This window comes from Marmota flaviventris, chromosome 1 (assembly GCF_047511675.1).
Source record: "Marmota flaviventris isolate mMarFla1 chromosome 1, mMarFla1.hap1, whole genome shotgun sequence".
In the NCBI taxonomy this organism is placed as follows: Eukaryota; Metazoa; Chordata; class Mammalia; order Rodentia; family Sciuridae; genus Marmota; species Marmota flaviventris.
Window position 1 is genome coordinate 76,815,220 of NC_092498.1, and position 265,033 is coordinate 77,080,252.

Consider the following 265,033-nt stretch of genomic DNA (forward strand, 5'->3'; position numbering starts at 1 on the left):
TTAACCAATGTGAAGCAACTGGGACAGAACTTAAAAGGAAGGGCAAGCTTTGGCTTGTTTGTTTATTTTTAAAAGATATAACAATCCTTTCATACTGAAAAGGCACTTTCAAACTACTTCCCACCTCCAGAAATTCGGAGGTGTTCAGTACTTTCTCCCTCCCTCTCATTTTCAATGTTAAAGTGAGAATTTCCATATTTTGGGGAAAAAAATAAAATAGCAAACCAAGAGCAGAAAAGCAAAAAGTCTTGGAGCATCAAGGATGAGAAACAAAGGCAAAATGATCATGAGAGCCTCCACCAAACGCCACTATCCAAAGCTGCACTGTTTCCCCATCGACAGGCAATAGACAATGAAGCATCAGGATATGTGTCCCGGCAGATTCTTGGCAGGGTCTGTCTTGAGCTGGAGCAGACAGAACAAGATGCTGGTCTATTGGACCCAAAGCAAGAAAATTATGGAGAGGAAATCATGTCATTCTCAACTGGAATTCTCAGACTTCAGCTTCAGGTAGAATTCAATCACCCTCTCCGCCTCCTCAGACAAGCAGGAGTTTTCTCCAAGCATGAAGGGCTCAAGTGACTCATTTCTTAGAAATTCTAAACAGAGCTTCCCTGGGTAAGTCACTGCAAAGAGTCCTGGAGATATTTGGCAGCAGCTCCAGCTTTGCAGGGGGTCTTGTAGAGACAGCAGAGAAATGAGGTCACACTGTTTAGGAAAAGCCTCCTAATAGGACACAAGGATTTGAGTTTAGAAAACAGACACTTGAAAGGCAAGGAGGGAGGATACTGGATGAAATGGGGCCAGGGTGAGAGCAATCTGATGTGCTGATCTGGAGGTGGGAGAGGCCCTGGCACTCAAGGGACCTAGGAAATGCAGAAGACAAAGGGGAAAACAAGTGAGAAGGGGAGGGGAGTTAAAGACATGTTAAGAGAGCCCTGCATGCACCTCAAATGTGCAACTAATGTGCACTTCACACCTAACACACCCTGGAAGAATAATGTTGAGATATAATATCCAGGTAAACTCAGGTTACCTTATCCTTAAAATGTGCCTTTTTAATGAAACAATCAGTTTTTTGCATATTTTTCTCAGAAGTAAATATTATTCCTTGCTTAAATAATTTGTCATATATCAATTTCTGTTATTTAAAAAAATGTCGAAAAAAAGAAGTTTTTATTATTTGTTTACATATTTGTTCTATTTCAAAATAAGCCACATGTCATTTCCTGCCCCTATTCTGTTCGAACTCATCAAACACTATGCAGGTTGCTGCCCCCAAAGAAGTGGGGCCTTGCTAGTCTATTTGCTCCATGTGTGCATGATTCTATCCTTTCCTGTTGCCTTTGCTCTTGTTCCCAACTCCATCCCAGGATCTGCCCAATCTTTGCTTTTCCCTTATAGATTTACACTATGATTCTGTTTACCTGACTTTGACTTTTAAATATTCATTACCCTATGTATAGCTTTAATGCTCTGGTGAGAGTAAAAGAAAAAAGAGAAGCTAGTATAAATTATAGAGTCCTGGGGATCTGTAAGGGTCTCTAAGCCCAACTGGCATGCATGTTAACAAGACTTAGAGGAGGTTAGTTCTTTTTAAGAGTTCCCATTTGCCTCCTAAATATCCTTATCTTCTCTGTCTTCCTGCTGCTCATTACTTTTGTTACCTTCTTTACCTGACCCAGAATTAATGTCTAAAAGAGTGATTCTCAATTACCACTGCCTATAAGAGTCCTGGGGGACAGGCATGGTGGTGCTGCACACCAGAAATCCCAGTGGTTTGGGAAGCTGAAGCAGGAGGATCTCAGGTTCAAAGCCAGCCTTAGCAATTTAGCAAGACTGTAAACAATCTAGAGAGACCCTGTCTCAAAATTAAAAATAATTCTAAAAGGTGGGCTTGGATGTGGCTCAAAGGTTAAGCACCCCTGAGTTCAATCCCTATCCAAAAAAAAAAAAAAAAAAATGCTGCAAAACTCTAACAGACACTGATATCAAGGACTGAGCTTCAATGTTTTCATTGCAATTGGTCCAGGGCGATATCTGGGTTTGGGGATCTTAAAAACTCCCCATTTTATTTTACCAAATACCCAAGATTATAAAATACTGACCTGAAAACCTGCAAGAGTTCTACATGGTACATCAATCTGACCAATTTTAACTCATTTAAATTGGGAGGACAGAAAATATGATAGCTGAAACATCATTTACAAATAAAGTATTAATGCTAAAAAATGATAGAACTGTCTCTTAGTTTGCATTGGAACAATGTAGGATGACATTAAGCTAGTTAAGTAAATCAACATGTCCTCTGGACCACATAACCTATTTTAGTTTCAAGGAAGATGTTCATGTTGCACTTGGTTTAATGTGGAGTATAGAAAGACAGCAATCAGAAATATGTAGTGTTTGTAACTGAAGATCAATGTCAGATCCAAATTCAAGACAGTTATAGAGTGGATGAAGAGAAGCTGCCAAGAACTGAACAGGAAAGGAACCAGACCTGCAGCTATAAAATGGAGACCAATGATCAGAAAAGGGAAAATGGAAATGGCGACAAGAGACAAGTACTAATTGGACACAGTTAATTCTAGTGTAAGAAATTTTGTAACCATTAAAATATAATCCAGCTGGGGTTGTAGCTCAGCAATAGAGCACTTGTCTTGCACCCATGAGGCACTGGGTTCAATCCTCAGAACAACATAAAATATATATATACATATATATATATATATATATATATATATATATATATATATATATAGTCTTTATGAGGATAAGATTTTTTTAACTGATTTGACTCTAGAATTTAAAACAGTGCCTGTAACAGGAAATTTTAAACAAATATTGGGATTAGTAAAACTCCTATGAGAAGTAAGCATAGACAGAAAAAAGAAAGCTGAGAGTAATGTCAGAATGTTATAGCTAATTAATATTCATTATTTTAAGGCTGGGGTTGTGGCTCAGTGGTAGAGCACTTGCCTAGCATGTGTGAGGCACTGGGTTAGATCCTCAGCACCACACATAAATAAATAAATAAAATAAAGGCATTGTGTCCATCTACAACTAAAACTATTTGAAAAAATAAAAAGATTTAAAAAATACTCATTATTTTAAAAATCACCAAGAAACTTCCACAGCCAAATAATTTATCAATTATATTGAAATCATTCTTTGACCACTTTGTCAAATTGCTCTAGGAGCCTTACCCCAACTGAGATCCTGTAAGAATACCTTCATATTTAACCACAAAGAGCCAAGTTAAGTTAAAAAGAAAAGGGATGAGGACAAAGATTGAATTGCATTCTTAGATGTCAATCTCAATAAACAGTAACATTCCATGCTCCTCTATCTATATGGAAAGTCTTAATCATTTATGTTGATCTAAAATTTCCTTAAATTAATCTGTAAATTTAATGCAAACCTAGTCAAAATCCTAGCTGAATTTTTTTCCTCCATAAAATTGTTTCCATTTTAATTGTTTTTAACTTCCATAGATCACCAAATTTTATAAAAAAGAAGTCTTTGATATTTTATAAACAGCCAGATTGCTCTAGACAAAGACCACTGAACCCCTTGATGAATTTGCTAAGAAATAAAACCAGATGAGGACAACCACCTGGCCCCCATGAGAGACGGCATGGCTCACAGTGTCCTCTCCCACCCTCAAAGTTAGTGATGGGGTCTCAGGAAGGTAAACTTTTACCTCTCACCAGGTCCCAGGACCCTCCTGACTGCCTGCTGGACTTTGCGGCTAGTTAGAGAGAGCTGCCCTGGGAGTTTCACTGGGTCTTTCCTTTGATTCTGGACACAGAGTCTGTGTTACATGGAAACAGGAGCTGGCCACTGTGTGGTTTGAATCTAGGAAGAAAGTCCATGTAATTCATATGACAATTATGACTAGTCTGAAGAAGAAAAAAGGAAGGAAGGAGAAGTCACTATAACAGGAAGGGTTCAAGTTTCCCAGGTTCACCTGTTAGGGTTTTGTCATGGTTTAGATATGAGGTATCTCCCAAAAGCTCATGTGTGAGACAATGCAAGAATGTTCAAAGGTGAAATATTAGATTATGAAAGCTATAAATTAATTCGTGGATTAATCCATTGGTATGGATTAACTGGATGGTGACAATAGGTAGGTAGGGTGTGGCTAGAGGAAGTAGGTCACTGGGGAAGTGCCTTGGGGTTCACATTTTGGTTCTAGTGAGTAGAGCTCTCCCTCTCTCTCTGCTTCCTGGTGGCCACGTAGCAGCTTTCTTCCTCCAGCCCCTTCAGCCATGATGTTCTCACTCTCCTCAGGCCCAGGGCTGTGGAGACAGACAGCCACAGACTGGATCTCTGAAACTGTGAGCCAAAATGAGCCTTTCCTTCTCAAGTTGTTCTCGTCAGGTCTTTTGGTCACAGCAACACAAAGGCTGACTAAAACGGGTTCACATGCTGGATGTGGTTCCTGCCTCATGGTGAGAAATAAAATGTGACCTCTTCAATGGTTTTAAAGCAGCAGAACGGCAATTAACTCTGTTCACTTCCCAACGTAAAGAGCTGAAGTTCATTCTTAGGTGCATCCCCAGCACCAGCCTCCTTCCTGGCACATGATGAGCTTCAACTTCCCTGGAAGGGAGCTAAACAAAAACAAGGGTAATATGTTCCCAGTAAAACATTCATGGCTGAGGACTGGTCAATCCCCAACAGAAGGTGCAGAAGGGACCTACAGTTCTTTTGGCCCCCCTTGAGCTTTTCTTTCTAGTGAGGGACCCTCTGTTGACCTCAGCTCTGTCCAGCATTTACTTACGGTGAGCTGGTAGACACCGGGTGCTGGGAGCCATTAGCCAAGTAGGTATGACAATTTCCTTGCCAGCGTACCCCATGTTGCTTAGTGGAAGGACTCGTGGAAATAGGACATTTTGCAGTGACATTGCATCTAAGGTGACCTTGCTCAAGGACCAGGGCGGATCCGGGTTTAGGGTGTTCCCGGTTTAGGATAATCCGGGTTTAGGGCATTCCCGGTTTAGGGTGGTTCCAGGTTTAAGGTTATTCCTGCTGGGAATAGGGCGTATCCTGCTGCCTGAGTTCCCCTTGAGTTCTCACAGGATTCAGACAGTATTTTTTGGGAGATAGAAGCCCAGTGGGAGTGGATTTGGGCAGAGAACGTGGATTTCCCCAGAACGTGATTGTAGACGGCTGGTGTGAGTTCGGGAATAAAGAGTTGCTGTTTGAATCTACAAGCTGTGTGGTGGCTCGTGATTTTGTGCCCAGCCAGACTGCGGCAACCGGGTACCTGTTAATTCGCACGAGATGGATGATTGTTATTTTTTTCCTTTCTCTTCTATTGCTATTTCCTTGTCCTTTCCTGTTACAGAAAATATTGAAACAATGTGTTTCCTGCCGCAGTCTGGCTGGGCACAAATGCCGCAGTCTGGCTGGGCACACAATCACGAGCCACCACACAGCTTGTAGATTCAAACAGCAACTCTTTATTCCCGAACTCACACCAGCCGTCTACAATCACGTTCTGGGGAAATCCACGTTCTCTGCCCAAATCCACGTTCTCTGCCCAAATCCACCTCCACTGGGCTTCTATCTCCCAAATATACTGTCTGAATCCCGTGAGAACTCAAGGGGAACTCAGGCAGCAGGATACGCCCTATTCCCAGGAAGAATAATCTTAAACCTTAAACCTGGAACCTAAACTGGGAACGCCCTAAACACGATTATCTTAAAACCGGGAACACCCTAATCTGCCTTGGTCCTTGAGCAAGGTCACCTACATTCAATGTCGCTGCAACATGTCAGCAACATGGGGTACGCTGGCAAGGAAATTGTCATACCTACTTGGCTAATGGCTCCCAGCATCTCCCCCCTTCTGATTAATTAAACAACAAGCAATGTGGCTTAAGGACCGTGCCTGGTAGGTTGTCCAATTCAACATATGGTTCTTACCCGTCATCGGAAAACTGACCTTTAGGCGTCAGCCTCCTGTCTTAGGTTGATACCACTGCAATTGAATCATACCCGTCACTGACTACCGGTCCAGCATACAGCCATACTTGTGGATAGGTCTATGCACCAGTGGGGGGGTGAGGTTCTTTGCCTCACCTCTGTTGGCCCCCAAATTTGGCCTTGGTGCCAGTGGGGGAGTGAGGTTAATGTGGCTTATGGACCGTGCCTGGTAGGTTGTCCAATTCAACATATGGTTCTTACCCGTCATCGGAAAACTGACCTTTAGGCGTCAGCCTCCTGTCTTAGGTTGATACCACTGCAATTGGATCATACCCGTCACTGACTACCGGTCCAGCATAAGCCATTGGCCCCCAAATTTTAGACCATCACTAGCAGAAGGGAGGAGGATACAGAAATGCCACGACACCAAGCCAATTGACGGCTCCTTGGGAAAAAATTGCATCACTGGTGACACCATCAGCAAAGATATGTCAGCACTACCACAATTAACATGGGGTGCGCTGGCAAGGAAATAAAAATTGCATCACTAGTGACACCATCAGCAAAGATATGCCAGCATTACCACAATTCGCTGCACCAAACGATAGTTACATAGTCCAGGCAAGTTCTGCAAGCAGTTCAAAGCAGAGGAATCTATCAATATGTCCATTTCCTCCCAAAATCCGTTTCCTCCCAAAGTAAGTTGACTCTTTGATTGAGCATTACTTGTTGAGTTCTTCACCGGCACTGGGATGGAGATAGGAATTCTGGCAATGATGCTAAAGAGACATTATCCTGAAAAGAATTATTAAATATAATGAAAAGGAAAGGTGAAAGTAAACAAACAGATCTGTTAACCTACTTTAAAAACAATCCTTAACAGCCTTTTACCTAATTTAAACTAGTAAACAAACAGATCTGTTAACCACCTTTAAAAACAATCCTTAACAGCTGTTTACCTAATTTAAATTAAACCATTTAAATCACGTGAATAAAAATAATAATAATTCGGATCCATTTTTTCATGAGCGCTCCTCATATAAGAAATATGGACATACGCACATACAGACATACAACACAAAACACAAGAGTGTACACAAACGTACAACACATAAGAAAATAGTAAAGGCCTTGTAGCTTTACCTAGGTGAAATCTCCATTGCAATGTTTAAAAACTCCACAGTCAAAAAATAAAACTGATCAGAAAAACATTAACCTAGGTTTGTATGAGCTCAAAAAATAAAAATAGAACCTTATGATGTGGAAAAATGCAATAATAAAATAGCTATTGAAAAAAGCATCCTGGTTAATCACTGTCGCAGATGTAAGAATGGCCAAGCTGGAGTTCTGGATATCAGCCGTTATGGATTTGAGTCAAATCATCTTCTTTTCGATCTGTAGAGACTGTTTTAGTTAATCTCTCTGGAATCCAAATGGGCTGCTGTTCTCCCTGTGGAAAAACACAAACAGACCCCCGACTCCAGACAATCACTGGGTCAGGACCTTTCCATTGTCCTGTTAGAATATCTTTCCAAAGTACTTTAGGCTTATGTACATTTTTTGGATACATATGCCTTTCCGCAGCACTAAGTCCTGATGAATCCAAATTTAAAAAGTTTAGAGTAAAAAGCGTTATTTTAAGTTTATCTTTGGGGGATATATACCCCTTTCCAATTCCCTCTTTTTGCTTTAATAAGTATGTTTTAATAGTTTGATGAGCTCTTTCAACTATGCCTTGTCCCTGTGGATTGTATGGGATTCCTGTTATATGAGTAATACCAAATGATGAGCAAAATTGTTTAAAAGAGGTAGAGGTATAGCCAGGACCATTATCGGTTTTTAACTGTTTAGGAACGCCCACAGTGGCAAAATTTTGTAAGCAATGAGCTATGACATCTTTAGTTTTTTCTCCGGCATGAAGGGAGCCCATCAAAAATCCAGAAGAAGTATCGACTGTAACGTGTAAATATTTTAATTTTCCAAATTCTGGCAAGTGTGTGACGTCCATCTGCCAAATATGGTTAGGAATCAGTCCTCTAGGATTGACTCCAAGATTAACTTGTGGTAAAAATGTCACACAATTTTGACATTGTTTTATTATATGTCTGGCTTGTTCCTTAGTTATTTTAAAACGTTTTTGTAAAGTATTAGCATTAACATGAAACCTTTTATGAAAATTTGTAGCTTCTTCAAATGTAGAGAAAATATGTATGTCATGTGTAGTTTTATCTGCTAAATCATTGCCTAAACTAAGGGCTCCAGGCAATCCTGTATGTGCCCTAATATGTCCTATGAAGAATGGATCTTTTCTGTCCCAGATTAGACTTTGTATAGTGGAAAACAAAGAGAAAACAGTAGAAGAAGGGGAAATCTTACCAGCATCTTCAAGAGATACTATAGCATTAACTACATACTGACTATCAGAAAATAAATTAAATACAGAATCTTTAAACATCAAAAAAGCTTGTAAAACTGCATTAAGCTCTACCTTTTGAGCTGATTGTTTCGGTACTAAAAATGTAAAAGTTCGATCTGGGGTAACTACTGCTGCTGTACCATTATTAGACCCATCAGTGAATATATTTGGAGCATTCATGATAGGTGTTTTTCTTGTCATTTTAGGAAAAACTACAGGATGCTTAGACCAAAAAGACAACAAAGGATTAGATGGTAAATGATTATCAAATGAAACATTAGATTTACACATGATTATTGCCCAAGTATTTAACTCATTAGCTAACTCATCAATTTGATCCATAGTATATGGAGTAATAATTTTATTGGGAGAAATTCCAAACACTCCCTTCGCTGCTTTTATTCCTTTGAGTATTAATTGTCCTACAGCCTCAGGATACCTAGTAAGAATAGTGTTAGGAGAATAAGATAAATGTATCCATAATAATGGACCTTCTTGCCAAAATACTCCTGTAGGAATATTTTTTGTTGGTAGTACAATAAATAATAAAGGCAAACTTATATCAATTCTATCCAAATGCATATTTTCCATATATGTTTCAATAATTTTTAATGCCTTTCTTGCTTTAGGAGTTAACATGCGGGGTGAATTTGGATCTGATGGACCTTTTAGAATATCAAATAAAGGTCCCAACTCTCCTGTTGGTATACCTAGATAAGGCCTTATCCAATTTATGTCTCCCAATAACTTTTGAAAGTCGTTAAGTGATTTGAGTTGATCTACTCGTATTTGAATTTTTGGTGGACGGACCATGGTTGAGGATAATAGAACTCCTAAATAATTAATTGGAAAATTTAATTGTACTTTATCTATTGCTATCTCTAGATTATAATTTTTTAATAAGTTTGTAAGTGTGGCATAACATTCCAGCAATATGTTTTTATCTTTATGTGCCAATAATACATCATCCATATAGTGAAATATTTGTAGTTCAGGATTTTGATTTCTAAGTGGCTGGATTGCTTTGTTAACATATATTTGGCACATAGTTGGACTGTTAGCCATCCCTTGAGGGAGTACTTTCCATTCATATCTCTGATCAGGACCTTCATGATTTAATGCAGGGATAGTAAATGCAAAACGTGGACTATCCTTGGGATGAATTGGAATTGAAAAAAAACAATCTTTAATATCTATAGCTAAAACATGCCAGGTTTTTGGCAAAGCAGACAATTGAGGAATCCCTGATTGAGCAGGTCCCATAATAACCATCTCATTATTAATGGCTCTTAAATCTTGCAATAATCTCCATTTACCAGATTTCTTTTTGATGACAAAAATGGGAGTATTATGGGGAGATATGGAAGGTTGTATATGTCCTTCCGCTAATTGTTGTTTGACCAGATCATGGGCTACTTGTGTCTTTTCTTTAGTCAGGGGCCACTGAGGAACCCACACTGGTCTTTCTGATTTCCAAGTAATTTTGATTGTCTCAGTGGCCCTTTCTGAAAATCCAACCCATGTCTGTCTGTTCCTTGATCTATTTGTACTGGTGCTGCTATACCTTGCCCTTGTTTTCCTAATCTTTTTTCTTTCCTAAAGCCTTGTCTAGCCCTAGTGGGCGCATTAGGATTGATGTTATTTGTTAACGTCAAACCTAATTGATCTAGGACATCTCGTCCCCATAAATTTATAGGAAGATGATCCAATACATATGGCTGTATAGTTCCTTCACATCCTTCAGGATCCTTCCAATCTAATATCATAGAACTTCTATGGGGATTAGTCGCCACTCCTAGGCCTCGAAGCGTTTGAGTGGCTTGTTGTAATGGCCAATGTTTTGGCCATTCTTGACGAGAGATAATGCTAAGGTCAGCTCCTGTGTCCAGTAGCCCATTAAACTCATGACCTTGAATATTTAGTTTTAGCATTGGGCGAGAATCTAAATTTAAAGACAACATAGCCCAATCTACACCTGTGGAGCCTAATCCCCTGGAACCTCTTTCTACACTATGACTAGGAAATTTATTATGTAGGCTGGGTATTATTAACAACTGTGCTATTCTATCTCCAGGTGAAATTACTGATATACCTCTTGGAGAACTAGCTATAATTTTTATTTCACCTACATAATCGGGATCAATTACCCCAGGACTTATCATAAGTCCTTTTAATGTAGATGAACTACGTCCCAATAATAAGCCTACTGTTCCTTGGGGAAGAGGTCCTTTTACTCCTGTGGGAATGATTTGAACTCCCATCTCTGGAGTTAATACTGCTCTGGCAGAGGCGCAGATGTCCAACCCTGCGCTCCCTCGGGTTTGTCTGATGAGGGATTTAATGGACAATGTGTCCTGGGCACTACCCTGATGGTGTTGCTGGGATCCTCCACTGCCCCGTATATTTGTGGTTGTGGGCCCCGGAGCATTGGGCCCCCCTGTCAGTTTTTTGGCAATGGAGCCTGATGCCTTTCTCCACGATATCTTGGATAAATACCTGGTCTTTGTCCGTTTTTTGATAAGGGAGTACCTTCTATGGTGGTTTGAGAACGGCATTCATTAGCCCAATGTCTCCCTCTACGGCATCGTGGGCAAATACCCGGTATTCTATTCCTTTGATACCTACTTTTGTTAAACCCTCCTCCTATGGGGCAATTCCTTTTAAAATGTCCTGTTTGTTCACAATCATAGCATGTTTTTGGCCTGGCATCTAAAGCCTGTTGTACTGCAGCTGCCAAGACTTGCCCTTGTTCATTAATATCTCTACATAATTTAATATATGTGTTTAAATCTTCATGTCTCCATGGTCTAATAACCTCTCTGCAGCAACGATTTGCTTGGTCATAAGCCAGTTGTTTTATTAATGGCATTGCTTGTTCTGTATCCCCAAAAATTTTGGCAGCCGTTTGAATTAGCCTATCTACAAAGTCAGCGTAAGGTTCATTAGCTCTCTGTATTACCTTAGATAGCTGACCTTGTAAATCTCCATGTCCTTGTAAAGTCTTCCATGCCCTAACTGCGTCTGCAGCAATTTGTGCATATATAGCAGGATCATATTCAATTTGTTGCCGTTGACCCTCATAAGGTCCTTTTCCTAACAACATATCTAGATTTCTTTGAGGGTAACCGGCTGCTGCATTTCGCCTAGCTGTCTCCGTGCAAAATTCCTCATTGGCAACCTTCCATAACAAATATTGTCCTCCATTTAGTACAGATTTACACATGCTAGCCCAATCTGCTGGCGTCATGTCCAAGTTAGTAATGGACTCGACCATGCTTACCGTGAAGGGAGCTTGGGGGCCATAGGTTGTTACAGCCTCCTTTAACTGCTTCACTGTTTTAAAATCTAATGCACGGTGAATTCGCTGCCCTCCAGCCTGTTCAAGTACAGGGCATGCTAATCTTTGAGGTCCTGTCTCAGGATCCCATTTATCAACTACGGGGTTTGAGGGCCACTCAGCTGTCTCCATCGGTGGGGCTGTTGGTTGAATTACGCCCTCTTGTGATAAAACGGAGTTAGTAACAGCCTCCTGTTGTGGCCTTTTTCCTAACAACCCCTTTTCCTTTAAATTTTCTTCCTCTGTCTGAGTAGCTCGAGAGACCTTCTCTTTTGCTTGATCTAAAATGTCTTTCTCCATGGTCTGAACCTCTAACAATTTACTTAACATCTTTTCGGTTTCTTTTTTACTAATTTCTAATCTACTATAAAGATAACACAACCCAATAAGATAGCACAAAACAAAGCCGAAACTGAATGAAACAAAAACGGAATAAAAAATCATTGTATCAATTTTCTCTTCCTCAGGGCCGACAAACTTCAAACCTTTAGTCAACCATTTTTTCCAGTTTGCCTGAGAAATTTCTAGGGATAGGCAGCTTGAAACAAAAACAAGATAAATCAAAACAATAACACATTGTTTTTTGAATTGGTCACCCATTCTTTCGCTCTTCCTCAGGGGCGAGCAATTTCACTTACCTCTAAACTTCAGAAGTTCCCCGTAGGGGCCACCAAATGCCGCAGTCTGGCTGGGCACAAATGCCGCAGTCTGGCTGGGCACACAATCACGAGCCACCACACAGCTTGTAGATTCAAACAGCAACTCTTTATTCCCGAACTCACACCAGCCGTCTACAATCACGTTCTGGGGAAATCCACGTTCTCTGCCCAAATCCACGTTCTCTGCCCAAATCCACCTCCACTGGGCTTCTATCTCCCAAATATACTGTCTGAATCCCGTGAGAACTCAAGGGGAACTCAGGCAGCAGGATACGCCCTATTCCCAGGAAGAATAATCTTAAACCTTAAACCTGGAACCTAAACTGGGAACGCCCTAAACACGATTATCTTAAAACCGGGAACACCCTAATCTGCCTTGGTCCTTGAGCAAGGTCACCTACATTCAATGTCGCTGCAACATGTCAGCAACATGGGGTACGCTGGCAAGGAAATTGTCATACCTACTTGGCTAATGGCTCCCAGCAGTTTCCTTTTACCCAGAGCCCACATAAGTTTAGAGGATAAGGTCAGGGGAGCCAGGCCAAATGGGTGGGTTCTGCCTGTGCCTCTTATGAGCTTTATGACTCTGGACCAATCACTCAACTCTCAGTTTTCTCATCTGTAAAATGTGCCTAGATACAGTTTGTGACACTATTGTCCCCATTGTGACATATTAAGAGAGTAGAAACTTAATCTCACTATAGTAGGGCCTTTGGAAGGTAATTAGGAATAGATAAATCATTATAGTGAAGCCCCCCCTGACTAAATACTGATAGCCTTTTAAGCAGAGACCAGAACACATAAACATGCTCTCTGTTTCTTTCCAGGTAATGCTCTATGCCACCTCAGGATCTTGCTGGGAAGAAAGACGTCACTGCTGCAAACCCACAAACTAGGACCTCCAGTACTATGAGCCAAAATAATTTTTTTTTCTTATAAACCAACCCAACCTCAGCTATTTCATTATAACAAATGCAAAACAGATAAATGGCAGCCTGCTGTGGAAATCTTACAGATAATACAGCCTCATAAATGATTTATTGCCACTCTAAGTTGTCTTTTGCTGTCAAGAGCAACATAATTAAATGGATTGAATCACATATCATGGCATTAACTCCTAAAACACAAGTACTCTATAAATTTATTTCTGGCAAAAGAGAGCCAGATTCTTATTTTTATATGTCTAATCAGTAAGTATCACAGTACAGTTCTAAAAAGTTAAGCTGTCATTTCAAATTGCTAATCCTGTTTCTGTAACTTGAGCTACTACTAATGGGAAATGGGGAATCATTATATGACTTTTTAAATTTATGAAAATCACACATAGTAGCTGTATTATGTGCTATAGTGATAGTCAGCATGTGCCATCAGTTCTTTATTCTGGCAATCCTATTTTTTTCCAAGAATAAAAAAAATTCCCATTTTAAAAAACTTTGAATATAACTACTTGCCAAATCCATTTACTTCTTTCAATAAGTGGCTATAAAAATTGTGAAAGCAAAATTTTAACTCCTGGTGGTATAAACTGACTAGATAAGCAGTCAGTGTGACTAGCATGAATTAGAACACAGGTATCAGATCCCAAGCTGGGTGAAGAGCCCTCCATGTAAACAGAGGGCCCACGTTGGGGATTTAGGACCTCACCACATCTAAGAGATCAACCCTAGGGGCAGGAGGTAGGAGGATAATTAGGTGCAGGGTCACAGTTCACATCAGGTAAGGAGAATCTCCATGTGGACGGAGGGAAGGGATGGTATGGGAAGCTTAGCAGGGCAAGAATCAGAATGCAAATAAGACAATGTTCCCAATTCTAACTTCACAAACCCTAAATCTTTGTTATTCTATCTTAAATAACTCCTCCTGTGGTATTCCAGTTATTGAATTCTGACAACTTTGTTTCAGATTATTTTTCTCTCCTTTCTTCCAGGGCCAGGTATAAATGAAAATACAGAGAACATTTCCCACCAACACCTACTCACAAAAAAATTCTCATCTGAGTGCCAGTCCAAGTTTCTTCTGTAGAAGGAGAAAACATCCACAATTTCCAGGGATAGTATTACTGCCTTCAAAAAAGAATCTCAAATACTCCTCATCACAAAATAAAGCCCGCCTTTGTTATATGCGTCTATACATCCTTTAGAGCAGGGTGAACACAGCTCCATGGGGTGGAGATGACCATTAAACAAGGTTCCAGCTATGTGTAGAATAACGAATAGCTACCTTTTGTAACCACATTTCCCCCTATACTATAGGTTATGGACTGAATATGTCCTTAAAATTCATATGTTCAAATCCTAATTCTCAATGCAATAGTATTAGGAGGTAGGGCCTTTGGGGAGAATGAGCTCATGAAGGTGCAGCCTTCATGAACCAGATTAATTTTATCATAAGAAGAGATGTGAGAAGCCTTCTCCGCTCTGTGCCATGTAAGGATTCAACAAAAAGTGACTGTCAGCAGCCCAGAAGAGGCCCTTACCAGAATCTGACCCATGCTGCCACACTGACCTGAGACTTCCAGTCTTCTGAATTGTGGGAAATACATTCCAACTGCTTATAAGACACCCATTTGTGGCATGGTGTTATAACTGCCCAAAATGACTAAGAGAGTACCCTGAAATCATTGCAGAAAACTGCCTAGTGATTAGAGAGGGCTCCCTGCCTCTGTTCTTGATACTCTCAAGTAGAAAGGGCATCAGAAAGTGAGACTCTCCTTTTTAATCCTAAGGATTGATGAAAATTGGGTGTCAGCGACCCATTAGAGGTAGGAAGAACTACAAAATCAGCATTTTCTACTGTTGTGGAATAGAATACAGTTCAGTGAAAGAAAAGAGTGCCATCTTTTCAGAGTGGAATAGGTAATGGCTAGGGGAGAAAAAACCACTTTTCTTGCCAGCGTCCATTCAACCATTCCTCCTCCCAATCTGAAACCTCACCTTTTTGTTCAAATGACTCCCCAATCTACTCAGCCATCCCTTGCCCCAGCAAGTCATATCATACCTCCAATCATAGCAATACTACTCCTTAACAAAGATTGACTTGGAGTAGGCATGCAACTCAGTTCTGGCCAAGAGTGCATGAATGGAAGCATTCAGGGAATGTTCCAACTCAGATTTTCTCTCACATAAGGTAAAAAAAATCTCTCTTATTCCTCTCAATACAGTGACAGGTCAGTGTATGAGATCTACAGCTGTCTTGTGATGGGGAAAGGTGACTTGAAAATAACACCAACGTAGAGGAGTGCAGAATTTAAAAGTAACAGAGATTTAGAGCTCTGACCCTGATTGTGTGGAATCTAAAACTTCTCATGCTTTGGACTTCTTACCTCAAAGGGGCAGGATATTTCTTTTCTTTTTCCATTCCCATTTTTTATTGGTGCATTATAGTTGAACTTAATAGTAAAATTTATTGTTACATTTTTGTATATGCACACAATATAACAATATATTTTGGCCAATATCATACCCTAGTATTTCCCTACTTGCTCCTCTCCTCTTTCCTCCTGGTCCCTTTCCTCTACTCAACTAATCTCCCACTGATTTTCATGAGACCTCCTCCAACTTCTTTTCCTCTCTAGCTTTCACATGTGACAGGAAAACATACAATCCCTGTCCTTTTGAGTTCAGCTTATTTCACTTAACATAATCATCTCTGGTTCCATCCATTTTCCTGCAAATGACATAATTTCATTTTTCTTTGTGGCAGAATAAAACTCTACTGTACATCTATACCATATTTTATTTTTTATTATTATTATTTTTATTTGCTCTATTTAGTTGTACATGACAGAAAATGCATTTCAATTCATTGTACACAAATGGAGTGAAACATTTCAATTCTCTGGATGAACATGGTGTAGAGATGCACAATTCATGCAATCATACATGTACCTAGGGTAAGGATGTCCATCTCATTCCACCATCTTTCCTATCCACATAACCCTTTCCCACCCTCCTTTTTGCCCAATCCAAAGTTCCTGCATTCTTCCCATGCCTCTCCCCCATCATAGATCAGCATTCACTAATCAGAGAAAACATCCTGCCTTTAGTTTTTTTGGGATTGGCTTACTTCACTTAGCATGATATTCTCCAACTCCTTCTATTTACTTGCAAATGCCATTATTTTATTCTCCTTTAATGCTGAGTAAAAATTCCATTGTGTATATATATCACAGTTTCTTTATCCATTTATCTATTGATGGGCATATCTAGGTTGGTTTCACAATTTAGTTATTGTGAATTCAGCCTCTATAAACACTTGTATGGCTATGTCACTATAGTATGCTGATTTTAAGTCCTTTGGGTATAGACCAAGCAGTGTGATAGCTGGATCAAATAGTGGTTCCATTTCAAGTTTTCTGAGGAATCTCCACACTGCTTTTCAAAGTGGTTGCACCAATTTGCAGTTTCACCAGCAATGTATGAGTGTACCTTTCCCCCCACATCCTCTCCAACACTTATTATTGCTTGTATTCTTGATAACTGCCATTCTGACTGGGGTGAGATGAAATCATAGAGTAGTTTTGATTTGCATTTTTCTAATTACTAAAGATGTTGAACACACATCTTCTTTATACATTCATCCATTGATGAACACCTAGTCTAGTTCATAGTTTGACTATTGCGAATTGTGCTGCTATTTCTTTACTGTTCAAACAAATAGATCTTGGTGCACTTATGTTATAATGGAAAACATCCAAACTAATAGCTGATAACAAGTTTACTCCAAAGTTAGTACATATCACAGCTGGTAAATCTGCCAGAAGTTCTGAGCATCATTAAAATTAGAGAGTCCTCTATCTGTTGTGTTGGTGGTAAAAATTTGCTCCCATTCTATAAGCTCTATTTTCATCTAACTGATTGTTTCTTTTGCTGAGAAGAAGATTTCCATTTTGAATCCATTCCATTTAATGATTCTTGATTTTATTTCTTTGCTATAGGAGTCTTATTAAGGAAGTCAGGGCTTAATCTAACATGATGAAGATTTGGGCCTACTTTTCCTTCTATTAGGTGCAGGGTCTCTGGCCTAATTCCTAGTTTCTAATCCACTTTGAGTTGAATTTTGTGCACAGTGAGAGATAGGGGCTTAATTTCATTTTGCTACATATGGATTTCCAGTTTTCCCAGCACCATTTGTTGAAGAAGCTATCTTTTCTTCAATATATGTTTTTGGTGCCTTTGTCTAGTATGAGATAACTGTATTTATGTGAGTTTGTTTCTGTGTCCTCTGTACCATTGGTCTACAAGTCTATTTTGGTGTCAATATCATGCCGTTTTTGTAACTATTGCTCTGTAATATAGTTTAAGTTCTGGTATAGTTGTGCTATCTGCTTCACTCTTCTTGCTAAGAATTGCTTTTGCTATTCTGGATCTCCTATTTTTCCAGATGAATTTCATGATTGCTTTATCGATTTCTATGAGGAATTTTATTGGGATTTTGATTGTATTTGCATTAAATTTGAATAGTGCTTTTGGTAGTATGATCATTTTGTCAATATTAATTCTGCATCTTCTAAGGTCTTATTTAATTTCTTTCTTTAGTGATCTGTGGTTTTCATTGTAGAGGTCTTTCAACACTAATCTCTAGGATATATAAAGAACTCAAAAAACTTAACACACACACACACAAAAAAAAAACTCAATCAGTAAATGAGCCAAGGAACTGAAAAGACACCTTTCATAAGATGATATACAATCAATCAACAAACATATGAAAAAATGTTCAACATCTCTTGCAATTAGAGAAATGAAAATCAAAACTACTCCAAGATTTCATCTCACTCCAGTCAGAATGGCAGCTATTAAGAATACAAACAGGGCTGGGGTTGTGGCTCAGAGGTAGAGTGCTCATCTAGCATGCATGAGGCACTGGGTTCGGTCCTCAGCACCACGTAAAAATAAAACAAAGGTATTGTGTCCACTCACAACTAAAAAATAAATGTTTAAAAAAACTAATATAAACAACAATAAGTGTTGGTGATGATGTGGGGGGAAAGGCACACTCATACATTGCTGGTGGGACTGCAAATTGGTGCAACCACTTTGAAAAGCAGTATGGAGATTTCTTGGAAAACTTGGAATGGAACCACCATTTGACCCAGCTATCCCACTCTCGGTTTATACCCAAAGGACTTAAAAACAGCATACTACAGTGACACAGCCACATCAATCTTTATAGCAACACAATTCACAATAGCCAAATCATGGAACCAACCTAGATGCCCATCAATGTATGAATGGATAAAGAAACTGTGATATCTATATCTATCTATCTATCTATCTATCTATGTACATACATACATATATACATACATACTCAGCAATAAAAGAGAATAAAATAATGCCATTTGCAAGTAAGTGGATGGAGTTAGAGAATATCATGCTAAGTGAAGTAAGCCAATGCCCAAAATCAAAGCTGAATGCTTTCTCTGGTATGTGGATGCTGATCCGTAATGAGGGTGGGAGGGTGGAACATGGGAGGAGTAGAGGAACTTTAGATAGGGCAAAGGGGAGGGGAGGGGAGGGAGGGGGCATGGGGGTAGTAAAGATGGTGGGATGAGATGGACATGATTACCCTAAGTACATGTATGAAGACATGAATGGTGTGACTCTCCTTTGTGTATAACCAGAAACATGAAAAATTGTGCTCTGTATGTGTACTATGAATTGAAATGTTTTCTTCTATTATGTATAACAATGAGAATAAATAAATAAATTTAAAATTAAAAGAAAATTTTAAATTAAAAAAAATTAGAGAGTCTTGTATTCTAGGTTATTGGAATCAACAATGAGGGGAATTTATGGAAAAGCTGTGTAAGATCCAGAGCTTAGAAGTTGTCCCTTAACTGGGAGAAAGCCATAGTCAGATTTTCCTCTTGGTCTTTTTTATGTGGAACTCCAGACAAAAGCTCAGAGTCATTCCATCAGTTAAGTGAAGCTTTTTCCTATCTTTGTAATTAATTCAAAGCATGAACTTGTTGTTACCCTATCTATACAATTTATCTGTAATCAATATTAAATAACAAAATGAAGTTAATAAAATAGTTTATTGAAATAAGAATAGTGCAAGAAACAAAGGCAGAAGGAAAAATAGCTATAAATTTAGAAAAACTTAAGCTTGGAAGCTAGAATTCTTAGTAAAGGAAATTCCAAGTTTACCAGTTCAACAATATGATCTTGTTAAACTTTGTCAAGAGATTTCCGACAGATCATTCCTGAACTTTTACTGAAAACAGAAAAATACCAAGGGCTCACATCAAATAACAGCATAATTTTGATAATGGAAATCATTTTCCTCATGGGCCACACCAAGACAAACAATCATGGAAGTGCTTATGTGATACTTAGAGCCATTAATTTGCAAATAACAAAGATCGGAAACTAGGGATTTTCTTCACTCCAAAGACATCCTAGTTATTAAAGCTATGATACAAAATATAGCTAAAGCCAACAAAAGGAAATTGAAAAGGAATGTATGCAATTACACCAAAGACAGGATGCATGACATTTTTTACCACCTAATATCACAATAGGTAGATGGATTAGCTAATTATACAATCCAACTTAGAAAATACAGAAAGGATTATTTAAAATAATTCCAAATAAATGGCTTAGATGACTTCCTTTGGTTGAATGGTATTCACATGTTTTAAAGTTTCTGAGTGAAAGTGGGAATGAAATAAAATGGTTTTTAGACCACCTACATCTACCACAGATGGTTACACAACACATTCTTTTTCATAAATGCTCTTTTTATAGCATTCTTCCAGTAACTGATAGAAACTGCAAACAGGGTCATGGTATTTAAATAATTCTCATAATGCCTCTGCGTTTCAAGTTTTGGGCAGCTGGCCAATAATTTTAGTGTATATTTTCAAAAAGAAAGAGCAATAAAACAGTTCCACTAGAAGTAATTTTAATTTTCTTATTAGTCATTAATTTGTTGAGAGAAGCCAGTAGATGCCAGTTCTGGGGAAGAATTATAGCAAAAGTTAAGATTAGCACGGGGAGAATGTAGACCTATAATGTGACAATGTTATGAAGTTATGAGATATGCCCACAAGATAATGTTACCACATCACCTGGCTAAAATCTAAAAATCTAAAGCACACCAGCCTAAACCAAAGAGGAAGTATATTATTTCCATAACTAACTTACAGTCAAAGCAGGTGTGGAGCTAGCTAGAACCAAGGACTCAAATACCGTTAGACTTGCTGTGTTATGGTTTGAGTATCATGTGTCCCCCCAAAAGCTCCTGGGGTCATGCAGGGATGTTCAGAGGTAAAGTGATTGGATTATGAAAGCTTCAACCTAAGCAATCCATCCTAGTTTGAATGCACTGGTGATTTTGCCTACCCACCACTGTGGGCAGGTGGGGCGTGGCTGGAGAAGGTGGGTCACTGGGGGCGTACCCTGGAAGGGTACCTTTCCCTGTGGCCCCTTCCTCCTCATATTCTTTCTCCCCCCCTCTTCCTGGCTGCCATGAGGAGAGCAGCTTCCTTCTCCCATGCCCTTCCTCCATGATATGCTGCCTAACTTTGGGTCCAAATAAATGGAGTTGACCATTTATGGACTGAAACCTCTGAGACCATGAGCCCCAAATAAACTTTTCTTCCCCTAAATTGTTCTTATTGGGTGTATTGGTCACGGCATGAAAAAGCTAACTAAAACAATATGTTAGTTTGATCTTCTTCTATTATCATTCTAGGCAAGAAGAAATATGACCGATGGTAGATTCTAAGCTAATATAATAACAGCTTCATGAAAAGATAGTGAAGAGTCTAGGAAAGAATTCTGATTAATCTGGCTTGCATGATTGACCAATATCTGTGTCTAGGATTGTAAGATACAGTTAAGTTTAGGTTTAAACCAAAGACTGTGGCTAGGGAGGTGGGTCATATAGACTCTATTCTTATTCAGTGACTCTAGCAAAACCTCTCAATGTATGGATAAAGTTTTGAAAATAGATACTCAATGATAATACACATAGGAGAAATTCTCATTAACATTGGTTAGAGAGAGTATAGAAATGGTCTGTACAAAATCATTATGTTACAAATATAACTTGTAGAATGGAAGAAAATATTAGCAAATCACACATCTGATAAGGATATAGTATTCAGAACATATAACTCTTAAAAATCTGACAACTAAAGTACAAACAGCTTAATTAAATGGGCAAAGGTCTTAAATAGACATTTCTCTAAAAATACATACAAATGGCCAAGAAGCACATGAAAAGAAACTCAACATTATCAGTCATTAGGTAAATGCAAATCAAGCACATAATAATAAGTTTTGCAGTTGAAACCCTTATGCATTGCTGGTGGGAATGTAAAATATTACAGTTCCTGTAGATAAGTTTGGTGGTTCCTCAAAAATTAAAATTAGAATTGACATATGACACAGCAGTTCTACTCTTGGGTTTATATCCAAAAGAATTGAAAATAGATATTCAAGGCTTGTAAAGAAATGTATTTAGCAGTACTATAATAATCGCCAAATGGAGGAAACATGCAAATGTCAATTGGTGTACAAATGGATAAATACTATATGGTATATCCATATAATGGAATATTATTCAGCCACAAAAAGGAATAAGGTACATGGGGAAAGATGTATGAACTTCAAAAACGTTTTGCTAAATAAAAGAAGATAGACATAACGGACCACATATTGTCTGATTTCATTTATGTAAAATATCAGAATAGGCAAATCTAAAAAGACAAAAAGCATATTAGTGGTTGCTGGGGCTGGGCTATGAGAAGAAATTGTGTAATGTGTATGTTATCTCCTTTAGGAAAGATCAAAATGTTCTGAAAGTAGATAGAGGCAATGGTTGCTTTGTGACTTTAATGACACTGAATCATAAACTTTAAAATGGTTAATTTTATGTTAGGTGAATTTTGTTTCCATAAAAAATAATTTTTAAAAGATCATCAGGTTATGGACTTTAAGACTCCTTAATACTCCAAAGATATAAACTTTATATCCTTAAAAATAGTACTTTTAAGTATAAATATGAGTTGATAGGCAATACTCTAATTTCTTAATATTTTGTTTTCTTCATTAGCCTACTGCAGTACATGACTTATACAATCTGAGCTTTTTTCCTTGTTCACAATGGTAGACTATCACTTGCTTTCTTTATCTTTTATATAACCTTTCATTCTAGAAGAAATATATCAGTTAGTTATGCACTTACTTAAGAAAAAACCTACTAATTTCAATTCAAATACAAACAACCAAATATCATTGGTTTCACTGATTAGTATTGAGGTTCTTGTTCCAACTCACATGTATAACAACTTTCCTTTGATTATTTTTTTTCTTCCTGATTTCTTCCCTTGCTGCTTGTATCCATAATCTCTTGATGACATTGAAAAAAATCCCTAATCAAACTAAAAAAGTAAAAAGGAAAGTTTAAGAGAAAATAATAGGAAAAGCAGATGCTCCAGGGTGAATAGAACCAGGAATTCTAAGTCTGCAAGTCTGTCTCTGTAAGTACCAATTAATTATGCCCTTCTATTTCTGTTGGCTTTGCACCAACAAATGTACAGGGTAGAAGGCTGACCTGGTATCAACTAATTTGCATCACATTTTGTTGCAATTTTTTTAATTTGTTCTTTTTAGATATATATGACAGTAGAGCTTATTTTGACATATTATACATACACGGAGTATAACTTCCAATTCTTGTGGTTGTATATGATGTGGAGTTAACACTAGTTGTGTTTCGTAAATGAACGTGGGAAAGTTATATCTGATTCATTTTGTTGTCTTTCCTATTGTCATTTCTTCCTCTTCTCTTCATTCCCCTCTGTCTAATCCAATGAACTTCTATTCTTCCCCATGCCCCTTCTTGTATGTTAGCATGCATGTATCAGAGTTAATATTTGACCTTTGGTTTTGAGGGTTTGGCTTTTTGCTTAGCATGATATTCTCTAGCTCCATCCACTTACCAGCAAATGCCATAATTTCATTCATCTTTAATGCTGAGTAATATTCCATTGTGTATACATACCACATTTTCTTTATCCATTCATCTGCTGAAGGGCACCTAGGTGGGTTCCATAGCTTAGCTATGCTAAATTGAGCTGCTATAAACATTGATGTGGCTGCATCACTACAATAAGCTGATTTAAACCACATGTTGTTTTAATTGTCTCTTCTCCACCCCATTAGTGAAAGAGGGATACCACCTGAGGGTTATAGAGTTGGCTGAACATATGACACTTGACACTGCACAGATGAGATCTATGTAGTTCATTAGTCACTTATACTCACAGCTTAGAGGAAAGGACGATGCATGACACATGGGACCCAGGGATTGCACTCTGCAGAGTAGTGAGCAGCCAGGGGCTGTGGGAAGCAGCCTTTGTGGTATCCAGAGAGTGAGGGGCCCCCTGGTTCTAACAATAGAGTGTGATTGGATTATTTGAATGATTCAGAGCAGCTTGCAGGGACTGAAACCAGCTCCTTGAGATAAATAAAAATTGCCCTTGGTCTGTTGGATAAAGAAGGTTGACTGGCTTGGGGATTAATCTATAGGAGGAGAACAGGGCAGAGAACTTACAGTTCAGTCATCAGAAGCCCTCTCAGTTCTCAAAGTCAAGGAAAGACATATAATTTTAGGTCTGACATCATACAGTCTCAACATAATGAAAAGGCTGCTCCTTTCCCCAAGTTCCAATATGAAAAATCTAAGGGGAATTATTTTTCTTAGGCTGGCTCAGATCACATGCCCACCTCTCTACCCTCCTTAATGTCAGGGTGGGGTAGGGTTTTAATTGCCAGCCTCACTGGGACACAGGACTGGAGATGAACGAGTGCCTCCAAGAAGATATCTCTTCAAAGATGAGGGTGATCAAGATGTAAAATAATCCCCAACCACAGCGTGCCCCTTCCCTTGGCTCCTCTCCCTCCTTGCCCTCTCACCTGTTGTGTTTTTTTTTTCTCTCTCATCTTCTCTTCACCCGTCATCTCCTTTTCCTCTTCTCTACACTCCTTTTTCCTTCTCATTTCTCCCTTCTCTTTCTCTCCCTTCTCTATTTGTTTTGTTCTTTTCCAATCATCCTCTCCCTTACCCTCCTTCTTATTTTTAATCGACTTATGCTTGCAAAAGTTACCCACAGGGAGTCAATTATATAAGCCGTAAGGTTCTGATGGCCTTTGGCTTCATTTCTACTTTTTACTGAATGATCCACATCACTAGGTAAAGTGTAAAATATTGGGCAGAGCCTAAATTAGCAGCTAGTTTCTCCTTCCTAAATTTATGGAAAATCGCCAAGTTTGTTGGCAATCATATATTTATTTTGAAAACAGATTCTGTCTTTGTTATAACCACAAATGAATTCATGAAACAAAAATCATTTTCTAAAACTTTAGAAGCCTTAAACTTGTGGGGCAAAAAAAATCTCTCAATGCCTTCATAAGTTTTATGAAAAAGACTTCTTTTGAACTACTCTCCAATATACAGTTTCTTTAATAAAAGGATTATTGGCCTTTACTTGCAATTTGCTTTGTGTGAAGAGGTGGTAATGAAAGCATCATTATCAAGAACCTAGCAACTGAATAAAGGCCACAAAGAACACACAGTTAATGTGTCTAATATTTTGAAATTATGTGTGAAGGCAACTGAAGCAATACAGGCTCTAAGTCAATAATAGTAACATCTTTAATGATGCATTTGATTGCCAGTCAATAACAACCAGAACAAATACAATTAAAGTTCATTTAAAGCTGTGATTACTGAGGCTACTTGTTTTCTAACTTTCATTCTTTTATGAATCTCTTACCCATATCCCCAGTCCCTGGTAGAGTATGTGTAAACTCAATTAATTTCACTGCCTGACTAAACAAATGAATAAATACAGAGTGCTGGATTATCCAAACCAGCTCCCTCATGCCGTGAAAAGAGCCCTTTAAATGGTTTGATGGCCTATGTCTGGCCACACATGGTGACCCAGACATGCTGGAGCTTGTTTTGATGCCTCATTCTGCCACCACAGAATGTAGATGAGAGGAACAAAGAATCCATTGCCAAAACTCCTGGATGCTACTGCTAACTGTGATCATCTATAAGACAATTCTGGGTCAATAAGGACATTAATTTCCAGACTGAATCTTTAAGAGTGACCTTAAAAAATAATTCAGATGTACAGAAAAAAAATCTCAATATCTTCAAATGCTTCAGTTAGAATATTAAAGAAAACTACATATGGTGATAGACCATAATCCCAAATGTTGTTAATATCCAAGATTTGACATAATGATCATGCTTTACACCATCCCTTTGTTGGTGGTGTTTTCAGTGTATGATTTTTTTTAAAAAAAAAACTTCATAAAGGGATGAGAAAAATACTTATTGAGTTGCTATTAGTACACATTATGAAAAAAATGATGTGTTTCTTAAGTCAACACTCAGCCGAGGACTTTCAATCAGGCATCAGGCCCAGTGGTCTCACGCAGAGGCCTTGGTTCCCACTCTGGTAACCCTCGGCTCCTTCTGTGTGTTGATATGATTGGTGGGTGGAGAGCACTCCTCTATTCCTGCCTAGCTACCCGAGCATCTGCTGCTATCATGAACCACCTAGTAATTATCCAGACAAGGAGGTGTGTGACCAATGGACTATGTGGGAGGAAATAAATGGTTATCAGTATTCTTCACCTGGGAAGCCAGCAGAACACAAAAATTTGGGGGAAACTAACCAAAATGTACAAGACAATGCTGAATGTTGTCTTTATATTTGAAATCATAACCCATTTTGGTGGTGGCTAGACAACTAAATTTGAAATGATTTATGATTCTTGAATTATGCGAAAATATATAAGAAAAATGAGCCTAAACATAAATTTTCAAGACACAGCCTGGAGAAAAACAGGGAAAGGAATTCAAGAATAGAATGAAGAAAGTCAGGTGGATTTCAAAGGTCCATGTGGGTGCTGGCAAAAGAAAGAGTAAAGACTCTATGATGACTATCTGCAGTGATCATACAAATTTTTCATGGGAGGATTAATAAACTGGAAAAACTTTCTAAAAAACTCTCAAGTTAGATTAAGTTTTAGTTTAATAGAAATCCTTTTAAAAGTATCCTCAAATTATGGTCCATGGTAAAAGTTTGAGTCTTACATTTAAACATATGGGTACATATACATAAAATTTCAAGAGTAAATCTTTCTAGATCTAAATATTAATCTGGAAATTGACAGGATGAGAAATTTTGTCAAATTTTCACTACATAAAATACCAAGGATGAGGATTCTTTTGAGAAGAACTGTGTGACCGAGGAAATATTCCTTTATGGTCTTATGCATATTTGTAGTTTTAATTTATATATAACAGGCATATAATACATTTTGTATGTGTATGACTAGCTGCTTATAGCTGCATAGCAAATGACCTCAAAACTAAGCAGCATAACAGATTCAATGCAGTCCACATCTAAATACCAATGACATTCTTCACAGAACTAGAAAAAACAGTCCTTAAATTCATTTGGAAGAATAAAGACCAAGAATAACCAAAGCAATTCTGAACAAAAAAAGCAAAGCAGAAGGCATCACAATACCCATCTCAAAGTATACTACTGTGTTATAGTAGCGAAAAACAGCATAGTATTGGAATCAAAGTAGATGTGAAGACCAGTGGAAAAGAATAGAAGACACAGAGACAAAACCGCATACATATAGCCATTTGATACTTGACAAAAATAAATTCTGGAGAAAAGATAGGGTTTTTAACAAATGGTGCTGGGAAAACTGAATAGCTGTATGTAGAAAAAAATGAAACTAGACCCCTATCTCTCACCCTGCACAAAACTCAAATCGAAATGGATCAAAGGTTTAGGAATTTGACCAGAAATTTTGTAACTGCTAGAAGAAAACATAGGGTCTACATTCCCCCAAGCACAAAAATAAAATCAACAATTAATAAGTGAAGTTGGCAAGGATGTGGGGTAAAAAGTATGCTCATATATTGCTGGTGGGACTGCAAATTGATGCAACCACTATGGAAAGTAGTATGAAGATTCCTCAGAAAACTTGGGATGGAACCACCATTTGACCCAGTTATCTTACTCCTCAGTATCCATCAGCATACTACAGGGATGCAGCACATCAACATTTACAGCAGCTCAGTTCACAATAGCTAAGCTATAGAGCCAAATGAGGTGCCCTTCAACAGATGAATAGATAAAGAAAATGTGGCAACCATTCTGGAAGACAGTATGGAGTTTCCTCCAAAAAAAAAAAAAATTAAGAATGAAACCACCATATGACCCAGTTGTCTCACTCCCTGACATTTATCCAAAAGAACTAAAATCAGCATATTACAAATAGCCACACCCATGTTTATAGCAGCACACTTTACAATAGACAAATTATGGAATCAACCCAAATTCCCATCAATACATGAATCATGGATCAAGAAAATGTGGTGTATATATATATTCTCTCTCTCTCTCTCTCTCTCTCTCTCTCTCTCTCTCTCTCTCTCTCTCTCACACACACACACACACACACACATATATATATACAACAGAGTTTTACTTAGCTATAAAGAAGAATGAAATAATTGCTTTATCCAGTAAATGGATGGAAATGTAGAAAACCATGTGATATAATATAAATCACACTCAGAAAATCAAGTGTTGAATGTCTTCTCTCATATGTGGAAGTTAGAGCAAAATATGGGAAAGAAGGAGTTGGGGGAGGGGATCAGATATTATAAAAATATAGGGAAGATCAGCAAAGTAGAAGAAGAATGAGAAGGAGGGAGGAGGAAAGGGAAAGGGGAAGAAATACAGACTGAATTTAACAAAATCATATTATAGACATATATGAATATCTGTGAATTTCATCTTTGTATGTATATATAAACTACCAATGAGAAATAAATAAAGATGTGAAAGTAAGATCAGTAGAATGGAGGAGGGAGAATAGGGGAAGGAGAAAGGGAGGAAAAGGTAGGGAATGGGGATTGAAATAAAATTCTTTGCATACATGATTTTGTCAAAATGAACTGAAATACTATGTATAATTATAACACCCTAATTTTAAGAAAGAAAGAAAGAAAAAAAAATTTATCAACTTAAAAAACCTTATCTTCATTGCTGAGTGTTGGGATCTGAATATATTGTTCAGCTGGGTGCCTCCCATCAAAGTTTCCCACAAGACTGCAATGGAGGCCAGGGCTCAGTTATCTCAAGGCCCCCTTGGCAGGGGATGAAGGGGCATGTTCCCTTCCAAGCTGCCTCACCTGGCTGTTGGAAGACTTCAGTTCCTCTCTGAATATTAGACAGAGACATCAATTCTATGTGGGCTTCTTTTATAGGTCAGCTCATGGCATGGCAGAATGGGCTAAGAAAGCAAGGGAAAGGGCACACGAGACAGAAATCACAGTCTTTTTGTAATCTAATCTCAAATGTGATCTCCCAGTCTTCATATCTTAATCATTAGAAGTGAACCCGTAGGGCTGGGGTTGTGGCTCAACAGTAGAGAACTTGCTTAGCATGAGCAAGGCCCTGGGTTTGATCCTCATCATCATAAAATAAAGAAAATAAAGGTATTGTGTCCAACTACAACTAAAAAATAAATATTAAAAAAAAGAAGTGAACCCATAAATCCATCCCATATGCAAAGAGAGGGGATCTTCCAATGATGTGAACACCAGGAGGCAGGGGTCACTGAGGGCACTGTCAAGGTGGCTGCTGTTCTTAGTCCATTTTCTGTTGCTATAGTAAAAACATCAGAGTCTGGGTAGTGTATAAAGAGGTTTGTTTAGCTCACAGTTTGAGAGATTGAAAGTTCATGATTAGGCAGCTGTATTTTTTCTCCCCATAGCAAGGACCTCATGATAAATACCAGCATAATAAGAACATGTGGGAGAGGGATCATGTGATGAGACAGGAAACCAGAGAACAAGTCAGAGGTCAAGCTCACTCTTTCATAATAACTCACTCTTTAGGGAAGTGCCAGGGTCTAAGAAGCACTCCCTCAAGCTCTTCTAGGGAAGCTACCTATGACCTAACTACCTCCCATTAGGCTCCACCTCTTAGAGGTTCTGCCACTCAATAGCTCCACACTGCTACTCTGAGGTCCAAACCTTCAACACATGAACCCTTTAAGGGACAAACCACATCTGAACTGTAGCACCTACTCTGTGTGCATATGTATGTGTTGGGGGGTGCATGCGTATGTACACATACACACACATACAGGCACATACATCAAAATACGTACATGTGTACACACATGTATATGTGTACTTATATAGAGAATTCGTATTTCAAATTCCTGATTGTTGTATCATGTGTGACAAGGTACGTTTCTACTGCATTAACAAGACTTCTATTCTAGTTTAGGAAAAATTTCCTAACAAGCCTCACCAAGTCTAAATTGAGCACAATATGGGTTAGAAATTTCAATGATTTCACACATTAAAATACTGTATTGGAAATTAATTTTTATAAATCATTTTTCCACTCTGTACCGTCTCTAATTTCAGCCTAGGGCCTTCTGTCCTTGACTCCATTATTTAAATGCCCTGATTTCATCCTTCTCTTGGCACTCACCCTCTGCTCAAATTTCACAAGTGAATGTACCTACCTGAAGTCCTTGTTCTTTTTTTCACTTATTCCTTAGGATCCCAAAATGATGGGGTTGTGCTCCTCTAGCCCCAAACGCAATAAGTGTCTGTCTGGGAATATGGACAGAGCTTAAACTTGGGGGCTTACATAATCTTGGGAGAAAATGTGAAATCACACTGAATTCAGCACAAGTTTGCAACTGAATTTACTTTGTTTAATCTGAGATTATGTCTAGCAGTTTCTAGCTCTTCAAGACAGTTTGAATGTTTCCAAACCTGAGACATTTCCCTTTTCTATCCAGGTGGGCATTTAGGGGATTGTGTACAAATATTGAAAAGAAACAAAGGGTGAAAAAAATAAAAAGTTTTTGCTTTGCTGAAGCAGCTTAATAAAAACTAAATATGGTGGTATTCTTTCAGAACCCTATGGGAAAATGTGACATGGTACTGGGGAAAGATATATGCTTCCCCTATCAGCTCAGAACCCACTACCACTTTAATATCTAAAAATGCCAAAACTTAGAGCATCAAGTGATAACATTCTGGGCATGAATCCAAGAGATGAAAAGGGGTACTTTGGGGATAGAGGAATGAAGTTTGTTTTAACAGTCTGAATGCAGTAGGTATTAACTAAAACAGGAAAGCAAGGGAACACAGCTTTGCCAGATGCTGCAAGATGATTTGAAACAACTCATTGATGACTTCAAGAAATAACTAGGAAACTCTTTAGAGATCTAGATCTAGAGATCTAGCTTGTGGGGTTTATAGTTGGCATTTGGGTATTAAGCAATGAATATGAAAACAATGCAAATGCAAATGATTATTTTCTTGTAGGAAAAAATGCAAACACGTTGTGTTACAGAAGAGGAACCCTGAGCTTAGGGAAAGCAAATCTATATTGGGCAGTAAGTCTGCTTGACCTTATCTTTATTATAAGGAATAGAGACATAATTTTTATTATGCTGCCCAATTAAAAACAAAACCAAAATAAAACACCTGCATTTTGCTCTGATGGTAGATACCATATCTTCCAAGACTCTTCACTATACAAACATCCTTGAAAAAATAGTCCTAAGTAAAAGCAGTCAATGCCTTTACTTATGTGCAACAACACAGGAATTCATGGAGAATTGTCCCCCAACATTCCACTGTTATTTGCATTTTAGGTAAACCAGAAAAAAATTATCAATTAAAATGATACATTATTTCATCTAAACTTTTAACAATGAAAATATTCATAACCTTATCACCAAATCATGCAAACAGGCATAATTTTTTTTTTAAGAATTTAACCTTTTGCTATTGGGCCAAGCTCAGTGGCATATGCCTATAATCCCAGGCTGAGGCAAGTTCAAAAGCCAGCCTCAGCAACTTAGAGAGACCTTGTCCCAAAATGAAAGGTTAAAAAAGGGCTGGGGATGCGGCTCAGTAGTTGAGGACCCCTGCGTTCAATCCCTAATACCCAAAATAAATAAATAAAAATAAAAAATAAAGAATTTAACCTTTATTTTATTTATTTGTTGTTTATTTGTTTTTATGTGGTGCTGAGGATCGAACACAGGGCCTCACTTGTTCTAGGCAAGCATTCTATCACTGAGCTACAACCCCAGCCCCAGGCATACCTTTTATAAATGCAAGAATATGTATTGACTGTGATTAATATATTGATCTTTGTATTCTCATTCAGCAGAAAATGGGTGTCAATAATCATTTTATCTAATAAATATTTTTTACTCAAAAGATAGCATCTAGACTGATCATTGGAATGATTCAAGACAAATTTGGAAGAATTTTTAAACTTATGTAGGTTTCCTCGCACATTTTCCACTGAAAAGTTCTTTAAAAATTATTCTATTTCAACATCACCATAAGAATCTTCAACTCTGTAAACAATTCATATTACCTGTACAGGAAAGGATAACTAAACAACATAATATTTTAACTGAACTTTCAACTTGCTCATTTACTGTTGAAGAAACTGAGGCCCAAAGACATTAAGTGCTTTGGAATTGGCCAACAACTAGTTAACGTCAGAGCTGAGCTTAAACCCCACAAGCCCTGACTTGGAGCACAGGCTCTTTCTTCTGATGCAACCCCACATATATGATATGATAGAGCTTTCAAAAGGGGGTATGCATCCCCCCGCAGCAATGGCAGCAAGCCAGGGAGGTAAAGCCACAGGATAAACACAGGGTGTCTTGCTCCAGTGTAAATATTACTCAAAGATTTGAGGAGAGTTAGATGAACCACTTCATTTTTATATTAAAACAAGATTGATTGCAAAGGAGAATGTACATTTTACATGAATTCTTAAAACCTCAGGCTGCATTCCTCAGGCTATAATCCCACCCTATGGAAGTTAAAATTTTCTGCTCACTCTGCTAGTGACACTACTTTGGTAAAAAATGTAAACCCCCAGTATGAGGATATCTGGGAAGAGTCTTTACATAAAAAGTATATTCATTAACCTTTGTCCTTGACATCCTATGTAAGTTTGCATTATTTAAGCCTTTATGATCATTAAATTGTAAATTTTTCTTGAAATGAGAACACATTAAGACCTCAGAATAAAGGAGTTTCTGAGTTGCTTTCCTAAAAAGAAGTTTTGTTGTGTAGGCTTTTAAAAAATACTTCTATCTTAATCAGTGTAACATGAAAAGGTTTAAAAATAAATAAAGGATGAAATTTTTAAATGTGATTTTTATAGAAACTATAAAAATAGTTTACTTCTGTAAAAATTTCTTACTTCTGTAAGATGTCTATAAACCTATTATGCTTGTGGTCTTAAAAATTACATTTGTAAAAAGTTGAATAAGTACTATGCATTTCCATTGTCCACATAGCATATTCATGAATAATATCTAAAATGCTATAATGCACATTAACCACAAACATGGAAGAGGCCAATAAATTATTTAATATACTTTCTCAGTAGACCATTCCTCTTGTCTGATTTTTATTTCCCTGATTAAAAACTATATAAATTATAGTTCTCAGATGATTACTCCCTTAATGATAACTTAGAGGTCTTTTAACCCCACCCAGCCCCAAATTTCTTTTAGAAGAACTGAAATAATATATTCTTGCTTTCTCCACTGTACTTGCTTTTCACCAACACTAAAATGCAACTAGTTTAACCCATTTAAAAAAGCTAATTGCAAAATTTCAGGTTCAAATTTGGAGACTAGACACCAACTCATTAAATTCAATTAACATTTTTTAAAACAACATTGTGTTAGGCTCTAGTATAATACAGGGATGTCATAAACAGTATCCAATCTTAAAGTTACCCAAAGCAAGAGAGGAATAAGATTCAATTAAATAAGATTATAAAATAATCTTGACAGAAGTTTCAATATAGCTAGGTGGAGAACAATCAATTGTAAAATGTTTTTCTTCTTCTCTTTCTCCTTTTTTTTTTTTTTTTAATTTGGTAAAGGTTAGAAGGACTGGCAAAATAATGTCTCAATGTATCTGTTTTATACCAGAGAAAGGACATTTCATCTACTGAATCAACGTGCTTTTGCTCTTGGCAAATAAAATCAGCAGAATTTCATTTTCTGTGCACTTGTGATCTTGGGGAGCCTTAATACTGCCACCCCTTCCCCTGCCAGTTCTGGGTCTATGATGAGGCAAGGGGAGGCACTGGCCTTGGTGCAAAATGTAAGGGACACCAAAAACTCAGCATTTAAAATAAATATCTTAATGCAGTATTTTTAAATCAAAATTTATGCAAAAAAAAAAAAAAAATCCATGATGAACCAAATGTCTGATTTTAAGACAGAATCAGTGGTAGATGTTTCTATCCTTTTGCGTTAAGCTCCCCTATCTCCGCAGGGGAACCGCTACACTCCTACTCGCCAAAGTTGCCCAGTAGTCACGAGACGTATCTAATTTTCAGAAACCTAAATTTTCTGATATTATTATTTCAAATCAATGAAACTATCCCTGAGTGACTCGTTCAGGCCCTCTGACCCAAGCTTGGCTTCGGGCATTTACTCTTTCTGTGTTTGCCACAGGCGTCGCCAAAGCATCATCCTAGCACAGAGGTGTGCTGTGGTATCACACACATAAACGTCACTTCACACATAAACGTCACTTCACACATAAACGTCACAAAAGTCAGGGTTCGGCTTCACATTTTCTCTCCTTGGTATTGGCTTTAGGTCGACAGGAATGCATAAACTCTTGGTGACAGAACAATGAACCGCAGGGCCAGCCATGTGGACTACTGGTGCCACTGATCGCCCATTTTCCTGATGACCTGAGACCTAAACACCATGTCCCGCGCCTTCCAGTGCTCCAACAAATCTCCGGTCCCCGAAACTGCGCTACAGAAGAGTCTTCGGGTAAGCAGCGCCTCCCTTCAGAGAAAGACTCCCAGGACAGCTAGGGGCTGCTCCTGGGGTTCAGGTAGAAGGGGGTCCAGCAATTGTAAACGCCACCAAGTCCCTCTACCTGGACTAGAGGTCGAAAATGTCCTGGGTAGAGTTTGGGATCTACCAGAGATCCATACTAAAAGACATTGACGTATTTCCCCCGGTCAATATCTACTGTGTATTTAATTAGGGTGATTTGGAGACTTTCAGGCCAGGAATTTTGAACTCTTAAATCTCACATATATTTGTATGTGTGTGGTCCCTGATAATGTTGTTTCCCTGAAGTACAAATAAACAATTGAAGAGGACAAATTCTTTGAGGGACAGAACAAGCAAAGTTGAGAGCAATTAAGATGATGGCTTAAGGAATATCTAGGGGCAGGGTGGGGGTGGGGAGATCTCAGTATCGGGCAACACAGGGGCTAACAAGGCTTCCTAAAGTTCTCAGACCTGAGAGGCTAGGGGCTACTATGATTCATGAAGAATGAGAGTTCTGGAACGTATTGAAAGCCACTCATGCCGAGTGCTAACTGGTGGGGTGTGTTGCATGTAGGTGTAGGAATTAATCTTTAAAAAGGATAGTTTCTTCTATAGACTTCAATACAGACTATTCTAGGGTTGAATAATCCTACAGTTTTAAAACCTTTTTCTGTTGACTCTAGATTCTAAGGCATTGGGCAGTGGAGGAAGTTGTTTTCTCCCTATGCCAGAATTGTCCTCATCCCAGTTCTGTGTTGGATTGTTTTTATTTTCTTGTGGTGTTAACCAATTAATTTGAAATCTGATATCCCCCCTCACCAGGATACTGAAATTGGCCTCCAAATTCAATACTTTTTCTGAGTGACATCCTCTCTCGCTGACTTAAGTTCTATCTTCTTGAAATCCTGCCTCAGGGGTCCCACTGCCCCAAGGTCCCACCCTTAACTTTACAATCACCTCTCCTCTATCTCCACACCCAGCTTGTTTCCTTCCTCCTCTCCCTATAAGTAGACACTTCACCATGATTGCAGTTGGGTCCCATTGTCTCCTTTGGACTGACAGGACTCACCAGAGCTTCAAATCCACCTTGATGTCTCTGAGATCTGTTTTCACCCTTGCAGCTTTCTGGTGGAGGCCTTGACTTCTATGTTTCATCAGGGCCTCCGTCTCAGCATTTCTCAGCCAACTCTATCTTCCCTGCCAGCCTAGTCACCTTTCTCATCATCAAGTCATCACATCATGAGCATCACCAGTGACTTCTCTTGCCCTTGCAGAACCTCCATTTGCCTGCTAGTTCCCACCAATGCCCTCTCTATTTACACCATATCGTATTTATTCTCTACTTATTTTCACTTGCCATCACCCTGGGGCAGGCTCATTAGATATGATCTGGACTTTCTAGAGGTGGCCTTGCTTGCTGTCTGCAGCTATCTCTGCACCCCAGGCCATCATATACCTTGTTGTGAAAGGCACTTTCCTGAAGCCTAGCCTGCAACGTCTTCTCTCATGTTCAGAAATCCTGCAATATATCCCTATTGTTCCAGAATTGAGTCAATGCTGAATTACCCAATACTTAATTAAGTCCATGCTTTTAGAGTATCAACAAAACCAGGGCACCAAGAGAGAAAGAGGACAAATGCTTTTGAAATAGCTTCACATTGGATACTGTTTAAAAGCATTGATGTGGTTGTCATGGGAAAAAGCAGAACTTTCTTAGATTTTACTATGTAGCTAATCCAAGTGCATGGGAATGTGTGTGTGTGTGTGTGTGTGTGTATGTGTGTTTGTATTTCATATATGTGTATAGATCACATAAAACTAAGTTAATTTTAAATTATAGTTTATGACATAACTTTCCTATGTTCATATATGAATACACCACCAGTGAAACTTCCACATCATGTACAATCACAAGAATGGGATCCTAATTAGAATAAGTTATACTCCATGTATGTATAATATGGCAAAATACTGTCATGTATATCTAAAAAGAAACAAAGAAATTATAAGTTTTCTTAAAATATGTAGACTTCAGTGAGAGTTCTCCAAGCCTGTAAAAGTATTATTTGGGCACTGATTAAGCACACATATCCAAGCCTAAATTTCAACATTAGCTCCAATAATATAATGCAAGCCCACCTTTCTTAATTTATTTCACTGTTGCTTTCCACTTGCCTTTTCAGCCAGAGGCCACACAGCCCCACACACCTCATAATTTCTTTCTTTTGTGTTCTTACTCTCTTCTTCCACCAACATCCTGTTTCTTTTCTTCTCACCCTTTACGGACCTGCCTGTTGATCCTGCCCTGAAATCTTCTCATAGTGCCCAGACTGACAGGAATTTCTTCTTCTTCTGAATTTGCCAGAGCATGTTTTCCTTTTCTTACAGCCCTTTACATTTGCAACCTTCTTTTGTAGCATTCTATGTTTTTTACCTCCCCTACTAACATATTTGTTCATAAAGAACAGGCATCTTACCTAATTTATTCCCACATTTACCAGCTAGTCACAGACTAAACTAGTCACAACCTGGATTAAGTGCTCAGTAGTTTGACTGAATAAATGGCTGAGTGAATAGGTTTGGACGTACTATTTAAAATATGTTCATCTTAAAGAATGCTTGTGGTATGCAGTCACTGTAGAAAACAGTATGGAAATTCCTCAAAAAATTATACATAGAATTCCAAATGATCCAGCAATTCCATTACTGTTTATTTACTCAAATAAGTGAAAGACTCACAAAGATCTCTGAACATCCGTGTTCACAATGGTATTATTTGCAACAGCCAAATGGTAGATCAAGATCAACCCAAGTGTTCTTTGACACATTAATGGGTAAAGAAAATGTGGTAGATAGATAAAAATGAAAAAAGTTCTAACACATGCTACAACATGAAAGAATCTTGAAGACAATGCTAAGTGAAATAAACCAGTTGCACCCGGACAATTCCACTTGTGGGAGTCCCTAGTCAAACTCAGAGACAGAAGATAGAACAGTAGGCACCAGGGGCTGGAGGGAGGAGTGAAGGGAGAGTAGGTAGCCTCTGGGTGCCGAGCCTGCTATAGAAGATGAAAAGTTGTGATATGGAAGGCAGTGATGGTCGCTCAGCAAGGCAAATGTGCAGCATGGGAATACACTTGATGCCACAGAACCACAAACTTTAAAATGGTAAATCCCTTGGTGGGTGCATTTTACCATTGTTTTTAAAATTAGGAAAAGGGTGCTCGTTGTGTGCCTTGAGATGAAAACATGCAACCGAGTAGCTGTGTGTGGGTGGAGACTAGAACTGATTCTCCACAGTTTGGCTGAAACCTGAACTTCTTGGTACAATTTCAGGTTTCTTGGAACTTTAACATTCATACTTTGTACTAGATCCACACAAAATTGTTGGCTGGAAAGAAGCATGCCAGGATTCAAAGTTGAGTGAATAATTAATTATACCAGTGATTTACATATACTGCTGGTATTTTCCATTTCCCCTTTTGTCTCCTTGTTTTCTGAATCTGATTTAAATCCTTTTAAATACTTATTATACAGCTAAATTTGTCAAAATATGTATTATATTCTGATGATCAAATTAATATGTGCTTATCACAATAGTCAAACATTTAAAAATGAATTACCTAGAGGCATGATGGCATGTGTCTATAGTCCTGGCTACCTGGGAAACTGAGGTCGGAAGACTGCATTTCAAAAAAAAAAAAAAGAGAGAGAGAAAAGAAAATGAAATTTCCTCATATTTTCAAGTGATGATTTTTGCTAACAATTTGGAATGTGTGCATTTTGTGTGTACATAAGTATTATTTTGAACAAAAATATTGCTGTACTTACACAAATTATAATGACAATTACTTCTTTAAAATGTTTTGGATATCTTTCTGTGTCTTGATATCTATCTTGTGTTAGGGTTCTCCAGAGAAACAGAACCAATAAGATAAACAAATACGTAGAATGATTTAGGACAAGGGATTAGATAACTAGATTGTGAAGTCAGAAGTTCTGCAGTCTGTCCTGAAGCACAAGACGTGAAATTAAAAAAAATAATCAATAAATGGGATGGTGTATCAGACTAAAAAACTTCACAGCAAAAGAAATAATCAAGAGCATGAAGAGAGGGCCTACAGAATAGGAGAAAATCTTTGCCACCACACTTCAGATAAGGCATTAATTTCCAGAATATACAAAGAACTCAAAACCTTAACTCCAAAAATAAACACAAAAAACAAATAATCCAATCAATAAATGGGCTAAGAAACTAAACACTTCTCAAAAGAAGAAATATGAACAGTCAAAAATACATGAAAAAAATGTTAAACATCTCTAGCAACTAAAGAAATACAAATTACAACTACTCTAAAATTTCACCTCACATCAGTCAGAATGGCAACTATCAAAAATACAGAAACAATAAATGTTGGCAAAGAAGTGGGGAAAAGAGTACACTCACCCATTGTTAGTGAGACTGCAAATTGGTGTAACCATTATGAAAAGCAGTACGGAGATTCCTCTAAAATCTAGGAATGGAACCACAATTTGACTTAGTTATACCACTTTTCAGCATATATCCAAAGGAGTTAAAATCAGCATACTACAGTGATGCAGCTACATGAATGTTTATTTCCTCTCAATTCACAATAGCTAAACTATGGAGCCAACCTAGGTACCCTTCAACAGATGAATGGATAAAGAAAATGTGGTATACATGTACACAATGAAATATTACTCAGCCAAATGGTTGAATCTGGAGACTCTCATGCTATGTGAAATAAACCAATCCCCAAAACCAAAAGTTGAATGTTCTCTCTGATATGTGGATGCTAACACACAATAAGGGAGGGGGAAAGAATAGATATTCGGTACATTAGACAAGAGGAAGAAGGGAAGGGAGAGGGAGGGATAGGTATAGGAAAGACAGTAGAATGAATCTGACATAACTTTCATATGTACATATACGAATGATACCACAGTGAATCTCCACATCCTGTACATCCAACAAAACTGGGATCCTAATTTTAATAAGATATACTCCATGTTCATATAAATATGTCAAACTTGACTCTACTATCATGTATAACTAAAAAGAACAAATTAAAACAAAAAGTCTGATAGTCTTATGTACACAAGCTGGAGGTCTAGAAAAGCCAGTGGTGTGATTCCAGTCTAAGACCAAAGGCTTGAAACCAGGAAGTTCTGATGTCTACCCACAGAATAAAATGGATGCCCTTGGTTGGGCATCCAGAAGAGAAATTGAGTTCATCCTTTCTCTGATTTTCTCTGTTTTGGTTCTCAAAGGTTTGGATGATGCCCTTACCCCACCCCCTGTGCCATGTTATTGAGAGTGAACTACTTTACTCAGCCTACCCATGCAAATGTCAATCCCTTCTATGTCAATATCTTCTGGAAATATACACTCAAACATGTCCAGAAATGATGTTTTGCTAAGCATCTGGGCATCCCTTAGTTCAGTCAAGTTGACACATAAAATTAGCCATCACACCGTTTCTATAGTTTTTAAACTTCTGCATGCACAGTACTCCTTTGTGAGGTCACACTTTAATCTGTATTCCAATTATTGAGACTATTTCACAAACACAGACAAGGCAGACAGAGATGAACAATAATATTCACATTTTGGTGTATATACGCTGAGTATTTCTGAGTAACAGATATGGGCTGACTGATGAAATTAAAAGTACATTTATAAATTTAACAGTTAACTGCAAATTTTAAACTCTACTTTTACCAGCCTTTGTCACACAAACACTTTGGAAAATTGTGATTAGCAATTCACAGTAGAGACTGGGAATTTAGGTGTTTAAAATCCCCAGATGAGAATAAGCCTGATCCAGTGAGTTTTTCCAAGATTCAGGTTATGTCACAGGATAACAAAATACCCTGATAGGAATACTTAGGCCTGAACCTGTACATTCCACAAGCTCCTAGATTCAGCTTGTTTAACAAGGAATCAAAGTAAGATTGAAAATATACTTATGCAGCTGCCTTCCATCTCCAGTAGACCCACCTTCCTTACTTCTTTAAATATTTATTCACCCCACTAAATTTAACTGTTTTTCTAAAGTTCTCTACTAAAGAGCAAAACCATTCTCAGAGTTTTATAAATCACTTGCTGACATTACAACCCTACCACCCACAACAAATCCTAGCTGAAATTTGGTGATTGTTTTGATTCTGATGTTTGATTCTGATATGTTCATTGTTTGTTATGTTCCAGAACCACAAAAATAATTCCTTTACCTTTCCTTGTGTCTTGTTAACTTTACTCTTCCATGGAAAATTGTAGATGGGCTCTAATTTTTCCATATCATTTTAGGTAATGTGGCCTACAAATGTCCTTTCCTAATTTAGCAAAATGTTCCTTTTATAATTTCTAAATATAATTTTATAATTTCTTTTATAATTTAGCAAATATTCTTCTTCTTCCTAGAAAGAAGAAGCAAAGCCCTTTTATAACTGCTGCTGGATTTGTATTTTCAAAACAAAACCTAGGGAATAAAAATTGCTTCTTCACCAAAAACTCCCACAGTATGAGTGTGTTAGTGACTCATGAAAAATGAAGACGCTGTTGCTTACCAACCAAGGGGAAATATATTTATTCATTTGTTCAAAGAATCATGACATCTGTTCACTCGTTTATTCATTTGTTTGACACTTGCTGTGAACTTCCTGGGTGCCAAGTATAATGTGATAGACAATAAAGAAGAATCTTCAATAGTGTTATACATTATATCCTGCACCCTCTGCCTCCAACCCAATACTATGTCCTCCATAAGTATGGGAAACCTATCTAATACAAATACTTTATGTTTAAAGGAGCATTTTAGAATAATTATTTAAAGGCCAAATTATCCTGCCTCAGACAGAATCAAAAAGTTGTTTGGGGTATATATGTATACATGCACATTTTTTTTCTGATTAAAAATTATTTGCACATCTGTGCCCAGAACTTAAAATAATGAAACTCAACCACAAAAATGAGTAAATAATATATAATTGCAGTGTTGGAGTTTATCGGTTTATGGATGCTCACCTTCCTTTTGATCTTCTTATAGACGTATTGTTATTGACTGCAAATGTCTCGGTACTTTTGCCCACTGGAATGTGGCTTGACAGATTAATTATATGTTATTAGGTAGTTGAAGATCAACTAAAGATGTGTGGCCACAAGAGAGATGTTGATGTCTTTGAGCTGTTCCTTTCTCAAAAGTAAGTGTATTTGATATTAAAAATAAAATAAAATAAAAAACAAGAGTATTATGTTATAATCTTTCATAGGTTCAGTTCCCCTACCTCATGGACTGGGTAGGCAACCACATCCTAATTATTTTACCCCTGGTTGGGGCTCACCAATTCCACTGGAGAAGCAAGATACTAAGAGAGATCAAAACAAAGAATATTGAGCCAGGCCCAGTTTGAATTCCAGCTCTATCCTTCCAGCTGGGTAATCTTAGGATATTATGTAAACTCCCTGTTACGCTTGTCAGATTTAGCAAATAAAAAATATAAACTATTTAATTAAATTTGAATTTTAGAGAAATAATGATACAATTTTTAAAATATATTTCATACAGTTTTGAAACTTTTTTTTGTTTCTCTGAAATTCAAATGTAATTGGATAGCCTATATTTTATCTAGCAACCTTATTTTCTGTGAGTACTAATACTCCTTAGTCGTGGGGTTGTTGTGAAGATTAGGTGAATTAGTAGAAGTTAGAAGAAGATCTGGTATCCAGGTCCTCAATTATCATTAGTCCAGTTAATATTGTTATTATCATCATCATCATCATTAGAAATAACAGCCCATTACTCCTATATTATAATAAAATTATTAAATAATATAACTCTTAACAACCTTAATAATTTTGCTACTAAATAAGAAAATCCCTTCCTTATATCAACAACCCACTTTAATTCCACATAAATTCTCTCCAAGGTGGTAGATGACAAAGTAGGGTTTTCTGTAGGGCAGTCACAGTACCTCAGAACCTAGGTATGAGAAGAGGAAGTTATGGATAGGATTGTAGTGTGACACTATCATTTTTAGGCCAATAAGTGAAATCCTGTACAGGCATAGCTTTTATATAATAGAATGACCCTTCGCTGGTTTGAATATGACCCCCAAAGTTCAGATGTTGGAAACGTAATCCTTGATGAATCACCATTAAGAAGTAAGACCATTAAGAATTGATTAGGTCACAAAGGCTCTGCTTTCATGCATAGATTAATGTCATTATCACCACACTGGATTAGTTATCTCGGGAGTAAGTTCCTAAAGAAAAAATGTACTTGGTCTTCTCCCATTCCCCCCACACCATGTGAGCCATTCCACCATGTTATGATTCAACAAGAGTCTTTGAAAATATAGGGACATTAACCTTGAACTTCCCAGTGTCCAGAATTGTAATAAATAAATTTCTGTTCTTTGTAAATTATCTATTATCAGGTATTCTGTTATAACAGCACAAACTAAACTTTAGATACATACTATTTTACTCTTCATTCCTCCCTCTTCCCCCAGTAGTGAGGATTGAACCCAGAGGTACTCTATCATTGAACTATACCCCTCTGCCCTTTTTTATTTTATTTTGTGATAGAATCTTCCTAAGTTGCCCAGATTGGCCTTCTATCTCAGCCTGCTGAATCCTTGGGATTTTAGGCATACACTACTGCACCCAGCTCCCCTTAGTGATCTTTAATGCCTGCAAATTCTATGTTTTAAAAATAGGCTTTACATACTCTTACTAATATGTAAACAAGAGTAAAACTCACTTTTTTGGTTAAAAAACAACAACAACCTGGTTTATCATTTATCAGTGAATTAGATAATTATATCTCTGGTGATTTGAGGAAATACTTAATTAGTGAACATATTTCTTTTGTTCTAATTAAATATTTATTTTTAATTTACTAGTATAAAAGAAAATTATCTTCATAGTGGCTCTGAATCTCTTGGTAATAAGGGAATAAAGAGATGACCAATTTGAAATCTTTAAAACACATCTAGTGTGGAACAGAAGAGACATAGTAGAGATTTCTGACACATGTAAGGTCATTTTTTAAAAAATATTTTAGTTGTTGATGGATCTTTATTTTATTTGATTATTTCTATGTGGTGCTAGGAATTGAACCCAGTGCCTCATACATATGAGGCAAGTGCTCCACAGCTGAGCTACAACTTCAGCCCCTTAAGGTCATGTTTTGAGCCTTTCTATAAATCAGTTAGTTTTACAATAATGATAAATAATTCATGTAGTCAAATGATTGCATGTCTAAACTTTCATGATTTTGACAACTGTTCATTATTGATCACTAGGATAAGTAGAAAAAAAGAATAGCTTTAAAACACTAGAAAAATAAGAACTATTGATCCTCTGAATGTGGTTTTCTTGTGTGAAGGACAGCACTTTTTATATCTCCAGAACACTAAATTACCATTGTGGGGGACAAAAAATATTTCACAATTCAGAAGCCAATAAACTAGATTTACTGCATTATTTGCCCTTGGAAAATGGAAAGCATCTTATCAAAATCTCCTTGAATGATCACAAAAAAAAACATGCATGGTGACATGTGTTGATATGTTATTGTCAGCATGAGTCATGGCGATTTTTAGAAGGAAAACTACCTCTTCTTGTCTTCTGTTGCCATCTCCTTAAAATGTTAACAGATCATTATTGATTTAGGACAGGTTATATGCAGAATGAACCTTTCCAACTTGAAAGAGTTAAAGTACTCTTAAAAAGTGAATCACTTTATTATGTCCTATAATAGCTGGAAATTCAAAGTTGATATTTCTTTTTTTTTTTTAATTTTTTATTGTTGGTTGTTCAAAACATTACATAGTTCTTGATATATCATATTTCACACTTTGATTCAAGTGGGTTATGAGCTCCCATTTTTACCCCATATACAGATTGCAGAATCACATCAGTTACATATCCATTGATTTACATATTGCCATACTAGTGTCTGTTGTGTTCTGCTGCCTTTCCTATCCTCTACTATTCCCCCTCCCCTCCCCTCCCCTCCCCTCTTCTCTCTCTGCCCCCCCTACTGACATTCCTTTGTCCCCCTTGTATTATTTTTCCCTTTCCCCTCACTTCCTCTTGTATGTACTTTTGTATAACTCTGAGGGTCTCCTTCCATTTCCATGCAATTTCCCTTCTCTCTCCCTTTCCCTCCCACCTCTCATCCCTGTTTAATGTTAATCTTCTTCTAATGCTCTTTGACCCTACTCTGTTCTTAGTTACTCTCCTTATATCAAAGAAGACATTTGGCATTTGTTTTTTAGGGACTGACTAGCTTCACTTAGCATAATCTGCTCCAATGCCATCCATTTCCCTGTAAATTCTATGATTTTGTCATTTTTTAATGCAGAGTAATACTCCATTGTGTATAAATGCCACATTTTTTTTATCCATTCGTCTATTGAAGGGCATCTAGGTTGGTTCCACAGTCTTGCTATTGTGAATTGAGCTGCTATGAACATCGATGTAGCAGTGTCCCTGTAGCATGCTCTTTTTAGGTCTTTAGGGAATAGACCAAGAAGGGGAATAGCTGGGTCAAATGGTGGCTCCATTCCCAGCTTTCCAAGAGATCTCCATACTGCTTTCCAAATTGGCTGCACCAATTTGCAGTCCCACCAGCAATGTACAAGTGTACCCTTTTCCCCACATCCTCGCCAGCACTTGTTGTTGTTTGACTTCATAATGGCTGCCAATCTTACTGGAGTGAGATGGTATCTTAGGGTGGTTTTGATTTGCATTTCTCTGACTGCTAGAGATGGTGAGCATTTTTTCATGTACTTGTTGATTGATTGTATGTCCTCCTCTGAGAAGTGTCTGTTCAGGTCCTTGGCCCATTTGTTGATTGGGTTGTTTGTTCTCTTATTGTCTAATTTTTTGAGTTCTTTGTATACTCTGGATATTAGGGCTCTATCTGAAGTGTGAGGAGTAAGATTTGTTCCCAGGATGTAGGCTCTCTATTTACCTCTCTTATTGTTTCTTTTGCTGAGAAAAAACTTTTTAGTTTGAGTAAGTCCCATTTGTTGATTCTAGTTATTAACTTTTGTGCTATGGGTGTCCTATTGAGGAATTTGGAGCCCGACCCCACAGTATGTAGATCGTAGCCAACTTTTTCTTCTATCAGATGGCGTGTCTCTGATTTGATATCAAGCTCCTTGATCCATTTTGAATTAACTTTTGTGCATGGCGAGAGAAAGGGATTCAGTTTCATTTTGTTGCATATGGATTTCCAGTTTTTCCAGCACCATTTGTTGAAGATGCTATCCTTCCTCCATTGCATGCTTTTAGCCCCTTTATCAAATATAAGGTAGTTGTAGTTTTGTGGATTGGTTTCTGTGTCCTCTATTCTGTAACATTGGTCCACCCGCCTGTTTTGGTACCAGTACCATGCTGTTTTTGTTACTATTGCTCTGTAGTATAGTTTGAAGTCTGGTATCACTATACCGCCTGATTCACACTTCCTGCTTAGAGTTGTTTTTGCTATTCAGGGTCGTTTATTTTTCCATATGAATTTCATGATTGCTTTCTCTATTTCTACAAGAAATGCCGTTGGGATTTTGATTGGCATTGCATTAAACCTATAGAGAACTTTTGGTAATATCGCCATTTTGATGATGTTAGTTCTGCCTATCCATGAACAGGGTATATTTTTCCATCTTCTAAGATCTTCTTCTATTTCTCAATTTAGGGTTCTGTAGTTTTCATTGTATAAGTCTTTCACCTCTTTTGTTAGGTTGATTCCCAAGTATTTTATTTTTTTTGAAGATATTGTGAATGGAGTGGTTGTCCTCATTTCCATTTCAGAGGATTTGTCGCTGATATACAGGAATGCCTTTGATTTATGCGTGTTGATTTTATATCCTGCCACTTTGCTGAATTCATTTATTAGCTCTAATAGTTTCTTTGTAGACCCTTTTGGGTCTGCTAGGTATAGAATCATGTCATCTGCAAATAGTGATAATTTAAGTTCTTCTTTTCCTATTTTGATGCCTTTAATTTCTTTCGTCTGTCTAATTGCTCTGGCCAGTGTTTCGAGAACTATGTTGAACAGAAGTGGTGAGAGAGGGCATCCCTGACTTGTTCCAGATTTTAGAGGGAATGCCTTCAGTTTTTCTCCATTCAGAATGATGCTAGCCTGAGGCTTAGCATAGATTGCTTTTACAATATTGAGGTATGTTCCTGTTATCCCTAGTTTTTCTAGAGTTTTGAACATAAAGGGATGCTGTACTTTGTCGAATGCTTTTTCCGCATCTATCGAGATGATCATATGGTTCTTATTTTTAAGTCTATTGATGTGGTGAATAACATTTATTGATTTCCGTATATTGAACCAGCCTTGCATCCCAGGGATGAATCCTACTTGATCATGGTGCACAATTTTTTTGATATGTTTTTGTATCCGATTCGCCAGAATTTTATTGAGGATTTTTGCATCTAGGTTCATTAGAGATATTGGTCTGTAGTTTTCTTTCTTTGAAGTGTCTTTGTCTGGTTTAGGTATCAGGGTGATGTTGGCCTCGTAGAATGAATTTGGAAGTTCTCCCTCTTTTTCTATTTCCTGAAGTAGCTTGAAAAGTATTGGTATTAGTTCCTCTTTAAAGGTTTTGTAAAACTCTGCTGTATACCCATCCGGTCCTGGGCTTTTCTTAGTTGGTAGTCTTTTGATGGTTTCTTCTATTTCCTCAATTGATATTGGTCTGTTTAGGTTGTCTATATCCTCCTGACTCAATCTGGGCAGATCATATGACTTAAGAAATTTATCGATGCCTTCACTATCTTCTAATGTATTGGAGTATAAGGATTCAAAATAATTTTGATTATCTTCTGTATTTGTGAAGTGTCTGTTGTGATATTGCCTTTTTCATCCCGTATGTTAGTAATTTGAGTTCTCTCTCTTCTTCTCTTTGCTAGCATGGCTAAGGGTCTGTCGATTTTGTTTATTTTTTCAAAGAACCAACTTTTAGTTTTGTCAATTTTTTCAATTGTCTCTTTTGTTTCGATTTCATTAATTTCCGCTCTGATTTTCATTATTTCTTGCCTTCTACTTCTTTTGCTGTTGTTTTGCTCTTCTTTTTCTAGGATTTTGAGATGAAGTATGAGATCATTTATTTGTTGGTTTTTTCTTTTTTTAAGGAATGAACTCCACGCAATGAATTTTCCTCTTAGAACTGCTTTCAATGTGTCCCATAGATTCTGATATGTTGTGTCTGTGTTTTCATTTATCTCTAAGAATTTTTTAATTTCCTCCTTGATGTCTTCTATAACCCATTGATCATTCAGTAACCTATTGTTCATTCTCCAAGTGATGTATGCTTTTTCCTTCCTTCTTTTATTGTTGATTTTCAGTTTCATTCCATTATGATCAGATAAGATGCATGGTATTATCTCTACTCCTTTATATTGTCTAAGAGTTGCCCTGTGACATAATATATGATCTATTTTTGAGAAGGATCCATGTGCTGCTGAGAAAAAAGTGTAACTGCTTGATGTTGGGTGGTATATTCTATATATGTCAATTAAGTCTAGGTTATTAATTGTGTTATTGAGTTCTATAGTTTCCTTATTCAACTTTTGTTTGGAAGATCTGTCCATTGGTGAGAGAGGTGTGTTGAAGTCTCCCATGATTATTGTATGGTGGTCTATTAGACTCTTGAACTTGAGAAGAATTTGTTTGATGAACATAGCTGCACCATTGTTAGGGGCATATATATTTATGATTGTTATGTCTTGTTGGTGTATGGTTCCCTTAAGCAGTATGTAGTGTCCCTATTTATCCCTTTTGATTAACTTGGGCTTGAAATCTATTTTATTTGATATGAGTATGGACACACCTGCTTGTTTCCGAAGTCCATATGAGTGATATGATTTTTCCCAACCTTTCACCTTCAGCCTATGTATGTCTTTTCCTATCAAATGCGTCTCTTGTAGGCAGCATATTGTTGGGTCTTGTTTTGTGATCCATTCTACTAGCCTGTGTCTCTTAATTGGTGAGTTTAAGCCATTAACATTTAGGGTTATTATTGAGATATGGGTTGTTCTTCCAGCCATATTTGTTTATTTATGTTACTAAACATGGTTTTTTTCCTCTTTGATTATTTTCCCCCCTTTACTGTCCTACCTCCCACTGTTGGTTTTCATTGTTATTTTCCATTTCCTCTTCCTGTAATGTTTTGCCAAGGATGTTTTGAAGAGATGGTTTTCTAGCTGAAAATTCTTTTAACTTTTGTTTATCGTGGAAGGTTTTAATTTCATCTTCCATCCTGAAGCTTAATTTCGCTGGAAACACAATTCTTGGTTGGAACCCATTTTCTTTCAGTGTTTGAAATATGTTATTCCAGGATCTTCTAGCTTTCAGAGTCTGTGTTGAAAGATCAGCTGTTATCCTGATTGGCTTACCCCTAAATGTAATCTGCTTCCTTTCTCTTGTAGCTTTTAAAATTCTCTCCTTATTCTGTATGTTGGGCATCTTCATTATAATGTGTCTAGGTGTGGGTCTCTTATGATTTTGCACATTCGGCGTCCTGTAGGCTTCTAGGATTTGGGATTCTGTCTCATTCTTCAAGTCTGGGAAGTTTTCTCGTATTATTTCATTGAATAGATTGCTCATTCCTTTGGTTTGAAACTCTGTCCCTTCCTGTATCCCAATGACTCTTAAATTTGGTCTCTTGATGTTATCCCATATTTCTTGGATGTTCTGCTCATGGTTTCTTAACAGTCTTGCTGAGCTGTCTATGTTCTTTTCAAGTTGAAATACTTCGTCTTCATTGTCTGATGTTCTATCTTCTAAGTGTTCTACTCTGCTGGTAGTATTCTCAATTGAGTTTTTAAGTTGGTTTATTGCTTCCTGCATTTCTAGGATTTCTGTTTGTTTGTTTTTTATAACCTCTATCTCCCTGTATAGTTGATCTTTTGCTTCTTGGATTTGTTTATGTAATTCATTGTTGAAGTGATCTTTCATTGTCTGATTTTGCTGTCTGATGTCTTCCTTGAGACTCCAGATCATCTGAAGCATGTATATCCTGAATTCTTTATCTGACATTCCATCTGCTGCAGCTATTACCTCTTCTAACGTTGAGTTGACCTGCATTGCTTGTGGTCCTTTCTTTCCTTTTCTCTTCATACTGTTCACGTTCCTTTCTACTTGGTGAAACTGTTGTGCTATTGAATTTTCCCCCTATATATTTATATTGGTCTTGTATAGTTGCAAAGTCTCCCTCGCAGGCGCGGGCGGCGGCTCTGCCCCTCCTCCAATTGGGGCAATGTGCCTACCACGCCGGCAGGCCACTGGGCCTGCTCTGCCGGTCGGTAGCAGGTCCGCCTACCTTGCAGGCGCGGGCGGCGGCTCTGTCCCTCTGCAGGCCTCTGGGGCTGTTCTGCCGGTGGGTCGCAGGTCCGCCTACCTTGCAGGTGTGGGGTGAGGCGGCTCTACCCTTCCTCAGACCACTGGGCCTGCTCTGTTTGTCGGTTGCAGGTCTGGCCTGTTCTGTTGGTGGTCACAGTACCGCCTACCTGGCAGGCGCGGGGGGTGGGGGGCGGCTCTGCCCCTCAGCAGGCCGCTGGGCCTGTTCTGTGGGTGGTCACAGTTCCGTCTACCTTGCCGGCGCAGGGGGAGGGGGCGGCTCTGCCTCTCAGCAGGCCCCTGCTCCTCTTCTGCCGGTGGGTCGCAGGCCCGCCTACCTCGCAGGAGTGATTGGAAGCTCTGCCCCTCCGCGGGCCACTGGGCCTTTTCTGTCGGTGGTCACAGTTCTGCCTACCTGGCAGGAGCGGGGGGTGGGGGGCGGCTCTGCCCCTCAGCAGGCCGCTGGGCCTGTTCTGAGGGTGGTCACAGTTCCGTCTACCTTGCTGGCGCAGGGGGAGGGGGCGGCCAACGTTGATATTTCTACTAGAAGAAAATTAATAGCAAGCTGGGCAGGTGGCAGACACCTGTCAACCCAGAGACACGGGAGGCTGAGGCAGTAGGATTGTGAGTTCTAGTTTGGCAACTTAGTAAGACCCTTTCTTAAACTAAAATAATAAAAAGGGCTCAGGATATATATCAGTGGTAAAGTATTCCTGAGTTTAATACCCAGTACCACAAAAAATTAATAATAATAACTTGACACAGTTTATATATTAAAGTACTAATGTGTTAAAATGAATTTTATAGTTAATTTCCTAAGAGAGGCTTGAGATCCTTTGAAGCCACCATGTAATGCTTGTTTTGTTATTTGTCATGGAAAGAGGTGAAGTAACACACTATCATCATTGCCCAATGCAATAGTTAAGGTGCATTGAAGACCAAGTGCTCCTTCCCAGAAATTATTTATAGGTCTACATAAAGAGAATGTCTTAAGTGTGCAAATTTCCCATTGAAAGTGGCTTTGGAGGAAGCTGGAATATTCTGCTGGGCCAAGGTAATGTTCAAAGACCATGGTACTTGTCAAAAAGACACAGGAGTTTGCTTGAAAATCTTCAGCCTGGTGATTATAGAATTTTTTTTTTTTAAACTGACAAAGAATTTTTTTAAAAAGCTCTTAAAATCCAGAGAGGATGGGGAAGAGAATGAATGATAGAAAGAAGAGGTAAGGCTGGGGATGTAGCTCAGTGGTAGAACAATTGTCTCACATGCACAAGGTCCTGAGTCTAATCCCTAGAGCTGCATAACAGGTGTGGGGGGGGGGGGGGCAGAAGCATCTATCAGAAGAATTCCAGCTACTACATGTAAAAACAATAAAAACACTAGAAAAACCTTTTTTTTATAATTAAAAAAAAACTATTGATTCTGGTAAGGATCATCAATTGAATCTAAAACCATTGAGTAAAGAATTGTTTGAGGAACAAGATATACACGTGGGATTATAGTTTGGTCCCATGTATTACTTTTCAATTTTAAAATAGAGAGAACTAGCAGATCACACCTTAACCAAGTGACTGAACTTAGCTTTACCAAGAGTGGGACAAACTGACATCATTTGTCTCCTGAAGTGATGTAGTAATTTAATTATCTCTGAAGTAACTGAGAAGTCATCTATCTTGAGCTTCATCATTAGGAGATGATGAGATAAATCAAGGATGTGGTGTGTTCTATCAGACAACTGTGATGGACTTTTCAAAAGGTCAAAAAAAGGCAGAAGATGACTAATCTAATTTTAAAAGAACTAACGGGTTAAGGCACCTGAATGCAAGATACGAATATTGATGAGATTTTGGATTTAAACAAACCTTATAAAAGATATGTAGGTTCATGGGAGAAATCTGAATATGAATGATAGATTAGATGAGATTATTGAATTATATTCAATCTTTTTAGGCATAATAATAATAATATTGAGATTTTGCTGAAGACTGTCCTGTTTTGAGGATATGTGTACTAAACTATTTAGAATGAGAATATAGAAAACTATAATAATATTTTGTTTTCAAATGATTCACCAAGAAAATTATCCGCATTAATATGGGTGTATGTTAGATAAATAGAATATGAAAAAATATGGTACTATATTAAAAATTATGAAGGTCCTACAAGTGTTCATTGAACCATTCCTTCAACTTTTCTTAGGTTTGAAATCTTGATACAAAAAGTTGGTAAGAAAAATTTATTTCGAAGGGGAGGGGAGGGGGGATAGTAGAGGATAGGAAAGGCAGCAGAATACAACATACACTAGTATGGCAGTAGGTAAAAAAGTGGATGTGTAACCGATGTGAATCTGCAATATGTATATAGGATAAAAATGGGAGTTCATAATCCGCTTGAATCAAATGTATGAAATATGATATGTCAAGAACTTTGTAATGTTTTGAACAACTAATAAAAAAATTAAATTAAATTAAATTAATTAATTAATTAAAAAAGAAAAATTTATTTCATTTAAAATATTGTTTGTATGATTTTTAAAATATATACAGTTTCAAAAAAAAAGTTGGGAAAATTTTGGTCCTGCAGTGTCCTAAGGTTAAAAATATGTAAGAATAGGGTTGTGATATAGTTCATTGGTAAAGTGCTTGCCTAGCATGTGAGAGACCCTGGGTTCAATCCATAAGACTAAAAAGAAAAAAAAAAAAAAAGAAAGAAAAGGATACACCATGAATTAATATATAATGATTAACGTTAGTAACCTTAGTATTTTTAAAGTTTTTTCATAAGTGCCTGTCTCTCATATGCTCTGTAAGTTTTGATAAAACAGTATGTGCTACATAAGTGTTTGATGAACACAAAGGTCTTCTGTGTATACATAATTGAGACCTATAATTTCTGCTCTGAGAAATAAAATGAACTGAAAACTACCGGCCACAGCAGTGAAATGGCCAAGGCTCCTCAGAGGTGTTGCCCACTTTTTCTGTTAGCTCCCCGTGCTCACCCATCACCTGCCATTTTTTTAAATAAACTGCATCATCGACCATGATCAGGACCACTTGCATAGCTGGAGTCCCACATAGTGCAAAAGGGAAAGGTAACATATTGAACCTACTGTAAATAAACAATAAAGCACTCTGCTCAGCTTCTGTCCTTTGGTATCCTGCAATTTCATCTCCTAAGCCCATTCTGCCGTCTGCCAAGATCAGGACCAGTCCCAAAGTGAGAACCCTGCAGACAAGACTGAAACAGGAGCCAATTATGTTTCCACATTTACTTGAAAGTCCTGATATCTTCTTCACTTTCTTTTTCCTCTCTGCCCTCTCCCCAATAAAATCTGTTTTGAACTGAGGTTGCTGTAAATTCAGTCATAATGAGATGCAAATTTCTGCTAATGTTGTAAAGTGCTCTCCTTTAAGTATATATTAGCTTTAACTAGCTGACAAATCTTATCCAAAGGAATGAACTTATAATGATGGAATTTCAGAAATTACCAGGCAAGTGTACCTACAATTTTGAAAGGGCCTAAAAAGAGATAGGCCTTTTGGTTACTCCCAAACCATGCCAACTCTTATGACCAGGTTTACCAATGAGCAAATTCATTGTTGCTAATATTCACATTTTTTTTTTCTTTCCAGGGAACTAACAGATGTCATTGATCTATCTAGGTTTAAAAACTTAAAATACTTATGGCTTCATCATAATAAGGTAGTATTATATTTTATCTTTAAATTATCTTAATTTCATGTTTTAATAGAGCTAATATTTAAAAGTTATAATATTTCATACCTAAAATTTAAACTCAGATAAAGACTATATATCATATATAGCAGCTACATATGTATCTGGGATCTATATATCCATTATATGTATACATGATATATTAAATAAAGGCAATCTGTAAGATTCTATCAGAATGCAGTTTGATGTCTCTCTCTCATATCCTGTTGAAATTGTTCAGTGGAGCATGTTTCTTTTCTGGATCCTGGAGAAAAAAAAAAAACTTTGATAATCTCATGTTTCCTCTCCTGAATAATACACAATCTTACAGTCTATTTGGTCATAGGTGTAAGTTCAGTTCATAAATGGGAATACATTAATCAACTGTCTTTCATTCACAAATCTCTCTCTCTCTCTCTCTCTCTCTCTCTCTCTCTCTCGATCTCTCTCTCTCTCTCTACACACACACACACACACACACACACACACACACATACACACTCAGCCCTAGCTAGGACTGACAGCAGATGGCCATCTGCCTCCCTTTTAAATAGGAAGGTGTGGTTGGCAATTTTCCTTCCCCATCATTTCTACCCTAGCCTTTCCCAGGTTTGATACGGAGTGCGTGGTGTGGAGGTAGATGAAGGGGAAGGCAGAAGTAAAGTTTTTTGTACCCTCTAATACCAGCAGATGCTCAAGCTGACTCCTCTTTCTGGATTATTCGGTGGCCTACCTACTAAGCCTCTAATGCCTCTAGGCCTCGAACTATAATGCCCCCTGACCTGACTTTACCTTTATCCCAATGCTACTGGCAGCTGAGGGTTGTTAATAGAAAAGTATCCCCTTAGGCAGAATACCTTGTTATGTGTTCCAGGTTAGCATTCCTACAGTAGTCCTGCGTCTATCTCCAAAGACTTATACACCATTGGACCTGCAGTCAGAGAACAAGAGGGTCAGTGCACCCAGTTGCTACCTAAACCAATTTAGCTTCCTTGAGAAGAATCAGGCACCAGCCCACTATACATTCACTCACCTACAGGGAGAGGCCTAAAAGTCACAGAGTATGGTGCTTAAGTTCTCTCTTTTGGAGGCTAGAGTTTAGGAAGAAGTTTCCTCCTACCCTCTCTCCCTCATCATTTTGGTTTTGGTTTCCAAACCAAAGAGCAAGATTGAACTATCATTCAAAACTAGAAAATCCTTACAGTTAACTTGTCATGAGGTTTTGAACTTTTAAAAATATGGCTTTCCAACAGTAATTTGTTCATTGTGTGTTGATAACTCAATCTTAGCATTTTGAATTTAGACTTCACAACACCAGCTGATAAAAATAATTGTTTCCATTAATAATCTGCCTTCATGCCCAAGTCCAGATCCACAGCACTGAGTCTTTAAACATCCATGTTTATAAAAATGTTTCAATACTTCATTGCATTTTCTAATGTTTTTTTAAACAAACTGAGCAAAAAAAAAATGGAAAATGAAAGTGTTCTAGTATTAACTATAAGCCTAAGTCTCATAAGCTTGAAGTAATTTTTAGGAGAACAAACACAAATACCTTCAAGGTCCAGGCAGCTTAATGAAATGGAAAGTGCACACATCACCTAAGGGCATAGAATTTCAAAACTTTTCTAAACACTCTGCCAAAAATTATCCTGGGTCATAGCATGTGACCTCTGATTAGAAAAAGATGGGAATCATCAGGCACGGCAAAAATGACTCATCTTTGTTTTTAGAGTGCGCTCCTTGTAGTGTTTAGTGGTTTTCAAATTTTGAAAGAAATAACATGTACAAATGTTGGCATTATGTCTTAGAAGGAGAGGTATAATGAGGGGTTTAGTAATATTTTTTCACTTTCTGGGAGTGGATATTGTCTGACCTCCAGCCACTCATTGGATTTTCACACAGTTGACCTACAGATGCATCATGCACACAGGAAAGATTGTGTGCTCTATCAACTATTTTATTCTTCTGTTTTTGAAGAGGATGGGGTAGGGAAGGGGGATACAAGAAGAGGCTGAATTTTCTTCTTGTGCTTGATTGTATATATACAACAAATTTACTATATTTCTAAAACCATCATCACTTATGTTGTTCTTTAAAACACAGATTCTGTGTAGTCCATATAACACTGAAAAGATATCACTGCTAAAGCAGATTGTGAGTGAGATAAGTAAATAGGCTAATGTAAATTTTTTTACTGATTGATAATTAACTGAGTGCTAAATTGCCTCAGCATTCATACTCCCAAACTCTTAACAGGCATATTAGATATTATGGTGCTAAGTCAAAGTTCACATGTAAAATACTGTTTTCTTTAAAACCTAGATTGTACTAGGTTGACCACCGAGAATATACCATACCACTGTAAAATGATGTGGAAAATTGTGTTGAACAAAATTAACATTGATATATGAAGATAAATATTTAGAATTACAATATTTTGTGAGGAACAATCTGATTTTGTGAACAACATCATTCTTACATTAGTGAACATTTTAGACTCTATTTAGAAAAAATAAGGCACAGTCAAATGAAGTGGAGACATCTTTATTTGTTTATTCACTTATTCAATCCACAATATTTACTGAGGTCTATGAAGACATTAGTGGTTGTCCACTCAATATCCATTCTTTCCTCTTTCCTATCCAACAAAATCTGGGTTTGGGTTTTGGAACATACTCTTCCTCTATTTCATTCCAGTAGGTGGCCCCATTCAGATCCAGGGGCTGTATAAACCAACCAGAAAAATCCCATCCTCCTTTTTAGGGGCTGAGCTAGTCAATGAAAGGCTTGTAACCCAGTTATAATGGGGACTTAAAGGCACATCTGCTGGGAGGCTTCTGGGAGAGGTTTCTTTATTCCTAAAAAGAGAGTACAAGAAGAGAAATCCCCGTTCTCTCTGCTTGTTTTCTTGCCTGGATGTGAAGGCAGGAACTACCATACCAACTTAATGAATCCAACATATAGAAAAAGCCCAGAAAATCATGGAGATGGCAAGAGGGAGGCTCTCACAACACCTGAACTTCCTAATAGGTGAGATAATAAGTAAGTGCTCTTGTCTTCTGTGCTGGTTTGAATTGATCTTAGAAGCCACCTGGAGTCCAAGCATCCTAATTGATACTGCTTATTCTATGCTCCCATTAGACTCCTGACAGAATAAATGTGATGGTCCCCGATGTAGTGCCAGAATTAGTAGGGGCATACAGGAGTGACTGTGTTCCTGGTGAGGATATCGTATTTGCAAGCTGCCTACAGTGAGAGAACGCAATAGTCGCTGGAGGCAATGAAGTAGTTTGGTTATTTGGGAGCCTAGTATCCTAGCATGGTAGAAAGATGCTTACTTCTTCCAAACATTTATCTAGTGGATGTCAAAACTGGACCTTCTGGTCTGAACCTGGAATAGATGATGAGGTAGACCCAGGTTTGTTTCTAAGTATCTCCACTGTCCCAGCTGACTAGATCTCCTCTGGCAACTCTGGGTTCTTTGCTGGTTTCATTTCCTCCTCATACTTCACAGCTTTTTATTAGTACTGTGTATGTTCCCTTTGGGGGCCGGGTTTCTCTCATATCCCCTGCCTGATATATTTAGGGAGATAACTGCTCTGAGGTGCATATTAACTGAGGCTTTCTAAAGACTCCCTTTCTTGTCTCATTCTCTATTCAAGTCTGACTAAAGAAATTAGAGATCCACAGTCTCATCCTATCTGATCTCTCATGAAAAGTTGGGTATTGTTCAGACAGGCGAACTAAGTGATTCACATTTTATACATTTAGTATAGCACATACATATGATCTCTTCCTATTTTGGCTCATTACTTCAAAATTTTTCTTTTAGAGATTTCTGATATTGAGTTCTGTATTTGTAATATTGGTGCCACTTGTTAGTATCCTTCTAATTCTGAAAGTACAGCACTACTTTAGTATATTTTATTTTGTCTCAGGTTAGGATTAGCATTTGATGAATACAGTATAACACCTTACCAAGCAACTATCCAAAGTGGAATCTAGGTTTCTGTTGTGCAACAAAAACCTAACAGCTTTTAACAAGTTTCACATATTCACTTTAAATTTTAAAATCTTCCTTTTCATCATCTAAAGAATAACTGAAACATTTATAATAACATTGCTTTTACTAACTGACCAGAGAATGGTCAGGCTAGAACAAGATTGTTAGCTGGGTGTGAGGGTATACACCTATAGTCCTAGGTACTTGGCAGGGTGAGACAGGAGGATTACCTGAGCCCAGAAGTTTGAGGCCAGCATGGACAACCTAGCAAGATTTTTGTCTCCAAAACACAAATGGTTGAATAAATAAACAATCAAAAAGAATAAGATTGCTTTAGGAAAGATCCTATCCTTGTTCTTCTGTTCTGTTAAGATGTATTATGATCGCATTCTATCTCCCTAACATTCACATATTGAGAATTTAGAAAATAGCACAAAATTTTATATTTTAGGAAGAAATATTTATATATAAATTAGCAAATCATAATTTGAAAATAGAAATAATTACTTTAATCTGTTTTAAGTATTTGATAAGGAATTCTTTCAATGGTAATATAGTATAGTCCTTCCTTATCAATGAGAGATACAATCCAAGACCCCCCTGCCTCAGAGATGCCTGAAACTATAGATAGTACCAAACCCTGTATATATAGCTATAATAAAACAACTATAACAATGTGCAGTAATAATAATTACAGCACATTGTTATAGTGAATGTGATCTCCCTCTCGCTCTTAAATATTTTATTGTATTTCACATTTTCATATAAAGGGAATACTTTATGGCTTCTCTTGAACATATCCAAATGGCTTGCATCACTTCTCTTACCCTTTGGGGCCATTATGAAGTAAAATAAAGGTTACTTAAACATAAGTTCTAGGATACTGTGATAATGTATCTGATAACCAAAAGGTCGACTGACTTTTTTGGGGGGTGGGGGGGCGGGTACCTATGACCTAGGTTTGTTGGACAAAGGATGATTCACATCCCTGGCAGGATGAAGCAGGACAGTGTAAGATTTCAACAAGCTTCACAGAATGGCATGCAACTTAAAACTTATGAATTGTTTATTTCTGGAATTTTACGTTTAATATTTTCAGGCTGTGGTTGACAGTGGGTACCTGAAACTAAGAGAAGTGAAACCTTGCATGGCTCAGGAAGGCTACTGTACTTTTTAACTGGGAGTTTGACAACATGCTTTGTATGGTAGAATTTTTTTTTTTGGCTCCCTCAATCAGATTTATCTGTGCATTAAGCTTATATGTACATATTTATTTATTCATTTGTTTAAAACTTACCTCTTTTAAAAAAGTGATTAAAAGCACACAAACCTTATGGTGGAGTATAAGTTATTAAAGAACAAAATGAACTATATGCATTTCATATAATTTGTGCTCTTACACATTTCTGTTACCTCAGGGAAACATTTATTATATTGCTATGTCAGTTTGTTGAAAGAATTATGTTCTCAAAATATATTTAAAACCTCCTAAAAAAAAGTAAACTCAACATATAATCCCAAAATAAGCCTACCATAGATAGTTTTGAAACTTGTGGATATGTCTGATATATATCTAGTTATGATTTAACCATGAAATACAATCTATTTTTGGAAAGAACGTATACAAAATTTTCAGTAACTTGGAAATGAAAGGGAAATACCTGAGAATGAAAGTCTGTACTACATAAAAATAGTTATTTCTGAATGTTTTAAACTGCAGATTGTATTTTTTAAAGTACTATACATATTTTAAAATAAAAAATGTACTGTTTTAATTTAAAGGATAGGAACACCATAAAAGTGATTTCAGGAATCCTGAAAACGTATTTTTTTTCCTTCTTCTTCCTCCTATATAATTTGGTGTAATTATTAAAAAATTTCCCCAACTCATATTTAAATTTTATATAAATTTAGCAAATATTGAGATATTAATAGTCAAGTATATAGTAATACACCCTTAATTAACACAAAAATGTATCATATTGCAGAATTTTACTATGTTGTTTAATCCCTGGTTGTCATTAACATAGACCAGACACATTGTGTCTTTCCACAATGTCAGAATTTGTTGAACAACAATAAATCTATAAGTTATATTACTTTGATCAGCTTTAATTCACCAAAATACTTATGCTTCACTTGGTATAATGACCAAGGCCATAAGTTATTTTATTCCAAAGTGATCTTAATTACTAATGTGTTTAACACTCACACATCTTGCTTCACACAAAGATAGAGGTTACAAAAAGGCTAAGAAAGTATTAAGGTGGCTATAGCATCAAGAGGCAGTGCCAAGAGCACAGGCAGGGGAAGATGAAAAACCAGTCACCACAGATGGTCAGATAAGGACTTAAAGGAATCAGCTTGCACAGAGTCGAGGCCAGGGTGTGGACAGCAGACAGTTTGAAGTGTCACTTAGAGTGGGTCATGGGCTGTCACTGGTAGGAGAAAGCTCACCAAGCAGAAGTCCAGGGATAGAGTCAGAAGTTCAAAGGGAGATATAACTCAGTGGTACAGCACCCCTAGGTTAAATCTCCAATACCAGAAAAAATAAAGCAAAGAAAAAGAAAGAATTATTATTATTATTATTATTATTATTATTATTATTTCGGTGCTGTGGCAGTTTTTCTGAGCAAGTTTATAATAAGTGACCAGATGACAGGGTCAGTGGCACCTGTGTTCAGTCTTGGGGTATTCTTCCTTTTATAGGTGTTAGGTGAGGGGTTCCCTCTGATGAGATTGAGAAGCTCCTATGTCTGGTGTTTCTGATATGATCTGATATGCCCAAGTGTCCATGTGCTCCTGATTGAATTCGATGTTTTTATTCACATGAATAAATTATCAATTGTGCTCTACAGTTGTACTGGATAAATGGTAGTTATTTATTTGTACAAACAAGGTATGGAGTCATTCTACCTTGATACTTTTATTCAAAACGGAATAACTCATGGCAAACTATTTGCTTTATAAAACAAGAGTAACTCAGAGCAGGACACAACCTGCTCTCCACACTAATCTGTGGTCTTTCCTTCTAGAATTTTTCAACCTTGATGCTCCTGACATTTTGAACTGTGTAATTCCAGGTGGTGGGAGCTGTCTTGTGCATTTTAGAATGTTCAGTACTATCCCTGGCCTCTACCTATTGTAGGTATTCCCCAACCCCACAATGTCAACCAAAAATATTCCCACACATAGTCAAAAACTCCCTGGGGAAAAAAAATCACACACACACAAACACACACACACACACACACACACACACACACCTGCCAAAAATCACTCAGTGTAACCAAAAAATGTGATTACGTAAATCTAAGTGAAAACATGCCATGCCTCTGCTGAAAACCCTGCATGGCTCCTTCTTACTTTTTCAGTAATCTACAAGGAACTACACAAGTGTGACACTGGATATCTCTCTATCACCTATTATCTGTGCCTGACTGACTCTATCCAGCCACCCTGGGCACCCTCCTATCTCTGGGCCCAGGCCCTGGTTTGTCCCCTAGTGCTTCTCCTACAGATAACCACAGGCCCTACTCCTCCTTCAATGAGTCCCTCCAAATAGCTGAACTGACCAACCTCACTAAAATGCCGCATTACCTCCCAAGCTAATCTCCAGGCTTCATTTCTTCCCACAGCACTTAGCAACTGATAATATGCATTTTACTTATTGTATGTGTTGTTTATTGAATCTCACCCTACTACAACAAAGGTAGGAATTGTTTTTTTTTCTTTTTTATTCACTGTTATGCCTCCAGGACTTAGCAGAGACTTGCACATAAATGCCCCACAGTGTTTGTTGAATGGAAGAATGAGTAAATAAAAACCCTGATATTGTCTCATGAATACAATAATCTCATTTTGTCAGTGAATCACAAATGGCATGTAATTGGACATCAATTATAAATGTGAGGAGACTAATGTGGTAATATTTTGCCTAGTACTTTTGTTCATTTGAAAATGTTAGATTCTGTTTATTTGAATCATAGCTAGGAAATTTTCTTTGCATGAACACTAGTTCAGGTAATAGAAGGTCACTGGACAGAGCATGCTTCTGCTACTTTAAGCAGAACAATTATTAATTGAAAAGATATTGGGTAGATATTACAGAAGTTTAAGAATCAAGTTCTGAAAATACTCAGAATCAAAGGGAGCTGTGGTCAAAACCATGTCATAGAACCAGTTTCTACAAACAGTATTGACTTGCCAATCCAAAGAAAAGCCCCAGCTTGCACTTTTGGTGTTGCCAGCACCAGCCACTGGACACACCCACTGTCACCACTGCCATCATTTCCAATGCTATGGAAGACAAATATTGTCTCCATTCCTGCCACCACCAAAATTAACCCCAACTGTCTCAACCTCTTTGCTTTACCATTTCTTGATTTGAAGTTCAGTGTGGATGCATTGGATTGACTTAGCCTAGGCGCTGTGTATGCTTTACCTGCTGGACTGTGAAAACAAATACCTTGTCCAGTGGGGAGCGGGTTCTGATTCCTACCAACACTCATTGGGTGGGGAATATCTTGAATTATGGAGAGGAGATTTAGATGCTAGGCATCCAAAAAATTGTGACAAGTATCTCCCAAATTTTGTTAAGTAATGTTTAGGAGGTTGAAATGAAAGAAATAGCACCAACATTTGCTATGCTCCAGTCAGAGAACCTGGATGAGAGTAGTTATTAGGTAAATAGATGATAAGTTCAGGTACAGCTCAGATTCTGTCACTAACCAACTAACAGTATTTAGCAAATCACATCCTCTCTCTTAGAGCTGTTTCCACTTGTGTAATATAGCATATTTATTCTTCATGACTACTTCAAAGGTTGTCATGAGATGGCCTATATGAAGTACTAATCAAAGAAACTCACACACAGTAGTCACAAGATAAATATTAAGATCCTGGGCTGGGGCTGTAGCTCAGTGGTAGAGCACCTGCCTCGCATGTCTGGGACACTGGATTTAATCCTCAACACCACATAAAAAATAAAGATATTGTGTCCATCCACAATGAGAGAGAGAGAGATACTATTTCCCTGCTCTTAAATATATATATATATATATAGATATATATATATATATATAGATAGATAGATAGATAGATATAGATATAGATAGATAGATATAGATATATTTCTTCTTTCAACAGAACTATTTATGCATATAACAATTGTTTAAAGAATTAGCTAGTTCTACAAGTTGGCAATAGATGAAATAACTTTCAGATGCAACAACTTTCAATTCCTTTATATGATATTTTATTACCTACCAACATTTCTCTAAATCACCCGCCAGTATTGCTACTACTTCTTGAGTTTTCTCTTTTACACAATAGCTATTTTGTTCTCATTGAGGAAGATGACGATCTAGTTCTTTCTCATCCCCACATCTACCACACACATGCATACTTTCCATTCCCCAGTCTCCTGATGTGGTTGTATTGTAATTTGAGTTAAATCAATATTCACTGGTTATATTGTTATAACAAAGTATGCTTTTCAGAACAATAAGCCATGTATTATACTCTGCTTTTCCTTTATTGCATTTCCTTAGATTCCCTGGAGTTTATATTTGTCTGATTTATTTTTTATTTGATTTTCATTACAGGCTGAATTGTGCGCCCCCACCCCCCCGCCGCCAAATTTAGACATTGAAGTCCTTATTTCTGGTTCCTCAGAATGTGACTGTATATGGAGATTGTGCAGTGAGAGAAGAATTAAGTTAAAATGGGATAATTAGCATGGGCCTAATCTAACATGACAGTGTCTATAAAAAGAAGAGATTAGTACACAGAAAGAGAGATACTAGCCATGTGCACAATACAGAGAGAAGATCATGAGAGGGCACCAGAAGGTTGTTATCCACAAGCCATGTGGAGAGACATCAGAATGAAACCCAATTCTTTCAATACATTGATCAGGGACTTTCAGCTTCCAGAACTGTAAGGGAAATTTTCCTGCCATTTAAGCCAACTATTCTGTGGTATTTATTATGGCAGCCCTAGCAAACTAATACATTTTAAAACTGCTATTCCCATCCAACCAATCTAAACTCTGTTAATTGACCACATCTACTTAATACATTCAATTACATTTTTTGTTTTGTTTTGGTTTTGGCTTTGTTGCTGGTGATTGAACCCATGACCTTGTACATGCTAGGCAAGCACTCTAGCACTGAGCCATAAACCCAGCCCTACTTTCATTTTCTTGAAGTCTTCCCAGGCCTTCTGACTCACTCTGGACTGCTTGCCCTGTGAGACTATGTACAACTACAATCACCCTTCATCTGGGAGTGTCTTTGGCTCCTCTCCTGTTTCTTAGACTGCATGTCTTTTTTTTTTTTCCCCCTAGAGCACATACTCCAGTGTCTTCCTGAGAAAGGAGTGCAGAAGTGCAGGTGATAAATTTTTTAAGATTCTGCATGCTTGTACTTGTGTTTATTCAATTCTCACATTTGAACCAATATTTTGGCTTCTCTGACTAATAGAATTCTACATTGACAATAAAACATCTCTCCTTTGTCATCTAATTTTCATTGTAGCTGTTGAGGCATGTGAAGCCATCTGAGTTCTGATCCTTGAATTTGGGATATGTGTGTGTGTGTGTGCGCGCGCGCGTGCATGCGCGCACATGCTCTTATGTTCTGTTGTTCTTAGTGTTCTGACATTTCACAATAATGTGCATTGGTTTAACTTTATCATCCACTGTGCTGGGTTTGAGAAAACTTCTGTCTGGAAACTCATGTCTTTTAGTTTGGAGATATTTGCTTAAAGTATATTGATTTCTTCCTCTTCTATGTCTATAGTTCTCTGTTCCTGGAACTATGTGTATATGTTAAACACTGAACTCATTTTCAAACTTTATTTTATATTCTCAGTTTTTGAAAATTTCTTTTTGTTTCTTTGTCATTTTCTTCTACTTTCTGGAAGAGTTCCTCAACTTTCTCTTCCAACTCTCCTAATAGGATGTAGTATGTTCCTAATATCTCCTTTCAGATTTTTATTTTTCAAGGGCTCTTTTTTATTTGTTTGTGTGTATGTTTATTTATTTATTTATTTTGTGCCAGAGGCACTTAACCACCGAGCCATTCCCCAGCCACCCCCCCCACTTTTTGTGTGGTGGTGGTGGGGTAACCAGGGATTGAACTGAGGGGCACTTGACTGCTGAGCCACATCTCCAGCCCTATTTTGTATTTTATTTAGAGACAGGGTCTCATTGAGTTGCTTAGCATCTCACTTTTGCTGAGGCTGGCTTTGAACTTGCCGTCCCCCTGCCTCAGCCTCCTGGAATTACAGTTGTGTACCACTGCACCCATCTCCCAGCCCCTTTTTATATTATATTTTATGTTGCTAAATTGCTTAGGGCCTTGCTAAGTTGCTGAGTCTGGCTTTGAGGACACAATCCTTCTATATGAGCCTCCAGAGCAGCTGGGATTTAAAGGGGTGTGCCACCGTGCCTAGCTTCTGTGTTTATTTTTATATTATCCTTTTATAATAGTATAGCACAATTATGTTTATATAATAAGATATTTTATATTAAAATGTATTTGCATTACCTTTATGCAATTTTATGTTGTTTTATTAAAGAATATATTTTTAACAATTTTATTGGGGCACAAATCATACACAAAAAAATTGCATGTGTTTAATGTATACAACTTGATGAATTTGAACATATGTATATACCCATGAGATTTTCACTACAATCAAGGGATTAACATCAATCACTCAAAAATATTCCAAGTATCATTTTTGTATGTTGTTGTTTGTTTCTTTTTGTAGTAAGAACACAAGATTCAACTACTTTTCTTTCTTTTTTTTTTTTTTTTTGGTACTGGGGATTGAATTCAGGAGCACTTGACTACTGAGCCACATCCAAGCCCTGCTTTGTATTTTATTTAGAGACAGGGTCTCACTGAGTTACTTAGCGCCTCGCCTTTGCTGAGGCTGGCTTTGAACTCCTGATTCTCACACACACATACAAACATACATACTCAAAAACTATATATGTATGTATGCACATATATATACATACATATATACATATATATGCATATATATGTGTGTGTGTGTATGTATACATTTTCTCTCATTCCATGGATTGCCTCTTCATTTTGTCTATTATTATTTTTGCTGTGCAGAAGCTTTTTAGTTAGATTTCTTCTCATTTTTATATATTTACTTTTGACTGTGCTTTCATGGTTATAGCCAAAGAGTTGTTGCCCCAATCAGTGTTGTGTATTTTTTTTTCCCTCAATGTTTTCTTCTAGTAGTTTCAGGTCTCATATTTAAGTCTTTGATCCATTTCAAATTGACTTTTGCCTATTTCTGAGATAAGGACACAATCCCATTTTTCTGCATATGCACAGTTTTCCTAACATCTTGAGAGCCTGTCCTTTTCCTCATGTATGTTCTTGGCATCTTTGTCAAAAAGTAATTGACCATAAATATGTGGGTTTAGTTTTGGGCTCTCTACCTTGTTCCATTATTCCGTATGCCTGCTGTGTTGGTTTCAATTGCTTTATGTAATGTGTTTTGAAATTTGGAAGTAAGATGCTTCCAGCTTTGTTCTTTTTGCTCAAGATTATTTTGTCTACTCAGGGTCTTTTGTGGTTACATGTAAATTTAAGGATTTTTTTTTTCTATTGCTACAAAAAATAAAGGCACTGGGAATTATATTAGCTACAGGTTTATCCTATCTTTATTGTGTTGAGATACATTCCTTGCATATTTTAAGAGTTTTTATCATATGTACAATTTTGAGATTCTCTCGCAAATCTAAAGATCTGTGGTCTTGTTTCACAATAGCATAAACTTTTTGAAGCCATTTTTCTTATCCGTGATACTACTTTATTTTCATGAACATAGCCCCTAAAGCTGATTTTACAAGCTGGTATCTTAGGAAGTTGTTTTAGAGCATAAATTGAGTGATATTTAAAAGTTTTCTTAGGTCAACCATGGTATTTAACCTGACTTGATGCTGAGAGCCATAGCCAAGTAGGAATGATGCATGGCATTTTGGGTTGAAAGGTGACCCTGCTCAGGGATTAGGGCGGCTCCGGGTTTAGGTGGATCCTGCTGGGAATAGGGCGGCTCCAGGATTAGGGCGTATCCTGCTGCCTCAGGCACCCACTCCTTTGGAGTTCCCGTTGAGTTCTCACGGGGTTCTGAGAGTATTGGTACTCAGAGCTCGGTGGAGGGAGTGTATTTTTTCCCAGAACGTGCGTGTAGAGTGTGGGTGAGAGTTCGGGAATAAAGAGTTGCTGTTTGAATCTACAAGGCTTTTGTGGTGGCTCGGTTATTTTGTGCCCAGCCAGACTGTGGCAACTTTAAAGTCAATCATTGATCATAATCCTTTAATTTCAAAAAAATACCCTGAGATACCTAATATCTTAATCTTTATGAATTATATATTATTTTGCCTCTAGAAGAAATGGGATGTTGTAAGGTAATAAAATAAGAAGGAAAAAGGAATAACAAGGGTCAAGGTAAAGACAATATCAAGAGAAAAAAAGAAATGCTAAAAGGAAAGTTTGAATAAAAGCCAAGAGTAAGTACCCTTACTTGTATCTGAGATTGCTTAGCACTATTGTTGGGTAGTTCTTTTAGTTTGGATTTATAGGTAGCCATAGTCATCTATCTAGGTTTGCTGGGAAAAAAAATAAGAACCTCTCTTGTGAAGTGGGGAAAGAATAGAACAGTACTTAGGACCCAAAGCTATGCTGAAGTTGGGTGACCAGTTTAGAGAAAATGTTGAAAAGAATCCATACAATTTGAGAGGTTAAGATATGCATCAGGTAGATGTAGCCAGTCCAGCCAGTGGCTCAAATTAAGTCTAGAATGAACTGATCTGGATAGCTCAGCTTCCTACCCTAGGGTTACTCAACTGTAGTGGTTTCCAACAGGGACTCCAGAGCCTGAGTCAAACCCCAGGTTCATCAAATACTAACTGTATAATCTTGGGCCAGTTATTTAGCCTTTCCATGTCTTAGTTTTAACATCTTAAAGTAAAATATAAATAGTACTCTACCTCAAGTGTTTATAGTGAAGATTAAATATGCCTATATATATATATATATATATATATATATATATATATATATAGCCAAGATTATTATATTTCTCTTTTTTTTCTTTACATTTCAGGTCAAATATTTCTGTGTGCAATATAGATGTGTTTGGGGGTTATTGCTAAAATACTAGAAATAAATTTATTTATAAAATATTTCCTAGTGCTTGATCTAATCTCAAATTAATAACTTATAGATGACTTATATAAAAGTCCTCACCCCAAATAAAGAAGCCGAATTATGATGAAAAATATGCCAATTGCTGCTTTGAAAGTCAGACTTGGATTTCATCCTTGTTCTCCTACTTATGATCCATGTTGCAATGCTCAGGATTGCCTTCTTTTTGAAGGCTGAATAACATTCCATTATATTTAGATAACAGATTTTCTTCATCCCCTTCTCCTTTTGATAGACATTTGGGTTATTTCCTCCTCTTGGCTACTTTGAATAATGCTGCAAATAACATGGATGCAGATAACTCCTTGGGACCCTAATTTCAATTCTTTGGGGTATATATCCAGAAGTGGGGTTACTAGATTATGTAGTAATTCTATTTTTAAATTTTTGAGGAGCTTCCCCATGTCTTCCATAGTGCCTGCACCATTTTACATTCCCACCAAGAGTGTGCAACTGTTCCAATTTCTCCACATTCTTGTCAACAGTTATCTTTTTTGATAACAGCTATCCTAACAAGTATGAGCTGATTAAAATATATATTTTATGTTATCTTTTCCTTGTTTCAAGGATAAAATATCCTAATCTTTTCAAGCATAATCATGATGATGGTGTTGCTGTTGCTGTTTACATTGTATCTATTTTTTCTAAATTAATCTGGTTTCCATTTATTTCTTTTAATCTCCTTTTTTGTCAGAATTATTCATGAAATGTTCTTGACTAACTGGTTGCAATTAAGATGAAGGTCTAAAATGTCAATGGGAAGTATTAAGCATGTGTGGCTGGAGCTTATCAACTGTGAGATTCATTGTAAAGTGGAATGACCGGGCAGATCTGGGGAAAACTCTGGTATTAGTAAACTGGGATCTCCTCTCCTGATATTTGAAATCTCCAGAAAAGTCATTTTCAATCCTCTGCCCAAGGATGAAGGAAGCCAACCTGGGGACAGAGGGCTGAGTGTTCTCAGCTTTCAGTGTTCATGAGTTCCCCTAATCCTTCTGTTTTCAGACCCTCTACATTCAACTCTGCCTAGTGGGGACTATGCATTATTCTATCTATAAAATAAGTCTCCAGTCTTTCTGTGGTAAGAAAGGCTCGGTTGTCTAGTAGTAGTCTGAGAACATTCTCTAGGCTTCTTAAACAGCTGTTCTTGACAAGGGGAAAGATACACCACAATGTTCTAAAAAGACTCAATAACTGAAAGTAAAAACAAAGAGAAAGAAAAGAGGTTAGAGAGGATGTTTTTTCCTTGAAACAAGGAAAAGATAACATACAATATATTTTTAGTCAGCTCATACTTGTTAGGATACCTAATTATCAAAAAAGACAAGTGTAGACAAGGATATAATGCTTATTTAATTCCTTCCTCTTTATTTTTACTTCTAGTAATTGAGTCTTTTTAAAACATTGTGGTATATTTCAGATTCTTTTTTTTTTTTACATTTTTTAAAATTTGTTTTAATTAGTTACACATGACAGTACAATGACTTTGACATATCATACATTTGAATCAGATGGGATATAATTTCTCATTTTTCTGATTATACAGGTTGCAGAATCACATTGGTCATGCATTCACATATATGCACACAGTAATAATAATGTCTGTTTCATTCTACTATCCTTCCTATCTCCCCATCCCCTCCCCCCCCCCACCTAATCTAGGGTAATGCTCTTCTTTTTTTTCCTCACATCTTCATACATGTATTTTGTATAACAATGAGGGTCTCCTTCCACCATCCATGCAATTCCCTTTCTCCCTCCCTTTCCCTCCCACCCTTCTTCCCTAAGTAGAGGAAATCTTCTTCCCATGCTCTTCCTCTCTTCCCCATTTTGAGTCACCCCCCTTATATCAGAGAAGACATTCAGCATTTGTTTATTGGGGATTGGATAACTTCACTTAGCATAATCTGCTCTAACGCCATCCATTTCCCTGCAAATGCCATGATCTTATTATTTTTTAGTAATGAATAATATTCTCTGACTTAGAATTAGATTCTCTTATTTCTGATAATTCTGTTGCCATTTGACATATACTTTTCAGCTCCCCACATTATATTACTGTTGTCTCATTTCCTGATTTCTTTGTCCTTATTAAAACATGTGTTTCAAAACAATTCCTTTACTGTCATTTTAGATACCTTTTTGGATGAAACAAAATTAGATATGTGTGTATAATCTATACATTTAACAATGTCCTTTTCCTCACACAATCTCATGTGTATGATTTTTTATTAATATTATTTTAATTAAAAATTATAATCACATACATTTAGGGAATTTATAACATGTGATGTTTGGATATATGTACACAATATAGAATAATTACATTGAACTAATTAAATTTTCTGCCACATTGCTCACCAGTTTTTATGGTGAGAGATTTAAAATTACTCTTTTACTTATTTTGGAAATACATAATACTATTGACTATAGTCACCTTGCTGTGTGAAAGTCTCAAAACCTATTTCAGCTGTCTGTTGACACTTTGTACCCTTTGATCAACAAACTTTCCATTCTTCCTTATCCTCCCATCCTCTGATAACCATCTTTGTATTCTGTACTTCTGTGAAATTCAACTCTTTTGCCTATTTTTATGCCAGTAACATACTGTGTTGGGTTCCACATAAAGTGAGATCATGTGGAGTTTGTCCTTTCCTGGCTCATTTCACTTAGCATAATGTCCTCAGGTTAATCTATACTGTTGAAAATGGCAGGAAGCTGGGCACAGTGACTCACACCTGTAATCCCAGTGGCATGAGAAGCTGAGGCAGGAGGATCATCAAAAGTTCAAAGCCAACTCCAGCAACTTGGCTTGGCCATAAGTAACTCAGTGAGACCCTGTCTCTAAATAAAACTCAAAAAAGGGCTGAGGATATGACTCATTGGCTTGGCAACCCTGGGTTCAATCTCCAGTACCAAAAAATTTAAAAAAAAAATTAAGAAGATGACAGAATTTCTCTCTTTTTTATGACTCATTAGTATTCTATTGTGTATATATACTGCATTTATTTTTTGTCCATTCATCCATTGATGAGCACTTAGGTTGATTCCATATACTAGCTATTGTGAATAGTGCTACAGTGAACATGGGAATGCAGGTATCCCTTTAACATGCTGATTTTAATTCCTTTGAATATAAACTCCAAAGTGGGATTAATAAATTGTACGGTGATTCTATTTTTAGTTTATTAATCCATACTATTTTCCATAATGGCTATACTAGTTTATTTTTCCACCAGAAATATATAAAAATTCCCTTTCTGTTTTCTCCACATCATCATCAATACTAATCTTTAATTTTTTGATAAATGCTATTTTGACATGTGTACAATATATCATTATGATTTTAATTGGCAATTCCCTAATGATTAGTGATGGATAAGTGTTTTTACATGTATCTGTTGACCATTTATTTGTATGGGTTTTTTTTTTTTTATTTTTTTGAGAAATGTCTGTTCAAGTCCATTTTTTAATCAAGTTGTTTCCTTGTTATAGAATTTTTATATATATATATATATATATATATATTCTGTGGTGAAATCATTGGTGGTTCTGCGGAATGAGTGCTGACATAATTTTGTGGTGTTGAGTCTGGAAGTGATGAGATGAATGGTACACATGCCTTTCATAGCATCACAATTTATGCATGTTACCAATATTAAAAAAAAATGAAAACTCATCAAAGGAACTAGTTTTCAAACTTTGGTTACAACCCAAAATGGTTTTTCTGAAATATGAGAAGGTCATGAATAAAATTTCTAATAAATTCTCACTGTCACATGGGTTGACATCTACTTAACTGAATCTACTCCTCAAATGATAAAACAATTCCATTGAATAATAATAGGTCTATAGGTTTAGAAAAACAAATTTATGGTCAAGATCATATATTTCTATATATATAAGGACTTAATACTTGATCAATAACTATTGCATGAGAAGCTTCTCCCTGTTAGATCCCTTTTTAAGTAGCAAAGATATAATACTTAACTTACCTGCCCTCCTCTAAGACTATACCATGTCTCAGCTAATTCAAACAAATAAGGAAAATTTTATAGAGTCAATGTTTTTAAATGGGGTTCTTCTTGCAGGCTAACAGAGGATTTCTGAAATACATTTTATCATTGAATATCTTCTGTCATGTATATGGTACTTCCTGATTCATTTGGGTAATTTTCAAGAGAGTACTTATTTCAAACGAGCATTTATTTCTAACTCATACACACTGAATTTTAAATCAAATCTGAAAAGTAAGAATGTAACTTCACCATATGGTTTGGAGAGCAGGGAGTGGAAAATATAAGCTACTGGGGAAATATGGTTCCTTTCCTTAAGGGAAACACAAAACATTAGTGATTGAGTGATTAATTGTACAAATCAAATAAATGTTGAAGTGGTCAAGAAAATTGAGGTTCATGAACACAGCGATTGTCAGCAGAGGCCTTGTGAGAAAATGATGAGCTGCAAAGTAACAGAACAGGATTACGTTGGGCCTTGTCCTCTAGTTGTGACCAGTGGCTGGCTAAGTTGTTAGCATCAGACCTGATGGGCAGAGTTGCCTCCTGTGTCCATTCAGATTACACAGTCCTCAGCTAAACTGAGAGACATGCATACCAGAAAGATATTGAGACTGGGAAGAAAAGATGGCTTGCAGAGTAGGGCAAAGAGGGTTGAGAATTGGACCATTATTCAAGAGCTACAACTCAAAGTGCTTGAGCAGGTACAAATTTAGAGAAGAACAAATGTGGGTCAAAATAGGAAAAAAGTCAAGCAAGGAGGCCAAAGGTTGGTTTTAGAAAATCTCTGGAGTTGTGAAAATGTACTGTGGCAACTCACTCAACAGGGTTTCCTATGTCTTGCTGGACTGGTGCTGATCCTTAAAAATAATCAGAAATGTACCAGGAACAAAAGGACACATGCCTGCAAAGGGAAATTGTGCCTCCTACAGATGTAGAAATGCCAGCAGCGTTATCTGAGGAGAGAAGATTTGGCTCATAATAATAATAGATGGTGAATTAATGGACACATCAAGACAAATCTCATGAAACTACATGGAGCAGAAATAAGAGAAACAAGGGAGAGAGAAGGGAAAATGCATGGAAATGGAAGGAGACCCTCAGAGGTATACAAAAGTACATACAAGAGGAAGTGAGGGGAAGGGGAAAAATAATACAAGGGGGACAAACGAATGTCAGTAAAGGGGGCAGAGAGAGAAGACGGGAGGGGAGGGGAGGGGAGGGGAGGGGAGGGGGGATAGTAGAGGATAGGAAAGACAGCAGAATACAACAGACACTAGTATGGCAATATGTAAATCAATGGATGTGTAACTGATGTGATTCTGCAATCTGTATATGGGGTAAAAATGGGAGCTCATAACCCACTTGAATCAAATTGTGAAATATGATATATCAAGAACTATGTAATGTTTTGAACAGCCAACAATAAAAAAAAAAAAAAAAAAAAAAAAAAAAAAAAAAAAGAAATAAGAGAAACATTGCCAGAGCAAAAGGACAATGCCAGATTACAGAGGTTGACGAAGCCAGGCAAGGGAGTTTGATCAAATGTAGAAAGAGACGTTGATTTTAAGTTAGTTAAAATTATACTTTTCATCACATGGTCCTCAACGGCAATCCAGATAAAATTCACAACCCAGTCCAAAAGGCCACAGATAATTAATGATTGCTGCAAAGGCTGAATTCCTATTGTCTTATTATGATTTTGACTACATATCTATCATTATTATAGAAGATCTATTATTTTCTTTTATTTTCAGCTCCATGGGATAGCATTTTTAACTAGAAACCATTGTCTGACCGAACTATATCTAAACAACAATGCAATATTTGAGATAGTAGGTATGTCTTAAATTTTCTTTGATTTGAATAGGGTTTCAATTAAGTAATAATTTTCAACTATGATAACCACTAATGATGTGCAAAAATTGTTTTAATAATTCTGTTAAAAAGATGTGACAATCTATTTTTAAATGTTTTTATTACATTTCAAGAAATGTGCTGTTAGATTGCTTTTCTAACTTAATATTGTCATGTGTCTTATTTGACATTTTTAAAAAATCTCTTTTTAACATAGGAAACTTGACACTCTACTGCACAGTTGGACACAAACTAAATGTTGTGGAAACCAATTTTAACAATATTTGAGAGCACTAATAAATATTAAAATATTATAGTCTTAAAAGTTTTTACTGGCTATGATTTTTACCAGCCATATTCCTGTTTCCACTCCAAGTTAATTTTATAAGTGCAACAATCTCTAAGCTAACAATTTCAAGACAGATATAAAAGTATATGAGGTGCCATGATCATGAAATATGAAGAGGTACCGAACAAAACACTTCTCTTTAATACCATAAATGATGGAATCAAAGTGTCATAAATTTTCGATACTTACCATAATTTCATGTACCATTAAGAAAGAAAATGTTGTCAATTAAACTATGATGGGACTATGATACACACTTATCTCACTTGCATTTATGTCTAAAAATGTGGGAAAATGTATAATTTAGGAAAAATGAAAATGATATGGATATGTGGTTTTTCTATTGTATAAAGTACTTTTCAATTTGGAAGAAGAAATTGAATTGGATGAGTAGTTATTCCCTTGATTGGCATTATAAATCTAAGTAACATTCATGCACATACATCCACACACACCCTACAGAAACAAAGGGAAGAAAGCAAATTACCTGTCCAAATTCAAACAAGCAAAATCACTGTTACAGAAAACCCAGTAAAGCAGTAGTAGTGGAAAGATATTTCCACATCACAATTCAAATAACTATTTAAATTCATTTGCTTTGTTTGTAGGTTTAACAATGATTTACAATATCATTAATAGGCATTCCTTCTTTTACCAGCTGTAATATCTTTTGTTTAGTTAGCATGTCTAATTAGCCGTCTTGAATGTTTGTTTTCATTTATCAATTTAAAAATAAATAATAAACTAAAAAATGCTGCAAATCTTGTTCATTTTTTTTTTAGGCCTGCATTATCTGCCTTCATTGCATATCCTCCTGCTGCATCACAATGAGTTAACAAAAATTGATGACACAGTGAAGGAATTAAAGGGAATGCTGAACCTGAAGACCCTAAGTAACAATTTGTACTTTTATATGGTCACAAATGAAAATGGCAATAGCCCAAGACATTTTTCCACTTTTGAAGTTTAAAATTCCTTAGAGGAGGATTGCTTCTGACTAAAATACTTAGATGACTATATTTTCTTCTTTATCAAGGCATGCTTTTGAAAGAGAAACAGGTAGAAAAGAATTATCTATGTAAACAATAAAAATGTCAAACAAAAATGGCAAAAAAGATGATTTACATGTTTAAATCTGTGTTTTTGGTTTTATCTCAAAAGTAAGTTTTAACATATATGATTCTCTTGACATGAGATATTCTACACAGACACATCTCTAAATACAGCAATACTGAGAGGTAACTGTTTTTAAGTAATTAGTGTTCACTTCGAGCTGGGGAACTAAGAGAATTGGACGATGATAGCTAAGGAGTAAGGGGTGTGTTGTGGGGGGTCTCTCTGGGGTTAATAAAATATTCTAAATTGCCTAAAGTGATAAATTGCACCACTCACGGAATCTACTGAAAATGACTGAATAGTATATTTTAAATAGATTAATTGTGTTGTAGGTGAAGTATATGAATAAAGAGCAAAGAAAAAGAGTAAGCTTTTAAGTTTTCAACTGAGTGATGAGCAAACATCATTTACATTTACTGAATCACATCCAATAAGGAATTGGCCTCAATAATGAAGAAGTCTGTCTGGAAATAGATTAAAAATATGAATCATAAGCTGTTCCTACTCTCAATACACTTACGTTCTTGAGGGTTAATAGAAATGTATACAACTGAAATATAGGACAAGCGAGACTAAGGGCCCACAGTAAAGACCTTCAGGTCAACGAGTAGGTTTTCAGACTTTAGAATTTGAAGATCTCTTCACATGTTATGCTTCATTTGTTATGAAATAGATGTTTTCTTCTATTGTTTCCTATTCATTTTTTGAGAATTGCCTGTGTCAGTGTTTTGAATATGTGAAAACTAATGTTGATGGTGAAGGTTCTGCTCAGGTCAACACATAGTTAGGAAAGTCTCCGTGTATTTTCATTCTATCAGTAACATCAGCTGTACTGAGGAGAAATGATTCATGTGCTTACAGGTAGATTCTTCAAATCCAAATATTAAAATCACAAAATCACACCAAGCTCATGGCGATTCCAGGATTGTTTTGGAAACATAAGGCCACCTACTGTTGAGAGTTTTTCACAGCCTTCTGAGATTCTGTGAGAGACTTGGATTTGTGAATGGCCTGCATATTTATTTTGCCCTTCTATGCTGAACAAATGCTTCTATGATTAAAAGACTAGTTATACTAGATCAGGAACTCTTACCTATCATCGTTTTTCTATAAAAATGGGCTAACAGTTACCTCTCAGGATTGCTTCAAACATTGAGATAACTTTGTAAAACACTTCCTGCCATTAATGTTATTTTGAAGCAACAACAAAAGTAAAAATGGTTTTATTGTATATTATGTAAACAATATAATAAATGAAGAAGTCTCATGTAGTCTAGAAATTCTGCTAAGTTGGAATTAAACTCAGTATAATAAAACTAATATTTTAAATAAGAATCATTAGAGTAGCATATTTGAGTCTTACCTGTTGATAAAATGCTTTTCTTAAAAAAATTTTTTAGATGTTGATGGACCTTTATTTTATTCATTTATTTATATGTGGTGCTGAAAATTGAACCCAGTGCCTCACACATGCTAGGCAAGCACTCTATCCCTGAGCCACAACCCCTGATAAAATGATTTTTTATATTCTTATTTAAACCTTTACAGCAATCTTATGATATAATTAAAATTATTCTCTCTTCAATGATCGAAGTGCAAGGTTCCGAGATTTAGCCAGAGTACCAAGGAATGTTGAAGTTTAATTCATGTCTGGTTTCACTTATCATTTATACATTCATTCATTCAATAAATATTCATAATTGAATATTATGAATTATTCATAATTCAGTTTCAATAAGTATTTATCACACATTCACTATATGACACTATACTAGATTATACAGCACAAAGTTATACAAAAGACCCAGTCTGGACCTTGATGGGACTTACAGTTTTATAACTCATAGCCTAAAGATGTCTTAGACAGTTGAAGAGATTTGATGCTACACTATTTGAACATATAATTTGCTACATGTAAAAACTCAATAATTTAAGCAGACTTATAGTATAAATCAACATTCATAGAGTAGTAAGCAAGGTTGGCCCAAGAGCAGTAAACAGAGTTAGGCCGTAAATCAAGGTGCCAGGTCCAGAACTAAGTGAACCCTGAAATCTAGCCCATGTCCTACTTGTCAAGAGTGTGTGTGAGCACAGAATTGTCAGGATGGGGACACAGGTGGGGGTGAAATGCCCTAATCATTTTTTGAAGACCAGCCAGGTAATACTATCCATATCATTACTTGTCATGACAGTTAAAGGGACTTCTACTTAAAAGTGTAGTGATATGATTCAAGTTATAACTACAGTTGTTTCAACTGAGAAACTTGTCATGGGGTCATTTTTTTTTTTTTTAAGTGGATAAAATGCTATGTCTAATTGCAAAAAAAAAAGCATTTTCTGAAAATTTTTGGTAGTGAATACTAACATTTTGATCCCATATCCCATTTTGGTTAAAGTTGTAATACAGGGAAAAAATGTCTGCATTCACGGAACTACTAACATTATTTGTTCAGTTGTGTCCTCAGATTAAGTTTCTATGAGCCTCATTTGCAATCAGAGATTAGATTCAGCTCATTAAATAAAATGAGAAAACCATGTATTTTCCAATGTTGTTGTAATTTTTGTCTTTTCAAGTTGTAAAACCATATAAAAATCTAAAGTGTTATTATTATTCCACTTCAATTACAAGTTCTTCAGAGGGTGAGAAAATAGCCTGGAGGGTAAACCTCTAATCCACTTCAGCATTGCACCCTCCCCTGGCATGTGAGGAGAACTGCCAAGTGATTGCCCAGGAGACGCATGGCTGGGAGCTTCAGGGAGGCCTGAAACCAGCACAGAGTGTGAGGTCCTGGTAACTGGAATTCCTGTCTTCCGGGCAAATCAGGGGCCCCACCTCTTCTCTCCAGGAGGTCTACCTTTCCACACCCTCCTCTCCCAGTTCCATTTTCCTCTTCCCTTCCCTCCTCCAAACTGTAAATCAGAATTTGCTTGTGCCAAAGACCCACTTTATAGATGATGATGATTATTTGCCTTCAGTCTTCCTGCCCTTTTTCTGAGCATTAGAAAAAACACTACCAGCAACACAACATTTAAACCATTTCTTCTCTATCTATACCTTTGTTCTACTCATTTCTCTAAAGTTTTCTCTGTGTTTATTAAGTTTATTGTTGGAAAGTACCCTTAGACTCCTACCTTTCATAATTGTTAGGACATACTTCCTGGGTCACTCCAGGAGTGACCACTGGGAAGAAGGGGTTGCTCTTTTAAGAGAAGGTCTCCATGTTTCCAGAGATACTGCTCTTATATATTCTCTAACCTTGCTGACAGCAGTTGTTACCGCTGTTGACCGGTGACGAGTTCTTGCTTCCCCAATGTTGAAGAATAACACCAAAGAAGCACGCCGAGGCAAGGTCAGAGTAGAAATTAGAAGTTTATTAAAGGACAGCAGAAAAGACTTCTCCCGGAGGAAGAAGGGGACCCAAGAGGTGGAATCCGTGGAAGGGATGTTGTCTCCCCTTTTTATAGTTCTTTCAGTGATGGAATGTAGGTGGGAAGGACCGAGGGGTGGGACACAGGTGGGCCAAAGAAGTAATCTGGTCAGGAAGGACTTCTGAGTCAGCACCTTTTTGCTGGGGGCTGTTCATTAACATTTCTTTGAGGTGGACTTTGGCCTAGGGCCTTTTCGGGACTTCATTAACATTCCATGAGTTGTCCTGCGTTTCCCGGAAGGAATCATTGCCAGCATGGCCTCCATTTTAGATTTCACTCGGCATTAGACCCGATTTATCTAACTACACTGACTACCTAACTTTAAATCTGGCTTCACAGTGACCCCCATCCTCTGCTGATGACAAAAAGCTAGGGTGAAGACAGATACTGGGAGGTAGGGTATGACTATGATCTCCAAGGACTTTTATTTGAGCCCCTCTACCTGTAATGTTCATCAAGGTGGACCTCACAAAACAACCCACCAAGTGAAAAGAACTAACTGGGTCTTTCACAGCTGTTTATCTTGAAGAGAATGTTCTGATCCCTCCCCTTTCTTCATCTCCTGTTTATCACAGTTTGCCTTTTAAAATCAAAGATGATTTCCATATTCAGTGAAAGCATGTATAGTGTGGTGGCCCACAGATTTAAGTTAAAATTAGATAGCAATCAAGTTGCTAACCCATGGATGTAACCTTGCCCCCAGAACCTCAAAATCTAGGTGTCTGATGGGTGACAGCTGAATTCCCTTCCACAGACTGTAGATAATGCATAAGCTTTTAAACCTCTCTGTATCATTTCCTCCCCATCTATTAAAAAGTATTTTACTAATTACATCAATTTTCTCCAAAGGCACCTTAAGAACATTTGGATTCATTTAAATGATAGGTTTGTTAAATTCTGTTTTCAAAGTTTAAAAAATTCACTGAAACCAATTATTTAGATCACCGAATCTTATTTTCTGTTTCATTAAGAAGTAGCTTTATGCATGAGTCATGTAACTCCAGCTTGTGCAGTAAGGTGGTAGAGACATTTTGATATATTATTGGGAAAATGTAAATTGCTTAGACTCTGAATCCCAAATTAAGATAAGCAAGACAGCTCTGGCGCCACCGAGGTGTACTCTATAAGTAGCCTAGAGGGAAGGTGGATTAAATGGTATTAACCTATTGAAAGTGAAAGTGTAAGCAGTTTTGCTTCATAGTTTCTAAAGGAATGTGCCCATACATCACAGAAGGCTTTCAGAACATTCAGACACAGGAAACTAACTTCATATCTTGGAAACTTAATTTATGGTAATTTTAGTAGCATCCATCCAAAACTCATAAATCCAAAATGTTAAATGTTTAATAGTGTAAAAAGGAGAAAAAGAGTTGAAAATGCTTCCTTCTAAAAATTGAAGAGCCAGGAAAAAGTAAAGGATAATAAAGATGAAATGCCTCTCAAATTATTTAGCTCAATTTATTTTTTTTTTAAGTTATGTGAGCAGAGGCTGCGCAAGGAGCTCAATTTTCTGTCTTTCTGTCATTTAGATTTTACTTTAAGATGAGATGAATAGTGAACCACAACATGCAAAAGAGATTTTAGTATCCAGATACCTCATTAATAAGTAATCTAAACAGCTCTGGAGGCTGCGACAGGAGGATGGCAAGTTCAAAGCCAGCCTCAGCAAGGGTGAGGCACTAAGCAACTCAGACTTTTAGAGTCTCAACTCTAAAAGTCTCAACTCAGACTTTTAGAGTCTCAACTTTAGAGACCCTGTCTCTAAATAAAATACAAAAATGGGCTGGGGATGTGGCTCAGTGGTTGAATGCCCTGAGTTCAATCCTTGGCCCCCCCATCTCCCCCCCAAAAAAGTAATGTAAACACAAGTTTGGTGTTTCGTTTAACTGAAGCTAGAGCTTTAAACTTGCATAAAGAAGTTACTTAACTAGAGATGAGGAGAAAAATCAAGGAAAGCAGTGAATGGTTATGTTCTTCGAGGAAAAAAGCACTGTGAAAGGTGTATCAAGAGTAAAGGACCTCGGGATGCTGAGGCAGGAGGATTGCAAGTTCAAAGCCAGCCTCAGCAAAAGTGAGGTGCTAAGCAACTCAATGAGACCCTGTCTCTAAACCAAAAATACAAAATAGGGCTGGGGATGTGGCTCAGTGGTGGAGTGCTCCTGAGTTCAATCCCTGGAAACCACCACCCCCATCCCCAAAAAAGAGTAAAGGTCATTGGAAGATATTGGTACATTTTCCATTAGCATCTTGTGCAGAGGCAGACCTGGCTCCCAGCTGCTACAATGTAACACAGGGTAATGAGGTGTCAGATGTGATTCCCCAAGACAGCAACCACAAGGCAGACTTCTGCACTAAAACATTTGTGACTTTTTCTTCCTCCTAAATTCTCATTAAAAACAAATGTGCTTTGCTTTTATATCCTTGAAGGGTGTCCTTTTCTTTACTTTCTCTGGCTCCAACTACAATGCATGATCCCTGTGGATTGCTTTAAAAATCTGTCCTTATTACCGGTTTAATATACATCCCTTCTATTCCCTATCCTGTAATTACAATTATGTGTTCCCACTTTAAATTTCTTTTAAGAATAAAATTCACGTCATTTTTTTGTCATTTAAGACATCTTGAAAAATTTATTTCATTTTTCCTCTCATTTCTTTCAATACATACAGATTTTCTTTCTTTGTAATTTCTTTGTTGCTCCTGTCTGTGTTTTCTTTTCTGCCTTTCCTCACAAATAACTTTGTTGGTTATGCACCAGGTGTCTTCTATTGCCTGCTTTATGTCCCTATAAAGCTCATGTTTTCCACCGGGAATAGCTATATATAAGGATTTTATTAGCCAGAGAAATTTGTGTTTATACAACAAATATCAGAATGTTTTATTACCTACAGAAAATATGTCCAGATTTTTCTTTTTCTTTTTTCTTTTCTTTTTTTCAGTTTCTAACTACTTTGCTATCTTTTAATCAGGCCCCAACCAATCTTCTTTATGTTAATCAGTTTACTCTAGGTTTTGAATACTTATATTATCATGCCTTTATTAAGATTTGTTATATTTTATGAATCATCTACAGCAGTATTCTTAAATTTAACATGGACATTGAGAGCCACGGTTAGTGATGCATCTGTGCAACAGCTGGAGCTCTTTCTGCTACTGCCATCTAGTGGTCCCCTCACTGTATGTATTTTCCGGAAATATTTTCTACGTTGCATGGAAGCAGAATTTAAAAAGCTAAAGATGCCCAACTTGAAATTATAAATGCTTTATTGCACAGTGTATTGAAATAATCTTGTTTAATATTATCCAGTGATAAATAGGCAAGATTCTTTACTTGGAAACAAAATCCTTCTAGGTGAAGATTTTAAAAAATGCATCTACATGTTGATTCCTAAAAGAATGTGATGGCAGAAGAGCCAGGAGCTCTTCTGCACCCATGTGCTTCCCTCCTTCAGCCCCTGCACTGCAGAATCAGGTTCATTACGCATCAGAACACCTGCACAAGAGGCTCTCAGAGCCCCTGTGGCTGGCCGAAGGTATACAAGATGCAACATCCACATCTGCTGGCCTCTGCTCCAACTGAGATCCAAAGCTGCCACTAGCATTTACATATTCTGAGCAATGCATAGTGATGTAAAGTGGAGGGAGAAAAATCTATTATAACAGTATACTATATCTCTGCCCATTTTCACACTGGCCTATGAGACTTAGCAGAAGAGTCCCAAGTGATACTTTAGTCAAAAGCAGTCTTAAGACTCCCATGGAGCTGATACCTAGTTTGTCCGTTAGGAATTTCCTTATGGACATTTAAATTTTTCCTAATCTGTTGCAGATTTGAGTCAATAAAATGTCCCCAGCACCTAGCACATTTCCTAGTAAATAGTAGTACCCAGTAATTATTTATTGAGTGAATGAATATAACAGATAGGAAAATTAAGTGCTGCTCTAAATGAAAGAGGGCTTAATGAGGCCACTGGCTTGATATGTATCCTTATGTTGTACATGAATGCTGCAATTTTTCATGTTTTATAAAATGACATCCAAAGATCATTTTCAAATCTGACGTCTTATTTCGGACTCTTCCATTGTAGGTCTATACCAAAACCCTTTGTGCCAATATAACCTATATCGTTTATATATAATCTACCACCTTCCAGGAGTGGAGCTGCTTGATCGAAATCGTAAGGATAACTCTCTTTTGTAAAGAAATATTTGAAACTCAGCCTTACTACTCAATGGTTGAAAAATACAGAATACCTTTGAATGTGTTTTTGTAACAGAATACCATTGGATAATTTTCTTTATAAATGAAAGTTTTTTTAATTATTTATTTTTGAAATGCTTGCTCTCTGAAATTCGCCCTAGTTTAGGAATTCATGTCTTTTCCACTATATAGGAAGAGCCATCTAACTGAGCATGAGAAAGGTTCTCCTGGTTCTGCGTTTCACACTGATACGGTGGATGCCAAATCATTTATGTTGGGCTCCTTAGTTTTCCATCTCAGCAGTGAGGGAATGGCCAGGCATGGTGGTGTACACCTGTAATCCCAGCTGCTCAGGAGGCTGAGGCAAGAGGATGGCAAGTTCAAAGCCAGACTCAGCAAAAGCAAGGCACTAAGCAACTCAGTGAGACCCTGTCTCTAAATAAAAAATACAAAATAGGGCTGGGGATGTGGCTTCAGTGGTTAAGTGACCCTGAGTTCAATCCCAGTCACCCAACTCCCCCCCCCCAAAAATGAGGGAGTTGAACTAGAACTCTGAAGACCTGAGTTCTAAAATTCATTTTCTTTTGAAATTCTGTAAGTTCATGTATATTAAAATTGATATAATCAATATTAACTTCTTTATAAATATATCTTCATGCAGTATAGACAAACTAGAATGTTTGGTTTATATAAGCCACATACACACAATCCACATCACTGTACAACATATTAAATATTTTGAAAACTATCTTACCCCCCTTGTGCTATATTACCTACTTCCTTACCTGTCTACACATACAGATTTGAACATTTTAAATAATTTATTAGTAACTTCTATTTGTGAGGATTTATCAGAACCTCCTGGTTCTATCTCTGCTTTTGGATAGCCTTGAGGGAAGGAAGGGCGGCAACATGTGCTGTCAGTCATCCCATGGTGATGTGTCAGAAAGTCTGTATCGTGCAGTGGACTGCAGGATTGTGCTCCACCTTGTGACATGAGGGGCATGTATCAAGTGCTTGTAAGGTTATGGAAGTACCCATGACAGCTACTTTACAAATCTATTTTGACAAGATGTTCCCACATAACATAGTTAAGCTAAATGTTTTTGAAACTGTTCCATTCTCTTTTGAATCACTCCATATCTATTTATAATGCTGTGCAATAACATTATTTTTGCATTTATCAGAGGTTACAGAAAAAGAAAGAAGATCAATGATTACAATTTTTAACCATAAAAAGGCTCATATCATTCAATCAATTGCATTTGGAGGAAAAGTAGATACCTCATGGAACCCAAAATTACCATTAAAGCAGAAACCTGTCCAGAGACTACCTTCAGGTAATTGGGCGGGGGGGGGGGGGGGGGGGAGTGTAAAAATGAAATTTAAATTCCTTAATTGTTGGAGAACTTGATTATAATAATAATGGTAAGTAAAAATAAATTAAGTACCTACATAGTGAAATAATTTCTAGTTACTTGCTAACATTATATTTTTAATTTTATAGTTTTAGTAGCCTAATTAGAGTGAATATGATTTTCACCATCATTCGTACATATTAAATTAAATGAGGTAATGTGATAAAAATGAGATAATACATTAAAGTCTCTTCTCCAGTATCTACCACAGTGGAAAATTATTATTACCACTAACACAAGACAAATTCATCAATTTTTGATGATATTAAAAAAATATTAAGAGGAAATAAAGATCATTTGCAATTTTGCCTCCCAGAAATAAGCACTGTTAATATTTTGGCTATCTTACATATGAAGTTTTTATATATGCAACTATAACAAATATATCAGTGACATTTCATTAGCTGGAATTTCTTAGATGTAACTGAAATCCAAATAAATAAGGGTTTATTTTTCTCACATAGCAGAGTACAAAGATAGGTATGCAGAGTTAGTGTAAAGTTCTATAATATCATCAATGTTGAGGAATACATCTATCTTTTTTTTTCTTAGTGTGCTTTATAAGGTGGTTGCTATACCATCATGTGTCACATCTTCATTCCAAGAAGGAAGAAACAGGAAATGAAAAATGGTGCAAAAATATAACCTTTTTCTTCATCATTTGGCATTTGCCAAATGCACATTTTTATTTTAAAAGAACCAGATGGATTTTACAGAAACAAAAAGAAAAATATGAAACTAGAAAACTATTTTGAAGAAATTATGAAGAAAGTGACAGAGATGGAGATATAAATTAAATGTTGAGAAAAGGAGTTATTTAAAAGAGAAAATCCAATGAAAGTTTAGTAATAATTCCTAAAGAAAAAAATTATAGAGAGAAATTCAGTAGATGGTAATATTTGAAGTGATAATGACTAAGAATTCTCCAAAGTTGATAAATTATAGGAATCCTTAGATTTGGATGACAAAATAAATCCACACATAAAAGACACATAACCAAAATTAAAAAAAAAAAAAAAAAAAAAAAAAAAACTGTTTACACCAAAGGTAAAGAAGTCAGAGAAAAAATGCAGATTATCTACAAAAGAATGACATATTTACAATGAACTCCCCAACTGCAATTATGGCAGTCAGGAGACAGTGAACTAATTCCTTAAAATGCTGGGAGAAAGTAATGGCCAACAGAATCCACAAATCAACTAAATTCAACACTGAGCAAGTGAGGGAGAAAGAGAGGGAGTTAGGGGAAGGAAGGAAGGAAGAGAAATGAGGGTCAAATGAAACTTTTTTTTTTCTTAATCTTTTGCTGTAAAATTTTCTAAGTTGAAGGAATATTAAAATGAATGTCTATCTATGCCCAAGGTTATTCAACAATTATTAATATTCTGCCATATTCACCAGCCTCTAAATATGAGGCTTTGTTTGCCTCTTTATTCAAAGAACAGATCTCAGACCTGGGATGTAGCTCAGTGTAAGAGTACTTCATCCCCAGTGTGGCAAAAAAGAGGGAAGAAAGGACAGGCCTCCTCAGAAGCTCCTATTTACACTTATTGTTTATCCCCAGCTACACAGTCAACTGGAAAACATCAATATGCAGTGGAACCACTTAAGTGTTTCAGTAGTAGAATCTCAACCCTTCACTTTTAAATAATTTTGCCTGCAAGTTGGAAAATAAGAGCATCCCCCTGTGTAACTACAATGCTACAATCAGACATAAGAAAAATAACCAATTATTTAATATAGAATCAGTTTCCCCATTTTCCAAATTGTCCCAAGAAGCCTTTTGCAGCTGCTTTTTTCAAACCAGAATCCAGTCAAGATTCATAATTACCTTTGGTTGTATGGGTCTTTACTCTAAATTTAGAATAGATTCGTCAATTTTTTTCCCATGACCTAGAAATTATATTACAGAATGTGTCACTTTTGATGACTGCTTCCTTCGGATGTTCTTAAACTTGTTCCTTTAACCCTTATATTTCCCACAGACTGGAAGTGATGTCTGCAGGAGTCTTAATGGGTGCAACAGATTAACATGTACAGCAGGGGTAGCCCTCGGGGTGTGGTCCCCAAATTACCATTATCAGATCACTTAGGAACTTGTGATTCAAATTCTTGCCTAATTTACCAATTTGGAAACTCAAGCACTCCCCACCCCACACTGTGTTTTAAGTAGCTTTCCCAGTGATTCCGATGCCCATTCAAGTTAGACAACTTGGCATGGCTGGCGGCCAACACCCTGCCAGGGTAGTTTCCTGCTCAGAAGATGTGAACCACCTGAGAAAAAGAAAGTCTGAAATAATTAGTAAAGAATAAGAGTCAGAGCCAGAAATTAGATTTAAAGGAAGTGGAACAGCTAATAGGTCCACCAGTTGACATGGGAGCTGGAACTGAACAACCAAAAAAATGGCTTTATTTCTTTTTTAAAGGAGAATATATCAAAGGCAGGGATAAGGTTTCAGCAGGAGTCGTCTTGCTTCTTGGTGTGGCAGGGGTATTGCAACAAACAGGTTGATTGGCATCTTGGCAAGCCATACCCAACTCCAAGAGGCTGTGTGGTTCCAGTGGGTCACCCCATCTCCAGTTCTGTGCTGAACTTAAAGCTAGGTAGGAAGTCGCATGTATTGGGTAGTCTCAAACCAGCAGGATTGCCGCTTGGAGTTCCCAGATACCAGACTTTCCTGTTTAGTGGCTTCCATGTCGTTTTTTAGTTCACGCACAGTTCATGGGTGGCTTCTGGCACACAACCACCATTGCAAAGGTAAGAAGCCAAACCGTGAAATCAGAATTCCCGAGTTCACATACCTGCTCTGCTGATCATGGCAAGATTTGTTTGGGACATAAATTTGTTTCAACTTTCTGAATTTCAAAACAAAGATTTTTTATCTTCCTTTGACTGTTAGGATGCTTAATATGTAAAACATTTTAACATTGGATCTGACACCAAATGTATCAGAAGTTGACTGTTATTAGTCACTTCCTTGGTTTTCTTTTGCTTCGTGTGAGAAGTGATGGCCCAAACTGAATATTATTGGATGCAATGGGAGCAAGTTATGCTGAGGTGGGAAAGGAATCTATGAGAGACAAAATCCCCTCTTAAAACAAACTGATACACACTAGAACAGCAAACACAGGCTGCTCCAGTCTAGTTTCAGTGCTATAATTATCATAGGTGTGAGAGAAGAACTGATCTGTACCTTTGGTGCTGTATATTGTATTTATACAACCAGATTGCTAAAAAACGATGATCCTTTTTATTGTTTTTCATTACCTCCAAATCAAAACCAGAGGAAAAAAGGATAGAGTATTTTATTGCATTTGAAACTTTTTCTTCTAAATTCATATTCTTAATTCATAGATATTTTGACAATAGGCATCTAAAAATTGGTAGTGTGACTCTATCAATCTACTTATTTTCCAGAAAAATGATACTGCATCAGATCAACTAAAAAGCATTTTTAGCTCATGTGACTTATTTTAGCTTACTTACTCAGCTAAACATTTATAATGAAACTAACAAAGCACACTTACATAAGTTTTCAAAACTCATGGCTTACAGTTTTGTAGCTTCGAAATTTGTTTTGATATAAATTTTATCTTATTGTGGCATGCACATTTAGGGATCTATATTCTTTTCTTGCAAAGAAACCATGCTTGAAATTGTTTATGAGGCAATTGTTAATACCACATTTCCATTTTATTATCCTTAATCTTAAATTGAGAAAGAAACCAATTACATTCAAAACAGCCTGGGAAGCAAGGTCAATTTTAAGTTTTCTTCAAATCTCAGCCATCAATCCTTATCTGATGGGTATAGGTTTAAAGGCTTGTGCCTATTTTCCGTTAATGTTTTTGTGTCTTATTACATGATAAGCAATATTCTCAGAACCAAAATACTTTGTCCTTTTACATGGTTTTGTGGAAAATGAGACATTTGCTGATTTCCCTGCAACTACACAATTATGGAAAAACATTAAGGGATTATTTATAGTAAAATATCAATACACCTTTAAAATATCTACTAATGACTCAAAAGTGAGACTGCTGGATTTCTACTATATTTGCTCTTCTCTCCAAACAAGATAAAGTTCCAGGTATAGAGACCAGGCTGAGGTATACTATGACAGAGCCTGGGCCTGAGAGCTAAGCTATCCTACTATTCATCAAGAGACAGAGGAGTAAACCCAAAAGGAAAATCAGCCAGACTATTCCATAAATGGCAATTCACCACTGAGTTGGTCAATACAGACACAAGACAGGATAGCATTCAGAGAAAACATAATTTAAGTGAGGAGCTGGGGAATCAAAAGCTCAGGAAGTCTAGTCTTGAAGAAAACTCTGACTCTGGGTAATGATGACACCAGGTTAACCCAGAAAAGTGAATGCCAGGTGTTATTTATGCCTGAAGTCTAAGATAGATTCTTGAGGTCAACGTGAGGCCTGGAGACTGGTTAGCACAGGAACTGTGCAATTGCAAGAGTTATTCAGTTAGAACTTGTGAAGACAAGTATCAGCAGTAGCAGAGCTACCACATTCCACAACTCTGGTGGGCACCATTTACATAGGAAAGGATGACTGGGGTCCCCTGGAGTTCTGCCCTGTACAGGCCTGGGCCAAGAGATAAACTAGATGACTTTCTAAGGGAGATTTTATGCACAAAAATAGATCCTAAAAAGATTAAATATCTAAAATGTAAGTAAAATTGAAGAGTACTAGAAGCAAATAACTCTTATAATTCTGAGGAGAGGGATAAACACAGTCTCACACCAAACCCAGAAGTCATAAAATAGAAATGACTATAAAAATGAAAAGAGAAAGAGCATATAATTCATATTATTGAGGAAGATAGAAACTGATTGAACTTTCTTGGAAGACGACATAGCATTCTCTATCAACATATAAAATGTGCAAACCATTTAACACAGCAATTGATTTGAAAATCTCCCCTACTAAATTTCCAATGCACATGAACAAAAATATATAAGTATGTCTAAGGTTGATTATTGCAACATTTTTTGTAATACCAAATATAGTAGAAACCACTAAATGGTCATTTATAGGGGAATACTAGACTATGGCACATTCATGTATTACAAACAATTCCACTATAGAATTATTCTATGAATATATTTGAGGTGTTTAAAAACATATTGCAGAGTAATATAATAAAATTTAAAAACATATTGCAGAGTAATAAAAAAATTTAAACTTTGTCAACAAATAAATCTGTGTATATGTGTGTGAGTATACACACAGGCTGGAAGCATACACAAAAAACTCAATAATACTTTTTGGTTTTTTTCTCTCTTTTTTGGTGCTAAGGATTAAGCCTTGTACATACTATATATGTCTACCATCGAGCTAGGGAATCCAAAAACCCAGTGCTTAACAGTGTTACTTCTTTTTTTTTTTTTTTTTTGGTACTGGGGGCTGAACCCAGGGGCACTCAACTATTGAGCCACATCCCCAGCCCATTTATATATTTTATTTAAAGAAAAGGCCTCCTTAAGTTACTTAGGGCCTTGTTAAATTGCTGAGGCTGGCTTTGAACCTGAGATCCTTCTGTTTTAGCCTCCAGAGCCACTGGGATTACAGGTATGCACCACTATACCTGGCTAACCCTGTTACTTCTGATAAGAATTGGAAAGGTGGCTGGGCGCAATGGTGCATACCTGTAATCCCAGAGGCTCTGGAGGCTGAGATAGGAGGATTTCAGGTTCAAAGCCAGCCAGAAGCAAATTAACAAGGACTTAAGAAACTTATCGAGACCCTTTCTCTAAATAAAATATCTAAAAGGGCTGGGGAGATCCAACATGGCGGCGAGGGGGGAGGCAGCGCTTTCAGTACCTCCTCAACAACGGGGTCAGAGAGACGCATGGATACGCTTAGATTCGACCTGCTGAGAAACTCCTAGCAAAATTCCACTAAAGAGAGACTGGCCGGGAATTGGAAGGATTTTTGGAGGTGACAGTTTGCCCTAGATGAGTGAATCTCCGCCACGCAGCGCAGAGGTCCAGACCCGCCAGCCGCTGCCCGCGCGACTCGGCGACTGTGGGCTGCCTGCACGCGGCCCCCACGTCAGGGCGGATAGCCTCCAAGGCGCAGCGAAGCAGGAGCGGTGCAGGGACTCTAGGAAGAGGTCTCTCGCCAAGCCTTCATGAAATAGCGAACCGGGAGCTGAAACCAACCAGAGACAGACCAGTCCCACCCCTCCCTTCGGACACTCCGGCAAGGAGCCTGGGGCCTGCCATAGCAGAGAGGTGACATCACCAGAGTTCCGCCGACAGAATTCCTTCCCAGCGGAATCCACGTTAACAGGTGTGTGACTCCCACCCCCTCCAGATACAAGCAGCCAGGAAACCTCGGGAATCTCTCCAGGGGCGTGTCTGTAGGGAAGCAGAGGGGATTCCAGATCCCCACCTCCCCTTAACACCAGCGGCGACACCCAAGATCTTAGCGGCCAGTTTCTGGGGGCGTGCCCACCAAAGGGGTCCGGAAAAATTAAACTGTTGGTTCCCAGATCACCCCACCACAGCACTGGGGCTTAGATGAATGACAGAGAGGGTGTTCATCGTTCGGGATATAGGACACGCGGTGGGGCTGCAAGTGTAATCAGATCCTTGGTGAACCGCCTCCGGTGAACAGGACCTGGCTGGCTGGCTGGGAGGAGGAACAGGGGGAGGGGCCGGATAAGTAAAAGGGCTCTGGACTAACAGGATTGAGAGACTCCCAGGAGCCACCTTACAGGGATTTCTGTCAGCACATAGAGGGCAGAAGCTCGGCTCGGAGGGCACAGCTCCGCCTATTGGAAGAGAAGAAAATGGGATTCAGCCATAGAACAGGGGATGCCAGCATGGCAGAGATCTGATGTCATCGGAGAGCGGCCGAGGAGAGAACTTCATCGGTGCCAGCGGCGACGGAAACAGTTGGTCTCCTGGTAGGGAGGGTGAGTCACAGATACCCGAGTCTCTCTCGCTTTGTCGTTGAGCCAGAGGGGAGGAGCGGGGCCGCCGCCCGCGCCCGCAAGGTAGGCAGACCTGCGACCAACCTGCAGATCAGGCCCAGCGGTCTGCGGGCGTGGTAGGAGGGGCAGGGCAGAGCCGCCGCCTGCGCCGGCAAGGTAAGCAGACCTGCGACAGACCGGCGGATCAGGCCCAGCGGTCTGCGGGTGTGGTAGGAGGGGCAGGGCAGAGCCTTCGCCCCCACCTGCAAGGTAGGCAGACCTGCGACAGAACAGCAGATCAGGCCCAGGGGTCCGCGGGCGTGGTAGACACCTCACACCAATTGGAGGAGGGGCAGAGCAGAGCCCCCGCCCACACCTGCAAGGGAGACTTTTCAACTGTACAAGAGCAATATAAATATATAGGGGGGGAAAAATTTCAAAAACACAACAGTTTCACCAAGAAGAAAGAAACGCAAGCAGTATGAAAAGACAAGGAAAGAAAGGACTACAAGCAATGCAGGTCAACTCAACTTTAGAAGAGGTAACAGCTGCAGCAGATGGAATGTCAGATAAAGAATTCAGGATATATATGCTTCAGATGATCTGGAGTATCAAGGAAGACATTAGACAGCAAAATCAGACAATGAAAGATCACTTCGACAATGAATTACACAAACAAATCCAGGAAGCAAAGGATCAACTATACAGGGAGGTAGAGGTTATAAAAAACAAACAAACAGAAATCCTAGAAATGCAGGAAGCAATAAACCAACTTAAAAACTCAATTGAGAATACTACCAGCAGAGTAGAACACTTAGAAGACAGAACATCAGACAAAGAAGACAAAGTATTTCAACTTGAAAAGAACATAGACAGCTCGGCAAGACTGTTAAGAAACCATGAGCAGAACATCCAAGAAATATGGGATAACATTAAGAGACCAAACTTAAGAGTCATTGGGATACAGGAAGGTATAGAACTCCATACCAAAGGAATGAGCAATTTATTCAATGAAATAATACGAGAAAACTTCCCAGACTTGAAGAATGAGACAGAATCCCAAATTCTAGAAGCCTACAGGACGCCGAATGTGCAAAATTATAAGAGATCCACACCTAGACACATTATAATGAAGATGCCCAACATACAGAATAAGGAGAGTATTTTAAAAGCTACAAGAGAAAGGAAGCAGATTACATTTAGGGGTAAGCCAATCAGGATAACAGCTGATCTTTCAACACAGACTCTGAAAGCTAGAAGATCCTGGAATAACATACTTCAAACACTGAAAGAAAATGGGTTCCAACCAAGAATTGTGTATCCAGCGAAATTAAGCTTCAGGATGGAAGATGAAATAAAAACCTTCCACAACAAACAAAAGTTAAAAGAATATGCAGCCAGAAAACCATCTCTTCAAAACATCCTCGGCAAAACATTACAGGAAGAGGAAATGGAAAATAACAATGAAAACCAACAGTGGGAGGTAGGACAGTAAAGGGGGGGGGGGAATAATCAAAGAGGAAAACAAACCATGTTTAGTAACATAAATAAAAAAATATGGCTGGAAGAACAACCCATATCTCAATAATAACCCTAAATATTAATGGCTTAAACTCACCAATTAAGAGACACAGGCTAGTAGAATGGATCACAAAACAAGACCCAACAATATGCTGCCTACAGGAGACGCATTTGATAGGAAAAGACATACATAGGCTGAAGGTGAAAGGTTGGGAAAAATCATATCACTCATATGGACTTCGGAAACAAGCAGGTGTGTCCATACTCATATCAAATAAAATAGATTTCAAGCCAAAGTTAATCAAAAGGGATAAAGAGGGACACTACATACTGCTCAAGGGAACCATACACCAACAAGACATAACAATCATAAATATATATGCCCCAAACAATGGTGCAGCTATGTTCATCAAACAAACTCTTCTCAAGTTCAAGAGTCTAATAGACCACCATACAATAATCATGGGAGACTTCAACACACCTCTCTCACCAATGGACAGATCTTCCAAACAAAAGTTGAATAAGGAAACTATAGAACTCAATAACACAATTAATAACCTAGACTTAATTGACATATATAGAATATACCACCCAACATCAAGCAGTTACACTTTTTTCTCAGCAGCACATGGATCCTTCTCAAAAATAGATCATATATTATGTCACAGGGCAACTCTTAGACAATATAAAGGAGTAGAGATAATACCATGCATCCTATCTGATCATAATGGAATGAAACTGAAAATCAACGATAAAAGAAGGAAGGAAAAAGCATACATCACTTGGAGAATGAACAATAGGTTACTGAATGATCAATGGGTTATAGAAGACATCAAGGAGGAAATTAAAAAATTCTTAGAGATTAATGAAAACACAGACACAACATATCGGAATCTATGGGACACATTGAAAGCAGTTCTAAGAGGAAAATTCATTGCTTGGAGTTCATTCCTTAAAAAAAGAAGAAACCAACAAATAAATGATCTCATACTTCATCTCAAAATCCTAGAAAAAGAAGAGCAAAACAACAGCAAAAGAAGTAGAAGGCAAGAAATAATGAAAATCAGAGCGGAAATTAATGAAATCGAAACAAAAGAAACAATTGAAAAAATTGACAAAACTAAAAGTTGGTTCTTTGAAAAAATAAACAAAATCGACAGACCCTTAGCCATGCTAGCGAAGAGAAGAAGAGAGAGAACTCAAATTACTAGCATACGGGATGAAAAAGGCAATATCACAACAGACACTTCAGATATACAGAAGATAATAAAAAATTATTTTGAATCCTTATACTCCAATAAATTAGAAGATAGTGAAGGCATAGATAAATTTCTTAAGTCATATGATCTGCCCAGATTGAGTCAGGAGGATATGGACAACCTAAACAGACCAATATCAATCGAGGAAATAGAAGAAACCATCAAAAGACTACCAACTAAGAAAAGCCCAGGACTGGATGGGTATACAGCAGAATTTTACAAAACCTTTAAAGAGGAACTAACACCAATACTTTTCAAGCTACTTCAGGAAATAGAAAAAGAGGGAGAACTTCCAAATTCATTCTACGAGGCCAACATCACCCTGATACCTAAACCAGACAAAGACACTTCAAAGAAAGAAAACTTCAGACCAATATCTCTAATGAACCTAGATGCAAAAATCCTCAATAAAATTCTGGCGAATCGGATACAAAAACATATCAAAAAAATTGTGCACCGTGATCAAGTAAGATTCATCCCTGGGATGCAAGGCTGGTTCAATATACGGAAATCAATAAATGTTATTCACCACATCAATAGACTTAAAAATAAGAACCACATGATCATCTCGATAGATGCGGAAAAAGCATTCGACAAAGTACAGCATCCCTTTATGTTCAAAACTCTAGAAAAACTAGGGATAACAGGAACATACCTCAATATTGTAAAAGCAATCTATGCTAAGCCTCAGGCTAGCATCATTCTGAATGGAGAAAAACTGAAGGCATTCCCTCTAAAATCTGGAACAAGACAGGGATGCCCTCTTTCACCACTTCTGTTCAACATAGTTCTCGAAACACTGGCCAGAGCAATTAGACAGACGAAAGAAATTAAAGGCATAAAAATAGGAAAAGAAGAACTTAAATTATCACTATTTGCAGATGATATGATTCTATACCTAGCAGACCCAAAAGGCTCTACAAAGAAACTATTAGAGCTAATAAATGAATTCAGCAAAGTGGCAGGATATAAAATCAACACGCATAAATCAAAGGCATTCCTGTATATCAGCGACAAATCCTCTGAAATGGAAATGAGGACAACCACTCCATTCACAATATCTTCAAAAAAAATAAAATACTTGGGAATCAACCTAACAAAAGAGGTGAAAGACTTATACAATGAAAACTACAGAACCTAAAGAGAGAAATAGAAGAAGATCTTAGAAGATGGAAAAATATACCCTGTTCATGGATAGGCAGAACTAACATCATCAAAATGGCGATATTACCAAAAGTTCTCTATAGGTTTAATGCAATGCCAATCAAAATCCCAATGGCATTTCTTGTAGAAATAGAGAAAGCAATCATGAAATTCATATGGAAAAATAAAAGACCCAGAATAGCAAAAACAATGCTAAGCAGGATGTGTGAATCAGGCGGTATAGCGATACCAGACTTCAAACTATACTACAGAGCAATAGTAACAAAAACAGCATGGTACTGGTACCAAAACAGGCGGGTGGCCCAATGGTACAGAATAGAGGACACAGAAACCAATCCACAAAACTACAACTATCTTATATTTGATTAAGGGGCTAAAAGCATGCAATGGAGGAAGGATAGCATCTTCAACAAATGGTGCTGGGAAAACTGGAAATCCATATGCAACAAAATGAAACTGAATCCCTTTCTCTCGCCATGCACAAAAGTTAATTCAAAATGGATCAAGGAGCTTGATATCAAATCAGAGACATGCCGTCTGATAGAAGAAAAAGTTGGCTACGATCTACATACTGTGAGGTCGGGCTCCAAATTCTTCAATAGAACACCCATAGCACAAAAGTTAATAACTAGAATCAACAAATGGGACTTACTCAAACTAAAAAGTTTTTTCTCAGCAAAAGAAACAATAAGAGAGGTAAATAGAGAGCCTACATCCTGGGAACAAATCTTTACTCCTCACACTTCAGATAGAGCCCTAATATCCAGAGTATACAAAGAACTCAAAAAATTAGACAATAAGAGAACAAACAACCCAATCAACAAATGGGCCAAGGACCTGAACAGACACTTCTCAGAGGAGGACATACAATCAATCAACAAGTACATGAAAAAATGCTCACCATCTCTAGCAGTCAGAGAAATGCAAATCAAAACCACCCTAAGATACCATCTCACTCCAGTAAGATTGGCAGCCATTATGAAGTCAAACAACAACAAGTGCTGGTGAGGATGTGGGGAAAAGGGTACACTTGTACATTGCTGGTGGGACTGCAAATTGGTGCAGCCAATTTGGAAAGCAGTATGGAGATTTCTTGGAAAGCTGGGAATGGAGCCACCATTTGACCCAGCTATTCCTCTTCTTGGTCTATTCCCTAAAGACCTAAAAAGAGCATGCTACAGGGACACTGCTACATCGATGTTCATAGCAGCTCAATTCACAATAGCAAGACTGTGGAACCAACCCAGATGCCCTTCAATAGATGAATGGATAAAAAAAATGTGGCATTTATACACAATGGAGTATTACTCTGCATTAAAAAATGACAAAATCATAGAATTTGCAGGGAAATGGATGGCACTAGAGCAGATTATGCTAAGTGAAGCTAGCCAATCCCTAAAAAACAAATGCCAAATGTCTTCTTTGATATAAGGAGAGTAACTAAGAACAGAGTAGGGACGAAGAGCATGAGAAGAAGATTAACATTAAACAGAGATGAGAGGTGGGAGGGAAAGGGAGAGAAAAGGGAAATTGCATGGAAATGGAAGGAGACCCTCAGGGTTATACAAAAGAACATACAAGAGGAAATGAGGGGAAAGGGAAAAATAATACAAGGGGGAGAAATGAAGGTCAGTAGAGGGGGTAGAGAGAGAAGAGGGGAAGGGAGGGGAGGGAAGGGGGGATAGTAGAGGACAGGAAAGTTAGCAGAACACGACAGTCACTAGTACGGCAATATGTAAATCAATGGATGTGTAATTGATGTGATTCTGCAATCTGTATATGGGCTAAAAATGGGAGTTCATAACCCACTTGAAGCAAAGTGTGAAAGATGATATATCAAGAACTATGTAATGTTTTGAACAACCAACAATAAAAAAAAAATAAATAAAAATAAAAAAAATAAAAGGGCTGGGGATATGGCTCAATGATTCAATGCTCCTGGGTTCAATGCCATGCCCCCCCCCCCAAAAAAAAATAGAATTGGAAAGGTAAAAGGGAGATTTTACTTTTTTCCCAGTTCCTTTTTGTTTATAATTTATATAAATTAAGATATATTTATTAATATTCATATTGTTTATAATTATTTATCTAATTATAGGAGATGTGTTTGCTCTTTGTAATTAGGGAGACCCTGCCATTTATAGCAATATGGACAAACCTGGAGGCATCAAGTGAAATAAGCCAGACACAGAAAAAACAAAAATACTGCAGAATATCTCATATAGGAAATCTAAATGTTCAAACTCATAGAGCAGAGAAGAGTAGAATGATGGTTGCTAGGGACTAGGGAGAGGGAGAGATGGGAAGATGGTGGTCAAAGGGGGGCAAAGTTTCAATTATGGACGATGACTAAATTCTGAAGATTGAATGTAAAGTGACTATTTACAGTATTATATACTTAAAATCTGCTAAGAGGGTAGATCTTAAATGTTCTTATCACCACCCACACACACCCTAGAATAAGAAAATGGTAACTTTGTGAAGTGATAGATATGTTAATTAGCTTATTTTGCAATGTATAACAAAATATCTAGTTGTGCATCCTAAATTTTCCAATTCTTAAGTTTTTTATTATACCACAATAACACTAGGAGGTGGGAAGAATATAGAAAGAGAAAAGAGACTGGGAGATAGGAAGACACAGGCGACCTTGGCCAGCCATCATGAAGAGGAGCAGTGCCCTGAATCTCCCAAGGCAGCGGCTGTGGTCTCTGATGCTCATGGATTGGCCAGAGCTCACGTTGTGGTTTAGTGGCCCAACAGGTGCTGGTAAATTCTGCCTTTAGCCTGGCACTAGGCCTCCTGGAGAGCAATAAACAAAGCAAGGGCAGTCTGGAAGACATCCTAAGGACTCCTGGCTTTGAGGACTAGTCCTTGAGCTCTAAGCTGGAAAAGATAGAGACTCTTGTGATCTAGGATTTGTTTATTCTCTTTCTTTGAAGTTAATGCCAAAAACCTAAATAGGTAAAATGGCTCTAAATATTTCTCCTCATTTGGACTATTTGTCCATTTACAGGTGCATGTGCCTGTCAAAAGAAAAAGGATCTACTTTGGCAATGAGACTCAAAATCTTAATTATAAAAATTCCCACTTGGATTCCATTACTAACTAAAATGATGAAGTGTTCTATTCTCAGGGTTTTGAGAATTGATTGTATTAAAGACTCTGGCCCAAAACTATGGGAAAACCCATCATATCTAAGAGAAAATTTCCATTTTAGGTTAGGTATCAAGGCAATTTTGATAGATTATTTGAAAACAGAAAGCTAATAGTTTATTTAGAGCATGCTTCTTTGTTTTTCAATGCTATTAAACATTTGAAAAATACTAATTTAGAACTTTTTGTTTCAGATTTTACATTTGCGGATAATGTAGACAAGTAAGTTTAAAACTCTTTTATGATCAGATTGTTTCACAATTATTTCCCTAAATTCGCTCTAGTTCCTAAAATAAATTTTAATGAATTAAAAAATGACTAGCTCTTCAATAAATGTGAAAATGACTATGGCTTTTTGTGATGAGTTCTAGTTGTGTATTCATGTTTGGCATACTTAGGTTTTTAATATAATTATTGTAACCCCAAATAAATGAAAAAATGATTTGATGTATTAGAAAATATAACCTGAAAATTATAAGCTATTCCAAATGAGAGGCTTTGTTTACTCTTCATGTAAATAGGTTCAATGAGAGTAATTATCCTGTAAATTAACATTTTACATTCACTGTAATTTACATTTTAAAAAGCAAACACTTCATTAATTCTATGGAAGGTATTTCAAATTTATAAATATTGATGAATTTAAAAATCATTCTTTTTATTTTTGCACTTATGAATCTTTGGATTCAGTAGTTGAAAAATATTATTGAGCACATTTTTAAAATACATCAGTGAAGAAAAATAATAAGTGTAATAAAATGTATTTATGATACTAATATGCATATGATTTCTGAAAGTATTTTAATCATCTAACACTGTTTTCAAACACAAATACTTGACTGTGTGAGACTCAAACTACAATTCTAGATCCCTAAACATACCCAAATACTCTATTTTCTAAATAAAACATATGCAATAAAAATAGTGTCACATAGCCTGAAAATCATTGTCAGAGTTGACAAATTATTAATACTACTATACTGCAAATACCACAGAAATATAGGGCACTTATTCATTTAAATAAAAAATAATTCACTTGGATCAAACTGATTTTTTTTTTTTTTTTCTGATTGCCACCCCTGCAGAACTATGTTTGACAACCTAGAAGATGCTGTTTTTGTAAGGTCCATGAAGAGATCACTGATGGCTCTGACCACTATGAACTGGGACTCTGTTCCAATGCGAGAGGAAAAATTCCTGGAAGAGAAAGGCCCAGAACCTCCTCAGCTGCTCACAGTAACACTGAGATAACCCCCAGCAAATGCTCAGTAACACTGAGATAACCCCTGGCACTGCCAGGAATCCTAGTGGTACTCAGTTGTGTATTAAACCTCCGTATAACTTAGCATATTATATGTTAAGTTGATATGACTTGAAACAGTTAATGTAAACAGAAACACTAAGAATGAAAAAATAATTGCTATAGTTAGGTTTTTTAATGTAAATATTTTGCTAAGATAAAACATGTACATAGAAGGGTACACAAATTTTAAGGGTTCAATTCAATGAATTTTCAAAAAATGAAGACTGTGTGGCATCCTTGATTAAGAAATAGAACATTACCATGGGGCTGAGGATATAGCTCAGTTGGTAGAGTGCTTGCCTTGCATGCACCAGGCCCTGGGTTCAATCCCCAGCAGGACCACCAAAAAAAAAAAAAAAAAAAAGAAAGAAAGAAAAAGAAATAGAACATTACCAGCACTCTAAAAGCCCCTCATTTCTGTTACCAGTCACTGCCCAACCTTCCAAAGTAATTACTGTCCTGATTTCTAGATAATAAGTTTTGTGAAAGGCATATAAATGGAATTATAACAGATGAATAGTCTGTATCTAGTTTTTTTCCCTTGACCTTGTAAGATTCCTCCTTGTTGCTTGCAGCAATAGTTCTATCATTCTCACTATTGTCTAGTAGTCCATCAAATAACTTTACACAATTTATTTACCCAGTATACTGGTTTTTTTCTTACCTCTGGAGACATTTGCCAGTTTCACACATGGGCTATAATGATCTGGGCTGGGCCTAACTGGAAGCCTGCTGCTAGGGAAAAAAGAAACCAGACAAGCTTTTAGCAACTGCCTGCTGCTGAGTGACAAAATTAGACACTTGAGGGAAGGAACTCATTGGTGTTTTTTCCCAACTAATGAACTAAAAAAAAAAAAAAAAAAAAACCTTATAAAAGGCAGACTGGTATTTCTCCCTATCCTGTCCATTCTGGCAAACACACACACACTGTAGAAAGAAGACTGGCAAAACAGGCAAGAGTTGAAAGCTTAGAGTAGTGAATTGACACCAAGATTCTACTGCTGTGAACACCTAAGAATTGTGTCACAGAAAAGAGTCTAAAATTTGAGTATGATTCCTAGCAGAAGACTGTAGTTAGGGTAATGAAAAAGCAATGATTTCCATATTTATGAGGGTGCCTGATATGAAGGCAAAAGTGAGTGTATGTCTAAGATTAGGTGATAGAAGGAATTGACACATTTACCTGCTCCACCAGAATCACTTACTTTGGGGGAATCCAGCTGCCGTGCCATAATGACACCCAAGCAGTCCTTTGGATAAGTACATATTCTAAGGAACTGAGATTCTCTTCCAAAAGCCAATGAGGATCAAGTCTCTCAGCCAACAATCATGGACACAGATTCTCCATACCCACTGAAACCTTCAGATGACTGCAGCCTTGGCTGAAAGCTTTTCAGTACCCTCAAACCAAGAAACCCCATACCAGAATTATCCACCCAGTTAAGCTGATTCAGGATTTCTGGTCTTAGAAACTGTATTAGCTAATGCTTAGTAATGTTTCAAGCTGATAACTTTGGGGGAAATTTGTTACACAGTAACAAGTAACGGATGCAATAACCTGGGCTAATCCATAGTGTTCGCAGAGTCCTTGGCGGGCTCCAACAGGAGACTCACAACACAGTCTCCAAGGGTTCTTGAGCAAGGACACACCATCTGCCGCAAAGGACTATTCATTCTACTGAATCCATCTTAGTACTGAGAGCCTGACCATTAATCAAGTAACTAACTAAAGCTACTCACCATGAACTGAGAACAAGCCCAAGCATCTAGCAATGACACTGGATGGCAGCAATCCATTTCATGGTGAAAACGGAGTGTTGGGGATCAGGTTTAAGCTGGTCCATAAGTTACATAAGCACTATTCTTTAATTAGACAGCAGTAAATTAAGGATGGGATATTATAATCTCTAGACTAACCACTAAAAGAAGACTGAGTCCAGGACTCACAATGTAAGCTCAGTGGTAGAGCTTCTGTCTAGCATGTGTGAGACTCCGGGCTCAAACCCAGCACTGCAAAAAAAAAAAAAAAAAAAAAATTCAACATATGTTACTTGTTTTTCATGTTAGGGAATTAAAAGAATCATGCCTCAAAGAAAAAGATGTTCTATAAAGTGCATTCTTTTGTACAGGATATATTTTACTCAATATTGAAGGGCTTGTGGCAATTAGAAAACATGTATTAAATACCATTTGGGAAAACACAAAAATGAAGTTTTTTATAAGTTACCTAAAACTCTACCCAAACGAAACCACACCATTATTGGGAGGAACTTTTTTTTTATTACGAGATCACATTATTTACTTTTAACAACAGAGATCGAAGTTGACTCAATTAAAAATATATTTCAGCATCCAATGGGAGGTCTCGTGACTAGGAAACAGAAAATCCTGATATATACAGTTATAGAGGTATACAGGTTGTGGCTGATAGCTAGGTCTCTGGAACCAGACAAATCTAGCTTTTCTCCACCCCCACCCCACGTATTTTACTTAGAAAAATTAGTTAACTTCTCTAGGCTTTAATATCCTCTTATTTAAAATAATAAAAGTGACCTCACAGTCTCAAGGATTCACATGTAAAGTTCAAGGTACAGTAGTCTTCTTAAAGTAAGTACTCCATGTATGTTAGCTATTACTGCTATTCTTATCCCAAGGACAATTGTGCCCCTTAGGGACTATTCTGGAGGTTATAGGCTGAATGTTGGTGTATGCTCAACATTCATTTGTTAAAATCCAATTACTAATGTAATGGCATTTGGAATTGTGGCCTTTGAAAGGTAACTAGGCCTTGAGAATCCTCATGAATGGGCTTAGTGCCCTAATAAAAGGCCAAAGCTAGTTCTCCCTCTTTCTTCATGTGAGGACATAACAAGAGGGCCCTTCATAACCCAGGAAGGAGTCAGTCACCAAGAACCCAAACTTGCTGATACCCTGATCTCAGACTTCAACTTCCAGAACCATGAGCGATAAATATTTGTTATTTAAGCCATGTGGTGTATGATAATTTATAATAGCAGTCCAAATTCACCAAGACACTGGACGTATTAGGGTTCTCCAGAGAAAGAGAACCCAAAGACAACAGAAGGGGATGGGGGTGGGGGGTGGGAAAACACACACACACACAAAATTGTTCTAAGAATTTGGCTCAGGCCCTGTGGGGTCTGGGAGGTCCCAGAGTTGTAAGACAGGCTGGCAGGCTGGAAATTCATGTTTGACTGGAAGATACAATCTTTAGTTTGAAATCTACAGGGCTGGCTAGCAGACTGACAGGCTCTTGGAATTTTTTAGCCTGTAGCTGTTGGAGTTTCCATGTTGCAGGCTTCTTCAGCTCCAAGTGTGGGATATATAAGGCAAAAAGAACACGTGGAGACTCACCAATTAGTGTAACTGTCCAAATCCCAGGGTCCTTAGCCAGTCTACTAGAGTCCAAACTGGCAGAGTGGAGAGAGGGAAAGGAGGAGAACGATAGCAACACAAACATGCAAAACCATTAAAATTTAACCAGAAACTCATGTTTGTGGGAGAGCAAGGTCTAGGAAGACACTTTCACTACTGAAAAATAAATGTTTATCACTGTATAGATGAGGTACTCTGATTTTTATTTTGTCAAGGGAGGCTTATGATAATTGACAATTCAGACGAAATCACCCACTGAATTCCTACTCTAAATCCCTAAGTGTTGGATTTACTTGCATGAAGTCATCCTGGAGCAGTGTGGCACAGGGTGTGTGAGAAAACGCATGTGCTCAGGCTAGGAGAAAGAGATTGAGTATAAAGAAGTGAGAGTCAACAAGATGGAAGAGTTTGATATGCAAAGAAGAGAGAATTATAGTCACTTGGACCTTGACTGCACATATTAAAAATAACTTTTACTTTGTTCTCCAATATTGGCCATATTTCCTACTATTTGTCATGCTCTCTAGTATTTGCCACCTCATGACAACAATAAATTATGAAACAAGATGTGCTGTTTACATTAGTAAGCACGATTTATTTTAAATTCAACACAAGAAACTTTGGAACACAGAATCATCTTCAGACCTCATACCCAAGCTATGTTTAAATACCACATATGCTGAATATGGGGGCCAGCACATCTTCTAAATGACAGTTATAAATCAGTTTCGAGCAGGGAGTCCCATGAAAAGCTTGCAGGAAGATAAAAGTTAGCCTCTCAGGTAGTGTATGGCACATGAGTGAATTTTACAAGAATTGTGTATACAGTGTATTTAGCCAATATTGAGTCAAGAATTTCAGGAAGTATCTTTTAATGCACATGCTGGGACAGCCCTGGCTCTGCCTTGGTACCTTCTGAAAGATCTGACATTTCTGAAGGTAAAAATACTACAGAGAAAACATTGCTACAAGAACTGCATAAAGTTCAGACTTGCTCAGGATAATTTCTACATACGACTACACTTAGCTGAACTATGGCAAATATCTCTTAACATACAGCTTTTCTTCAGTTCCTTACATTTCAATGTGTAGAACTTCATTATAATAAATGCTATTTAGAGGTATTTTACTCACATATATGATTTTTTCCCTAACTACACATCTCTGTGGCTATAAAATTTTTCTTTCCTGAAAATCTCTTCTCTCGCATATCTATTCTTCTTGTCCCTTTGTTCCCTAGAGTCTATATTTCTTCTTTAAGGGGATTTATATTCCTTTGAGAACAATTGCTGGGGAGCCAGCCTCAGAAAGGGGACAGAAATGTTTTTCCTGTATTGAAAGGGAAAAAAAAAAAACCATATATATCTACCTGTTAAATTATGGAACTAGAGATCAATGGGGAATTGGGGCATGGTAGACAGAGCTTTGCTTGAAAGCCTCTATTCTATGAAATGTGCAATCCTGCCGTGGTGCCTTGCAGGTGTCATGAAGCAATGAGGGTACATTCACATGAGTTTTTCAGCTATCTGCTAAGGTGAGGCCCCTCCGTGATGGCACCTGCTATGGCTTTTACTCCTCAGACACCTGAGGACCTGAAGAGGCGTCCTGTATACCTTCCAACCCAGACTCACTTCCAAGAGATTCTTTCTTCCCTTCCATGGAATCATTAGAATTGGAGTCCTCTTGGGAGATGCCCATTTCAGCCTCTGGTTGCTCTTCATTAACACAATTAGAATTGACATCGAGTTTGCCATCTGATAAAAAGATAAAAAAAAAAAAAATTGTTCCTACATGTGCCAGACAGTCTATTAATACTTTATGTGTACTCACTTAATTTCTCATAACTACAAGAGATAGATTATTATCTCTATTATAATTATCATCATTGCTTTACAAATAAAGAGAAGACATAGGTTTGGTTACTTGTTCCAAGCTTCATAGTAAAATAGCAGAATAATCACAGAACTCAGACTCTTGGCTCCAAAGCCAATCATCCAACCCAGGATTGCAGTTTGGGATTTAACCCAATCAGCATTTGAATACAGCTTTCCTTTTAATTGGCTTGATGTCTTTGGGTAGGTAATCACCTCTATTCCTTGTTTTCTTATCTATAAAACAGTGTTTGTAATAAAGCCTAACCTGCATTTATAAAGAAAAAAATATCTGTAACATTTAGAATAGTGTCTGGCACATGGCTGGGAATTCTCATTCTACTGACACGTCTATCCTCTCATGATGTTAGAACATAAAGAGGTACTATTCTCTGTCCTCAGCATAGGATAAAAAAGGTTTGGTCCAGAGAACAAGAGAGGACAAGGTAGTCAGGAGGCCTGACTATTCTCTTAATGATAAATTGTTTAATTTTATACAAACCATTCAATCAAACTAAGAGTGTTTTTAAATCAAGTGATAAAGAGGACACTGTCCCATCACTAGTGGAGACAGAAATACCTAGGATCAGTCATTTAAACAATTTTTTCAAACTACATACATTCCCCAAGAACACAGAATAGCTTCTCTGGGGTGGGCTATAGGGATGTGGGTTGTTCCTCTCTTGCATATGAGAATCATTGCTGAAACAATTCAGTTACTGAAGAAAATGTAAACTTACCAGTGAAGGAGAAAGAAAGAATGTGAAACTCACTACTCTGACATTTGAAGAAATTTAATCTGTACATTAGATCTGCAATTTAATCTGTAATTTACAAATATACTCTGTAATTTCATCTGTAATACTGAAATTTAATTAAATTTAAAGGCTTCCAATTTTAAAATCCTCTGATACCCATTAGGGAAAATTTAAGTATTTCTGTATTCGAAAAATCCTTCATGAGCAGGACATAAGTGATTATCCATTAAGAGTCCCACCATTTTCAGGGCAGGCTCCTGAGCTTACATAAAGAATGTGGAATAAATCACATTCCCTTAGTATCCTATGTTCCTTTGTTTCCCAGTGACATTTCTTCTGACTATATTCTATGCGTTATTCCAAAGACTAGAAGGGGACACATTTAAGTTTAAGTGTGGTCCTTATGTTGGTCACTCTTGAGCTTCCTTGGTCCCCAGATATGATTCAGTTCCCATGTTCTCAGTGTAAACATCAACTATCTTTCATTTTCCCCACTGAGAAGCAGAATGAGATCAGTGGTTACATATACATACTGTTCTCCTCTTGGCTCTTTTCTTTGGCAGCCTCCAACTGTTGCTTCTCATAAATGTCCTTCAGATTCTTACATATTTTCTTATGCGTAAACCAGTGTGTCTTTTGGCAAGTTTGATCACAATATATCACCTGAAAGCAATTGTAGGTTTATTTTCATTTTAAGAGTTAGGATTGCATGATTTCCCAACTATAGCCTTAAATCAAGAACTATCCTGTAAAAACGTTTTAGTTTTCCATATTGTGTACTGTATGGCTATGTATTGATTTAGGTTTGCAATTTTTAGCTTACACTTTAAAACAGTAATGATATATAACCAACCGTCTACAAAAGACTGACAAATGACTTATTAAGATCCTTCTATATAACACAATTGGAAGAATAAATGACAAGATGAAGTTGTCATCGTAGAGGAAGCCAAGCCTGAGAAAGAGCAGGGTGGGGTAGAATGGAAGGAGACAGATGCCTAACAATACAGTTGGTAACAGCTAAGCGACACAGGCACAAAGGAGGCAGAGAGGAAGCAGTGACTCACTCTAACTGGGGAAGTCAGGGAAGGCAGAGAATAGGAACGAAGTGTACCAAGTGAGGGGAGTATCTCGAACAAAAATACAGGGAAAAGGAAGGGAATGACATATATAAAGATAAGCAAGAATACTTTATAAATGAGCTTATATTTTTCCAAGTGAGAATGGAAATGAACTTATACACACTTATTAGATGCCAAGCCCTGTGGTAGGCTGCTGGGAGCCATTAGCCAAGTAGGTATGACAATTTCCTTGCCAGCGTACCCCATGTTGCAGTGACATTGAATGTAGGTGACCTTGCTCAAGGACCAAGGCGGATTAGGGCGTTCCGGTTTAGGTTCCAGGTTTAAGGTTTAAGATTATTCCTGCTGGGAATAGGGCGTATCTTGCTGCCTGAGTTCCCCTTGAGTTCTCATGGGATTCAGACAGTATATTTTGGAGATAGAAGCCCAGTGGAGGTGGATTTGGGCAGAGAACGTGGATTTCCCCAGAACGTGTTTGTAGACGGCTGGTGTGAGTTCGGGAATAAAGAGTTGCTGTTTGAATCTACAAGCTGTGTGGTGGCTCGTGATTGTGTGCCCAGCCAGACTGTGGCAGTAGGCCGTTATGCATGCATGCATGGTATTATGGACAGCATTACTGGGTTCAATTCTTTACTCATTGCTGCATTCATACACTTTAGATAGGATTTCAAAGTTCTAGGCACATAAAAGGAGACAGGTCTGACTTTTAGATTTGGCCACCTGACTTGTTTTGGCCCACAGAAGGAGACAGCACGGCGATTACAAGGCCAGGCCTCAGAAGCCCCTGTGTGTCTCTAGTTGCCCAACTGAACTTTTCCATTAGCATGAGAACAAGCTCAGCTGCCCAACTGTCCCAACTGAGGCCAGCCAATGACAAACAGAAAAGAAGTGACTGTTGCTATAAGCACTGTTTTTAGAGTGTTTTCACATGCAGCAATAATTAGCCAACACAGATAATTGAATTTTCACACCTTTAGCCCCAATTCACACATAGGCAAACTGAGGTTCAGAGAAATAAGCAATTAAAGGAGATAAAGCTGGAGAAGTAGACTGTGGCAGATTATGATGGGGTTTGTATAATACATTGAAGAATTTCACCTTAAAATCAATAGGAAATTATTATCTATGGGATTAAGTGAATGCACGGACACAAGTATGTGAGTTATATGGGGTCTAAGAAGATGAACACAATCACATATGCCATTTACAAAGGTAATTCTGGCAGAAGTGGGCAGTGTATTCCCTAAGAATTAAAGTTTGGGGACAGTCAGAAGAAGCTGTAGATTGTTTTGTTTTTGCGTATTGAGGATTGAACGCAGGGATGCTCTACCACTGAAAATACATCCCCAGCTACCCCCCAACCCCCACCCCATTTTTCTTTCTGGACAGGGACTCCCTAAGTAGCTGTGGCTGGCCTGAAATTTGGGATCCTCCTACTTCAGCCTCCTAAGTAACTGGGATAGAAGTGGTAGTTTTAAAAAGAGTTGGTGAAAAGATGGTAGTTAAAGTCAACATCAAAAGAGTTAAGAGTATGTATTTATGAACTGTCCTAAACTAAGCTTCTATATCTGCTCCAACCTCAATCTCCTGCTCTCTACCTATTTCTTATTTTCTTATATTCACCCAGTAATATCCTTTCTTTCTGTGGAGTAGAAAAGAAACTAAGGCAGACTGGTAGTTTGGCAGAAGATAAAACACAGAACTACACTTATTCTATAATTCTCTTTCAAAACTAGTTTTTAAAATATTAGATGCAAAACTTTCATGTATTACAACTTTATTAAAGACTAACACCAGCTGTTATGTTTACAGAATACTAAAACCCAATTGCTAGCTTGGATGCAATATTAATCAGACATCAATGAATTTAAAAGAACTCCATTCTCACCATTTTGCACACTGAACATCTCTTGCTTGCTCCCTTTTCTCCACAGGTGGTGCAAAATTCAACGTCCACAAAACCCACCTGACCAGTGATGGCTTGGGTAAGAACAGAGAATGCAGTGGGATCAGAACCCTAGAGTGGGTATAAAGAGGAGGGGGGAAAAAAGAAAAACTCTGCAATCACCACAAAAGAATACTAAGATGTCACCCCATGAACAATGTTATCTAGAAACACATACTCAAGAAAGAAATCATTTACATTGACTTTTTGACAAAATGACAAATATTTTTTGAGAACACATTTTTTTTTCTATACAAAGCATATAAGAAATAAGTCCCAGATCCCAAAAATTATAAAGAAAAAAATATGACCTATTATTGAATACAAGTGTTTTTCAATTAACATTATTCAGTAAGCCCATAGTGATTTCAGATAAAGGACAATGAACTCAAGAGTAGAATTTTTGAAAACTGACATCAAGACAATATTTATATAATTGTGGGACAGTTATAGGGCACATCATGAACGTTTAATCATCTTAATTCTTAAGTTTGATGCAACTTAAGCATTTAAATTAAGTACTAAGAAAAATCAACAGTGTGAAATTATTATTGCAGGATTATTAAAATTAGAATGGGTTATTAAAGAGGACATATAAAAATTTTTATGAAGAAAATTATGAGGGGAAATATTTAGCTACCTGAGGTGATGCTATTAAAACCTATCTAGAATAAGCAAAAATAATCAAGGAGCATCTATTTTTCTTACCTATTCCTAATAGCTCTGTGTTCTGGATTACTTATTCGGAACCAATATTTTGCCACTGTTCATAATTTTCATTTTCATTTGAGTCTTTACTTCTTCCTAAGAATGTTTTTACATTATTTTATCAATTGTACATAATGGATCTTTAGAAAATAAAACCTGGAAGCAAGTTCTATACTGTTCTATATAGTTAAGATAGTTAAAAGATTCAAGAAGTGCTTTTAAAGTAGAATTCTTTTTAAAACTCTCATGCTCCTCAATAATCTCTAGGGTATATAAAGAACTCAAAAAGCTAAACACCAAAAAACAACCCAATCAATAAACGGGCCAAGGACCTGAAGAGACACTTCTCAGAAGAGGACATACAAACAATCAACAAATATATGAAAAAATGCTCATCATCATTAGCAATTTGAGAAACGCAAATCAAATCTACTCTAAAATTCCAGCTCACTCCAGTCAGAATGGCAGTTTTTATTAAGACTAACAACAAAAAGTATTGGCAAGGATGTGGAGGAAAAGGTACACTCAGACATTGCTGGTGGGACTGCAAATTGGTGCAGCCAATATGGAAAGCAGTATGGAGATTTCTTGGAAAATTGGGGATGGAACCAGCATTTGACCCAGCTATCCCTCTACTTGGTCTATACCTGAAGGACATAAAAACAGCATAATACAGGGACACAGCCACATCAATGTTTATGGCAGCACAATTCACAATAGCTAAACTGTGGAAACTAATCTAGATGCCCTTCAGTAGTTGAATGGATAAAAAAAAAAAAAAATGTGGCATATATACACAATGGAATATTACTCAGCAATAAAAGAGAATAAAATCATGGCATTTGCAAGTAAATGGATGGAGTTGGAGAAGATAATGCTAAGTGAAGTAAGCCAATCCCAAAAAACAAAATACCAAATATTTTCTCTGCTATAAAGAGGCTGATTCATAGGAGGGTAGGGAAGGAGAACGTGGAAGGAATAGATAAACTCTAGATAGGGCAGAGGTGTGGGAGGGGAAGGGAGGGGGCATGGGGTTAGAAATCATGGTAGAATGTGATGGACATCATTATCCAAAGTACATGTATGAAGACACGAATTGGTGTGAATATACTTTGCATACAACCAGAGATATGAAAAATTGTGCTCTATGTGTGTACTATGAATTGTACTGCATTCTGCTGTCATATATATATAAATTAATTTTAAAAAACTCTCATGCTCCTAAACACAAATAATAATGACAATATTATTAACTTTTCATGTTAAGATGTTAAGAATTCTCTTTTGCATTAAATATGATGTACTAATAAGAAAAAATTAGGTGAAATGAACCCTTGGATATCAGATACTTTTCTAAATAATTCCACCAGAAATGAAGGTGACAATTGTGCTGAAATGCTGACATGCATCAGAGATCTTATTAAAAATTCAGAACCATCCCCTTGGCCCATATCTAAATTAGAATTTCTTAGGGTGGAGTCAAGATACCTGCATTATTACCAACATCTGAGGTAATTTTAAGGCATATTAAAAGTTTGAGAATCACTAGTACTTAATGTAGCACTGGATATACATAAATCTACATAATTCTTTTGCCTCCAAAGTACTATATCAGATTAGATAGCAATCCCACCCACAAATCAAAAGAGAACATAATATGTCCAATGGACATCAAAACAATTACATTTTCATATCCAAATAGTTCTTTACAGAACTACCCAAAAATATTCAAAATACCCCTCCAAATGGGACTTTTGTGGGAGTCATCAACACACTAATATCCGCATGGATAAAACTGAAGGTAAAACCAAAGGATATTTTCCTAGGAGTATGGCTGTTCATGTGAACTACTACTTCCAAAGAAAAATTAATGATGGAACAGATGAGTAACCACAGAGAATCTTTCTTGTCACTGATGTGTGACAAGAACTTTCCTGTTAAACAAAATCTTGTTATCTACTTGGTTAAATAAGAATTTGTTTAGGTGCCAGAGCCTCTTTTATGAAAAGATACTCAGCCTGGAAATAAACAGTCAGCTTTATTCAATGTATGTTATAAAATCAGAGAAAGAAGCTAGGCTCTTAAAAGTTAAAATACCCATTAGCAATGGATATAGCAAAACATGTATAACAGCATAATCTGCTGCAATGCTGGAGTACTATTTCTTAAATTTGGCCATGTGCCACACTTCCTACTGAGCTTTGTGACAGGCAGAAGCCAGAGTCCCAGGAATTAAAACCAGGCAGAAGCGCTGGGATTGTGGCTCAGCGGTTGAGTGCTCACCCATCATGTGCGAGGCTCTGGGTTCAATCCTCAGCACCACATAAAAATAAAATAAAGATACTGTGTCCAACTGCAACTAAAAAATAAATATTAAAAAAAAAAAAAAAAAGAAAAACCAACCAGGCAGAAGGAATCAAAACCTGCACAAGTGGACCCAGGCATGAATAGTCAGAAAGCAACAGGTGATCCTCAGGGCAGCAGCCCTGGGAACCTTGTGTTACAGGAAAAGGTCAGCATTATCTCAGAGGCTTAAGAACTTGTGGTACAACCAAAACTATTACGCAGTAAACAGTAGCTATCTGGGACACTCAACTACAAGCATTCAAAATAAAGTATTCCAGAGAGTGGATTATATAACTCTTAAAGGACAAAAATTTTAAAAAGAAACATCTTTCTAAGTCGTATTAAGTACTACCTTAACTTTATTATGAACCTTTTCTTGATGACTTAGATTGTTATGGTAAATATGAATCATTATACTCTGTAAACTTTAATCATATTATTCTATCATGTGGGGCTAAGATGAATCGCTGTACCCTACACTGACCTGCTTTGACTTTTTAAGTCCTCTGGGCTGCTGTTTAAGCTTTTCTGTTTTCTCCCATGAAGGTGGAAAGCCAGCCAGCACTTGTTAGTGTTGCAACCCTCCCACAGCAGCCTATACTAGTTCCTTTTCTGATGTCAGTTTCTCCAGCTTTCTCACTAACACAAGCATAATTTTGTTTAAAGCAGCAGGAGTAAGACAAAACACTCATTTCCCCAGATTCCTGTGCAGCTGAGAATGGTCATATGACACAGAGGGTGTCTCGGAGAGCTTATATGTTTTAGATATAGGCCCCTTTGGACTTCCTGCCTGCCTGGGATGGGAATGTGAGCCTGCAGGAAGTGTCAAAAGCATCATGAACGTGTAGACATCAGCATGAGTATGCGGACCTACACAGCTAAGGAAAACTGGGGTGGAAATTGTTTTTGAGCAATGCACCGGACCTGGTCTGCCTACCTGAGCATTTGAGTATATGTGAATATATAAACCCTTATCTATTTAAGGCATTTGGTTGGAATTTGATATGTGCAGCCAAAACATAATTAATAAGTTAACCTCACAATTTGCTCACTTTTATCTTCAAAGACTTTTATCTTCAAACACCAAATAGCCAACTATATTAAAATGGAAGAGTAAAGAATTTCTGTGTGCTCCAAATCATGAACAACCTCAAGAAGGGGATCCTAATTAGAATAAGTTATACTCCATGTATGTATAATATGTCAAAAATATTCTCTACTATCATGTATATGTAAAAAAGAACAAGTTAAAAAAAAGAATTTGTGTGAACAGATGTGGAATTCTCATGAATAAATTAATGCATGGACTCTATGAAATCTTCTTGCCCATTTCATGATTCATAGTAGGTGAATTCTTAATGTACAAAGGAGCCCCTGGAACTCACTTCTAGCCTCGATCTCAATTTTCTGCACTGAAAATGATATAACAGCCCAGAGAATGAAGCCAAATTGCCAGGAGAGAACATGTAAGGAATGGGACTGACTGGTTTTAGGATCAGTTTCTTGACTGAGACATAACGGCTGACACTTAAGAAGGATTTGATTGAAATATATGAAGCATGAATGGGATGGATAAACTGAACAGAAATCTACTCAAAATAAGGAAGACAGAGAATGTCTTAAGACATACAACTTAAATATATGGCAAAAGGACAACCAGTAATTTAAAAAAATAGACAAAAAAGTTAACAAAATCTACTTCCTATATGTGGGAAATAGTCACAGGTTTTTTTCTACTGGTTTTGTTTTTTTAAGTATGGAAAGTTCCTAATCAGAGTCACTAAGGTGGAAAATAAGAAGCTGGGATATAATTGAGATTAAGAACTACAGTGAACCTTCTCATGGCTTATTCAGCTACACACCCACAGTCTAGATACCATCACCCCTTATCATCTGTACATGATGCAAGACCTCGTACCAGTAATTCTTAATAGCTACAAGTGTATATGTGTTCATCTGTATTAAACAGTAGATATGTACCCACCTGCACAGGTTTCACAGATGTATTTAAAACCTAAGTGTCTATTATAACCATTTACTTCCTACATAAGGAAACACTGATAATTAAACTGAGTGCTATAAAAATGTAAGAAGACCACAAGAGGAGAAAAGAACAAACAGGAACATGTTTAGCAGGCGAACCTATCCCCACTTTTGTTCCTAAAAACTTTATGAAAATAAAAATAAATACTAAAAGAAAATTCATCTTTAACAATACAATGCATAGTAACTAGGTCTTACTGATTGCAAACTTGGTTAAGAGGAGCCTTACAATTTCAACAGGAGCAATGCTTCGCACCAGCTGCTGGAGGAGTGTAGCTTCACAGTATGGGAATTTTCTGATGCTTTCTCTAATGATTTTTTCCTGATACACTGGAAAGCCATCAGAAGCTCGGCCTTTTAACAAGCTGAAAGATATTTTTTAAGGACATATTGAAGTTCAATCACTAAGCATTTCCTTCTAGCTGAACCCAACAGCTTTTAGTAGTTTCTTCTTTGCTATGTAAGGTTTTCATCATCTCTTTAAATCATGAAGATGACTCAATTCAACCTGCAATTCAGGCCTTTACAGGTTTCCCGGTTCTGAGATGCACAGGCAAAGGTGACCCACCAGAAAAAGCTAAACACTGTTATCAGATAAGCTGGTTACTTATTACCATGTCAGTTATTTGTAGAAAGAATGAAAACTCTCATTGAGTCACACTCTTCTGACTTGGTTCCCTTTTCTCATTAATGTTGCAAGAAAAGTTTATCTCTGGTGGTCAGAGAACAAGAACAACACTCAGCTCTCCCAGAGACAACAACAGAAATACCCTAAATGCCATTTTGAGTCCTCAGTAAAACCTCCAGCACCAACACCATTAAACCTCACACTTGCACTTAGGCATTTTTTAGCTGCCTGATCTTATACATACTATTTAACCTCAGATTCCTCATGTGTAAACCAAGGATAACAAAAAAAAAAAAATCACTGCAAAGCCTACAAAACTAATCTTAGTATAATATGGTCCCCTTATTTCTTGCAGACTAAATGTGATCCCAACAATAGAAAATGCTGTTAAAATACTTAATTTTGAAATTTATAACTAGTTTTTATATATTAAAATATTATCCTACTTGTCTGTATTTTATACAAGACATGGTAAAAAACAGTACCTTTTGATCAGTGTGTCCAATTTATTCTCTCCATCTTTTAAGAAGTTAATGCATTTCTGAAAGATACAGCTGATATAATGCATTTTCATCGCTAATACTTCATTCATGTCTCTTTGTTTCATACATTTCTCACAAATCAAATCCATCACTTTATAGCACTTATTCAGGGCTGCTTCTTCTGCCAGCAGAGGATTCTCATTTACAAGCATCACGATCTAAAAGAAATTCCAGAGAACTTAGAAATTCCATGAGATATTTTCAATTTACAAATTGGGTAGTTAGTTGACTGCAAGAGATTACCAAATAAAGTCTTTCTTAGGATCATATAGTCAGTGTACTAGTTCAAATTAGAATGCAAATTGCCACCAAAGTAATAAAACTAATACGCAAGAACCCTAACACCATGGTATCTCTTAATATCAAAGTAAAATATGATCTGCCATCTCTCTGAACCATGGTATTAGTACATCATTTCAGGTACATGGTTTTACTGCCTCTAGAGTAATCATGGCACATTGTACAATCTTTATGTATAAAATCAAATCACTGAGCAACTACTCTTCTTAGTTAACATTACTGAACTCTATAATTTCATGATTATAAGTATAATTCTCATTAATTCTTATTAATTATAAGAAAATGAGATTTTTACAATAAAAAGTCTAAAAATGAAATTGTTTTTCTTTCCAATTAACTATATTTCTCTGAGGAAATTTTCCTAAAGATGCTTCAAATTATCTACACTAATGAGAATAGGTCAAGGAAGAAACTATAAATAATTTTAAAAGTGGAAAGTCAAGTTGGACATGATGGCACATGCCTGTAACCCCAGCAGCTCGGGAGGCTGAGGCAGGAGAATTGCGAGTTCAAAGCCAGCCTCAGCAATGGGGCAAGGTGCTAAGCAACTCAGTGAAACCCTGTCTCTAAACAAAAAACAAAAACAAAAAAAAAAAAAAAAAAAAAAAATGGGGCTGGGGATGTGGCTCAGTGGTCGAGTGCCTCAGAGTTCAATCCCTGCTACCAAAAAAAAAAAAAAAAAGTGGAAAGTCAAAAATTATCAAATTTTACACATTATAAGTCCCACATTCCTACATTTACCTTTTTATTTTCTTTTAACTACCCCATTTCTTATGAATGGACAGATTAAGCTTGAATTTAGTGTAATGAGGAGTATGTTTCTTACTAGCTTTGTTACAGGGTAGATTACTTGAATTTGGGTCTGTATGAGACCCTGCATAAGGACCTATGGTGAACATGTATATAACATAGCCACAAGGGTATGCAGTCAGTACTTACTAATTTACATGTTCCAGCTAAATACTTATCCTAGTGATTGTAAATGTCAGGGAACAAGAGTTAGCAGATTTAGTAAGTTACATTCCTCTCTTCAGGAATGAAAAAAGATCAGTTGTTAGTTTAAGTAAAACCTACACCTAGCCTCCTAACACAGATTATATGGACATGAGAAACTGAAACAGAATTTTCACTTATTCTTGATACTACTAGATTTATATATAACCTAGTATTTTTCTTAAAATCCAACACTTAATAACAATAAATTATTAGACTTAAGTATGTATAATCAGAATACTTAGTGGTCAATTTATTGATTATTCCCCCTACCAAATATATATCAAAATTAATTTGTGAAGAAGACTCATTAATTAGCTTATTTACATCTCTACTTACTGCAATCATTTAAAATTGTTTGCTCAATATTTTTATATATAGCATTTATAATCAAAGTACAAACTCTTAACTTACAAGTGGGAATTCTTTTTAAAAAAATCTCAAAGAGAACCCAGATTAATGATTTTTTTTGTCTCGAGACACTTATTTTATAGAGCAAATATTTATAAAGAAATACGATAGCCGACATTTCTTTTTTTATTTACCTTTCATTTTCTTTTGAGTCCCACATTTCTTATGTATACACAGATTAAGATTAAATTTAGTGTAATGAACCATTACCATGCATTTACTGAAACATTTACATAGCTGTACACAAAGGAATATTTGTGCTAGTTTCCTTCCTTTTCATCTCTGCAGCATTTTTTAAAAAAATATTTATTCTTAAGTTTTTTTAGGTGGACAAATATCTATATTTTACATTTATGTGGTGCTGAGGATCGAACTCAGTGCCTCATGCATGCTGGGTGAGCGCTGTACCACTGAGCCATAACTCCAGTCCCTCTGCAGCATTTTGAAGTATTTTGAAATGAATCCTTATTATAAATTACCAAGAGAAAAACAATATGCCTTTCAGCATTAAAAACTATTTGAATCTTAACTCTCAAAAGGGTGCTACCTGAAACTATGTTCATGAATTTTGAATTCATTTTTTTAACTCCCCCTCCTTTTATTTCCAGTGCTAGAGATCAATCCTAGGGCCTCATGCAGACTAGACACACACTCTACCACTACAGATACAGCCCCAAATTTCATTTTTAAAATTGCTAAATCAACAATTTGGGGCTTGAATATCATCTTACTAAACAAAAACAGGATTGCTCTCTATATACCTCTCTCCTTTCCACGTAGAAACTTTGCTCAGTTCTGTTTTTCTGTGATTTATTTTTCTCTAGATAACCTTGATTTTCTGGGTATCAGCATAATTCCCCAAGTCCCTTTTGAAAACAAACACATCCTTATTACCATAGCAGCCACTTAACCTAGACACAAATGCAGCTATGTTACGTGCAAGGGAATGGAAAGGTAAGCTGCATACTGAAGAAATTTCTGTGCTTATTTTAAAAGCTATTTGACTTTAGACAGTGGTTGCCTGTTACTTTTTTATAATACTCACTAGGAAGAACCAGGCTAGCTTGAAAAGAAATAAAATAATGAAAGTGGGCCACAATGAAAGCAACTGGCCAGCTTTATATCCAAAGTATGGATAAAAGAAAGATTTTCAAGTGAATAGATTGTTTATACCTACAAAAAAGCAAAGTCAGGTCTGAAGGACGTTACTCTGGTTATATAACAGTCTCCTTTTATAAGACTATGTGATACAAAAATATTATGTAGAATATTTCAGATTATATACCTTTGCAATTTATTACCTGTATAAATATGCCCTTTATCTAATTTACTCAAAATATATGCCTTTAAAGATATCTGAAAGTAGAATAATTCTTAGGATTTTTTTAAACCTGAGAGACCAGGTTCCATGTAAACATCAAAAATTATTCCAGAACCTTCTTGCAGTCTAATGGCATAGAAATGTAGATATAAAAGTCAGTAAATCCAGAGCTGGGGACATAACACAGTAGTAGACTGCTTATCTAGCATATGAGAGACTATGGCTTCCATCCCTAGTACTGATAAAAAAACAAGAGTTGGTGAGTCAGAAAAATACAGGAAACTTCTTCAAATCCACCTAAACTAGAATTCCCCGTAATACTCATGCCAAAGAGGAACAAAGGTATTATAAAACCACACACATTCTCTACAGTAAGAAATATGGTATCTATATGAAAAAAAACCTGTCTTCCAGCCCAGCCTGCAACACACCAGAGTGTCAAAGACAAAGAGGTGCTGCTATTCCCACGAGTTCTCTCTTCTAAATGTGTGCTGGGAGGGAAGGAGCCACTAACGCAAAAGAGGCAATTTTTTTTTTTAAAGGGTAAATTCTAAGTACCATTTTCTTCATAATTTTTTATGCAACTTTTGTTGTTGTTTCTAAAATGACGAATCCAAAGAAAATAGCAGTGAAAATAGTGAGGAATGATTCTTAAAGCATCCTAGTTATGCGATTTGAACTTAAGTGTTGGTCTAAAAGTTGAACAATCTGCTTGATTTGACTGACTCCTGAAAAAACTATATTACTTAAAATCATCAAAGAATCATTGGCATGTTCATGCTTCCTAGAAAGATAATTAATAGTAGATGCCAACAGAACACTACTCGGAGCCTTTCTAACAGTCCTGCAAAGCAGGCTCTGGGCACTCTGAGTGTTGGCTGCAAAAGGCTCAGAGTGGCCTCCTTCTTGTCCTCATTCAATGGGAGCCATCTCGCTTCTCTCTACCTGGGAGGTTGTCTCTTCTCTCCAGAAATGAATACAAAAGCCTGACTCACTGGCCACTCTGGAGCCACACCTGCTGCAGAACACAATGGTGTGAAGCCGGCTTCATGTGGGCCCCACTCTTTGCTTGACCTTTCCTCCTGCTCCAACCTGTTGCTCCTACTATCTCTTGGGTTTCAACCGAATGCACTCGTTCAAGAAATCTAATGAACAAAGGGGCCTACTCCAAACTCCACATCTACAAAACTCAAACCCAGACCATTATGATCCCATATAATAAGAGCAGTTCAAACTCTGAAGCAATATTGAAATGAAAAGCAAATACAACCTACCTTGACAGGATGAAGATTTGTTGTGGTGATGATTTTGTGCAATGGGCCTGCCAACTTTGGAGGCAGTTTTGGCTCTTTATCCAGTCCCTGGGGTTTAGTGTAATAATCCAGTCTCTCTCGTGGAAAGAAATTGTTGATTATAGTCACACAATCATGTTGACCTTTTAATAGAAAAATAGAAAAATTGCATTTTTATCATTAAAAACAAGACATCATCTGGATTTTTTTTTTTTAACTATGTTGCTGCTTCCTTATAAAGTAACCATGCATCGGAAAAGGAGAGTATAGGAGGAAAAGGAGAGGTACATTATTTTAGAGAACATTTATAAGCATTCTAAAGTAAAGAAACAATCTTTTAAATGCACAGAATCCACAACATATCTGAAGATTATGTGGATTACAAAAAAGCAGTGTTCAAGTTATAAATGGCCCTGAAGACTTTTGTAAAAATGGGTTGTAATCTAAATGTCTCTTCTTCAAACCGCTACACAAATGATAATCATGCTTCCCTAGTTATACTTAATTCAAATATATGCTATATAAGTATATTGTTATAATAGTAATAATTAATATTATTAAACTACCCCTCTCCCCCAATTTGAGAAAAGCATGGCCTCTTTGTGAAATGAATCAAAGAAAAAAAAATTATTTTTAAAAATTTTTGCTCCCAAAAGTTTGGTTTCTCATAAATCTCTAAGCCACTCCTCTGAGCCATCTCTAGCTTTAGAAATGGTTCTACAGAAGCAAAACCTTCCTACGGAGGTTGGTGGCCTCATAGTGTGCTCCTGCCACCTCCCCCTCCCGGGATCCCTCTCCACTACCTCTCTGGAGCTGGGAAGCGGCCACTCTGGGGAAGCAGGCAAAACCTACAGGGCATACTCCAGGGTGAAGGCTCTTCTGGGATCTCTGAAGGAGAAACCTCTTCCGCCTCTCTGCCTGGCGAGGGCAGAGGGACCAGTGGTGGCGAGTCCTGGGGAGAGTGCCCATCACTGCAGCTCTCGGAGGGTGATCTGTCCTGGGCAGACAGCGAGGCCCCTGCCCACGTGTGCACGGTCCTGGGAGCATCTGCTTGATCCTTTCGACAACAGGTGACCTGCAGGGGGATTGTACTGTGGGCCAACTGGACCCCTGGCACTTGAGGCTGGCAAGGGGCTCTGCTTGTCTCTGAGCATTTTTGGGAGAACGTGGGAGTGGAGCAGCCTCTTGGTGCCTCGGCTGGTAGGGTGACCTTGGGCCCAAAGGCATAGAGATTGTGGCACCTCCTCCACTGCTGCCCAACCCTCACAGCTTCACTGGACTGCCTAACAGACACAGAGCAGAGTACCCAGGGAGACCCAGCAACTCCAAGATTACGCAGTACTAGGACAGATGGCTTCTTGGAATGGCAGTGGACTAGTAACATTAACCATGACAACTAGGGCCACAATCAGAGCTGGAAAATAATGGCCCTTCAGCAGATTCTATTACAGTGTATAGAGACTTTCAAGAACCACAGAAAGATACCAATTTTAACGATTATTACACAAACTGAAAGAGGTAATCCTGTTGACTATTGAGAACTAAATCATTAATGCAGATCAAGGGGGCAAAGCATCTCAAGACAGAGAACAACTCAAAGATAAAAATTATTATGGAAGAGAGAAGCGAACTAAGAGATCCAAGAAATCTAATAGTAAAAAATCCCAGAGAGGAAAAAAAGAAATGGAGAAAGAATTAAGCAAATGACAAAAGAATAGGTCACCGATTTAGAAAGAGAAATTAGTAGTGATCACAACATCATTTTTTGGTATTCCATGCTACCATTAAATACCAAATCACCAGTTAGTTAACTAGTTTCTGTCTCTCTTTTTTCCTTTCCTTTGGGTGGGGAAGGGGCATTTTCTTTTCTCTTTCTCTCTCATTCTCTTTTCCCTTCCTCCCTTCTTTCCTTTTTCTTTCTCTCCCTTTCCTTATGTCAGAAAGCTCCACTGCCTACACCTTGAGAAGTCAAACAACAGCAGTCTATATTAAAAATCTGTAATGAGCCAAGGTGATGTCTAGGGAATGATCAAGTCTACCTCCAGGATCTTCAAGAAGAGAGAAAAATGATGTTCAATGAATTTTATCTCCTAAGGGAGGTGTGTTGTGGACAAGACAGCATCAAAAGCAGTACAGGTATCCGTGTGAATTTACAACTTGTACTTGAAGAAACTAGAGAAGATGAGACAGACTGCACAAGCTTCCTTGAAATACAATCTACACTCACATTGAATAAAACATATATGTTCCTATTTTTTAAAAAAGTTGTTCCAAAATATCTCATTGAAATGATCAAACCAGATACTTTTATATCTGGTATTAATATAAAGGGGTCAGAGGAAAATATGGAATTAGTTTAAAACTGTACCTCCTCATCATGGAATTAGTTTAAAACTGTACCTCCCCCAACTAGTACAGTCAAAAAAAGCTGTTAGCTGTTGGACGTGGCTGTACATAAAAATATCTACTACATAACAATCACACTGTCATACGACTAGGGTTTTTGTTTGTTTTTTGTTTGGTACTGGGGATTGAATCAGGGGCACTCGACCACTGATTCACATCCTCAGCCCTATTTTGTGTTTTATTTAGAGACAGGATCTCACTGAGTTGCTTAGCGCCTTGCTTTTGCTGAGGCTGGCTTTGAACTCACTACCCTCCTGCCTCAGCCTCCTGAGCCTCTGGAATAACAGGCATGCACCACCACACCCGGCTAAGATTAGGGGTTTAATATTATACCTTTATGAAAAGTAAAAAATAATATTACTTACTTTTTGTCCAAGTCAATGTTTTTAATTTTAGATAATGCTTAATGTGACATTTCGTTTTAACTAATCTAATGATTTACATTACAGTGATATATGTTTAAAGTTTATCTTTATAAATGTAATTTTTATTTGATAATGTGTTTTAATTTTTATAATTAGAATTATAAAATATTTAGTTTTGTTGGGTTTTAATTTACAAATTCTGAATACACAAATAAAAAGAATTATCAATATAGAGAATAAATGTTACAAGGGGGGAAAGTCAGCACATCATTTTGCTCTAGTATTACAATGACTAGACTTGAGTCTTGTAGCCCTCAAAAACTCACTGACATATTCTGGTAAAATTGCTTAGTTTCAAGGATGAACTAAACATTAAATATTCTTTCAGAAAGATATGAAAAGTTTACAAAAGAAAATAAACTGAGTTCTTATTTGCAAAACTAGAAGTGATAAAATCAATAACAATATCATACTAAAAACATTCTCATGAAAACCAGGAAAAGGACATGCCAATTATCACTATTAGTACTTCTCTTTAGTTTGAAATTTGACAATAATTCAAATAGAAAATAAAATAGAATTGAATAGCTAAAAAATCCAAGAGACTAATAAAAATGACAAAAAAAAAAAAAAAAAGGAATCAATAGCTTTTCTCTTTTTACACATAACAGGCTAGGAGAAGTGGAAGAGTGTTGAGGTGTAGTAAGAATTCTCCTTGCAATGGGGCAATAACTCCAAATTACTAAAAATATGAACTTTTAAAAAATGACTGTTATTAAGGAATCTATTAAATATTGTTGAGAGACCAAACAAGTTCTGCCCAAAAACCATATAAAGTCATACTATGTGAATTGGATAATAAGTTCTTACATCATACAGATGTTTATTCTCTGCATATACATAATGAAAATTACATAAAAGGGAATTTAACTTAAAACAAGATGGTATTTCAGTGCAGTGGGAAAAAGTTGGGTGGTTAATAAATGGTATTATCACAGCTATATACCTAGGAGAAAAGAAATTGTTAAAATAAATAAATAAACTTTAGAAGTACCAAAGCAAAACTCCTTAGGAAAAACAAAAATCCAAACAACATTTAGGAGACTGCCCGATCAAAGAAAATCTCTAACAAGAGAAGAAACATGGAATTTATAAAAATAAATAAGACTATTAAAAATAAACTCCCTGTGGCAAAGGTCCTCATAAGAATCAAAGGGGAAAAAAAATACTGGCATAAAATAATTTAAAGACATTTGGTCTTAGACAAGCAAAGCGGTTAACAACCGTTAAAATACATGAAGCTTCTTGGTAGAAGAAAAGACAACACAAAAGAAAAACAATTAAAGAATATGAACAAACCACCCACAGAAGGGAAAATACAAATGATCAGAAACAACAGTTTAATTTCACTAAACAAAAACTTTCCCTTTATAAAGGGAAGGTAAATTCATGATATACCATCTTTTCAACTATCAGACTGGCAAAACTGAAAGAGTGATAATGTCCAGTTGAGGACACTAATGTGAAAGGATACTAATCCTTTTGGAAAACAATCTAGACTCACATTAAAATTAAAACTATATATCCTTTGCCTCAGCAATTTTACTTCTGAGAATAGGTATCTTATAGATACATAAAAATAAAAAATTATAACAAGGATGATTATTACATAGTTTCTAGGGAAGTGATTAAAAAAACTAAAATCTGTCAGCAAGGAAGAGCTAAATGAACTGGGAAGCATTTATATCAAGAAATGTTATATAGCTACTGAAATAACAATTGGTTTATACCTACTGAGTTGGGAGGAATTCCCATGGTACACTGATAAGTGAAGGAGACAAGTTGCAAGTTACTGTATAGTTGATCACATTTTTTAAAAAATTTTGTACATGTATATGCACATGTATATGTACTGATCCACTTGAAGCAAACAAAAAGGGAAAAATAACTTATTTGTTTTGGACCTGGGCACTGAACCCAGGGACGCTTAACCACTGAGCCACATTCTTAGCACGTTTTATATTTTATTTAGATACAGGGTCTTGCTAAGTTGCTTAGAGCCTCACCAAGTTGCTAAAGCTGGCTTTGAACTTGTAATCCTCCTGCCTCAGCCTCCTGAACTGCTGGGATTACAGGCATGCACCATCACACTGGGAAGAATGACTGTTTTTCAAAGTCTTTTTATATGGAAAATTTATTCCAACTGAAAAAATATTCAGTCTGTGAAACTAGTCTAAGTAGATTAAAATGCATTTAAAATGCTATTCTTATTTTAGAATGTGACTGTGGACAATTTATGCTTTAGATTTTTGTTAACTTTGTAGTGTAAAGAAAAAAGAGCACATGTTAATGATGAAAGAAAAGGCTCCTCCACTTCCAGGTCTACGAACTTGGGAAGGTTAACCTCTATCTGAGCTCTGTTTTGTTTCATCATGTACATAATGATCACTCATAGAGCTAAATAAAAGTTGGGACACATTCTAATTCCCCTGCTTCATTGCATATAAATCAGAAAACTGAGGCTCATTGGAAGTGACAGGATTTGGCCAGGATGCTAATAACAGCAGAAATGAACTAAAATATGTTTCCATGTCAGTAGTTCAGCGATTTTTCCCACTGCACTGACCCCATCAAAACTAACTTAGAGAAGAGTTGGAAGCAACCATGGGGTCCCCAATCGGGAGACAAAATATTTCTCTGAAGCTTGCACAGCAAGGCCATACATTTCTCAAATCCTTATGAAATTAAAATAAAATAAAATAGGGATACTTGTTTTTATAAAGCTGTCACAAGGCAACCAAATGAGTAACTGATTTAATCATTGAAAGTCTCTATATTTTAAGAAAATGTAATAACAAAATTTAACTAGATACTCAGTTACAGTTGTATACACCTGATTAATTCTCACTGAAGCTCAATTCAAACATAATTTCTCTCAAAACCCCCTTGGAATAAAACAGAATATCTCCTCCTTCTATGTACTTTTATGGAATTAAATTCTCCCTTGATGTAGCATTTCGCACTGCCATTGCTATTTGCCTTTAAATGCCATGAAAACATGACCAACCTCTATCTTGTTCACCACTATAACTGAACCACCTGAGAGTGATACTGTATATACAGGTTATAAACATTAAGAATTTTTTTTAAACGAATCATTGGTCACAAGGCCACTAAATAAATCAGATGTTTCTATCTTTGTTTTTTTTTGAATCAGAGGACTCTCTTAACTACCAGATCAATCAATGAGGCCAAAATACCAATGATCAAACATTCATTCTCATTTTGTCCTAAACCAAAACATTATATCAGGTAACAGGATTAACATGCCAAGAATCACTGGACACACAAAATAAACATTTGTAATTGATAAAGATGATAATGAAGCAGCTGCATATTATTATTAAACATTCCTTCCTAAAAAAGAATTGCATCACTAATGTAATTATTAATAGAAACTGATACTATTTGTTTAGTGCTACATGTAAGGTCCTTTCAGTCTATCATCTCTTATAATCCTTAAAATGACCCTGTAACTATTTTACAATGAGGAAACTGAAAGAATTATTAAATGCCTTGTAATTAAATGGCACAGCCAGAATTTCACTTTAGAATTGCTGACTTCACAGTTTATAGTCTTAAATATTGTCAAACTACTTCCATTAGAGAAATAAAACATACTACTTCAAAGCACTTGGCTATAATTAAAATGGCCCTACTATTCTTTGTATCTCACAAAATGGAAATTCAATATATGCCTTCATTTTCCCCAAATATCACTAGTTATTTTAATATGCTAAAAGAGAGTGGACTGTGAACATTTTGTCTCTCTTTTTTTTAATCCAATACTTGGGATTGAACCCAGGGGCACTCAATCACTGAGTTACATCCCCAGCCCTATTTTGTATTGTATTTAGAGACAGGGTCTCACTGAGTTGCTTCACGCCCAGCTGTTGCTGAGGCTGGCTTTGAACTCGAGATCCTCCTGTCTCCAGTCTCCAGAGCTGCTGGGATAATAGGCTACATTTTCTTTTAAAAAATAACAACAAAATTTTCATTCTGAAAAGCAAAGTGGTATTTTTTCCCAGAAGGGAAACTTTGAGAATAATCTAATGGAAAACTATAGCAAAACTCACCCACAAAAGCTGCCATCTGAGCTGCTGTTCTCCCTACAGAGTTGACAACATCTGTCTCTGCACCAGCCTCCAACATTACCCATGTGATGTCTTTGTTTCCTAGTGTTAAAGGGAATACATTTGTTAATATAAGGAATATACAATGTAAACACCTTCAAAATTCTCTTGTATCTCTTCTTCCTCCCCCATTTACTTTTAGCTTTCCATCATGGGAATATTGTCATGTTTTTCAAAATATGAATCATAATTATAAAAAAAATAAAATTCTACAGGATCTATTTAAAAATTAACCAAATTTTCTGGAAAAAAAAAATCAGGCAATAAAAAAAAGGAATGGCATGGGATTGACTATCACATTTAAAAATAATTGAAATATGTTCTCCTAATGATAATCCTCAATATAAAATCAAAACAAACATACAAAAGTATCAAAAACAACAACAGGGATCTGGGGTTGTGGCTCGGTGATAAAGCACTTGCCTAGCATGTGTGAGGCACTGGGTTCGATTCTCAGCACCACATAAAAATAAATAAAATAAAGGTCCATTGACAATTTTTAAAAAACAAAACAAACAACAACAACAACAATAAAAACCAGAAGAGAAAAAATGAATAGGAATCCTCCTTTAATATCCACTAACTCTTTCTAACCCTCACAACTAAAGGCTCTGGAATAACTATTAACAACTTAGGATCTATCTTTCTAGATGTTTTTCTATCTAAACATCTATAGTTGTTTTCACTAATGGAATCATTATAGATGCTTTGCCAATAAAAACTATAGTTAATGAATATTATTTTCCGTCCATTCTTCCAAATTTGAACCACCATTTCCTGAGGAATAGTTCCTGGAAAATATGGATGGATTGAAGGTTAGGCATATTTTAAATGCATTTTGCCAGGCTTGGCTTCTAGGAAGGTTGGACTACAATGTACTCACCAACACAATGCAAAAAGTTCCTGGGCATTATCTTTAACCTTTGCCAATATAATAAGCATAAAATTAGGATTCATTTGATTATTATTGAAAATGTTTTGTATGTTGATAAAATATTTCTTTTGTTCTTTGGTAATATAGTACTTGTTTTTTTCTAGTGGATATATAAGAATTGTTTATATACAAATATAGCAATATAACCATTTAAACTATATAATAAATATTTTCCTCCATTTTTCATTTCTATTTTATTTATTTATTAATGTGGTGCTGAGGATCAAACTCAGTTCTCACACACGGTAGGCAAGCGCTCTAACACCAGGCCACAACCCCAGCCCTTTCATTTGTATTTTAACTCTTTTTATGGTATATATCATGGTATATATGCCAATGTTTAAATTTAATAAATTAGACAATATTGTCCTTTTGGGGCTTATAAATGCATTTGTGTTCCAAGATTATAAAAACACAGATTACTGTTTTTAAAATGAGATTATTATATCTGTATTTTCTTAAAACAACTGCAATAATCACAGATAACCTCACTTAATTTTACATCATATTTCTCAACTGACTTTATTCAGCAAAGAATAAATATCATAAATAAGTTTCTAAATGGGTGATCATGTTAAAATTGCAGTGAGACAAATTGCCCTATCATAGCAGCTACCGGATCAAGAGAACCAAGAAGTGTTTGCTTCAAAATATCAAGAAACAGAACAAAGTAACTAACGTAACAAACCTAGCTTCTCAATTACACCAAATTATATTGTCAACATAAAGAACCAATTGATTTGAGTCTCTAAAGAAACAGATTGCCAATTTAGGTATATAATTCAGTTCATACTTTATAACTTTTCAAAACCAATTCCTACCACTCCATCCCATCAAAATTGATCTTAAAATTACTAAAATAAAAATGCATTTGAATTTCAAATACCTATGCATTTAAAACAAACTTGTAAAGGTATCTAATATTAATAGAGCAAGGGCTCAGACTTCACCAGAAAGTGCAGCAAACATGAGGGCCGTGTATCCATGTTCATGTTGATGACAATTCACATCAGCTCCGTGTCGCAAAAGTAACTTGCACATGTCGAGTTTTCCTTTATATGCTGCATGCATGAGAGGAGTCATTCCATTCTTCAACCAAAAGGAAAAATGTATTAATTTTACATATTTACATTTTCCTTACCATGAATATAAAATAAACATGAATTAATAAAAGCATGTTAAAGCCTGCAAACTATTTTTTCTAGTTCATTATATGCAAACTATTTTTATATTCATTTTGAGATTTTTTTTTTTATACATCAACATACAGATTTGGAAAGGATGTGTTTGATTCTTTGAAACATGGGGGGGGGGGGGGGGTGGGCAAAAACAAGTACACAGATTTCCAATGTTCTCATCTCTACCATACATACTTAGCTCCTGGGGAACATATAAACTCATAATATCAAACTAAAGAAAAACCTTGAAGCAAATGAAACCCATCAAAAGGAAAGTTGAATAAAGTACAGCATATTCTTAACAGTGGATATTATTAAGCTATCAAATAAACTAATTCATCTGTACCTACTGAATTGGAAAAGTTTGAATGACTGCCAATGAGAAAAAGAAGGTGTAGCAAATGTTTATTAGAGTGATATCATTTCGAAAAACAAATATACCCAAATCACATAGTTTAATCACATTATGATATCACATGTTTTATACGCACATATATACACACACACACACACACACACACAGAGCTGGTTGGTAGTATTCATACTGGACTATACTGTTTGGTCTCCAAATATTTTGTGCATATTCAATGAAACAGTCATCTTTATATGTATTGTGCTCCTAATATTATTTGATGAATAAATTAATGAGCTATTTTCTATGAGTGAATTTTCTCCAAACTAAACTCTATATGCTGGAATGCCAAAGTGGTTTAGGATAAAAACCTTCTTAGCTATACAATCCCTTACTATTGTAATCTTAGAATGCTAACATAATTTGAGTTGTTCTTGACGATTTCCAACATCCCCGCCCACCTCCACCCTCATATTGAGGACTGAAACCAGGAGGCTCTACTACTAAGCTACATCTCTAGCCTTTTTAAAAAAATATTTACATGTCTCACTAAGTTGCCCAGGTTATCCTTGAATTTGCAATCCTCCTGCCTCATCCTCCTGAGTAGCAGGAATTACAGGCTTGTTCCAGCATGCCTGGCCAGACTATTATTCTTGTTAACACAATGCCATACTGTTCTTAAAAAGGTTGCTGACAGAAGGATAGGACCTTTCAGGTGGTTGCACAAGAGGAAACTCAGTGGGAGTAATCTGTGTTTCTTGGGTGTAAGAATGGAAAAATAAGGAAATGATAACTTAAGACATCCTTAATTGAGTGTTTTTACAGGAATGCAGTGGGCAGGTTAGTGCGGCACTCATTGTACACATGTACATAGGCCACCAGTGGAGTGCTTTAGGGAAAGGGAATGAACTGCATAGTCATTAGCCTCTGAATAAGGCAAAGAACATAGGGTGACTGCCCTAATGGATGATGAAACCTGTACATAAAAGGATAGTGTGTAGAGCAGGCTGGAAGGACTTAGTACCATGGTGGTAACAATGAAGCAATCAGGTATTTCTTTCACAAATTTTTAGGACTCAGGCTTCAATCAGGGAGTTTAACATTTTCTATTCATCCAGAACAGTGGGCAGTCAAAGGGTGCCTGTTTTCTTGCCTGTGCTTTAACTCTATGTTAATGAGTTCTGCCCATTGATCTGTATACCTCTCTTTGTTTCCCACTACTCCTTTTCCATTCATTTTCAAATTTCTCTTTTTTCTTCTCTCTTGTTATTTCTCATTTACCAGCTATCACCATAGCAGGAATTGTATTCTAGAGTCAATCAACCAATGAGTGATCTTCTTTCCAAAATGTAAAGTTATCTCAATTACATCATTTGCAGGGCAATCTCTGAACCTGATGTTTTCTTGTGTCAATAATGTAGTGTGTATTTTTTGCCATATCAATTCAGTGGTGTGCTGAATATTTCTAGGGATTAGAAACCAAACTCACAGTAACAACTTTAGCTTTCAAAGAATTGGGTAGCACACATATTTCCTCATCTCTTAGTTCAATTTTGCAATATACAAATTTAAAACAGTATAAAGGAAATTATAAAATTTGAGGGCAATGTTACTGTGTATCACCTTGGTTCTAGTACCATTTATGGAAATATTTAAATGGACCACAAAAAAGAAATGATGTTAACAAGTTTTGATGTTCCAAGAGATATAAAGCCACCATACTATAAATTTTCTAGTCTTTCAAGTATTTTTTTTTAAGAGAGAGAGAGAGAATTTTTTAATATTTATTTTTTAATTTTCGGCAGACACAACATCTTTGTTTTCGTATGTGGTGCTGGGGATCGAACCCGGGCCAGATGCATGCCAGGCGAGCACACGGCTTGAGCCATATCCCCAGCCCCCTTTCAAGTATTTTTATACTGCCGCAGTCTGGCTGGGGACAAATTAACCGAACCACCACAAAGCCTTGTAGGTTCAAACAGCAACTGTTTATTCCCGAACTCTCACCGGTACTCTACACACACTTCCCAGGAACACACTGCCTCCACCGGGCTCCGCAGGCCAATTCTCTCAGAACCCTGAGAGAACTCAACGGGAACTCCCAAGTAGCAGGCGCCTGAGGCAGCAGGATCCGCCCTAATCCCAGAGCCACCCTATTCCCTGAGGATCCGCCATAATGCGGAGCTGCCCTAATCCCAGAGCAGGGTCACTTTTCAACCATTCCCTCTAGCAAAATGCCAGGCGTCATTCCGACTAAACTGTGGCTCTCAACATTATACTATTTCAGGGTAAATATCAAGAAAAGGAAATGAATAATTCAAAACAAAACAGCTAATCTTCAAGAAAAATAATATTCCCATGTTTAAAATAAATTTGGTAAATTAATATGCTATGTTCCCGTTATAAATATAGAATAACTTAGTATGAGGAAGAAAATTAAAATATTGAATGTTCATCTCTGCTCAAATTAGGAAAGTAGTGAAGTTTCATAAAATGTTATCATAGTGTTAAATGTAATGCATCAATTCTATGAAATATTTTGTTTTTATATTAAATCTATGAAATTGAGTTTCCATTTCTGCCTTTTTAAATATTTCTAAAATCTAGAGAGTTTTTAAATCTATGGCACCTTAGATCCAATGAAAGATCAGAATGAAACTTCTCACCTCCTTGTCTTTTCTCAAAGACAAACTAGAAATATCCATTTAATTGAATTATATGAAAAAAAAGCCTTTACAATTCTTTAAATACAATGACTTTAAAAATGATTGATATTCATCTTACACAATTCTTAAATCAAAGAATTCATCAATATTAGGCTAGTATGCTGTACATCTGTAGGAACTCTAATTTCTTCATATCTTCAATGATATTCATTATTACCTACTTTTTAAAATTAGAACTATCCCAAGTAAATATGAAGTAGTATCTCATTGTGGCTTTGATTTGCATTTCCCTGGTAGCTAATGATATTGGGCATTTTTTCATATGTATATTGATCATTGATCTATTTTATGTGGAACAAAGGAATTTCTTAATAAAGTTATATGTACCTTAATAATTAATTTATAGATGTTTTTAAAGTATGTTCTTGCCGTAAGTCCCTCATTACATATACTTTGTAAAAATTGTTTCCTATTCTATAGGCTCTATTTTCATTTTCTTAATGGTGTGCCTTGAAACACAAAAGGTTTTATTTTGGTGACTTCCAATTTATCTAGACTTCATTTTGTGGCTTGGCTTTACTGCTTTTTAAAATTTTATTGTATTTAATTTTATTTTTCCTAACTCATTTCTCCTACTTTGTGCCTTACTCTTTTTATATAATTTCATGAACTGAAAACTTAGAACATCACAAAGATTGAAAGTACAATGATAGCTTGGTATGCTGGCACACTCCTGTAATTCCAGCGTCTCAGGAGGCTAAGGCAGGAAGATCTTAAGTACAAAGCCAGCCTTAGCAACCAAGTGGGGTCCTAAGCAACTTAGTGAGACCATGTCTCAAACTTTAAAAAAATAAAATATAAAGGGCTGGGGATATGACTCAGTGGTAAAAAGTACCCATGTAAAACAGGCAGTGATAAATGCACATCATTTCTTCTAAATATCACTTTGGCTACCTAAACAGCTTTTGATAAATGTTGTATTTTTAATTCAAAAGACAATTTCTATTCTACTTATTCATTAATCTAAGAATTAATGAATTATTATTATTATTATTATTATTATTTTTGGTACCAGGAATTGAACCCAGAGCCACATCCCCAGCATTTTTTATTTTTTGAGACAGGATCTTGCTAAATTGCTTAGGGCCTTGCTAAGTTGCTGAGGCTGGCTTGGAACTTGCTATCCTCCTACCTCAGCCTCCCTTGTTGCTGGGATTACTGGCATGCATACCACCACTAGCCTGGTGCTAAAAAATTATTTAGAGTTCACATATTCCCAGATATATGCTTTATTATTTTGATTACATTTTTATTTTTCATCTATCACACACTGCATTTGGTGAACTTGTTTGATATCAGCTAGAATTTCCTTTACAAAATAGTATAACACATAATTCATTAATATATAAAAGATCTTGTTTCTTATACTTGACCAAAGAACAATATGACTTGGGCTTAATTTGTACTTATTTGATTACTAACAAGATTATACACGTTTCAGATGCATGTCTTTTGTGACTTGCCTGTTTACATTGATTTGGAGAGTGTCAGCATAATTTGAACACAAATACTAGAAAACTTTTACTGACAGATTATGTGTCATACATTCACACAGGAAATAAAACACTTTATTAATATTTTTCATTTTACCTCATCCAAACAGTTAACACGAACATTCTTACTGGATAAAAGTGTTCCAGCTTCTTGGACAGTACCTGAAAAAAAGTTGAAAACTAAGATTATTTACCACTAGAATTAAACATATCAAAATAATAAACTTTAAAGGATTATCTGTAAAACTAAGACCAGTCAGCCCTTGGGTTGCAAGAAAATAAGGCATCCAATCACATAATGTTTATTCACAAAGTAGAGAGAAATAGATTTATAGAAACTAAAATAGGTTATCTTGTTTTTACTTTAACTGACCTTAAACTATGTTAAATTAGCCACATTTTCATTTTGGCTACAATATAATAACCACAAAGCGGGGCTGGGGATGTGGCTCAAGCGGTAGCGCGCTCGCCTGGCATGTGTGCGGCCCGGGTTTGATCCTCAGCACCACATACAAACAAAGATGTTGTGTCCACCGAAAACTGAAAAATAAATATTAAAAATTCTCTCTCTCTCTCTGTCTAATAATAATAATAATAATAATAATAATAACCACAAAGCATAAGATTTAATACTGAAACAAATCTTAAAGGGCATCTGATCCAAATCACCATCTACAGTTTAAATTCTAGTCAGTGTAATACTTGGAATTCAAAACGCAGTCAGTATTTATATAATTTGTCAGCACTAGGTCTTGTGAATTAATGCATGTTTATAATGGAATGCTTGGTTTGGAAATGCCTAGGTGAAACTAAACTGTAAAATCTGGTGCCCGGTGAAAATGTTCTATGGTCAATATTCAAACCAGCATGCTAAAAATGATCAAATTTAAACTTGAAGGTCAGTCCTCAGTGAATTTGGAAACCAACTGAAATTGGGCCATGATTATCAGGTTTTTTCCAGTCTTCTGTAAGGCATAATGGCAGAATCAAGTGACTTCAGGAGACAATGTTGAGATTATCATCATTAATACAAGACATGTTCTGCCAAATAATTTCTGGTTTGACTGGGAAGAGAACAAAGAAATTGATGTTCTCAGGGAGAAAGGATAAGATGAGCCTCTTTTCTAAAAGAACATTATAAAGAATAGTATCATCCCCCAACCAGGTTATCTCTGCTTTTCAGAATTTCAGAATTACTGTTCGAGAATATACTAAATTCTGCTAGCCTTCCAGAATAAAGGTGGAATACAGAATGAAGATCAGTATGTTCTTTCTCCCCAACCTGCCCCTTAGACAAGTCCTTGAGTGTTGCACTCCAGCAGAGGAACAGAAATGTCCCCTCCATATACAGAGGCATGTCTCTGTTGGGAAAATGTCAAGAGAATGATCTACATGTCCCTGGAGTATGACAGCAGCTATTTTTGTAAAGAGTGCATTTTCCTGACCCTGAACTCCAACTAAAGTCAGTTGGTATCATTAGCTGAATGCCTTAAAAAAAAAAAAAAAAAAAAAAAAATGCAGGGGGTAGAATGGGGATGGGGAGATTTGAGTTTGTAAGCAAATTCTACATTAACCTTATCCATACCTGTGGCTTCTTGTCAGAGACTTTCTCAAAGAACTCTAGAGAAGAATTAAAACTGAACAAAAACTCCTGCATCCCATTTTCACTTAAAGATGTTTCACATTCTCCATTGCGAACTAACTGCAGTTGCTTTCTTTCTGGCCAGGATATGTACGAACACTACAGGGATTGTGAGCATGTCAAAGCCTGCTACATGTCAAGGTGAGGATGGGGATTACGATCAAAAACATTTGGTTCTCATTAGCAAACAGTCTGCTAATTCTATAAAATGTTTGCCCAGTAGCCAACAATCTGAGTTAATCTGTTTGGTCAAGGAATTTTTTTTTTTTTTAAGTGTAAAAAAAGCAAATCTGTAATGAAGCAAAGCAAAGCAAGCTGTAATGAAGGGAAAAACAAAACAAAAACAAAAAAATGAACCGTTCTCTCCTGCTAAACTCTTACTCAGTTGTCTCAATATTTCACTTCTGTCACCAAATTTCCAAATGTATAAAGGTTTTCCCCACAAACCAAGCAATTCTCAGCCGACACCAATGGGGTGTCCTCCTCAGTTCCTAGGATGGCTCAAAGAACTCAGGGAAAACCATTTACTAACATTTCCCTATTAATTTTGAAGGACATTTCAAAGGATATAGCTGAAAAGCTCAGTGGAAGAGACACATAGGGCAAGTGTATTGTCTTTAAAGAAAAGGGGGACTTGGGAGGCTGAAGGAGGATCCCAAGTTTGAAGCCAGGCCCAGCAACTCAGTGAGACATGGTCTCAAAGAAAAAAAAAAAAAACAGGGCTGCAGTGATAAAGTGTTCCCTGGGTTCAATCCCCAGAACGGTCATCTTCTAAAAAAAGGGGGGGGGGGGGGGACAGTAAAACACCATGTCCCTGAATGCCTCCTTCATGTTCCCCCAAAACCTAGCCAAGTTAAAGGTAAAATGAGAGCATGCCTGGGCCAAAATGTCCAGCTATATATTATCTTGAAGGACACTGACTTTCTCATGCACACTAGGGGCAAGTTAGTGCTCTCTGCTGAAAGCTACCTTCTTGCATGCCAGGAAAATACTCCTAGGGCTGCTTGTCACATAAGCAAACTAAGCAAGCCAATGCTCATGTCACTGCTTCTGTAACTTAACACATAAAACCCCTGTCAGTGGCGACTAGTGCAGAACTGAGGGCACTGTGGTAAGGATATGTGTCATTCACCTAGCCAGCCACCATGGGACAAAATCCATGAGGAACAGAGACACTACTTGGTGAAGCACTTTGAAGGATGGGAGTAGAACTGTCATTGATTTAAGTTTTTCCCAATAAGTCATACGTCTCCCATACCATCTCTGGGCACTTTCTTTGGTCTTTTAGCAACCTTACCATTGGACTGGCACAACTGGGCTGTGGATGTGACAGTAAGGTATATGGGAAGGGGGACACAACCTTCTTTGGGTGTTCCAACTAGCAGTAATTTGGATACTCTCTGAATCTCATAGTTCAAGAATACGTAGGGAGGCTTCAATACAGACATAATCTATTATTAACTCAATCTTCATCGCGTCTGTCCTTCCTGGAGGATGGCAAGAGATTCTAATTATGACTTGGGCTCTAGTGACCAGCCCCATTCTGAAGCTATCTAAGAGCCCACCAAGAGGCAACTTATTATAAAATTATAACAAAATACACTCCTGTGACCCCAGGTATTCCAAGGCATTAGCAACTGTTTTCAGTAACCAGGGTCAAAGACCAAATGTTAGAGCAAAAGATGCACCTAGCACTCTTGTTTAGGAGTTTATGAAGGTTTTAGGAATTGTGTCAGGAACTGGGGGCAGAGAGCAAACACATATTTATTTTATCACAAATGTGTGTGCATTCACACACGTGAAAACACATACTCACACACACCACTCAATAGGTTATGGTTAGCCTTTTGAAATGCAAGGACCAGGATGAGAAAAGTTCTGAAACAGTGTGGGCTTCTATGGAATTAAAACAGGTTTTAGAAAACGGATGAGCAACAATATCAATTAAAAAAAAACCTTGTGTTGGCTTTTAATTTAGTGTTCCTAATTTAATGATATTAGGAAGAAAACATAAACAGTCCAGAATAGCATAGAAATGAGAAACATGACTCATTTTGAGGTTTTACTTTATTCTTTCCTTACCACCCATAGTACATCTCAAACAATATCTTGCAGTGAAGTTTAAAAGATAAACTGTGATAGTCTGAGTCAGAAATGTGTTAAATATGATTTAACAAATTCTTAAGGTAAGGATGCATCACTGAAAGGAAACATGATATCAGCCAAATTTTACCTTCTTTGGAGAAAAAAAAAATTAACAGATCCAATTTCTTTTGCTATTTTAAATAAATATTGACTTTTGTGTCTAAAAAATTAACAGATCTAAACTAATGAAAGTAATACTAATAATTTGTTTCCTTCTGAGGACTTTTCTGGGTTGCTCAAAACAAAGAAAAGAATACAACACAACCTGATTCATTAAGGTGAAACTGATCAGTTTATCTGAATAAACCAGCATTTCAGCAGGGAAAAGATGGTGCAAGGAGTGACATTCTCTGTTATTATCTTCTCTTCCTCCACACTACTGCCCTTTTAGGACTACTATGAAATTCAACATGACCTACAAAACCCTCAGCTTCCCCATATACAAAGCAAAGACAGTAGTATCCATCCCATAGGATTCTTAAGAGGACTAAGGATTTGCCCTATATGGGTGCATTGTAAGCCTTTGTTACATATTAGACATTCTTTTTATTTCATATTCAGAGCAGCACAATATAACTTGTTGTTACATTTCTAATATCCAGATAAGAGTCCGTAGGTCATTACTGAAGATCATCAGATACAGCTAAAGCAAACAGGGAGAAACAAACTTGTGACATTCTGTTTCCAGCAGTTCATCAGAAAATCATGAGATTCAGGCATGTATAGGTTTGTCTTTTTGCAGTGCTGAGGATTGAAAGCAGGCCTCGCACATGCTGGCTATTCACTCTACCACTAAGCTACACCCTCAGCCACTAGGTATGTATATATCTGAATAATTATTTTAGTGGAATCCCCAAAAATGGACATTGGAAGGAATCTGTACCCGAGGTACGGAAATCATTTGGCTTGTTAGTTGCTATAAGGTATAAAAAAAAGTTATATGAAAACATTTAAAGTGCCTTATTTTAAAAACATAGACATAGACTTTTATATAATCACAGATATAAAGCTAAAAATATATTTCTGTAGAGTATCACATGCATTTAAAATAGTGGATTTGTGTGAAGTTTCTAAAAGTTCTCCTACTTTATTTTCATCGTCTATGAAGAAGAAATTAACATATTTACCATAGCAACAGATAACAGTGCTTTAAGTGCTTTACCTATACAAACTCATTTCATCCTAACAATAATGCTGTGAGGGAGGTACTATTATTTCCATTATTCACATGGAAAAGGTGAAATTCAGGAAAAATAACTTTCACAATGCCACATCAGTAATAAATGATTGAGATAAGATTCAAAACCAGACCACATGGCTAACCACCACCCCATAAGGAATCGTATAACATAATAATATAACAAAATAATCTCTAGCTCATCAAAATTAAATGCATTAATACATGCATAGTGGTTAAAATTGTGCCTTGCTTGTAATAACATACTGGCTATAGTTGTTATCGTCTCATATCTCCCATTACCCATATTGAGAGGGCAATGATGAGGGCAATGATTGCCCACAGACCTTGATTTATGAACAATATCACCTACTAAATCCACTTCAGTTCTTTTCTCATTGATATGGGCCAATAAAAGTGATGAAACATAGCATCCTGCACTCATGCAACTTGATCCATGATGTGAATCCATAAACACCACAGCACTAAGAAGAGCAAATGTTCATCAATTCTGTTTTGTATAATCTTTGGAATAAAAACTGGTGGACCTCTTAGAATTTATCTGGGAATGCCCACCTCCTCTTTCAGAGACCTAGTTTATAAAACTGCTCACTGGTTTTCACTTTTAACAGTATATGTGATAGTTCTGGCCTGTTCAAAATCAGGATTCTCATCCTTGGCGGGCTGCGAGTTGATTTTTTGTCCCTTTTTGCCCAGCAAAAAACAGCAGGTACACAAGTGGAATTCATATGTTTTATGAAATGAATCTCTGAGACACCAAAGACAGGGAGAGATTATTCACAGACAGAACAGAAAGACTGTAATGCCAAATAGGTCATCTAGAACTGTGCAGTACAAACAATGACAACCCAACCCAAAGTCCCACAATTCTGGCAAAGAACACAAGGTAAATTTAGCTGCAAATGACTTTGAAATGTTGAGATAAAATCAAATGGGCTTAGCCCATCATCACCTGTTGAGTTCAAATTCTTTTTTCCCCCTCCTTTACATCTGGGCTTTCCTTGTTGTTCTGAAGAATAAATTGGCCTTATTCTCGCTACTTAGAAGAAGGGAACCTGGGAGCCAGCCTTATGATGCAATTCTGGGCCTTTCTGCCATTTGAGGGCAGACGTGGCTTTCTAATTCTTGAATTTAAAACCACATTAATCATGTCGACAGTCCCAGCGCCTTGACAGTGCAGGAGAGGCATGCGGTCATGCGGTCACCTGCCAGGTAACGAGATTCAGCAGAGAACTCCTCTGGGACGTCCACTTCTGGGACTGAGGGCAAAACATGGCTTCTGGCTCGTCCCAGTGGCTTCCTTTCTACAAACCCGAGCAGCGGAAGTGGAACACGCTCAGGGAGGGTGGAAGGGAAAGCGCTGAGGAGCGGGGTTAGAAGATCCCAGCAGTGTCAACACTGGCAAAGGGGTGGATGTGGACGTCTTGCCAATTTTCTCGCCTCTCTGCAGAAACCTGCGGCGACCAGGGCTTCTGGAAGCCCTGAATGCAGGGAACCTCAATGCGGCAAATTATGGACCTAGTTCTAAGCCCTTATAAGCACCCCGCTCTGTGAGAGCTCCCACCACCCTCCAAGCGAGGGCGGGGACTAGCAAGGGATCCAGATAATTCGGCCTCCGGAAGTCGAAAGGGCCCTTTAGATACCCGCCTAATAACCTGGAACTAACAGGCCACTGTCGCCAAGACGAACTGTGGTTAAAATCACCTGGGAGTTTTGAAGAACATGCACGCTAGGGCACTCGCCCTGGGGATGCTTCATTATAGTCTATGGTGGGCAGTGGAAATCCGTACGTTTCCAAAGCTGATTTTAGAGGACGCTCCTCTGCAGAGCTCCATACCTGTAACAGCAGTGTTTCTGCCTACCATACCTTCGCCCCCGCAACCGGTCCCAGACCAAAGCCAGAAACGGTTTTCTTCCGACCCCAGACTGCCAATTTCACAGAACCATAGAAAAGGTTCACCCGGACCATGGACACCCCTGGGGCCCAGCCACTTTCCGCAGCCAAGTTTGCAGCTCCCGGATCAAAGCCCAGCACCCATACCTTTCCCGATAACTTCCAGCAGCTCCTTTTCCTCCTGGGTCAGCTCGCCTTTCTTTATGTGAACCATTGCTCCCGCCAGCTTGAAGATTTAAAAAGGAAGTGTTACAAAGGAAATGATGTGCCTATGTTTCGAACGTCAACCGCAAAGAGGCAACTTGAGACCAGGGCACTGAAGCCAACCGCGGAAGCACTTCTCAGGCTCCTACAGGCTGGCGGGCTAGGAGCGAGCTCCGGCGAGCCGGGAAGGCGGACTCCGCAGATCCAGCTGCAGTCACCGCCCCCGCGCGTCATTGGCCTGGCCAGAAGGAGGAGCTGCAATAGGCAGCTACCAGAGATTCCAATTGGAGCAGCCTACGAGGGAAAAATCAAATGGAAAAAACTAGAGGGGAGTATTAAATTCGCCTTACGCATCCCACGCCTACATCACGTCCGGCTCAGTTATCTGGGAATAAGCAATATTTAAAATTCTGTATCCTGCATTCTCTGTCCGACATTGCCTTCCTGGCGTGCGCAAAGTTCTGCAAGTCTCGCTACAAACGCACAAAAACCCCCGTAGTGGCGCAACCGGGCGGGGGGCGGGCTCGGAGGCGGGGGCGGTGCGGGAGGCGGAGCTTCTCTGGGTTCCGTGTGTCTATGTCAATGTGTCTGTCCTTCACTCCTCCATTGTCTGCCGCCGCCACTGCAGCTGCAGGAGTTTCCGCAGCCCCCAGCCTCGCGCGTCGTCGCTACCTCCTCGGACAGGTAAGAGGAAGCCCAGATGGGACCGGGAGACGTAGCAGGATTGGGGAAGCCGTGGCCGACACCGCGTCGGGGGCTTCCACACGGCCAAAGCAGGCGGGGAAAAAGCATGTGCCTCCTGGGGTGGCTTCCTGCCCCTAAGTAAAGAAGCCCCCATTCTGCCCGCTCATCGCCACATGTATCATGTATCAGTGCCCTGGGATGGAGACTCCCGACTCGCCACGTTTGGCCGTCCCAGGAGATCCTCTGAGCACTAGCCGGCGGGGGCCGACCACGCGGTGGGAAGTGGCGGGTGCACATGGTCTCGTGCGTGGCACAGCCAGATGCGACCTCCGGGGAGGCGGGCACTGGGGCTCTGGGCTAGAAGTAAGGACTAGAGCTCCCCTTTGCGAGCGAGATGAGCTCATGGTAAAGGACTCGGAGAAGGTAGTTTTCTTTTGGCAAACCTCGTCCCCCCCCATTACTTGTCATCTCCTTTTGGCCTCTGTGGAAGCTGTAGGAGAAAACCGGACCTGATCGCCCTGTGGTGCCTATTAAGGATGTTTGGAAGCAATTTACACTTCCACTAATGCTAGATTTATGAGATAGAAGGGGAAGGAAGGGCCTCTTCACTCTGCTAGAGTTCCCAGTCTCTTTGTAACTCAGATTTTGAGATTTATGGAATAGGGAGGGGAAGGAGGGGCGGAGATTAAATTGGTGTTGCTGTCTATATATAGTCTTAGATTAGCCTCTTAATCCAAACTTCATTCAAATGTAATAATGTAGCCCGAGCTTCCCATAGGTAAATAGGGGGTATATAAAAGTGTGCACTCTTCAGTGGCTTAGAAACAAGACTCCCTTTCTGAAATATGTAGTCAGTCATTCCTCCAAGGTGTACATCCATAATGTTTTTACAGCATCAATGAAAGCTTCTTTAGAAATTACTGTTTGCAGTTTTACTGTTGTTTGTCTACAGGCAATTATTGATGTTTCTCTCAAGACCCATCTGTGTCAAAGAGAAATATTTGAATAATTATGTAGATGGTTTTTGTTAAGCATCCCCAGGACCACTTTTTCTTCCCATAGTGCCATATATAAAGTGAAATGCATTTTTCTCTAGCCTTATGTCTTCATTGTGCAGAAAGCATTTACTGACTCTTTTGAAATCCAGGGAAGATATTCATCATTATTTCTTACCTTTAACAAAAATCTTTCCTAAACTCCAACTGCCTCTCCACGACACCCCTGATCCCCCTGCCAGGCTTTGGCTTTTGGGGAGGAGGGTAGATCTGGGCCAGAATATCTCATATGAAAATGGTTTCAAATTATTCATCTCCATGTATAACAAAGAAACTTTTGTTTGATGATGCTTTAATAATGATGTAGCTGTTCAAACAAGTAGCATAGCTTTTGAGAGAGACCAGTCTTTTGTAACACTCAGAAAATGCTTTACTGCCACAGTTACAATCAATTTATAATGTATCATGCCAAAGGAACCCAGGAGCCTAAAAAAAAGCTTGAGGAGTAACCTCAACATGTGACATAACATCTTACCAGCAGATGCATAGGCAGAATTGGGTGCTTCCCTGCCAGTGTTTCCATCTCTTGTGCCAAATCTGGGTCATGGTTACTTGAAGGTCACACCTGTTTGTCTTGCTGGGTTGTCAGTTCCTCGAGGATACAAATTATTATCAATTTTCTTGGTGCTTTATGATACCTGGTTAGTCTGTGAATAATGACTTTAATCAATTTAGAGTCAATGACATTTAAAGACAAAGAAAAACCAACGTCCACCTAGAAATGCAAATAAATCACATGTTCAGTTTAAATTTCCAGAAACATACCTAATGGAGAGTTTATCAGATAGATTAAGTTAATAACTTTATATAATATAAATATTTGGTGTATGGATAGGATTAATTAATGAGCATATTAAAATGTTTTCACATCAAATAAATATTTTGATAATAAAATTGCTACTCAATATTGAGTATTTAGTCTGTTCTAGCTGTTCTACCAGATGCTTTGCATGGGACTATTTTTTCCTTGTTCTAACAACCCAGGAATTAGCCAGTATTGTCCCTTTATGCAAATAAGAGAACAGAAATTAAGGTAAATTGATTTGCTTATGACCCTATAGTTAGAAAGTGTCGAAGCCAGAATTGGAACTCAGAGTGGTTGGTCTGTCTCTAAAACTTTTTCTTTTCATTATTCTCTATGTGCCTGCCAGGTGAGGCACATTGTACATTTTTTGACTACCTAATAGTTAATATGTCCATGTGTTTTAGCATGCAAAGGTACAGAAGTCTCTCTCCCACTTCTTCCCCAAGTTCCTTCTCCATTACCTACAACCAAAGGGAATGTATGTTTTCTTTCTGAAATATAGCATATATGTATATTTCTACTACATTTTCTTTTTCTTTCTTTCTTTGTTTCCTTCCTTCCTTCCCTTTCTTTTTCCAGAACTGGGAATATACTAATAGGCCATTGTTTAATGAAATTTGTGTGGTACTTTTTTCCATATCTACTCCACCTTTTTAAAAATAATCATTTCTGAAATACTCTATGTGTCCTCTCATCTCCTTTTCTACTGCTACTGCCTTAGACTTCTGGCCTATTACGGTGGATCCTAAATAGCCTGCTTCTTTCTCTACCCATCCAGCTAATTCAAGGAACACTCATTAGGCTGTTATTGGCTCTCCACTGGCCACAGAACAGGATTCCATCTTGTGGTCCCAGCAAGCATTTCCAGTCAGCCAGGCCCTCCCACATTGCCCTGAGGTCACCACACTGCTGGTTCCCTAACCTGCCAGTAATTTCCACCCCTTTGTTCTTGCTTTTCTCTTCCTGGAATAACCTCCCTTCCTTCTTCACCTAGTCTCTTCTCCCCAGATCTGATGAGCTGCTCAACTCTCAAGACCTGACTTAAATATAAGTTGTTTTTCCTCCAACTATGATTTCCTTCTCCCACCCTGTCCAGTGAGGGGAGTATAGACCCTATTATAATAATAAAACCTAAATAATGTGTTCACACACATTATTCAGGTCTATGAGCAAGTGAGTAAAGAAAATCTTTGCACAAAGGTGGCATTGACAAGCATCGTAGTAGCTAGTACTATTATTGGTGTTCTCTAATTTTCTCCTATCTTCTTATGGACCCCAGGCCATGCCCATTCCCCCTTAACCTCTTCTGAATTAACTTCTTTGCTTCTGGATATGTGTCCACAAAAAAATACATAAAGCTTGCACCACTACCATCACATTCTAATATAGCTTATGTTAATTTATTTGGACCCTTCCTCTTCTATGCTATAAATTAATTAGGTCAAATTCGTCTTAGTTTCTCGAGATATAACCCAGTAACTTGCTCAGTGAATGCTGAGATGAATTCATTTGATCTCTAAGTTAATTTAGGTGGATTTGCTTTCCTACTTGACTAATCCTTCCTGGCAATGTGAAGTGATGTGGCACTGAGCACATATAACCATAACCAGGGGCAGAAAGTCTTTAAATGCTTTGAGTCTCAAGCTTCTTGACATTTGAGTGAATGCTGTCAACCAAGAAAAGAAAAATTGTTCATATGCAATGTTAGAAATTTGTCATATCATTCCTGGATTCCTCCATTCAAGCCTCTGATCTCTAGCTCCAGTTTAAGAGGACCCTGTGTCCTTTTTATTGCAGTGTACAGCTCCTTTTTGAGTTTTGAATATTATATCTTCCAGATACTATTTTCCTTGACATTTTCTTAGACTTAATACTGGGACCACATCTTAACTGATATTTGATATTAAGGAATTTTAATTGTTTTTAGGTTTGAAATAATGTTATGGTTGTGTTTTTAAAACATCCCTTATCTTTCAGAGACATGTTCTGAATTATTTAAATGGGGGGAGAATGGTATGACATCTGGGATTTGCTTTAATGTAATTCTGTGGCAGGGGAGAGGGACTGAGTGAGGATATAAATGAGACAAAATTAACTATGCTGTTAGTGGTTGAAGCTGGATGGTGGCTACATTATACTGTTCTCTCTTCTGTGGATGTGTTTGAAATTTTCTGTAATGACAGTTTTAAAGGGAAAATTTGGAAGTATTACAGCCCCTAAGAAATTGCTGGTTTTATTTTATTTTTTCACATAACATGAACTAATATGAATGCAAATGTAATTTCTCTATATTTGGAGTTTGACATGTAATTATTCATTTAAGTGCTAAAACAGTTACACTTAAATCTGCAAAGGACTGTCTTGTGAACAATACATTTCCATAAGCAAATCACATCACATTTTAAACTTCTTGACAAAACTAGATGGTAGGTGGAATCACTCAGTGCTTGTTTCACAGTTTTATGAGTATCTTGCTGGCAGTTAATCTCCATCGGTTTTTGGAAAACAACAAAGTAATTTACAGAAGGGGTGCAAATATATTTAGCTTAGCTAAGAATTGAAATGTGAATGAAGTGGAGATACCGGTTCTCTTGTATGCCTCCTAAGCCAACTTCAGAAAGTTTTCCCCAAAAAGAAGTATGAAAACTGTTGTGAGCAGTATCAGCATTGTTAGGATAAGTATGTTAATATATAAAAATCAGGGTCAGGCACAGGACAGGTTGTGCCTGCAAGTTTCTTATTCAGGGTTTGCTTAACTGAACACTGACTTAGATGCTTTCTTTCTGCTTCCTATAACTTTGTAGTTTATGTTTCCTGGTGTTCGCACATCTTTGTGGGTCTGGTTTGTGGCTCAGTGGTAGAGTAGTTGCCTAGCATATGTGAGGATTGAGTTCAATCCCTAATATCACACACACAAAAAAAGAGGGGAAAATTTTTCTTTAAATTTTGGATATGTTTAATATTATTTTTATCATGTCTTCACACACATTGTTTGAAGGGTTTTTAGAGATCATTTAATTACTATAAAATCTACCAATATTAGTAGTTCATGCACAAGAATGCTTTCCATTCTTAGCTCACTCTGGTGTCTGTGTATTGAGGCCATGGATTTCTTCAGCAGGTATCCTTTAAGCAGTCAGGTGCCAAGTGGAATAATTTGGCCTGTTCCAAATTTGGCATGTGTTGAATAAAGGGTGCCAAAAATGCTCAGATAGTCATATTTGTAAACTATCTGCATTGAAAATAAAGGTTTAGGTAGCTCACTGAATGAACCATTCTTTGTTAAATGCAAAAGAGACAGTGTTCTCTTTATTCTTTTTTGGATTATAGCATTAGGCTCTTCCTTTGATTTTGTTCTATATATGTTAAGAACAAAGAAAATATGATGATAAAGGTAAGAAAGAATAATGCCCCACACTAATATTAAGGATAGTATAATCCTTTGACTATCTTTAATTCTCTTGATTCTGGAAATGTTAATATTTTAATAGGAAAACAATACATTTGTAAGATGGAAAATTAAAGTTCTCTTTTCATATTTCAACTTATTTTATACAAGATGAAGACGTTTAGAAATAATTATTAGATGTACCTTTATTTTTGAGGACTTCAAATGCATCTCAAGAAAAGGAAATAGTAAAGGTACTAGGACTCAGCCATTGTAGAGAACATGTCATAAGCTTCTATGGGGTGTGCAGTATTTTAATATTCTCCTGTCATCCTTTTTGTGTATTCACAAAAAGGTCTTTAATGCTTTTCAAACTCATCTAGACAGCTTTCTAGATTTATGGTAATTTCTAAAGGAAAAAAGGACATGACAAAATGTTTTATCAGTGTACAAAGTAATAGGATGGGGCTATTATAAACAGGAAAGGGGACCCTAAGTTGATGGTACAGAGGAAACTGCTGGCTAAAGGAAGAGGATGTAGGGTTGGTGTTTGGGAGGCTAAAGATTGTTTTTTGCTAGAATTGATTTCTACCAGAAACAGTTTAGAAACTAGATCTTATAGTGTTACAGAAATCATGGTACCATAAATTTCCTAATATTAGTATGTTCCTAAGAGGCAGTATTTTTGTTAAATCCTCTCTCTAAATATAAATACAATTATTTTCCTTAAAAGAACTCAAGCCAGTCATGGTAGCACACACCTGTAATTTCAGCTACTCAGGAGGCTGAAGCAAGAGGATCACAAAGTTGAAAGCCAGCCTCAGCAACTTGGTGAGGCCCTAAGCAAATTAGTAAGACCCTATCCCAAAATAAAATAAATAAATAAAAAGAGGTAGAGATGTGACTGAGTGGTTAAGTGCCCCTGGGTTCAATTCCTGGTACCCAAAGAAAAAATGATGAACTATATGGAGAGCTATTTGGCATATTGGAGATAACATCTGCTAATTCAATTTATTCTAGTGCTAAACTAGACTTTAAATTAATATTTACTCGACCTAATTCTAGACTATAGGATCTATGAGGCAAATAATGAGAAAACTGCCTTCAAGAATCATATAAATAACTTTCGAAGATACTGCCACAACTTTGGCTCTTTGAAAAGTGCATTGAGTAAAGACAGTTGATGGGCTCTGGCCCCTACTTTTCTGACTTTGTAAGCTCCAGATAAGCAAGGATCTTTCTGCTTTGATCTCCACTATATCATCGATATAAAGTGAAACACAGGCCCTCAGCCAAGTGGTTTATCATCTCCACACCTTATCTTGAGGTTAGCTGAGACCTGGGTTTAGAGCCATGGTTTTCAAAGTGTTCCATTCCTCATAGATGTTGATTATAATTAAAAAAAAAAAAGCAGCAATGTTATCAAAACATTAATAAACTCAAATGCATGATATAAGGTATGATTGATCGTCCGACTGCCATATTTCTTTTCTTATCCTTCTTTTTTGTTGTTGTTTTTTGTTTTGGTCAGTGCTTGGAACAAAGCTTTGCCTGCTAGAAAGGGAGCATCGAAAACTTCTCTGATCTGCTCCCTAATGTCTCCCTTATCAACTAAGTACCAGACCTGGTTGTATTTTGGCAAACAAATGAATGAATTATTCTCTATGTTTGAACCTTACTGAAAAGTGTAATTGAGAGAGTTTATAGTGTTAGACTGGTCTCCCCACCTCCGTTTAATTTGTTTTTTGTTTTGTTTTTTGTGGTGCTGGGATTGACCCATGGGCTTGTGAATTTGAGGCAAGCACTCTACCAACTAAGTAAATCCCCAGCCCACCTTCTTTTAATTTGAATTCGTGTAGTCTACTTCTATACAGTTGTATCAGGGAATATAGTCCAATATCATTGGTGTGCTGTGCCCTATGTAGTTCATGTTCTCACTGTGTGTAATAGGCATATGTTTGTAGTTCATGTTCTCACTGTGTATAATAGGCATATGTTGTGTGTGTGTGTGTGTGTGTGTGTGTGTGAGAGAGAGAGAGAGAGAGAGAGAGAGAGAGAGAGAGAGAGGGGGGGGGGGGTGGTGAGAAACCCTTCACATAAAGCTTCACTTGCTAGACAGGCTTTGGCATGTCTATGGGAGGATGGGGCAGGAGTTTCTTGGTTGAGAGAACTAATAAGTGAGTAAATGTTTGGACACATGCCCACTACCACCTTTAAGCTTTTAGAGAGTCCATTACCATGTGTTTTAAACAGTTGCTACAATGCAAAAATCTTCCACTATTACCAGTCTTGTATATTATTTTTTTTCCCCAGAAGATTCTGTTTTCCTTTCTCCTTGATTAAAATCCTGTGAAGAGAGAGAGAGACACACACTTCAGTACTTATGGTTGTAACTTTAACCCTGGCTTCCATTTTGACCCACTAGCCACAAACACTCCCATGAGATTTATGTTCATCAGGCCCTTATAAACTGACTGCTCTCTGGCATTTGACATGCATTCCTTGCATTGACTGGATTTTCTTACCTCAGTTAGGAAGGCCTTGGTTGTATGTGCATCTTGGATGTATGTGCATTTAGGTGAAAGGCAAATCTCATGTAAAGATCATCTTTCTCCTGTACCAAGAAGGGCTCAACCTTTATTTAGGAACCTTCTGAAGAGGTGGACATTTTCTGGAGGAATTAACACTGGAGATGAGGAGACTTTTTTACCTTTGTTTTTTCTTCGATATAGGTGGAGATCTCATATGTACGTATTTTCTGAAAATCATGTAGTACAATGTTAAAGAGTTAGAATTATTATCATTCCCATAGAGTGCAACTAGCACATTAGAACAAGAGTGAAAAATTGAGAAATGGACTTCACTTTTTATTTTATGCCCCTTTATACATTGTTAGTATTTGTTGTTGTTTGCTATAAGTACATTATCAATATAGAAACCATCTTGTTATTTCTTGAGCTTAGAACTATAATATGATTAACCAAATTTCTAGAATATTTTCCTCTCCAAGAAAGGTTTCTACTTTTCCTAAAGTGAAGCATTGAAACACAACCCCCACCCCCAACCCACCCCACCCTTTGCTGGAGATCAAACCCAGCGTCTTGTGCATGCTAGGCAAGTGCTGTACCCTGAGTTACATCCCCAGCCCAAAACAATGCTTTTAAAAGAAAGATGCTAGAAACTTTCTTTGAATTAAGTCATACAACTAACTCCAAGTCCTAATGCAACTTTTATTTTAAGTTACACTTTAAGATTAGAAAAGGTGATAGAATTGGATTTTAATATTTTTCTACATATATGCTCTCTATGATAAAGAAGAAGGAATTTACATTTTATTTAAATGTGTCTGATGATCATTTGCAGAAAGCTAAATTTACATTTTTCCCAATTTTTTTCTAAATTTTCTAGAATCTACATGGTAAGCTGACTTTATAATTAGAGTTATTTTAAAGAAATTATTTTCTCATGCAAGCATTTTTTTCACACCTTTGTCAAATAAGGAAGTGGCATATACTATTGTATATGAAATATTTGGCCATATGTCAATAAGAAAAAAACAATCATAATGGTTAAAATAAACCCAAATGTTGGAACATATGGACCTTCCAAATCATCACCTTGCAAGATTGTATATTCACTGTGCTGATACTTCAACTAATGAATAATGTTTTTGAAATTTCTATTGAAAAGTTTTTATGCCTTGAATGCCATTGTTTTTTTTTTCAATATTTATTTCGAGTACATAAAAAGTATGTATATCAGGAAATATGACATGATCGAACATAGAAATACACAGACCAGGTAGCTTCAAAATGGCCACATACCTTTTCAACCGATTAGATTCTGAATTATCTCTGATTTCCTAAAATTAAACCCTCCATCAAGCAGTAAAATTTTTCATCATTGAAGATAATGAAAAGAATGTCTTGTAGACTCTGGGGGAAATTCTTTATAAAGCAGGGGTTGGAGTTCAGAAATATATTAATTAAAAGGAATTTTGATTAGTAGCAGCATTATTAGCTTAATTTATAGTATTTGTGAGTTTCTTTGTTTTTGAGGGAAGAAGTTGTTCCATGTGTAAATTCTGAAATATGTGCTTTTTTATGAGTTAAATTACTATGTAGCATTGTATACTTACATGTGTGTTGTTTTGGTAAATATTTTTAATGTAGAAAAAATAATGGATTTTAACGAATTTTTAAAAGTTTTTGTTCAGGAATCATTTTTTTTTTTTTTCCAGTTTTAAAGGTATTTGCTTTGAATTTGCAGAGATCAGAATTTATTTTCCTTAAAAACCCCATGTCTTATTTTACACACACACGCTTTTTCACCATTGAGTTTATTTTCATGATGACAATCTTTATCACTTTCATTTTATATATTTCTGAATTGCTGATTAGTTGACAATGTAATATGGAAAAATATTTCCACAGCAGGAGTTACAGAGGTAGTACAAGGTGTGGCTAAGCACTTCATGGCTCACTTAAGCCAAGGATTTTATGTAGTGTTGGTGTGCAGCAAGGTGAAGAACCCCCTGCTGTGCTACAGCAATAAAAACATTTTTCAAAACTTTTTCATTATGCATAGATCAGTCAAATACAAACTATATTAACCAGAATAATGTATTTATTATAGACATGTTCATATCAGGAGTTAATTTGGTTTTTCCTGAGTGAGTGATTGATGTGGCTAAGTTGTTTCCTACTTTACAGCTGAGCAAATCCTGAGGGATCTGGAAAGTGATGTTACCTCCCTCTGTGGCAAGTTTTTTTTCTAAGCAGTCCCAGAAAATACAAAGTCCCTGTGGTTCTGAGCTTAAGAATAAGAGACTTTTCTTACAGCACCCCAGTGCAATAATAAAATTCAGTTAATTTAACAGATGTTACTATTAGTTATGTCTTTTTGGTTCTCCTTTAATAAAACAGTTCTTCGGTCTTTGTTGAGACATTTCTATTTTTTAAGAATACAGGCCACCTGGTTTTGGAGAATATTCCTAGGTATATTTTTGTTTCTTGACAATTAGAGTCAGATCATGCATTTTTGTCTGGAATACCACATGAGCAATATCCCATGCTCCTCAGTATGAATCCTCTGAAGGTTTGTTGTTGACCATGTTTCTCCAATGTGTAGTCACCATTTTTTCTTTTGTGATTCATGTGAAGATGATTTAAGGCTATGCAGTTATCCTGTTGATCATCATGGGCTTCCCAATGTACATGCACATATTCATCTTGATTTAATATACATGGATGAATCTCCCATGTTTCAATGCATGAATCAATTTGTAGTGTGATGATTGCAAACTGAATTTTCTAATTCCATGTTTCTTTTTCTTGTTTTTATTTATTTTGTTTATTGTTGATTTTGTGGTGCTGGGGAACAAAACCAGGACCTGATGCATGTTAGGCAAGCACTGTACCACTGAACTACTGTATCCCCAGGCCTCATGTTTCCTTTTCTATCTCCAATTACTTCCCTTTTCGTTGTATACTAAGTTGTTTTCTTTAAAAGGAATATGAGCCAGGTATGGTGACATTCACCTATAATCCTAGGGACTCAGGAGGCTGAGGCAGGAGGATCCTGAGTTCAAAGCCAACCTCAGCAACTCAGTAAGTCCCTAAGCAATGTAGCAAGTCCCAATCTCAAAATAAAATAAAGAAAGAAATAAGAAGGTCTAGGGATGTGACTCAGTGGTTAGGTGCCCTCCTGGGTTCAATCCTTGGTATGAATAAATAAATGGAATATGAAGTTATAAGTATGAAATTGTGGGCTCTTATTTTATTTAATAGCATATTCATCATTGCTGTTCTTTAAATTATTTTGGTAATAAAATTGTCCCCAAGCTAGCTTTAGCAGAATTGTCCTCAAGATTATTCCTATGAACGTGGCTCCAGGTATAAAGTACTGGTAATTGCAACAACTCAGGAGGATCACAAGTTAGAGGCCAGCTTGGCAACTTAGTGAGACTCAGTCTCAAAATAAAAAATAAAAATGAACTGGGGATACAGTTCAGTGATAGAATATTTACCTACCATGTGCAAGGCCTGAGTTACATCTCCAGTATCTCCAAAAAGAAGGATCCTGTATTGTTTTAATACTTTTCTGATTTTTTTTTAAACTATGTATTTTATGGCACAAGACCTCCCAGGATCATAGTGAACCTTTCCTCGCATAGCCTTGGTATCAACCATTTATTCAAGGAATCCTGGTTTCTTTTAGGAGAGAATTATATCTAATATTGCAGAATTTTATTTATATCCTGTCTAATATAATTTTTCTTCATACACAAATAATATTGTTGCTTGTAACTTTTTGGATTTGATAGGAACTTCAGAGGAGGTTAAAGTTTTTCATTTATATATATGCAATTTTTTTTAATCTATTACCTGTATTTATATTATAGAAAATCTAGAGAGGTATAGATAAGAGGAATTAAATGTCCCCTTAAGCCCACTGCTCATTGAGTGCTGGTTTATTTTACATAGCCAAATTCACATCAGAATACAAAATTTTGCATTTTACTGTATCCACTTAGCATATCATTGTTTTCTCCAAGTCATAAAAAATAGGCAATTTCATTTTTAGTAAATGTATTTCATTTTAAAATTTGTCTTTGTTGTCTTTTTTGTTCCTATTCATTATTGCATCATCTTAAAGTAGGAAAAATTCATCTGCTGGTGCCCAACCTTATTTTTTCTAGTTCTTCCTTTAAAATTATATTCTGCCTGTCCTCTACCACCCATGAATATCATAGAATATAAAATCATCAATGCAGAAATAAATCCGAGACTGGGAAACATTTATTTCATACATCATGGTACTTTTGCTTTCATATAAAATGGTCTACTCAGTGATAAGTTTATTTTCTCTAATATTTGACATCAGTGTTTGCTAAATGTAAACAGTCATTCAATTAAATACCTGCTGAGTTGCTGCTGAGGTGTGTTTAGTTCCATGTGCAAAATTTTTAGCTCTTAAATGTACCACTATTTCTTTCCTAATGTAATGTCTTTCAACCATAGCACTGTTGAAATTTTGGACCACATGATCCTTTGTTGTGGAGGGCTTTCTTATGCTCGTAGCTTATAGGATATTTGACACCATTGCTGTTAGATGCTGGTAACATCTATACCCATCCTCTGACTGTGACAGTCAAAAAAAATCTCTCCAGAAGCCAGGCACAGTGAGTGGTCCATGACTTGTAATCTCCATAACGTGGGAGGCTGAGGCAGGAGGTTCACAAGTTCAAGGCCAGCCTCAGCAATTTAGCGAGGTCTTTAAGCAACTTAGTAAGATCCTATCTCAAAATATCTCCAGACCTTGCCAAGTACTCCTGGGTGACAAAATCATCAACTATCCTGCGTGAAAACATTGTTCTAGTACAATGCCTTACACGTAATAGATATCCCCAAATACTTGATACATTAATATATACAGTGTAGCCATTGGACATATCCTTGTTTTATGCCACTGTTTCCTCAACATTTTCAGGATTTACAATTTTAATATTAGAGGTATTCAATTGTTATTACAATTGTTATCTTGTAGACAGAGGTTCTTAGGGTCTTATCTAGAATAGAGGTTTTAGGTCATTTTGCTATTAAAATACCCTGAAACCTTTATTTAAGGGATAGGTTGTCTAAAAGCCAAAGTATTCTCTAATGTTGGTAGGGTACATGCGTCCATGTCTTTGCAAGTGTTGAGAGAAATAAGAATGGCATCAGCAAGATGGGAGCATCTGGAAGATCAGATGAGCCTAGTCAGTTGGAGGGAGGGGATTAAGAATCTGGGAGATTTTCCATCTGGGGAAAACCTAAGTACTCAAAGAAACATCCATGCCCTAAGGAGCTTCGAGGTTAGATGAAGTGGACAGCAGGAGTTGATTGGTAGAGTGAAAGTATTTTAGGAATAAACTATGTTTCTTAAAAGTTTTTGAAAATAACTTCATTAAGATAACAAATTATATGTAATTACCTTAATTTGTCTCTATATAAAGGTTGTACATGGATACTTGGCATGTAGCTTTTGGAACATTTCTATTTTTATTCCAAAGGAAATATCAGTTCAGAACTTAGGTAGTACTAATTACACTTGAGATAGAAAAATAGTTCTGGAAACATGAAAAATGCCAACTTTGCCATGGTGCCTTGTCATTAATTGATCCTTTCCTCATAAGGTAATTGCTTAGCACAATTTGATTCCACCATCAATGTTCCCCACTGAAAAATATGCTTGTAAATTTTTTAGAAGAAACTAATATTAAGTTTTATGCAGTTTGACAAGGTTGTTTATGTTCTTTTATATTAATAAGTATAAGAAGAGAACGTGAATTTTTTTAATCCTAAAAGAATATTGAATTTAAAATTCTTTAGAAACATTTTTCTTTTATAGCTATACTATCTTCTGTTTTAAATTTCCTTTTCTTTCTTTCTTTTTCTTTCTTTTTTTTTTTTTACTACTGCAGCTTAGAATTTGTTAGGACATTTCATTAAGCTTTTTGCAGCAGCTGGGTGATTTTGAGTATGAAGAGGCTATTAGTTACAAAGTCATAATAAGGATATGAAAAAAACTAATGTTATTCTGGGCAACACATTGCATGGTGTTATTATAGACATTTAGTTGATTGCTTTAGCGGTAATAATTTAAACGTTTAGAGACAGTTTAATTATTTTTGTTTCTTTTGAGAAAACTTTGCTACAATGTTACTGACCCAAAAGTTTTCTTGATTGGACATGTTTTATAAATGATGTTATGATGCTTGTTCTTGAAGTTTAACTTTAATGAAAAGAAAATTTGTTTATGATTTTGGGTAATTTTTAGTTTGTTCTTCTTGTGGTGAGTTATCTCATTAGGGTATGGAATAAAAGATAATTCTTGGTCCTAATAGGGAAAATGGCCTTTACTGAGTTTTATGGGGTAATGGTGTGTCATCTTTATAAAATTCTTTCAACTTTGGAGGTGATATTCTTGCCTTATGATTTTTAGACTCTAAAGTCTCCTTCCCTAAAATCTTAAGCATTATTGACTGTATACAGGGCTCTTTGAAGTGTGATGCCTTTTCTTTCCTTGCCTACTGTAGCCATGTGACTTTGATATTTGGGTAAAATGCTCCTCGGGGCTACTTTATTTGAAAAATATTTATTAAAAACTTCTCTTTTGGATGTATTTTTACTATCTATCTATATCTATCTATCTATCTATATCTATATCTATCTATCTATATCTATATCTATATCTATCTATCTATCTATCTATCTATCTATCTATCTATCTATATATATATATATATATATGTATTTAGTTGTAGATGGACACAATACCTTTATTTTATTTTTATGTGGTGCCGAGGATTGAACCCGGTGCCTCATGTGTGCCAGGAGAGTGCTTTACCACTCAGCCCCAGCCCCAGCCCCTATTTTTACTTTTTTATCAAATTAAGTATTAGGGGATGGAAGGATAACTTCATAAGTGCAGTACCCAACATGGTAGATATCAGGCACATTGACCATTTAAGTTTCAACTAATAAAGTGAAATAGAATTAAACATTAATCTCCTCAGTCATACTAGCCACAGTTCAAGTGCTCAGTGGCCAAATGTGACTTATGGTTACCATATTCGACTATGCAAATACAGAAAAATTCCATTATCAAGTCCAGTTCTATTGGATACCCTGCTATAGAATAGAGGTCTGCAAACTGACCTGTGGAGCCAGTGTGGACCACTGTCTGTTTTGTTAATAAAATTTTATTGGCATACAGCCATTACTGTCTGTTTGCATATTGTCTATGGCTGTTGTCAGACCAGCAGAATCAAGTAGTTGGAACAGAAACTATATAGCCCACAGAGCCTAAAGTATTTTCTTTTTGTCCTCTCTCACACACACACATGCTGCAGTCTGGCTGGGCACAAAGCCTTGTAAGTTCAAACAGCAACTCTTTATTCCCGAACTCTCACCTGCACTCACACTTCCCGGGAGTACACTCCCTCCACTGGGCTCCACGCGCCAATTCTCCCAGAACCCCCTGAGAACTCCAGGGGAACTCCAAAGTAGTGGGTGCCCAAGGCAGCAGGATCCGCCCTAATCCCAGCAGGAGTCCTCCTATTCCTGGAGGATCCGCCCTAATCCCGGAGCAGGGTCACTTTTCAAGCATTCCCTCTAGCAGAATGCCAGGCGTCATTCCAACTAAACTGTGGCTCTCAACACACACACACACAAATGTTGTGACCTCTGCTTTTGACTATATATATATTCATAAGACTGAGGTTAAATAATGTGATTATTATGTTCATACTACATATTCAATACATTGGTAGTATAGCATGTCATGTAAGGCAGTGTCTCATAGTCTAAAGATGAGCTAAACCAGAAGAAGAGTTAAAAATAGAGCATAAGACCACACCTTTGGATTGCTGGGTAAGAACAATCACTCCCTTGTAGGGACAACTGGAAGACTGAGTCCTTCTCTGGTAAATCAGCTCCTTCCAATACTGAGAGAATTAAAGAAACAAGAATACCAGTCAAGACAGAATAGTCAACATCCAAGTTTTCAGTCCATTTCAAGTGGGCTGGGAAAACTAGTAGGTTTAGTATCTAGGCTGCTTGCCTCCTTATCACACCTGGGCCCAAGGTGTAGTTCTGAGTTAAAGAATGGAATCTACAGTGGACACTAGGATGGTTAGAGGATTGATTAGTGTAATTAGGTGGGGTGAAATATATGAAACATGTCAGACTTGAAAACCTTCTCATTAAACCCTACAACATTGACTTTAAAAGGATTTTTCCCCCAGAAAAGGAGGTTTTTAATTCAATAATGACTAGTTTCCAAATTTTGAATTATTGAATCAGTTAAGTGTTTTATGGTTCTCTTTTTTCTTGTGTGATATCCAAGAGATAGTCTCTTAGATGACCTGTGAAATCTTAAATCTATTTTGTTTGACATTCTGCATACAAGTTTTAATAGTATTAAACCATAGAGCTGTTCCATTTTGTTAGAAGGGGAAAAGTTAGTTGATTTCAAATTATAATGCAAAGTAATACATGTAATCGTTTTACAGTGAGCTATGGAATTGTCTTTATTACTGTTTCTTTGTTACTTTCCCAGGTTTAAGTTAGCACCATTTTCTGCTCAAAATGCCCTTGCTTCTATCTTAGGCCAGGGCTCTCTCTGATAAGGGCTCAGCAAGGACCTTATAAAGGCTGACCCTTACTGAGCAGATTATACTGTAGCATGGAGCTAAATTTAGAGGAAAGCTGTGTCTCTGCTCCAAATAGTAACAGCTAAACCATAGATACTCTTGGTGAAGAGAATACCTTCATTTAGTCTTTCACTAAGTGGGTGAGTTTTGGGGTTTTGTTAGTTTTATATGGTGGTTTTTATGTCAAAAATTTTGCATATATATCTGTTTATATTTTATTATATTATTTTCTATATAAACTATATTGAGGATGTAGAAAATAAGTCCCCATAACTGGGCCCTGAAGAGGAACTTTTTTATTTAGAACTGAAGTAGGTATAAAAAAAAGCTAAGGATTTTTTAAATAGAGTACTTCTCTCATAGTATGTTGATAATTATCCATTAACAGAGAAAGATAGAAACAAGGTACAAATATGGACTTACTTACAGAGAAATCCATGAGTTTATAACCTAGACTAAAAATAAAAATTTTAGATATGGTTCATGCTTAAAATTGCTTTAAAATTAATTATGAAACAAAACATCTTCGGCAGAGAGCAGCTCCTTGAATGTTTGCTTGCTGAAGACGTTTCAAGCTATTTGGGCTCTATTTTTGGCTTTGAATGAGAACCAAACTCTTGACAGATTTTTCATGTTGCCCTTTTTAAAAAATAAAATAAAACAAGAATACATTCTGAATATTATGTTTGGGAGATACAGAGACAAGGAGGGAACTACTTACACAATGACATCAATTTTGCACCAATTAAATGTTTGTTGATCCACAGTAAATTCTGAAAATGCCAACAGGGAAATTTCTGAATGAGTTTTACAGTGAACATAAATAATGGATTAGAAACAATTTCCAACATTCATCAAATGAAAAGAGATTTTATCAATTAAGTTGTTTTCCCCGTGTTTCGATATGTAGCTCTTGCCCCATATTTGAGCTGCAATCAGTCACTGTCTCTACCCTGGTTCTGGTCTGTACTTCTGTTTCAAGGGTTGCATTGTGTTTTGAAGGTTTGGATTTTATCTCTCCCACTAAATTCCTTGAGGGTGTGGATTCTGCTTTAGTCACCTTTTGTTTCTCCAGGCATGCGCTATTAAGTTCATTTTAGTTCATAGAAATGATCAAATTTCTCTCAATTCAAATGGTAAAACTTGAATTTACTTTTGCATTGTTAATGCTTTTGTAATTGGTTTCACTTTTAAAATAATGATTGATTAGAACTTTTCCATGGCAGATTGGTATTTTGTTTTACTTTGTTGTTGGTGCTGAGGATCCAGCCAGGGCCCCCAGCATGGTAAACAAGTGCTCTGCCACAGAGCTAGGTACACCCGAGCCCTGGAATGGAAGGTTTGTTTAATAAACAGAATAAAGATTTTTCCATGTTTTTAAAACTCTGAAAGATGAGATAATCTGCTTGAATATAGTACCTTTTATCTTGTTTGGCTTTCATAATTTAAGCAATCCAGATATATTTTAGTGTATAATATTAATACCAGCATGGTTATTCTCAGTTGTTAAGAGGTATTTTGCAGCAAGTTTTACATATTTTTTAATCCTTCTCAAAATTTCCTTGTTTAGAAAAGCACATATTCTGTTTATCCCTTTTTTAATCAAATAAAATTATACATTCCATTATTTTTGGGGGGGGTCTGTTTTTTTTTCCTCAGTATCATTATGCCTGAATCAACCTTCCATATCAGCAGAGCAGTGTATTTGAGAAGCATTCATTAAAAGCTAAACTTTGTTAGCTTTTTAGGTGTTAAAGATATATTATTGAGTAAAAACCTACGTGACTCCTAGCTCATTGACGTTAACTTTCATGGGGGAAGCAGACCACAAACAGATAATAATAAAATGGCAGATAATGCTAAAGGTTAGGAAGGGAGAAAAAAACTAGGTAAAGATTTGAGAGTGACAAGAGGCCATGTTTGTCAGAATAGTTAGGGAGGGGGCTGGAGTTGTGGCTCAGTGGTAGAGTACTTGCCTAGCACGTGGGAGGCCCTGGGTTCCATCCTCATCACCACATAAAAATAAATAAATAAAATAAAGATATTGTGTCCATCTACAACTAAAAAATAAATATTTAAAAAAAAATAGTTAAGGAGGCCTCTCTGAAATGAGGTGTTTGAATGAATGCAGTAGGTAAGCCATGTGGACAGCTGGGGAAGATGCTTCCTGAAAAGACAGGTGCAGAGCCTTAGAAATAGAACCTTATCAACAGTAGGGCAGTGTGGCTGAAACTCATTGAGTGATAGGAAGAGATGTGGATTTAACATACATATGTAATCAGAGACACAGCCAGGGCTAGAAATCGAATGCATTCTTTTGTAAAGCTGCCTAATGTTTCATGTAGTGGCTAACTTAGGTCTTGTCTAATCAGACTTCATATTTATGGTCATTTGACACCCCCCTCACACACACACACAATGAATCCAGCAATACCACAACTAAATACTTTTACATATACACATATGTTGGCATTCTTGTGTGGTATAGCTGCAGGATAAATTCCTAGGAAAGGAATTGATGGACCATAGGTTATATACATGTAATATTTATAGATAACTCACTGTATGCTCCTCAAAAGTATGGTATTGAGTCTAACCTTTGCCAAAGTTGACATGTGGTTGTTTTCCCTGTGTCCTTTGAAAACAGCTGATATTGGTAAACATTAAAAATTTGCCTAGTCCAATTATTTTTAAAAGATGTTCATTTTTTGATTGACATAGAACATATGTTCATTAGCCATATATAAAAATGTGTGAACTGTTTATTTAAAATATATAACCTTTATTTTGTTTTTCAGAAATTTTATGAATAAGCATCAGAAGCCAGTGCTAACAGGCCAGCGGTTCAAAACTCGGAAAAGGGGTAGGCTGTGTTGTGTTTATGTGTGTTTAAAGTTCTAATCAAACTATCAGATTGGAGAAGAATTCAAAGTTTTGTGCTTCCACTTAATCTCACAAATTTCACTAATGTGCTCTAAATGTAGAATCTGAAGTTCTGCAGTCAAGCTATAGAATTACCAGTTTCCTAGATGTTTGTTGGACAAGTTATTTAGCTTGAGGGAAGTTGATATACTTGACTGTTTTTAACATCAGCATTTGTATTTGGGTTTTGTTTGTTTTGTTGTTTTGAGAAAATATTGATAGCAAAGGTAATACCGAGAGAAAAGTGAGTTACAGAAAGAGATGTTGAGTTTTTTGCTTTCTCAGAATTTAGGAAGTCAAATTAGATCTACTGTCCTAAATTCCTCTAAATTCATAGTATTTTCAAATCTCTTTTATTGTGAGTAGAAAAGTAATAGATACAGTTTGACAGTGACAGATAAAATTTCTTTTTTATCTGCTATTCATCTTACTGCTCTTCCTGTGTAAAGACTATTTTAACATGATTTTACATTGTCAGTTGCACAATTACATGAATTGTTATTTTACAGTTATATTTTACACAAATACATGGGTTTATACAATTATGTTATATATTTTGCATTTAGTAATTTTTATGCAATTATGTCCTTGAATATAAAGACAGTTGAACTGAAACTCAAAGAGGAAACACGAGGTGAATTATTAAGCTAACTAATATTGAGAGGGATGGCTGAGAAGTATTTAAGGAAGTATCCTGTATGAAGATAAACAGCCTTGAAGTATAGTCCCACTCAGTGATCTCTGAGTGCTGAATTGTTTCATTGATGACCCACTGTGTGCCCTTTTATTTTGATTCCTGGCTTAACCCATAAGCTGAATGAGTTCAGATATAGGCTATGCCACCTGCATTTATTTTTCATCTAATGTCTTACTCTCACTGCATTTCCCCACTGAGGAATCTGGAAGCAAATAACAAACATGAGGTGCTGACCAGCATGCATTTATTGTCTCCTTATTTAAACAGTCTTAAAGAAAAAAAAAAAGATGCAGATGATTTCAAAAGGAGTTTAACAGTCATGAGCGATATAGTTTAGAAACCTTATTATAGTGAAGGTTTTGTGGAGCCCAGTAATGTGACACCAGTTAATCTAAGCCCAACTGTGAGGCACAGAGAGGTTTGCTGTTGCCCGCCTGCTGAGGGTATGTGCTAATCTCAGACCTGGATCTCCAGCTCAAGCTGCGTGATGAGCGTGACGCTGATTCACTGTAACTGAGCTCTAGAGCCAGGAAAGCCCAAGAACTATTGCACAACTGCAGCCCTGACTCCATCAGTAAGCTGGCCCTTGCCGTCCGCCTGCAGCGTGGAGCCACAAAGGTTTTCTCTAATTCTGAACAAGTTTGCCTCTGATTCATCGGGTGGTCAAGATTGTGCAGCAAGAGTACTCAGGGAGAGATACTGAGAGACATATATTATTTGTCAGTTGATCTGGACTTACATAACTCAGGTCTGTTGAGGATTTAAACAACACTTGAGCCATTTTGTGCCAAACTGCTGACTGGGAAAAATAAAATTGTGTCAACCTCATTTTCTGCTCTTCATACTAAATTGCCTACTGATAATTTATTGTGCCTTGGCTTTTCTTTGCCTTTATCATGGGATTGACTTCATATAAATGGTTAGTAGTTTCATAGGGGTGAGTGGGGGAAACTACAAGGGCTATCTCAAGGACATTTGATAGTCTCTCTTTCAAAGGTTTATCATTACCTTGAAACTTTTCCTAACAAAGATAATGCTCTTGCATGCCAAGGTAGTTTAAAAAAAAAAAAAAAAAAGAATTGTTGCCTAATGCAAATATAAACAATATGGTAGAGCACATCACACAGGACCCATTTATACCCTCTTCTATGAAATACATCATATGCTCTCCAAATTTATATTTTCTACTATGACTTGTAGGATCTTGTAGAAACTAGATAAAATTGGTGAAATTAAGAGGAAAAAAAAAGAGGAACAAATGCAGGCATCCAAGTGACAATGTTCTCAGGCTTATCCCTCAGACTTTAGCTTTGTGCTACTGGGTTTCAATCACATTTAGATTTATAGGATTGGGGTTTAACATAGTAGCAGAGCAGTTGTCTAGCATATGTGGGGTCCTGGGTTTGATCCCCAGCACTGCCAAAAAAAAGAGATTTATGATAAGTGTATTAATAACTAATCGAGTATACCTATAAATCTTGAAATATTTGTATATAATTAGAAAATACATGATTTTTTTTTTTTTTTTTTACTTGTTTACTATGCTTCGGTGACTTTTGGGAAGGGATGTAGGTTGTATTATTAATCACTTCATTAACAGGTTAGACAAATGCTTTATTAACCAGTTACTGTAGCTCTTATAATAAGTAATACAGTCAGAAAACTTACAGGCATATTTGAGCATCAGGAATAGGCCTGTTTTTCTGTCAGCGAAAGGGCCATTATGACTAACTCCTCCTCGGTGTCATATTTGTGATTCACCAACACAGTATAAATTTGAGACCCTAATTATATACTTCCTACTTCAGGAAAGGTTTGAACTGCCAAATGGAAACCAAAAGAGGCAATGATATATTTTTGTTAGGATTTTTAAAGTATTGCTGCTAGTTTGTCCTCAAATGAAATAAAAACTACACAATATCCTGTTGTTTCAGATGAAAGGAAATCTTTGGTTAAAATGTTGTCTTGTTTCCCCAAACTTCCATTAGTGTTCTTGTCATTTTCTTCTATAGGAGTTTCTGTCTCTCTTGATAGAGACTATCTTTGTAGGTGAGAGATTTTGGGGGTGTGGAAAAGAATTATTAGTCCCATCATGCCATCCTAAGTTTTTAAGGTTTCCAAGCTATAAATAGTCATTTTGACTTAATGCATTATTGCTCACTGTTGGAATGTCCTTGGCCATGATATATTATCTTCCTTTTATTTTTCTTCCTTGGCAATTCTTTTGGAAAATTAGAATGGGACGATTATGGCCTTTTTATAAACACAAGTTTTTAAGTTGTCTCTTAAATTCAAAACAAGTTCTTCCACATGGATTCTTGGCCTAGCCTAAGTTTTTCCTTATTTACCAACATATATTACCCAATATGCCTCAATTTGTAATTTTCAAACCATCAAAATCTGATCTACCACCTGAGTCAACATCCAAACATGTTGTGTCATTGTGGGGATGGCCTCAGTTCATTTTGGAAGCTGGCCACAAGACTTAATAAACAGGCTGTGGTCTTTTCACTTCCAGTATTCTCATAATATAGGAAAGAAAACATCTTTCTCCTAAGAGGAAGGAGAATTGCTTTTTAGTTAGATCCTGAATAAGAAGTGAAGTTTTATTTGCTTGCTAATGGGTTCTTCTTGCTTAGAGATACAGTTTTCCTCTCTTCCAGCTCTATATAATATGTTTTTCTAGGGGCTAGGGTTGTGGCTCAGCATCGGAGCACTCGCCTAGTACGTGTGAGGCCCTGGGTTCGATCCTCAGCACCACATACAAATAAATAAATAAAATAAAGGTATTGTGTCCAACTACAACTAAAAATTAAATATTAAAAAAAAAAAATGTTTCTTTAGACCTCTTATGTATCCCCACTGTCCAACACAGGAACCAAATTTTATTTATTTTTTTCTGCTGTCAACATTTGTGTTCTTGGCTGCATGATGTTTTGCTTATGGCATCAAAAGGACTTTTTATCTCATGTGTGATGAATATTGTTCTGTTCGTTTGTGTATGTCTTTATGGCATCTCACACCCTGTGGCTCTGACTGGTACTGCGAATGCCATTCTTCTCTGGCTCTAATGCTGATGTAAGTTTTGTTAACCACTGATAACCCATCCTTCTGTTACATGTAGTAGTCAGTCTATGCAAACCGGACAGTTTGGTTTTTACATGTAGTTTTAATTTTATTAAAATTATGCAAGCACATCATTTAAATAGTCAAACGGTTCTGCAAGGCAAGTTCTAACAACAGCAGGGCCTGCTCTTCCCCAGGGGAACTCTTTGAACCTTTTTAACTGCTACTTTTGATATTTACATTCATGTAGTCAAACAGCATTCTTTATAGCTATTTCTTGATTTTTCTGTTGGAAGTGTTAAATATGTACTTCCTACTAAAGAATTTGAGGATTCTGCTTTCTCACTGTCCACACCCAGCTCATACCTCTTTATCATAATTTCAGTTAGACTTATGTTTAGGATTCATAGTATTATGACTTTGTGCATGCTGTTCACAGCTCAACTGTTATTTGATTATTTTTTTTTAACATATTTTCTGAATTAAATAATTAAAAGTAGTCAGCCTTTGGCTGGGAGTGTAGCTCAGTGGTATATCATATACAGAGCATGTGTCAATTCCTGGATTCCACCCTCTACACTGTAAAAGAAAAACGAAAATGAAAACTAGGCAGCCTTTACCTTTCCTGTTGTGTAAATCTCTTCTTACAAGACACTTCAGAATTCTAACAATGAGAGGCTAGTGGAGGGATTTGTATGTCATATCACATTGATAAACTCTAGGTCAGCTGTGGAGCTTGATGTGTTTGAAATGTCCTTTCACCATTATCCTCAACAGTACTATTTGTTTTTGTTTGTTTTTCACAACTTATTCCCTAGTCGTTCTCTATTTTGGAAGCTTGAATGTTTCAGTATACATTCACTTTGTTCTTACACTTGATTAGTAGCTAAACACTACAATTAGCTAAACACTACAATTCTAGGTTGGAAGCTCTTTTTCTTCAGACTTTTGAACAAGTTTCTTCTGCTTTCTGATATGTCATGAATTGTTGAGTAATTCTTGTCACTCTATTTCTTATTACTTTCTGTGTGGCTTGTTGTTGTTGTTTTGTTTTGCCCATAATCTCCTGATGGTTGCTCTGTTCCCAGTATTCTGTAAATTCGTGATAATGAACTTACCTGGTATGGTTCCCTTTTCAATCACTGTACTGGACACTTAAAAAGCCCTTTATTTGGAAACTTGCATTCTTCAATTCTGTGACGCTTTCTAAAAATAACTTCCTTTACAGTTTTTTTATTCTATCTTTTCACCATACTTATGTGAATATTTGACTGATCTGCTCTTAACATTTTTCTCTTCTATTTTCTAGGCCTCTGTTATATATATGTTGTTTCTTTTTTCCCCCCATATTTTATTGGTACATTATAATTGTACATAATGGTGTGATTCATCGTTATATATTCATACATGCACACAATATAGCAATATAATTTAGCCAATATCATTCCCGAGTTTTCTGACAGATATTCTAAGCTTTCTCTTTTAATTCTTCCATTGAGTTTTTCACTTTTTTGTAATTTTTTTTATTTTAAGAACTCATTTTTACTTGTAAATTTTTAAAGTATTATTCCCTCCCCTTCCATCTCTAGTTTGTCTCCTCCTCCATCTGACTTAAAATCCACCTTTCACAAGAAGTATCTTTAGTGTCTAGACCAAAACTCCTGCCAATCCTTTCCCTTCCTGGCAGATTCTCTGTGCTCACCCACCTCGTTCCCTGCAGCAGTTCATTTATGCCTGTAAATAAAAGCCTTTGGGGTTGTTTTAGATTTTTCTTCTCAATGTTTGATCAGAATAAAAAATTATACAATATTTATATTCCTTTAAGTCTTCTAAAGTCCTTTCAGAGGATCTACAAATCAGAACTGTTAATTACAATATTGAGATATTAAACTCTTTTGATGTTCTCTGAGTTTGCAGTGGAGTTTATAGAGTCTATACAGTATGTAATGTTGCAGTAGATTGAACTCAGTAGGTGTAAGCGTCCGTCCATCTACTATTAATCAGTTGTTAAAAGGATTTGCAAGAGTGTAAAACAATACCATTCTTCTCAGTACTTTTTTCACCTAATAAACATTCTAGTTTTCTATTTTCTAGTAAAATAAGTATCCACAGATATAACCTTCATGAACAGAAAGCTCTTTTTAATTCTCAGTGCTGTTTAAGAGTATCAAGGGGTGAAGAGACCAAAAAGTTTAAACCTTCTGCTCTGAGGCAGTATTATACATCTATAGCTAATAACATTTATTGAAGAATTTATATTCTAGAGTAATTTGTCTTATAAAGGAGATATTCCTATTCATTTCTTCCTTCTCAATCTTTGCTTTTTATTTTTATTCTTATAAATTCTTTGGTGTTTCTCTGGATCATTTTCTTTCTTGGTCTAAGGTGAAACAGCAATTAAAGTTGCAGTTGTTACACTCTTTAGTTTTTTCCTCTGATTAAAGTTAATAGATTTTATTGGCTTAGCCTACAAATGACAAATGAACAATCATTAATTTTATTATATATTAGATAATTGAAATATTCTTGTGGCCCCTTTGAACAGAAATACATTATTTGCTTGAGTAAATGTTTAAACAAGGGGTTTAAGAACATGGGATTCTAATAGAAAAACTTAAATTGCCCTTTAATTTCTAAATAATCACACTAAATAAAGAATAATGGACAAAGAGAATATGTGTAAAACACCTTGGGGAATATAATGTGTATATATAAAAGGAATAATTTAATGGATTTTCAATTTTAGATGAAAAAGAGAAATTCGAACCCACGGTCTTCAGGGATACACTTGTCCAGGGGCTTAATGAAGCTGGTGATGACCTTGAAGCTGTAGCCAAATTTCTGGACTCGACTGGCTCAAGATTAGATTATCGTCGCTATGCAGACACACTCTTTGATATCCTGGTGGCAGGCAGTATGCTTGGTAAGCCATGTGTTATAACATCTTTTTATAATATATGTATATATGTTTTAATTCTATTTTAATATTTCTTTGTAAAATCCTATAAGCTTGCATTTATTAGAATTCATTTTTAAAATGCAAATAAGAGTCTACAGTTTTTTACCTAAATGACAATTTGGAATGATATTAATGTGGGTTTGAAATGATAACTCGCTAATAAATGCATAGAACTGAAATTTTCTCTTGACATTACAACTGTCAGCTACTTTCTTTCACTAAAAGCCAACTGTCCCATGTGTCCCTAATCCTTCAATGTTTATGTAGAGGCCCTGAAGGATAATTTCTACAGAAGAGTGTAGCTTTGTGTATGTCATCTGGATCCTTCTTGTATACTTATGAGACCACATGTTTATCATATGGCAGCTTTTCTTTTGAACATCATCCCTTTATTTAGTACATTGAAGTGTTAACTGTCAACAAATTTAAAATCAATTTTTCAAGGTTTAGTTAATGCCATTTCATCCATAAGTAATAAAATATCCAAGAAATACAGTTTAAGCCTAGTTTCTTTTTATTGTTTTGCAGTACTGGGGATTGAAGCCAGGGCCTTGCACATGTTTAAGGCAAGTGCTCTACAACTGAGCTACATTCCCAGCCCTTAAAGACTGGTGTTAAAAAAAAAAAAAAAAAAAGCACTCACACACACACTAAAAGCTGTTTCTAACAGAGCAATTGAGGGAAAGGCTTCAGGATACTATTTGTATCCTGTGTTACACAGCTGACCAAAAAGCTTACTTAGGTATCCTAACCACTTGGTTTTTGTTTTTTTTTCCTGTCAAAGTCATTCTTAGGTCTTGGTTGTTGTAATTAGTTTGTATAGTAGTCATAAATTACTACCTGTGGTCAGTTTTCAATTGTTTAGGGGACATTTGCAAATGTATGGAAGTATTTGGGGTTGGGACAGGTATGCTTCGGATTCTGCTATGCAAAGATATTTCAACACAATGAAAAATTGCCCTGCCATAAATGCCATCTGGGCCTCTCACTGAGAAACACTGCTTAAGCCAACTTCAAGACAAGGTGTGTCAATTCCCCCACTTTGAGGTGGAGCCTATTCTAAGCTCTTATTCCAAATACTTGTTTTGGTGCTTGGTCTCATTTATTACCAGGCCCTTATTATCCTGTATTACTGATTTTCAACACATACTAAATCAGTTTTATTGTTCTTACTGTTTACATAGATTGCTCATTATCACTTTAGATAATTCAAAAACTGTATACATTGTGTTCTACTCCCAATACCCCAAAATGATCATTGTTGATATTTTGCTTAATTTTCTTCTAGAATCTCTTTACCTCATAAACTTTTGAGAATGCAGTGATACTCAGAATGTAGGGTATACATGGGAATTTACATTTACTCAGCAATATATTATTGCCTTTCACACCCATGAGTGTTACTAGCCAAAATGATATTAAAGAATATTATTTACAGTTTTCAACATTGTAAACAACAATGGTATCAGTGTCTGTGTACACATCTTTGTGCTATTATGTAATTATATCTTTATTTACATAGCAAAGGATTAATGGATTAAAGGGTGGAAATATCTATATCTATTTGTATTTCCCTATGTGAGAGAGAAAATTAGCCATCAAATTGAATGCTATAGTTAATATTTTGTCGAAAATCACAAGTACTTATATGCATTTTCAACAGTGTTAGATAACTGAGAGTTGTTAGCCTTTTTAGATCTTCATCAATCAGTTAAATGACAAATATTTCACAATTTATAATTGTTAGCAAAATCAAAGATTTTCTAATATGATTATTGGCTGTAGTTATTGCATTTATTATGAAATATTTTATGAATACACTGGTAACTCCATGCAAAAATAATCTTCAGCTGGTTCTTACCAAAGTTCCACATGATTGCATTAATCAATCATATAGATTTTGTTGTTGTTACTGTTTATGCAGATTGCTCATTGCCACTGTAGATAATCCAAGTCAGGGTATAAAAAGCTGTATGTAGTGTTTTCAGCTCTGAGTGACCTCCAGGCTGCATTGTTGATCTTTCTGTCATTCTTGAGATTTGCTTTTTGTTGTTGTTGTTTTTATTATTTATTTATTTGTTTATTGTTCTGGGAATTGAACCTAGAGGTGCTTTGCCACTGAGACTCATTCCCAGCCGCCCCCCCCTTTTTTTTTCTTTTTTGAGACAGGGCCTTGCTAAGTTGCTGAGGCTGGCCTCGAACTTGTCCTTCCGCACCAACCTTCCTAGTCACTGGGATTATACACATGCACCGCTGTGCCCAGCTGATTTTATTTACTTTCTTGAGACTACCTGGACCCTCCAACCTCTCTGAATATCAGTAGTTACATAATTTCTGCTCTAGTTAACCACGCTCCTTACATTAAGTTGTCTGTATACTTTGCATTAATTATTTCAAAGTTTGTTTGCCACATGCAGCAGATTAATCTCTGAAGTCCAGGTTTCACTCCTTTTGCCTATGTTCATACATCCATGAAGGAGGTTGGGGGAAAATGTTTGGTTCCACTTACTTAGCATAGCCTGTACAATTCCACATGCCTACTAAATCCAGATTTATGGTATAATTAATGAAGTCAGCCATCTGCATGCTTTTAATATAATATAAACACCTCGTTTAATTATCACATATATAGGAATTTTCTTCACACTCACAAAAAATTTACCTTCTATTATTCTTGAACCATATTGTTCTTTCAGTTTTACCCTTGCCTTGATAGCTACAAGATGTAGTCTACTTTTCTTTTACTTCTATGTTGAGAAAAATAGCAGGGCCTCAAAAAACTTCAGAAATGATAATTTAATACCTGATTCCAACATCAGGAAAAAAAAAATTAAATGCATGTTGTGGCAATATTATTAATGTGTAACAAGTGTTGTGTAAAATAATGAATTTTGGGGCTGGGTCTGTAGCTCAGTAGCAGAGCACTTGCCTCTCACATGTGAGGATTGGTTCCATCCTCAGCACCACATAAAAATAAACAAATAAAATAAAAGCATGCAGTTCATCTATAACTACAAAAAAAAATTGAAAAGAAATATAATGAATTTAAAACTTTTATTTTTAAGACAAAGACTATCGTTTTTAAAGTCAAACTTTTCAGCTATATAACTTTTATCAGGAATAATTAGCCCAGAGTGTTTTGAAGATTATCATCTTAATAAAATTTTGTTCCAGGTGGTTGTGTTCATTAAGAAGGGCTAATTAAATATTGTACATAAATTAATTGAGTGAAAATGGACTTCTGAAGGAACTGACTCTTCTAAAACTAATTTGCTTATAAGACTGTTTGCTGGAGTCGGAAGCACATGAAGGAGGCAATAAGCAAAAGAAAGTAACTCTATTGAATTTTTATTTGCCTATGTTTTCTAACAAATGTCGCTATGTGTGGCCTTTTTCATCCAAAGATCTGAAATCACAAGTTAAATCAAGGCAGATATGCACTAAGATACACAAAAGGAGTGGCTGATGAGTAAGCAACATTGATCTTCCAGCTTTGATCACAGCGGTATTGTTGGTGCCTATCACAGTAGCTGATATGAGTCCATATCTACAAATACTTGTCAAGTATATGAAAGATATCATTCTAACTTGGCTGATTTATACTGCCTATTCTAATTACCAGGAAGAAAAATCAGAAAAGAAAAATACCTAATGTTCTCATTCTGTCCTGACCAATCAATGCTTGTAATGACCATCATTAAAAGTTAAGAGTAGGAACCTGTGAATATGGAAAGTTGAATTATAGAAAAGAAAGTCATTCTTTTGTTCTAGTGCATTTAGTATACAAGGAAAAAAAGATATGGCAGGGCATCATTCTGTTCAACCAGGTATGGATGACTGGATTAGTGGAGGAGGGAAAAGTTTAAGAACTACCCAAGTGAAAGCCAACAAGATCTGTAAGAGTCAGATCTGGTCAGTCCCATGCTTGGGTGAACTAGAGTCCAGAAAAATATTGTAAAGCCTGGAAAGAGAATCGAGTCCTAGTGTGGAAAATATCAGGAGTTGTACTGAGAATGCTAAAATCAAAATCACTGAATAAAGATTATTCCTTAACTTCCATGGTTAAAGATATACTTTTGAAAGAACCAGATTTTTATCAATAGGCTCTAGTAAAGGCATGGATATGAACAATATTATATACAATGGTTGGCATATGAAATGAAGCAACTGATTTGTATTATATTGGGAACATAAATTTATAGTAACATGTATATATTTACACATTCACATTATCTATGAAATTTTATGTGCCTCACATTTTATATCTCCTTTCATTGTTTTCCTTGATATGCAGGAATTGATATATTCTGTGGATGCTCTTGTCATTCAGATATTGTCCTGACTGTAATTGCTTTTCTCTTTTCAGCCCCTGGAGGAACACGCATAGATGATGGTGACAAGACTAAGATGACCAACCACTGTGTGTTTTCAGCAAATGAAGATCATGAAACCATCCGAAACTATGCTCAGGTAGAATCTGGCCTTGAGAGGTTGTCATTGTGTTAGAAGAGAAGCATTTGAACAGCATTGAGGAAAACAAAACTCTATAGCCCACTTTTCAAAATAGGGATGCTAGGTAACTTTTAAACATGAAATAATACCCAATTGCATTCATCATAACACAATAGGCAGTAAAAGTACAATAAGATACCATTTTGTTTACCTTTCACCTTTAAGAAACATGGCAAACCAGATGCCCACAGCCATTGCTGATGGGAATGAAAATTGGTCCAATCTTTGGGGAAAACGATTTTGCACTATCTTACAAAACTAAAACTTCATATTTCCTCTGACCCAGCAGTTTCACTTCTGGTTCTTTGTCTTGCAACTCTGCTTGCACTGTGTGAAATGACTTGGTGACGGTCACATAGTATTGCTTATTGTAAAATCAAAGGATGAAAACAACATAAAAGTCAACAGGGGACTATGCAAATAAAATTTGGTAATTCACATTATAAAATACTATGTAGCCATTAGAAAGAGATAAGAAGATACTTGTAGTGTATAAAACCAATAAAAGATTCATATCTGGATTAAGAACTGCAAATCAGAAAGAAAAGATAAGCAACCAATTAGGAAAAGAAAAGATAAGCAACCAGTTAGGAAAAGATACATACTGGTATGTCAAAGAAAAGGAATCACAATTTCCCTAAAATATATGAAAGCATGTCCGAACTCATTGGTATGTAGACGTTTTCATTAAAACCATGAGTTATCATTTTGCATGCATTAGCTTGGTAAAAAATTAAGAAATCATTAGTTCTAGTAAGGTCAGGAAGTGGCAGGGCTGTAAAAAGGACCAACCTAATAGATATTACCTTATAAAGCTAAACGTAGATGCATTACCGCTATCTAGCTTAGGGCTGGCATACTTATTTTTGGATTCTATTACTGATCCTTCTTAAAAGGCAGTTGTTGATTCCAGCTAAGCTCTTAGGACAAGTCCCAGGGCAACAAGTCCTCTAGTTATACAATTTCAGTATACAAGATGGAAAAAGCCATGGGAATTAACCGTGGCTAAGTGGTCAAACTTAAGATGTTAGAGAGTATGCCTTTACTCCAGTTATTAAAATGGAAAAGGCATGCTAAGCCAAGTGATTTGGGATATGTGGCCATTAATAATTTAAATTTTGTGAAATTATTTTAACCACCACTATTTTAGCAAAGATATATTTTCACTTTTTATATTTTAAAAATGTACAACCAATAAAAACAAAGGAAATATTTTTTAAATAGAGCAAAGAATTGGACACACAGGATTGAATGGGTCAGACTCTAATCTGTCCTCTAAAAATCTGTTATTCTGCTGTGTAATGATTGTAAATGTCTTGAGAAGGTGTATCCTGAAGTAAATATACTCAATTCAAAAGCTGGTTCTTCTAAATGTCCCACTCATCTGAATAAGGGTAGTTCACAATGGATCACAGTTTCTAAGTGCATATTTCTTCTCTGATACGTAGTAGTTGTTTTCAGCTCTGCCAAGTCATGATAAATGGCTCTTACCTTCTCCATAGAATTTTTTCAGGTTCAAATTAATGCAAATAAAAGTTGCATTATTCATTATTTTAAGTCTGATGAATGGAAAGATAAAGCCTAGAAGAAAATTTAGTATAGCCATTTCCCAAAACATAAAAAGACAATGAGTTTAGTCTCTTCATTATGTATACAGAAGATGGTTTCTTTTTGCTAATGATTTTATTTTGCATGTGGAGTACGGATATTTGAAGAAACACCCTTTCACTTGTCATTTGAGTTTTTAAATTATTATGTATTTACAGATTGACCAGACTGGTCAATGGAAGGCTCAAGCAGAGAGAAGTTAAATGGAGGGGAATATCTGAATGGAGCCTAGTCTTTTAAGCTGTTAACTCATTGGAGAATGCTTTTTTGTTTGGTTTTGGTTTTAATGATAAATTTTGCTTTCTTGTAGACATTTACCTATGCAAATATAGAGTATCATTCTTAAAGGAAATTATTTTTCATATTAATAATCATGTTAAGAAATATGTGAGCACTAGTAGAAGTTGGAAATCAAATTTTGTAGGGCTTTAATACAATTTCTTTCTTTTTTTTCCTTACTGATATCATCAATTTCCTGTGGGGTCACTAGTCTTTACCCCATAAAGGACAACCATAATTTTCACTCTTGAACTCCATCTTAACTATATTAATAACTGCAGCAAAAGTTGTAAGAGTAGGCCATGCAGGTATAAGAGAAAGGAAATAGATTCTGAAAACATTTCCACGGTTTTTAAAAATTAAGAATATTTACAAGATCCCTCCTTAAATAAAAACATTTCCACTGATAAAACAGTTTAGAATCTGACTGATATAGTGGCAAACCCTGTTTCAGAATTCTAACTGGATTGTAGGAACCAATAATCCTTTACTGCCAGTAAATTATAACTTTTTTTTTTTTTTTTTTTTTTTTGCTTGTCTATAAACATGTTTTGTTGTCCATCTGGAGAGCGATCTGCCCTGGGCTCTGTTTTCCCCCTCAGCATGTCATTATCTAAGGGTTGGTACCTCTGACCCCTTCTTTCAGCTCTTCTCAATCACTGCCTCCCAAAGATGAAAACCTCTACTCATGGGCTGGGAATATAGCTCAGTTGGTAGAGTGCTTGATTCACATGTACAAGGCTCTGGGTTCAATCCCCAGCAATACACACACACACACACACACACACACACACACACACACACATTCATTTCATTTTCATCAACATTAATTTTGGTTTCTCTACCTGTTCTTCTCTTGAGTAGATCTATTTTATCCTGCATGTGCATTTTGATCCTCTTTTCCCTTAGGTCATTGTAATGCATTTGTAGTTCTCATATCACGCATGAGCATGTTTAACCACTATTATTTGATGATGATGATGATGATAATGATTAGTCTATGGGGTAGTTTTGGTGAGTTTCTACACTTTTTTAAAAAATTGTTTACTATTTAATGGTTCTGTTTTATGTACAGGTCTTCAATAAACTCATCAGGAGATATAAGTATTTGGAAAAGGCATTTGAAGATGAAATGAAAAAGGTAACAAATCCAATATAATGCCTACCTATTTAAAGTGATGGAATGGAGAAGAACAAAAAATTTACACACACCATGGTAGCTAAAGTGCTGTGGGTATGATGAGTTTTAACAAACACTTGCTGAATAAATGATTCAGTATGACAGATCATTAGCTTATAGCTAGAGGAAGTAGTATGTGATTATCCTAGGCTTTCTTGATTGATATTTAGAACACTGTGCTTTGTTCAATACAAATAGTTTTACAGATTGTGATCTCTTATGTCCCAAAGCTTAAATGATGCGCAAGAAAAATAAATGCAATCATTTGTTACTTAATGAAGTGGATCTATTCTGAGAAATGTATCATTAGCTGATTTTGTGTTATGCAAACATCATAAAATGTACTTTCATAAACCCAGATAGTACAGCTTACTACATACTTAGGCTGTTATAATCTCCTGAGACCACCATCTTATTGCAGTCCATTATTGAGCAGAATGTTATGTAGTACATGACTATTTATCAAGGCAAGACTCAAGGTGATTAATTGCTTAAGGCCTGTGTAAGAGTGTAGCACAGCTACTAACACTCAGTAAAATTCTTTAATTTTTGAAAATGCAGTGCAGCAAAGGGGGTAAAATCACATCTTTGTTTATAGGTATAAATTCAGTGCTTTTTCTCTTCATTGAATGGCTGTAATATGAGGATATTCCTTATACCTGTGTTGTGGGAATAAATGAGATAATATAAGGTGATTAAAATAGTCATTGGCTTCTAATAAGATGCCAAATCAACAGTAGCACTTTTTTTGAAAAGTTGAGGTTTTTAGTAATTGCAACATGTTTCCTCCTCTAATTTGTAACTCCTTTATATTTACATTCAGCACTCAGTGTATTAAAATGCGGCTTTGTATGTTGCTGGGTCATTGTTTCAAAGTTTATATATCTGCCTAAACAAAGTAACCACATGTGAAAAAAAGTTACCATAACATTTACTTCTTTTCTATTTACTCTACCCCTGTTCAAAGTTGTCCCATGGGTAATATTGAGGAAGTTTTGTTAGTAAAATCATTTGAAAAAATAACAATCCATGAGCCTCCTTCCATTTATAAGAATTCTCCAGCATGGATATCTAAAGCTAAATGTATAAAGATGTTCATAACAACATTGAGAAGTTCACTGGTGAAGTCTCCATTCAGCCTATCTACACATTGGAGTACCATGCAGTCTTGTAAAGACTGAGTCATAGCTGTATTCATTGATTAAGGGGAAACATCCACCATAAATTAAGTGAAAAGAGAACAAACATTTAGTGACAGTTTTACCTTGGCCAAATTAGTTTCCTTGTTTCTTAGATGTCATTTCTGTAATTGCTAAGGATGGTGGCTATTTGTATTAGTCCATTTCTTGCTGACAATAACACAGATTGGGTGATTTGTAAGGAAAAGTTTATTTCAATTCATGGTTCTGGAGGTCTGCGGGCAGGCACTCCATCTGGTGATGATGGTCTTGCTGTCAGGGCTCCCAGATGGTGCAGGGCATCACATGGCAAGAGATGGGGAGTGTGTGTCTGTGTGTCTGTCTCCTGGTTTCTTCCTATCTTATGAAGCCACCGGGATTCAGTCACAGGGACTCTGCCCTAGTGACCTTCGCTAATCCTAATCACCTCCCTAAACCCCATCTCTACACTCCATAGTCAGATTAAGTTTCCACCCTCTTAATACCTCACAATGGGAATTAAATTTCAGCACCTGAGTCCTTGGGGGATGCTCAAACTACATACAAACTCTATCAGTGTTAGAGGCATAGATATACATCAAGCCATCGGAACATTTCTAGTTCACTCAGGGAGTTTTCACCTTTCCATATTATAGAAACTATGTGTGTGTACATGAGTGATTATTAGAATGTAGACATACATAAATGCATTGAAATACTCTATTGTCATGTATAACTAAAAAGAACAATTTTTTTTAAATATCTGTAAGGATACATCAAACTGTTTGTTATTTCTAAGAGTAGAGTTAGAGGGTATTTTTCACATCTTTATAGTCTTCTAAATTGATAATGTTCAAAAGCATATATTTTTAATATGAAAAAATTAAATGAGAAAGAAAATTGTCCACTACACTGCTAGCTGCTCTGAAAATAATAAGTACTCTATTTTTATAGTATTTGTTTTTAAGCCAGCTGTTATAAAACATATAATTGTAATGTTGACCTATACAGTTAAGCAATGTGATTATTTATTTCCAAGGATTTATGATTAAATATATTTTTTAATGAATGAGTATACTAATGTGCTTAAAGAAATAGCATTGAAATTTTATTTTGGAAGTTCTTATTTTTTTTAGTTCTTTCCCACTACTCCTTTCCTGGTGTTTTGGGAGCTTTAATCTTTGAAATTCTCATTTTGTCTCTCCTGGCATTTAGATGTTGACTTCTGTTTGTTGAGAATTGAAAGGGTATAGACTGAAACTCAAATGGACTGATTTCACTCTAGAACTGTTCCTTATTCACAATGTTAATATTTAGATAGTTACATAGCTCCCTGCAATATATACTAATCCTCCAACTGTTGGGGAAAGTCAGTTACTGTTGTTCTGTCAGCCAGGGAAGAACTGAGTCTTAAGCACGTGTGCACTTGGTGTATATTGGTGCCAGTGACTTTTCACTGGTGCTAAGTGTTGGAGAATCAGCAAGTGATAGTTGCCCCTGGAGAATCTCAGTGCTGTGCTGGAGAAGTGATGAGATGATGGAAAAAATGTTGGGGCATATTCAAAGCACAAAGCAGAGAAGTATTAGAGAAAAGGAGGGCTTCTCACCAGGCTGACTACTCTTAAAACTCAAAATGGGAGTGGGGTTATAATCCCTTCTCTTTTGTGTTTCAAACTTTCTAGAGTCAACTTTTATTCAGTTTCACTATTCTTAGGGCAAGAGAATTAGAGCTTGAGCCCTTCTGGGACTCAATATCTTTGCCCCCTCAAATTGCTCTTTCCAGCCCATGTCAGTTCTGTTTAGAACTTTGACCTGATATACTCCAGTACTTCCTCACTAACACTGGTAGTAGTAAGGAATATCAAGAACTTAGCCATTTTCTCCCCTCAACAGTTTTGCTTTGAAGACTGTTGTATATTGTAAGCTCAGAAAAGTGTAAATTGGCTGTGAAATGCTTCACATGAGCCAGGCATGGTAGCTCATGCCTGTAATTCCATTGACATTGGAGAATTGCAAGTTTGAAGCCACCTGGGCATCTTAGCAAGATCCTGTCTCAACAAATTTTTTTTAAAGAAATCTTTTTTTTTTTTTTTTAAGCATTTATTTTTATGGGGTGCTGAGGATTGAACTCAGTATCTCACATGTGCTAGGCAAGCGCTCAGCCACTGAGCCATGACTCCAGCCCCCTCAAGATTTTTTACAAAGGACTGGGGATGTAACTCAGTGATAGAGTAGCACTGAGTTCAATCCCCAGTACTGCAGAAAGTACCACACAAACCTTGCACCTTGACTTCTTTTCTGGTGTTTTTTTTTTTTTTTCCCCCCACAAAAATTCAGTTCTTTCCCAAAGAAAATGGATATATATAACAGGTGGAAGAAGCAGTGACCCAAAGAAGTGAAAAAATGAGAAAGCCAATGTATGTCAGAAAACATTCTGTTCATTGTGTATACTTACCCTTTTTCATGTTTGTAACCAAATGTAAATTATTTATCTGTATACATTGTTCTTCCAATATCTTTTCCTTTTCATGAATATTTACAGAGGTGTGTGGATGAGCTTAGAGGAAGGGAACTAATCTAATAGCATTGCTTTCCATAGCATCTATTCATAACTGAGCATGTGTGTCGCCAAGGTATAGCAGCATTGTGCTACATGTGACATACTATTGTGCACCATGAATGTACATTCTAGTTGCTACTCTCCTAATTTACTGTTATGCTTTATAGACACGGTTTCTTTTGTTTGATCCACAGCTTCTCCTCTTCCTTAAAGCCTTTTCCGAAACAGAGCAGACAAAGTTGGCGATGTTGTCTGGGATCCTGCTGGGCAATGGCACCCTTCCTGCCACCATCCTCACCAGTCTGTTCACTGACAGCTTAGTCAAAGAAGGTAATCATACTCAGGTTTTCTCACCTGTCAGGTGTAAAAAGGAAAGAAAAACTATAAACAGCACCAGTGCCTCTTTTTAGTGTCCTAAGTGCTTGTCCTCAGAATGTGTGTGTGTGAATGTTGCATATGTACATTATAGAAAATTAGAGGAAAAAAATACACCTTTACAAAGGCATGTAATGACTAATAGCAAACTAAACTCTTAGGCATAAGAATAAATATCTAGAGACCCTGAAATTGATCAGGTCCAAACCAATTTTCTCCACTAAGACTCTTCTGGCATGCTTTGTTGGGATAGTAGTTCATTGTGCCACAGCACTTTGTGCTTTGTAGGACTTTTAACCTTTTTGACCTTAGACACAAAATGCCAGCTGATAGCACCTACTCACATTTGTTATAAACAACAAAAAATACTGCATCGCATTTAAATGTTCCCCAAATAGGGCCACTCTTGTAAACCAGTTCCTCTCCAAGATCTGGGGAAACATTCTCAAGTGTTCATTTTGATCACATTTTTAAGATATTCATTGTCTTAAAGACAATGACCACTTTTAGAAAGAAGTTGAGACTGTTCCGTCAGAAAGAGGCTTGTCTTAATTTTAAGGCATTAAAATTTGATGGGAATGCACACAATGATTTGGTTATAGAATAAAACAAATGTGGGCTGTTTTCTTGTAGGAGGATAATGATATTCAAATTAATGCAACATGAAACACAGTTATTTTTCCTTAAAAATATATTAAAAGAGCTTTTGTGAGAACATCTGTTTCTTTGGAGAATTTAAAAAGTTTTTCTCCTAAAGATACGAAGTCCCAGACCCATTCATGCCCATAGTAAAAGGGGTTATAGTTTTCTTTTAGCTGGGGGGGGGGGGGGGGGGAGTAAATCAAGAATCAAATGGTATTATTTAAGGACTCTCTATAATGTTTGGCTTACAGTAGCTCAGATTTATGATAATTCAGATTATCCAGATTCTGTAATTATTGTTAGTATGTTGTTAATGTTAGGACATTTGAAAGTGTTCTCCTGAAGAGAGTTCATGATACCTCACACATCTTATTTAGTTATTAGCCATTTTACATGGAAAAATGAGATGGAATTTAAACCTTGAACATTAATGAAATTAAATTACCCTAGCCATCATACCAATGCCTTTCTAGTTAACATTAAAAACCTAAGTGATGTCTGTTACTTCCTTTGAAACATCTAGAATATTAATAGTTGTAGAATCTAGATGGTGTGGATATGAGTATACATTGTTCAATTTGTCCAACTTTTCTGTAGCTTTGAAATTTTTTATAATAAAATGTTGAGAGGACAGAATGTGTTTGCTATGGAAGGAAAATAGTGACTTTGTCATGGTTTTTCCTTTTACACGACCATTTTTAGAAACTCAGGTTTTAAATTCTTGCTTCTTAATTAGGAAAGGATTAAGAAATTCTTTTTTTTTTTTTTTTTTGCCCAGAAAATGTATCCAGCAAATGCTAAGGGGCAGGGCTACTCCACTCATTAGAAGAGTAACTATAAGGTTTAAATCTAGTTTTAAAACTCTTAGCTTCCAGTATACTTTTTTTTTTTTTAACCTATGAGACAGATTCCAGCCTTGTGCTAATGTTATTTAATTATATAAATTTTATATCGATTTTATAAACTAATAATGTTTAAAATCCCTGTTAATAAATTTTTATCTTTAAATTAAACAATTTCATAATGCATGTTTGATTGTCATTGCCAAATTTTTTACTTTGTCCCTCTGTTGATTCAAGTGAAAAAAATCAAGCAAAGTTGGTATCTATATAAATAAATGATAAATCATTTGAATGCTTTTACCTGCAAGTAACAGGATGTCCTGCACCACATTGTTACATCAGGATATTTATTTCTTATATAATGACATAAATGTAGGTCAGACTTTAGAATGAACAGCAATATGGTTCCCCCATTACCAGGCAGAGCGTCAATTCCAGGGATGGTTGCCCTAGTCATTGTAGGATGTCTGCTAGTACATTCTGGTACATGCTTCCTTGTTCAGGTTCAGTAGAAGGGCACATCTCTTGAACACAAGGTCATTTATCTTTCCATAAGCTGATTAGCTGACATAGGTCACATTACCATTGTGGGCCCAATATCAGTTGCCAAGGGGATGGTGTAGGTTGGTGCCTTAAGGCTGAGATCACTACTTTACTCATGCATGAGAGGTGGTGCCAGGACTTAGACTAACCAAAGTTACCCGGCCTGAACAAAGGGAGAATTCTCTTAAAAAGGAGGTAAGGAGAAGAGAGGCTGCTTGGGCCACCACAAAAGGTGAAAGCATCAATTCAGGAAAAATCAGTTACATATTTCAACTGCATCATAACTCCTCAAAAAAAATGCAACATAAGTTTAGAAATTTAAAATGTTTTTAGAAGAGCTAACTCCTAGTTATCAGATTATTTATATTTGTAAATAAAATAGTATAAATGTAGATACATGATCATGTGGTTTCCTGATCGAAATAACTAAATAATTTGATAATTTTAAAAATCCATGTAAGTGTTTAATTTGAAAGAGCCTTGATATTTATATAGTCTGATTCAATTTTTTTTTTTTTACTTTTTTTTGATACTGGGGATTGAACTCAGGGCACTCGACCTCTAAGCCACATCCCCAGCCCTATTTTGTATTTTATTTAGATACAGGTTCTCTCTGAGTTGCTTAGCACCTCGATTTTGCTGAGGCTGACTTTGAACTTGCAATTCTGCTGCCTCAGCCTCTGTAGCCATTGGGAGTATAAGAATGTGCCCTACTCAAGAATACTTTTAAATGCCTTTTTTTTTTTTTAAGAGAAATATAAAGTAAATGATGCTATCATATTCATAACTATACTTTTATTAGTCATTAGTTTTCTTTTACTGGAAACCCTAATCAGGAAATTAGTTGCCATCTGTTGACAACTAATTTTTGCCTCAGAATCACTATTGTGGGGCTGGAGGTGTAGCTTAGTGATGATAGAGCACCTGCCTACCATTCAAAAGGCCTTGGGTTCGATCCCTAGTACTGAAAAAGAAAAATAAATAAATAAAAAAGACTACATTGTTAACATGAAATATTGATGAAACCACAGAATGAAGTAGATGCAGAACCCCTGAGAATTCTGCCTTTGAATATATTTTGACCAAAGTAAAAATAAAATACATAAACCAGGCTGGAATCAGGCTGTCCAACTTTGAAAAAAATATTTTAACTGCTTTCATATGAAAATGTTCTGTTTATTGTAATGAAAAGAGAACTGTGTGTGCAGATGAATTCTTTTTTTTTTTTTTTTTTTTTTTTCTTGGTACCAAATCAACTCGTTTAGTTATTTACTTATTTCAGGAAACTGAGTAAGAAATGTTGCATCATGCATCATCACAAATGGTTTTACTTATACAGAGAATGAAATTCTCTTGTTTTCTTTTTTTAAACAGGCATTGCAGCCTCATTTGCTGTCAAGCTTTTCAAAGCCTGGATGGCAGAAAAAGACACCAACTCTGTTACCTCTTCCTTGAGAAAAGCCAACTTAGACAAGAGGCTGCTTGTGAGTACTTCCATCAGGGGTCGTGTGCAGGATGCTGCCGTCAGGACTGGGGCTGGCCCACAGTGTCACAAAAGACACAGATGCCTGAGCCTCACCTGAATTGGAATCACGTTCCTTTATTTCTGTATAACTGGCAAATTTATTTTCATCATTTCAGGGTGAATAACAGCCTGATAAGTTTAAAGGATCAGGGATGTAGACTTTTAGACTTGTAAGTTTGTTGACAGTGTTGACATTTTATTAGAATTAAGACTTTTTTTTCTCTAATCAATAACTTTATGGAAACTCTGGAAATACTTGATCTGTTAAAGAAAGTAAACAAGTTAATTTGAAGTTTCCATAGTCACAATTGTTTGATTGTGATTTTATTTCTCCATCTTCAAATTTTTCAAAGAAAATGATTTTGTCCTTCAAATTTCTATCTGCTCCCTATAATTTCTTTGTACTAAAAGCAACAGCTGTGTGGATGCAAAGATTTTTCCAAGTAGAATTGCTTTCTAAGGTGAAGTCTAAAATTGAGACACTCCTGCCATATTCTCTTGTCCTTTCTGTTTTTTTCTTCCATTGTGCAGGGTCCTATGCAATGGATAATTCTAAAACTCTTTTCTTCAAGAAAACCTGAAAATGATTTTACATACAAGTCCTTGTACTTTCAATCACTTAAAATTCCGGATGTTTACCTTAAAGTAGCCTTAACTCTAAAGTCTTTGTATTATGGTAAAGAAGAAAAGGATTTTAGGTTCTGACTCATTTCTGCTAATGATAAGTTTTCATTCAGGGTATATTTCTTGAGTAATACTTTGGTGCTAAACATCATCCTAGAAACTGTGAAACCAGTAGAGAATAGTATCAAAAAGTTCCTCGCCTTCATGGAGCCTATTTTCAACTGTACTTAGGGCAAATCTCTGTAAATAGAAGCAAAAATCAAAAGATGAGTGAATATGTTGCTAGAAGTTCATATGAAGGGAGCGTATTTCTCACCCATGCGCCTGTGAGTTGTTTGTGGATTAGCTGTATCTTGTCTGGGCCCAGCTGGGCTGCATATGTCTTTTCATTCTGGAACCCAGACTAAAGGTTCCCCTCTAGGTCATTCTGTCCTCATGTCAACAACACAGGGACTGAACTGAACCCTCAAGTACATAAAACTTACCTTTTACTGGCCAAAGGAAATCACTTACAGGCTTGGCAATGAGTAGGAAAATCCAGTCCACTGATAGGTTACTTCTGCACCCCTGCAGATAAAAAGCAAGGAGGGGAATCTCTTGATACTATTGAAAAATGTAGGTGGGTGATTGGAAACAAAGGTACAGTCTATTTCAACTTGTCAAAAAAGACTGTTACTTCATGTAAAAAAGAAAAAAATCCTTTTTGAAAACACATGTTATTAAGATGTTCTTACTAGATTTATATGTCTGTACATATTTTGGAAATGAGAAGCATGGGTGGTGGCTTCTACCAGATGTCCAGTAACATAAGCTGGTTGAGAACAGAGTAGCTGGCAGTGCACTAGAACTGTGCCTGCCTGGCATTTGCTGATTCAACACGTGAATGAGGACCTAGAGGATCCAATTCATTTTCATGGTTTCATGAATCCATAGAACAAATTCTCTTTAACTCTTAGCCACTATATACTAGAAAACAGTTCAAGGAGCTGGAGATATTGAAAGGAAGCAAACAAATATACCTTCCTTTATGGAGCTTACATCCTATTTAGACTAAATAAGTAAAATATTGAAATAAAAGGTGACAAATGCTATGGAGAAAAATAATTAGAGAAAAGCTAAAGGGTGTCAAAATTTGAGATGCAATTTTCAGTACTTAGGGAGGCCAATATGGCAAGGTGACATTGTGCAAAGACTTGAAGAGATGAGTAAGTGAATTATAGGAATATTTCAAAGAAGAGTATTCTGGAAAAAAGGGATAGAAAACGCATACTCCTTGAAACATGGAGTGTTAGGGTTAGCAATAGGAGAAGGTTGGTAAGGCTGAGAGTATAGATTAACTTAGAGAAGCAGCAGGCCATGTAACCAAGGGACTTGAGCTTTTATTCCTAGTCAGATGGAAGCTGTTGGCATTTTCCCTGAAGAATTGTGTGCTTAATATGATTGATTTCTCCTGCTGTCACTCTAATTGATGCATTGGGACTAGGCTCCAGAGCAAGGGCAGAAGCAGGAAGACCTAAATCTATGGATGAAATGGTGGAGATTTGTACAAAGGAAGGGTTTTTAACAAACATAGACCATGTTCTAAACCAAAGCATGGCATGGTGTGGTTTAGACTGTCTTTACCTCAGTTTAATCTGAATAATAATTTTCAGTATATCATGTAGCATTTATAATGACTTTGGATATGCTTCATAAATAAATCACAGGTGTTATATATGATAACATATTGCTCTGAACAAGGCTTTAGATCAAATTTTGTAGTTATACTCTCCCTAAGAATATCGAGTCCTATCACCAAGTAACGGAATAAGTATTGACTTTGGTGCCAACTGCTCTGACCTTAAATATTATTTCTAGCTGTAGAAATTGGGTTAAGCTTCTAAACCTTCTTGAGACTTAGCTTATCCTGCAGGAAAAATTCTACTTTACACAGTGATTATGAGAAAAATGCCAATATATCTTGAAACTCCATAAAATTAAATACTTCCCTCCCCTAAATTTGGAAGCTCTTAAGTGATAATTGAAATAATAGTGACAAAATTTCAGTCTTGTGAAATGTTTGCTTTAACATGAATGTGTGTTTGATAGCTGCTTCCACCAACTCTGTTCTGACATTTTGAAACATCTGACTCAAGGGAAATTATAGGATGAAAATATGGGGAATATTAAAAATTAAGCACTGGTATAGAAACCCTCTGGCTATGTTTCTATATGGGGTGGAAAAACCTATTGCACATCTCTCCACTGAGACTTATATTGGAGTCACATAGCCTTTGGTTATAGATGTAACAAATATAAAGTTTTGGGTCTTTTTTTTTTTTAATACTCTGCAGCAGTTTGAATAACATGAGAGCTTTGAAAATTGCTTTAATTTCATAGTTGGGTGTTGGAATTCACATAGGATTAGATCATGACTAAGTGTTACTGAGATCCTGCCAAGCTTTGTAGGGTATAATGAAATGCAAGAAAATATGAGAGCAGCTATGTTATATTGCTCTTTTAAAAAAAAATCATTACAATTATGTAATAAACTGGAGAGTTAGTGGGAGACGGTTTAGATTAGCTCTGGCTGTGAACTTAATTGAGAATCGCCATTATTAGTAGACAATGACAAAATTCTCCATAGCTCCTGAGCTAGTATTTTAGAATAATAGCATTTTCTCAAAACAAGAATAAAGATCCTTAAGATAATGGTCAGTGTTGTTTCTCTAATATTCTCTCCAATGATTATATACAACATTACTAAAACTGACTTTTATCTAGTAATTGTTAAGGAAACAGTGTAAATATCTAATCATTTCAATAATTTTCTTTGTTTATCACAATTCAGATACTATTCAAAGTTATTATCTTAACTGCATTTAGTTCAGCCAATTTTGTTCTGTATTTACAATTGGTTCTGTATTTACATACACTATCATTAATTAAAATAAAACAAGAAGGAACTGATAGTTCAAAATGAATGAAACTATTGTATCTAGGTTGCTTAACATTCTCTTTATAAAATTGCTACATTTGAGAAAATACTTAGCTCAATAAATATACTAGAGATTTATTCTGGTTTTGGGGGAAGGAGCACTGGGATTAAACCCAGGGACTCTCTGCTACAAAGCTACACCCCAGCCTTTTTTTTTTTTTTTAACATAGAGTCTCACTAATTTACCCAGATGTGCCTTGAATTTGTGATCCTCCTGCCTCAGCTCTCAAAGTCACTGGGATTACAAGGATGTACCACCTTGCCCAGCTTAAGAAATGTCTTAAGCAGTATTTTAAAATGGAAATTTTGACCTTTATGCATATTGAAATTTAAATAGCTTGTTGTATAACAGTCTCTTTTCCTTTTCTTTCAGGAACTCTTTCCAGTAAACAGACAGAGTGTGGATCATTTTGCTAAATACTTCACTGATGCAGGTCTGAAGGAGCTTTCAGATTTCCTCCGAGTCCAGCAATCCCTGGGCACCAGGAAAGAACTGCAGAAAGAGCTCCAAGAGAGACTGTCTCAGGAATGCCCAATTAAGGAGGTGAGACACCATAGGCAGACACTGTCATGGTCAAAATAAATGAATGAAAGTCTGGAGGTGTCACTCAGTGGTAGAGTGCTTGATGAACATATGTGAGGCTCTAGTTCAATCCCCAACACCATACTGTCAAAAAAAATATATATACAAATGAGAGGAATTATGTAGGTCATGTACCACAAGCTTTGCCTCCCTACTATTTACATGAGTTCAAAGTATTGATTCAGAATCCTCTACTTTAATACATTTTAGGGGGTATACGAAATTAATGTTTAGTTTACCTAAATGACTTATTTTGCCAGGCTGCTGTGATTATGAAGATATTTCATCTGATAAATGGATTGACTATTCATTCTTTGAATACCCTTTTATATGATGGTTTTTCTGTTTTATAGTAGATTTTCTAACCTGGTTAAGCATTTGATTAGTGTTTGGAATCAATACATGATATTTTGTGCATCACTGGGTATGAATATGTATGGTTTATTTATTTAGTTAGTGGTGCCAGGGATTGAACCCAGGGCCTCACACATGGTAGGCAAATGCACTGTAGTCTAAACCCTAGGCTTTATATTTGAAGGAAAAAAAGACAAGTTGGACTAATTTCTTGTTTGATCTCATTCATAATGGCTGTGTATCTCTATAATGGAGAAGTTGAAGAGTTCTTCCTTTTCCCACTTACTCCCAAATCCCTACCACCCTCTACCATGCTGTAAGTCCTACAGAGCTCCTTATGTGATTGAGGGGTGGAAAATTTCAGATTGATACTCTCCAGCAGGTGGAGAGCTATTGGAAAATGAATATTATTAGCTCATGGCAGAAAGTCATAATTTTCCATGTAAGGGAAAAAAAAGTTAAAACAAAAAACACTGTAACACTTTTAGATGCAGGGATGTCTCCCTTTTTTGTGGGCTCCCCGCCCCCTCCCCCTCCCTAGGCAGCTTGGGGACTGGAATTACCTGGCCACTTTTGCTCTCGCTGTTCAACCCACTGATGCTATTTCTGCAATCTAGGATGGAAATAAAGAGAGTGCTATCTTTTCACTTAAAAAAAGAAAGAGAAGAAAAAGGTTGTACTAATTCTCACAAAGTATTATACTTGATGTGATATGATTTTTAATCACATCTAAAATCCTAATCTCAATTTGTGATTTTATTTCAAAAGGAAAAAGCATTCCCAATAAGTTTGATATACAATACATTGTTAGACCAACCTACAGTCCATACTGTCAGAGTTGAGAATAAACTTACATATTTATATATAATTCAAGGGGGGGATAGCCAGTTGAGTATGGCTGAACTGATGTGTACCAAATAAAGAAAATTGACTTTGCACTTCATGATTTATTAAAAAATTAATTTCACTGAGGTGGGGGCAGAGAGATCAGCAAAAGTATTAATAAGTTGTAGAGAATGGGCTTATGCAAACCCAAGACATCACCCATCAAGAGGCTTAACCCTGAGCGATAGGAGGCAAAAATTCACAGCCCCGTTGCCTTAGTCAAATCCCAAGAAAGTCAAAATTGGTTCAGATGCTGTGCTTTGGGAATTAATTATTGTTTTCCCTTCCTCTTGTAATCTGAGAATACATTCCATGAAAGAAAGAACTGGACAGAATATTTGTTACCTGTGTCAAACCTTTTCTGCCCAGGCAGTTAAGAGGGCAAATTTCCATCTGCCTGTTGCTTTCTGACCCTCTTTCCATGAAATGTAGGTGGTGCTTTATGTCAAAGAAGAAATGAAGAGGAATGATCTTCCAGAAACAGCAGTGATTGGACTTCTGTGGACCTGTATAATGAACGCAGTTGAATGGAACAAGAAGGAAGAACTTGTTGCAGAGCAAGCTCTTAAGCATCTGAAGGTAAAAATCTTAACAAGGAATTTATCTCAGCTTTGGACCAACTGAAACTCTTTAACAGTTTAACAAATGGGTTCTAAATGTGATTTTCCATAATCAGGCTAAACATATACTTCCTAATTTTTTCCTTTTCAAATATCCCACTACCTAAGATGTTTCAGATGTAAGAACATATAAAATATCTTAGCGTATGTTCTTATTAAAAATAATATCAGAAAAATTCATTAAGTCATTATATTCAGTGTTTTACATTAAAGAGAAATAGAATATCTAACTATTGGTTTTCTATCTGTTCAGTATGAAAAAAGAGATATCAATTTTTTTGTTTAAATAAAAAATGAATTGACATTAGAATTTGAAAGTATCTGAGTGGTCAAAAAAATACACAAAATATAGTTAAGTTGATTTTTGTGTATTTTTGAGCATAGTTACATAGATTTTTTGCTTTTGTTGACTTCTCCCTATCAAACTATATTAAAGCAAGTGAAAGGTTTAGATCCTGCCTTTAGGTATAGTTTTTACACTTGAGTTGGGAAGTCAGTGTCAGAATGTAAACTAGGTGGAATATAAGTCATAGAAGATGACTCTCCGTGTTCATGAGAACAGAGAAGTACACTGTGCAGCTCAGGGAAGCCTCTTTAGAGAAAAGCGTTGAGTAGGAACATTTGAGGTGAAGGAAATAGTAGGAACAAAGCCTTCCAGATGACCTGTGAAGGTTCTGGGATGTCTGGGAAGGAGAATCCCACTCTTCTTAAGGCAGAGCCACTGACACAATAAATAGTGTACAAGGGCGTAATTCATTTTCACAATACCTATGACACATAGTGGGCCCAGCAGTTATCTTTAATACAGGCAAAGTCTCACATTTGGTGTTTTCATGGATAGAGTGAGAGAAATCCAATAAGATACTGGGATAATAAAAGTTTTTGATTCGATATAAGACAAGGGTGGCAATTCCCCCAGTGAACGTTTTCTAAACAAACCTCCGGATTATTGTTATGATTCCAGCAATGCTGGCCCCATACTTCCCACACAAGTAACGAGTTCTACCCTCTGCTTCTGTCCTAGCAATACGCTCCCCTGCTGGCTGTGTTCAGCTCCCAAGGCCAGTCAGAGCTGATCCTCCTCCAGAAGGTTCAGGAATACTGCTACGACAACATCCACTTCATGAAAGCCTTCCAAAAGATTGTGGTCCTCTTTTACAAAGGTATCCATCCATGTTGTTCCACAACTGTGTTTCTGAATTTATTGAAGCCCTTCAAGGGCAGAGCAGGGGGGGAGGCACAGAAGATCACAGCTTCTGTTAGTGGGAGAACAGCAAAGATGCCAGTTTGTCAAAGTTTTAGTGAGAAAACCATATCATGTGGAGAGGAGGCACAGGCCATGTGGGCACTGCCTCAGGAACTGAGTCCTGATTAGGCTCCTGGGCACTTCTCACTGGTGGAAGATTCGAGAAGACAGGATGAACTGGCTGTTTCTTGGGGGTTGTGAAAGAATGTAATTATATAAGATAATTGAGACTGCTTTTGAATTGTAACAATTAGCTCTAATAACAATGATTATCAAAACGCTATATATATTATGTTCAGGCCTTTTTAGGTGCCATAAAGCTGACTTGAAAATTACTGAAATAATTAGGCTTTTCACTTGGCATTTTAGTTATCTGGCCCAGCCATTCTCCTATTTTCCAAGGAAATGAGTATTTTTAGATTTTCACAGTTAGTGTCTTTTCATTGTATTTGTAAGGATTAGGTTGCCTTGACAACTGGCACTAAAAATGAATGTTAAAAGTTTTAACTGATCTCAGTCTCTATACCTACAGCATATAAAAAACGATCCTTGACTATTCTGTGGCCTAGATTTGCATAGTTTTATGGGGGGGGGGGGGACTACCTAAGAGACACTTCAAACATCATAAGATTCTCATCAGAAGTTATTGCAGCTGGGCACAGTGGCGTGTGCCTGTAATCCCAGCGGCTCAGGAGGCTGAGACAGGAAGATCGCGAGTTCAAAACCAGCCTCAGCAAAAGTGAAAGTGAGGCACTAAACAACTCAGTGCGACCCTATCTCTAAATAAAATACAAAATAGGATTGGGGATGTGGCTCAGTGGTTGAGTGCCCCTGTTTAACCCTGATATACCCCAAAATTAAAAAAAAAAAAAAAAAAGAAGAAGTTATTGCAAACATAGATGGCTAATATCAGAAAAATCAAAATATAAAGTAATAACACTAAATATTTCCCTTTGATGTAGTCTTAAAATTGTCTATTTTGAATGATAACTTTGGAATCTGGTATATAGACATTTTACATTATTGCTTAGTAGCTATTCTTAAAATGTTAATTAAGCATTAACATTTACAATTAACATTAACTTTCACAATTGATTTTAATTGGCCTTTTATATTCTTCAAATGTACACATCTTGTTCACAAGTGTTTGAGTGATATTTTACTTTTGGAGACCACTAAGTTATTCAACAACAATTATATCAATAGGAGAACGTGATACCTGCTAATCTCTTTTCAGTTGGCCATAGTCAGGTCTTCTTGATTAGGGTTTACCAAATTACATATAAGATGACCCATCAGAACCAAACCTGCAGGTCATATTGCCAACTCACTTGTGATACCCAGCAGCCATGAATGAGAAGTGGGACACCTTTCTGCATTATGGTTCTTAATAACAGCTTCTGCCTGGGAACTCACTACTTTGAGTTATTTCTTCTTTTTTAGTCCTAAATGAAAAAGGGACGGTGACCCGATACTTAAAATAGCCCAGAACTAGGCATCAGGAAGGGAGGCATTAGCTCCTCCTTAGGACATTCATTAACCAAGTAATTGGCTTTTAAATAACCTTAGTTGGTAAGATCAATGGCCAGTCATTACATGTTTTTCTGAATATGGAATCCCTGAAGAATGAGTGTTACTGTTTTCTTTCCATATATATATATATATATACACACACACACACATAATTAGATATCTCACATGCACTTGTACTCTCTCCCATCTCTTTCTCTCTCTCTCGTCTCTCTTTTTTAAATATTTTTTTAGTTGTTGATGGACCTTTAATTTATTCATTTATTTATATGTGGTACTGAGAATTGAACCCAGTGCCTCAACATGCGAGGCAAGTACTCTACCACTGAGCCACCACCCCAGCTCTCTCATCTTTTTTAACCAGTTGTTTACTTTGATATCACTGTGTCTGACAAACCCTGTGTTGCAGGAGGCATGTATTTCACCTGTATCTGAGAATCTGCATGCCTTCCTTCTGTATTTTATATGCCTTTCAGGCAGGATGAACAGTGAGTTTTAAAGCGATCCTTTTCCAACTCCAGTGAGCATAGAGATACCTGGAGTGCTTGTTAAAGCAGATTCCCCAGGGGTTCTGGCTCAGTTTGTCCAGGGTTGAGTTCAAGATATTGCATTTTAACAAGGTTCCTACTTTAAGGAGCATTTTGTTTTAAAGCAAGTTTTCAAAAATGTCACAGAAGCCATTACTCCTTTTTCACTTTCTTTTCTCTCTCTCTCTCTCTCTCTGTCTCTCACACACACACACACACACATACTCCTTCCCCCAACATTTCCAGAACTTGAGGATAACAGAAATTTAGGGATATGATTAACAATGTCCCTATAACTAAATGTCGTCCAATGCCATTATAAAGATTTTTAAGATAGAAATAGTAGAATAAAAATGAATAAACTATAAATCATGCCTTTCAGCTATAAAAGAAACTGGTGATTAGTCATTTAACAAAGGTTTACTTTCTATATTAAAATCTAGAGTTTTATATTCCTAAGACAGTGGGAATAAATAGTAAATCCGCTGTTTTCAACCATCACATTATTCACTTTTAAAAATAATTTCTCCCTTCCTTTCTCCTGAAGGTAAATGCCACAGTCTCAGCATATCAGTCTATAAATACAATTGTCTTCTCAGGTACTATTATTATCTCTCTCATGGGTTTTCTTATTTGCAGAAATTTCTTAGGTTAAATTCTGTCCCTCATTGCAAACTTTTCTAAAAGGAGTGTCTTATTCTGGTTCTATTAAAAAAAAATGTAAGAAAGAAAAGGAAAGAATAGCCTTGTTAGCAGATATTCCCAGCATTAGAGGAAATTTTTGTGTTCCTGAGTGACATCATTAGTTTTAAAAATTCTGAATTTCTTAAGTTCTAAGCAATACAGTTTTAGACTAAACACCTAAATAGCTAGCATTTTTTAAAGCTTAACACTTTTTGAACCACTTTTATAATATGGTCTCTTTGATCATTATAAATACCCAAATTTTAAATTAGAACTCTACAAATTGAGAAATGATTAAATTTTCTCATCAACTTATTGTATCTGTCCATTATACATGTATTAAATATACACTAAATTTCTGATCTTATGTTAAATGCTACAGTAGCTGCCTACTATCTGAATTTCAGGATATAGAAGAAAACAGAATTGCAGTCCCCATGTCAATTGCTAAAACAAGCCTCTCACAGAGGGTGTCAATAATGGTAGGAAGACAGAGAAGGGAACCTAACTTAGGGTTGAAGCTCATTTGGAGAAGGAGAAGAGAAAGCACCCAAGGGGTACAAATAATTGCTGCAGACATAATGAGGAAGATGGCCAGATGGAAGGAAAAAATATATATTCTAATCTGAGGGAACTCAGTGCAATTGTAGAACGTCTCCTTTTGTACTATGCTTTCACTAATGTTGTATGTTGCTGGTAGACACATTTGGGAAAATCTCAATAAAAACTTAATGGGTGGGGCTGAGGATATAGCTCAGTTGGTAGAATGCTTGCCTCACGTGCACAAGGCCCTGGGTTCAATCCCCAGCACCAAAAAAAAAACCAACTTAATGGTTTCCCAATTCTAATTAGCCCCACCTCTCCCCACTTTTCCTTGTTAGGAAAAAAAAAAATTGCTTCTCTTCATTCCTCAACGACTTATTTTTAGATTAGATTTTTCACTAAATAGATGTTAAGTTTGTTCCTAAACTTTTTAATGTTCCGGCTTTGCCTCATAAGTTGTGCTGTGTGCTGCTTTGGTCTCTTTGTTATTAATTCCCTGGTACTAGAAATTTGTTCTTCCAGCAAGTATTTATTACTAAATTGGGTCTTAATATCTAAGAACTCAACTTGCCCTGCTTATCTGATTGTATGGGAACAGTGCATTTCATAGGCTTTACTTATCATTTTCTGTTCTTCTCATACTGTCACTGACAAGCATTTTAGTAAATGCATGGCCTCTTTCAGCCTCTGTGGGGCAATAAAACACAGGAATGCTCTCTCAACCTTCAGAAAGAAACCCCAGACAAAAGCTATCACTAAGCAGCAGACTAAGTCAGCTTTCCAAATGTTCTTTTTACACCCCCAATTCACTAAGGTATGGAGAGAAAATAGAATCTCCCTTCACATTTTTGTCACATCTTTTAATTCTATTTTGTGTGTGTGTTTTATAACATTAATAATAATAGCTTAAAACTGCATATTGTGGTTTATAAACTCAAAAATATGCTCAAAATTATCTTCCTGGCAGGGCTGCATAAATCACAAGCATCCTAAAGATAGTTCACCAATTATATAAAAGGGGCTTTACAATCCCTAATTAGTGTGCTTGAAAAATCTCTGCAAGGCAGTCCTCCACAGTCACTGTCACTTCCTGAAGCCAGGGCTGCCTGCTCCTCACCTGTGAAAACTGGCCTTTGATGTCTACTGGAAATTTCTGTCATCCTTCTGAGTAGATAATGGAGAGCAGCAAATGTAAACAGCTGAAAGACTGGAAGATAAGAGTCATTCTCTAGGACCTCTGAGTATAGCTCTTGGGGTTCCAGCCTTATGAATGAATAAATCCAGACTTCCTTTACCCAATGTGTGGTGCATTTAATGATAAAAGTAAACCGAAAAACCTGTTTTCTAAGACCGATTCGTGTCCATTTGTAGTCAATTTAGTCTCCAGTTCAATTCACGAGCCTCTTTCAAGAGCCAATTTCTTTTTACAAGGAAGGAAGAAAATAACCCTTACTGTTTTTTTCTTATGAAACGGTTAGTTTTGTTTTAAATAATATTGAATCATTTTCATAAAGCAGAATTATATTTTACTTGCAATGTGTCATTATAATAATTTGTCAACATTGCATGAATTTACAAGCATTTGTAATGGATTTGGTGCTAGTGGGGACAGAAATAAATGCTTATTATATATTTTCTATCTCATTTCTTATTCAGATCCCAAACGACAATCCATCAGAACCCTGGCAGACCATTAGGCTGTTATTTCCGTATTTGCCTTTTTTTTTTTAACATTAAATAATCTCAATGGTAACTTGAGAGTATGATGGTACATGGTAGAATTTAAAGTTTTAGTAATAGGTGCTTAACACTTGTTGTTTAAAACCTGTAGGAAATTTATCTACTGTGTTTCTGTTTTTCTTGTAACGCAGTACAAGGATAATATTACTTGTATGATTTAGGATAATGTGCTGAATGAAAGTAAATGAGTGATTTAGTGATGGCCTAAGTGTAGCACTTTGGGTTATAAATGTCTTGATCCCACTGCATACCCAAGAAGGTCATCTTTATGTCCAATTATTAGCATCATTATTGCACCCTATCTACTTTTTTTCCCCCCTTTGCCAATTTCCCCTAGAAAATAAAATCCCCTTAAACGAATAATCATTTGAGGTTGCTCTTTAATCAAGGTATCTTTGAACCTGGCAGGACACAGAGTATTCTAAAATGCTGGAACTGCTGATTCATTTGCAAAATTACATAATAACCCTACTTCCTACCAGCAAACCAATGCTGTAGATTTCCACATGCCATTACCCAGCTATATGCTTGTGTTATATCATGCCTGATAAGATGCCATCATCATCAATAAAGAAATTACTAGACTAACTGTTAGGATGTGGCACTGTGCTACTTGGAAATGAGCTTAGATCTTCTGGTAAGTTTCAGATTGGATTTCTTTTAAAATGGAGCTTTTATTCTTAAGAGATCACTTTGTACTAAGGTATAGCATCTGAAGTTCTTTTGAAATATGATAGTCAATCTGAGGATGTGGATCCAGGAGTAAAGCACTTGCCTACCATGGATAAGGCCCTGGCTTTAATCCCCAACAGCACAAAAATAAGTTTAAAAATGAAAATAAAATGTGACATTCATGTAGTAACTTTAAAATCTTTGATTTGAAATTGCAGCTGATGTTCTCAGTGAAGAAGCAATACTGAAGTGGTATAAAGAAGCACACGTTGCCAAAGGCAAAAGTGTTTTTCTTGACCAGATGAAGAAATTTGTTGAGTGGTTACAAAATGCAGAAGAAGGTATGATTTCTTTCGTTTAACAACTTTGAGAGTCATGAGGCAAATAGTTTATCATTTAAATTATATACCTCTTCCACTGCTCCCCCCAGCATTTGCTTTCTTAGACTAAAATTCTTATTCTTTTCTTTTTAATTTTCTTTTCTTTTTGAAATAGAGTCTTACTCTATGTTGCCCAGGCTGGCCTTGAGCCCCTAAGCTCAACTGATCCTCCCACACCAGCCTCCCGAGTACTGGGATTACAGGTATACACCTCTGCACCTGGCCCAAAGTTTTTGATGTATCTCCCATGTCAAACATTTTGCCTATATCTTAGTGCTCCTTCCTATATCTAGATGGTACAAAGTTGAAAAAAAAAAAAAGAAAGAAAAGAAACTAATTATCTATCCTGATAGGAGACAATAAGGAAGAAATAATCAGCAGATATAAAAGAAAACAAATATATTTGGCTTTATCACATATTATAGAGCTATGTGGATTTTTATAGCACCTTTACCAGTTAACCAATATTTAAAATGTGAACACAAGGTAAAAGATAATAATGGATAAGAATAAATCTAAGTAAGGTAAAAAGTTGGCCGGGTTTGGTGGTGCATGCCAGTAATCCCAGCGGCTCAGGAGGCTGAGGCAAGAGGATCACAAGTTCAAAGCCAGCCTTAGCAATGGTGAGGCACTAAGCAACTCAATGAGACCTTGTCTCTAAATTAAAAAAAAAAATACAAAATAGGGATGGGGATGTGGCTCCATGGTCAAGTGCCCATGGGTTCAATCCCCAATACGGAAAAAAAAAAAAAAAAGAATAAAAAAGTTATGAATGAAAGAGTCTATATTCTTCAGTAATACATATGAGCAGGTTGCATTTTTCAGAAAGGCAACATTTCCCTTGAAGGCAAAAAGGAGTAAGAGTTTGCTATCAGCCCCCATAGATATCTGTTTTACCTAGTAACGGTAAACGGACCTGGGTCCATGACAAGGTTGGAGGGATGGTGATTAGGAATTTTTTCATGATCTTATTTAAAGGAACCTGGCCAGAAATACCTGACTTTTCTCTTGTCTTCTCTCCTAGAATCTGAATCAGAAGGTGAAGAAAATTAAAGGCCCCAGATGAGCACAATACCTAGGATTATGACACACACTTTTTGATTGAGAACCTGATGCATTTGGGAAGAGAAACTTGGCTTCAGTTTTCACAAAGGAAAAAAAAAAAAAAATAGGATAGGCTTCCCTTGTGCAAAGGGGAAATGGTTTCTGTTCTTGTTTTGTTTTAATGGAGCCCTGAGGCATTGCTAGGACACTTGGGACTCTACCTCTCACTCACTGTCTGCTAACTTAAAGCCATTCAACCAGGAGTCCAGTAGGAATCTGAAACTCAATACTCGGCAGACTCCTCTTTTTTAGCTGTATTTTTCAGGTACTGTGTGGTGAACGCCCCACTGGTGTCTATTACAGGGCCACTTTGGTAGTTGTGTATCTGCTCGTGTATGTGATTTGACAAACCAGTTTTTTAAAATAAATGGCTTTTTAAAAATCTGCGCTTATATTCTCAGAGCTTTCATTTCTTTACACGACTTCTCACACAAGTGAATTTCTGCTGTTTTGTCCATGGTATTGAATAATTGCATTTCTTACCATCCATAAAAACTGATGTGTGCCTTTTATCATCGTTAAGTAATATGTTCCAGTTAACTCCATAGTGAAATAGAAATGAGCCTAAAATATATTGTTATATTGGCAATAACACTATGAAGTTCTTAATAATTATTATTAAACATGTAAAATATAGTTCCATACTTCTCATGTTTTCCTCAGTTCTATTTCTTCCCTATTTAAAGGGGAACTAACAGCCAGGCGCACACCTGTAATCCCAGTGGCTCAGGAGGCGGAGGCAGGAGGATCGCAAGTTCAAAGCCAGTCTCATCAATTTAGTGAGACACTAAGCAACTCAATGAGACCCTGTCTCTAATAAAATACAAAATAGGGCCAAGGATGTGGCTCAGTGGTCGAGTGTCCCTGAGTTCAATCCCTGGTACCCCCCCAAAAAAATAAATAAAGGGGAACTAACAGATGTATAGGCATATTGATGTTTGTTTATGTTTATTTATAAGTGGGTGATTTAATTCTCAAAATTATCCTGTTCTCAATAATAATATGAAACATCTGATCATTTGGGAAAGCTTACAGTTTTATTACATAAGTCTTTCTTACTCATCAAAAACCTAAGATATATGACCCAGTCCCAGTGGTGCATGCCTGTAATCCCAGCTGCTCCAGAGGTTGAGGCAGGAAGATGGAGAGTTTAAAGCCATCCTCAGCAACTTAGCAAGGTTCCAAAACAGCTCAATGAGACCCTGTCTCTAAATAAAATATAAAAAGGCCTGGGGATGTGTCTCAGTGGTTAAGCACTACTGGGTTCAATCCTTGGTACAAAAAACAACGACAAAAACAAAACTCTTTAAGATACTGCCCTAATGTTGTTAAGGCAATAGTAGTCTCCAAGAAGGCAAACATTTTATATAAAAAAGAATCAAAACAAAAAGGAGATGTTGATAACTCCAAGATAAGAATATGAAAATTTTTATTGTTAGCTCATCATCCTGTAGCAAAAGATGCTTCCTAGTTTTCTATTTGTCTTCAGGAAGAAAAAACATTTTCCCTATGACCTGACCACACACCTAAATCATCTATGTGTGAAATGTTATTTTTATTACACAAAAAAATGTGACAGGACAACTTTGGCCAGAATGACTGGCAGTCACAGAATAAAGAGTTCTATGGTACCCTAAGGTGCTTAGCATACCTCTGGATGCACATTTATATTCTTTCCTAAAATTGACCTACTAGATAACATCCCTCTTTCATATGCAAATTTTTCCTTCCCAGTCTCCCACTTCACAATGGCCCAACTTCTGTTTAATAAAAGAAACTTAAACTCACTTATCCCATTATGGTTCACTGCCCTGGGGATCAAAAGCACAGGGTACTAAACAAAGGGACAACTCTGGAATGTATTGTTCTTAAAGAAAATCTCCACTCTTATGTTCTTATGTTCCTATGACAAGTCTCCATTACCTATCTTTCCATCTAAAACTTGGAGTTATGAAATTAAATGGTATTCCCATTACAGAGTGTGTTAGTGTGCCTTTTTGGATTGAAAAAGTAAAAATTTTTAATTAAAAAATAAAATTGGCCAACTAATTTGACAAATGTCTATTACCAGTCAGGATACTCAACAGGTGTGCTTCAAAAATTCAGTCTGCTTCTCAAATATGCTGACAAATATATTTGAAGATTTTGGAAGTTATGTGCAAGTTATTTCTGTGTTGACTGTGTGAGTTTTATTGTATATGTTTTACACTTAGTTGTATATAGGGGAACATGAGAAAGTGTGAAGGCCCCTGCTTTCCAGCACATTTGACTTTGCACCATTATTTCTATGGTAACCAAGCTGAGGCCCAGGACTGTACAGGTGTCCAAAGGCTTAGAGGCAGCAAACGATGGAACTGGAAGCCCCATATTTAGACACCCACACCTATGGTCTATTTTAATAACGTCTACACTTAAAGCAAATGTGTTTTTAAAACTAACAATTTTGGACTCAAGATGTGGCTCAGTGGTCATGTGCCCCTGGGTTCAATTCCCAGTACCAAAAAAAAAAAAAAAAAGAAAAATCATGCCACAGGTGTACTAAATACAATGATGACTGTTTATTGTGTTAGTAATAAAACTGGTAAATTAGAACATCTGAGAAAGGGACCAATTAGCTTATGATGAATCCTTATCAGAGACTGAGGTAGGCTCAAAGATGTTCATAATGTATCATCAAGGAAAAAATGAACAATTTTTTTAAGAAAGGAAAAATGTAACTTAACCAAAAGAATATTTTCTCTGCTAAAAACTAGGTAAGGTGTAGTTCAGTGGTAAAGTGTGTGCTTAGTGCATGAGCCCCTGGGTTTGATCCCCAGGGTCAAGGGGAAGAAAAAGAACTATGTGTATATATAATATACCTTATAGGTACATAGAAAAAGCATTTAATTTAATAATTATTGTGAATAATTGTTTTTCTTAACTATGTTTCAGGCACCGGTAGGAAGGAAAAGATGATTTTTTTCTACACATTTATTTGTATTTCTTTAAAAAAGATCATCCAATATCTTCATAATTTTAAAAATCCTTATATATTTAAAACATTAAAGAGCTTTTAGAAGAAACAACATTGAACAGTATTCACCCATAGAGAAGACCATTTATAATATTCTTATATTTGTAAAAAGATGGTTTTGCTTCATTCTTTAAAAATTCAAGTCCTTTTTATATCAGGTTGTTTGTTGGGGGCGGAGGTCTGTTTGTTTGTTTGTTTGTTGTACTAAGGATTATACTCCAAGGGCATTTAATCACTCAGCTACATCTACATCCCTTTTTAAACTTTATTTGTTGAGACAGGGTATCACTAAATTGTTTAGGGCCTCACTAAGTTGCTGAGGCTGGCCTCAAACTTTTGATTCTCATGCCTTAGCCTCTCTAGTAGCTGGAATTGCAGGAATGTACCAGTACATCAAGCTCTATACCAGTTTTCTACCCTGTTATTTAATAGTATTCTGTAACATTTTACCATATCAACACAGTAACTATTCTTCAAAAACATGGTTTTTAAATGTAAATAATTGTTCTTGGTATAGATGAGGCATAATTTTATTATTCTGTTCTGTAATATGGTATTTTATAACATTACTTTTAAAAAATGCCATTTAAAATATTCTTTACATAAATTATTCATTCATGGTTATTAAAACGAATGGAATTTGGGTCAAAAGATTTAAATATAACATGATCCCATTCTCTGAATTTTCATTTGTACATTTGAATGCATTTAATTTCCATTTGGTGCATATTTTGAAATGATTATTTCAGTGAGAAATGGAAAAAAAAAAATTGCCAGGCATGGTGGCACAAGCCTATAATTCCAGTGAGGCAGAGGATCTCAAGTTTGAGGTCAGCCTACACAACTTAGCAAGATCCTCAGCAACTTGGTAAGACAGTGTTTCAAAATACAAAATAAAGAGAACTGGGGGTGTAGCTCAGTGATAAAGCATCACTGGGTTCAATCCCTAAGATCCCCCTCAAAAAAAGAAATGAAAAATTAATTTGTTATTACAACCTCTAAAAATAGGAAATTATGGAACTTTCTGAATTCAGCAGTTATCAAATTATAAAATTTTGGAGAGGCAGATGAAAGTAAAAATCTTTTATCTTCAAGCCAAGAAACCAACAATCATAAAACACATCAGGTCCCACCTGGTCCCAGGATCGATGGTTTGAGCCAATGTGTGTCTCATTACTACTTACTAACACACCTCCCAGCCCAGGCTCCTCAGTGATCTGACCTCACCTTCTCTGAGCTAATGGCAATTATTTCCTTTGCTGTCTGTACTTTAGAAAAATGGTGGACTTCAAGGTCTCTCCTGGTAGATACCCCTGCACTGCTATGGCTCCTACTTGTGGAACAGATGCTTGCAAAATATTTTTTTTCCCATGAAAAACAAGTTTTAGAGCTGGTCTTCACATATTTAAAAATTTCTACACCTAGATTTTATGTGGTTTTTACCTAGTATTAATACAATACATGTAGAAAGATACATCTACACCTTGAATGGAAACAGAACACACCTATTTGATCAGCAAATGAAGAAATCGAACGGAACTCCCTCCTGCCTCCTGCCAATCCTAGTCTCCACCCTCAAGGAAAATTCTGACCACATAGATTCCTTCTGCCTGTGTTTGAAATGGATGCAGTATTATTTTGTTAATACCTTCTTTCACTCAACTTTGTTTTGCTTTCTGTGGTTCTCTGTGCTTAGTTACTTTCTGGTAATGATTAAGCAAACACGGTTGATCTACCAACAATAATGTCTAGCTCTTTCAGCAAGAACACATGAGTCATGAAAGCATTGTTTTTAATGAACCAGAGGGTTGCCCTGTTCTCTTCTGGCACAGAGCATAACTCCTAAGCACGTTTCTGTTCTTCGGAGATAATTTGGGATCACAGGCTTTTCCTCTACTAGTCAGTACAAAAAGAAAATGATCTTGGCTTTCTCTGAAAGAGTAGTCACATTTTAATGAGGCAAGATAGATTTTAAAAAGAAATCATAGATCACTGTAGCTTCAGTTTGTATGTCTTACCACATTTGACCTTTGCTGCTAAGTACAGGAGAGATGGATTTAAGAACTAGTTGATTTGAGCTTGGAACCACCAGTGTGCCCTTTAATTTGCTGTTTAAGTAATTAGCAAATCACTTAACACTCGTATTTATTTCACTTAATTATACAATGAGGATCTGGACAAGATTAGTCCTTAAACTCAGACCGTGAACTATAGAGAAAAGTATGCAAAACTATTTCCATTAGATTCTTAGACCAGTGACCTAACAAAGGTTAAAATTGTTGTGCCCCACCCCAGGGTCTGTCCAGCAGGGTCTAAGGATGTGCATTGCTAACAAGTTCCCCGGGCAGTGCTGATTCCTCTGTATCAGGACCACACTTTGAAAACTGCTGGGACAAGTGGTTACTAAGGTCTATTTTTGTGCTGTCTTTCTAAAGTACATCATGTCCTCAGCCAAAAAAGATGGATTGTAGTTTGCTCAACTCTGTGTTTTTGATTGCCATTTAGCACAACACGTAGCCTGCAGGAAGTTGGTGTTCAGTGAATGTTTGAATGAATAAATGAGCAAATGTGCATTAAGAATTCCTTCTTGAAGGCTTGATGAGAAATTTATCCTTACGTGCTTCTATACCTTCTTTGTAAAGTTCAACACTGGACCACATTCTGCTTCTTGGTGAGTGCTTGGATTAGTGCACTAAATAGAAATGCAACATTATTGATTGTGTCATTCTCTGAAACAGAGCCAATAAAATGTGTTTCCATAATTTATTTATAAAATTGTCTTCACACTTTAGGGGGTTGTGTAACCTGACTCCATAATAACCCAGCCAACACATTTGCGGGTATTAACCACAAAATATTGGCCAGCTGAGTTCTTCGGCCTAACTTCTTCTACACCCTAGAGCAGATCTAAGATGGTAAAATATCATTGGGCTAGGTCACCAATTCCCAAACTTTAATGTGCATCCCATCACCAGGAGGGCTTGGTAATTATAGATGGCTGACAATAGTTCCAGGAGCTCTGACTCAGGACCCCTGGACAGTGGTGGGTCCTGAGGATCTGCTTTTCTAACAAGTTCCCAGGTGGTGCTACTGCGCTCATCCAGTGACTTCAGATTAAGAACTACTGGGCTGGATGATTCCTAACCCCAGTAAAAGGCTGTTTGAAGCAAGCCCACCCCATGAAAGGCCATAGAATGAAGGCTTGGGTTAGGCCAGCTCAAAAGCTATTGAATTTCCATAATTTCTAACTTTACTCTAATTCCTGTCTTCTCTGAAACCCTAAAATAGTTTCAAGAAGCATGGAAGGGTTGGAAATGCCTTGGCTTGAAAAGCCTGAACTTCCTACAACAGACTAAATCTTTGAATAAATCTAGACCTTATCTCAGCATTCTCCTTCCCCTTTACCAGGAAAGCCAGTAACTTTGTACTTGCAGTCCCCAGACCAGCGTCATCATCTTCCACCCCGGAGCTTGCTGGAATTGCACACTGTTAGCATCCACCCCAGACCTGCTAAATCAGAAGGGGAGGGGTCCTCTATTTAGACCTTCTGGTGGCTCTGATACATGCTCAGCTTGAAAAACAACTAACCTAACCTTCAGGTGCCGACCCACCTTGGAACACATCTCCCAAGAGACCTAAGGGTAGCAGACAATTAAAACAGATGCAGGACCAGGCATTGGCACAACATAAGAGATTAGTGAGATGGAAGATTTAATTTTGTTTTTAAAGGCTGATTAAAGATTGAAACATTAGAGAGGCAGAGAGACTAGAAAACATCTCTGGAGGCAGGGTAACAGCGTCCTTCGGCAGCTTTTACCTGATGTAAGAGGATGCATGTCAGCACCCTGTAGCCATATGACTCAGATGGAGCCATGGAAATGCCTGGCAGCTGACATAAACTCAATCCCAAATATGTGGGAACTGGCTCTTCTCAACTTTTCTGTTTCCTTATTGAGCAAAGAAATAAAAATAGGGGCTGGGGTTGTGGCCCAGTGGTAGAGCACTTACTTGCCTAGCATGTGTGAGGCACTGAGTTCGATTCTCAGCACCACATATAAATAAGTAAAATAAAGCTCCATCAACAACTAATTTTAAAAAAATTTTTTTAAAAGAAAGAAAAATATACTCGGTTTTCTCCCCTTCTTTCCAGTAGGCTCAACAACAAGCACAAGAGCACATCTTGCAATACCAAAAGGCAGCTCTTGTAAATACAATGGAATCTAGGAAATGATTATTTATAATACACCTCAAAATAAACTGATGGATAATAGAGAGTATCCCAAGGGAAACAGAGGAGTAAAAAATGAATGGATTTTATGTATAATTGCATATAGGAATCTACATAGCAAAACACAACTTAATGAACTTGCAACAAAAGATTGAAAAATTCTGAGGCAGCACTAATGCACTGCAACGCATGAAATATTTGATCATTTATCTCTTTGGCCCAACTTCAAAGTTTTCCCATGGATTTTAGAAAACCTATTCATTTTGCCCATATGGCCTCTAGTTTTTTATTCTAATCAAAACATGTTTCACATCATAGCACGTACATGCTAAATGACTTCTGAACATTACGAGCAGGGGCAATGGCCCGTGGATGATTTACAAGCACTTTGTTTAATTTCCAGATATTTGCTTTTTTCTAGTGTATTATAGTCACTGCTTTCTAGTTGAATTCCATTATGGTCAGAAAACACACACGGTATGATTTCAGTGCTTTTAAATTTACTGAGACTTGTTTTATAGCCCAGCATATGGTCTGTCTTGGTGAATGTACCATGTGCACTTCAAAACAATGTGTATTCTGCAGTTGTTGGGTGGGGTGTTCTATAAATATCAATGAGCTCTTGGTAGTTGATAGCTTTGTTCAGAGATTCTGCATCCTTAATGTTTTTTTTTTTATTTGCATAGTTATATCAGTGACTGAAAAGGGGGTATTAAAATCTCTGGCTGTGATTATAAATATACATTTCTCTGTTTAAATTAACCAATTTTGTTTCATGTATCTGGAAGCACTATCATTAGACATATGAAAACTTATGTCTTTCAAATGATTGGCTGGATTTTCATTATGAAATATCTCTCTGTCTCCGGTAATAATCTTTATTCTGAATTCTACTTTATCTGACATTAGCATAGCACTCTACCCTTTTAGGCATATTGTTTGTATGACATATCTTTTTTATCCATTTACTTTCAACTTATATCTGTGTCTTTGTACTTAAAATATGGCTCTGGTACACAGTACATTATAGACTCTTGCTTTTAAAAAAAAGAAAAAAAAAATCCATGAAATTGGAAATGTAGTTTAGTGGTGGAGCACTTCACTTGCCCTGGGTTTGAATCCCAGTACTGGAAAAAAAAAATCTATTCAGATAATTTTTGCCTTTTAAATGTTATGTTTGGATTATTATTATTATTATTATTATTATTATTATTATTATTATTACAGGGATGATTAAACCCAAGGGTGCTTAACCAACTGAGCCAATATTTTTTTTTTTTTAAATTTTGAGACAGAGTCTCACTAGATTGCTCACAATCTTGCCAAATTGCTGGGGCTGGCTTCAAACCTGCGATCCTCCTGCTTCAGCCTCCCCAGTCACTAGGATTACAAGTGTGCACTCTGCCTGGCTTGGTCTATTATCCATGTAGTTGGATTTAAGTCTACAATTTTATAGTTTATTTTCCCCACTGCTGTCTTTTATTCCTCTGTCCCTCCTTTCCTGACTTCATTTGGAATTCATCAAATATTTTTTAAAATTCTGTTTTAATTTGTCTATTGTCCATTAGTTATATCTCCTACTTTTTCAGTTATCTTTGAGTGAATCTTAGGATTTATAATACCTTAAGTTTTCATTCTAGGTAGAGTTGCTATTGTAATAAACTATCTAACACATAAATGCCTTGTGATTGTATACTTCCATTTTCTCTCTCCCCAATCTTTTATATAGTAGTTGTCATATGTATTAAATCTAAAAACATAGATTTCAGAATATAATGTTGTTAATTTTTGTTTTAGACAATTCTGTGTATTTTTATGGGGGATGCTGGGGATTGAACCCAATTCCTTGCACATCCTAAGCACATACTCTACTGCTGCGCTATGTCCCCTCCCCCAGTTCTGTGCATATTTTAAATAATTTGAGAAACATCTGTGCTAAGTTTTAAGCATGTCTCCCCACAAAGTTCAGGTTTGGGAAACTTAATCCTCAAATTCTTTGGTTAATGGTATTTCTAAGTTGGGCTCTTGGGATGTATTTAAGGAAGGATGAAGTCATCCAGGAACTTGGAATGGCATTATAGCTTCATAAGAAGAGGAAGAGAACTGAGCTGGCACATTAGCTGTGTTTCACCATGTGATGCCTCCACCACATTATGTTGCAGCAAGAAGGCCCTTGCCAGATGCTAAGCAGATGCCATTGCCATGCTCTTAGAATTCCCAGCCTCCAAAACCATGACTCTAATAAACCTCTATTCTTTATAAATAACTTAATCTCAGATATTCAATTATAGCAACAGAAAACAGACTCTTTTACCTATTTATCATTTCTGGTGCTCCACTTCATAAATAATCAGAGGTTCCATCTGATATAATTTCTTTCTTCTAAAACAAAACCCTATTTTTAGAATTTCTAGTAGTATAGATCTGTAGGCAAATTTTTTTTTTTTTTTTTTGGTGCTAGGGATTGAACCCATGGCCCTGTGCATGTGAGGCAAGCACTCTACCAGCTGAGCTACATCCCCAGCCCTTCATTCTTACTTTGATATGACTTTGGTTCCTTCTTTTAAAAAGTCAGAAAATTCAGGGCTGGGGATGTAGGTAGGGCACTTACCTGGCATGTGAGAGGCCCTGGGTTCAATCCCCAGCACCATCCAAGGGGAAAAAATGGCGGGGGTGGAGGGATGTTTCAACTTAATGACCTACGTCTATAAGTCTACACTTCCATAAACAAGACCTAGACTTGGAGATACTCTGAAATTGCCTCTTGACCTCCTTGAACCCTGTTGATATGTTTTCAGGGGACTCTAAAAAATAGTAGAATGATTTAAAGATTTGCTAATTCTACAAATCATACTTTTTAAATGCTCAATGAAATTTGCAGAAGTTAATAATAAGGTCTTTCCCACTCTATGGTTTAAAATAATCATGTGGTTGTGATCCAACTTGGCAGCAGGCACGGAGGTATCAAGTCTCTGACCTCTTCAGCTGCGCGGGCATAGGGAGTCTTAAATCGTCTAAATGCCGTTTGCTCAAGATCACTAGGCATTGCTGAGCTAACGTGGATCTGGGGCGAATAGCCTGCTCCTATCAGAACACACACCGAGCCCAGAGCGGCCGAATTCAGGCTCCCGTTCGCCTGCGTCTCCCAGACAAACTGCTCTGGCTCAGTGCTAAAGAACCCGCGGAAACTGCTTCTCAGTCCGGGTCCTGCGGAATACTGTGGAGGTAAATACCAACCGAGCCTTCATAGGCAATGGCAACAGGATTGAGACGGGGCTTGAGAGGGCCAGTCAGGACCCACCTGTTGCTTTGGTCACCCGGCAAAGGGAACGAAATGGTGCCATTCGCATGGGATACCAACATGGCAGAGAACTGAAGTCACCAGAAAGCGGCGGAGGAGATAACATCATTGATACCAGCGGTGACAGGTGTGTAATCCCCTAGTCCCCCCCTCCACACAGCGGGGAAACCTCAAGGGCCCCTCCCAGCTCTCCCGTGAGCGCGATAATCAGACCGAGGGATTCAGGAGTGGCACGGGACCCATGGCGCGGGACCCCCCTGGCTACCGCTCCCACCAGCGCAGCCAACTGAGGTCTCTTGCACCAGCTCCCGGGGGTGTGGCTACCGGAGGGCAAGCAAAATACGCCTAGGGCTCTCAGCCCCAAGCTCCACAACCTTAGGGGCTGAGGGATTGGCAAGCAGGGAGAGTGTGCCCAGTTGTTCAAGAAGATAGGGCTCCCGTGAGCAACAGACCTGGCGCGTAACCAGTATTCTTTTTAAATTTTTTTAAAATATTTTTTGTATTTTTTTATTTTCACTTTTTTTGAGTATTTTTTAAAAATTTTTTCTTTTTTTATTTTCTATTTTTTTCTTTTGTCTTTTCATTTCTTTTCAATTTCCTTATTCCCCTTTCCTTGAATTCTATCTGTTTACTCTCATTCTCTTTAGTGACTTCTTCCCTTCCCTTCTAATACCTTTCCTCCCAAGCAATACAACGCTGTTTATGTGTAATTTACTAAATATGTATAGGTCAATGTTCCGGGATGTTATATAGTGCTACCAAGACCTTAACTTCCCCCAAATACTCCAGACCATTCTCCTGTTAATATCCCTTGTCAGTAGAGCAAACTTCCAAGGTTGCCAAGAGATACCAACCTCAATACCATCACATCATTCGACCTAAATATAAGTCCCAAGACCAAACCGCAGACTGCTATATGCCATCAGAATCCGTACACAGTTTAGGAAACGAATGAATCTACACTAAAGTGCAACAAAACTCATCATCTCTAGTCATAGTCTCCCATCACAAAAGAGAGATCCCAGAGACATACAAAAACAAATAAATTTATAGGAGTAAACAGTAACTTAGCAGTCAAACAGAGCAAGAAGTAACATAAGCAGCAAGAAAAAGCAAGGAAGAAAAGGAGTACAAACAATGCAGGACAGCATAAATATACAGGAGGACCTAGAGGCATCAGAAAAATGGCCAAATAAAGAACTCAAAGAATACCTTAGACAGATGGAATGGAATCTTAAAGAGGATATGAGACAGCAAATTCAAACAATGAAAGAACTCATCGAAAATGAAATACACAAGCAAATAAAAGAAGCAAATAAGCATCTTTATCAGGAGATAGAGATTATAAAAAAATCAAACAATAATTTTAGAAATGAAGAAAAGTATAACCCAAATTAAAAACTCAAATGAGAGTATCACCAACAGAGTGGAGCAAGTAGAAGCCAGAACGTCAGATAATGAAGACAAAATATATCATCTTGAAAAGAGTCTAGCCAACTCAGGAAGGCTGGTAAAAAATCACAAGTAAAACATCCAAGAGATATGGGATAACATAAAAAAACCAAACTTAAGAGTCATCGGGATAGAGGAAGTCATAGAGGTTCAAACCAAGGGAATGAACAACCTGTTGAATGAAATAATTATAGAAAACTTTCCAGACATAAAAAAGGAAATGGAGGTACAAATTGTAGATGCATACAGGACACCGAGCATACAAAATCACAGTAGACCAATGCAAAGACACATTGTTATGAAGATATCCAATATACAGAACAAAGAGAAAATATTAAAAGCTACAAGAGAAAGGAGGCAGATTACATTCAGGGGTAAACCAATAAGGTTAACAACAAATTTTTCATCACAGACACTGAAAGCGAGAAGATCCTGGAGCAACATATTTCAAACTCTGAAAGACAATGGATGCCAACCAAGAATTTTGTACCCAGCAAAATTAAGCTTCAGGTACGACACCGAAATAAAAATCTTTCATGATAAACAAAAGTTAAAAGAATTTGCAGCCAGAAAACCAGCATTGCAAAGCATCTTGAGCAAAACACTACACGAGGAAGAAATGAAAAACAATAACCAAAACCAACAGTGGGAAGTACCTCAGTAAGCCAGAGAGCGGGGAGAAAGCTAATCATGGAGAAACAAACCAAATTAAAAAAAAAAAAAAGATAAATAATCAAACATGGCTGGAAGTACAAATCATATATCAATAGTAACTCTAAATGTAAATGGCTTAAACTCACCAATAAAGCGACATAGGCTGGTAACATGGATTAAAAGAACAAATCCAACAATATGCTGCCTCCAGGAGACACATTTGATTGGAAAAGACATACACAGGCTGAAGGTGAAAGGTTGGGAAAAAACATACCATGCACACGGTCCTCATAAGCAAGCAGGGGTGGCCATCCTCATATCGAATAAAATCGACTTCAAGATTAAGTTAATCAAAAGGGATAAGGAAGGACATTATATACTGTTAAAAGGAACCGTTCACTAACAAGACATAACAATTATCAATATTTATGACCAAATAATGGTGCTGCGACATTCATAAAACAAACTCTCCTCAAGTTCAAGAATCAAATAGACCACAACACAATAATTATGGGTGACTTCAACACTCCTCTGTCACCACTGGACAGATCCTCCAAACAAAAGTTGAATAAAGAAACAATAGAACTCAATATCACAATCAATAACCTAGACTTAACTGACATATATAGAATATATCAACCATCATCAAGTGGATATACTTTTTTCTCAGTAGCACATGGATCCTTCTCAAAAACAGACCATATATTACGCCATAGGGCAACCCTCAGTAAATATAAAGGGGTGGAGATAATACCATGCATTTTATCTGATCATAATGGAATGAAACTGGAAATCTACGATAAAAGAAGGAAGGAAAAATCATACATCTCATGGAAAATGAACAATATGTTACTGAATGATCAATGGGTTACAGAAGACATAAAGGAGGAAATCAAAATATTCTTAGAGACAAATGAAAATACAGACATAACATATCAGAATCTATGGGACACAATGAAAGCAGTTTTAAGAGGGAAATTCATTGCCTGGAGGTCATTCCTCAAAAAAAGAAAAAACCAACAAATAAATGAGCCCACACTTCATCTCAAAGCCCTAGAAAAGAAAGAACAAAACAACAGCAAATATAGCAGAAGGCAAGAAATAATTAAAATCAGAGTGGAAATCAACGAAATTGAAACAAAGGAAACTATTGAAAAAATTGACAAAACTAAAAGTTGGTTCTTTGAAAAAATAAATAAGATCAACAGACCCTTAGCCATGCTAACGAAGAGAGGAAGAGAGAGAACTCAAATTACTAACATACGAGATGAAAAAGGAAATATCACAACAGATGCTACAGAAATACAGAAGACAATTATAAATTATTTTGAAACCCTATATTCCAATAAAATAGAAGATAGTGAAGACATCGATAAATTTCTTAAGTCATATGATCTGTCCAGACTGAATCAGGAGGATACACACAATTTGAACAGACCAATATCAATGGATGAAATAGAAGAAGCAATCAAAGGACTACCAACCAAGAAAAGCCCAGGACCGGATGGGTATACAGCGGAGTTTTACAAAACCCTTAAAGAAGAATTAAAATCAATACTTTTCAAGTTATTTCAGGAAATAGAAAAAGAGGGAGCCCTTCCAAATTCATTCTATGAGGCCAACATCACCCTGATTCTGAAACCAGACAAAGACACCTCAAAGAAAGAAAACTACAGACCAATATCTCTAATGAACCTAGATGCAAAAATCCTCAATAAAATTCTGGCGAATCGGATACAAAAACATATCAAAAAGATCGTGCACCATGATCAAGTAGGATTCATCCCTGGGATGCAAGGATGGTTCAATATACGGAAATCAATAAATGTTATTCACCACATCAATAGACTTAAAGATAAGAACCATATGATCATCTCAATAGACACAGAAAAAGCATTTAACAAAGTACAGCATCCATTTATGTTCAAAACACTAGAAAAACTAGGGATAACAGGAACTTACCTCAACATTGTAAAAGCTATCTATGCTAAGCCTCAGGCTAGCATCATTCTGAATGGAGAAAAATTGAAGGCATTCCCTCTAAAATCTGGAACAAGACAGGGATGCCCTCTATCACCAATTCTATTCAATATAGTCCTCGAAACACTGGCCAGAGCAATTAGACAGACGAAAGAAATTAAAGGCATCAAAATAGGAAAAGAAGAACTTAAATTATCACTATTTGCGGAGACATGATTCTATACCTAGAAGACCCACAAGGGTCTACAAAGAAACTACTAGAATTAATAAATGAATTCAGCAAAGTGGCAGGATATAAAATCAACACGCATAAATCAAAGGCATTCCTGTATATCAGCAACAAATCTTCTGAAATGGAAATAAGCTAAAACACCCCATTCACAATATCCTCAAAAAAATAAAATACTTGGGAATCAACCTAACAAAAGAGGTGAAAGACTTATACAATGAAAACTACAAAACCCTAAAGAGAGAAATAGAAGAAGTTCTTAGAAGATGGAAAAATATACCCTGTTCATGGATAGGCAGAACTAACATCATCAAAATGGCAATATTACCAAAAGTTCTCTATAGGTTCAATGCAACGCCAATCAAAATCCCAATGACATTTCTTGTAGAAATAGATAAAGCAATCATGAAATTCATATGGAAAAATAAAAGACTCAGAATAGTAAAAGCAACTCTAAGCAGGAAGTGTGAATCAGGTGGTATAGCAATACCAGATTTCAAATTATACTACAGAGCAATAGTAACAAAAACAGCATGGTACTGGTACCAAAACAGGCGGGTGGACCAATGGTACAGAATAGAGGACACAGAAACCAATCCACAAAACTACAACTACCTTATATTTGATAAAGGGGCTAAAAGCATGCAATGGAGGAAGGATAGCATCTTCAACACATGGTGCTGGGAAAACTGGAAATCCATATGCAACAAAATGAAACTGAATCCCTTTCTCTCGCCATGCACAAAAGTTAATTCAAAATGGATCAAGGAGCTTGATATCAAATCAGAGACACGCCGTCTGATAGAAGAAAAAGTTGGCTACGATCTACATACTGTGGGGTCGGGCTCCAAATTCCTCAATAGGACACCCATGGCACAAAAGTTAATAACTAGAATCAACAAATGGGACTTACTCAAACTAAAAAGTTTTTTCTCAGCAAGAGAAACAATGAGAGGTAAATAGGGAGCCTACATCCTGGGAACAAATCTTTACTCCTCACACTTCAGATAGAACCCTAATATCCAGAGTATACAAAGAACTCAAAAAATTAAGCAATAAGAAAACAAATAACCCAATCAACAAATGGGTTATTCTCAGAGGAGGATATACAATCAATCAACAAGTACATGAAAAATGCTCACCATCCCTAGCAATCAGAGAAATGCAAATCAAAACCACCCTAAGATACCATCTCACTCCAGTGAGATTGGCAGCCATTATGAAGTCAAACAACAACAAGTGCTGGCGAGGATGTGGGGAAAAGGGTACACTTGTACATTGCTGGTGGGACTGCAAATTGGTGCGGCCAATTTGGAAAGCAGTATGGAGATTCCTTGGAAAGCTGGGTATGGAACCACCATTTGACCCAGCTATTGCCCTTCTTGGACTATTCCCTAAAGACCTTAAAAGAGCGTGCTATAGGGACACTGCTACAACAATGTTCATAGCAGCACAATTCACAATAGCTAGACTGTGGAACCAACCTAGATGCCCTTCAATAGATGAATGGATAAAAAAAATGTGGCATTTATACACAATGGAGTATTACTCTGCACTAAAAAATGACAAAATCATGGAATTTGCAGGGAAATGGAAGGCAGTAGAGCAGATTATGCTATGTGAAGCTAGCCAATCTCTAAAAAATAAATGCCAAATGTCTTCTTTGATATAAGGAGAGCAACTAAGAATAGAATAGAGAGGAAGAGCATGAGAAGAAGATCACCACTTAACAGGGATGAGAGGGGGGAGGGAAAGAGAGAGAGAAGGGAAATTGCATGGTAAAGGAAGGAGACCCTCATAGTTATACAAAATTATCATATAAGAGGAAATGAGGGGAAAGGGGAAAAAAAACAAGAGAGAGAAATGAATTATAGTAGATGGGGTAGGGAGAGAAGATGGGAAGGGAGGGGAGGGGAGGGGAGGGAAGGGGAGGGGAGGGGGGATAGTAGAGGATAGGAAAGGCAGGAGAATACAACATACACTAGTATGGCAGTAGGTAAAAAAGTAGATGTGTAACCGATGTGAATCTGCAATATGTATATAGGGTAAAAATGGGAGTTCATAATCTGCTTGAATCAAATGTATGAAATATGATATGTCAAGAACTTTGTAATGTTTTGAACAACTAATAAAAAAAAGAAAATAAAAAAATAAAATAAAATAAAATAATCATGTAAGTCAAACATTTGTGCCTAAAGTTGTTTTAGTTACAGTTCCAAGTTTTGTCCTATTTCCCACCTTGAGTTAAAAAAGATGTTATTTTCTGGATACAATAGAAATAAAGTTAGAAGTTAACAAACTCTCCAGAAGCAGTTATGGTTTGTGAATTATTTCATTATTTTAGGTGTGGGGAATTGTTCTTGAAATCATGCTGAAAATGATTCTGACAGTGAAAGATTTGTGAGTAACTGAGGGAAAACAGTGGATGCCTTTGAAGACTGAACTGCAAAATATGTTAAAAATGTGTGCATTCAGGAAAATTACAAAGAACTCTTAAATGAATATGCTACTTCTAAGAAAAACAAATAGCCTCCAGCTGGTGAGGGCTTGCCAAGCCATAGTGGCGGTGACTCTAGAAGCTAGTCACAGCCCTACAACTATCTCTCATGTGAAATATGTGTGCCACTATCGATATCTGAGTCCCCTATGGGAATCTCATTTTTGGTCAGGGACACTTTTCCCCTTCTTCCCAACATATTCTCACAATGGAAAAATAAAGAAGAATGAAGAACATTGAGTTTAAGTAACTGAAGGGACACAAAGAGGAATTGGTGTTGACATAATGAAATGCCAGCTCCAGGGCCACTTACTTTTGTCCACATCTCAGTTAGCAATTAGCTCCAGAACAATGCAGGATACTGGTTCCAAAACACCAATGGTTCCTTTTCCATAAAAATATGGAGTTTAGGTAACTCATTATATATTTTCATTTTTATAAACGGAAACATCGGGATTTAACTAGTAATTACCAATTAGTAATTAGCTTGAATTGTACAACACAATAGCCAACTAAAGAATGTGGTCTCTTGGTGTCTGTTTTGGAGACGCTCATTTTCCTCCCCTTTATAAACACTTTTTATGGAGGAAAGGGGTACCAGGGATTGATTCAGGGCACTCGACCATTGAACCACATCCCTAGCCCTGTTTTCCTGTTTTGTATTTTATTAAGAGACAGGATCTCACTGAGTTTCTTAGCACTTCACTTTTTGTTGAGGCTGGCTTTGAACTCCTGCCTCAGCCTCCCCAGCCATTGGGATTACAGACATGCACCACCGCACCCGGCCAGCACTTTTAAAGTAAATTTTAAAAGGTGACCTGAGGTATGGAGGTGTACTGCAGTAGGGGAGTGCTTGCTTAGCATGTACAAAGCCCTGGGTTTAATCCCCCCCTCATTGCAAAAACAGAAATGAAAATGAGATCAGGCCTGAAGAATCCAAAAGCAGAGAAAACCAGTTAAGCTTCTTTCAGGACCTTGCTTGATTTGTAAACATAAGCAAAATTTAATTTGAGCTCATTAAATGCTTATGTTAAAAAAATAATAATTTAAGCAGGCACAGTGGTGCATACCTATAGTCCCAGCTAGTCAGGAGGTTGAAGAGGAAAAATCAGAAGTCCAGGAGCTTGAGACCAGCCTGGGAAACATAGTGAGAACTTGTCTCACAAGTAAAAATAAGGCAGGCATGGTGGCACATGCCTGTAATCCTAGCAACTCGGGACTGGGGCAGGATCACAAGTTTAAAGCCAGCCTCAGCAACTTAGTGAGGCTCTAAGCAATTTAGGGAGACCCTGTCTCTAAACAAAATATAACAAGGGCTGGGTATGTGGATCAGTAGTTAAGTGCCTTTGAGTTCAATCCCCAGTACAAAAAGTAAGATAAAATAATTTTTAAAAGACAGAATTTAAGCTAATCAATGTAAAGTTACCAACAAATTTATAATTATATAAGTAGGGAGTGTCCATGAGGATAGACCAAATAAGACAACTGCATAACTGTAACCAAATATTTTCTTTCCTTCTTTGTCTATCCTGTAACATGCCCTCAATGGAGCTCCTAATCCACTTGATTTATTGTTGCCAAGTTCATAAATTGTTGTTTGCTCAAACTCTTCAAAATAATTTTCATGCCTCACTTTACCTTTTCAACATACTGAAAAAATAATTTTAAAAGTAAAATACTTAGTGCTAAAGATGATTTATCAATCTTGATTGGACTGGTTAGAGGTGATGCTAGTTTCCAGAATTCTAATATCCAGAGTGAACCAAATTTAGCTTCATGCTTTGCCCTTTTAAAATTTGTTCTTACATAGACCATCTTTCAGTGGGATTTTAGCAAAAAAAAAAATGCTGAGGGGGACACACACACACACACACACACACACACAGGTCATTACTCCAGAAGAAAAGTGAGGGACTGAAGGAGAAAGCAATCACAGAAGCCAGCCCAGACAAAGGGAGATGAAACAATATTCTAAACTGTGCATGGAAACAGAAGCCAAAGGCACCTGGCTCTGAACCAAATGGGTGAGAGGAGAGTCAGAAAAAGTATCACAGATCAATATTTAATTAAGGAAAATAAAAGTATTGTGGTGGGAAAACACTTTTATATCAATTTATTGTGATAGATCCAGACTTATCTCACAGAATAAAGATTCTAGTTAATTCTACTTGAATTCCCAGGAAACCTAAATTCGATCCAACAGTAAAGAAGCAGAGCTGAAAAATCCTGATTAGTCACAAGCTGAATACGGGTATTGGTGCTGCTTTGAATGTTCCTCTAAACTGTCATCTTTAAAATAAATGCTAGCCAGGGATGGTGACGCACATCTGTAAATCCCAGTGGTGCAGGAGGCTGAGACAGGAGGATTGAAAGTTCAAAGTCAGCCTCAGCAAAAAGCGAGATGCTAAGCAACTCAGCGAGAACCTGTCTCTAAATAAAATACAAAATAGGGCTGGGGATGTGGTTCAGTGGTTGAGTGCCCCTGAGTTCCATCCCCAGTATAAAAAAAAAATTATATGTTCGTTATGTTGAATGATCCTTCCAACATATATCTTGGGCAGTCGCACGCAGAAGAGAGCCCACCCTACAAGGCAGCTCAGGCAACTCACCGGAGGCTCAACTACCTTTCAGGGCAGTAGCCAAGGACCTGAGCAGCCTGGGCCTCACAGATGCTCACCTAAATGAAATGGCTCTGGAGGCTGAGCTGGGAGAAGGCAAGTTCAAAGGCAGCCTCAGGAACTTAGTGAGACTCTGTTTCAATATAAAAAATAAAATGGGCTGGGGATGCAGCTCAGTGGTTAAAGTATGATTGGGTTCAATTCCTAGTACAGAGAGAGAGAGAGAGAGAGAGAGAGAGAGAGAGAGAGAGAGAGAGAGAGAGATTGGAGAAAGCTAAATATCTAGCCTTTATTTATGTTCTTTATTAGCCTAAAATTAAATCTTAGTCTGATTACAAAAAGGGAAAAAGAGTTTCCTCCTGATTTGTCAATTTTTGTATGTTTTTTATATTACATTTAACATTTGCTTGTATTACTTACTTAAACTCTTAAGTACTGTTGACCATAAAGACATTTTGTTTTATGGAAAGCAATATTTGTTTTAGAGAATTGCATTTGTTTCCTTATAGTTGTAAACCGTGTTTGCCTAACCGTGTTTGTTGGATTTCCTCACCAGCCTTGTGATCATTATGGATCATGAATTCATGGATCCTTTCTTAAGTCAGAAGAAGAAGAAGAAGGAGAAGGAGAAGGAGAAGGAAAACAACCAGTGTTTTATTTTGTGAATAAAACACAAACATAAAATGCTTTCTCAGCAGCACAATGTTTTTATGAGTCTTCTGATTCTTTTATCAACACCTTTCAGTAGCATGTGGTTGTGTCCTGCATGTATATATCCAGGTGTCCTGGCATCTCTTTTTTTACACACATTCAAAATTTTTTCTAATTAAAAGAAAAAAAATTTGAATATTCTTATTTTAAATATTTTTTTAGTTGTTGATGGACCTTTATTTATTTTTTATTTATATGTGGTGCTGAGAATCAAACCCAGTGCCTTGCCATTGAGCCACAACACCAGACCTAAAAACTATTCTTATAATCATTCAAAACTATACATTAAAAAAAATACATTTGAAATTATATTTTAAGCTGGGTACAGTGGTACACACCTATGGTCCCAGCAGCTCTGGAAGCTGAGGCAGAAGAATCACAAATTCTAGACCAGCCTCAGCAACTTAATGTGACCCTGTTTCAAAATAAAAAATAAAAGGGACTGGCAGTATTATTCAGTGGTAAAGTGCCCCTAAATTCAATCCCCAGTTGTCCCCCCCCACACACACACACACAATCTGAGCAGAGTAGTAGAGTACGCAGTTAGTATGTAGAGGGACTTATATACCCTGGGTTCAATCTCTAGCACCTTCCAAAACCAAACACCCCAAATTACTATTTAAACAAGTGTATTAAAAAAAAAATGCTCAGGGCTGAGGTTGTGGCTCAGTGGTAGAGGACTTGCCTAGCATGTGTGAGGTACTAGGTTCGATTCTCAGCACCACATATAAATGAATTTTTAAAATAAAGGTCCATTGACAACTAAAAAATTTAAAAAAAAAAACATTTTCAGTCACTATTCATTAGGGAAATAAAAATCACAATGAGATACTGCCTCACATTCAAAAGGACGGCTACTCTCAAAACAAAACAAACCAAAAAACAAAAACAAACAAACAAAAAAAAAAAAACCCAAGTACTGGCACTGACCTAGAGAAATTAGAAACTTTGTGTGATATTTGTTTGATGTTTGTGTGATGTTTGCCACAGCCAGGGAAAACATGATGATCCCTCAAAAAACTAAAAATACTAGCAATTCCACTTCTAGGCATATATCCAAAAGAATCGAAAGCAGTTTTTTAAAACTTTTAAGACTTATATATCATTTGTAGCATTTGTCCCTGTCCAGGGATTTCCTGAGGATGATCTACTTTAAAATTCTTCAGGCTGAGATTGTCAGGTGTAGCTAGTCTGATGCCACTTCCCCAATTTTTCCAGTGTAAGTCCTTAACTGTAATCTTAAAAGCCCTTATATCTGGAGTGAATAGAGTGGTTCTTGTGTTCCTGATTAAATAATGAATATATATGTGTATATATACACATATATATATGAAAATAAGTATATATATATATATATATATATATATATATATATATACACTTTAAATACACCTTAAAAATATTTTATTTTTTATTGAAAGATAATAATTGCAATTAACCATGGGGCACAGTGCGATAATTCCATACAAGTTTTCCATGTATAATGATCAAATCAGGAAAATTGATAAATCCATCTCTTCAAATGTTTATCAATTCTTTGTGTTGGGAAACTTTGAAGTTCTCTCTTCCAATTTCCATGCCCAATATATGTATCCTTAAGAATGTTCCATGTGTTGATAAAAAGCAAGTGCATTCTGCATCTATTAGATGAATTGTTCTGTAAATGTCTTTTGGTTCCATATGGACTACAGTATAATTTAACTCTAATGTTTGTTTATTTTGGCCTGGATAACTTGATCACTGATAAAAGTTGTTAATAAAATTGTTGAAGTCCCCAACAAATAGATTCTTTTTAGATCTAATGATATTTGCTTTATATAATTGAGTGCTCCGCCATTATGTTCATACCAATTATAACTATTATTTCCTCTTGCTGAATAAATCTCTTTATCATTAAAAAAAAAAGACTTATATATCCATGTTCAGAGCAGCATAATCCACAATAGCCCAGGAATAGCAGCCTACCAAACATCTATGAATAAATGGATTAACAAATATGACACATGTTGCCACCCACACAACATCCTGGATGAACCTAGGAAACACTATGCTAAGTGAAATTACCCAGTCACAAAAAGTCAAAAGTATGATTTCATTTATAGCAGGTGTATATAGAAGTCAAATCTCTAGCAGTAGAAAATAGAATGGTCATTATCAGGGGCTGGGGGACAGCTTCAAATTTCTTTAGACTTTCAAATGAGTATTCCAAAATACTTCCCCCATCTCTTGACTTTTGGTCTTATCAAAGATCATGCTGGCCACAGCCTTCCCTAAGGCTGATGATACAAACTCAAAAAAGTAAAGTCATGATAGGATTTTGAATTTACAGAGTTACTATGTGCCAGTGGGTCCAAATATGTAAAAGGTTACTTGCTAGTTCTTTCTAAATCCTCTGATAACCCTGAGTGGTACATAAATAATTAAGTAGTGACTTTTAATTAAGGCTTTGTATTGAAAACTGCTTTATGTAAAATTAAATGCTTTTACACAGCTACTTTAGAAACCATTTTAAACCTGAAAGCACCATACCAGAACACTGAGAAAATTGCTAATTTTATCTGGCAATATTCTCAAAGAACACACATAGCACTCAATTTGTTTTTTGTAAATGAATGTTTCTTACACAATGTTCAAAAAAAATGTTGTCATTACTGCTCCTGCTCCTGCTGCTGTGGATCAAATCCAGGGCCCTGCACATGTCAGGCAAATGCTTTATCCCTGAGCTACATACCCGGGCCCTAGAATTTTGTTTCAATATTAATAATGCTTCTCACAGAACATGATATAGACCACATACCATATTAAATAATGTCAAATATTTCATAATATTGTAAAAAATAATATAATCTATAAACAGTTGAGAGCTAAATAATGTGTTTCATATCCTCATCTATTTTTTTTCACAGATATTAAGTGTAACTGGGTGTTATAAGTTGAATTATGTCCTCTACAAATTCATAAGTAGATGCCTTAACCCCCAGTATCTTAGAATGTGAGTTTGGGAATAGTCATTACGGATGTAATTATTTAAGTGAGGTGGTAATGGAATAGAGTGGGCTCCTAATTCAATATGACTGGTGTCCTCATAAAAAGGGACAATGTGGACATAGACATGCACAGAGGGAGAACAACAGGTGATATTGAGAGAAGAGCTTGGGGTGATATAGCAGCAGAATCCTAGGGACACCAAAGGTGGCCAGCAAGGCAGCACAAGCTGGGGAGTGGCATAGAATAGTCTCTCCTTCAGCCCTCAGCAGGAACCAGCCTTACTGAAACCTTGATGTCAGACTTTCAGCCCCCATAAATGTGGCACAATAAATTTCTGCTATGTAAGTCACCTTGTTTGTGGTACTTGATCACAGTAGCCCTAGCCAAATATGATGAACTGAATGTTTCTGTTTCTCCAAAATTTATATTTTGAAATCCCTAACTACCACTGTGAGAGTATTGGAAGTGGGGCCTTTAAGAGGTAATTAAATTTATATGAGGTCATGAGAAGAGCCTCCACCATGAGGTTAGTGTCATCATAGAAAGAAACACCAGAGAGCTTGCTCTCTCACTCTGTGAGCACACAAGAAGAAGGCTGCCTTTGTAAGCCAAGAAGAGGGCCCTCACCAAAAACCCAATTATGCTGGCATCCATATCTTCCCAATTTCCAGAACTGTGAGAAATCAATATTTGTTGTTTGAGCCACTCAGTCTATGGTATTTTGTTATAGCTACCTGAGCTGACTAAAAAACCAATTGGGGCTGGGGTTGTGGTTCAGCAGTAGAGCGCTCGCCTAGCATGTGCGAGACCCTGGGTTTGATCCTCAGCACCACATAAAAATAAATAAACAAAATAAGTGTATTGTGTCCAACTACAACTAAAAAATAAATATTAAAAAAAAACAATTAAGGGTTGGGGAAAAAAGAAAAAAAAGACTTTCTGCATTTAACTACAAAAAAAATTTGTTTAGTTTGGTAGAGGTGTTATGTATAATGCTTTGTTAAAGAACCCTCTTTCTGTGCCACTGGTGAACAGGGATTGATAAATGGTGAACAGGGATTGATGAATTGAGTCATATGAGTAAACCTGTTCTGGGATTTTTTTTTTTTTTTTAAGAGAGAGTGAGAGAGAGAGAGAGAGAATTTTTTAACATTTATTTTTTAGTTTTTTGGCGGGCACAACATCTTTGTTTGCATGTGGTGCTGAGGATCGAACCCGGGTCGCACGCATGCCAGGCGAGCGCGCCACCGCTTGAGCCACATCCCCAGCCCCTGGGATTCTTGATTATGTTCCCATGTAGGAGGTAAAACCAATTCTAGAAGTGTCTATGAACTTCCATAAGTAACTTTAATTTTAGCATAATGATGACCTTGGATTGCCTGACCTCAGTAGGTATTAAATGATATCAAGTAACATCTCTATCAGACTGTCATAGAACATACAGTTGAGCAGGAATAAACAAAATAAAAAGACAAACATGTGTCTGAAAAAAAAGAAAGAAACTATGTATCCCACATGAAATTCAAAGTTGAGTGATGGGCACAGAAAGCTCTGTTGGTTGCTAAAGTCAAGTTTACATTTAAATTTCTATTTAAACATTTGAGATAATTATGACAAAATATCAAATTTGTGAAAATCCTAAAACTGATTACAAATTACTTTTAGAGACAGATAAATATGGCAAACACTTTTAAATGTGCACTTTAATATTCAATTCAAGAATGTTTCAGAAAGCCAGATGTAGTGGCACATGCCAGTAATCCCGGTGACTGGGAGGCGGAAGCAGGAAGATCTTAAGTTTGAGGACAGTCTCAGCAACTTAGCAAGGCCCTCAAAAAAAAAAAAAAAAAAAAAAAAGATTGGGGATGTGACTTAGTGTTTAAGTAACCCAGGTATACGGTATAATAATAATAATAATAATAATAATAATAATAATAATAATAAATCATTTATCATGTTCAATCTGATAATAAAAGGATGGTTTAAAATGGGAAATAATCCTTTTTCTATACTCAGTAAATTAAAACAAAAATGTAAATAATTTTTTCTTTTTGTATTTTGGGCTTTCGCCTGCTTATCCTTAGAGATACTCTAGAAAGTTAAGCCAATAGACCCAGATTGCTTGTGAGGTCCAAGGGGGAAGGTGTGATACCTGGACAATTGTTGGATTTAGAGTCTACAGGTACTTCATGACCTGAGTCTCATTCTCCAGGGCTCCTCCATGACCAGAAAATTGCTCTCCAAACTACGGGTGATTGTTTCATTGACTGCACTGAGATTTCTTCCTGTGCAATGATTGCTAACTTGAGAGCTAAATTAATTGAAATATGCCACTTCTCATGAAGATGATCAAGCCATGATAGCAAATCTTAGAAAGATGAGGCTTATGTGAATTTATGCAGGATGATTGCTTTAGAAGTCTCAGGAAATTTCCGTGATGAGTTCTAGAGCCTCATTAGCTATGTCAGTGTCAAAAGGTTGAAGCCAAGGATGTAGGAAAGTATGTCTGCACTGTCTTCTTCCATAGTGTTACCAGAATCAAATGCCCAAGCTGCTTGCCACTCAAAGTTGGTGGCAGGAAACAATTTTATGGGGTTCAGGAGCAGAAAGGGCTTTTATAGGAGAAAAAGAGGGTGCAGAGAGACAATGCACAGGTAATGCTCATGCTGGGCAGGGCCTTCCTCTCCACAGTGCATACCTGCCTGTCTCTGCTCCCTCTCAGAACATCTAAAAATACCTCACATCCTAAGGCCAGTACCAGCATTTTCTTTTCTGACAGATACTTTACTTCTCTACAATTCAATTCAATGAGCTAAAGAAAGGACTGGGTACTATGGAGATCTCTCTTTGGAATTAGAATACCATGTGAAAGGGATGAGTCCTTAAGAGATTAGGGAAAAGATTAAGAAGAGGAGGAGAAAGACATTCCATTAAAGAGAGCTTGAGAGTGAGGGAGCTGCTCTGTTACAAAGAGTTGAGGATGCTATAATCTCTCTTTATTTATTTATTTTTTTGCTGATTACCATTAAAAAATGGATTTTTTTCTGTCTTTTTTGCTTTGTTTTTGTGGCACTAGGAATCCAACACAGGGCTGTGAACATGCTAGACAAGATCTCTACCACTGAGCTATATCCCCAGCCTACAGATTGCTTTGTTTTTTAAATGGTGATTGGATGATTAGATGATTTAAAACACACACACATGCACGCACACACATGGATGCACACAATAATAAAGAGCAGATGGCTCTTTGCTGGTTTTAATATTTGGCACATATCCTTGAGTCAAAACAAGACTGGCAGAAGCATTTGGATTTCTGTGAGTATCCTCTGTAACAGAAATGATTGAACTAGTAGAACTAAATAGAAACTTTAAATATATAATATTGGAAGAGCCTTAGAAATGTCCATGTGGTAGTAAGTAACAACGGTGCTGGGTTGTTCAGTACAAGATGAGCGATATGTTGATGTTGCTGGACCAGGGGATGGAATGAAGGTCAGTGGTGTTTTAGTTTCTTCCTTGCTGTCACTACCAATAGAAGTTGGGGATTGGGTTTGTGTTCCATGGAGCTGAAGAATGAACATGGCAAATGCTGCCGAGGTAAGCAAGGGGGGCAGGAATTTCATTTAAAGCAAAAGAATGATAAGTTATACTCCATTTATGTATGATGTGTCAAAATGCATTCTACTGTCAGGTATAACTAATTAAAACAAGTTTAAAAGGGTGGAGGGGGAAGCAAAACGAGAGAAAGACTCAGGATCCCAGTGCAGCGTGCCTAGGATGGGCAAGAGTACATTTAAGACTTAGAGCACTACTCCCTTTAAAAGCAGATAAGAAGTTGATAAGCTCCTCTTGATTCCTTTTTGATATTACAGTTGTTCCACAGTAGACACAGGCTGGATTACAGATTATGCAGTCACATTCTCAGACAAGGAAATTTATGCGCTTTCTGAGAAATAGAAACTGTTTTATAACATGACGAGGGATGTTAAAATGACTGTTCTGGGGCTTGCCCTCTCGTCAACCTTCACTGTCTCTTCCCTATTCTCCACTGCCTATCCTTTCCTATCTCACAATGACCAAAGGACCTGAACAACACAGAGGAGGGAATGTTTTATTTGGGGTTCAGAGGTCCCAGTCCATACATGGGCAACTCCATTGCTCTGGGCTCAAGATGAGGCAAAACATCATGATGGAAGGATATGACAGAGGAAGACATCTCAGGACATGGCAACAGGAGCAAAGAAAGAGTTTCCCTCAGCTGGGACAAAATATAAATCCTCCAGTGACCTTCCTTCTCCAGTCACACACTACCTGCCTACAATTACCACTCACTTAATCCTATCAGTGGATTAATCTACTGATTAGTTTAAAGCTCTCATAACTCAATCATTTCACCTCTAAAAATTCTTGTTAATATAATACATGAGTTATATAATACATGAGTTTTAGGGAGACATTTTATATCTAAACCATAACAAGTGATTTAATGTGTCAGTGAGTGACTCAGAGGCTATTAGGGAGACATCTCATATCTGAACAAAAACAAGTGGTTTAATGGGTCAGTGAGTGACTCAGAGGCTATTCTAAATTGTCCTGTCCCCCTCTTTGCTCACGCTCTATGCTCTACATCACACCCTACATGCCAAATCTCTGCTTTAGAATTACATTGCCACAGAGATCATCCCTGACCCCTTGAGCAAGCAAGGGCCCTTTCATCAGGGAAGACCATCTATCAAACATGACCTGGATAAAGTAAGCATAATTTATTAGGAAACTTCAGTGCTATACCCTCTCAGCATCCCATCTAAGCTTCTTTCTGAGTTGATGATTTCTTCAGCCTCAGCTCCTTGCTATGAGGTAAGTAAAAATGAAAATCATGACTGCACATCAATCTTCCAGAGTTAAGCTAATCTCATCAGTATAGCAAAGGAAGAGGAAGCTTTGATTTTAATAATTAACAAATATTTACTAATCGACTACTTAGGAGACCAAAATGTTCTAGATAGTATGTATTTAGAACTAACAATATAGCATGATCTCTGACCTTATGGAACTTATTTTCTACTAAGAAGGAAGAATACATAAAATTCTGCAATTGTTGGGAATGTTTTGAAGAAATAATATACAGTGTAAGAGCATTTATTAAGTGAATCTAATTTAGAATAAGGGTAACTAAGAAAGACTGGGGGTGCCACAAGGAATAGATAACATGCCCAGATACTTCTGAGCAAGGCAAACTTTATTTCTGCAGAAGGGCATGTTATCAAAGTCTGGCAATCAAACACACTTGGGGGAGCAGTCCACTTGTTTATTTGTTTTTTGTGGTGCTGGGGATTGAACCCAGGGTCTTATGCATGCAAGGAAAGCACTCTACCACCTAAGCTATATTCCCAGCCCTAATCCACCTGTTTTCTTTCTTTTCTTTTCTTTTTTTTTTTTTTTTGCAGGGAAAGGGTACTGGGGATTGAACCCAGAGGCATTTGACTATTGAGCCACATCCCCAGCCCTATTTTGTATTTTATTTAGAGACAGAGTCTCACTTAGCTGCTTAGCACCTTGCCATTGCTGTAGCTGGCTTTGAATTCACAATCCTCCTGCCTCAGCCTACTGAGCTGCTGGCATTACAGGTGTGTACCACTGTTACCGCTTCTGACCGGTGACGAGTCCTTGCTTCCCCAATGTTGAAGTATAACACCAGAGAAGCACACCGAGGCAAAGTCAGAGTGGAAAATAGAAGCTTTATTAAAGGACAGCAGAAAAGACTTCTCCCGGAGGAAGAAGGGGACCCAAGAGATGGAATCCGTGGAAGTGCGGTTGTTTCCCCTTTTTATAGTTCTTTCAGTGATGGAATGTAGGTGGGAAACCCAAGGGGTGGGACAAGGGTGGGCCAAACAAGTAATCTGGGCAGGAAGGACTTCTGAGTCAGCATCTTCAAGTTTGCTGGGGGCTGTTCATTAACACTTCTTTGGGATGGGCTCTGGCCTTGGGCTTTTCCCGGACTTCATTAACATTCCAAGAGTTGTTCAACTTTTCCCGGAATTCATTCTCAACATGGCCTCCATTTTAGATCTCACTCGATATTAGACCTGATTTACCTAACTACACTGACTACCTAACATTAAATCTGGCTTCACCACCACACCCTACTCAGTCCACCTGTTTTTAATCCCTAATTGCAGCAACTGCACCTTGCTCTGATAAGAGGAAGTTGGCGTCACGATCTAAGCAATTGGCTAATTTTTTTTTTATTGGTTGTTCAAAACATTACAAAGCTCCTGACATATCATATTTCATACATTTGATTCAAGTGGGTTAGGAACTCCCATTTTTACCCCATATACAGATTGCAGAATCACATGGGTTACACATCCATGTTTTTACATATTGCCATACTAGTGACTGTTGTATTCGGCTATCTTTCCTATCCTCTACTATCCCCCCTCCCCTCCCCTCCCATCTTTTCTCTCTACCCCATCTACTATAATTCATTTCTCTCCCTTGATTTTTTTTCCCTTTCCCCTCACATCCTCTGATATGTAATTTTGTATAACAATGAGGGTCTCCTTCCATTTCCATGCAATTTCCCTTCTCTCTCCCTTTCCCTCCCACCTCTCGTCCCTATTTAATGTTAATCTTTTTCTCATGCTCTTCCTCCCTGCTTTGTTTTTAGTTGCTCTCCTTATATCAAAGAAGATATTTGGCATTTGTTTTTTAGGGATTGGCTAGCTTCACTAAGCATAAACTGCTCTAATGCCATCCATTTCCCTGCAAATTCCATGATTTTGTCATTTTTTAGTGCTGCGTAATACTCCATTGTGTATAAATGCCACATTTTTTTTTTATCCATTCATCTATTGAAGGGCATCTGGGTTGGTTCCACAGTCTAGCTATTGTGAATTCTGCTGCTATGAACATCGATGTAGCAGTATCCCTATAGTACGCTCTTTTAAGGTCTTCAGGGAATAGTCCAAGAAGGGCAATAGCTGGGTCAAATGGTGGTTCTATTCCCAGATTTCCCAGGAATCTCCATAATGCTTTCCAAATTGGCCTCACCAATTTGCAGTCCCACCAGCAATGTACAAGTGTACCCTTTTCCCCACATCCTCGCCAGCACTTGTTGTTGTTTGACTTCATAATGGCTGCCAATCTTACTGGAGTGAGATGGTATCTTAGGGTGGTTTTGATTTGCATTTCTCTGATTGCTAGGGATGGTGAGCATTTTTCATGTACTTGTTGATTGATTGTATATCCTCCTCTGAGAATAACCCATTTGTTGATTGGGTTATTTGTTTTCTTATTGCTTAATTTTTTGAGTTCTTTGTATACTCTGGATATTAGGGTTCTATCTGAAGTGTGAGGAGTAAAGATTTGTTCCCAGGATGTAGGCTCCCTATTTACCTCTCTTATTGTTTCTCTTGCTGAGAAAAAACTTTTTAGTTTGAGTAAGTCCCATTTGTTGATTCTTGTTTTTAACTCTTGTGCTATGGATGTCCTATTAAGGAATTTGGAGCCCGACCCCACAATATGTAGATCGGAGCCAACTTTTTCTTCTATCAGGCACAGAGTCTCTGATTTGATATCAAGCTCCTTGATCCATTTTGAGTTAACTTTTGTGCATGGTGAGAGAAAGGGATTCAGTTTCATTTTGTTGCATATGGATTTCCAGTTTTCCCAGCACCATTTGTTGAAGATGCTATCCTTCCTCCATTGCATGCTTTTAGCCCCTTTATCGAATATAAGATAGTTGTAATTTTGTGGATTGGTTTCTGTGTCCCCTATTCTGTACCATTGGTCCACCCGCCTGTTTTGGTACCAGTACCATGCTGTTTTTGTTACTATTGCTCTGTAGTACAGTTTGAAATCTGGTATCGATATACCTCCTGATTCACACTTCCTGCTTAGAATTGCTTTTGCTATTCTGGGTCTTTTATTTTTCCATATGAATTTCATGATTGCTTTATCTATTTCTACAAGAAATGCCGTTGGGATTTTGATTGGCATTGCATTGAACCTATAGAGAACTTTTGGTAATATCGCCATTTTGATGATGTTAGTTCTGCCTATCCATGAACAGGGTATATTTTTCCATCTTCTAAGATCTTCTTCTATTTCTCTCTTTAGGGTTCTGTAGTTTTCATTGTATAAGTCTTTCACCTCTTTTGTTAGGTTGATTCCCAAGTATTTTATTATTTTTTGAGGATATTGTGAATGGGGTGGTTTTCCTCATTTCCAGTTCAGAAGATTTGTCGCTGATATACAGGAATGCCTTTGATTTATGCATGTTGATTTTATATCCTGCCACTTTGCTGAATTCGTTTATTAGCTCTAGTAGTTTCTTTGTAGACCCTTTTGTGTCTTCTAGGTATAGGATCATATCATCCGCAAATAGTGATAATTTAAGTTCTTCTTTTCCTATCTTAATGCCTTTAATTTCTTTTGTATGTCTAATTGCTCTGGCCAGTATTTCAAGAACTATATTGAATAGAAGTGGTGAGAGAGGGCATCCCTGTCTTGTTCCAGATTTTAGAGGGAATGCCTTCCGTTTTTCTCCATTTAGAACGATGCTAGCCTGAGGCTTAGCACATATAGCTTTTACAGTGTTGAGGTAAGTTCCTGTTATCTCTAGTTTTTCTAGTGTTTTGAACATAAAGGGATGCTGTACTTTGTCGAATGCTTTTTCTGCGTCTATCGAGATGATCATATGGTTCTTATCTTTAAGTCTATTGATGTGGTGAATAACGTTTATTGATTTCCGTATATTGAACCAGCCTTGCATCCCAGGGATGAATCCTACTTGATCATGGTGCACGATCTTTTTGATATGTTTTTGTATCTGATTTGCCAGAATTTTATTGAGGATTTTTGCATCTAAATTCATTAGGGATATTGGTCTGTAGTTTTCTTTCTTTGAGGTGTCTTTATCTGGTTTGGGAATCCGGATGATATTGGCCTCATAGAATGAATTTGGAAGTTCTCCCTCTTTTTCTATCTCCTGAAATAGATTGTAGAGTATTGGTATTAGTTTTTCTTTAAAGTTCTTGTAAAACTCTGCTGTATATCCATCCGGTCCTGGGCTTTTCTTGGTTGGTAGTCTTTTGATGGCTTCTTCTATTTCCTCACTTGATATTGGTCTGTTTAGGTTGTTTATATCATCCTGACTCAATCTGGGTAGTTCATATGTCTTAAGGAATTTATCAATGCCTTCACTATCTTCTATTTTATTAGAGTATAGGGTTTCAAAATAATTTCTAATTATCTTCTGTATTTCTGAATTGTCTGTTGTGATGTTGCCTTTTTCATCCCGTAAGCTAGTAATTTGGGTGTTCTCTCTTCTTCTCTTTGTTAGCGTGGCTAGTGATCTATCAATCTTATTTATTTTTTCAAAGAACCAACTTTTAGTTTTGTCAATTTTTTCGATTGTTTCTTTTGTTTCGATTTCATTGATTTCAGCTCTAATTTTAATTATTTCTTGGCATTTGGCTAATTTTAAAATTGGGGCAGGCAAAGGGAAGGACTACAGTTAAGATGGCTACAATTGGATCTCAAAATGGCTATGACTGTATCTTATATCCCAATTAAGCTAAATACTGTATTCTGAAAATGGACCACCAGACTTTCTATATCTCACAGTATCACAGCTTGGGAATTACAGAGTGAGTGGAATTTAGTCACGTAACAGTGGTCTACCTTATGTTTTGGATATAACCCTTGCTGCTCTGGCCACTGCAACTGATTTTTAAAATGGACATGTTTCCTTTTCTTCTTTTCTCCCTGAGCCTCCCTACTCTCTCTTCCTCCCTAATCTCGGAGGAAACAGGATTATCTTTCTTACCCATCCTAGGCAGTGTTATCTGCCCTTGAGTACATACCCACCATAGGAAAGAAGTAATCCAGACTTTAGAGATGGTACCAGAAGATGTCAGAAATGACTATCTCTCAAATTAACAAGCGAATGACAACTCCAACAGAGAACACATGGACTGTCTTTGAGTCACCTCTTTAAAAGCCCCTTCCCTGTTCCTGCTGATGGGCAGAATCACAGCCTCTAGGACAGGAGTCCCCTGTGTTTCTCCTTTGTTAGCAAAGCAATAAACCTTCTTTCTCCTTTTTCTCAAAACCGTTTCCTGGTTATTGAATTGGTATTGGGGACAAGGACCAAGCTTTCAGCTAAATACAGTTAAGCATCTCTGGGTTCAATCCCCAGAACTGAGGAAAGGGGAAAAAAAAGATTTATAATAAAAAAATCAGGGCTGGGGATGTGGCTCAAGTGGTAGCGCGCTCGCCTGGCATGCATGCGGCCTGGGTTTGATCCTCAGCACCACATACAAACAAAGATGTTATGTCTGCTGAGAACTAAAAAAAATAAATATTAAAAAAAATTAAAAAAAAATAAATAAAAATTAAAAAATCAAAAAAGAAGACATTATCAATGGAACAATTGGAAGCTTTCAGTATCTTCTGAATAGTTAATATGCAGAGGCCTCCTTAAAGATTGAATGGCTGTGGATGACATTACCAAAACAAAAAGAACTGTGGGAAAAAGGACTTTGTTACTGCAATGCTGTATAACCTTTCTTTTCAAATGTAAACCTATCAAATGCTGGGGTATCTTTCACTCATTCTAAAGAAAGAATAGACAACCTCAGACTGGGTAGGACTATACCCACCACCTCATCTTTCTTTGTCAGTTTGACAAAAGGAATAATTTCCCTTTGAGTGAGTTAGGCCCAGACTTCTCAAATACCTCCTCTAAAAATTTAAGTATACATAATTTGGGTAAAATCTTTAATCAGTTAATTAGCATTTCAAAAATCAAAGGTAATAGGCCTCTTGAAGTCTCTCACAGACTTGTAGAGCTATCTAAGTACAAAGCAGATAGTCCTGGTCTTTTTCTTACTATCTGTTTGTTCTAGGCTGTGTTCTCTCTCCCTCCCTCCCTCACCACCTCTCCATCCCCTTTCTCCTCCTCAGTTTTAGAAATAGGTTATTTTTTCTTTGTGGTTACTCTATGATCATCTTTTCCATTTTCTCTGCCTATCCAGTTGTTCTTACTCCTGTACCTCTCATAACAAATATTTATTCAACTTCTACTTTGTTTTAGTTTCTGTGCCAAATTTTTGCATGTGTATATTTATGTACAAAATGCTTGCATCTCCCTCTTTACTTCAATTGGTACTTTTCCCCACTTTTTCTTTTTATTTCTTCAATCTCAATAACTGGATATAATGTGGAGTTTATTTTATTTTATTTTATTTTTCCCACATTTTTAATTGTTGCATTATAGTAAGTAGTACATATTGATGGGTTTAGTTTATTTTTTAAAATACCGTTTGTCCTAGGTGTGGTGGTGAATGCTTATAATCCCAGAGATTCAGGAGGCTGAGGCAGAAGGATTGCAAGTTCGAGGTCATTCTCAGCAATTTAGTGAGACCCAGTTTCAAAATAATTTTTTTTTAAAGGGCTAGGAGTGTAGATCAGTGGTAAAGCGCCCCTGGTATTGTTAGGGTACATTCAGATGAGGATGGAGGGAAAAAGAGGTTAAGAATAATTCTATGAAATGGGCCCACTATGCTGACCCCCATATGCTTTCTTGACCCCCACATGCTTTCTTTGCCTGGCCTAAGTGGACAGGAAATGTCACATTCCTCAGCAAACTACCCAAGGAAATGCAGGCAGGAAATAACCATAAGAGGAACCCAAGTTACTTTGAAGGGCTATTTATGACCCTGTTCACAGACTAGATTCCAGAAGATAAGGATAATTCCTCTAACCATAGAGCCTGAATCTAATTAGAACCAGTCAGCCTGGGTCAAGGTGACAGAGTTGTCATAGCAATAGGGACTTGAAAGTCTGATGTCACACTGCTGTCAGTCAAAAGTCAAAAGATGGACCTGAACAGGACTCTGGAAACTTCCCTGGGATCCCCAGTAAAACCGGAGTGCAGGAGAGGCACTTTGTCTCTCTCTGAGAGGACCTACTCTCTCGCTTGAGAGTGTATATTTTCCCTTTTCCTATCTCTTCACTAAACTCATTCCTATTGTTTTTAGGTAAATAGCTGAAATCTTTCTAACTTGATCACAAGAATTGGAGATTTAAAGGGGGTGGTCTTCATGCTGCCTCCATTTCTTGGAAGGCCCGAGCTCTATAACAGAATCTGAGAAACCAGCCTCTACCTCAGAGCAAAGCCTGTCCAAGGAAGGGGGCATGACCCTGGTCCTTGGAAATATCCACAGAGCACTCCAAGTCACATACCCACCCTGCTGAGTTGTTTATCTACAAATAACAGGAGAGATCTGCGGAGCCAGGTGTCAGGCTAGGTGAGGACCCATTGCAACCTCCTAGCAACCACCAATCAGCATGAGACAGGGAAAATACCTGGGATGCCAGATGACCCCCCAGTAGTTTATGATGGTTGATAATGTGTTGGGAAACCTTGTAGTTCAGCACATACTCCCCTCGTGGCCTAAACCAATCAGTTCAAAGGAATCCCCCTCTTGTACTAACCAGTCACCCTTACCCAACTTGCTCCCACCAGTGAATATACTAATCATGTTTTAGAGTTGTTTTATGATTTTCCCGTGGTGTGTGATGATTTGCTAAGAGATGCTATGATGTATGTGAAGTCCCTGCCTTCCTCAAAGAGTGAATAAAACTGCTGCAAACCCTGGGTTCCTGGCCTCTCAGCGTCACCAGTTGCTGTGTGCATATGGAGGACCGAGCTAGCTCGCAATAAATACCTCTTTGCTGCTTACATCAATCTTGGTCTCTGGTGGTCTTTTGGGGATTCCGAATTCGAGCATAACAGATCAATCACTAGTATGTAGGTACATTTGCTACTGCAGATATATATAAAATCTAATCTCCTGACCCTACCCCATATTTTAATGTTTTTTACTTCAACATTTAAAGTAAAAAGTTAAGCAATAACTGAAACTAACTAAACAGTCTAGGGTACTGTCTATGTATTCAAGTACACTAACACTTTTCAGAAAAATGTGTTAAGGTTATTCATAAGTGGACTAAATAAAGATTATACTTAGTCTCATGTCATTTGAGGACAACTTTTATTCCCAGAAGAGTCTCAGCACTAGACTAATAAAAATTTGCATAATTCTCAGAGAGATTTTTATTATGAGATAAGGATAAAAGGTTTTGGGGTTGCCAAGCTCATGCCTAATGTGTAGTAGGCAATCTGAGAAATACTTAGTGAATGAAAAAAAAAATCTCAATAACTTTGTTGTCTTGGTATTTAAAATGAAATCAAAATATGTAGATCATAAGGACAAATAAAATTTCTAAAAAAGAGGCTTAAAAATTTTCCCTGTTGAAGACAGGGAGAGATTTCCTTCCCCTTACAACAGTAGTAAGACCAGGGTGAAAGGACAGTCAGTGTAGAGAAGGAATAATTGGGTCAGGAAGATGGGTGCTGATTCAAAAGGAAAATGCTAACACCTCCAGAACACTTCCCCTCTTTCACCTGTTGCCAGGATCACCTGCCTCCAGGGAATTGTTCATCTGAGCAAGGATGCCCCCCTGGTGGCTCCCTTCTGCCTTTCTGGGCAGATATGGAGAATAGGGAAAAGTGCCTGTGGACTGCTCTTTTTTGCCCTTGGCCATGTAAGCAAGATAAAAGGAGGAGGGGACAGGAGAAGAAACGAAACCTAAAATCTATAAAAGGAACAAAACACCAAAACACCCCCAATCAACCCCCTTCTCTCCAGAGGAATCTTCTCTCTCTCTCTCTCTCTCTCTCTCTCTCTCTCTCTCTCTCTCTCTCCTGCCTGTAAATAAAACTTTTTGCTCCTGCCTCAGTGTTTCTTGGGTATTCAATCTTCAACATCCAGGGAACAAAACCTGATCCTGATTTTCAAAACCAGCTTCAGTGGTCCACTTTATGCTTTGAATATAGTACTTGCTGCTCTGCCACTTTGACTTATTGTTTCAATGGACATGTTTCTTTCTCTTCCTCCCTTCCTCCTCCTCTATAACTGCTACCCTCCAATCTCAGGGAAACAGGATCACTTTCTTCCTTATCCTAGACAAGGTTATCTGTCCTTGAGCACACACCCATGACAGGAATAAAGTAATTTGGATTTCTGAGGATGGGAGAAGAAGATCTCAGAAATGACTATCTCCAAATTAACAAGTGAATTACAACTCTGGACAGTGAACACATAGGATGTAGCCTTTGAATCACCTCTTTAATAGTCCTTGTTCCCTCTGATGGGCAGAATCACAGCCTTTGGGACAGGAGGCCCCTGTGTTTCTCCTTTTTCCAGCAAAGCAATAAAGCTTCTTTTTCCTTTTCCTCAAAATCACACCCTTCTTATTGGATTGGCCTAGGAGACAAGGACCTATTGGATTGGAATCAAGGAAAAGGACCAGGCTTTCTTTAATATGTTGGCACCCCAGATGGAACCCAAGAACACTTCCCACTCTGGCCTTCCTGGGCAGGCCTGGCAGGCCCCACATGTCCACTTCCGTGCTCAAATAGAACAATGGATGATGAACTTGTTGAGCATCAGCTGCTGGAGATTTAGGAGAAAGGTGAATTTTCCTTAGGTCAAACCAGAGGATCTTTTCCTATGAATACTGAGGGATTGTTGCAATAGCTGCCAAAGCTTCTTTTGCTTCTGGAAACATCTTCCTTTTCTACCTGAATGGTACAGTTTTCTTCATCTTGGTCTACTTTGAGAAAAAGTTAACTGAAATAGTAAAATTGTGACACCTTTGGCCATTTGGTAAGTCCCCCAGTGAGCATGTCAAGACCCTTGGTTTCACACATCTGACCCTTGATTCCACACATCTGGTTCCTTTTTGTGGGGATATCTGTGGCATCACTAGCGTAGGAGTCATGGTTAAGCAAGATTTGAGAACCTGGGGATTTTTACTCCTTTCTGTTTGTTCTAGGTTCTCATCATTTGTTGGCCTTGGATTCAGGAGTCCCTCTGGTTGTCTGTCTGTATTTTTGTTTGCATCTGTAACTGCCCCCTTCAAGACATGAGCAACGCTGCATTGATCCTATAGGTAGTCTCTTAGGAAAGATCTTGACTGAAAGGGCCACCTATACATATAAGCCTAAGAAAAAAATGATGTTTTATTGAAATGATCTGGCCTTCAAATGGCTTTCTAAATTATTATAGAATCTTATAGTTGGAGTTGGTTTATCAGAAGTAAAGTAAATGAAAGAAATTCTGCATGTACAGGTCTGTTTGTTTTAAAGGTTCCCATCTGTTGATCATGGTTTCAGGGATCCTCTCTGCTGGTTATCTGTGTTTATTCTCTCTCTCTCTCTCTTTCTCTCTCTCTCTTTCTTTCTTTCTTTTACTGGCCCTTTACGACATGGGCCATGCTATAGCAATCTTACCAGTAGTCTGTTGGGAAGAAAGCTCTTGCATGAATGGGCCACCTGGAGGTATAAACCTGCCTAAAAGAAAGATGTTTTACTATAACACAATCTGGCCTTTGAATGGCTTTCTGGATTAGTACACAATCTTGCAGTTGGAGTTGGTCTGTCAGAGATAAAGTACATGGAAGAAAAACTATATATGCAAGCATTTATATAATTGCATGATAAAGAGAACAGTCAGAAACTAAGTTGAGCCTGCAAAAAAGGCACTGCCTCTGGCATGCAATGATACCAGGACTCCAAAAGAAAAGGTTTTTTTAAAAAAAATTTAAATCCTTTAGAGTATGTGCTGACAGCTCTCTACTCAGCGCTGTTTCTTAGCCTGGCCCCAGGAAACTGAAGATCATCTCACTGTGGATCAGGGACACCAGTCCTGGGCTGGGGAAATAAAAAACAGGAAAGCTGCCTGAACTGTAGAAGAATGTACAAAGAGGACCTGACCTCTGCCCTGCCTTCCAGCCCCTTTGCTCATGGAAGGTAGAGGCTGCTGGCCACAAAGGATGTGGCAGCAGGTTTCAGCCCTGTTAGTTTATTACCTAGGGACAGGAATGGTCTTTCTTTTTAAGATCTGAAAGTACACCCCATTTGGCCATCACTTGGGCAAGCAATTCTTGCTATAGCAAAGTATCCATCAAACTAAATGAATGCATGGAGAGACTGGCAGGTTACACAACTGCACCCAGAAAAGAAAAAAACAGACACTAAGGCCAAGCTGCATTCTGTTGGCAGCCTCTGCAAAGGGATCTTCAAGGAAGCCTAAAGAAAAAGATGGAAAGAGCCTCCTCCACTGAATATCAATATGCCTAGTATAAGAAAAAGACCCAAAAGGAGCCTCTGGGTACTATTGACAATGGGGAACTCACTTAAAGTTGATGGCATCATGATAATGATAGCACAGAGGGATCAGGCTCAAAAATATATTGTGCTCAAAACTTTTGAATGCAATCTGGGAGAAAAAAAGATTAAGACACAGTTTTTCTTTTTTTTTTTTTCTTTTCTTTTTTTTTATATGCTGAATTGTTCAACCCTCTCCTAAGATGAAATTTATTGTGTAAATTAAATGCTCAGATAATATTCATAAGGATTATTTTAGAATATGACTTTAAGAAAGGGTCTGAAACTAGAAAAAAGATATAAAAAAGTTACAGGTATAGAAATATATTGCAGTATAAAAAATTAGAAGATAAAATAAATGTTTCTGGATGAGAAAGTATTTTGTATGGTGAAGTAAGTTTCTTGTATTATGAGTCCAAGATAAAGATAGGACAAAAGTAAGAATGTAAATAAGTTGTATGTCCAAGTGAGTTACAGAAGGTTTGTGGAAGGTAAATCTCAGAAAGTTTGTGATTAGATTGCCTATAATTAGCAAAGTCAAAGTTATTTAAATTTCAATGTACTGATGATATGCAGCAAAATATGAAACATTGATCTGCTCCTGTCTATCAAAATAATTTTCTTGGCCAAGTGCAGTGGCACATGCCTGTAATCCCAGCAGCTCGGGAGGCAGAGGCAGGAGCATTGTGAGTTCAAAGCCAGCCTCAGCAAATTAGGGAGGCACTAAGCAACTCAGTGAGACCCTGTCTCTAATAAAATATAAAATAGGGCTGAAGATGTGCCTCAGTGGTTGAGTGTCCCTGAGTTCAATCCCCCCCCCCATTTTTTTTCTTGTGCCTGTTAGGTTTTGTTACATAGGGAAACTAAGTCTTAAAGGAATTAGGGTTTGTACCAATTGTGAAGTCTTTTAGATGATTACTTGGTAACTGGTTAAATAAACAACTGTTATTTTAGGTTAGAACAATATAATTGACACCCTAAATATATGTGACTAGCATATGTATACATCTGAGAACTATGTTTGTCTGAGCCTTGTCTAAGTGTTATGTGGAAGTTTGTAAAATGACAGTGTTATGTAAGTCTACTGGCAAGGAAACCAAAAATGCCTATTTAACACATTGTATCAGACATAGAAGGACCACACTGCCATTTGAAAGCCTGGCTTATATCTGTTGGCCTTGACTAAATCTATCTTGATCATTAACATTGATTCCTAAGTGTATAAGAGATTTAAAGCTATCCTTTGATTTTTGCTAGTATTACTAACACAGCTGTGGTTATTGTCACCATATACTATAGATTCTACATTTTACTTTAAAATTGAAACTTAGTTAATATAAGGACATCTACATAATTGTGACCTTAACCATTACTGGCTTCTCTGTATGTTAGATGTATTCATATTCTTCAAGTATATAAGTATTTTAAAATGTAAAGCTTAGGATAATACTGTACCAAATTGGTGTTCTCCAAACTAAAATTATCTGTAACAATAGTCTTCCTCAGATTTATATAGAAATAACTAATTTTGTATGTATTTATTATTTAATGTTTTATAACTAGATAAAGGTAATCTGTTGTCAGTGAGTTATATATAAAAATTTGTGCTACTTTTTACACTAGGATGGGAATTTAAATGTATTTTTAAAAGAAAATAAGGAGAAACTGGTTTGTTCAAAGGTTGACAATGTGGAGCACAAAACCATTTTGCCACCATTTCTACAAGAAAAAAGTTAAGAACTGTCTTAGCCTTTCTGTTTGATTAATGTTTCAGGTGTAATGTAGTGTCATGTTGATTGACATTCCCATAGACTCAGGAAACAATACATGATAACTTTTAGAATGACACTTCAAAAGATAGATTTTTTGTTGTTGTTGTAAAGTTTACTGTGATCTTGGCCGGGTGTACTGGTGCACGCCTGTAATCCCAACAGCTTGGGAGGCTGAGGCAGATGGATCCAGAGTTCAAGTCAGCCTCACCAACAGCAAGGCACTAAGCAACTCAGTGAGACCCTGTATCTAAATAAAATGCAAAATAGTGTTGGGTATGTGGCAGATTCAGTGGCCCTGAGTTTAATCCCTATACCTCACCCTGAAAAAAAATTACTCTGATCTCAAATAAACAGGGGTTAAGCCTAGTGTGGTGATGCATACCTATAATCCAGTGGTTCAAGAGGCTGTGCAGGAGGATTCTGAGTTAAAGCCAGCTTCAGTAACTTAATGAGGCCCTAAGCAACTCAGCAGCTCCCTGTCTCTAAATAAAATACAAAAAAGTCCTAGGGATGTGGATTACTGATTAATTAATCTCTGGTACCAATAAACAAACAAATAAATAAAAATAAACAGGGAACATAATACAAAACTTTAGGGCTGTACACTTGTCAGCCCTACCAAAAATAAGTAATGCTGGAAGCTATGAAAGAAGAATTCTTGTGTGGGAGTGCCCAATATTAATGATCACAAAGGATTCTAGAGTTACCAATTAGTCCTGGTCAATTTGAGCCTGATCTCATAGACCTACACATCTTCCTAACCTCCTACATAGATAAACTCAATCTGTTTTTCACTGTTATGATTGAGATACTGTCTTCATGGTTTTCAGAGATGGGCTGAAATACTAATGGCTTTTATGCTAATTGTTTACAAAAAGTAATGCTTTGCTCTCTCATTCATTGTTGTCATAGTGTGATCCCTGCCCTATATATGCCTTGTCCAGTCACTCACCAACTGCCAATGCACCTCTGGACTGCCTTGCTGCTAAATACCCTTACTTGTCCATGCCCTACCTGATATAGAACAAGGACTTCTGGTCAGTCCCCCCAACTTTGCTCTTTCTCAGCTTGGAGATGTTGTCACTCATTTTTTCCACATAAATGTAATGTAGAAACTGACAGTGGAGAAATGTAGTAGTGGTCCACTTTATGCTTTGAATATAGCCCTTACTGATCTGCCACTGTGACTTATTTTCAAAATAAACATGTTTCTTTGTCTTTCTCTCTCCCTGCTCCTCCATAATCCTCCCCTCACAAACTCAGGAAAAGAGGATTTCTTCCCTATCCTAAGTACACACCTACCACAGGAATAAAGCAATTCAGACATGGGGATGGTACCAGAAGATCTCAGAAATGACTCTCTCCCAAATTAATAAGTGTATTACAACTCTGGACAGAGAACACATGGAATGGAGCCTTTGAATCACCTCTTTAAAAGCCCCCTGTTCCCCGTGATGGGCAGAATCACAGCCTTTGGGACAGAAGTGCCCTATGTTTCTTCTTTGCTAGCAAAGCAACACAGCTTCTTTTTCCTTTCTCTCAAAACCATTTCCTTGTTATTGGGTTACTAGGGGGTCAAGCACCAAGCTTTTGGTAACACCCTCATTTTTTCTTAGAGAATTTACATGAGAAAACCTGTAGCTAGAGATACTTTCTCCTATTTCTAAAATATATATATAAATCCCTTTGAAAACTAGACTAACATTTTGCCAGATTTATGACCTAGGAATGCCTCTCTCAGGAACCATAGAGTATAGGCACAAAGGTATGTGCCTATAATCCAGTTACTCGGAAGACTGAGGCAGGAGGATCAAAAGTTCAAGACCAGCCTGGGCAACTTAGCAAAAACCTATCACAAAAATTAAATTAAATTGAATTGAGTGTTTAAAAGATATTGGAGCCATCTTCTTGAAATGTACACATTATAAGGATAGCATTCCTATACATCAGTTGCTATGGAACCTACTTGAATGAGAATGTTACTTCAATTTGCAAAACTACTTCCTGTTGTAAAGATAGAAGTTTGTCTTATATCCTGGAAAAAGTCCATTAGCCAATATAAATCGCCCTCCTCCCATTTCCAGGTAAAGTTAGGATGGGCTATGTGTGTTTCTCTTGCTTAAGAACCAATTATTGTTTATCTTGAAAACATGTGTAATGAGTTGTAAGCTTGGCTGTTGCTGCGGTTTGTATGTAGTCTAGTTCCTAACGGTTCACTTGTTGGAAGTTTGGTCCTCAGTGTGGCAGTGTGGAGGTGGTAAAATCTTTAAGAGCCCTAGAGAAGTGGTTAGGTCATTGAAGGTGCTGCCCTCAGAATTGGTTAACGTAGGGCTTGTGGAAATCTCATTAGTTCCTCTGAGAGTGAGTTGTTTCATAAGAGCAAGCCCCACTGTGTTAGGGTTCTCTAAAGGAACAGAATCAACAGGAAGTATGATTATAAAAAGGGAATTTATTTGGTTTATCTCAAGGCGGTCACCACCTCACCAAGGAAATTCTTCCTCCTCAGTAGGGGATAAGCCACCTGAGAGAATTAAAGTCTGAAGTAATTAATGAAGAAATAAGAGACAGAATCAGAATCAGTTTTAAGGGAGCATTTGATAGGTTCTTCCAGTCCTGTTAGAAGCTGGAACAGAATAGTTAAAAAATGGCTCCAATTCTTTATTTAAGGGAGAGTATCAAAGGCAGGGATAAGGTCTCCACAGTGGAGTCTTGTTTCATGGTGTCTTGCAGTCAACAGATTGATTGGCATCTTGGCAGGCCACGAATCTGAGAGTCTGTGTGGCTATGTGGCTGCAGCAGCTCACCTCATCTCTGGTCAAGTTGTGTGGGACCTTTTTGGCAGAGCTGAATAACAGCTCACATGTATCTGGGCAGTCTTAACCATCAGGATTCCCAGATACCAGATTCACTGGCCACGATGCTGGTTTGGTCCATACACACTCCATGGATGGCTCTTGAAAAGATTGGCTTACATGACCAAAACCTGGATAGTCCACAATGGCCATCTGCAAGTTGAAGAACTGGAAGAACCAGTTGCTGCACCAGTCAGGAGACTAAAGCTTCAGAACAAGAGAGATCAAAGGTGCTACCCTAGTCCTAGACGGAGACTTCTAGAAACTCCCTGGAGAATCACTGGCAGGGTCCATCTTGAAAGAATGAAAAAGTGAGAGTCTGATATTCTCAAGCAATTGCAGCAGCAATTAACAGCCTTTTCAAGAGAATCGAAGTTGGGTGTGGTGACAAACGCCTGTAGTCTCAGTGGCTCCAGAGGCTGAGACAGGAGGATCTGGAGTTTAAAGCCAGCCTCAGCAATGGCAAGGTGCTAAGCAGCTCAGGAAGACTCTTTCTCTAAATAAAATACAAAATAGGACTGGGGATGTGGCTCAGTGGTTGAGTGCACCTGAATTCAATCCCTGGTATCCCCTCTCCCCTCAGAAAAAAGAATCGAATTTTTATCTGTTGCTTCTTCCTTGTTCTTCCAACTTTTATTTCATCCAAGCCACAATCCTACTGGACAGTGCTGCCCACGCTTAGGGAGGGTCTCCACTTCAGTTTGCTATCTCACATGCCAACCATTGCTAGATACATCCTCATTGACACACCCAGAGGCCTTTTAATCATTGGAATCACTTAATCTAATCAAGATGACAATTCAAATTAACCATTACACTTACCCACACATTTTTCAATGGTTTTCTGTCACCACATGATCCCTCTTGCATGCAATCTTCCTTGCACATATTCTCACCATGATGCCATTGGCTGTGAGACCCTCTGTAGAGTCCAAATTGATAGAGCTACCCAATCTTGGATTTTCAATCTCTAAACCTATGCACTAAGTAACTTTTTTCCTTATATATTATCCAACCTAAAGTTCTTTGTTGTAGCAACAAAAAATGAACTAATATATCTGTATAAAGAGGTGAGATTTCTTTCTGTCTTTGTGATCTCTTAGCATACCATGATGTGTCTTACATTCTGGGTTATTGCTTATTCAATAATGAGAATGTTCTATTTCTCTACTACCTTTGTGGAGGTTTGACAGGAGATTTTGTTTTTAATTATATCCTCAATAATTTATACCATGATATAGTAGCCACATTTAAATGTTCAGTTAATTTTAATTATTTCCTAGTTTAATTTTGATTTGCCCATGATAATTTTTAGTTAATATTACATTAAGTCTTGTATAATTAAATTTATTTGACAATAATGCCATGCTGATATTTATACAGGTATTTTCTATTTCATGAACTAAAAGTAATATGTTGGGTGTACTGGCTCCAATTTACAATTAGGTCCAAACAGTTGGTAGATATTGCCTTTGAGAATATTATTTGTGGCACGAAGGTGCTGGCCTGTAGACTCCTAGACTTAGGAGGCTGAGGCAAAAAGATCACTCAAGCCTCTGAGTTTGAGACTAGCATGAGCAACATAGTGGGACCCCATAAAAAATAACTAACCTGGGCATGGTGGTTTACATTTCTGATTCCAGCAACTCAGGAGACTGAGACTCTGTCTCAAAATAAAAATTAAATAAAGGAAAAGAAAAAAGACTGGGGAAGTAGCTCAGTGGTAAAGCACCCCAGGGTCTAATCCTCAGTGCCCAAAACAAAAACAAAACAAAAAGCATTAAGTACAAAAAACTAATTAAATACGCAAAGGAATATATGTTGCTTTTGATATTGCTATGCAAGACAGAGAACAGAGGGAAGAATAGTATTTCATAAATTTGGAAAAAGAAAAAAAGATTAAAATACTCTGAAGTCAAGAGCAAAAGCTAAGGAGGAAAAGGAAATACACCAAAGCTGATGACTTTAAGGGATCATTTCATTTAATGGGGCTCACAATCCTGTTCTAGTGAAGTCACAAGTTTCAACTCATTTCAGACCACAAGCACGTGTGCTAACACGTGAACCTGGTTTTATTCTGATCTTTGAATAAAGTTTCATTTGTCAATCCCTGTAGACATTTGAATTTATTGTTCAAGTGGTATGTCTGCTGGTGTTTTCAGGATTTAGGTCTTTATTCTGCTAAAGTGTCTTTGGCTGCATGTAAGAGAGTCCTGGACTCAAGGACCTTATTCAAACATGTTGACTCATTTAATAGCAAGTTTAGAGGAAAGACAGGGGTTTCATGGCTGGCAATTCCAGAGCTGGGATTCTATTTCTCTTTGCCTCCATTTGCTATGAGATTTTCTGTGGCATTCTTCTCAGACTGGGTTTCCTTTGGTACCCTTCTGTCGAGAGCCATCCATGGACTAAGTGTGGAATAAAATGGCATTGTAGTCAGTGAATATGAAAATCTGGTATCTGGGAACTTCCAGTGGCAATCCTCCTGGTTAAGACTATCCAGATACATGTGAATTTCTATTCAGCTCTACCAGGTCCCATACAGTGCTGGAGATGGGGTGACCTGCTATAGCCACACAACCCCTCAGAGATGGGTGTGATTGCAAGATGCCAATCAACCTGTTGACTGTAACACATCACGAAGCAAGACTCTACCCCTAAAACTTTATCCCTGCCTTTTATGTACCTTAAATAAACTACTGGAGCCACTTACTAATTGTTCTCTTCCAGCTCCTACCAGGACTTGAAGAATTTATCAGGTGCTCCCTTAAAAGCATAATTCCGACTTTGTCTTTTATTTCTTCTCTAATTACTCCAGGCTTTATTTTCTCAGGTGACTTATTCCTTCCTATGCAGAAAAAATTACTCTCCCAAGGTGCTACCTGCCTCGTGATACCCTTCCTTTAATGTTTCTTGTTTTACATCTGCCTATTGGGAGAGGAACCTTTTGCCCTGACACATCAAGCAAGGTCAGTGAGATTGACCTCGATTAGACCACTTGGTTTACATGTTTTCCCCTGAATCAAAGCCTGTCACCAAAGACAGACCACTAAGGCCCATTCTTGAAGACTAGAGTGGCATCAGCTTCTTCTGAGTTCCAAGTGCTGCTTTTGGAAAATAGTGTTTTCTTTTACCAAGGGAGAATGTGGTGGTAGAAACAAATGAACACATGGTAGGTGCCCAATCCATAACAAGCAGCATAGGCCAACATACGTCTGTAAATCATACGACACACAATCACATAGCACACATAAGTTAGTTCTGTTAGGTGAAGGGAAGGCTCAGATTGTACCTGGGTGGCATGTTTTCCCACACTTTCATACTAGTGGTGACTCATTAGCATGTGACACATCTGAGGTGGAGATGAATAGCGCTTATTGTATTTGGCCTTAGAAAACTTCCTAGCCAAAGTAACTTGCCAGAATGACTTCAGAAAATGAGCTGTGAGGAATGATTGGGATATTTAGAACAGGTACAAGTTTTCCATGCTTCTTCTTCCTATGATATGATGGTCCTAAGAGTCTTATAAAGAGCTGGGCACAGTGGTTAATGCCTATAATCCTAGTGCCTGGGGAGATTGAGGCAGTGGGATTACAGATCAGCCTCAGCAATTTAGCAAGGCTCAAAGCAAGTGAGACAAAGATAGTGAGATCCTGTCTTAAAAATTAGAAATAAAAAGGAGTAGCTCAGTGGTAGAGTGTCCCTGGGTTAAATCTCCAGCACAAAAATAAATAAATGAAAATAATAAAAAGAATCTTATATAAATAACTATTCAGATCACTACATGGTGGAATCTTCATCAACCTGAACCAGATGACAATATGGAACATAATAAGGTCTACCATCCCTGACAATACAGCATAAACAAGAAATGAATTATGCCTTAATTAATCAATGAGATCTCAGTGTTAACAATACCACATCATAACCTAGTCTATTGAGACCAAATTATTTTGGCCACAGTGTAACAGTGGTCCATTTTATGTTTTGAATATAACCCTTGCTGCTTTACCAGTACAACTGATTTGTAAAATGGACGTTTCTTTCTCTTCTTCTCTCCCTGCTTGTTCCGAAACCGCCCTCCTTCCTAGTCTCAGGGGAAACAGGAATACCTTTCTTACCCATTCTAGACAGATTTATCTGTCCTTGAGTACACACCCACCACAGGAAGAAGTAATCCAGACTTTGGGGGTGATACCAGAAGATGTCAGAAGTGACTAACTCCCCAAATTAACAAGTGTATTGCAACTCCAGACAGAGAATGTGTAGAATGTCACCTTTGAATCACATCTTTAAAAGCCCCCTGTTCCTGCTGATGGGCAGAATCACAGCCTTTGGTAAAGGAGTCCCCTGGGCTTCTCCTTTGATAGCAAAGCAACAAAACTTTTTCCTTTCTCAAAACTATGTCCTCGTTATTGGATTGGCATCAGGGACAAGGACTGAGCTTTCGAAAACAACAGTATTATATTGTATTTGGAATTATTTGGGGACTGTTCTAAGTTCTGTTATTTATTATTTATGAAATGATTTTTACATTGGCAGAATTGTTGAAATGTTCTCTCTTTATGGGCTAATCTTTATCTCTTTTAAGGCTATAAATTAGTACATTAAACATGACTTTCTTACCCATCCCCACTACTTGGGTAGGCAGTTTCACAACACAAATTTGTTCTTCCTTTAAAAGTAACCTTATTTGACCCAATGTGGTCAGTGCATGCCTGTAATCCCAGCAGCTCAGGAGTCTGAGGATGGTGAGTTTAAAGCAAGCCTCAGCAAGTTAGCAAGGCCCCACGTGAATTAGTGAGAACTTGTCTCAAAATAAAAAATAAAAAGGACTGGTGGCTCAGTGGTTAAGTGCCATGTATAAGTCTTTTTTAAAAACTAATTAATTAATTTATTTTAATTGGGTATATATGACAGCAGAAAGCATTTTGATTCATTATACACAATTGCAACACAACTTTTCATTTCTCTGGTTGTACACAATGTAGCATCGCACCATGTGTGCAGTTTTACATGTACCCAGGGTAATGATGTTCATCTCATTTCATCATCATTCCCGGCCCCATAACCCCTTTCCACCCCTCCCTCCCCTTTGCCCAATCAATGTTCCTCCATTTTTCCTGTGCCCCCTCCCCAATTATGGATCAGCATCCACATATCATAGAAAATATTCAGCCTTTGTTTTTTGGGGATTGGCTTACTTCACTTAGCATGATATTCTCCAACTCCATCCATTTACCTACAGATGCCATAATTTTATTCTCTTTTAATGCTGAGTAATATTCCATGTGTATGTATACTACAGTTTCTTTATCCATTCATCTATTGATTGGCATCTTGCAATCAGACCCATCTCTGAGGGGCTGTGTGGCTATAGCAGGTCACCCCATCTCCAGCACTGTATGGGACCTGGTAGAGAAGAATAGAAATTCCACAGTTTAGTTATTGTGAATTGAGCTGCTATGAACATTGATGTGGCTGTGTTACTACAGTATGCAGATTTTAAGTCCTTTGGGTATAGGCTGAGGAATGGGATAGCGGTCGAATGGTGGTTCTATTCCAAGTTTTCTAAGGAATCTCCATACTGCTTTTCAGATTGGTTGCACCAATTTGCAGTCTTACCAGCAATGTATGAGTGTGCCTTTTACCCCACATCTTGCCAACATTTATTGTTGTCTGTATTCTTGATAACTGCCATTCTGACTGGAGTGAGATGAAATCTTAAGGTAGTTTTGATTTGCATTTTGCTAGTTACTAGAGATGTTGAACATTTTTTTTCATATATTTGTTGATTGAATGTATATCTTCTTCTGAGAGTTATCTGTTCAGCTCCTTAGCCCATTTATTGATTGGGTTGTTTGGTTTTTTGGTGTTAATTCTTCTGAGTTCTTTATATATCCTGGAGATTAGTGTTCTATCTGACATGCATGTGGCAAAAATTTGCTCCCAAAATGTAGGCTTTCTCTTGACCTCATTGATTGTTTCTTTTGCTGAAAAGAAATTTTTTAGTTTGAGTCCATCCTATTTATTAATTCTTGATTTTATTTCTTGTGCTTTAGGAGTCTTATTAAGGAAGTTGGAGCATAATCCGACATAATGAAGAGTTGGGCCTGTTTTTTTCTCTCTTAGGCATAGGTTTCTGGACTAATTCCTAGGTCCTTGAGCCACTTTGAGTTGTTTTGTGCATGCTGAGAGATAGGGGTTTATTTTCATTTTGCTGCATGTGGATTTCCAGTTCTCTGCACCATTTCTCTGCACTAACTTTTCTCTAATGTATGTTTTTGGTGGCTTTGTATAGTATGAGATAACTGTATTAATGTGGGTTTATCTCTGTGTCTTTTATTCTGTACTGTTGGTCTACAAGTCTATTTTGGTGCCAATACCATGCTGTTCTTGTCACTATAGCTTTGTGGTATAGTTTAAGGTCTGTTATAGTGATGCCACCTGCTTCACTCTTCTTGCCAAGGATTGCTTTGGCTATTCTCAGTCTCATATTTTTCTAAGTGAAATTCATGATTTTTTTTCTATTTCTATAAGGAATGATGTTGGGATTTTAATTGGAATGGCATTGAATCTGTATAGTGCTTTGGGTCGTATGGCCATTTTGGCAATATTAATTTTGCCTGTCCAAGAGCATGAGAGATCTTTCTATCTTCTAAGGTCTTCTTGAATTTCTTTTTCCCCCCTTGTCCAAGCTGCCAGCTTTACTTATATCAATAGGTTACATTAGGCCACTGACATCAGTATTACATTATTGTTATTGTGTCCTTAGGTGGGTTACAGATTTAGCAACATTATGCAGCTTATTCTTCAGTTACATACTATAGTTGCAATGTGCAACATTAGGAGTTTTGTGTAGCTCTCAGGAAAGTCCATTGTTTAAAATTACTGTTCTGTGACAGGTTCAGATGCAGTGGAGCTTGGTGAAACATTGTAATTGTCTAATAAGAGAGTTTCTTTTATTATTATTATTATTATTATTATTATTATTATTATTATTATTTATATGACAGTGGAATGCATTACAATTCATATTATACATATAGAGCACAATTTTTCATATCTCTGGCTATATACAAAGTATATTCATAGCAATTCATGTCTTCATACATGTACTTTGGATAATAATGTCCATCACATTCCACCATCATTTCTAACCCCATGCCCCCTCCCTTCTTCTCCCACCCCTCTGCCCTATCTAGAGTTCGTCTATTTCTCCCATGCTCCCCCTCCCTACCTTACTATGAATCAGTCTCCTTGTATCAGAGAAAACATTCGGCATTTGGTTTGTGGGGATTGGCTAACTTTATTTAGCATTACTTTCTCTAACTGTATCCATTTACCTGCAAATGGCATGATTTTATTCTCTTTTATTGCTGAGTAATATTCCATTGTGTATATATGTCACATTTTTTTTATCCATTCATCTATTGAAAGGCATCTAGGTTGGTTCTATAGTTTAGTTATTGTGAATTGTGCCACTATAAACATTAATGTGGCTTCTTTAATTTCTTTCTTTAGTGTTCTGTTGATTTCATTGCAGAGGTCTTTCACTTCTTTTGTTAAGTTGATTCCCAAGTTTGTTTGTTTGTTTGCTTGTTTTGAGGCTATTGTGAATGGGGTAGTTTTCCTAATTTCTCTTTCAAAGGATTCATCACTGACGTACAGAAATGCATTTGATTTATGGGTATTGGTTTTATATCCTGCTACTTTGCTGAACTTATTAATTAATTCTAGAAGTTTTCTGGTTGAGTTTTTTGGATACTCTAAGTATATAATCATGTCGTCAACAATTAATAATAGTTTGAGTTCTTCTTTTCCTATTTGTATATCCCTTTAATTTCTTTCATCTGCTTAATTGCCCTGGCTAGAGCTTCAAGGACTATGTTGAATAGAATTGGTGAAAGAGGGCATCCCTGTATCGTTCCAGTTTTTAGAGGAAATGATTCCATTTTTTTTTCCATTTAGAATGATGTTGGCCTTGGGTTTAGCATAGATAGCATTTATAATGTTGAGGTATGTTCATACTATCCCTAGTTTTTGTAGTGTTTTGAATGTGAAAGGGTGCTGTATTTTGTCAAATGCTTTCTTTGCATCAATTGATATAATCACATAATTCTTATCTTTAAGTCTATTGATGTGATGAATTATATTTATTGATTTCTGCATGTTGAACCAACCTCGCATCCCTGGAATGAACCCCACTTGATCAGGGTACACTATTTTTTAAATATGTTTCTGTATGAGATGTGCTAAAATGTTATTGAGAATTTTTGTATCAATGTTCATCAGGGATATTGGTCGGAAGTTTTCTTTCCTTGATGCGTCTCTGCCTGGTTTTGGTATCAGGATGATGCTAGCTTTGTAGAATGAGTTTGGAAGGATTTCTTCCTTTTCTATTTCATGGAATAATTTAAGGAGTATTGGTATTAGTTGTTCTTTGTAGGTCTTGTAGAACTCAGCAGTTAATCTCTCTGGTCCCGGGCTTTTCTTGGTAGGCTTTGATGGTGTCTTCTATTTCCTTGCTTGAAATTGATCTGTTTAAATTTTGGATGTCTTCTTGACTCTGAGTTGATCATATGCCTCTAGAAATTTGTTGGTGTCTTTGAGGTTTTCTATTTTACTAGAGTATAAGTTTTCAAAATAGTTTCTAATTGTCTTCTGTATTTCAATAGTGTCTGTCACAATATTTCCTTTTTCATCACAAATTATACTAATTTGAGTTTTCTCCTGCCTTCTTTTGTTAGGGTAGCTAAGGGTTTGTCAATTTATTTATTTTTTCAGAGAATCAGCTTTTTGTTTTGTCAATTTTTTGAATTATTTCTTTTGTTTCAATTCATTGATTTCCTCCCTGATTTTAATTATGTCCTATCTTCTACTACTTTTGGTGTTGATTTGTTCTTCTTTTTCTAGGGCTTTCAGCTGTAATGTTGACTTTCTTTTCTTTTAATGAACAAACTCCATGCAATAAACTTTCCTCTTAACACTGCCTTCATAGTGTCCCAGAGATTTTTATAAGTTATATCAGAGTTCTCGTTTACCTCTAAGAATTCTTTTTTTTTTTAAATCTCTTCCCTGATGTCTTCTACCATCCATGTGTCATTAAATAGCATATTACTTACTCTCCATGTGTTGGAGTGGCTTCTCTTTTTAATTTTATCATTGATTTCTATTTTCATTCCATTACAGTCAGATAGAATTCAGGGTAGTATCTCTATTTTTTTGTGTTTGCTAAGACTTGCTCTGTGGCATAACATATGGTCTATTTTGGAGAGGGATTCATGTGCTGCTGAGAAGAAAGTATATTTGCTTGTTGATTGATGAAATATTCTATATAGGTCTGTTAAGTCCAAATTATTGATTGTATTATTGAATTCTATAGTTTTTTTGTTTAGTTTTTGTTTGGAAGATCTATCCAGTGGTGAGAGAGATGTATTAAAGTTACCCAGTATTATTGTGTTGTTGTCTATTTGGTCCTTGTATTTGAGAAGGGTGTGTTTGACATATGTAGATGCCTCATTGTTTGGAGCATAGACATTTATGATTGTTATGTCTTGTTGATGTATGATTCCCAAAAGCAAAATGAAATGTCCGTCTTTATCCCTTTTCATTAGTTTTAGTTTGAAGTTCATTTTATCTGATATGAGGATGGAAACCCCTGCTTGTTTATGTGGTCCATGTGAGTGGAACCTTCAGAATGTGGATGTCTTTTCCTGTGAGATGAGTCTCTTGAAGGCAACATATTGTTGGGTCTTTTTAAAAATCCAATCTGTTGGTCTCTGTCTTTTAATTGATGAGATTAGGTCATTCTCATTCAGGGTTATTATTTAAATATGAATTATGTTACTGGACATTTTGGTTTATTTTGGGTTTTTAACTTGACTTAGATTCTCCTTTGATTGGCCTTTCCTTCAGTGTAGTTCCTCCATTTGCTGATTTTCATTTTTGTTTTTGATTTCCTCCTCCTGGAATATCTTCCTGAGAATGTTCTGTAGTCCAGGCTTTCTCACTGTAAGTTCACTTAACTTTTGTTTATCATGAAAAGTTTTTATTTCATCATCAAAGCTAAAACTTAATTTTGCTGTATAATAAGATTCTTGGTTAGCTTCCATTTTCTTTCAGAATTTGGTATATGTTGTTTCAGCATCTCCTGGATTTGAGGATCTTGGTTGAAAAATCTGTTGAGATACGAATTGATCTACCCCTATATGTGATCTGATTCCTCTCTTTTGCAGCCTTTAAAATTCTATCCTTTTTCTGTATGCTAGTCATTTTCATTAAAATGTGACTTCGTGTAGATCTGTTGTGATTTTGTACACTTGGTGTCCTGTAAGCCTCTTGTATTTGATTGTATAATTCATTCTTTATATTTGGGAAATTTTCTGACTTTAGCTCATTGAAGAGATTGTGCATTCCTTTGGTTTGAATCTCTGCACCTTCCTCTATACCCATAACTCTTATATTTGGTCTTTTGATGCTATCCCATAATTCTTGGATGTTCTATTCGTGGTTGCTTACCATCTTCACTGTGTGGTCAACTTTATTGTCCAGATTGTATACTTTGTCTTCATTATCTGACATTCTGTCTTCTAAGTCATCTATTCTTTTGGTGATGCTTTCCATTGAGTTTTTGTTTGGTTTATTGTTTCCTTCATTTCAAGGATTTCTAATTTTTTTTCAGAATCTCTTTCTTTTTTTTTTTTTAAGGTTTAGCTGTTATTTTATTTTTTTTAAATTTTTTATTGTTGGCTGTTCAAAACATTACATAGTTCTTGATATATCCGATTTCACAATTTGATTCAAGTGGGTTATGAGCTCCCATTTTTACCCCATATACAGATTGCAGAATCACATCAGTTAAACATTCATTGATTTACATATTGCCATACTAGTGTCTGTTGTGTTCTGCTGCCTTTCCTATCCTCTACTATCCCCCCTCCCCTCCCCTTCCCTCCCCTCTTCTCTCTCTGCCCCCTCTACTGACATTCATTTGTCACCCTTGTATTATTTTTCCCTTTCCCCTCACTTCCTCTTGTATGTACTTTTGTATAACTCTGAGGGTCTCCTTCCATTTCCATGCAATTTCCCTTCTCTCTCCCTTTCCCTCCCACCTCTCATCCCTGTTTAATGTTAATCTTCTTCTCATGCTCTTCGACCCTACTCTGTTCTTAGTTACTCTCCTTATATCAAAGAAGACATTTGGCATTTGTTTTTTAGGGATTGGCTAGCTTCACTTAGCATAATCTGCTCTAATGCCATCCATTTCCCTGTAAATTCTATGATTTTGTCATTTTTTAATGCAGAGTAATACTCCATTGTGTATAAATGCCACATTTTTTTTATCCATTCGTCTATTGAAGGGCATCTAGGTTGGTTCCACAGTCCTGCTATTGTGAATTGTGCTGCTATGAACATCGATGTAGCAGTGTCCCTGTAGCATGCTCTTTTTAGGTCTTTAGGGAATAGACCGAGAAGGGGAATAGCTGGGTCAAATGGTGGCTCCATTCCCAGCTTTCCAAGAAATCTCCATACTGCTTTCCAAATTGGCTGCACCAATTTGCAGTCCCACCAGCAATGTACAAGTGTACCCTTTTCCCCACATCCTCGCCAGCACTTGCTGTTGTTTGACTTCATAATGGCTGCCAATCTAACTGGAGTGAGATGGTATCTTAGGGTGGTTTTGATTTGCATTTCTCTGACAGCTAGAGATGGTGAGCATTTTTTCATGTACTTGTTGATTGATTGTATGTCCTCCTCTGAGAAGTGTCTGTTCAGGTCCTTGGCCCATTTGTTTTTTGTTTTTTTTTTTAATTTTTTATTGTGGGTTGTTCAAAACATTACAAATTTCTTGACATATCATATTCCACACTTTGATTCAAGTGGGTTATGAACTCCCACCTTCACCCCATACACAGTTTGCAGAATCACATCAGTTACACATCCATTGATTTACAAATTGCCATACTAGTGTCTGTTGTGCTCCACTGCCTTTCCCATCCTCCACCCTCCCCCCTCCCCACCTCTCCCCTCCCCTCCCCTCCTCTCTCTCTACCTCCTCCACTGTATAACCCTGAGGGTCTCCTTCCATTACCATGCAATTATCCTTCTCTCTCCCTTTCCCTCCCACCTCTCATCCCTGTTAAATGTTAATCTTCTTCTCCTGTTCTTCGTCCCTACACTGTTCTTAGTTACTCTCCTTATATCAAAGAAGACATTTGGCATTTGTTTTTTAGGGATTGGCTAGCTTCACTTAGCATAATCTGCTCTAATGCCATCCATTTCCCTGTAAATTCTATGATTTTGTCATTTTTTAATGCAGAGTAATACTCCATTGTGTATAAATGCCACATTTTTTTTATCCATTCGTCTATTGAAGGGCATCTAGGTTGGTTCCACAGTCTTGCTATTGTGAACTGTGCTGCTATGAACATCGATGTAGCAGTGTCCCTGTAGCATGCTCTTTTTAGGTCTTTAGGGAATAGACCAAGAAGGGGAATAGCTGGGTCAAATGGTGGTTCCATTCCCAGCTTTCCAAGAAATCTCCATACTGCTTTCCAAATTGGCTGCACCAATTTGCAGTCCCACCAGCAATGTACAAGTGTACCCTTTTCCCCACATCCTCGCCAGCACTTGTTGTTGTTTGACTTCCTAATGGCTGCCAATCTTACTGGAGTGAGATGGTATCTTAGGGTGGTTTTGATTTGCATTTCTCTGACAGCTAGAGATGTTGAGCATTTTTTCATGTACTTGTTGATTGACTGTATGTCCTCCTCTGAGAAGTGTCTGTTCAGGTCCTTGGCCCATTTGTTGATTGGGTTGTTTGTTTTCTTATTGTCTAATTTTTGGAGTTCTTTGTATACTCTGGATATTAGGGCTCTATCTGAAGTGTGAGGAGTAAAGATTTGTTCCCAGGGTGTAGGCTCTCTATTTACCTCTCTTATTGTTTCTTTTGCTGAGAAAAAACTTTTTAGTTTGAGTAAGTCCCATTTGTTGATTCTAGTTATTAAATTTTGTGCCATGGGTGTCCTATTGAGGAATTTGGAGCCCGACCCCACAGTATGTAGATCGTAGCCAACTTTTTCTTCTATCAGACGGCGCGTCTCTGATTTGATATCAAGCTCCTTGATCCATTTTGAATTAACTTTTGTGCATGGCGAGAGAAAGGGATTCAGTTTCATTTTGTTGCATATGCATTTCCAGTTTTCCCAGCACCATTTGTTGAAGATGCTATCCTTCCTCCATTGCATGCTTTTAGCCCCTTTATCAAATATAAGGTAGTTGTAGTTTTGTGGATTGGTTTCTGTGTCCTCTATTCTGTACCATTGGTCCACCCGCCTGTTTTGGTACCAGTACCATGCTGTTTTTGTTACTATTGCTCTGTAGTATAGTTTGAAGTCTGGTATCGCTATACCGCCTGATTCACACTTCCTGCTTAGAGTTGTTTTTGCTATTCTGGGTCGTTTATTTTTCCATATGAATTTCATGATTGCTTTATCTATTTCTACAAGAAATGTCATTGGGATTTTGATTGGCATTGCATTAAACCTATAGAGAACTTTTGGTAATATCGCCATTTTGATGATGTTAGTTCTGCCTATCCATGAACAGGGTATATTTTTCCATCTTCTAAGATCTTCTTCTATTTCTCTCTTTAGGGTTCTGTAGTTTTCATTGTATAAGTCTTTCACCTCTTTTGTTAGGTTGATTCCCAAGTATTTTATTTTTTTTGAAGATATTGTGAATGGAGTGGTTGTCCTCATTTCCATTTCAGAAGATTTGTCGCTGATATACAGGAATGCCTTTGATTTATGCGTGTTGATTTTATATCCTGCCACTTTGCTGAATTCATTTATTAGCTCTAATAGTTTCTTTGTAGACCCTTTTGGGTCTGCTAGGTATAGAATCATGTCATCTGCAAATAGTGATAATTTAAGTTCTTCTTTTCCTATTTTTATGCCTTTAATTTCTTTTGTCTGTCTAATTGCTCTGGCCAGTGTTTCGAGAACTATGTTGAACAGAAGTGGTGATAGAGGGCATCCCTGTCTTGTTCCAGATTTTAGAGGGAATGCCTTCAATTTTTCTCCATTCAGAATGATGCTAGCCTGAGGCTTAGCATAGATTGCTTTTACAATATTGAGGTATGTTCCTGTTATCCCTAGTTTTTCTAGAGTTTTGAACATAAAGGGATGCTGTACTTTGTCGAATGCTTTTTCCGCATCTATCGAGATGATCATATGGTTCTTATTTTTAAGTCTATTGATGTGGTGAATAACATTTATTGATTTCCGTATATTGAACCAGCCTTGCATCCCAGGGATGAATCCTACTTGATCATGGTGCACAATTTTTTTGATATGTTTTTGTATCCGATTCTCCAGAATTTTATTGAGGATTTTTGCATCTAGGTTCATTAGAGATATTGGTCTGTAGTTTTCTTTCTTTGAAGTGTCTTTGTCTGGTTTAGGTATCAGGGTGATGTTGGCCTCGTAGAATGAATTTGGAAGTTCTCCCTCTTTTTCTATTTCCTGAAGTAGCTTGAAAAGTATTGGTATTAGTTCCTCTTTAAAGGTTTTGTAAAACTCTGCTGTATACCCATCCGGTCCTGGGCTTTTCTTAGTTGGTAGTCTTTTGATGGTTTCTTCTATTTCCTCGATTGATATTGGTCTGTTTAGGTTGTCTATATCCTCCTGACTCAATCTGGGCAGATCATATGACTTAAGAAATTTATCGATGCCTTCACTATCTTCTAATTTATTGGAGTATAAGGATTCAAAATAATTTTTGATTATCTTCTGTATATCTGAAGTGTCTGTTGTGATATTGCCTTTTTCATCCCGTATGCTAGTAATTTGAGTTCTCTCTCTTCTTCTCTTCGCTAGCATCGCTAAGGGTCTGTCGATTTTGTTTATTTTTTCAAAGAACCAACTTTTAGTTTTGTCAATTTTTTCAATTGTTTCTTTTGTTTCGATTTCATTAATTTCAGCTCTGATTTTCATTATTTCTTGCCTTCTACTTCTTTTGCTGTTGTTTTGCTCTTCTTTTTCTAGGATTTTGAGATGAAGTATGAGATCATTTATTTGTTGGTTTTTTCTTTTTTTAAGGAATGAACTCCAAGCAATGAATTTTCCTCTTAGAACTGCTTTCAATGTGTCCCATAGATTCCAATATGTTGTGTCAGTGTTTTCATTAATCTCTAAGAATTTTTTAATTTCCTCCTTGATGTCTTCTATAACCCATTGATCATTCAGTAACCTATTGTTCATTCTCCAAGTGATGTATTCTTTTTCCTTCCTTCTTTTATCGTTGATTTTCAGTTTCATTCCATTATGATCAGATAGGATGCATGGTATTATCTCTACTCCTTTGTATTGTCTAAGAGTTTCCCTGTGACATAATATATGATCTATTTTTGAGAAGGATCCATGTGCTGCTGAGAAAAAAGTGTAACTGCTTGATGTTGGGTGGTATATTCTATATATGTCAATTAAGTCTAGGTTATTAATTGTGTTATTGAGTTCTATAGTTTCCTTATTCAACTTTTGTTTGGAAGATCTGTCCATTGGTGAGAGAGGTGTGTTGAAGTCTCCCATGATTATTGTATGGTGGTCTATTAGACTCTTGAACTTGAGAAGAGTTTGTTTGATGAACATAGCTGCACCATTGTTTGGGGCATATATATTTATGATTGTTATGTCTTGTTGGTGTATGGTTCCCTTAAGCAGTATGTAGTGTCCCTCTTTATCCCTTTTGATTAACTTTGGCTTGAAATATATTTTATTTGATATGAGTATGGACACTCCTGCTTGTTTCCGAAGTCCATATGAGTGATATGATTTTTCCCAACCTTTCACCTTCAGCCTATGTATGTCTGTTCCTATCAAATGCGTCTCCTGTAGGCAGCATATTGTTGGGTCTTGTTTTGTGATCCATTCTACTAGCCTGTGTCTCTTGATTGGTGAGTTTAAGCCATTAACATTTAGGGTTATTACTGAGATATGGGTTGTTCTTCCAGCCATATTTGTTTATTTATGTTACTAAACATGGTTTGTTTTCCTCTTTGATTATTTTTCCCCCCTTTACTGACCTACCTCCCACTGTTGGTTTTCATTGTTATTTTCCATTTCCTCTTCCTGTAATGTTTTGCCAAGGATTTTTTGGAGAGATGGTTTTCTAGCTGCAAATTCTTTTAACTTTTGTTTATCGTGGAAGGTTTTAATTTCATCTTCCATCCTGAAGCTTAATTTCGCTGGAAACACAATTCTTGGTTGGAACCCATTTTCTTTCAGTGTTTGAAATATGTTATTCCAGGATCTTCTAGCTTTCAGAGTCTGTGTTGAAAGATCAGCTGTTATCCTGATTGGCTTACCCCTAAATGTGATCTGCTTCCTTTCTCTTGTAGCTTTTAAAATTCTCTCCTTATTCTGTATGTTGGGCATCTTCATTATAATGTGTCTAGGTGTGGGTCTCTTATGATTTTGCACATTCGGCGTCCTGTAGGCTTCTAGGATTTGGGATTCTGTCTCATTCTTCAAGTCTGGGAAGTTTTCTCGTATTATTTCATTGAATAGATTGCTCATTCCTTTGGTTTCAAACTCTGTCCCTTCCTGTATCCCAATGACTCTTAAATTTGGTCTCTTGATGTTATCCCATATTTCTTGGATGTTCTGCTCATGGTTTCTTAACAGTCTTGCTGAGCTGTCCATGTTCTTTTCAAGTTGAAATACTTTATCTTCATTGTCTGATGTTCTATCTTCTAAGTGTTCTACTCTGCTGGTAGTATTCTCAATTGAGTTTTTAAGTTGGTTTATTGCTTCCTGCATTTCTAGGATTTCTGTTTGTTTGTTTTTTATAACCTCTATCTCCCTGTATAGTTGATCTTTTGCTTCTTGGATTTGTTTATGTAATTCATTGTTGAAGTGATCTTTCATTGTCTGATTTTGCTGTCTGATGTCTTCCTTGAGACTCCAGATCATCTGAAGCATGTATATCCTGAATTCTTTATCTGACATTCCATCTGCTGCAGCTATTTCCTCTTCTAAGGTTGAGTTGACCTGCATTGCTTGTGGTCCTTTCTTTCCTTGTCTCTTCATACTGTTTGCGTTCCTTTCTACTTGGTGAAACTGTTGTGCTATTGAATTTTCCCCCTATATATTTATATTGGTCTTGTATAGTTGCAAAGTCTCCCTCGCAGGCGTGGGCGGCGGCTCTGCCCCTCCTCCAATTGGGGCAATGTGCCTACCACGCCGGCAGGCCACTGGGCCTGCTCTGCCGGTCGGTAGCAGGTCCGCCTACCTTGCAGGCGCGGGCGGCGGCTCTGTTCCTCTACGGGCCGCTAGGCTTGTTCTGTTGGTGGTCGCAGTTCTGCCTACTTTGCAGGCGCAGGCAGCGGCACTGCCCCTCTGCAGGCCTCTGGGGCTGTACTGCCAGTGGGTCGCAGGACCGCCTACCTTGCAGGCGTGGGGGGGGGGCGGCTCTACCCTTCCTCAGGCCACTGGGCCTGTTCTGTCTGTGGGTTGCAGGTCTGGCCTGTTCTGATGGTGGTCACAGTTCCGTCTACCTTGCAGGCGCGGGGGAGGGGGCGGCTCTGCCTCTCAGCAGGCCGTTGCTCCTCTTCTGCCGGTGGGTTGCAGGTCCGCCTACCTTGCAGGAGTGATGGGAAGCTCTGTCCCGCCGCGGGCCACTGGGCCTTTTCTGTCGGTGGTCACAGATCCGCCTACCAGGCAGGCGCAGGGGGTGGGGGGCGGCTCTGCCCTTCAGCAGGCCGCTGGGCCTGCTCTGTGGGTGGTCACAGTTCCCTCTACCTTGCCGGCGCAAGGGAGGGGGCGGCTCTGCCTCTCAGCAGGCCGCTGCTCCTCTTCTGCTGGTGGGTCGCAGGCCCGCCTACCTTGCAGGAGTGATTGGAAGCTCTGTCCCGCTGCGGGCCACTGGGCCTTTTCTGTTGGTGGTCACAGTTCCGCCTACCTGGCAGGCACGGGGGGTGGGGGGCGGCTCTGCCTCTCAGCAGGCCGGTGCTCCTCTTCTTCCGGTGGGTTGCAGGCCCGCCTACCTTGCAGGAGTGATTGGAAGCTCTGTCCTGCCGCAGGCCACTGGGCCTTTTCTGTCGGTGGTCTCAGATCCGCCTACCAGGCAGGCGCGGGGGGTGGGGGGCGGTTCTGCCCCTCAGCAGGCCGCTGGGCCTGCTCTGTGGGTGGTCACAGTTCCCTCTACCTTGCCGGCACAGGGGGAGGGGGCGGCTCTGCCTCTCAGCAGGCCGTTGCTCCTCTTCTGCCGGTGGGTTGCAGGCCCGCCTACCTTGCAGGAGTGATTGGAAGCTCTGTCCTGCCGCAGGCCACTGGGCCTTTTCTGTCGGTGGTCACAGTTCCGCCTACCTGGCAGGCGCGGGGGGGTGGGGGGCGGTTCTGCCCCTCAGCAGGCCGCTGGGCCTGCTCTGTGGGTGGTCACAGTTCCTTCTACCTTGCCTGTGCTGGGGGGGGGGGGCGGCTCTCAGAATCTCTTTCTTGAAGTAATCTTTTGCTACCTGTATTTGCTCCCTTATCTCCTTATTAGTGTAATCAATTTTTGCCTATATTTGCTCATTTATGTCATTCTTTAAATCACAGATCATTTTAATTATGTATATTCTGAACTCCTTCTCTGACATTTCATCAACTGCACTGTCCATGGATTCTATTACTATAGTATCCTTGTTTGTTTGGGGCACTTTCTTCCCTTGTTTTTTTTTTTCATGTTGTGTATGTGTCTTCCTTTCTTGCAGTGCAGATCTGAGGTATTACAGTTTCTACCCTATAATCTTGTAGTATCTGTGCAGATTATCTGTACCTCACCTTGGAGTTGGGCTTCCAAACCTCACCCGTGTCCTGTGATGGATGCTATTACAACTAAAGGTGGTAGCAACAATAACGGAGGTAAGTTGAGATAACAGTGGGGGTGTCCCAAGACAGATGCAACCACTTTCAGACATAGAGCTGAAAGGGTAGGACTTACCATGTCTTTGGGCTGCCTGTTCCAAGATGCAGCTGCCTCCAGGCCCTGTCTGTTGTCCCAAGGTGAAGGTACTGCATGGGGAGGGCTATGGTGATGGCTGCAGTATCCCAAGATGGAGGTGGATTAGACCTGGGTTCCCAAGTAGGGAGGGGGGTAGACCTGGGCCTACCATGGTTCTGGGCTCCCGTGAAGGTTGGCATAGGCTGTCCTAGGCCTAGGCCTAGACCTGGATCTGGCATAGGTCAGCAGGTCATCAGGGGTGGTCGTGGGCCAGAGTCTGGGCACTGGTGTGAGTCTTCAGGTTGCGGTGTGAACCAGGGCCTACCCTGGGCCTGGGCTCCTACATGGGTGAGGCGGGTGGTCCTGTATGAGTCTCTTGATTTGTCAAATAACTAGTTTAAAGGGTCCACTTAGGTTGTAAGTCAATTGTTGCCAAAAGCTTGATCCTTGTCCCTGATGCCAATCCAATAACGAGGACACAGTTCTGAGAAAAAGGACAAAGAAGGGTTGTTGCTTTGCTAGCAAAGGAGAAATCCAAAGGCTGTGATTCTGCCCATCAGCAGGAACAGGAAGCTTTTGAGGAGATGATTCAAAGGCTATACAGTCCATGTGTTCTGTGTTCTCTGTGTGGAGTTGTAATTCACTTGTTAATTTGGGAGATAATAATTTCTGACATCTTCTGGCACCATCACCAAAGTCTGGATGCTTCATTACTATGGTGGGTGTATACTCAGGGACAGATAAATCTGCCTAGGATGGGGAAGAAGGTAAACCTGTTTCCCCTGAGATTAGGGAGAAGGGCAGAGAGGAACAGAAGGAAACATGTCCTCTTTAAAAATCACTTGCAGTGGCAGACCCACAAGGGTTATGTTCAAAGCATAAAGTGGACTACTGTTACAAAATGACAAACATCTCTCTATTGAAAAAGTCCACCTAATTGCACAATTTCTTCAGAGCACAAATAAACTATATTGATAATAAACCTTTATTGCAACTAAATTAAGAATTTATAATAATGTTTTTTATTCAAAGATGGCTATAATGTTTCCTAATTTTTTCAGATATTTTATCATTTTTCTTTCTAACTCTGATTTAATGGAGTCAGAGAAAAATTATCATTGCAGGTTATAAATGAGAAAGCTGAGGATCAGATTTATCCAAGGCCTAATCTTTGACTAAGGGAGAAATTTACTGACTTTCCAATTAAATTTTTATCAATTATCAAGTCAAAATAATAACAACAGTAGATCTCCTTGCTAAAATTAAGCTACTTTCCCTATGATTTTCTTTAAATAAAGAAAAAAAATACTGCAAACTCATTTTCTTCATTTTGCTAAGATGCCTGTTCAGACCTGAATGTTTACTTGGTACTTGCCAAGAAACATGAGAATGATTTAAACCTCTTATGTGTGTAAAGTTTTAACAAACTCTCATCCAGCACTTTGTATCTCTGAAAAATAGCATGGAAATGTTTTATTACAAGACAGTTAAGGGGAGCTGGGCGCGGTGGCACATGCCTGTAATCCCAGCAGCTCAGGAGGCTGAGACAGGAGGATTGTGAGTTCAAAGCCAGCCTAGCAAAAATGGGGTGTTTAGCAACTCAGTGAGACTCTGTCTCTAAATAAAATACAAAATAGGGCTGGGGATGTGGCTCAGTGGTTGAGTGCCCCTGAGTTCAATCCGCAGTACCGAAAAATAAAATAAAATAAAATTTTAAAAGGCAGTTAAAAGGCTAAAAGTGTTAGACTACATGCTTAGCATGTGTGAGGTCCTAGGTTTAATCCCCTGTGTAACAGGGGTTTACTTGATGCTTCGACTATATCCCTTACGGCTTTGAAACTTACATGTTTTTTTCTTTTTCCCAAAGTTCTTCTTCCTGATCTTGTCCTCCATGATCTTCTTTTCCCTGATCTTCTCTTCCCTGATCTCTCCTCCCTAATCTCATTTTCTCTAAATCACCTCTATAAAAGCCCCCCCCCACCCCCGTTCCTGCTGTGTTTCTTCTTTGCTAGCAAAATAATAAACCATCTTTTTCCTTTTTCTCAAAACTATGTCCTCTTATTGGATTGGCATTGCGGACAAGGACCAAACTTTTGGCAACACCAGCACCAAAAAAAAAAGTTAATTATAAAAAGCTTTTATTTTTCAACTAAAAGTCCAAATTTATAAGTATAGACTTTAGAACTTGGCAAGACAGATAGCTTGGCATATTAGAGATTGTGCTGGGGGGACAATTCATTTTCAGGTTTGCTGATTCACTAGAAGGATTCACAAGACTCAGAAAAGCAGCCACATACTCCATTTCAATTTAAGACAGTGAAAGGATACAGATAAAATGCAGCAAAATAAAAGGCACATAGGAAAAGTTCCAGGGATAGCCAGGTGCAAGTTTCTAGGTCTTTTTCTCCTATTGATATTCCACGGGATAAACATAATTCTCCCAGCAATACGAAAAGTTCTAAACCAAAAAAGTTCACCCTAGCCTTGATGTCCAGGATGTTGTTGGAGGTCACTTGTGTCTCCTGGCAGCACCAGTGTGACTGACCACAACTATTCAGACTCTAACCCCCGCTCCCCAGCCCCTACAAGAGCAAACAGACATTTACCATGAATACAGCATGGTCCAAGGCTTCAGGTACACAAAAACACTGACATATTCAGGTACAATATTCCAAGGACTCCTGAGCCATTATTTGGGAAGTGGCCAAAGGCAATCCTTCCTTTAGAATGTGTAGGGTTTATGCAACTCAGGCCTGTTATATCAACCCATTTCTGCCCAGATGTAAAATGGGATCTAGAATTTGAACAAAGCAACTTTGTTATATGACTAAAAAGAAAGTCTCTGTAATTTCTAAACTTCAATGTCATGATCTTTTTTGTTTTTTGGTGCTGGGATGAACTCAGGGTACTCAACCACTGAGCCACATCTCAGCCCTATTTTGTATTTTATTTAGAGACAGGGTTTCACTGAGTTGCTTAGCACCTTATTTTTGCTGAGGCTGGCTTTGAACTGGCAATCCTCCTGCCTCAGCCTCCCCAGCCATTGGGATTACAGTCTTTCCTTCCTTCCTTCTTTCTTTCTTTCCCCAGAGATTGAACTAGCCCTTTTTATTTTTTATTTTGCGACAGGGTCTCACTTAATTGCTTAGGGCCTTGTTAGATTGCTGAAGCTGTTCTTGAACTTGCCATCTTTCTGTCTAGTCTCCTCAGTCACTGGGATTAGAGGTATGTGCCACCACACCCAGCCAAGTTTCATAATTTTTTCAAGTGATTATGAAAAGTTGTAGTTGAGTCTTGTAATAAACATTTGATAGTTCATATGTATTATTCATTTATTTATTCAGTAAACATTCATTGACTGCCTGCAATTTGCTAAGTGCTAGGAGAGAACAAAATATTTAGCCATACAAATACATTTCCTCCTTTCACAGAAATTGCTTTATGATAGTAAAGGGTAGAGAGATAGTGAAAAGTCCTGGGCAATAGGTGTGATAAGGATGCTGGCAGGGAGGCAGGCATGGTGGCATACACCTGTAAGCCCAGCAGCTTAGGAGGCTGAGGCAGGAGAATTGTGAGTTCAAAGCCAGTATCTGCAGAGGCACTAAGCAACTCAGTGAGACTCTGTCTCTAAATAAAATACAAAATAGGGCTGAGGATGTAGCTCCGTGGTCAAGTTCCCCCGAGTTCAATCCCTGGTAGCAAAATGAATGAATGAATAAATAAATAAATAAATAAATAAATAAATAAATAAATAAAGGGTTGAGGACGTGGCTCAAACTTAAGTGCTCCTAGATTTAATCCCTGGTAACCAAAACAATTAGTGAATTAAAAAAATAAGATAATGGCAGAGTTGTAGAAGGTAGGATAGGAGTGGGTTAGATGGATAACCGACCAGGTAAGTGGTGATCAGTAATTATTCTAACCACTTGATTCATTTTGGCCAAGGGACAGTGAGCACTTTTTTTTTTCCCATCACAAGTATCAAACCCAGAGCCTTAGAAGTACTAGGTAAGCAGCAATTCCACTGAGCTATACCTCTAGCTCCTTAAAGGTCACTTTTGAGTGGAGGTTTCAGTAGCATATGTGTATTATTCAAGTTCTCTCCTTCCTGCTGTGATAAGATACAAGCTGCTTGGATTGCTGGGTCACCGCATGGAGGACAGTTGTTCTGACTCTCAATTTTGCATGTGTATGAATCAACATTTGTATTATTATAACCATGGAACTTCAGGGTCAAAATTTCTATTAAAGAAATTTAGTCTACCATATATGATTAATAAAGTGCCTAACCTAGACCTAGGAGTTAGGAAGGCCCAGACTGTAAAGAATGTCAAGGAATTAAAAACAGTTCAGCATGACTGGATCAAAGAGTGCTTGAAGGTCAATAGAAAAATTAGTTTGAAAGATAGTACGGTCCAAGCTTTGAAAAGCCTTGTAAATCATATTAAGGAATTTTAAAGATGGCAAAAAGCCATTGAGGATTTTGAGCTAGAATGACAATCAGGTCAAATTTATGTTTTAGAATGATGACTTTTGTTTCAAGGCAGAGAAACTAAAACCCAAGGTAAGGAGACTAGTTACAGAGGCTATGATAATAAGTCTGAAGAAGGTTACCCTGAAATGACGCAGGGACAGGAGGTAAAGGGCAGAAATGGAGTAGAATAACATAAACAGGCTTCTTCCAAGGCCTGGAGAGGGATTTTAGAAATGATTTACATGGTCCAATGTTCTGTAGAATTTCAAATATATCTTAATTCCAATTATTTAAGTCTGTTGGCCCTCTTTATATTCACCACTCCAGTTTTATAGAGGCTATGAACATATTTGCATTTAGTTCAGGCAAAATGAGTTGGTGGATAGCATTAGTTTGGATTAAGTGTGATAGAATTATGCAGCTTGCAGTCACTTTCCTAATTCAGTTATGTCCTTGCTAGTCTTGTGTATGAGGAGCTTCCAGGAGAACTTGTGTTTCCACCATGTCAGCCTATTCCATGAAACATGAAAGTGTAGTGCCAGAGATAAAAAAGAAATATACTTAGGGTGTGGTGCCTAGTCTCAAAGATGGTACCCGATGGCTTCTGGTATTACTATCTTTGCATAATCTCCTTTCCTTAACTCTAACATTGGCTGTGTTATTTGGTTTTTATCAGAAAAATATGGTAAAAGTGATTGGGTAAACTCTGAAGCTAAGTCCTAAGAAGTCTTGGAGCTTCTTGAACATGCATTCTAGGGGAAGCACGACATTGTCTAATACCTATTGTCCTAAGTTTGCCATTCTAGGAGGAAGGTAAGTCCTGTGGAGAAGACCAGCATC

The 265,033-nt window shown here is 37.1% G+C and overlaps 3 protein-coding genes across 4 annotated transcripts; 2 read left to right on the plus strand and 1 right to left on the minus strand.

Annotated features, from left to right (window-relative positions):
- Positions 1-34,209: 34,209 nt before the first annotated feature.
- Lrrc72 (leucine rich repeat containing 72) lies at positions 34,210-99,308 on the plus strand. Its single transcript, XM_027932652.1, has 9 exons — positions 34,210-34,278; positions 41,438-41,511; positions 53,300-53,369; positions 73,405-73,486; positions 74,636-74,746; positions 82,487-82,576; positions 83,787-83,939; positions 98,252-98,279; positions 99,143-99,308. Exons 1-9 carry the CDS (start codon positions 34,210-34,212, stop codon positions 99,306-99,308), a joined length of 843 nt encoding a protein of 280 aa, XP_027788453.1.
- A 4,017-nt stretch (positions 99,309-103,325) lies between these two features.
- On the minus strand, positions 103,326-140,181 carry Ankmy2 (ankyrin repeat and MYND domain containing 2). 2 transcript variants are annotated; one of them, XM_027932719.3, is made up of 11 exons: positions 140,077-140,181; positions 139,670-139,748; positions 132,741-132,805; positions 127,845-127,983; positions 125,904-126,002; positions 118,979-119,139; positions 114,623-114,837; positions 113,739-113,874; positions 108,356-108,484; positions 105,919-106,048; positions 103,326-104,510 (listed from the first exon to the last, which is right to left on the minus strand). In XM_027932719.3, exons 2-11 carry the CDS (start codon positions 139,734-139,736, stop codon positions 104,326-104,328), a joined length of 1,326 nt encoding a protein of 441 aa, XP_027788520.1. In that variant the 5' UTR covers positions 139,737-139,748; positions 140,077-140,181; the 3' UTR covers positions 103,326-104,325. The 2 variants fall into 2 exon arrangements, with proteins under 2 accessions (XP_027788520.1, XP_027788521.2); XM_027932720.3 differs by lacking the exon at positions 139,670-139,748 and having other exon boundaries at positions 140,077-140,177.
- A 147-nt stretch (positions 140,182-140,328) lies between these two features.
- Bzw2 (basic leucine zipper and W2 domains 2) lies at positions 140,329-196,577 on the plus strand. Its single transcript, XM_027932715.2, has 12 exons — positions 140,329-140,410; positions 159,654-159,718; positions 166,287-166,463; positions 170,866-170,969; positions 173,974-174,039; positions 177,990-178,125; positions 181,572-181,681; positions 185,697-185,867; positions 187,578-187,724; positions 188,790-188,928; positions 194,926-195,048; positions 196,112-196,577. The coding sequence occupies exons 2-12, from the start codon at positions 159,661-159,663 to the stop codon at positions 196,138-196,140; spliced, it is 1,260 nt and encodes a 419-aa protein (XP_027788516.1). The 5' UTR covers positions 140,329-140,410; positions 159,654-159,660; the 3' UTR covers positions 196,141-196,577.
- Positions 196,578-265,033: the final 68,456 nt, after the last annotated feature.

Bases quoted from the DNA above. Each gene is read 5' to 3' on its own strand.
- Ankmy2 (XM_027932719.3), bottom strand. From the start codon at position 139,736: ATGGTTCACATAAAGAAAGGCGAGCTGACCCAGGAGGAAAAGGAGCTG. The intron at 132,806-139,669 runs GTATGGGTGCTG...ACTTTTTTTCAG, and splicing joins GCTGGAAGTTATCGGGAAAG to GTACTGTCCAAGAAGCTGGA. The intron at 104,511-105,918 runs GTATGTATATGT...TCTTTTTATCAG, and splicing joins AAAGAGCCAAGAGGAGAACA to ATGGCAAACTCGATGTCAAT.
- Lrrc72 (XM_027932652.1), top strand. From the start codon at position 34,210: ATGTCCCGCGCCTTCCAGTGCTCCAACAAATCTCCGGTCCCCGAAACT. The intron at 82,577-83,786 runs GTAAGGATAACT...TGCATTTATCAG, and splicing joins GGAGCTGCTTGATCGAAATC to AGGTTACAGAAAAAGAAAGA. The intron at 98,280-99,142 runs GTAAGTTTAAAA...CCACCCCTGCAG, and splicing joins TTTGCGGATAATGTAGACAA to AACTATGTTTGACAACCTAG.
- Bzw2 (XM_027932715.2), top strand. From the start codon at position 159,661: ATGAATAAGCATCAGAAGCCAGTGCTAACAGGCCAGCGGTTCAAAACT. The intron at 181,682-185,696 runs GTGAGTACTTCC...CTTTTCTTTCAG, and splicing joins ACTTAGACAAGAGGCTGCTT to GAACTCTTTCCAGTAAACAG. The intron at 187,725-188,789 runs GTAAAAATCTTA...CTTCTGTCCTAG, and splicing joins AAGCTCTTAAGCATCTGAAG to CAATACGCTCCCCTGCTGGC.